General features: G+C 40.5%; 7 protein-coding genes across 16 annotated transcripts; 5 read left to right on the top strand and 2 right to left on the bottom strand.

Annotated features, from left to right (window-relative positions):
* The first annotated feature begins 44,919 nt into the window (after positions 1-44,919).
* LOC115851332 (retinoic acid early transcript 1E-like) lies at positions 44,920-48,703 on the top strand. Its single transcript, XM_060283526.2, is given in 3 exon segments — positions 44,920-45,453; positions 46,723-47,835; positions 48,090-48,703. Coding segments are annotated over 2 exon segments (711 nt in total). The 5' UTR covers positions 44,920-45,453; positions 46,723-47,411; the 3' UTR covers positions 48,377-48,703.
* A 10,305-nt stretch (positions 48,704-59,008) lies between these two features.
* Positions 59,009-119,964, top strand: LRP11 (LDL receptor related protein 11). Of its 4 annotated transcripts, none has more exons than XM_060283774.2 (8): positions 59,009-59,983; positions 65,658-65,815; positions 79,843-79,984; positions 84,777-84,902; positions 85,762-85,968; positions 99,663-99,758; positions 113,227-113,321; positions 119,215-119,964. In XM_060283774.2, the coding sequence occupies exons 1-7, from the start codon at positions 59,353-59,355 to the stop codon at positions 113,283-113,285; spliced, it is 1,419 nt and encodes a 472-aa protein (XP_060139757.1). In that variant the 5' UTR covers positions 59,009-59,352; the 3' UTR covers positions 113,286-113,321; positions 119,215-119,964. The 4 variants fall into 4 exon arrangements, with proteins under 4 accessions (XP_060139757.1, XP_060139756.1, XP_030709047.1 ...); XM_060283773.2 differs by lacking the exon at positions 119,215-119,964 and adding an exon at positions 114,215-117,138; XM_030853187.3 differs by lacking the exon at positions 119,215-119,964 and having other exon boundaries at positions 113,227-117,138.
* PCMT1 (protein-L-isoaspartate (D-aspartate) O-methyltransferase) lies at positions 108,389-154,907 on the bottom strand. Of its 5 annotated transcripts, XM_060283775.1 has the most exons (9): positions 154,660-154,906; positions 136,020-136,124; positions 134,769-134,800; positions 125,247-125,351; positions 123,252-123,372; positions 120,972-121,057; positions 117,192-117,361; positions 110,715-110,858; positions 108,389-109,181 (listed from the first exon to the last, which is right to left on the bottom strand). In XM_060283775.1, the coding sequence occupies exons 1-9, from the start codon at positions 154,886-154,888 to the stop codon at positions 109,169-109,171; spliced, it is 1,005 nt and encodes a 334-aa protein (XP_060139758.1). In that variant the 5' UTR covers positions 154,889-154,906; the 3' UTR covers positions 108,389-109,168. The 5 variants fall into 5 exon arrangements, with proteins under 5 accessions (XP_060139758.1, XP_060139759.1, XP_030709054.1 ...); XM_060283776.1 differs by lacking the exon at positions 125,247-125,351 and having other exon boundaries at positions 154,660-154,907; XM_030853194.2 differs by lacking the exon at positions 110,715-110,858 and having other exon boundaries at positions 154,660-154,904.
* A 2,295-nt stretch (positions 154,908-157,202) lies between these two features.
* Positions 157,203-171,016, top strand: NUP43 (nucleoporin 43). The gene is made up of 8 exons (XM_030853193.3): positions 157,203-157,374; positions 157,687-157,809; positions 158,461-158,538; positions 159,903-160,083; positions 161,373-161,508; positions 162,852-163,003; positions 165,019-165,141; positions 168,080-171,016. The coding sequence occupies exons 1-8, from the start codon at positions 157,255-157,257 to the stop codon at positions 168,307-168,309; spliced, it is 1,143 nt and encodes a 380-aa protein (XP_030709053.1). The 5' UTR covers positions 157,203-157,254; the 3' UTR covers positions 168,310-171,016.
* A 3,928-nt stretch (positions 171,017-174,944) lies between these two features.
* Positions 174,945-216,758, top strand: LATS1 (large tumor suppressor kinase 1). Its single transcript, XM_030853184.3, has 8 exons — positions 174,945-175,210; positions 188,720-189,193; positions 193,489-193,636; positions 199,025-200,538; positions 203,251-203,833; positions 206,253-206,435; positions 206,641-206,747; positions 212,837-216,758. Exons 2-8 carry the CDS (start codon positions 188,852-188,854, stop codon positions 213,344-213,346), a joined length of 3,387 nt encoding a protein of 1,128 aa, XP_030709044.1. The 5' UTR covers positions 174,945-175,210; positions 188,720-188,851; the 3' UTR covers positions 213,347-216,758.
* Positions 216,759-225,748: 8,990 nt separating this feature from the next.
* Positions 225,749-261,686, top strand: KATNA1 (katanin catalytic subunit A1). Of its 2 annotated transcripts, XM_030853197.3 has the most exons (11): positions 225,749-225,888; positions 231,739-231,913; positions 233,272-233,429; positions 239,208-239,388; positions 250,862-250,983; positions 252,626-252,731; positions 253,943-254,101; positions 259,107-259,233; positions 259,745-259,879; positions 260,253-260,379; positions 260,819-261,685. In XM_030853197.3, exons 2-11 carry the CDS (start codon positions 231,752-231,754, stop codon positions 261,015-261,017), a joined length of 1,476 nt encoding a protein of 491 aa, XP_030709057.1. In that variant the 5' UTR covers positions 225,749-225,888; positions 231,739-231,751; the 3' UTR covers positions 261,018-261,685. The 2 variants fall into 2 exon arrangements, with proteins under 2 accessions (XP_030709057.1, XP_060139807.1); XM_060283824.2 differs by lacking the exon at positions 225,749-225,888 and having other exon boundaries at positions 231,752-231,913; positions 260,819-261,686.
* A 1,471-nt stretch (positions 261,687-263,157) lies between these two features.
* Positions 263,158-281,955, bottom strand: GINM1 (glycosylated integral membrane protein 1). 2 transcript variants are annotated; one of them, XM_030853199.3, is made up of 8 exons: positions 281,793-281,955; positions 277,339-277,398; positions 277,072-277,168; positions 271,625-271,776; positions 270,918-271,074; positions 270,241-270,374; positions 268,711-268,874; positions 263,158-263,549 (listed from the first exon to the last, which is right to left on the bottom strand). In XM_030853199.3, exons 1-8 carry the CDS (start codon positions 281,910-281,912, stop codon positions 263,438-263,440), a joined length of 996 nt encoding a protein of 331 aa, XP_030709059.1. In that variant the 5' UTR covers positions 281,913-281,955; the 3' UTR covers positions 263,158-263,437. The 2 variants fall into 2 exon arrangements, with proteins under 2 accessions (XP_030709059.1, XP_060139532.1); XM_060283549.2 differs by lacking the exons at positions 277,072-277,168; positions 277,339-277,398; positions 281,793-281,955 and adding an exon at positions 276,102-276,363.
* Between the last annotated feature and the right edge of the window lie 1,153 nt (positions 281,956-283,108).

Below are 283,108 nucleotides of genomic sequence, written 5' to 3'. Positions count from 1 at the left end.
GTTACTGGCAGCTACTCAAGTTTCTCAGAGATAAAGAATCAAGTCAATTTCCTCTGAACACTTTCTATGATGGAGAGGATTCTGGGGGGGCTCCTAGACTCACAGCTATAAAGACACTGAAAATAAAAGTAGCCAGCAGCTTTGTCCTGACTCTTCTGGCTGGTGCCCTGGTCTGCTCTATCCAGATTTGTGTCCGCTTTATTCCTTCACTTGGGGTTTTCCAGCCAGAACATGACTGCGAAGGGATTTTCCCGAGTGTTCCATGCCTAATGTGCATCATCGGGACAGGTCTGGCCTTGAAGAGTGAAAGGAAAGATCTAGTGGGGACTGTGTGAAATAGGTAGGTGGCTGGTGTGCGTCTTGGACTCTTCTTGTAATTAGAGGGGGTCAAGGCTAAAAATCCCTGCCCCCTGGAAGAGGCCAGCAGTCCTTAAGGTGGTAGGTTTCTCACCCAACCTTTCATGGAGAAGGGAGACAAAACTACCCTGATTGGCTCCTAGAGATTTTTTTTGTTTAATAAATTTATTTATTTACTTATTTTTGGCTGTATTGGGTCTTCGCTGCTGTGCACGGACTTTCTCTAGTTGTGGCAAGCAGGGGCTACTCTTCGTTGCGGTGCGCAGGCTTCTCATTGTGGTGGCCTCTCTTGTTGCAGAGCACGGGCTCTGGGCTCTAGGCTCTAGGCTCAGTAGTTGTGGCGCACGGGCTTAGTTGCTCCGTGGCATGTGGGATCTTCCCGGACCAGGGCTCGAACCCGTGTCCCCTGCATTGGCAGGCGGATCCTTAACCACTGTGCCACCAGGGAAGCCCACTCCTAGAGACGGATGACAGTTCTCCACATCACCCCCTCTAGACATCCAGCGCTTATCCAAGTTACCTAGCACCTGCTTTAACCAGCTGGACTAACCAGGAGAATTTCATTCAAAACCAAAAAACAGCTAAAATTGTAGTTAATGAAGGAGAAACTATATAAAATCTTGGCCTCATTCTGGTGTTGGGGACTGGCCATACCAATTATTTTGAAAACTGTGCCTGGTTTCCAGGAGTGTGGCAAAGAGTGGAAAATTCCAACTCCTTACTTTGAGTCTTTGGACAATGAATTCAGTCATTCAATAATAACTTCAAAGGATTTGTAGAAATTCACAAAGTTCTTTCTGAGAATTTCTTGTGTCAGTTTTTTTCTCACTGCATAAGACTTCTTCCTTTATGCTTAAAATTCAGCTTTCACTTATATGACTTCAAAAATGACAAGTACTAAGTACATATAAGAAGAAATTTAGAGTTTTAGGCATCCTAACTTGTAGAAAAATAGCCAGGGAAGAGTCAGGCTCTTTCCAGGGGTACACTGACCTTCAGATGCCCAAATGAGTCACCTTGACTTGGAATTATGAGTTGAAGTAAACAAGAGTTCCTCTTCCTATAAATCCAATAACTCCACCCAGGATATAATTTACATTTGAAGTGAACTCCACAGCCCCATTCTTGCCACAAATACACACACACACACACACACACACACACACCCCCCTCAGTGTTTGAATAATCAAAACTCAGTGTTCAAATCTTGACGGAGAATAGAATTACCGTTTTTGCAGATTTCAAATACTGAAGACAAAATATTTGGGAACAGGGGAATTATTCTGGGGCCAGAAACTGTTTACACAGATGAATATCTAAATTTAGCAAAACCGAAGATATTTCTCATCTCTAAGATTAAAATGTAAATTTGTCCAGGGCAAACCCCTTCATTTCTACTGCAAACAAGTTTTTTTAAATGGTAGTTAATCAAAAACAATGAATAGTTTTTAGTGAATTAAATGGTCTGAGAGTTTTCTAGAACACAAGAGATGAGCTTCCATCATCTGAGGAGTCTATCAGTTGGTCACAGTATTTTCACTTTGCAGAGTACAGTCCATTATTTCGTTACTCTTTACGGAGTGAGAGCAACGATGTTGTTAATAGTATATCAGTGTAGTTTTCCTCTGGCTACTGTCTCTTCTCCCCACCCTGCCGCCACCCCTTTTTTTTTCCTTCCTAATTCTGGACCTTTGATTGTATCACGTACTACAATTTGGAATCATAATTCCTAAATAAACTTAGCCACTACTTGCCTATACAACCAGAGCCCATAACAGTCACTGTCACGATTCTAAAATTTTGTCTAGGCAATTAACAGAAGTTCTTACCTGACTGTTCAGAGATGATGAAAAGCAGGGGGGAAATCCATAGCTTCAGCTCTTCCCTTCTAACAAAGATTAAGTATCCCTGCACCTTCTTGTAAGCCTAGCCTGTGGAATAGTTTGTCTCTTTCTGTAAAACTAAGGTCAAATTTGTTTCGAGAGGAGCCAGTTATCCCCTGTCCAGCCAAAGGCCTCCTACCCTCCCCCTTTCACCGTCCAGTGTTCTGGAAGAGTGGTCCATTCCCCCAGGTCTCTGTCTTCCCCTCTCAGGCTCCGCCCTCTGCAGTGCCGCTGCCACCACTGCCAACCGAGGTCTCCCCCCGAGCTCCATGTTGCTCACTTCGGTCTGTGCTTTTTCAGCTCTTATCTGCCTTGACCTCCCGCCACATCTGACAGTCTTGAACCTCTTTTTGCCAACACCCTCCTGGTTTTGCTCCCACCTCTGTGTATTCCATCACAGTGATTGCAGTGAACTCCTTTTCCTACATCTCTGCCTTAAGATTCTACCATCAGCTCCTCTTTGTTCATTCACATGCTCACTCCAGGTGACTTTGTCTCCTGATGAAGATTCCAGTTTGACAACCTACCATCTACCTGCCACAGACTCCTCAAATCATGACCTCCAGCGGACTCCTGGTCCGAGCTTCAGATCTACAGGTGTATAACCTTTAGTGCCCACGCATGCAAATACGTTTATAGTTAACGTACACAAATATACACCCATCTCAATTCATTAGAAAACAAAACAGTTCAGTGAATATTGTTCTGGTCATGGATGGCCAGCACAGTAAGATTTTTTTACTACAAACCACAATAAGAAATACATTTCTGGCATGACCTAAATAGATATCCGCACACATAACTTACCCATATTACATGTAATACACTCTGACACGTCCTATTCTATTCTGTTCTGTTTTATTATTTTTAAAGAATGCTGTTCACAATCTACTAAACCCACTAAAGCGTTGCAACCCAGAACTGGAAAAGTGCTGCTATTGGCCAGAACCATGCCTACGAGTGCCAGGACTCTTCATGGCTGGTTATTTATTCCCCTGGCACTCTTTTTCTGTCATTCTTAACTTAAGTGTTCTGGTCAACAATTTTGACCCCAAATGGCTGATACAGAACATACGTGTGATCCTCCTGGCAATGCCACAGAAGAACTAAAGAAAAATATTCTGGACATGAAGATGGGCCTTTGCTGGACCTCCACACTCCCTCAGGAAATGGTGGAGGGCCTGGATGGTAAAGATCGAAGGTCATCAGGGATTGGTAGAGCCTCCAGCCTCAAGACAAGTATATGGTAATGGTTACCAGCACAAGCCTCAGATCCCAAGTGCCTGGATTGAATCAGGACTCTGCCACTTAGGCACTGTGTGACCTTGGCAAGTTACTTAACCTCTCTGTGCCTCCATTTCTCCATCTATAAAATGATCAGTAGCACTTGTCTCACAGGTTGTTCTGAGGGAAAATGAGTTACTAGGGAAAAAGCACCTAGAACAGTGCCTGCTGCTTTGTGTGAAGGGATCATAGACATAGCAGAGAGAACTCACTATAGGTCCAACAGTGTCGCAGAGAAATTACTGCCATAGGCACATCCTATGTCCAGGGATGTGAAGAGAACAGTGGGAAAATATCTCCGTAGGGAACCTGCTCCAATCATTACCCAGCACGATTCAGTTAGCGTTCCCATTGACCAGTTCCAATAAATGGAGGTAAACACCTATACCCACTGCTTACTTAGGTAAACACCTATACCCACTGCATCCACGTGGAGGTTGACACCTCCACGTGGATGCCTTGAAGTCACCTCAAATTAACAAATTCAAAATGAAATCACCATCTTCCCAGGCCGGACCTGCTTCACTTCCTAGCTTCCCTTTGCCAGGACTGTTTAGCACCATTCACTCACTTCTCTGCTCAATCTAGAAACTTGAGAACCATCTACCTCAGTCTCTTATCCACCGTGTCCAATTAATAAGCAAACCCTAATGGTCCCATGTTTGTCTGGACCTCAAACCTGCTTCCTCCTCGGGTCCCCACACTGTCCTGTGGACTTCTCCCATGCTCTCCTACTTTGTCTTCATGCCCTGCCTCCCATGCATTTTCTATACTACTCCCACAGGGAGATTTCTGAAAGCAAATGTGATCAATATCCTATGCTTAAAATTCCCTCCCTATTCCCCATTCCCTTCAGGCTGAAGTCCAAACAACTTAGCATTGCACACAGACTTTTCTTGCTCTGGCCCTTGCTTTCCGCTCCAGCATCTGTTCAGACACTCCCCATCCCACCCGAACACCCATACACACCTCACTCTGCCCAATACCTCACTGAACGTGGAGTTCCCAAACACAGAACCCTCCCGCTACTTTTGCCTGTGCCTACAACCCCCTTCCCAGTTCCCCATGGTGCCAGGCTGACCCCTCAACCCCTCCGGGATCATCTCCGGGTGTCACCTCCTGGACTAAACTCTCCGAGATCTCCTTGGTCTCAGCTAGATGTTGCTCTCATGTTTGCCCGTTGACCACCATCTGTCACATCACCCATCAAGCCTTTTTGTGATCAAGTCTCCGCTCCAGTGTCACCTCCTCAGCAGGCCTTCTCTCTGCACCCTGTCTCCCCTCGATCTCTTTCTTCCTTCTTCTCATTCTTAAGACAACTTGAAGAGCATATATGTACTTGTTAACAGACTCACTCTCCCGCCGGAATGTAAATTTCACGAGGGCAGGGACTCCATTGTTCAATTTCTCCACTTCCTAAAACCATCCTAGCACTAGGCGACTCATTGTCGACAGAAGGAGTCTGTTAAGTCATCTGTCCCTTCCACTAGATTGTAAACTCCCGAAGACGTGGACGTGGCGTGGCTAATGGAGTTTATGTTCTCAGCACCAAGAACAGTGCTTACGACATGGTAGGTGCCCTGAAATAGGGAATGAGTAAAACTAATCTCCACTTCTGGCTGTACACCGTTTTTTTCTTGATTCTCCAATATAAATACACAGAAATACAGATCTCTCTCATCTCTCCTCAGTATAGGCTCAATCTGGAGGTGGTTGTTCTTTTAAATCAAAGGAAATCACGCTTCTCCCCTCTACAGAGAAGCTCCTGGGTTTTTACTTAGTTTCCATAGTAAACAAAGGAGATAACTGTCCCTCTGCTCTCCCAAGGTCCCACACACCTTTTTTCGCCAGTATTTAGTTTCAGCTTTTGAACACCTTGTTGGTTTGAGGCTGTTAGGAGAGAGTGGCTTAAGAATCAGGTGTGAAATCAAATTGTGATTCCAACTCTCCTCTTACCTGACTCTGCCTTCAGCTGAGCAGTTGTTTTCCCATCTGCAAAAGTAGGAATGATTCTAAAGGCCACCACCCCAGGCCATCTGTGGTGACGGACCAGGTCATCGTGGACCGAGGCGTGGTCCTGCAGGACACAAGTAATCTGGAGCTGTGTCACCTTCGACTCACCAAGCAAGTCTGACAGCACTCAGACTGCTCCAAACCCTGTCCTCTGACACCAGTCTGTACTCGTCCCATGACGATGTCAAACGTCTCTAAAGCTTTCTAAACATCCACTCTCACATTCTGCACTTGTCTCGCCACGGCCCAGAAACAGAGCAGTTCACCAACAGGCACCCGCTCAGGGACTGCCCTCCAAAAGACTCTGTGCTAAAGGTCCTGTGTTGTCATTATGAATAACTTATCAACTCTAACAGCTGTAATAACAGCAATAATAACAGGGCATTGCCCTCCAGCTTGAGAGAATGAGGTGCTGGTTTTAATTTCCTCCTCTGCAAATCTTGTTAAAAATAGAATTGATCCTAGTGACCCAGAAAGATGTTCACCTTCTGAGGAGGCTGCCTGGCCTCTGCACTCTGCCCGCCATGTGCTGCGGAGGATGGCGTGAGAATCCTTCCTTTAAAAACCCATATCCCTGTTCCTACACGTCTCTCAGGACTGTAGGGATCACTGCGTTGTGTTGTGTTGTATTGTGTGTTGTGTTGTGTTGTGTTACAATGGGCTCCATCCCAGGGAAAAGGGGGCTGGGTGTCCATGAAGGGCCTGACATTCCCAGTGTCAATTTCCAGTGGAAAGCTAGAAGGTCCTTCTAAGAAGGCGAACTTCTTAGGTGCTGCAGAGGAAGGTGGGAGAAGTGATTTTTCACTGGCTTTGTGATGAGACCGTGTGGAGATGTCTAAACTTAACTATGCCTGTAGGTGTCCTCCACAGGGAAGTGGGCCCACAACCAGGTTGGCAGGTCCTGAGCAAGTCTTATCTGGAGCAGATGACGCAGGTTTACGATAGTTTGGGTCTTATAATACCAGAAGCTCCCCATCACTGACACCTATTACGTGTCAGACACTTTATTATAAATGCTGTCTCATCGAGTTCCCGCCCCCAACCCTGCAGACAACCTACCTTCAAGGATGATGATTCCACTCATTTGAAAGATAAAGAAACCAAGCTGTGAGAGTTGAAGTGACCCCTCCCTCCACCCTGAGGTTTTGTAGGTAGTGGAGCTAGGATCTTATTTTTTATCTGCTGCACTGGTCATTAGTAAGATCCTACCCGAAAGTTCCAGCCTCCTCTCAATTCTGTGAAGGATCTTTACGGCAGGGTTGTGAGCTTAGGGCAGAGCCATGGAGTTATAGACATGCAGCATCCCTTTTTCTTCCATTGGAGCTTGGCTTGGTGGAGCCCAAGGTCATTGTGAGAGAGCCTCAGGGGACAGGAAGCCTCATAGGACCATAAGCCCACTCCACACAGAGATCTCTAGTCCGGTTCCAAATTTGGAGTAGCCAAGTTTTGTTTTTAAATGACGAAGGCAGTTTTTCCTTTCCCCTTCTCTACTCCGAGAACTGAGATATTCTGAAATCAATTGGCAGTTCTACACGGCGTCTCCCCTGCTCCCTGCCACGTGGGATGCAAATCTGATTCTGGTCCACCCCACACCAATTAAGTCAAAGTCTCTGGGGGTCAGCCTGGGACATTGTGCTAAAAGTTCTCAGGTGAATCCACTGTGCAGCTGGGGAGGAGGGCCACCACCCAGGACCATTTGGGGACAATCTTAAATATAACAATGGGACTCTCCAAACACTGCCTTCTGTTCTCAGCCTTCCTCCATTCTTTCCCACTCTTAACTATTCTCTCTGGCTTTGCTTCACAAAAACCTCAGAATCATCATCACCAATCCTCCATAAGTGCTTAACCAAAGATGTCACGTTCTATAGAGATGGCTGTTCAGTCACAGTGTGAATTTCACTGTGCAATTCAAAACTGTGCAATTCAAAAGCGGTGAAGCAACTTGGCAAGTGTTTTGAAATATAAAAAGAGTGGATCTTTATGGACAGACAAAATCATCTCAATTATAGAATAATAAAAGGATCAGATATAGTTGTATAATTGTATAAATAAGTAAATGGATCATATCACCAAGAAATCTAATTACCTAACTGGAAAAAAAATTTTAAACTGAAGGAGTATGGTCTGCCAGAACCCTAGATAGAGAATTATGTTGATCCTAGGAAACATAATATGTTGAAAAAGTAGAGAATGGTCTTTCTTTCCAGCTTTCATATTTAAGATAACAGAAAAATCTATTGTACTGTGTTGCATACATCATGTTTGAAAAACAGACCAAATTATAACATTGTATGTCCTGGTACAGCAAAATGTTACAGCCCAGAAAACTGTGCAAGCAGTAAGTGTGCTTAATGTCCTTGTACAGACCGCAAGGCAATAAGCTATAGAATAAGTAATAAGTGGCATTACCCTCCTCTGTCCCCACTGCCCAACCCACAGAAAGAGAAAATTATTAAAAATTCCACAGATGCCCTTTGGCTGTCTGAACCCTTAGAAAGAGGTTCTGTACAGAAAAGCCCAGAACTGCTGCAGAGCATAATAAATGAAGATAAGCCTCAAGGTACTTCCAAATCTGTCACCGTAGATTTGCAGTACTGTGATTGTGACGGCGGCCATCATTTCTGAAAATAAAACTTCTAGTAAATTCATGATTCTAGTGAACCAAGAAATGTGGAGACTTTCTGGGAAACAGGGTCGAATCTAACTTACCAACTGTGCTGTATCCCCTATTTTGTCCTGTAAAATCAGTCAGGCTGGGCAAGGAACAAGCCGGACCCCACCCATGGGGGGTTAGCTGGGCCGTCTGCAGTTGCTAATCCTGGGATATGCTGTTGTGGTTCGATTCCAGCTGTGAAGCAAGCTGTGAGTGGAGGAAATGTGTCCCTTTTCCTAGTTTTCAGGTCCCCACCTTCCCCAGGTGCATATGCCAAGTGCCCTGTCCGCCATCGCTACCCTTTGCTGGCAGACAGAGACTCTCACGGCCTTTCTTCTGTCACGTGTCCCACTCCTCTCTCCCACAGCCAGCCCAGTTTCTTATCCTCCAGGACCAAGGCAGCAACTACTGATGGGGATAAACTGGCTGTGTGATAATGACAGAAGGCAAAGAGCCTGTACTAGGTTGAATAGTGTCCCCACCCCCCAAATTCTCATCCTTCTTAAAACCTCAAATGTGACTTAATTTGGAAATAAGATCATTGCAGAGGTAATGGATGAAATCATACTGAAGTAGTGTGGGCCCCTAGTCCAACATGATTGGTGTCCTTCTACGAGGAAAAGAGACACAGCGGCACAGACATACACAGAGGAAGACAGTGTGAAGAGAGCCAGAGAACGTCATGTGAGGACACAGGCAAAGATCTCAGGATTGCACCTATAAAACCAAGGAATGCCAGGAACCACCAGAAGCTAGAAGAGGCAAGGAAGCATCCTCACCCAGAGCCTTCAGAGAGAGCATGGCCCTGCCACACCTTGACGGTTGGACTTGGAGCCTCCAGAGCTGGGAGAGAATACATTTCTGTTGTTTAAGCCACCCAGTTTGTAGTACTGGGTTACCCCAATGCTAGGTACTAACACAGTGCCTTAAGTGCGTACCTGGCTGCTAAACACAGTCTCCTGCAGACTCGGGGTGAAAATAAGTTTCATCTCAAATGGCAGTTCATATTGCTTCTGGGGGGCCACTTAGTGCTCTGCTTGGATTTGGGCTGTGAGGCGGTGTCCAGGCTGTACAAGGGAGAACACCACCAGGCACTAGTGTTGTCCATACCCAGAAGAGGGAGTGACACCTCATGTCAGCCTACTGCCAGCCTTACTGGAGGGACCACCCAGGACCCAGAGCCTCGGCACCCACATTCTAGTTATCAGCTCCCACAATCCCCCACTCTCCTACCATGTTGAAACGTTATCTGTTTTTCACTTCATGGGGGAAAAAAGGGAGATGAATACAAAATAACACATTTAGAACTTTTTTCAAATGTCTGTTTCAAATAAATCTGATCTTTTTCCAAAAATGGAATTATTCATTTTTATACAAATACACTGAATGTCAGTTGATTTCTTCATTAATGGAAGCTTTGTTAGTAAGCCAAAGAATGCTGAAAAAGGGTCCTGCAGGACAGGACCAGCTTATGTAAGTGTAAATATCTAAGATATAAAGTCAAAGTAGTTTCGGAAATTTTGTGAGACTGGGAAGAAATGGTTTTTAACCAACAGGATTTAGATCATAAAATCTCAGAAGAAAAACAAAGAATGATCTGGCTTACCATGCTAGCTTGGCTTCCCCAGTACCTGGCAGGGGATTAGCAAACAGTAAGTTGAATGAATAAGGACATGACTACATATGTTCATTTTTTTAAAAAAAATAAAGATATTTACATACCAAATGCTATTTGGACATGAAAACATCATCTTGATACGCTGTAACGCTTCTATACTCTTCTACTGAGCTTATTAAGAGAGAAATGCTGAGAACCACTTCAACATTCTGAAAGTCAATGTTCAAGGAGAATATTCATACTTCTTCTGTAATAACAACAGCAACACTTATATAACCCTACTATGTGCCAGCTACTATCACAATCACTTCTTTTACATCTACTAACTGTTTAATCCTCACGACTCATCATTTGGCAGATGAGGCAACGGAAACAGAGAGGCTAAGTCACTTGCCGAAGTAACACAGCGAGTAAGGGGCAGAGCCAGCCAGTGTAGCCCCCTACACAGTGCAGCCTCTCATTAGGAGTTATTCCTCCAGCAAACGTTTATGAAGTAGGCACTGCATGCGAGTGCCACATCTGGCCATCACACTGAGACGAAGAAGCACCACTGAGTCGCTACCGGGAAAGCTCTTCCGGGTCACGGCCCACTCACGTTCTTCCAAACCTGAGATTCGGACACTGCACAGCCTCCTCCATAAAGTGCTGTTCAGGCTCCGGAAGCTCTCGCTTACTCAACTCTCTCTCCCCCGAGTCAGGCAGGTATAGAGAATCCTTTCAGATATAACACCCTATGACCAAGGTGTGAATCACGGTGTGTTCATTGGGTAGGACCTAGAGTTCTGGCTTGTCTTCTGAAGGAGGAACACTAGTGTTTGTAAATAAATTCCTTTAGCTTATTTTAAAAGTTGAACTATTTGTTTGCTTAAATAGCTCTTTCTCCCGATGTCACAATTCCCCCTGGACATGGTTAGAAAAGCCAGAATTGAAATTAAATTTTCAACAGACGAGCAAGAGGACAGCAGCGATGATTCCGTCTGCAAGGTCAAGACTGATGACTTCCTTTTGCCAAACTCCTGGAGGCTTTAGTAAATTTTCTGAGTGCACGTGAGAAATTAGAATGGGAATGAGGGAGTTTTGCTGGTGAGGATCATTTACCTGATGTGGCCAAGGTGATACAGGGATCATGTTTATTTATAGACTCCTTAGACCACCCCCAGGACACGTCCCAGACTGTAGCTGGTTAGCCTGTCTTTACTAGCACTAAATGATATCTTGAAGCGATTCAGAAAAACTTTAATCAGTGCATCACTTTCCTGGGAAATAAATACCATGCATGGATTTTATGTGGCACTTCTTTCCATCTGGCCTGTGAGCTGCACGCTCCGCTTGTGCACCTGCTTCTGTACCGGTAACGCAGAGTGTGTTCATTAGAGTAGCTCACTGCTATGGCAAAGGCCCAGAATGTGTATCGGCTCCACCACTACAGAAGTTCATTCTGTGCTCACATATTAATCCTGGATGGATGAACAGGAAGGAAGGAAGCTTTAGAGAAAGTTCAAGCTTTTATATTATACCAACCTGAGCATATTAATTACTAGGTTGGGACTGGTTAACTGAAAGTGACCAGAAAAACTGCAAATAAACAGAAAAGCTTCTAGTTCTTTCACCTTGAACAGAGACAGGACCAGGCCCACAGGGAAACTTAAGGACAAGGAGAGACAAAAATGCCGCTGCCTGTGATTACATTCGAGGATTCCTGCAGATTCACTGTAATAGTTACACACTCATTCATGACAGCTACTTATTTTAATGTAATACTCATAGACTAGAATCACCTCTTAGTATTATAGTACTAAGCAGTACAGCACACACTAAAAATACCGAAGTTTACTTGTGAGGCCAACATTTGTGGAGCTTAAAATGAGATCCAGGGCTTCCCTGGTGGCGCAGTGGTTGAGAGTCCGCCTGCCAATGCAGCGGACACGGGTTCATGCCCCGGTCTGGGAAGATCCCACATGCCACGGAGCAGCTAGGCCCGTGAGCCACAATTACTGAGCCTACGTGTCTGGAGCCTGTGCTCTGCAACAATAGAGGCCGCGATAGTGAGAGGCCCGCGCACTGTGATGAAGAGTGGACCCTGCTTGCCGCAACTAGAGAAAGCCCTGGCACAGAAAAGAAGAGCCAACACAGACATAAATAAATTTTAAAAAGGCAAAATTCCTTTTAAAAAAATGAGATCCAGATATCAAAAAACATGGAGTGCCTCTTTTTTTAAAATTCTAAATCTAGATATCTAGGAAGAACTAGATTTACCCAAAAAGAAAAAATATATAATTGAAGAATACCTATATATTCTAGGTTAGTTTCCTAGGGCTGCTGTAAAAAAAATACCACAAACTGGGTGGCTTGAAACACAGAAATGTATTCTCTCACAGTTCCAGAGGAGAAGTCCAAAATCGAGAGCCACAGAGCCACAGGCCCCAGGCCATCTGCAGGGAAGCGGCGTTCTGGGCCTCTCCCCAGTGCTGGGACGGCCGCCAAGCCTTGACATTCGCCGTCCAGCAGCTGTAGCACTTCACCTCTGCCTTCCTCATTATCACACGGCTGCCTCACCTGTGTGTCTGTGTCCTCTCCTCTTCTTATAAGGACACCAGTCACATTAGATTAAGGGTCCAGCAACTCCAGTGTGACCTCATCTTAACTAATTACATCCAAAATGACCCTATTTCTAAATAAGATCACATTCGGAGGTACTGGGGGTTAGGACTTCAACAAATGCCTTGGAGAGGATACAATTCGACCCATAACAACTTAACAATTCACTTTTTTTTTTTTTTGGCCTCACCACATGGCTTGCAGGATCTTAGATTCCCAACCAGGGATCAAACCCGGGCTGTGGAAGCACAGAGTCCCAACCACTGGACCTCCAGGGAATTCCCTCAATTCACTTTTTAATTGCTATAAGGACCATGTATGAACTAGCATATTTAGCAAAAGACTCTAATATAATACACTTGCAGAATATTCCATTTGGGAGGTTTAAATTCTGAAATAGTTGGGTTGAGTTAATGCTGCGGTACCCTGATTTTATGTGCACTTTGTAGGAAGGAAAGTAGCAAGCCCGAGTGTGCTGCTTCAAGGACAAACGACAACCCTGCCTGAAAAAGGGTCAGCGTTACACCCCCTACCGGACTCTTACTTGCCCTCCCCACCAAGTTGCGAGGGTTATGAAATTCCTGAGCCCACCTGGGCGACGCCCTCCTGGGCGACGGGACCTGTCCCAAATAAGGAAAGGCGTCTGCCCTGTCCCACTCCCACCCTATAGAAGGAACGTATATGTGCTTCAACCAATCAGTAAACGAAATTTTCACCTCGGACCATTCCTTTGTTTTCTGGTTATAAAAACTGATCAATAGCACATGTTTGGGCTCGACTCTCCCAGACTACTAGGAAGTTGGCCCTCTGTTCCGGCAGCAACCCTCCCCTCTAATAAATTCTGTCTCCTTTACATTCTGCCTTATGTCTGGAAATTCTTTTCCAACCCGCGTTCGTACCACAACACCAAGTAGATTACTCTCCAGAGGTTTCCAAAGCATTTACTTGCACGTGAAGGCTGTGAGGCATTGCAGCTTCACACCACCATTACTCCACATGTGGTCCTAGCTGTCTTGGGTCCACCCATCCAACAGTCTGCAAAATTTCTTAAAGCAGAGAAGATGTTAACTTCACCCTCCTTGAAACAGCAGTAGTCTTCTGCTCGCTTAACAGCGTGTTAAGTTGTTCCCACGTTCTCCGGGAAGCCCTATCATCTATTGACCTGATTCTCTGTTTTCACTGATTAGCCCAGTATTACACGAAATCACTCTCTGCTCAGAACACCAGAGCTACGGGCATCCATCAACATTTCAAGTCTCTTTAAAACATCTCATCTGAAAACTATCCCCTTGGTGAAGTGGGGTTCCTGTTCCAGTAAGCTCTGCAGGGACTGGCTATGTAATTTGGGGAGATTGCTTAGTGAAAGTGAAACTGTGGGACCCTGGTTCAAATATTACCATTAATTCCAAGACAACATCCGCAGAGTATTAAACCAACCGTGCAGCCCTTCCCAGCATGGGCCCTGCGTGACTGCACAGGTCACAGTCCCTGAGGCCAGTCCTGAGCTCCAGCCCACCACCCATACCCACCCTCCGCCTCCCCAGAGCTGATTTTCCCTGACCTCTGAGCATCTTCCTGAGGAATACAGCCTCTGAGTTGGTTAGAAGTGTTGACATCAGCATCATTGCGAAACCATGTTTATTCAGGTGCAAGTTTGTCACTTACCTTCTTTTGATTCCAGACACACAGGTTCTGAGCAGAGAATCCTGACTCTGAATTGCTGCAAATTCTCACCAGGCACTAATTACCCAGGACCTCGTCCCCACCAGCAAGACCTTCCCGGACCCGCAGCCCTCAGGGCCCTGGGAAGGGAGTACAGCAGCTCTATTTGCATATTAAATTCATGTACATTCTTCAGTCCCCCAAGATCTACTCAGGACCCATATGGCCACGTCTTCAATTTTTCAAAAGAATCTAGAAATACAATTTTTTAAATGTGAATTCTCCTAATTCTAAAATGTTGACAACTAAATAAAAATCTAAGAAAACTGTGCAAGCAACCTGCCCATGACCATGTCCCCTCCTTAAGGCTGCGCTTTCTCCCTGGACAGTCACCACTGCGTTACAGAGGTGTGAGTGTTACACTCGTGCGCACAGAGCACCGTAGGAGGTATGTGTGCTCCCTTAAAAGCAGAGAAGGCTTTGGAAGGTGCCGTGGTCTCTGACCGGGGCATGAGAGGGCAGGACCTTATCAGGTTACAAGCCTGGAGGAGAAGGTGAGGAGGTGAAGCCTGGGGTGTCTTACAGGGCAGGGGAGGCTGGCCTGAGATGAAGCCAGCTGGCCTGGTAGTTGGGGGCCAGTGGTGAGAAGGGTGTGGCCAGCGGAACAGGGGCAATGAGAGGAGAGGACGAGGAAACTGGAGGGGATGTGGCAGAGGAGAGAGGCCCGTAGGAGGGAGACCACGACACAAGCCCAGCACCGCAGAGCTGGCCAGGCTGGTGCCCAGCCTCATCGAAGCACTGCTCACGATAATGGCCTTCGGCCCTGGTTGATGGATTGTCCTGGAGAACAGCATTCCCTTCCGGACATTTCCACACGAGACTCACGATTGTGATTTAGGGGCAGCTGGCTGGGCGGCCCCCAGCGTCTCTCCGAGGGCAAGAAGCACAAAGTGCTTTCCTGCCCTGGCAGCCCCGAAGGGAGCAAACACTTGTAGAATTTGCTCATACTTCTCTTTGTGGGTTTCTGTTTGATGAATTCCACGTTCCCAGGAAGTTTCGGTAACGCAGCAGCTCTTGTTGGCTATGGGTGGGTGGGGGGAGAACCGTGTAAAGCACCTGATTGACATTGTGACTAGGAAAAGGCAATCGGACACTACTGCATCCCAGAATGTGCTGTGTTACCTGGAGCCGGTCTGAGTGGGCCAGCCCTGGGCAAGGGGGCACGAGAGGGCAGGAGCTGGAGGGGCAAACAGCTGACCCTGCCCTCGTAGGCAGGCCCGGAGTTGACCGTGATGCTCAGGAAAGGCCTGAGCTTCCAAAGAGGCCTGAAAGGACCAGAAACATCTGTCGTCCCTTAGGCCCCGGGGGCTCCGCTAAATTGTCAGGATTGCCTCGGACCACCAAGCACACTGTCCATGAGCACTTAGCCAGGTTTGACCTGTTCAGAACATGAGTGTCAGTAGATTAAAACCCTAAGTGATTGGAGGTGGGCAGTGGCAGGTGTTGTGTGTGTCCCTAAAGCAGGAATTTCTGAGAATATCTTTCCAAAAAATCTATCCGCGAGCTATGGAGCCAACTGAAAATTTGCAGTTACAGTGTCTTGCAGATGTAATCGAAGTAGATGAAGTATATTTTCTTGCCTGAATTATCCGGTATGGTTTTGAACACTGAATACATTAACCATGTAGATTTTAACTTTCACTTCTCTCTAAATTGTATGGATCCGCGGCAAATATTTGTTAGAGATGACTTGTGTTCTTAAACATTTTACAGGAAACATGTATACACTTAATATATATGTGCTTCAGTTTTGAGGATTCATCCTTACAGAATTTTACAAATGTCTTCCATACTCCTGGCCCGTAAAGCAATGCAGAATCTCCATTAAATAATGAAGTTCCTTAAACGCACTGTTTAGAACGGCAAAGATGGACTTTATCATTGTGCCCGTGTGGAAGAGGATAGAGAAGGAGGAGGGTAGAGGGAGGAATGCGGGGAGGAGCGGGAAGTGTTCAGTGTCTCACTGCTGAACAGTGTCTGTTCAGCGGGAAGTGTTCAGGCAGGCAGTGTAGATAGCCCCAGACAGCCGGAGGCCCCTTCTGAAACAGACGGGAGTGGGCAAGGCCACCTTTTTCAAGCCCATGACTGGACTCCAGTTGTGGCTGTCTCCAGGTGTCTTTGGCAAAGAGGTACGCTGTCATGTGGGTAGCTGAGGCTCCGTCTTGTGCAAGTTACCTTCGGTGGTTTTACTTGCTCATAAAGGTAAAGGGGTCACCTGTGTCTGGGGCTGGTTTGTTCTGTTGAGGTACTGAATGTCTCACGTTCTCTCCCCCAGTGAAATGCAGACTTCGCCGCCTTCAGCTCTTTCTTCCAGTTGCCAAAAGAAGATCTGGCCTCTTCTGTGATTACGTGCTTGCATCCTCATCTCAGCATGCCGTCTCTCCTTCTGGGGTTGACGGAGAAAATATTTCACAAAGTTCAAAGTCACGGCATCCCCATCAGAGCAGTGGGGATGCTGGCAGATGGAAGCAGCATGGAGGTCCAGGTTGCCCTGGGTGTCGGCGGATGCCTCTGAGCCCTGATGGCAGTGATAGTGCACTTGTGAGAAGGGTCAAGGGGAAAGGAGCGGGGAGCAGAGGAGCTTGGGGGGTGAAACAAGTAAGGGGAGCATGTCTCGGAGCCAATCCAGGGGTCCAGGCGCAACCGAAGCAGTAGACAGGCAATCTCCCTATGCTGAGCATTTGACCAAACCATGGTGGGTTTTCTTTATACCATTGACCTTCACTTCAACCGCAGAGTCATACTCTATATATCGCCAAAAATATTATTAGAACCGAAAACATGAGATAGTGGACTCTCAGAGAACCAGGAAAATGAAATTCCATGTGCCACGTATGTTGTTTATTGCCGCACAACCAATTACCTCCAAGCTAGGCGGCTTAAAGCAAACATAAACCTTTATCATCTCACGTAGATTCTGTAGGTCAGGACCTGGGGAGCAGCTTGGCTGGGCTGACCCAGCTCCAGTCCCTCATGGGTTAAAGCTGGGGCTGCAAACATCGCAAGGCTTGGCTGAGGACAGAGCATCTCCTTCAAGATGATTCACTCACACGGCTGTCGTTGGCGCCGGCTGTTGGCACGAGGCCCCATTCACTGCCACACAGACCTCTCCATAGCCTCACGGCGGAAGCCACAATGTTTTTATAATTTAGTGTTGGAAGACACACCCCATCCCTTCTGCAATAGCCCACTGTTTACATAGGATTGCTCCCCTATTTAGTGTGGGAGGGGACAAGACAAAAGCATGGCTAGCAGGAGGTAAGGATCGCTGGAGGCCATCTTGGGGAATAGCCACCATACCAGGGAAGATTCATGCATCTATGTAAGAAGACGACAGACACAAATACATTCTTGGGGAAAATGAGAACTGAAATCCTCAGAAAATCCAATTGTGTTCAAGTTCCCAATCTGTCCTGCATTTGAACCAGAAATACTTGTGGCAGACGTGACTGAACTCCACTTTCCTTTCAACTTTCTGCCCACCCCTGAGAGAAGGACTAAGGGCTTCATGAAACGCTCGGAGGTGAAACCTGCGGGGAAGAGAAGCGGCAGGAGTACTATTCTTCTCTTTCCTTGCAGCTCACTGGAACGTATATTACCACATGCTTGAAAAGTACCACCAGGATAAAAGACCGCTCTTAATCAATAAATCAAAGCTAAGAAATAATTGAAACCCAGTGAAATTCACTTCTAATATAAAGACCAAAGGGACAATTTGCTAACATGACACAGATGAGAAGTGACAGCATCGAACTCAGAGAAAGGAGCACAGACAGGATGAAGCAAAACGTTTTGATGTTAACAAAGTCACTTCCACACAGTGTGATCGGGAATCCTAAGCCATGGTGGACAAAGTGACAAAGGGTAACATTATTATCTTTTGTTAGGTAGCAAAGCATTCAAGGAGACTTTCCTTTCTCTTAATTGCATTCAAGATTTATAACCCAGGGCTTCCCAGTGGTTAAGAATCCTCCTGCCAATGCAGGGGACATGGGTTTGAGCCCTGGTCTGAGAAGATCCCACATGCCACAGAGTAACTAAGCCTGTGAGCCACAGCTACTGAGCCTGTGCTCTAGAGCCCACGAGCCACAACTACTGAGCCCACGTGCCACAACTACTGAAGCCCATGCGCCTAGAGCCCATGCTCTGCATCAAGAGAAGCCACCGCAATGAGAAGCCCACACACCGCAACAAAGAGTAGCCCCCGCTCGCCGCAACTAGAGAAAGTCCACACGCAGCAATGAAGACCCAACACAGCCAAACATAAATAAATAAAATAAATTAATTTTTAAAAAAAGTTTTATAACCCAAAGATTGTGTGTGTGTGTGTGTGTGTGTGTGTGTACTGTGCTCATTGCTTGCAGAGGAGATCTAAAGATGAAGAAAACACAGTCCCAGTGCTCAGGGAGCTTATACTTTAGAGAGAGAAATAGACACACATAAATAAGTGAAACATGAGTGCCTGCAGGGAAGTAGAGGCAAGGGATTATGGGAGTGCTGAATGAAGATGACTTAAGGAAGGCTCCCCAGAAGAGGTGGCAAACAAATGGGGCATTGCAGGATACACAAGATGTTGATAGGCAGGACAAAGGCGGAAAGAGAATGGACAGTAGAGCAATTCGGATAGAAGAGCTTGAGCAATGAAACAGAGGTTGGCAAATGCAGGATTTGTTTAGAGAACAGAAATAATCTAGACTGTAACTGGAGTGAAGGGTTGGAAGTGGTCAGGAGTAGAGGGTTGTCCTTGATGGGAGAAGAGATGAAGAGGGTACGCTGGGACTAGAACTGGAAGGGTTGTTAATGCCATGACACTACTTGAAAGCAATGGAAACCATATTACCAAGCTCAAATCCCAGCTCTGCCAATGCTTACTAGCTGTGTGAACTTGAACAAGTTACTTAAACTCCTTGTATCTCAATTTCTTCCTTGGAAAAAGGGGATGACAATAGTACCTACTTCATAGGTTATGAGAATAAAGGGCTTCATGTATGTAAAGCACCAGGACAGTGCCTGGAGCAGTGTTCCTCCATCATCATCATAATCATCACTGTCATCATTGTTATCGTTTGTTTAGGGAGATAACTATGGCAGCTCTGTGAATGGAAAAGAGGGGCAGGTCTGTGGAATATTGCAAGGGTAGAATGGAAAGGACTAATAATCAGTCAGATGTGAAACTATGAAATTATGAGTTCAAATATGTGGCTAAGTTTACACTTCCAGGTGAACTAAGAGATTGGGGATGGTACTGCTCACGATAAACAAAGTTAAGCTGAAGAAACAAACTAAACCCTCCAAATCCCAGGCTTAATACAGTAATGAATTATTTCTCACCTAGGAGACATACCCTCCATTGGATGGGGGGAGGTTTTGCTCCATTCAGTCTCCCAGGGATCTGATGGAAACCCCAGCATCTGGAACAATAGCCTCCTTGGTCACTGGGACAGGGGATAAGATTGTAGACGCCCACAGACCAGAGCTAGTGAACGGCCCCTCCTGACTGTGGGTGGGCAGGTCTTTGAGGTGGAATGACATGGATATTCAGTGAGCAGTAAATGTCTCTGCCGCAGAATGAATGGCTTTGAACAGGGAAGTAATAAATTTGGCTTTGGGTGTTGCATTAGCTTGTATGAGTTTGCTAGGGCTGCCAGACCAAAGATTGGGTGGCTTACACAATAGGGATTCATTTTCTCACAGTTATGGAGGGTAGAAGTCCAAGATCAAGGTGTCAGTAGGTTTGATTTTTCCTGAGGCCTTTCTCCTTGGCTTACAGATGGCTGCCTTCTCACTGGTCCTCACATGGTCTTTCCTCTGTGCCCATCCCTGGTGTCTCTTTGTGTACCCAAATTTCCTCTTCCATCAAGGACACCAGTCAGGTTGGATAAAAGCTAAGCCTAATGGCCTCATTTTAACTTAATCACCTCTTTAAAGTCTATCTCTAGATTATCACATTTTGAACTACTGAGGATTAGGGCTTCAACATTTGAATTCGTGGGGACACAATTCAGCCCATAACAGATGTGTTGAGTTTGTCCCAACTGAAGGAATCATCTAAGGTGTGTCTTAAGAATAAATTACTTTTGTTAGTTGTTGGAAAGTTTTACCCTGAGTCAAATGAGTCCCTTCAGCTTGAGAAGCAGCAATCGTAACTGTTATTTCTGTTCAGTTCAGAACAAACAAGTTAAATATCCTAAACATGAAACAAAAGGAAAAATTCCTCTTCCATAAAGAAAGAAAAAATCTGACCTCTGGAATATGCAAATATTAACAAAGAATGGAACCCATTCACAGCTGTGAAGTAAGTAATAGATTTAACCCGGCATTCATTAAAGAAATGGCGGCCACAGTGATGATCCTAATTAAAATAAAATTAATCTCCATGTCATACAGTAAACACTGACAGAAGGCAACACGTCCATGATTATTTCCTTACAGCTTTCATTAACCGTGATTAGAATCTCTTATCATTTGCCATGTTTCAGTCTACATGCTGACAACATTTAAAAGAACAGTTTAAAATTCAATCCTACAAAGTAAGCAAAAAACAGATGATTGAATTTTTCTCTCTTTGTACCCATGTTTCATCATCACAGAAAAATAACCAGTAACTAGAATTAAAAGAAAAGGTGCCTTACAAACTTTCAGTGAAACCCCAGTCAAGTCAAATATGTTCTCACCATACTATTTTATGAAAACCAAACAAATACACCGGATATGTTGTGCGCTGCAGTTCTAAAACACAATATAAGGCCCAGGTGGTTCTGTCATAGATTTTTTTCCATTCTTGACTCTTCAGGATGTTGTAAAATCTTCTCTAACAGCCTCCATCTCTGTTCCATACAATTCAGCACTTGGTTCTCTAACCTTGTACTAATGGTCCATGCATATAAGTTGCCTCCTACATTTTGAGAGGGATATATCTTACATGTTTTAAGTCTGTTACAATGCCTCTCATGAGACTGAACACAGCTGGCCCATGGGAAATCTTTATTACTACAACATTAGGGGATAGTTTATGTGTTATAAAGTACAGGGCTATTCTAGGTCAGCAGTTTTCAAACTTTCAAACAATGCTTTCCAATAGGCACTCAATTAAATTTTCCCTCTTCTCCCAGGGAGTCTGACAAAAATCACCTTTTTTTTCTCCCTAACCAGCAAGTGAGACAGGAAACCAAGGCTGGGTTATGAGTCAGGAAGGTGCTGCTGGAAAGTGACTGTCTTCTTGACATGCACCTTCCTGTGGTATTTGTGTGACGATTCTGTGTTGTAGGTCCAAAGTCACCCCCAGACCTCCAACCACTGAATACATAAATGCAGCCACAGCTGCAGCATGTCATAAACACTTGCTTGTGGGAGGTTAAGAACAGTACTGAGCGTCTAAGAGCCCAGCTCCCGGAAGATTACAGGTGGGTAAACCATGGCAAGGAAGAGGAGCCACTTGCGGATGGACTTGGAGTCCAAAATGGGAAGAGCAATTTTGTTAATTGATAGAAAAGCCTCAGGTCCCACCTAGACAACTTCTTTATTCTGTAGGTTGAGAATCACCAGACCGTTGACTTCTCACGTCATCCCCTAGTCTCTGGGCAGTCAGTGAAGTCTTCTTCGAGGATTGGCAGAAGAGAAGATCAGAGGCAGAGAAACAAGTTAAGAGGTCTCTTGTGGCTGCAACCCAGGCAAGAGGAGATGAAGGCCTGAACTAAGCCACCCCAGTGAACAGGAAAGAGAGGACAGACTGGAAGATTAGAAGGAGGTAGAGTTGACAGGATTTCACAGCTGGTGGACCGTGAGGAAGAAGGGGAAGGTGAGAGGTGACTCCCGCCCAGTTTTCTGACCCTGTGGGTTACATTTGTAAGACTGAGAAGGCAAGAGGGGAAGATTTCAGTGTTGATTTCTGTCTTGGATAGGTTATATTGGAAATTCTTATTGGAAGAATTCTTAAAGGGAATAAAATAAATGGACCCTCATCTCAGAAGAGAGGCTGAGATGGAAATATAGAGTTGGGAATCATACAGATATCCAGAGTATAGATAGGATCTCTTGGGGAGAATACCTGCCTTGCAAAGCACTACTGGATGGCATTCAAAAGTGAGGCCTGCTGCTAAATCTTCATACCACTGAAACTTTGCATTCTCTTTCCTAGCTTTGAACAGTTATATTGAGAAGACCATCCTCTACTAAGATCTCTGCTAGGAAAAATCCCAAACCAAGGCTGAGGCCAATGTCTAAATATTTTCATTCTCTATCACTCTATTGACCCCAAAAATAACCGGATGTGGTGTCACTGCTTCATCATCTCTTATTTACCATTTTGGATCCCCACCACCTCACTTATCTCTTATTTCAGCCTGCACAGGGGCACCGTCTCTGGGACAGCTTAGTTTGTTTCACCTACACCTCAAGGCTCTCACCACCCAAGCCAGAACCTCTTGGTTGACACTACAGAGTGGGATGCCTCAGGAACCCATGGTGCCTGCACATCTCCAATCTGGAAGATGGGAGAGTTAACAACTTACAGGACAAACCTATGATCTACAGGGAACAGAAGTTAATGGACAGTCCTTTCCCCTTTCTTCCCCTGATGGACAGTTCTGAGATGCATTTCATATGGCTCCTCAGGTGGTCCCACATGATCAAGGAGTCAATGACCGCTGCTGCCAGCAACTCAATAATACAACCTTCCTCCCTTCCCTGGGATCACACTCCCCAATAAGATCCTCATACATAAATAAGACTTTTATTCAGCCTCTTCTTTCTGCAGAACCCAAGCTAAGACACAAAGGAAATGAGCAAGTAAAGAAATAAAACAATCAACCTGATTTTAAATATTCACCTAAGCGGGAAAAGCAAAGAAAATGACATACTTTGGGGAGTATGTAGTACCAGCCCATTCTGACAGTTTTTATAACCTAGGTCAAATTCCTTCCAGCAGAGTCAACAACATGGTTTGTTTTCAATTTTATATTCTAACACTCATGATTTCAGAATGTATTTATCAGGAAACCAATTCAATACATACTGCCTAATGACCCGCTTTATAGAATGTTAAGGTATCTCCAGTCATTTTCAGGAGTTTGTGCATCTAATGTTCCAATCACTATTCACTGATCCAGTAAATAGACTCCCCTTTTCCTTCACTTTGCCTTGTTCACAATAATCATCTAAGCTTTATTTGTCTTTCTCTGTCAATTTCTTCTTTCCTCTCACTGGTCATACTAAGAGTCAGCAGCTGCCACAAAGTCTCTGGAAATGAGATCCAGGTAATCACATATTCTGGGGGCCCACCTGTGAGGCTCCAGCCACTGGCCCTCTGGGAAAGAAGCAGGTAAGGTAGGAACCCAGAAACAGGGGGACTGACCACCAACCAGCCCTGGGCTGGGCCCTGACCTGTCTGAGGATGCACAGAGAGGACTTCTGGGCAGGGGGAGACATGTCAGGACGCCTTGGTGACAGAAAGGTCACAGTCTTTCATTTGACAGATACTTCTGTGTACCCACCACGTTGCTTAGACAAAAATGACCAACATCTCCCTGTCCTGGCTAATGAGTGGAGGCTGTTTCTTTACCAGTCACAGCTCTAGCCTCCTCTGTTCTTTCTACCTTCTAGATAAGAATTATTAAGATACCCAACCATAGAATTTCCCCATTTCCTGACAGTGTCCAATGTGATGAAAAACTATACTCCCTCAAACTCTCCCTGATAGCGCTGAACACAAGCCCAAACCCTGTCATTCCTTTCTCATACCCTCTTAATGACACGCCCTTGATTCTCCATGGTGTGCGTCCTTCCCCACTGCAATGAGTAAAAAACGCAAGCCACTCAACTATAGATGAGTTTCTGATGGTCTTTGGCTAAAAAGGGACGTGTTTGTCTACTTGCCTTCCTGTGTCATTGAGAAGTAGCATAAAGTTATTTATTTATTTATTTTTTAAAATATGAATTACTTTATTTTTTTATTTATTTTTGGCTGCGTCGGGTCTTCGTTGCTGCACGCGGGTTTTCTCTAGTTGCGGCGAGCAGGGGCTACTCTTCGTTGCGGTGCACGTGCTTCTCATTGTGGTGGCTTCTCTTGTTGCAGAGCACGGGCTCTAGGCACACAGGCTTCAGTAGTTACAGCACATGGGCTCAGTAGTCGTGGCTCGCAAGCTCTAGAGTGTGGGTTCAGTAGTTGTGGCGCACGGGCTTAGTTGCTGTACAGCATGTGGGATCTTCCCGGACCAGGGCTCGAACCTATGTCCCCTGCACTGGCAGACAGATTCTTAACCACTGCACCATCAGGAAAGCCCCAAGAAGTAGCATAAATTTAGAAAACAAGATGAAACATACTACAGAATTCACAATTCATAAGTCAATTAATCCTTCTTTAAAGACTGAGACTTCTATGTAACTAAATTATAAATCAGTGTCAAAGGGTGTTAGTGAAAAGGCAAGTGCTTTTACCTATGAACACACATTTTAATAAGCACCTATTTAAGTAGGCCCTACCTCTGACTTCTACATTATTTGATGTTTAACATAAGATGACGGGCAAGGGAGCTGATGAAGAGTGTTCACACTTGGAGGTCAGGCCCAAGTAGGGGCATGCAGAGGGCCTGACCCAACAAATGGAAGGAAAATGTAGGTTCCCCACTGTTCCAGGTATTAACACAGCAGGAGCAGATGGACCAGTGGATTCTCACGAGGAGAGACAGATAACCAAGAAGCAAACAAATAAACAGAGACTTCCCCGGTGGTGTAGTAGTTAAGAATCTGCCCGCCAATGCAGGGGACATGGTTTCAAGCCCTGGTCCGGGAAGATTCCACATGCAGCGGAGCAACTAAGCCCGTGTGCCACAACTAAGCCCGTGTTCCATGACTACTGAGCCTGTGCTCTAGAGCCCGCGAGCCACAACTACTGAGCCCATGTGCCGCAACTACTGAAGCCCACACACCTAGAGCCCGTGCTCCACAACAAGAGAAGCCACCAAAATGAGAAGCCTGTGCACTGCAACGAAGAGTAGCCCCTGCTCGCCACAACTAGAGAAAGCCTGCACGCAGCAACGAAGACCTAATGCAGCCAAAAAAACCCAAAACAAAACAAAAACAAATAAACAGGATAATTTCAGGTAAGGAAAGGGAAATTAGATTAAGGAATAGTGAGAGAGAGGCTCCTTTCCATGGGATAGGCTCATAAAAGGTCAGAAGTAAATAGCTGTAGTGTTATCAAAAAATGATGAGCGGAATCTTTTCCCTATGATGCATAGATACTGGCCAGATGCCACCAAATGTCTGAGAATTTCTATGAAGAATCAGCAATGCTTTGTGAAGCTGTGGCTTGTCACATGGCTAGTTTGAGCTGGCTACCTGCTGGGAGCTCAGCTGGTGCCGTCAGCCAGGGACCCCGGCTGGCTGACCACAGTCCTAATACACGTGTTGTCCACCCCGCCTCAGAATGAGTATAAGATGATAGCATGCTGAACCGCCATAAGGTACACACATATTCAGCTGCTGGATAGAATTTATTGTAGCTACAGGCCGGCTCACCAGGGATGGCGGGGGTGAGGTCGGCGGGAGGTGGGAGGGAATAACACTTCAGTACTCGGATGATTTGATCACGATGATCTGGGGTTGTATTTTTTCCACATATTTACTGAAAATCTTCACTTAGTTCTTTAGACATTCTCAGTGTGGAAAGTCAGGGAGACTGGGGTGGCAAAGCTGCCATTCCAATATCAGGAACTATTTGTGTATGTTTAAAGTGTACGTGCTGCCAGGCAATTCCCTAAGCTTCATGTGCAAGCTCCCCACAAATGGGGGTGTTCCCCTTCCAAAGGAAAAGAGAGTGAAGCATGAGCTGGGGCTAGCAGGATTCAGAGTAAATCACAACTGAGAAACTGTTGATGGGAGCAGAAGAATTCTTCATTTACCATCACACAGAACTACCTTGCAACATCCTTGACTATTATAACTTCTTTCTCACTCGTCGTTCTTTTTTTTTTTTTTTTTTTTTTTTTTTTTGCGGTACGCGGACCTCTCACTGTTGTGGCCTCTCCTGTTGCGGAGCAGAGGCTCCGGACGCGCAGGCTCAGCGGCCATGGCTCACGGGCCCAGCCGCTCCACGGCATGTGGGGTCTTCCTGGACCGGGCACGAACCCGCGTCCCTTGCATCGGCAGGCGGACTCTCAACCACTGCGCCACCAGGGAAGGCCTTCACTCGTAGTTCTTTTCCCACAGCAGCAGCCACTGCAGCCTAAAGCAGGTTAACGGTGCCTGGTTCCAGACAATGTCATCATTTTCCGTAAGCAGGAGAAGGGCTTTGCAGCCACCCTAGGCCAGATCATCACCCACGGTCTGCCCACCACTTCTTCCAGCCATCTACTGACAAGCCCAGGGCTGCCAATGACTCCCAACTGACCATAAAGGAATTCAAGAACCTCCACGTCTTGGCTCTGAACTTCCTCCAAACACAATTTTCTCCCAGTCCACGTCAGGCCTCCTTTAGCTCACACATTCTCCTCTTATTGAGCCCTGCACTGCCTCATTCTGTGCCCTGGTCCAAGACCAAATCCCGTCTGCCATTCTTCAAGTCCTAGCTCTCAGGCTTCCTTCTCCCCAGGCTTTTCCTGTACTGTCGCTGCTGAGCTAGCTCTCACCTTCTCTGAGCCCCATGACCCCAGCTCTGGATTTCCATTTTTCACTTATTACCGTCTACCTATATTACATAATTCAGTTCCCCTAACAGACCCTGGGTTCTCCAAGTCTAGTTTGTGTATGTTTCATCCAGAGCAAACGCTGTGGTTCCTCATCATCGTAGAGTATTTAATAAATATTTATTGAATAAATGGGAGACTGTAAAGTCATTGCATGTGATAAGTCATGATATTGGAGTAATGTATCTGTGTTCTCTCTTTACTACTTCTTTTTCCTTCTTTCTTAGTTTGTTTTGCTTATTTATTTGTTGTTGCCTGCCTTCTAAATTGAAAGCTTCTGTCCCCAAAACTCCTCCTGTAAAGTCCACTTGTTCCAAGAGATCTGTTTCTTCTTCCTGCAGTTTGCTCCCTCCATATAAAATAACAACCTTTGACTAGAACAGACAAAAATACGAGGAATGAAAAAGCCACCACTCGGGAGGAGGTGTGATTTCACCAGGGCTATGCCAGGATGCCATGAACTTTACTAATAGTTTACAAATGTCTTAAAGACCCTGGTGAGATCCACATCAGTTCCAATGGGGTCTTTTTTTTAAAATTTAATTTAATTTATTTTTTTTATACAGCAGGTCGTTGTCAGCTTTTCATGTGCTTCTTGGCCATCTGTATGTCTTCTTTGGAGAAATGTCTGTTTAGGTCTTCTGCCCATTTTTGGATTGGGTTGTTTGTTTTTTTAATATTGAGCTGCATGAGCTGTTTATACATTTTGGAGGACAATCCTTTGTCCGTTGATTCGTTTGCAAATATTTTCTCTAATGGGGTCTTTCTACTGCTCAATGTCACGATCCTTTCTGAGGCCCCAGATCGCTCCCCACGCTTAAATCTCTTTGCCAGTTGAGGTGGCCAAGACTCAGGCTGCATCCTCTCCTGACAGAGCAGCCCCTCCCACCCTGCCCCAGGGCTGTTCTCCCCCAGTTTCCTAAGTCAATTCAGCTATCCCCCTGCTACCTCCCTCCTCCTCTTTTTGCTGCCCAGGAAGCCTTTCTTTAAAAGTGTTCTTGAGATGGGAAAACAGGCACTAGCTAAACAAACACAGCACATTTACAGAGATTCTGGAAGTTGTACAGTCGTGGTCCCTGATCTCTAGGACTTAAGCTCCACTTCTGAGCTTGAGCATAAGGGTGGAGGGAGAAGTAAGCCTTATGCCCTTCACCCTTCACCCTTCCATGAAAGCCAGCCAGTCCTTTCCTCCACTGCAGCCCGTGTTCCTAAGACAATAAAGCAGCACAGGTGCAACCCCCCTCCATCAAGTGGGCAAGGCTTTGTCCATTTCTACCTGAGGAAACATAATTAGAAATGAATTCCAGATTGCCAGGTGGGGCAAATGCAATTCACTATTAGAAACATTTACCCAACTGTTACATACCAGTTACAGAGAACAGTGGAATCTCCTTCTCCAGGAAGCTTTTCAAACTACTAGAATTCCATCTGTCAGGAACAATTAGCTGTATCTTTCCAAAGCCTGGGAAACAAAGGAACCAGTTGCTTAAAGTCCTCGCACCCCACAGCAGCCACCGTCTATGCTGACGGTTTTCTCTTATTTATTTGAATATTCATTCCTTCTAGCCCGAGGAAGTGTCCTCTTCAACCACTAATTTGTCAGAACATGTGTCAAAGCAGTTGGGACTATTCCAAAGAAACACCTTTAAGAAACCAAGAGTCTCAAAGCAATCAGTTCACTCTGGCAGAGGGGCCAGTGGGTGGGCTGTCAGTTACTGGGGAAACCGTTCTTTACCTGGAAGGCTTCCAGGGAAACCAGGAAACCAGGCAGAACAGCACAAAAGGGGGGCAGCCTCCACCCCTGAGAATGGGAGGCTCACCTCACCCGTGAAATGTGGATTAAGGGCTATACTTCCTGCCAGGTTGAAAGGAGAGGGGTTCTGTATGGTGAGAGTCAGTCTTCTCCCCTGTAAGCAAACATTTGGACGTTGTTTTAGAAAAATTCGTCATAGGAACAAGACATTTTAAAAAGAAAGAGCTTCAATAGCACAATACCTAAGGGCAAGGAGGCTTTGGGCTCCAATAGCCTTGGCCCGAATTCTGGCTCCAACTCCACTGTGCACCTTATCCCAGTGAGTTAACCTCGGTAAGTTTCATTATCCAAGAATAAAACAGTACCCAGCTCACAGCATTGTTATGGGCCTTAGTGACAGGAGTCCACATAAAGTGCTTAGCACAGCTGCCTGCACATAGTCAGGGGTAAATGAATGTTGGCTATTATTATTACCGTGATTGGTATGATCACGATTTTGTCATGTATGTGGTGCTCAAGTCAATGTGGACTACTGGGATTAGTATGACTGTTACGATTATTACTGTGTCATATATATGATGCTCCCAGGAAGTTCCGCCTTGTGGAGGGTGGGGAGAAAAGAAGGATTTGTCCCTGGACTAAACTGGGAAGTGGTAGTGAACTAAGAAAAATCGAAGTGGCCACGTGCGCTCATGTACAGGTCACCGGTGTCTCAGTCCATATATTCCATAGACTTCTCAGGATTCGTGGTGTTGTCATGTGGCCATAGGAAGGCCTGGACAATAGCCCCAAACCTTACAAGGGCTTTCTAAGCCTTTTCCTCTCAAGGAACTAATTCTCGAGTTTTAAAACAATAACACAGTCCTAATGGAGCACAGCATTGAAAGACATGCATTAAACTAGACTTCAAAGTCTCAATAAACAACCCAGCTTTGCCCTACCCCTTTGAGATGCTAGCAAGCCTCGGATGAAGTAGCTGTCTCTCTCTCCAGGGTAAGCACCAAACCCAGCTCTGTCTTAATAGAAAAATAAGAACATTCTCTAACACTATGTAGAAAAATAAACTCAAAATGGATTAAAGACCTAAATGTGAGACCAGATACTATAAAACTCCTAGAGGAAAACATAGGCACAATACTCTTTGACATAAATTACAGCAATATATTCTTGGGTCCATCTCCTGGAATAATGGAAATAAAAGCAAAAATAAACAAATGGGACCTAATTAAACTTAAAAGCTTTTACACAGCAAAGGAAACCATAAACAACATGAAAAGACAACCTATGGAATGGGAGAAAATATTTGCAAACAATGTGACTGACAAGGGATTATTTCCAAAATATACAAATAGCTCATACAGTTCAATATAAAAAAAAAAAAACCCAATCAAAAAATGGGCAGAAGACCTAAATAGACATTTCTCCAAAGAAGACATACAGGTGGCCAAGAAGCACATGAAAAATGTTCAACATCACTAATTATTAGAGAAACGTAAATCAAAACTACAGTGAGGTACCAACTCACACCAGTCAGAATGGCCATGATCAAAAAGTCCACAAACAATAAATGCTAGAGAGGGTGTGAAGAGAAGGAAACCCTCCTCCACTGCTGGTGAGAGTGTAAATTGGTGCAGCCACTATGGTAAACAGTATGGAGGGTCCTTAAAATCTAAAAATAGAGTTGTTATATGATCCAGCAAGCCTACTCCTGGGCATATATCTGGAGAAGATGAAAATTCTAATTTGAAAAGACACACGCACCCCAATGTTCATAGCAGCGTTATTTTACAATAGCCAAGACATGGAAGCAACCTAAATGTTCATCGACAGATGAATGGATAAAGCAGATATGATATATATATATATATAATTTTATTTTATATATAAAATGAAATATTACTTAGCCATAAAAGAGAATGCAATAATGCCATTTGCAGCAACACAGATGGACTTAGAAATTATCATACTAAGTGAAGTAAGTCAGAGAAAGACAAATACCATATATCACTTATATGTGCAATCTTAACAAAAATGATACAAATGAACTTATTTACAAAACAGACATAGAAAACAAACTTATGGTTATTAAAGGGGAGAGGGGTGAGGAAGGGATAAATTAGGAGTTTGGAATTAACAGATACACACTGCTATGTATATATGATGGAAGAAACAGGGACCTCCTCTTTAGCACAAGGGACTGTATTCAGTATTTTGTAATAACCTATTATGGAAGAGAATCTGAAAAAAAGACATATATATAAAACTGAATCACTTTGCTGTACACCTGAGACTAACAGGACATTGTAGATCAACTATACTTCAGTAAAAAAAAGTTTTTTTTTAAATAATAAAACAAACTCAAACAAAAAAACAACACAACTGTTGGCCATGTGTAGACTTTGGGGCATCTTCCTCCCTACTTCCCAGACTGAAAAGAGTTAGGGTATCACTGGCTCCCTTTGGGACCTTGTGAGAAATATTTCCACATTCCACATCATTTTTGAAAGTTTAACTGTGAAGTGTGTGGGCAGATTGAAATGGAGACCCGAAACTAGTTGGTTTCCAAAGAAAATTACCATAAACTGGAAACCTGAATATAGCCATTCATCCTCTGGCCTTGGGATATGAATGGATCATTAATTAGAGCCAGAAAAAAAATGGTGCGGTCTCAGACAGGATGGCCAAAAGGAAAGACTCTTCCTGACCAGCCTGAGTTCCTTGCAGGCAAGGACTACGGCCAAGACACGGATCCCCGGTGCCCAGCACTGCTCCAGGCACACGGTAGATGGTCCACAAATGCGGAATGAATGAATATAAGGCTGATGGCAAAAGATTTGGGTTTGAACCCCTGCTTTACTGTTCCCAGACAGCACAATCCTGGAAGAATTCTTTCCAAATTCCAGATTTCCATCTCTGGAAAGCAGAGATTAAAAACAACACACCTCTCTTAAAATCATTGTGAGAATTATATAAGCTAATTCACATGACAATTTGTTACAAGCTACCAAAAGAGTTTCTCTAAGAAAGAGAGAAGAGAACTCAACATTCCCTTCGTACATGTTATTTGCGAAGCAGATGGAGAAAGATGTTTTCATACATGTGACCTCCTGTAAGAGAATACAATGTGGATTACTATTAGGTCTTCACTAATGAATATGATTTGATTGACTTATTTTCTAAGTGGATATGGTTGCCATCATCACTTTGCTGGTGAAGTGGGTTGCTCTGGACTGATGTCACTCAAAACCTTCCTGTGGTTCCCACTGCACAAGGTGAGCAGCAGCCCCAGGACAAGGAACATCCCCAGGATCAGGAGCTCGGGGGATGCTCAGAGCTGCGGGCCTTGCCTGAGTGTTTCGTGCCCCTGAATGCCAGGAGCCCAGGAATGACATGGCTAACCCAATCCAAGGGAATTTCATCATGGTTTATCCTAAGATGCTGAGGGTACCTGGTTTATAACAGCCTCTTTTAAGTCCAAATTTGTCTTGCGTATTATGGCAGATCAGATGAATAGGTCAAGTTAACTGTTGACTAACAGTTCAATTATGAACCTGAAAGCAGACACCCCACATGACATCTTAGGCTCAGACAGAACTTTTATAAAGAGCTGTGTGGGGGCTTCCCTCATGGCGCAGTGGTTGAGAGTCCGCCTGCCGATGCAGGGGACGCGGGTTCGTGCCCCGGTCCGGGAAGATCCCACATGCCGCGGAGCGGCTGGACCCGTGAGCCATGGCTGCTGAGCCTGCGCGTCCGGAGCCTGTGCTCCGCAATGGGAGAGGCCACAACAGTGAGAGGCCCGTGTACCGCAAAAATAATAATAATAACTCCCATCGACTAAGCACTCACCATGTGTCAAGCACCGTGTGAGGTGCCTTATTTGGGCTGCTTTGGATCTCTGTGAAATGAGTATTATTATCCCTGTTTTACAGATAAGGAAACTGAGGTCCAAAGAAGATAAATAATTTTTCCAAGGACACAAGGTATATTAAATAGTAGACCTAGGACTGAAATCAAATCTCTCTGACTCCCAAACTGTTCGTAACCAATACATCACTTCTGTAGCCCACCGATTACCTCTTACGCTCACCACCACCCAGTGGATGTTACCTCTGCTCCCCTCCTTTGGAAATGCCAGCATCGTAAAGCTTCAGCAATTTTTCATGAAAACTTGCCAATCAATTTAAACATGTGTGTGAATATATACGTGTGTGCGTGAATATGTGTGTGTGTGTGACCACTTATTGATCTAGTTGATCACTGCTCTACTTCTAAACCTATTTCCCAGGAAGGCTTAAACGACAAGATTTGGCAGTCACTCAGATTCCAAGCCCTATTTTGGGTATAGAAGAATAAATAATGGGTATCTCACAGACCCAGTTCTAATCCTGATTCTGCCTCTTATTGGCTGCAACAGTTGGGTTTTCAATTGCAAACAACAGAAACCATCTTTAGCAGAAAGAGTCTGTTGAAAGAAAGTCTCTCAGGAGAGAGGGCAGGGCTGGAGATCCGGGCTTACAAACTGCAGGAACCAGGCCAAACGAGACGCAGCCAGGATCACGCCAGGAGTCTTCTGCTTAGGAAGCCGTTAAGGAGGCCCACTGGGCCTTGCTCCACGCAGCTGCTGTTGAGTAATCCCCGACTCTCCCTGTGTGTGGCCACGCCATCCGAGTCAGAATCCCGGGCGGAAGCATCCAGGCAGCAGGCTCAGGCCACAAGCCAGGGAGCTGGAAGAGAGACTCTGCCCTTATTGGTCCACTCCTCTCACTACGATGCTTAAGGGAGCACGGTGTTTGTGTCCCATAACTTTAACTCCCTTCTCTCTCCTCCCCTTCCGGTCCCACCACCGCTGATGACTCAGGCTCACTAAGTTTACCAGAGTCTTGCAAACAGCCCAGACACTGACCCGCCTCTGAGAAGCATAAGCTGGTTGACACATCGTGACGCTTCACCCGCTCTTTGCTAGAGTGAGTGCTTTCCTATGGCCACAAAGTGTAAGATTTTCATAGTCTCTGAACGGTTCTAAACCACCAGGTCACAAAAGATGTTAACACTCTGCTGGAAGTTTAATAATGGAAAGGCAGCAAATCAGTGCAGGTTGTAGTCTGAGAATTTGCTTCAGAAGTAACAAGGAATGCAGAGAGAGCATTTCATTGGACATCAAGTGACTTGGGTTCAAATCCAAGGTCCCTTACTAACAAATATGCCCCTGGGCCCACCACTCCACCTTTCTACGTCTGTGTCCTCACCTAAGCAATGGAGTAAACAATGTTTCCTGACCAACCTGCAACACAAGAACCGACTGGGGACCATGAGAAGAGCTGCCCAAACAGGAGTTTGGCTTTGTGAATGAGAGACATGGTTGTGGGAGGGAAGGATGGAAAGGAGAAAGGCACTGAAGCTTCCACCTCACTCTCTCTCTTCTCGGCTCAGTTCGAAGGCAGATCCTGTATAGATTTCCCCGGCCATGTGCCCTCCCTACAAACAGTGGAGCCAGGGCAGAATCTTGCCTCCTTAAACTAGATTCACTCTCTCCACGGAGCTTTCAATGGCTTGTTCTGATACATAAGCTCTATAAAAGTGTATCCTTGGGCTTCCCTGGTGGCGCAGTGGTTGAGAGTCCACCTGCCGATGCAGGCGACACGGGTTCGTGCCCCGGTCCGGGAAGATCCCACATGCTGCGGAGCGGCTGGGCCCGTGAGCCACGGCCGCTGAGCCTGCGCATCCGGAGCCTGTGCTCCGCAATGGGAGAGGCCGCAACAGTGAGAGGCCCGAGTACCGCAAAAAAGAAAAAAAAAAAAAAAAAGTGTATCCTTTCGGTATTTCTTTTCCTTTTGCTCTGGATATATCATACAGGGTCTCACTGAGGATGGTTAGTGCAGCTAACACATTACAAGAGAAATTTCGCTTAATCCCAGATGACCATGTGTACATTCTCATCCATTCGCACATGAAAAGAGGGGTCATCCTGTAAGAAGAGTGAATTTGTGCCCCCCTCCCCACCAACCTGGAATGATGTAAACACGTTCACAGTAAAAAAAAAAAGGCACAAGAATAAACTTTTTAAAAACTCACAGCGTCAAGGTTTGTTTCTGTCTGAAGATGGAAAGTAGTATGATAAAAACGAATGGCATGGGCTTCCCTGGTGGCGCAGTGGTTGAGAGTCCGCCTGCCAGTGCAGGGGACGCAGGTTCGTGCCCCAGTCCGGGAGGATCCCACATGCCGCAGAGCGGCTGGGCCCGTGAGCCATGGCCGCTGGGCCTGCACGTCCGGAGCCTGTGCTCCACAACGGGAGAGGCCCAGCAGTGAGAGGCCCGTGTACCACCAAAAAAATATAAAAATAAAAATAAAAATGAATGGCAGCTCAAATTTGAATTGGAGAAACAGCATAGTTATTCCTAAACACACATTGTAGTGGGGTAAAATATTTCTTCCCTTCTTAAGATAGTCCAGACCACTTTTTTCTCAGAAGTCCTCACTTTTAAATTTAAAAAGATAATAATTTGTATACTCATCAACATTTCTTAATTCCAAGATGCCATGTTCATGCTTACATTCTCTCCTAAGTTTTCTACTGGAAATCAAATAACTGGCCAGGTGCATATCGAAAGGAAATGCAAAGAAAACAAAAAAATCACAATTGTTATTGAATATCCATTGCCACTCAAGTGACTTTTTAAAAACAATTTTTAACAATATAAATCTTTTCAAAACCCAGACTTTAAAGATCAACTATGACCTATTTCTGATAATGACAATATAGAGATGAAAAAAATCACTCATTGAACAATAATTTTATAAATCATCTTCAGAGAAGCTCTACTATAAAACTTAGCTTTAGGGCTTCCCTGGTGGCACAGTGGTTAAGAATCCACCTGCCAATGCAGGGGACACGGGTTCGAGCCCTAGTCCGGGAAGATCCCACATGCCATGGAGCAGCTAAGCCCGTGTGTGCACCACAACTACTGAGCCTGTGCTCTAGAGCCTGTGAACCACAACTACTGAGTCTGTGTGCCACAACTACTGAAGCCCATGCACCTAGAACCCTTGCTCCGCAACAAGAGAAGCCACTGCAGTGAGAATCCCGGGCATCGCAACGAAGAGTAGCCGCCTGCTCGCAGCAACTAGAGAAAGCCTGTGCACAGCAACAGAGACCCAATGCAGCCAAAAATAAATAAATAAAATAAATAAATTTATATATATATTAAAAAAAGCATGTCCCAGTATCTTCCACAGCATGTTCCCTCCTGGTCACTGCTAACAGGTAAAGTCTCAGAGGCTGTGCTCTTCTCTCCCTGGCCTGACTGCAGCCAGTGAGGGGTCACTTTACTGCCCTAACAGACCTTGCAAACCAAGTCCTGTGTGTAAGGATGTTTATCAGCCTTTCTAGAAGAGGTCCCGTTCCAGTCACAGTCATTTTATCCCGCACAAGGAGAGAACTCTTGAGGGCCATCAAAATCTTCTCTGAGACCAGCACAACCTGCAGAGTATTCGTTGTCTCTCTAAAGAGCGCAGAGAGTTAATTAGTATGAAATTAATTATGGGAAAAGGGAAGACAATTGCCAACAGATGAGCTGCTTTAAACTGGCCTGTTCCTACACAAACCGTGTGTTTCTTCACAAGACCCTGCTCCATCATGGAGCTACAAGGCTGAGCAACAACTTCAAAAGGGTTGATTGGGTTGAAGCCAGCAGGGTCAAAACAAGTTTCTAAATATTGTCTCGGTGATAGTTGTTGAACCCCTGCCAGCTGGGACGGGGCCAAGGCTGTTAATAGCTGTGAAGAGGGAGACTGGATAAGAAATTCCAGGGACACGTAAGCCAGAATGAGTTTCTCATCTGGGGACTCAGTATCTTAAAATATTATTTATTCATTCATGCACTGATTCACTCATTTATTCACAAATTTCACGCGTCACATAGGCACAGCTCTTAGTCTCTCAATCCATCTCAGGAGGCAGAGGCACAAATACTGGAGAGGAAAGAGAGAAAACCACATGTGCCACATGACAGGAGCGCCAGGAGGGTACCCAAACTGCAGGGCTCCTGGAGAAGGTGACACAGAGCTGGGCGGTAAGGGAGGGGCATGAGTTCACTAGCCAGAAGTGGGGGAGGCATTGCAGATTGAAGGACACACGAATAAGACACTTAACTTCTGTACTCCTCAATGTCTTTATCTATAAAATGAGAGAAGGCACAGCCGAACCTAATGAAGTTTCTGAGAGCATTAAGAGCAAGGCGGAGCACGGGGCCTGACAGCATCCCACGCTCCCAGGGCTTACACGCCAGCAGATCTGGGTTCCCAGCCGTCGGGGGAAGGACTGATGGAGACTCCGTCTTGCTCTTACTGTTCCTAGGGCCCTGGGTGTGAATTTCTAGCTTCTATGGACCAGAATTAGGAGAAAGTCTGTACCCAAGGAACAAAACAAAACTTAGCAGTGGAGGCAAATTGATGAGTCACGAACCACAGACCTTGCAGACAAAACAGCATTCAAGTACACTTGCCTGAAATTAGAATGACTCATGGTAAGCCCACTTTCAACCCTTTTTTTTAAATTTAATTTTATTTATTTTCTTATACAGCAGGTTCTTATTAGTCATCCATTTTATACACATCAGTGTATACATGTCATTCCCAATCGTCCAATTCATCCCACCACCATCCCCACCCCCCCACCCCCAGCTGCTTTCCCCCCTTGGTGTCCATACGTTTGTTCTCTACATCTGTGTCTCTATTTCTGCCCTGCAAACCAGTTCACCTGTACCATTTTTCTAGGTTCCACATATATGCTTTAATATACGATATTTCTTTTTCTCTTTCTGACTTACTTCACTCTGTATGACAGTCTCTAGATCCATCCACGTCTCAACAAATGACTCAATTTCGTTCCCTTTTATGGCTGAGTAATATTCTATTGTATATATGTACCACAACTTCTTTATCCATTTGTTTGTCGATGGGCATTTAGGTTGCTTCCATGACCTGGCTATTGTAAATAGTACTGCAGTGATCACTGGGGTGCATGTGTCTTTTTGAATTATGGTTTTCTCTGGGTATATGCCCAGTATTGGGATTGCTGGGTCGTATGGTAATTCTATGTTTAGTTTTTTAAGGAACCTCCATACTGTTCTCCATAGTGGCTGTATCAATTTACATTCCCACCAACAGTGCGAGAGGGCTCCCTTTTCTCCACACCCTCTCCAGCATTTGTTGTTTGTAGATTTTCTGATGATGCCCATTCTAACTGGAGTGAGGTGATACCTCATTGTAACTTTGATTTGCATTTCTCTAATAATTAGTGATGTTGAGCAGCTTTTCATGTGTTTCTTGGCCATCTGTATGTCTTCTTTGGAGAAATGTCTATTTAGGTCTTCTGCCCATTTTTGGATTGGGTTGTTTGTTTCTTTAATATTGAGCTGCATGAGCTGTTTATATAATTTGGAGATTAATCCTTTGTCCGTTGATTCGTTTGCAAATATTTTCTCCCATTCTGAGGGTTGTCTTTTTGTCTTGTTTATGGTTTCCTTTGCTGTGCAAAAGCTTTGAAGTTTCATTAGGTCCCATTGGTTTATTTTGTTTTTATTTCCATTACTCTAGGAGGTGGATCAAAAAAGATCTTGCTGAGATTTATGTCAAACAGTGTTCTTCCTATGTTTTCCTCTAACAGTTTTATAGTGTCCGGTCTTACATTTAGGTCTCGAATCCATTTTGAGTTTATTTTTGTGTATGGTGTTAGGGAGTATTCTAATTCTTTTTACATGTTACTGTGAATTTCCTCTTTTACAGCTGTTAGCATTTGCCTTATGTATTGAGGTGTTCCTATGTTGGGTGCATATATATTTATAATTGTTATATCTTCTTCTTGGATTGATCCCTTGATCGTTATGTAGTGTCCTTCCTTGCCTCTTGTAACATTCTTTATTTTAAAGTCTATTTTATCTGATACGAGTATTGTTACTCCAGCCTTCTTTTGATTTCCATTTGCATGGAATATCTTTTTCCATCCCCACTTTCAGTCTGTATGTGTCCCTAGGTCTGAAGTGGGTCTCTTGTAGACAGCATATGTATGGGTCTTGTTTTTGTATCCATTCAGCGAGCCTGTTTCTTTTGGTTGGAGCATTTAATCCACTCACATTTAAGGTAATTATCAATATGTATGTTCCTATTACTATTTTCTTAATTGTTTTGGGTTTGTTTTTGTAGGTTCTTTTCTTCTCTTGTGTTTCCCACTTAGAGAAGTTCCTTTAGCGTTTGTCTGTCGTAGAGCTGGTTTGGTGGTGCTGAATTCTCTTAGCTTTTGCTTGTCTGTAAGGCTTTTGATTTCTCCATCGAATTTGAATGAGATCCTTGCTGGATAGAGTAATCTTGGTTGGAGGTTTTTCCCTTTCATCATTTTAAATATATCGTCCCACTCCCTTCTGGCTTGTAGAGTTTCTGCTGAGAAATCAGCTGTTGACCTTATGAGAGTTCTCTTGTATGTTTTTTGTCATTTTTCCCTTGTTGCTTTTAATAATTTGTCTTTAATTTTTGTCAGTTTGATTACTATGTGTCTCGGCATGTTTCTCCTGGGGTTTATCCTGCCTGGGACTCTCTGTGCTTCCTGGACTTGGGTGGCTATTTCCTTTCCCATGTTAGGGAAGTTTTTGACTATAATCTCTTCAAATATTTTCTTGGGTCCTTTTTCTCTCTCTTCTCCTTCTGGCACCCCTATAATGCGAATGTTGTTGTGCTTAATGTTGTCCCAGAGGTGTCTTAGGCTGTCTTCATTTCATTTCATTCTTTTTTGTTTATTCTGTTCCATGGCAGTGAATTCCACCATTCTTTCAGGTCACTTATCTATTCTTCTGCCTCAGGAGTTATTCTGCTATTGATTCCTTCTAGTGTATTTTTCATTTCAGTTATTGTATTGTTCATCTCTCTTTGTTCTTTCATTCTTCTAGGTCTTTGTTAAACATTTCTTGCAACTTCTCGATCTTTGGAGATTCTTTTTCCAAGGTCCTGGATCATCTTCACTATCATTATTCTGGATTCTTTTTCTGGAAGGTTGCCTATCTCCACTTCATTTAGTTGCTTTTCTGGGGTTTTATCTTGTTCATTCATCTGTTACATAGTCCTCTGCCTTTTCATTTTGTCGGTCTTTCTGCGAATATGGTTTTTCATTCCACAGGCTGCAGGATCGTAGTTCTTCCTGCTTCTGCTGTCTGCTCTCTGGTGGATGAGGCTATCTATGAAGCGTTTTGTCTTTGTTATTTGTTTTTTTTTTTTTTTAACATCTTTATTGGGGTATAATTACTTTACAATGGTGTGTTAGTTTCTGCTTTATAACAAAGTGAATCAGTTATACATATACATATGTTCCCATATCTCTTCCCTCTTGCGTCTCCCTCCCTCCCACTGTTTTTGTTTTATTATTGTGACCCTTTAAGCTTTATATCAACAATCCAGATGAGGGTAAAAAAACTATACAACCACTCTCCCACGTCATGCACACCCAGAGCTAAAGATGAAATTAGGTATCATTTTTCACTTGGTTTTCATGAAAGACTAACATCCTATTACTTTCACCGCAGGCCTCTTGCTCTCACTTTTTTCTCACCCCCTGAAAAGACTGTCAACATTTAGCTTTGCTTTCTTCCACCTCACTCTTTAACTCAAGCGCCCTCTGGTGTTATTCTTGATTTTAGCAACTAAAATCATTGGCCTCCGAGTCCTGTTTAAATGTGCTTCATGGTGGTAGTTTTATCATCATGTTTCTCTTAAGTAGCACCTAGCACTAAGGTGTAACTATAAGACTTTGTGGGGAAAAAAAAAAATTAAAAATTAGAATGTCTAGGTGCCAAATTCTGCAACCTACTTGATTAGTATGCCAAGTAATAACTTTTTTCAGTGCCTCACTTTCTCCAGTCATGGACTTAGAGACTGTTAGCTCAGAAACTCACTTTACAGAGCGTGAAAGACAACGTCCTCATCTGAAAGACAAAGAAATCAAGACTCAGAGAAATTAAGAGACTTGCCAAGGTGACATAATGAGGCTTAGCCCCTAGATCTTTCACCACCATATGATGAAAAGAGTTAAAATTTTCTAAGTTCTTATCATGAGGTCTATTACAGGCTTTATCTTACGAGCCCCGCAGCATTGTTTTGAAGTAGATACTATCGGTATACCTATTTTACAGACAGAGAAATAGAAGTTTGAGAGAGAGAGTGTGGAAATGGGTGTATTCCATGTCACACAAATACAGGTTTTTAAACCAGGCAGCATGATTCCAGAAACCGTGCTTGAAGTCACAACTGATCTTAGTGCCTTTATAGAAATTGTATACATAGATGCAGATACAGAGGTATAGAGATGGATATGTGTGTACTTACAGATATATGATATATCAGTAAGCAAAATACAGAATTATTTTGAATATCTTAAAATTTTAAATAAATAGCATCATATTTTAGAATGAAAAAAAGGAGGGAGAGAAACAAGTGAAGGGGAAACCTATGGATTGAAATGGATTTGGAAGACATGGTTTTTTTTTAAGGAGTGACTCTAAACTATAATGTCTAAGAACGTTTGCACTTGGGCGCCAACAAGGTGGTGGTTACTGTGGGAGGGGACACTGATGGAACTGTTGAGGTGGCTACAAAATTCTGCTTCTTAACCTGGATGGTGGGTACATGGGTCTTTGCCTTATAACCGCTCATTGAACTCATTAAGCAATACCCCCCCCCAAAAAAAAGCATCATAGATTTATCTACCTGGGGTGTATAGAGGAAAGAGGCATCTAACATTCACGCCATCCTCTTTCAAGTGTACCTTTCTGTACTAAGGAGACATAGAAACTAAAAACTATATTTCTCAGACTCCTTCCCAGCCAGAGTCCTGGATGTGATTTAGCTTCTGTCAATCCAATCCGGCAGGATTGGAGCACAATGCCAGGCTTCTGCTGCTCTCGCTGGCAAGCCCAGTTGCGAAGACAGTTGGTTTTTCTGCAGCAGCATTAGCAGAGGTTCTGGGCTCTGTTCACTGGCCTTGAAGTGTTGAGAGCAGGGCCTGTGGCATGTGGCATCCATTTGCGTGGACCACAGCCTGCACAGTCTGGTTCTAAGAGCCCACAGTACCAGCTGTATCTTCTGATTGTGGTGACTTCCTGAGCATGGTAGCTTCCTGTTCTCGGTGGCTTTCAAATTGTGGCTGTAGTGATATTATAATGGAATCAGCGGCTTTTTGATGCTAGAAGCGACCTTTCTGTCTTGGTGCCTTATACAGGCTTTGGACAGCTTCATGGGGTGAAGCAAACACATACTGAAGTCCAGGGCCTATGAAGGGTGGGGGGCTTGGTAAGCTCCCTGCTCTTTGGGTAGAGGTCTGAGGGACTGCACCCTAGAGGCAAAGGTCAGCTACAGGTAACTGGTCCTCAAACAGACTGCAGTCCCCCTTCAAAGCTTCTGCACGGCCCAAAGTATCTAACTCCTGCAGTGTAACGGAAGCGATTCTTGATTGATAGTTACCAAGTGCCTGACACAAGCAAATGGAAGTTATTTCTGGAGGAAAGAATTATCATCTTAGACTTCTAATTCTTTCAACAGCAATTTTAAAAATGTAATACCCAGCACACAAACAAAGCAAGCATTAGACAGCAAGAATGAGAAATATACAGTAGAAGCAGAAAAGCACAGAGAAGGTCTAGACCAGTGCTCTAGAAGAACTATAATGGAAGCCACAAATGTGAGTCACATTTTTTAAAATTTATTTATTTATGTATTTTATTTTTGGCTGCATTGGATCTTCGTTGCCGCGTGCAGGCTTTCTCTAGTTGCGGTGAGCAGGGACTACTCTTTGTTGAGGTGCACGGTCTTCTCACTGCGGTGGCTTCTCTTGTTGTGGAGCACAGGCTCTAGGCACGTGGGCTTCAGTAGTTGTGGCACACGGGCTCAGTAGTAAACCATAACAAGGTTTATGGCCTGTTGATACTTAAAAGGATTTTGCAAAATCAGGCCTGAGGCAAGCCAGCTTCTCCCTTTGGGAGGCGCCCATGTTGGGGTGGTGTGGAGACAGCGGAACACAAGGCATGAGTAACAGGCACATTTGGGTGAGAGCTGCACTGCTTACAGCAGCCTAGACATGGAGCAGCCTAATGTCCACTGACAGATGAATGGTGAACGGAAGTGATATATATATTCACATAACAGAATATTATTCCTCCATAAAAGAGAAGGAAACCTTGTCATTTGTGACAACATGGAAGGAACTTGAGGGCATTAGGCCAAGTGAAAGAAACCAGAAAGAGAAAGACACATATCATATTATCGTGATTATGGAACCAAAAAAATTTTTTTTAAAAAACTCAGAGGGCTTCCCTGGTGGCGCAGTGGTTGAGAGTCCGCCTGCCGATGCCAGGGACACAGGTTCGTACCCCGGTCCGGGAGAATCCTACATGTCGCGGAGCGGCTGGGCCCGTGAGCCATGGCCGCTGGGCCTGCGTGTCCGGAGCCTGTGCCCCACAATGGGAGAGGCCACAACAGTGAGAGGCCCACGTACTGCAAAATAAATAAATAAAACTCATAGATAGAACATAGTGGTGGTGATTGTCAGAGGTGGGGATTGGGGAGGATGAGAGAAAGGGCTGAAGACAGTAAAAAGTACAGACTTCCAGCTATAAAATAAATAAGACCTGTGGATGTAATGTACAGCATGGTGAGTATAGTTAATCAGACTGTACAGTTGACCCCTGAACAACACAGGTTTGAACTTTGTGGGACCACTTTATTTTTTATTTATTATTTTTTTAAATTATTTTTTAACATCTTTATTGGAGTATAATTGCTTTACAATGGTGTGTTAGTTTCTGCTTTATAACAAAGTGGATCAGTTATACATATACATATGTTCCCATATCTCTTCCCTCTTGAGTCTCCCTCCCTCCCACCCTCCCTATCCCACCCCTCTAGATGGTCACAAACCACCGAGCTGATCTCCCTGTGCTATGCGGCTGCTTCCCGCTAGCTATCTAGTTTACGTTTGGTAGTGTATATATGTCCATGCCACTCTCTCACTTTGTCCCAGCTTACCCTTCCCCCTCCCCATATCCTCAAGTCCATGCTCTAGTAGGTCTATGTCTTTATTCCCGTCTTACCCCTAGGTTCTTCATGACATTTTTTTTCTTAGATTCCATATATATGTATTAGCATACGGTATTTGTTTTTCTCCTTCTGACTTACTTCACTCTGACTCGGATTGTTTTCAATAAATACAGTACTACTCGATCTGCCGTTGGTTGGGGCCGGGGTTGGTTGAATCCTCCAATGAGGAATCGCGCATACGGAGGGCTGCCTATGGGACCTGAGCACCAGAGAATTTTGGTATCCCGAGTGGGTCCTGGAACCAATCCCCAGTGGATACCGAGGGACAACTGGATTGTATCAATATATTTGAAAAGTGCTAAGAGGGTAGATCTCAGAAGTTTTCACCAAAAGGAAAAAAATTTTTAACTACGTGTGGTGATGGTTGTTACCTAAACGGTTATGGTTTTCATTTCACAGTATATACAAATATCAAAACATTACATAACATGGAGGAAGAGTGAAAGCAGAACCACTGACTCTGCTAGATTTCTCATGGAAACAGACAATTTAAGGGAAAGCTAGGTCACCAAAGGGTAGCTTTTGCCCAGACTGGAACTCTGGGATACTCCTCGCAAATTCTCGGTATTTATAGTCTAACTGTCCCTTTGCTGTGGTGGCTTCTCCACATGTTCTTATGACAAGCCACCAGCGGAGCCCCACGGCAGATGAGCTAAAATGTGCTGATGAACCACAGCCGGTGAGACGACACTCTGACACATCTTACTTCATTCTTGCATCAAACCAATACACAGCGGCAGTGTGAAGTGAGGGGTGCGTGTGTGCTGGGGAAGACCCGTGCGCCTGGGACCCTGGAGGTTCAAGATGAATGTGGGGACCACTGTGGATGACGAGCAGGGAGGGAATGTTGCTAGAGAGAGTGGGTGGTGCCCTGCCCCCTCTGACTTGTCCTGGCCTTGATCACAGACGAACTAGAAGGGCGGTGAGATTCATGGAACCGAAAGCGGGGAGGGGCAGTCGGAAGAATAAGTTAGATGTCCGGTGCCATGCACTTCTATTTATTTATTGTATCTATTTATTTAGCTGGACTTGCAATGAACGCCACCCAAGAACTACTGCCCTGTGGCCGCTGCCAGGTAGGTGGGGAGGAATGTCTGATTAGGAAGCGTGGGAGGAGGGGCGGGGAGTAGTAGAGTAGGCGTGGGGGGCGGGGCCAGAGTCCTAGGAAATAGGGCGGAGCCGACCCCGAAGTCAGCCGGCTTCCGTGGGGAAGGCGCAGTGCAGTTGTAACCTGTCCTCCCTGAGCGGCTCGTGGAGAGTAATTGGCAAGAAGTAGCTGTCGGTCTCCAGTCCCGGGTCCCCACAACCCGCCCAGGTTGGCAAGAGGAAGGAAGCTCGTGGTCGCCCCGCGTCCCCGTCCCTTCTCGGCGCAGAGACCTCACTCACCCGGCTCCGCGGCCCGGGTCCTCCCACGTCTCCCAGAGGCTATTTGTTCCCGGCCCCGCGAGCCTCCCCGGAGCGCGGGAGCTCGGCCCGGGCTCCTCTTTGTAGCTGCGGCGGGTCCCGCTCCCTGCGACGCCGCTCGGGACGCAACCGGCCGTGCTCTGGCCGAGCCGGGGCGGCGGGACGTCGGGGAGACAGACATTCGAGAGAAGACTGAGGGATTCAAACTGAAAACCCCGAGGAGAGTGTTTTCGGAGTCTTCTCTTGTGCTTGCAAACAGCGACAGTCTCAAGCTGGGAAAGCAACTTTGGGTAGACCGGGCAGGCGAGGACCGCGCCCCACCGATCGCAGGCACTCGGCCTGGGAGACGGGTGAGAAGGGAAGGAGTGCGCGGCGAGTAGACCCCACGGCGGGTCCACCAAGGGTTCAGTCCTATCCCGCCATCCCCAAGCCACCACCCCTGAGACCGCTGTGTTTAGCCAACTGCGCGGGGGATGGCCGGGGCGAAGAGGTTGGGGTGAGGGGAGAGATGCGGAGGACGAGGGGAACTGCCAGGCAGGAGAGGCTGGGGACTGCTGGTCGATAAGAAAGGAATGAAATTCCTACACCCTTGCTCTGAGCTTGCTTCTCCAGTGGCCTTGGAGGAGTTTGGAAGGTGCAAAGAACAGAAGCTAGTGATAGCGTCCCAGCTTTTCTTGAGTCTCGGCTCCAGCAGGACGGTTGGACTCTACTGCGCATCCGCCTTCGGTGATAGACCAGGTGCGCTCTGCCTGCAGCTAGCTTGATTAACACTGGGGTGCACTTGGTGAGAGTGAATCTTAATCATTAAAGAGAAAGTTGGAGAGGTTAGGATGCATACTGGAGGTGGGAGAAAATATGGGAAGAGGGAGGGAGAGATGGGAAAGGGAGGCAAAAGAGGCAGCGGGGAGAAGGGGGAGAGGAAGTTCGTTGGAAGGTTAGAGGAGAATGTGGTTGGTGGAATGAGGGAAGAGGAGATCATAACCTCCAGCAGTTTTGCTCACGCCACAAAAGGGGGTTTTTGGGGTGGTGAAGTTATTTAAAGTGATTTTTTATTTATTTATTTTATTTACTTTTGGCTGCGTTGGGTCTTCTTTGCTGCACGCGGGCTTTCTCCAGTTACGGCGAGCGGGGGCTACTCCTCGTTGCGTTGCGCAGGCTTCTCATTGCGGGTGACTTCTCTTGTTGCAGAGTACGGGCTCTAGGCGCGCGGGCTTCAGTAGTTGTGGCACATGGGCTTAGTTGCTCCGCGGCATGTGGGATCTTCCCGGACCAGGGCTCAAACCCGTGTCCCCTGCATTGACAGCCGGATTCTTAACCACTGCGCCACCAGGGAAGTCCTAAAGTGAATTTTTTTTTCTTTAATATCATCCCTTTTTGAAAAAGAAAAATGAAGAATTCGATTTCGAATACTTGCAAAATGCTCCCTTGGTGTAGTTGTTCTTTGCATTGTTTTTCAATAGGGCTTCCTCAGTCTTGGACTGAAGACTTTGGGCAGTGCTCAGAGGTGGAGGTACAGATACACGCCAGGCTACCTTTTGCGGGTTACTCCCCTAAAACTGCTGGGAGGAATGTCGCTGGCTCACACTACAGGTCTTCTTCTTTTTTTTTTTTTCCTACAGTACGCGGGCCTCTCACTGTTGTGGCCTCTCCTATTGGGGAGCACAGGCTCCGGACGCGCAGGCTCAGTGGCCATGGCTCACGGGCCCAGCCGCTCCGCGGCATGTGGGATCCTCCCGGACCGGGGCATGAACACGTGTCCCCTGCATCGGCAGGGAGACTCTCAACCACTGTGCCACCAGGGAAGCCCTACAGGCCTTCTTTTGCTGATACTGCTGCTGATAGAACCCAGGAAGACTCTGGGCAGTGAGCGTCCTGGGATCTGGGGACCTGGCTGGGGAGGGGGAGGATGGAAGGCGGGCAGGAATGGAAAGGGCTCCACAGTGGTAGGCACCTGTCCACAGTGCTCTTAGGATGGTGAGGGTGTGGTTTAGCTGGACTGGCTGCCCTGGAGGTGTGGGGACCCCAGCCTAAGGCAGGGTGCCTGACCTGTGCTCGTGTGACAGCTCTCCCTCTCCTGCCAAGTCCCACCTCCAGGAAGCCTTTCCTGATGACCCGGGACCCATCATGAATGTGGCATGTGTTGTCCTATGGTGTCTTTTTTCCCGTTTTTTGAAAGTCCTGTCTGTTCAGATAGATTTTAAGTCCCTCGAGTACAGACACTGTCTTGTATTTTTGGTACCTCAACAGCTGGTACATGACGCTAAAAAGATTCGTCAGGTAGATCCTCCTGTGTGCACCCAAGGGGTCCATGGTGGCCTCAAAGTGTTTCATTAAACCTCAGACAGTTAAAGGTGAGGCAGGACTAAGGACGCGGCAGATGGAGGGGGTCTGGGATGGAGACCCCTCCCTCTGCAGCCAGGCCCCTCGTGGGGAATCTCCGGGGACACACCTGTGTTTTTCTCTCATGGATGCTCACTCTCTCTGCCTCGACCTCACTGTCAGATCTCAGTCCAGACCTGGACAGCCCTGGTGTGAAGTCCAGGGCTCAGTGGACACAAAGCCTTTCCTCCAGTATGACAGTGACAGAAACAAGGTCAAACCTTTGGGTCTCCTGGCGGGGGAGGTAAATGCCACCAAAGCATAGACAGAATTGAGCCAAATGCTGGGAGAAGTGGGGCAAGAGCTCAGGATGGTCCTGCCTGTCATCACACCGGCCAAAAGGGAGACCAGGGGTAGGTATGCGAAGGGGGTGGGTAGCTGGAGACAGTCAGCAGGAGAGGGGAGGGAGCAGAGCACGTGCAGGGAAGGAGCTTCGTGTGAAAGAACGGAACACGGTCCAACCTGAGAGACCTGGTGGACCTGATGGGCAGGAGAGGGCAAGTCATGGACAGAAGAGCACAGGCCTCTAGATGTGCAGAGACACACTTGAGCTACGGGGAGGACGGACTGTGGACAGTCCAGGATGCTTCTTTGTGTAGGGGCACAGATCCGCCCACGCTGCAGGTCAAGCTGTGTTGTCAGCACGAAGCAGAGCGATGCACTGGTGCATCCTTGCGCTTCAGTATCAACAGACACACAGCCCTCCTTGACGCGATGAACGTGAACCGGACAGTCATCACTCCTGGAGCCACAGGGGTCAAAGAGGAGTGGGAGAACAGCCAGGAGCTGGCAGAGTGTTTTAGGAAGATCTCAGCGGGAGACTGCAGTCACTGGTTTAGAGAATTCCTAGAACACTGGGAGAACATGCTGGAACCAGAGCCCACGGGTAACTGAGCAGGGTGTGGAGGAGATGGTAGCTCTCTTCAAAGGTCTAGTGCCTTCCCTGTGTGGATGTGAGCACATATGTGTGTGCGATTGAAAATATGGTGGATGGATGGAGTGATTGATCTCTTGGTGGACTTCCTGTCTGGAGAATCAGTGACGGGCATAGCATAGGATTTCCCAGCATCCTCCTTTCCTAGCCCACCTCCCTCAGCAGAGGAAGGAGCCCCCTTCCCCATTAACCAATGACCCAGTCCCCCGACACTGCTAGGTGGTCCCCAGATCTATATACGTATTGTGCTTCCAGGCCTTCTCTCCTTCCTGTTGTAGTGATGCTTTAACCAGCTCAGATGTCACTTAATGAAGCCCTCACCCCTCCCCAGACAGAATTCAGCACCCCCAGATGTGTCCTCCTCAAAAGGACTCCCCACAGTAAACAGGGCCACCTGCATGATAATCACATGGACACTTGCTGTCTCCCTCAGCAGTAATATGAGCTCCATGAGGACAGGGCACAACCCCTGTTCATCTTTCTACCCCAGTGGTTTCACGTAATGGGTCAGTAGCTTTGTGCGGGGGGACATGTGCTGTCTGGGGACACTAGCTGCTGAGGAAGGTGTATTCTTAGGTTTCACACGGCTTTTGCTTTATTGTTTGTTTTAGAACCACCATTAAACGCCCCAAATAATGACCAGTCTGCATCTATCCATTAATTGAATGGATCATCCCATTGATTTTCACCTGCTTCGTCCTAATTGGCTTCATCGTCGTGAAACTTATGAAGAAATCAGGGACCACAGCAGGTGAGAATCAGGCTGGCCTCTGGCTCCTGGGCCTATCATGTTCTGGTAAGGACTTGGGAGAGGTGAGCCACGGGTCTCACCCGAGCACCTGTCCACTGATCCATCTCTACCTAGAAATGCTGCACTTTCTCAGTCTTGGGCCCCCACACTTCCCAGTAGGGCTGGGGATTACTCTGCTGTTGGGGTAGAAGAGGCTGGTATGGGCAGCAGGACAGTGCAGTGAGGGGAGGGGAAACCAGGCATCCACTCCTGTGGGGGGGAGGGGGCGGGCCGGGTCTAAGATCTCAAAAGGCTGCGGCGGGGGCAGGGGGGGGTGTTGTCTCACTGAGATGGTACCCAGGGTTCCCCCATCCTCTGATGAAAACATTTTTTGTTCTCTGATGATAGAGTGATTTAGTTCAACAATTTACCTGATGTTCTAACAGCCGTTCCATCATCTGATGTTTCTTCCCTGGACCAGGAGGAGGTGGAAATGTTAGACCAACCTTTGGTGGAAAAAACTGACCCTTGATGACAGTCTGGCTGCTGATCTAATAATATTATCTTCTACTCAGAGGTGGGTTTACCGAGAAGGTAAAGAGCCCCTTGCTTCCCACGGCTGTTGATGAGCTCTTACGGCCGCAGTTAAGCGGAAAGGAAACGTGTCCAACCACCTTCCTGTACCTTTGGGAGGAGCCTCTCCACTGTGTCTCATAGGCCTTCCCGTCAAAGGGAGGGTCAGCACCTGAAATAAAAGAGAGCTCTGTGTGCCCAGTTGTACTGGGCCGTTACCTAACACAGTGCACAAAAATGCACTCAGAATGGACAAAAGACTTAAATATAAGACCTAAAACTGTAAAATCTTAGAAGAAAACACAGGACAAAAGTTTCACGACATTCGATCTCACTATGATTTCTTGGACGTGACACCGAAGACACAGGCAACAAAAGAAGAAAATAAACAAATTGAACTTCATGAAATTTAAACATTTTGCACATGGAAAGACAGTATCAAAAGAGTTAAAAGGCAGCCCACTGAAAGGGAGGAAGTGTTTGCGAATCATATGTCTGATAAGGGATTAATATCCAGAATATATAGAAGACTCCTAAAACTCAACAACAAAAACACAAACAACCTGATTGAAAAATGGGCAAAAGACTTGAACAGATATTTCTCCAAAGAAGATATACCGTAGGCACATGAAAATTGCTCAATATCACTAATCATTAGGGAAATAGAAATCAAAACTACAGTGAGATTTCCCCTCACACCCATTAGGATGTCTTCCATTAAAAAAAGAGAAAATAGCAAAGAACATAACGAGGTTGTGGAGAAATTGGAAACTTTGTGCATTTTTTGATGAGGATGTAAAATGATACAGCTGCTGTGGAAAACAATATGGCCATTCTTCAAAAAATTAAAACTAGAATCGCCATATGATCCAGCGATTCCACTTCTGGGTATGTACCCAAAAGAATTGAAAGCAGGGTCTCAAAGAGATACCTGTACACCTATGTTCATAGCAGCATTATTCACAATAGGTAAAATGTGGCAGCAACCCAAGTGTCCACTGATGGATGAATGAATAAGAATAATGTGTTATGTAGACACAATGGAATATTTTTCAGCCCTAAAAAGAAGAAGATTCTAAAAAAAAAAGAAAAGAAGAAGAAAATTCTGACATGCTACAACAGGGATGAACCTTGAGGATATTCTGCTAAGTGAAATAAGCAAGTCACAAAAAGACAAATACTGTGTGATTCCACTTACATGAGATACTTAGAGTAGACAAAATCATAAGATAGATTTTATGAAAATAGAAAGGTTGTTGCCAGGGGTTAAGGGGAGGGGGAAATGGGAGTTAATGTTTAATGGGTACAGAGTTACAATTTTACAGTGATAAGATCTATGGAGAAGGATGGGGGTAATGATTGCACAGCAGTGTGAATGTGTTTAATATCACTGAACTGTATACTCAAAAATAGCTAAGATGGTAAATTCTGTTACGCATATTTTATCACACATAGAAAAATGTTAAGGGTGTCCACAGTTCCTGGCTCATCCCTGGTGCTGCATTCCTGGCAGCGAGCCTCTTTCCTGACCCCTCCTACAGGGCTCTGAGTGAACCAGTTTACAGCAGGACTGGCTCCGTAGAGAGGTGACGCTAAGATGATGATGAAGTGGGTGTCCACGGCTGAGCTGGGTTGCTAGGGTAGGGGAGGGTGGAGACAGCTCAAGAGTACCTACAACAGGGAACTGAAAATGTGAGCCTGGGACCTTACCTGAAGCTGGAAGATCCCTGTTCCTGGTGTGGGTTCCCCGATACGTCTCCCTGGTCTTCAGAGCCTGAGAAAGGGGAGGAGATTGTGTGACTGATACTTTGCCTGAACTCCCAAAACTTTTGGCAGCCGGGACTTCCATGGTGGTCCGGTGGTTAAGACTCCGCGCTGCCAATTCAGGGGGCCCAGGTTTGATCCCTGGTCAGGGAACTAGATCCTGCATGCCGCAACTAAGAGCCTGCATGCAGCAACAAAGATCCCATGGGCCGCAACTAAGACCCAGCGCAGCCAAATAAATAAATAAATAATATTTTAAAAAAAGAACTTTTGGCAGGGACTGGAATTAACTCTTGGTGGAATGGAAGAGAAAGATGGTACAAGTCAGTGAACAGAGAGGTGATGGGAAAACAAAAGAAGTGACTCTCTCTCTGAAGAGGTGAGGAGGCCGGCTCTGGGCTGAAAACCTCTGTGATCTCTCTGGCCGGCCTCACAGCCTCATGTGGAGAGCTGCCCTCCCCACCCCAGACTGATGACAGTAAGGCACTGCAGTCTCTCTCTTCAAATATTCATACTCCCAGCCCCAGAGCCCTCCTTCCTAGGTCTTATTTTCTCAGGCCCTGGGCCAAGGTTCTCTTCTGGTGCTTCTGCCGAGGCCTCCTTAAATGAAGAGGATGGAGAAACCTGGAAGACCCTTGTCCCCCCTCTGACTCAGACCCAGGTCTCTCCCCTCCGAGTCCTTCCCCTGCCTCCACCTCAGGGTTCATAAAGCTGCTGGAGCCTTTCACTCCGGTCTCTGAACAGTGAGGCCACACTACACAGGCCATTCCATTGGGGAAAATGGAATAGGGGAGTTGGCACAGCCTCTGGGTTCAGACTCTGGCTGTGCTCTCACAGTAAATGATCAAAGGCTTAACTCTATCATTTTAGGCTTGTCGCTTTAATCAGCTGGAACGTCTCCCAGCAGAGCTGAGCTCCTTACAAGGAGCTGTGGGGTGTGGTCTGAGATCTGGAGAGACTTGGAACAGGCCAACCATGTCATGATCTGACCCAGGTTGCCTCAGCTTGGAGACACCAACAGGAAGCAACACACAACTGGTGTGAGTCACTTGTGCCCCTAATAGCTGAGGGCCTTGGCTTCTAGCCATTGCTCTCTCCCCTAAGACTAAGAGGAGCTGCGCACCCCAAGCCAACGTCAGAGGGCGCCATCGGCCAGGCTGCGGCTTGACCTGTCACAGCTGCTCCACTGGGCCCATCCGGAGCTTCCAGGGTGTCCAGAGAGATTTCCCCCTGAATTATCCCCAACTTCACCCTCTCTGCTGATGCTCATCCACACTCATCCGCAGCGGTGCTTCACTTCCTACCGACATTACATGTCATACTGTCTTCCAGAGCTGCAAAGTGAATAACCATTTTACTGAAATAAAAATCGAGCCACCGGCGCTTTGTGACCGCCTGGAGGGGTGGGATAGGGAGGGTGGGAGGGAGGGAGATGCAAGAGGGAAGAGAGATGGGAACATATGTATATGTATAACTGATTCACTTTGTTATAAAGCAGAAACTAACACACCATTGTAAAGCAATTATACCCCAATAAAGATGTTAAAAAAAAAAAAATCGAGCCAAAGTCAGAGGTGCCCATCCCTCCCCTCACCACTCCTTTCTGACTGTGACCTGGGTAGGTTGCCAGCCTCACTTAACCTCAGTTTCCTCGTCAGTCGCTCAGGGAGAGAAGCAGGACACTCTCACTAAGCAGTGAGGAAAATGATCACATTTGCAAAGCACTTGGTACCCAGAAGATGCTCAACAAATATCAGTTCTCTTCATTGATTGGGGAAGGCTTCAGTTACTTTTAAAATCTCCATGAACGCCCAGAGAGAAGCCCTCTACTCCTCTTCTGACTAGAGAACCCCAAAGCGCTCCCTTTACAGAAATTCTGATTTCCTTTCCTTCACTATTTTTTCTTTATTCACCTTGGTGCTTTTTCTTCTTGGACTTGAAATACATTATTGTAAATATCATATTTTAAAATACTAAATATGCATATGGTAACACAATGCACTGTTTCTTTGTGCTAATAGTAGCTTATATTTTATTTTTTAATTAAAAAGTTTTATTGAAGTATAGTTGATTTACAATGTTTTGTTTCAGGTGAATCACTGAGTAAGTGATTCAGTTATGTATTATATATATATGTATATATACCATATACCGATCTATATACCATATAGATTATATGTATATATACCATATACCAATCTATATACCATATAGATTATATGTATATATACCAATCTATAAACCATATAGATTATTACAAAATATTGAGTAGAGTTCCCTGTACTGTACAGTAGGTCCTTGTTTTATCTATTTTATATATAGTAGCATGTATATGTAGTAGCTTACATTTTAAATGGAAACTCTGAGCTCAACATAAAAGAGACATAGGAATTTTTTTTTTATTTGTTGTGCCACATGGCTTGTGGGATCTCAGTTAATGACCAGGGTTTGGACACGGGCCACGGCAGTGAAAGCACGGGATCCTAACCACTAGGCCACCAGGGAACTCAGGAAATTTTTTTTTAAATTGAAGTAGAGTTGATTTATAATATTGTGTTAGTTTCAGATGTACAGCAAAGTAATTCAGTTAAATATATATATTTATATAACATACAATAACAATGGAAAATCTGAAAAGCTATATATACATTATAGATATATATAATGTATATATAGTTAATATATAATGCATTTATATTTAGTTTTTTATATATATGGTTTTTCAGATTACTTTCTGTTATAGGTTATTACAAGATATTGAATATAGTTCCTGTGCTACAGAGTAAATTCCTGTTGCTTATTTATTTTATATATAGTAGTTTATATCTGTTAATCCCATACTTCTAATTTACCCCTCCCCTGGAAATGTTTTTTCTGGTCACCTTTTCTCTCATCCCTAAGCTAGATAGGAAAAAATTTTTAATATCTTTTAAAAATTAGCAAGTAGGGCTTCCCTCGTGGCGCAGTGGTTGGGAGTCCGCTTGCCGATGCAGGGGACATGGGTTCGTGCCCCAGGCCGGGAAGATCCCACATGCCGCGGAGCGGCTGGGCCCGTGAGCCATGGCCGCTGAGCCTGCGCGTCCGGAGCCTGTGCTCCACAACGGGAGAGGCCACAACATTGACAGGCCCACGTACAAAAAAAAAAAAAAAATTAGCAAGTAAAAAATTTAAAATTTCTTAAAATTTTCTTCTTAAAATTTCTTTAGTTGTTAAACACAATTGGTTGTATTTTACATTCTCCATTACCTTACTACACTGTCCATCTTTGCCAGAACTCTTCTCACTGTTTCCTTAGCAATCCCTGTTTGCCTATGTATAATAGTTTCTAAAAATTGGGGTACCTGCAAAACAGTCTTTCCTTCCATTGCGGTTTTCAAACATATGTATTTCCCACCATAAACAGAGAAACAAACTTAATATAGGTTATAGAAACGCAATTTTCCCTTTAAAAAGGAAGGAGAGTATGTGTATTTTTAACAAATGGGATTCCACTGTGCACACATTGCTGCCTCTTCCGTGTGTCGCTTAATGATGTATCTGGGAGATACGCAATGCAAAGTATTCCACAGCATGATTATACCAAAATGTATTTAACCAGCTCTCACTTGTGTAGATTCAGGGTGCTTCCAGCTATTGCTTTTGCAAAAAAAATCCTGCAATAACCATCTATACATACATCTTTCCAAACTTGTGTGAGTATATTTGCAGAATAAATTCCTGGAGATAGAATTACTGGGAAAATGAGTGTGTTTTTAATTTTAACAATTTCAAAATTGACCAAATATTATAAAATGTGAATCCTTAGTTTGGCAGAGTATGGAGGAGCTTTAGTCAGCAGGAGTAAAAACTGGTCCTGGAGGATATTTTGGCAAGGCATGTGAAAAACCTTAAAAATGTCCAACCCTAACCTACAGACTGTAAGTTAATAAATTTCTGTTATTTTGAGCCACTACATTTGTGGTAATTTGTTACAACAGCAATAGAAAACTAGGCAGACATTATCAAAGGTGCTCAGACAACAGAAATGGACAAAAGCCAATCTAACTTTCAAAAGGTAGATTTTGCAAAACTTGTACCTAAGAACAATCCTGGACAAGATTCTACAAATAGCTTTTAAGGGCCTATTTGGAGAACTCTGACAGGAAAACCGTGCTCATCAGGATGGTAAGGTAAGTCACTTACTACATTTTCCAAGCAGTAGTACCCATCTGTTTAACTTGGTGTTGTAAACTGGGAAGTATGAGAATACGATGTACTGCAGCTCCAAGCTACTTGACAAGCTCTCATGATATGTTTGCAGAAAAGATGGAGAAATCCAGCTGAGAAAGAGCACCTGGGTGGATTGATAACCTAATAATCATAGTCAAAGTGTTCAAGTTAATGAATCCATGTTAACCTTGGGGTAAGTCTTTAAAATGGGGTGCCTCAACACTCCCTCCTTGGCCTTCCCAGAGTCCATAATTTAAATCAGTTTCTTGGACAAAGACATAAGACAGGATCGTCACTTAACAGATGATACAAAGCCAGATGGAATAGAAAGTGTTAGGTTTCAGGATCAAGATCTAAAGGCTTCACGATAGGATGGATGGATCCGTGGACGGAGAGCAGGGCAAATAGCCAGCAGTTGTGGACCCTCTACCTCGTGCTTGCCATTGTGGCAGGTGCTTTCACTTAATCCTCATGACAACCATGGGAAGTAAGGTTATGCATTTGTTTCTGTATTATAGATGAGTAATCTGGGGCTTGAAGAGAGTAGGTGGCTTGCCCCAGGGTCACAGTGCTTTTAACACTGTTGAATTTCGCAGGCAGTTTTTAAATATATGAAGGACCATCACTTGAGAGAAAGTATAGAATGCTCAAAGAGACCTCAAGAAAATGAACTACAAAAAATGCTTGGAAGCTACAAAACAGATTGTAACTGAATGTAAGGAACAGAGTTCTAGTCAAGAGTTAAGAGTTGCCCAAAGATGGAATCGCTTGGATGTGTGAAGTCTTGCATTCCCAGCCAGGATAACACGGGGACTGTACTGGTACACAGTGTGTGAGGGTGTGGTAACTCAATGATCAGTGTTTGTGTAGAACTCAGAACATTTACTGGCATCCAAGCACAGCCCTTTTTAAAGTGTCTCTTAAATTTGCAATAAAAGTGAATAGAAGTGTTTAGGCAAACGCTAGGCATTGCCTTAGTCAAGTAGAAGATAACTTCTGGGGCCTCCCCCCAGCTCCCCATCACTGCGTTTCTCTCATTCTGCCCTCCATGGGGGAGAGAAGGGAGGCCGCGCTCACAGCCATGCTTGTACCTCATGACCTCTGCACCTTAGTAACAGCACCTGGGGGACACAGGACCCAGCTGGACTCATCAGAACCTCTCCCGAGCCTGACAGTCCATGGGCTCAGTTTCTGTGCGTTGCCGGAAATTGAGGTGAGGTAATCTCAGGCTTTGCACATGGAGGGCAGAAAACGCCAGACCCTGAGAGAATCCTGTGACCAGAGGGGTGGAGATGCAAGACCACCTGGCTCTGAAGGAAGAAGTAGCACCTGGGGACCAGCTGCTCTGGGCTGAGGGCCTCCACCCTTGGGTCCAGGCCCTCCTTCTGGCCCAGCTGCTCTTCCTGCCCTGCCCGTGAGTGACACGTCTCACATGCCAAAGCACTGTGGCCCTTATTCCTCATGCCACAGTGAAATGGGTTTCTGTTGTTTGCAATGCACAGAGATTTTACCAGGACAACCCTCCATCACTCAGCTGCAAAAAATTCAAGCCCGTGCAGAGCATCCAAGGAAGAGGCCAGGGAGGCGCCCAGGGGAGCCGCTGGGCCTAGAAGGTCAGGCAGCCCCTGGCTTCACTTGCTCGCTCTCTTGGCACCGCGTGTAACCCGTGCTCTACGGGCCCCTCCTGCCTGCTCCCCGTGCCCCCTCTGCTGAGCGGCTTCTCTGCTCCATTGCCCCTCACAGGACTGTGTGGCTCCCACCTGGCTTCCCAGCTCCACTTCCCTCACTGATTCCACTGTTCCTCGACTCTATGTTCTGTGTTCCTGGGAGACAGGGTCGATGGCTGGGCTTGGGCCAGGTGTTATTACAGTTCCATCAGCGGTGGACAGGCTGGGTCACCTGGAAGCTGGGGCTGCCCCTCCAGGGATGCGGGCAGAGCAGATGCCGTGAAGGGGGTGAGGACGGGAAGGAATCTTAGTGTAATGACTGCTGGACTCGCAGGTTGTAGGAGCCTTAGGCTTCAGCTGGTTGCACGTCTTCTAATCTTGTGGAAACTCCCTTATTTCTGTGGGGCCTGGTTTTTTTCTGTAAAGTTAAAAGGTGGAACAAGAAATAATAATTATCATTTATTGAGCATCTCCACGTGTCAGATGACCTTGTATGGATTTTACACGCACTAGTTTAACTTACTGCCTGTAAAGCATTTAAGACAGTCACTAGGATGATGATCTCGTTCCAACCTTCAGTAAATTGACATATCATGTGCAAATCTCAATTTGCTGAACTTGTACCCTTAATGATCTTATGAAACAGAGACACATCTCCACCTATTCAGATCACAGTCCTGACATTTGTATCCTCACATAAAAAGTCTTCTGTCCATTCATAAGGTTTTGACGTTTAGGCTTTCAAATCAAAGATATTCTATTTCCAAAAAACTGAAAGGAGAAAGAATTAGCATTTAGAGACACAATGTCCTACAAATTACAGACATTTTTAAATGTAAAATTCACAATGTTCAAGTTTCTAAAAAAAAAATTCTGGATGTGCTAAAAAGAAGGAAATGTGATTCATAATCGTGAGAAAAATAAGTCAATAGAAACGGACTCAGAAACAAAAATAAGTCAATAGAAACGGACTCAGAAACTCTAGCTCACGGGTAGCTAGAACTCTCAGGTGCAGCCTTCCCTGGATTGGACGTTTTCGTATACCTTATTAAGTCACGTAAAACACGAGTCCTCTAGATCTTACACGACCTCAGCTGAAGGCCTCTGCTCACGCTGTAGAGTGAACTCATCAGGTCCCCATAAGCGACTGTGTTCAGATTTCTAGTTAAGTTTGTGGAAAATTGAGTGAATGGGACTACTAGTTGTGTCTTTTCCCACAGCACTGCCCGCCTTCTGTTACCCAAGTGCATTTTGGGGACCTAAGATGGAAACGATCAGGGGCGCCGGAGGTGAAGGACTGAACGTGGTGCTTGGTAGTTCCCCAGGTGAGCATGTCCCTTCGCTAGAGCCGGCCCTGAGGTCACACGGATTTGTGGAGACCCCTCCTCCCCTTCTCCCCAGGTGTCCGTACCCCTTTGAGCTGACAACTGAGCAGGTCTGGCTGGTTAATAAAGCGTGGCGCGCTTAGACACGAGCCCCGCGCAGATGCGGAGGGCCCCGGGCGCAGAGCCCAGCTCAGGGGCCGCTACCCGCCTACCAGGCTACTTCCCGGGTCTGCAAAACAGGCGGGTGTGGGCGGGGTCCCTGCGAGCGAAGGGAGGGCCGGGCGGGGGGGCCTGGGCGGGGCTTCACGCGCCCCGCCCCCCGCGGCCGCTTTTCATCACCGGCTGGTGATCCTTGTCTAGGCTGCCTCATCCTCGCGGAGCTCGCGACGGCTCGGGGCAGAGAGTCGCCGGGGCGCCCAGAAGCCCCGGGAAAGGACGAGGAGCGGGGCCGGGCCGGGCCGGCAATGCCTCCAGCTGCTGCGGTGCCCGCCGGTGACCGAGCGCCCGCGGCCTTGGGGGCGCAGCTGGACCCCGGGGAGGCCAGGCTTTGAGGCGCTGGGGCCTAGTGCCCGCTGCGGCGGCTCAGAAGGGCCACAGGGCCCGCGCTCCCCAGCTTCCCTCGCTTTCTGCGGCCCCGCCTCGGCTCGCTTCCTCCGCCGCCGACCGCTATGGCCTCCGCCGCCCGGGAGAGCGCGGGCTCCGGGCTCAGGCGGTCGCCACGGCTCCCGGCGCTGCGCGGGCTGCTGCTGCTGTGCTTGTGGCTGCCCAGCGGCCGCGCGGTGGGGTCGCCCTCCGCGCCGCTGTCCGACCTGCACGCGCAGCTCTCGGGAGTGGAGCAGCTGCTGGAGGAGTTCCGCCGGCAGCTGCAGCAGGAACGGCCGCAGGAGGCGCTGGAGCTGGAACTGCGCGCGGGCGGCGGCCCCCAGGAAGGCTGCCCAGGCGGCGGCGGCGGCTACAGTGCCATGCCGGACGCCATCATCCGCACCAAGGACTCCATCGCGGCCGGCGCCAGCTTCCTGAGCGCGCCGGCTGCCGTGCGGGACTGGCGGCAGTGCCTGGAGGCCTGCTGCCTCGAGCCGCGCTGCTCCGTGGCCGTGGTGGAGCTGCCCCGCCGGCCCGCGCCCCGGGCCGCCGCGCTCGGCTGCTACCTCTTCAACTGCACGGCGCGCGGCCGCAGCGTCTGCAAGTTCGCACTGCACCGCGGCTACAGCAGCTACAGCCTCAGCCGCGCCCCGGAGGGCGAGCAGGAAGGCCTGGAAGCTGGCGCCCCGGCCACCGCCCGGGCCTCGCCGCGGCCGGGTAAGCACCCCCCTGGAGGCCGGGGCCGGGCTGCTTGGGTCCTGCTGTCGCTGCTCTTGCACCTGTTGGTGGCTGCATCTGGGAGACTCGCCCAGGCAGGGCCGCTGGGCCCTTCTCAGTCAAGTCAGAAATGAAACACCCTAGATCCAAGTTAACGTAACTTAGTTGCGGGCATCCAGAAGAGTGGCTTTGATTTCCCATCCTAGGGATGGTTTCTGAGAAAGCCCAGTAGATTGAGCAGAAGCGGGCACGATGGGCTGCTTGTGGAATTTTTCTAAGCTTAGGGAGGTATGCTTATCTGAAAGGATTCGCAGAAATTCGATTTAATGGAGGAGAAAAGTTCAGGGGGAAAAAGTCTATTTGAATCTCAGAGGTTCTTATGAGGAAGGCATGGTTTGTGTCAGGTAATTACAAGAGCAAAATCTAATTAGCTGCCGGATTGCTCATAGCGCACCCTTATTTCCTGGCTTGGCTCTCAGGATTCATGATTCCAGCTAACGTTGCTTTCATCAGATAAAAATAGGAAGAGAAATGTGTCAGGTTATTTTGAAGTGGGTCCAGCTGATTCCCATGAACTATATGGTTCTCTTTTTTAAAGAGGTAAAAGAAGGGACTTGATTTGTTGAAAACAAAGTTTAAGGCACCTCTCTTTTGAAAAGGAGCTAAAAATGATGCTTTTCATTGGATGGTTTTACTTTCTGGGGATGCTCAGAATGAGAAGACCAAAACGGGGGAAAAAAAAAAAGTAGCAGTTGGAGATTAAAGTCCCTGAGGGAATAAAACCTTGACTGGGCCCACCTGTGGTCGGCTCCGAGTGTTTGACTGCACTCTGTTGCTGTTTGCTTTATGATAACACAAGACTGAAACCATAGCAAGATTAGAGGGGCGTAGCCTCTGGAGTCTTCATGACCTTTAGGTCCAAAGAGAAGGGTCTGGAAATCTGTGTCCACAGTGGCCCACCTCCCTTCCCACCTCCAGGGGAATAAACATCAAAGGTCACCCTGCAACTGCTCAGCCTTGAGGCAGACGCTGGGAAGGACCCCAAAGCTTTCTCCCTGAAGTGGAGGCAGGAGGTACTTTCACCTGGACCCTCACCAGCATCTCAGCCCGCCCATGGGTGTTACACGCACATCCGTCCTCTGCCCAAGCAGGAACTCAAAGATCCCAGCACCAAAGAAACAAAATCCCTTTCCCTTTTTCTCACTGCACATCTGGAAGAGACCAACATTGCCAAGGAGAGCTTTCTTATAAGCCCGGGGAAACCAAAAGGAAATTAAACAAGGAAAGAATAGGCCCATGGGAGAAAGAAACTTTAGTTTACTATAGAAGTTTCTGAATCATTTTTTGTTCTACATTGTTTTTTTGGCCTTCCCTTCCCTGGGGCAAGTTTATCTAGGAATTCAGTTTTGTAGATGTTCAGAGGTACACACAGATGACCACTGGGCTTGGTCCTTATTCTGGAAGAGAACTGCCTTGCTCACAGTTCTTTGGCTCTCCAGTAGTATGGACACATGGAAGGGTGCTTCTTAGCCCAGTGCGCCAAGAAACGGTCTGCAGGTAGGGCAAACGTTACCCTACCCAAATGTCCTGTGTTTTCCCCGCCCAGATTCTTTAACCTCCTGAAGTTCTCTGTGCTTCTGAGACGAAGTTTTTCCTTCTTGAGTGTTTTTTATTTTTCTGAGTCTTGTGAGCATGTGTAGTTTAAGGCCAAAGGAGCATGAAAATGGTTTAGAGAAGCTCTTGCAGAGAACTTGTTAGGGGTGCATTTGAGGCGAATGAGATCGTGAGAAAATGGTGGAGGGCCAGGTGGGGTGGGACAGCCCACATTTATAGTGGACCCCATCAGCCCTGTTTGTTGCTGATGTTCATTGTTCGATGGGAAGCACTATTAACAAGCTCCTTAGACAAGTGAACTCACTCTGTCCTCACAGCACCCCAAATCTAGGTTCTTCCATAATCCTCAGTGTACTGGAAGGCTTGGTGAGAGAAAGTAACCTGCCTGAGGGTCTCATATCACCTAAGTTGTGGAGCTGTGTGTTGTGAGCTGTGTTCTGGGCCAGCTGGAATGTTTTTCACCAGCAGCATCGGGCCGCCTGGAAGCAGAGATGCCCTTGGTTGGGTTTCGAGGGTGGCACTGACGAGGTGGCTGCAGGGGATGATGGAAGAATGTGCGAAGGAGTGGAGGATGCTTAGAGAGGTGTGTTGAAATGACAGAATCTGCCTGCGGTTGCATGCAAAGGTCAGGGCTGGGGACTTGAGGTCCTGAAACCTGGGTTTGAGAGGCAGCTTTTCTACATGAGGGTCCCTGTTCATCCTCTTAGGGCTTGAGTGCTTGCCTTGCCTTCCAGCCGGGCTGTCATGACGATCAAGGCTGGACATGCTTTGTGAATTATAAAGGTGGCATTTTTTTAGGGAAATGATCCATGCTAAAGAAAAAGTATGAGCAAAAAAGTTTATTATAGCATTATTTATGATGGTGAAAAAAATTGGTAACAAAATATCCAGTAGTAGAGGTTAGGGAATCAAAATGACAACTGTGAAGTTTATGTAGTGACACAGGCAATGGTAGGATATATGAATAAATATCAAAAATAGAAAATAAATTAGTAGGTTAAATTCAGGATGTAACTTTATATTTACTGTAACCAGAATACACATCCAGTGCCCCCAAAGTGTAGTGGGAAGGACAGAACCTTTCAGTTTGACAGATCTGGGCTGACATCTGAACTGACAAATTTATCACTTGTGTGGTCTTAGGCAACTAAGTTGGCCAGTCTGACCCTAGTTTCCTCATGAGTGTGATGCAGATGACAACACTACCTCAGAGACTTGTGAAAGTTCAGTGACTTCACGGCTCAAAACACTAAGCATGGTGCCTGGTACAAAGAAATCACCCAACAAATGGTAACTATTAATTATTATTATCAGCAGCTCAGATGGAGAAGACAAAGAGTACACACCAGAAATGATAATCATGTTGGGGTTGTGAATCATTTTTTCCTAACGTATTGCAATTAAGAAAAACACACAATGGAAGAAAAAAGACCACAAAAGCCAACAGAAAACTCAAGATGGATTTTAACCTGTAGTATCTAAGCCTCTTCCCTTAGTCTGGCCCTTCTTCCATATCCTCAGCCTCGCCTGTATCATTTGTACCCACGCAACAAGACCCAGATGCCAGACCTCTTCCTTGCCGTTAAGGCGTTGGTCAGAGCAGCTGGTCAGAGCAGCGTGTTGTAAATCAGCGTAGCTAATGGTATACTTCTCTGTATAAAATGCCGCCTTGATATGCTCCATCAAAATTGGTATGAGTTTTATTTCACCTCTGTGGATCTTACCAAGTGTGCTTAGTCTTCAAAAGAAATCAGTGTTTCCATAGTACTTAACATTGGCTTGTTCCATTTTTCTTACAAAAATTCCAAGTTACATTTAATCTTGTTCTTCATCGGCAAGTCAAATTTTTTGAATGATAGCACACTCCTTTCCTCCTCTCGTCATTTGTTTATTTTTAAGACCTATTTCTGGCTTAAGCCAGCTTTGCCTGGACTTGAACTGAGGAGGAAATATAGCTCTATTATTTCAAATACCATGACCAATTTAGAGGGTATGAGGATTTCAACTGTGTTCATAAATCATATCTTTAAGCTTACCTAAAGAAAAGTATCAATAAATGACTAACGCGATTATTTTTTTCTTCCAGGAGGGCCAGGATTAATTAGTTTTATAATATGTGGGATATTTCAGAGCTTACCTGATTTTTCCATCTTAAATCTTTCTTGGTTAAATCTTTAAGGGCCTAGGACTTCACTGGCGGTCCAGTGGTCAGGATTCCGCACTCCCCCTGCAGGGGTGCAGGTTCAATCCCTGGTCGGGGAACTAAGATCCTGCATGCTGCGCGGCGCAGCCAAAAAATTTTTTTTAATTAAAAAATTAAGAGAAGAGAGCGTGAAACCTGAGTGGAAGGTCAAGGAAAAAAAGAAAAATTAAAAGCAACATTTAAAAAAAAATCTTTGAGGGCCTAAAAATATATTATTAGTATCACTGCTGTTTATATCATATAGGTGTATTTTTGTTTACTTAAAATGGTATTTTAACATAAATTTTAAAGCAAATAGCTGCTAATTATAATGTATTACTGCTGAATTATAGGATTCGAGAATTATGGGACTCCTCTGGCTCTCCAGTGGTTAAGACTCTGTGCTTTTGCCGCAGAGGCCATGGGTTCAATCCCTGGTCAGGGAACTAAGATCTACAAGCTGCACAGCGCAGCCAAAAAAAAAAAAAAAACGGTTCCAGAGTTATAAAGTGGTAAAACATTGTGTGGAAAGTGATGAACCTTCTAGAAGCAAAGGAAGTTCTCTATAAAACTATAACAGGGCCTATTAGTAATGCAGTTGTCATCTCTCTCCTTACCTGGGAGGAGCAGAATAAAGTCAACAGGCACTGGATCTTTGCTCAGGTGGAAAAAAGATCAAATGTCTTCTAAGGCAGGGGTCGCTTATGTGGCTGATTTAATTCAGTTACTAGTCCTCATTCTTTTAAATGACTGTAAAAATGGGACTCACCTTCTCAGTGGACACATGTACCCTTTGGCAATAGCAAGTGTGCTTATTCCTTGTAAACTAGCTCATGAAAAAAAGAAAGTCATCTCTCTTGGAGGCTCACAGCAGCATTCTCATTCAGAAGAGCCACAGCTCTAAGACCTGCAAGCCCCTCATGTCCTCTGTTGCTGGGCGTTGAGAGGAGCGATAGATGAGAAGATAGAGCTGCACAGGTAGGCCAGGTAGGTCTCTGAACATCCCCTGAAGCAAGGAAATGACCCAATCAGGTTAGCATTCCGGAAGAGTCCTTCCAGCTGCAGTAACCACCCTTTGTTGCCTAATAAGAAGCTAATACGATTGCTGCTAGCCCCAAACCTCAGGCACTGGACGTCTAGATTGGCCCTTAGAAGTTTACTTGGGAGGCAACTTCGGCTGCGCAGAAAGAGAGCAATGTCTTAGCAACATCATTCAGAATAAGCTAAGGAAGTCCAGGCCAGGATTCGGACCAAGTTTTGGAGCTGGAGGAGGGAGGAAATAGCGGATGCCAAAAAAGATGTATTACAAAAACCTGTAGGGTTTTTTGTCCCAGCTAAATTACTAAGTTTCTTTAAAATATATGTGCATTTGCGTAAGCTTACTAATAAGATGCTTAAATCCGTTAAAATATTCACAATTCTGCTCTTAGAAATATTTTCTATATCTAGTGGCTTCTATCAGTCACCACTGGAGCAGCTGTCAGTCACGTATTAATATTTAGTGAACACCGTGAGCCTTAAATTTAGTACCATGTAGAACAAAAGGTAAATACATACTCGTTCGCTATTTTAGGATATCTCAAACTCTGTGCCGGCTTCTCTTATAAAAACTAGTTAGAAACTGTGAACCTCTTGTGGTTTCCTAGATGAAAAATTGGATTCCAGAAAATTTCTGTGTGAGTTTTATGTGAATCCAAGAACTTGCCTTAACTTTCCAAATTTAATTTATTACGTTACAATGAAAATAACTTTCAGTTACTATACATCCTCTTGGCAGTTCTTTGCTGGACTACATCTATTCTAGCAAACAAGTTACCTCTCAATAAATTAAAAAAATAGGGAACATATGTCTTGTGAATTATTTATTTTCTTTCACAGAAAAGGACGAGCCTCCACTTAGCAAGGCCGGGCAAGATGTTGTTTTGCATCTGCCCACAGATGGAGTGATTCTGGATGGCCGTGAGAGCACAGACGACCACGCCATCGTCCAGTATGAGTGGACACTGCTGCAGGGTGACCCGTCAGTGGACATGAAGGTAATTCATGTCGTAATTGTAATGAAAACTAATGTTTCAGTGCAGTGGTCTTTCTACTTACGTTCCCCAAATGTCTGTAAGTTGGCAGAAGTGCAAAATGGAGAAAGCATAAAAATGATTGTTGAAAAAATGTTATATGAATTTACTTTTCTACTGAGTTAACAGTGATCCTGACCATGTGTTTTGTTTTTATTTATTTATTTATATTTTGGCTGAGCCTCGTGGCTTGTGGGGTCTTAGTTCCCCAACCAGGGATCAAACCTGGGCTCTCAGCAGTGAGTGCATGGATTCCTAACCACTGGACCACCAGGGAATTCCCTGACCATGTGGTTTGAAGCTTCCCCTCGTTCTTACTGCTTTTTTTTTTTTTTTCCGGTACCAATAAGTCTTTATTCATTGTATTTTCCCAAGGAAAAGAAGGGGAAGGGAAAAGGGTCAGCATGTGTGTTACAAAATGATAGCAAATGGGAAAGGAAGTACCTGGCACAGCAAAATCAACCAACGAATAAACACTGCCCAGATGGGGTCGCCAAAGCCCAAGGGGGCTCAGTCTCCTGCAGTTCAGTAATGAGGGGAAGGGATGAAGAACAGGTACATGCTTTTCTACCCTCCCTCCCTCCCCATAAATTCAAGATTTCACACAAAGCTTTGGTTTCTAGCAGTAAACATGGAGTTACGTTCGTCTCCTGTTAAACAATTTTGTGGCCACTTTGACATAAGTTTCTTGCACCTGCATAAAAGTTCCTGAGTGACTTGGCTATACATTCATCTTTCCTTTCGTGGTCTCCCAACCCCACTTTCTACATGGAAGACCCCCTCATTGCTCCTCTCTACCCTAGGATTAGAGATTAAAGTAGGTTTTAATCCATCCAAAGACAGCAGTTTTTTGGCATGAATCAAATCAAGGAATGGTCATGACTCAGGAGATTGAGAACAAGGGATGATGAGCTCTTAGCTTCTTCAGGATTTTTGCACAAATCATTTAATCACAGACACCCCACAAATTAAACGTATAGGTGTATGGACTATTTTTGGGGAGGGCACGAAGGGGGAAAGAAGAGGGGGTAGGAATACAGTTCTTGCTGCTTTTTTGTTGACTTCTCCAGAACACAAAAATGCTTCAAGGAAAAAGACTCATGCTTTGTTTTGTTGACTCAGATTACTTTAAAAAAAATTTTATGTCTTCTTTTTTCAGTTCAAATCCAAGTAGAAAATTTGAAAAATACAAAGGAGCATAAAGAGGAAAATAACAGTAGAATGAACTTATTCTTCACATGATCCAGAAAGCAACCATCTTACCTTGCGTTAGGCCTGCCTGAGATAGTTGAGTTAATTAAGTGAGGTGGGGTTTGGAGTCAAGGGCTCCTATTCAAGCTCTCCTCACTGATTTTCATCAGGCATATCTGGGCTGGAATTGCTGCCGATGGGAATGTGCCACTTACCCAGTGGCTGCCTGTACACAATTAAGATACAATTGACATGTAACATTATATGAGTTTCAGGTGTATAGCACAGTGACTTGATATATGTATATCTGGTGAAATGATCACCACAGTAAGTCTAGTCAACATCTGTCACCACACATAGTTACAGTTTTTTTTCTTGTGATGAGAGCTGTTAAGATCTACTGTCTTAGCAACTTTTAAATATACAAAAGTGTTATTAACTGTAATCACCATGCTTGCTGTACATCATATCCCATGACTTATTTATTTTATAACTGGAAATTTGTAACTTTTGACCTCTTTCACCTGTCCCTTACCCCATGCCTCTGACAACCACCAATCTGTTCTCTGTACCTGTGAGCTTGTTTTTTGGGGTATTTTTGTTTTCTTAGATTCCGTAATAAGCATAAGGTCATACAGTATTTGTCTTTCTCCGTCTGGCTTATCTCACTTAGCCTGATGCTGTCATGGTCCATCCATGCTGTTGCAAATGGCAAGATTTCCTTCTCTTTCTTTACACACCCTTTATCCATTTATCCGTTGATAGACATTTAGGTTGTTGCCATATCTTGGCTATTGTAAATAAGGCTGCACTGAACATGGGAGTGCATATATCTTTTCGAATTAGTGTTTTTGTTTCCTTTGGATAAATACCCGGAAGTGGAATTGCTGTATCAACACAGGGAGTCTTGAGTCGTGAGGACAGTGGCTTTTTATTAACCCTGCCAGGACCCTTTGTAGTATTTCCTGGCTTAGGCAGATAAACTTCATCCAAATCACTGCAGTCAGAGGAGGTGGGGAAAATCTGTGTTGGTTTGCCAGGGCTGCCATAACAAAGCACCACAGACTGGGTGGCTTAAACAACAGAAATTTCTCACAGTTCAGGAGGCTAGAAGTCCAAGATCAAGGTGGCTGCAGGGTTGGTTTCTTCTAAGGCCTCCCTCCTTGGCTTGTAGTTGTCTGTCTTCTCCTGCCTGTGTCTTCACAGGCTCTTCCCTCTGTGCGGAAGCACTGACTTATGTTTTCTTGGGACAAAGACAAGAACAATAGTCAGCTAGTCCCTCAAGACTAATTTAAACACACTGCCTTACCCAATGATTAGGCAGTCTTAGAACTGGACCAGACCCTCGACCAGCATCTTACCCAGCCTCCTATCCATACAAGAGCACCTGCCTTCACATCCCTTCCAGTGGTCATCCAGTCTCTGCCTGGTATTTCCAGAGATGAAAGCTCATTGTTTCACATCACGTCGCATGACATCTTCAATCAGCTCTACTTGTTGGGCCAGTGGGGTGTTACTTCTATGCACTGGTGTTGAATCTTCTTTTTGGAAAAGCGCTGAACACATCTTTTTTTCTGTGTATCAGCTGTTAAAGTTTTTTTTTTTTTTAAATGAGTGTCACCACTTGGGATGGTCTTCTCAGAACTAAACACTCTCAATTCTTTCAGATGTTCCTCACATGAATTGAGTTTTAGACTGTCCACCATCCAGCCTTTTTTGGATTATCTCAGATTCATCCGTGCCCTTCTTAAAATCGGACACCCCTAATTGAAACCCATACATAAACCGTGGTTCTTCCTGACACAGACTATTACATCCTGTGATCCAGACATTGTCTCACTTCTATTAATGAAGATTCATTTACATAAACTACCTTAGTAGCTGCTTCACACCATAGGTTCATGTTGAGTTTTCCATTAGCAGGATCACCTAAAACCTGCTTCATCTTTCTACATGAACTGCTGTCCTGATGGCCTCCCCCATCCTGTGTTTGTATAATTGATTTACTGAACCTGAGTGCAAGACTTTATGGTTACCCTTTTTATATCTCAGTGTTTGGGTTTTCAGCTACAACAGAAATAATTTTGAACTTTGAGGGTCATCCATCATATTTATTATTCTTCTGTGCATGTGTCAGCTGCAAAATGAATGTATCTTTACTGAAATCTCTGAGAACTAAGATTGATCAGGAAAGGTGCCCGGGCAAGCCATGGATCAGCCTGCAATGAGAGTTCTCTTGAGATGGACGCCGACAATTAATTAATTGGCACTCGTGGGATATATTTTTTCAAGCAGCTGCAAATCTCTCTATTATCATCTAGCTTTTCATAGTTGCTAGTAAAGGCTCTACTCTGTAAACAATGAATTATATATATAAATGCTGAATAAAAATGCTGATGATTCAGTATTTAATTTATTGAAGATATTTATAAAGAAGTAACAAGATTAGGCATTTCTTATAGACTTTTAGGGCTGACTGTGATGCCATCAAGAGGAAAATGTATGGGACTTCCCTGGTGGTCCAGTGGTTAAGACTCTGCACTTCCACTTCAGGGGACACGAGTTCGATCCTTGGTCGGAGGAACTAAGATCCTGCATGCCGACCGGCAGGGCCGAGGGAAAAAAAAGAAAAATAGAGGAAAGTGTAGACTAATTCCCCAGCCAAGTGTACAACAGCGATGGCAGATAGACCTAAAGCTATAAAGCCAACATCTAAGTGACAAAGTCTGCAATAGAGGAGTCATTTGCTATCAAACTGCAACTGTCTTATAATGGTGTACATTCATGAATGCCCCCAAAGTTAACTCAACTCTCATTGGTCAGGCTTTCCGCGGAGTGCCTCTCCCAACCCTTTCTTGAGCCGTCCCCTCTCCTCTCCCCTTTTCTCCACTGTCTGCAGGGTCCTCACCCCCTTCTCTCATCTTTGGTGGTAGAACAGTCAGCCCTCCCTTTGTTTTGGGATACTTTAAGACCAGGTTGTAGGACTATCCTTTCACATCCAAATGACCCATTCAGGTATTCAGAAAACAAAAATCAATGAGGTTCTCACCCTAAGAGGAATTATGCTGCCAGCTTAATGATGATCAAATTAATTGCTAACCTTTTCTAGCATCTAGTGTGTGTCCAGTACTGTACTAAGCACTTTTTTTTTTTTTTTTTTGCGGTATGCGGGCCTTTCACTGTTGCGGTCTCTCCCATTGCGGAGCACAGGCTCCGGACGCGCAGGCTCAGCGGCCATAGCTCACGGGCCCAGCCGCTCCGCGGTATGTGGGATCTTCCCGGACCGGGGCACGAACCCGCGTCCCCTGCATCGGCAGGCGGACTCCCAACCACTGCGCCACCAGGGAAGCCCCTAAGCACTTTCTAAAAAAAATTTTTTTGGCCACGTGGCATGTGGGATCTTAGTTCCCAGAGCAGGGATCTAACCTGCACCCCCTGCATTGGCAGTGCAGAGCCTTAACCACTGGACCGCCAGGGAAGTCCCAGTACCAAGCACTTTAAATCGACTAAACATATGGGAAAGCTCATGTTCTGACTTGGTTTCCTCATTTATGAAGAAAATGAATAAGAGAGATGATTGGTCAGAACCAAGAGGTTCTGATTTTTTTTTTTCTTTTTGGCCACACCCAGCAGCTTGCTCTATCTTAGCTCCCCAACCAGAGATTGAACCCGGGCCTCCGCAGCGAAAGCGCCGAGTCCTAACTACTGGACCACCAGGGAATTCCCAAGAGGTTCTGATTTTAAAGTCATATATTTTCTGCCCTCTAACAGGATATTCTACATCTATTTAACTGGGTATTATTAATCTATAATACATTCTTAAATGTAAGAAGACACATTTTTCAGGTAGTCCATTAGATGTCACTGAGTTTCATAACATAATACATGTAGATCTGAAGTCAGAATGTAAAATATGACATTTAGGAACATGATAACAGAGTATGAGGACGTTCAGGGAGATTTGAAATTCATAAATCTGTAGATTGATTTCCATTCACCAGATGTGGAAAATTAAACTGTCTTAGAATACCATGTGTCATGGAAGCTTACTAAAGGATGGGTACTGTTTACACCAGTAACTTCATTATTAACTGAAAACCAGTTGCACATCGGTGTGCCTGCTGAATGAACACACTTAATTTTTAAAAACAGATAGGTGTATTATCATCCACACTGAAACATGTTTGGGAGTGAAAGGAGGTGGTATTAATAATTACACCAGGACCACAGAGATAAACTGAGACTGTCTTGAGCAAACAGAAACATGGGTCCTTCTTGATAAAACCCAAGTTCCATGAGACTGGATGGTCTATATTTCATCTCCCAATTAGTCTCCTTTTTAGACCGCCCTCAACACATTAACGTAGTATTTTAAAACTGAGCCTTAGAGAAAAGGTTTTCTGGGCACGGAATATAAATAGAAGAATACTGGCTTTTCGTCATAGGGAAAGAGAACGCAAAATAAATGTTGAATTTCACACTGCCTTCTGTCTCACGTAGGAGATGTTTTGTCATTTACTCCTCCTCAGTCAGTTTCCCTGGATATAATTTGGGTCAATACTGAAAATGCTCACAAAATGAAAGAATCATATACGTTAAGGAGATGATTAAAAAACGTATTGAAAGACTTTATAAAAATTTAGTAAGCAGGATTTTCAAGGCAGCCTGGTTGTTTAACCAATACACAAAGTACCAGAGAACCTACGGTGATCTTTGAAGATTAAAGGCTAACTGCATCTGTCTCCTGTTTTTCACCTATGATTGTTGATAACAGGTCAAAGATATATGTAAAATCTATAATATCACAGCAGAATTTATAAGGATTATGAAGGATTTCTTTAGAATTATTTTCAGCGGGGGACTGAGTGATGGGTGGAAAAGGGATTTCAATTGTCTGGGATGCTGTCAGGATTTCTCCCCCCGCCTCTTTCCCTCCTCTCATTCCTCTCTTCCTTCTTTCCTTCCTCCTCCCTCTCTTCTTTCTTCCTTTCTTGATATTTTTTCCCTTTCTCTCCTAAAGTCTAGAACTATACTTTGTACTCACTAGGTTTCTAATAGTACTTGCTAAGTTGATTGGTTCCTTTTTTAAAAGTGATTGACTATTTTGCTAACCTTTCAAAAAGTGCCCTTTTAAGCCTCAAATTTTTATCATCCTTCCTAGCAAGATGGGCAGGACAACATCTTTCCGCACTCTGGCCTCATACTGTTGTTAGGAAGATCTGCTAAGCGTTGTCTAACAATTACTTTGCATCTCATCAAGGGAGATCCTAGACACATATCACCTATTATTTTTTCTTGGCTATTGGACAGTATCTAGTCTTCATGAAAACAAAATGTAAATCCCTTCAATAAAATTTTTCCTAGATTTGAGGCCATGGGGTGGGGTGGAGGAGAGAGGGTGTAGACTGTTTGTAAATTTTAAAAAGAAAGAAAAATGATAAGTAACTGAGAAAGCTTCGTATCACATTTCAACTATTTCCTTCCTCCCTCAGTGAGTCAGTTTAACAGTGAATGAAAGAGATCAAATAGGTAATACTTCTAGCATAGCTTCTACTTTGCTTTGTTTTTTTTAAATTTATTTATTTTATTATTTTATTAAATTTAGTTATTGTTTCTGGCTGCATTGGGTCTTCGTTGCTGCGCACAGGCTTTTCCCTGGTTGTGGCTAGTGGAAGCTACTCTTCATTGCGGTGCGTGGGCTTCATATTGTGGTGGCTTCTCTTGTTGTGGACTACAGGCACGTGGGCTTCAGTAGTTGTGGCACGTGGGCTTCAGTAGTTGTGGCTCACAGGCTCTAGAGCGCAGGCTCAGTAGTTGTGGTGCATGGGCTTAGTTGCTCCGCGGCATGTGGGATCTTCCCGGACCACAGCTTGAACCCATGTACCCTGCATTGGCAGGCAGGTTCTGAACCACTGTGCCACCAGGGAAGCCCTGCTTTGGTTTTTGAATCCTCGCTTCACCACTTCCTCTGTGCAAGATGGGAATAACCAAAGCCCTCCTCTCAAGGTGTTATTACTGGGATAAAAGGAGGTAATGCAAATAAGACCCCTGGAACAGTGAGCAGCACATAGTAAATAGTAAAAAAAGTACGTTATCATTCAATTTATTCTGAGATCATCTTTCCTTTGATGGTGTCCATGACGTCCCTGGTAGCCTTGTCTTGCACCCAGGCGGGCTGTGTTGGTGCCTGGGTAATGTTCTCTTAAAGATTCTCCCAAGGAACCCCAAACTCCAAATACTTATTCCACGTGCTCACCAGTGCCTAGAAGGCCTTTAATAGGGAACAAAACCTCACTCCTCCAGTGCCTACAGAGGAAACCCTTCAGAGTCTGGTCTGAGTCAAAAAAGGACTTTTTAAAAAAATGTATTTTTTTGACACTGAAAAACCAGAGGGTCTAGTTGTTTGCTGGAGGTGAGAGCAGAAGGAGAGAGGGAGAAGCAAAACAGCACCACACCCCAGGGCACCAAAACGGATCGGAACCTCTGCAAACTTTCACCTATGTCACTGCCCATCAGTTATTTTATTCACCTGAAGCTTTGAATAAAGGACAAAAAGTTATGGCAGCCCACAGAACATTTTTGAGACACAGAAGATTATCAAGGCTGCAAATTTCCTGAATAATATCTGGGGATAAGTTGGTGCATATGGGGCTTCCTTGGTGGCGCAGTGGTTAAGAATCTGCCTGCCAATGCAGGGGATGTGGGTTCGAGTCCTGGTCCGGGAAGATACCACATGCCACGGAGCAACTAAGCCCGTGCGCCACAACTACTGAAGCCAGCACGCCTAGAGGCCATGCTCCGAAACAAGAGAAGCCACCACAATGAGAAGCCCGCACGCCGCAACAAAGACCCAGTGCAGCCAAAAGTAAATAAATTTACTTTGGGAAAAAAAAAGTTGTTGCATACGAATGAATATTCCCTTGTGGCCTTAAGTATTTCTTTGTGTCTTGCTTCAAGAATTAAGGGTGTGGACTTCCCTGGTGGTGCAGTGGTTTAGAATCCGCCTACCAGTGCAGGGGACATGGGTTCAAGCTGTGGTCTGGTAAGATCCCACATGCTGCGGAGCAGCTAAGCCCGTGCGCCACAACTACTGAGCCTGCGCTCTAGAGCCCGCGAGCCACAACTACTGAGCCCACGTGCCACAACTACTGAAGCCCGCGCGCCTAGAGCACGTGCTCCTCAACAAGAGAAGCCACCACAATGAGAAGCCCACGCACCACAACGAAGACCCAACGCAGCCAAATAAATAAATAAAAATAATTTTTTAAAAAAAGTGTAAAGAAAAAAGAATGAAGGGTGTTATTCGTCAGGAAAAAAACCCCAGCAAATCCTAGGACTTACTGCACCAATTAAGCAGGAAGACACATGAGAGCATAATAAATGAATAATTCATACCAGTTGTGTTTCAGAATTAACCGTGAGCCTTGATGTAGACTGCCCTTTAAGCATGAATTCCTTTCACACAATAGCTCAGGGCCTTGAATGTTTAACTGCATTTTTTTCTTTAAGAAAACTACTTATAAGGAAATGATGAAAAATAATCTCCCTGGGAAAAAAAGTACGTACCTCATGAATAATAAATCTGGGTAAATTGAGAATTTGTGAAAGCTCTATTCCAATAGCAACAGAAGCTTTGAAGTCTTTTTCCTGTTCAGAAACACTCAGCTTCCCAGACAATAAATTTATAGCACAGTAGGCTTCCAGCGTCACAGGAATCTGCAGTCAGTCTGGGCTTTCAGGTCCCCTTGGGTTTAAACCTGACTTCCTGTTACTGTCCCTTCAAAGGTCCTGGCACTTCTATTTGGCGGTGGGTTGTAGGGTGGGGATGTGGGCGGGAGAAGCACTTTTAGAGGTTTTAAAGGACTTTGCGTGTATGAGGAAGTATCTTGCTTTTTCAGACCACAACAGCTAGCTGGTTTGTGTATAAGCTGTGACTCAGTGCTTTCTAGGAAATGATTCTTGGAATAAGGACCTGAAAGGCCTAGAGCTCTGCTAACTCGGAGGTGGAATTCTACAGTGGCTACGAGCATGGAATTTGGAATCATATGGCCTGGGTTCAGACCCAGTTTTGCCAATTCCCTCGTGGGGTGAACTTGGGAAAATTACTTCATTCTTTAAGCCTCAGCTTCCTCAATTGTGAAGAAAATAGTACTACCTGAGAGTGTTCCACTGGGGGTTAAAATGGGAAAATGCAAATAAAGTGCTTAGCACATTGCACAGCACAGAATGAGCACTCGTGGAGAGGTAACTATTATAGCTAATTCTAAACATCTTGGGATGTAAACTATTTGTGGGGTCTCTTTGACCAATAGTTTAACTGAACTACAGTAAGAATGAATTTACTCACTTGTATATAAACAAACAAACAAAAATTATGAGAGCCTTCTACTGGCAAGGAGCAAGGGAGTAAGGCCCTATGAAGAATTTGTAGGGTATTTGCCCTCAGGGAGCTGCCTCCCATTGAGGAGATTAGATGTGCCCCTAAATAACGATAATACCAAGTAGAAGGTGGCAAGGCCAAAAGAGAATGTAGATGAAGTGCCCCTGGACTTCAGGGGGAGGGAGAGATTATAATCTAGCTGAGGGACATCAGAGAAGACTTTGCAGGTGCGAGCCCTGTGGTACCTGTCTCTGTACTCTTAATATTTTGACAGTAGGACTCATATCGACGTGAAAATTTCGGATTGAAAAGATCCACATTCTGTAGTGCAAAAATTTTGAACATGTGTGAGGGCTTTCAAGTTCAATGTATATCCTCTGATTACAGTAACCTAGGACCATGAAAATCAGTATCCTTTTAAAATGAGAATCAGGTTTGGCTTTCCCTGGAGGTCAGTTGCCCATTTGCCCAGTGGTCTGTGCAATAACCTACTTTTACAAACTTCCTTGGTTTGGAAAGAAGGGAAGGGCAGTCGGAGAAGAAGCAAGAGGGCAGCAGTGCTGATCTTCTGTCTGTAGAAACTGCATATGGCCACAGGTACAAGAAAATTGGCTCACGCCCTCAGGGAATGTCCTGCTCTTGGTGGGAAGGATGGGAGCTTTAGTGTTACTCTCTTTCTCTGCTCTTGTTCTAGCTCTCTGTCATCTTCTTTTATGTCATTTGCCATTCTGTTCACTCTTTTGTTCATTCATTCATCAAATATTCATTAAGTTTCTAGTCTTAGAACTTAGGTTCGAAGACTGCTGGAGGTAAGAAGAGGAATAGGGCTTCCCTGGTGGTGCAGTGGTTAAGAATCCACCTGCCAGTGCAGGGGACACGGGTTCAAGCCCTGGTCCGGGAAGATCCCACATGCCACGGAGCAACGAAGCCCGTGTGCCACAACTACTGAAGACCGTGAGCCACAACTACTGAAGCCCGCGTGCCTAGACCCCGTGCTCCGCAACAAGAGAAGCCACCACAATGAGAAGCCCATGCACCGCAACAAAGAATAGCCCCCGCTCGCTGCAACTAGAGAAAGCCCGTACGCATCAACGAAGACTCAACTCAGCCAAAAATAATTAAAAAATAAATTTATTTAAAAAAGAAATGCATAATAAGAAAAAAAAAGAATAACACAGAAGTAAAACATGGTTGGGTTGTAACAGGAAGAATAGGTTCCCTTTTCCTCTCTGTACTTCTAGAGGCTTCTAATCATGGCTGGTTTTATAAGTGGAGCGCTATTTACATCACACATTTTGAGAGAATTTGAAAAGTAGGAGAAAAGCCCCAGTCCAAAAATATTTCTCCCTTTGATTCCTGAAACCTCAAGATAAGCAATGTAATTCTGTCTTAATTACTGCCTTTTTGGTTCTGTTCTTTTGAGAATGATCCTCCTCTGGTGAGGATAAGAGAAATCCCCAACTCCTGAGGAAACGCTCTTAAAATCACCTTCCTGCACAATTGGGAAAGATGGGTACATCAGAGTTTTTTGTGGCTATGATCTAACTCCATTCATTTGAGCATATATAACTAGGAAAGTACAGACAGTTGAATTCATTTTGCTTCTTTTTTACAGAACTTTGGGTCATATTCACGATGAAAAGTAAATAGAAAAAGGAACATGTAACTGAAGAACAGAACCTAAGCATGTTCACCTGAAGTATCTCGACAGCTGTGGTGCCAGTTTATGTTCTGGCCTCTCCTGATCAGGACAGCTGCCCTGTGTGTCTCCTTCACTCTCTGTATGTGTGCAGGGAAATGGCGTTGGATTATAACAAGGATCGTAAAGGCCTTCAAACCGCTATAGAGCTCTCATCCGGTTTTGCAAGTTGGATTAGTTGACACAAGGCAGAAGGCTAGAATGCGTTTGGGTTCATTGGTTCAATGGAGTTTCTTACTGAAATATTTTGTACCACGTTATCTTGTCACTGCTTTGTAACTGACATATGCCCAATGCCTTATATAGAAGCAATTATGGGGGTAGGGGAATAGACAGGTAGTACTCATTTTGTAACTCAGTATATATAATAATCATGTATGTATGTGTGTGTGTGGTATATAAATAAACCCAAACGTGTATGCCTCGCCACTAAATTACTATTTTAGGGAGGTGCAGTTGAGCCAGAATAGCAGTGAGTTATACATTGATTTAGCCAGAGGCCAGCCATCAAAGGCTCTGTTACTGCTGAACAGGAGATCTTGGGCAGAGATTCGAAGCTCTTTGTTTTATTAAAGGTAATATCTCTCTCCAAGTTACAAATTGGGTATGTTGCATATACATTTATGTGTGTGTGTGTGTGTGTGTGTGTGTATTTTTTATCCTGACACTTGGGAAATGTTTGTAAAATACTTTAAATCCTTTCCAGTGTCATATAAATGTGAGGAGATGTCCAAGAAGATGACCTGGGTGCTTGAAGGGAAAACGTCCGTCTTACAGTTCTATATATTCTAATATCTGATTTTGAGGAAAGATAGCATTTGTTAGCCAACTAACTAAACTGAAAAGGGCCAGGGAATTAAAAGTACAAATTACTATGTTTGAAATAAATAAGCTACAAGGATATATGGTACAGCACAGGGAATATACCCAACATTTTATAATAACTATAAATGGAGTATAACCTTTAAAAATTGTTTGAGTCACTGTGTTGTACACCTGAAACTTAACCTGAAATTGTAAATCAACTATACCTCAATTTAAAAAAAAAAAGACATGCCAAGCTGTGTTATGAAAGGGATTAAAAAATCAAATCAGATTAATGTTTTATCTCTTATGGCTTCAAAACCTGAAAGTTTTCTGCATCCAGGAAATAAAAACACAGGGAAAAAAATCTTGAAATGATGAAATCCAAAAATCAAAGTGTTTACTTCCGTTTCTCACTGGCTCTGGGAGACTTAAGGTGAAACAGCAAAAGCTTTAAACAAATTACTGCAGAAGAAGGGGAGGGGAACCTTTTGTAGAAGAAATTTCACAGGAGATTAATAGGACCTTATTGACTTTCTCAGTTATCAAAATAAGCCTCAAACAAAGACCTTGGTATTAAGTTACTGTACTTAGTTTCTGCTCATAGAGGCAAGGCCTGCAGATGTGGACTGGTGCCGAACGCAAAGCCCTCTTTGGAGGCCCTTCGGGCAAGATCCATTCTCTGTCAGCAGCTGTCAGCATCTCCCTTTTCTGTTGGTGTCCAAATCCAGCAGCTCTCAGAGCTTTCCCACAGAGACAGTTGATTGTCATTACACCCATGGATAGCCGAGCCGCAAAACCTGACAGAGCTGTCCTTCCTCTATAAGCAGATTTTTCAAAAAAAAAAGGCGCCAGGGAGGGGATATTTAATTTGAAAAGACCTAAATTTGAGTGCACCCAAGATGTTGAAGGTGATTACCATGGTCTGGATCTGGATACGGTGTTTCCTGCATCAGAGAAGAGGTACCTAGGAAGGCTAGAGGGAGGCCTCCACAGCCCAGGTGGAGGGACTGGCCCCTTAGACGAGGGATGCTCTGTCCTTCCAGCCCCAGCGTTGGAAAGAGGCTTCCCAGGGAAGGCACGGCCCGCAGAGGTTTAGTTTGACACGGGCATGCTGAGTGTTGACACCCAGGAGCCTTCCCAGAGATATGACCGGGGCCTGGGTGAGGATGTCTTGCGTGGATGGCCCCCACAGCCTCCAGCCTCAAGGCTTCCCTGGTCTCTTAAAATCTCCATTAACTTCATCTCAGCCTCACTCCTATGGCCACACTCAGCATCCCCCTGTCGCACCCACCTTAAATCCCTACTCTGACTCAGTCCTACTATCTACCCTCTCCTCTCATACACCCAGGTCAGCACACCCCAAGGCTGCTGGCCTTCGGCAGTCTTAGGTCTACGTTCTGGCAGACCAGCTGGGACAGAAGACAGAGCTTCTCTCTCACACCACCCTGCTCAAGGCTGCAGGGCTTCACGTCAGCATGCTCCAGTGTGGTCATCATCTGCTCCCATGTTTCCAGGCATTCCTGTCTAAGTCCCAAGAAACGATAAACAGTGGTGTCACCTGTCGCATAGCTGCCACCTCGCACAGCCTGCCTGACTCTGAGCCAGAGGCTCCCCTCAGCCTGGCACCCCTGTGGCCATAGGAGAGGTCATAACTGACCCTTCCAATGCAACCATGTGGATGGGCGTGGGAGGGGAAGTTTCCAGGAGAAACGGGGTGTTAGCCCCCAATCCCACCGGAGCTCAAGTCTTCTGATCAATCTGCCAGAATTGTGTGTGATTAGTATTCTGCAACCTTGGACCAGGAGTGGAGAAGTGGGTCATGGGACTGCTTCAAGGATGACATTGATTTCCAGTTCAGGATGATGCTGGACTCTGTGCCTCAGGTTCTTAACTAAATATGATGTTTCCTGTCAGGTGCCTCAGTCCGGAACTCTGAAGCTGTCCCACCTACAGGAAGGGACATACACCTTTCAGCTGACGGTGATGGACACTGCTGGGCAGAGGAGCTCTGACAGCGTCTCGGTGACCGTGCTTCCCGTGGCCTTCTCCGCAGGAGGTGAGAAGAAAGCCCTTCCCTCACATTCACAGTGGCCAACAGAAACCAGGTTATCAATGGAAGGATGGTATTAAATTGGCATTTTATATTCTGACTGTGCATTACAGGGGCCCTTTCATTTTATTTTTGCTGTTGTTGAATGGGAAAATCTTTACTAAAAATATGATTGCAAAAATAGGCTGCATTGTATGTTGAGCTAAGTGACGCTGCTGAATTGGGGCGGGGGAGCGCTCCACACTCCAGGGGATGAGAGTAGGCTGTGTGAGCCACGGGGCCCGAGAGATGCTCCATCTTTCCGTGACTCAGTTTCGTGAAAGACATCTGGCTTTTCCAGGAGAGGATCTTGTTTAAAGGAGGGTGGTCTATTTGATATGTATGTTCAAAGTATGCAGCCAAGGAGTACATTGAAAACAAATTAAAATATATGCAGTGCATGTGTCAATTTAAAAGGACTATTTAAAAACTGTCATGGACGCTTTACACAGATGCACAGATACGTTAATAACATAGCTCGACGTATATATAATGCTTCTCACGTTCTGTTGCCCAATGTAAACTCATTTCTCCCATTTACCTGTTTCTTACTTTCCCAAACATCTACATTTCTAAGATTAGCTCATCAAGTTAAAAAAAAAATTTATATGGAACTCAGCAGCACTAAAGATATGGGGGTATGGCAGAGGGAAGCCCTTCCCCCAATTCACTCTGGAGAAGTGCTGAGATAGTGTATGTGTGAGGGTCCTGTCACTCGGTCAGCGGATGCCTTCCCAGCATCTGCGGTGAACGGGAACTGTGTGCAAGGCAGTGGGCGTGGCTACTGCGCTCCACAGACCTGATCTCTGCCCATGTGTGGTGACCCTTCACTAGCCATGGCTCTAGCAAACTTGTAGCCTGTCTCCTACATCCTTGATTCCTCAGTATTTAGATGGTAATCGAGCCAGCAGTTGGGAGAATAAGAATAAAAAGACTGGATTTACTTGTACTTTGACTGATCTTCCATCAAAGACATGGGTCAGTGTGCATATTGGACATGAGGAAGGAGACTTTAGAATCCTAAGAACTCCGCCACCTTGATAATTTGCCTTCCACGAGGATACAGCGTGTTAGGAACATTCACAATTAGGTTGGCTGACTCCTGTCCAGCCAAGGTTTAAGCTGACCATGAGGAAGGAGGGGTGACCGCCAATGGACAGGCCAGACCCCAAACTCCAGTGCACTCACCGCAGCACCGTGAGTCAGCCACGGGGAGTGAGCCAGGCCTGCAGCCCGGCCCACATTCAAGCAGTCCTTGCTTGTTGATTTATTGCAGCTGCACCGAAGAGCCAGTTACCTAGAACACACCTTGGAAAGCTGGCCATGTGCCAGGGCCGCTGCAAACAGCTGAAATCATCAGCAGTGGAAAACTCCTGGGCCCTGAGGGCTGTTCTCCCGGGAACAGGGCTCCCTGGGCAAGGAGCCAAGTCAACTGCTGGTTCTGGGAGAAAAGTGCTCCTGTCATCCCCTGCAGAAATTAGAAAAGGGTTGTTTTTATACAACTGAGGTGCATGGGAGGGAGAAACGGCTTGAGCTCATGGAGGCAAAGGGCTGACACCTCACCAGCTGCCTGTTGCTCTGGTTTACTTACTCAGGCCAGTTTTCTGGGGCTCCCAAGGCCAGTTGCCAGTTGTACATTTCCGGCCTTTCTCAAGATGACGATAAAGTGTATTTGAAGCTGCAGAGAGCGAGTGATGTGATTCACCTTTGGTTACTGAAAGGCCAGTTGGGTATAGGTCTTACATATGTAACTTTATACAGAAAATAAAAAGAATGCTATTGTATTAACTGCTGTCTGGAATCACTCACTGGTTAGACTGAAATAACAAACTATGAATTAAAGTTAATAAGATCCTACATCGACACATTGAAAACAAGAGGTGGGGATTGAGAGAGTTTCTGTTCCCTCTATTATATATACGCATCTTATGGTTAATGACTAGCTTTCATGATAACCAAGGGTGACACTTTCTGGGGTAAACAGACAAGCACATACCCCTGCTTCTGTGATAAGTTGGTTCAGTTTTGGATATAGAGGCTGCATGTTTTCCAGCTCTGCAAAAAATAATCTATTCACAGAGCAAGCCAACAAACACCTCTAAGATGATCCAGATATGTGGTCTCCATAGAGAATCCCCAACAGACAGTCAAGACATTTTTAAGACGGAAAAGAAAATACCAGAACTTATCTATTTTAATTATTTAATTAATTATGGCTGCATTGGGTCTCTGTTGCTGTGTGCGGGCTTTCTCTAGTTGCGGCGAGCAGGGGCTACTCCTCGTTGTGGTGCGCAGGCTTCTCATTGAGGTGGCTTCTCTTGTTGTGGAGCACGGGCTCTAGGTGCACAGGCTTCAGTAGTTGCGGCACGTGGGCTCAATAGTTGTGGCTCACAGGCCTAGTTGCTCTGCGGCGTGTGCGATCTTCCCGGACCAGGGCTCGAACCTGTGTCCCCTGCATTGGCAGGCAGATTCTTAACCACTGCGCCACCAGGGAAGCCCCAGAACTTACATTTTTATTAATTTTTATTTTGTACGATGTGTAATATGGTGGCACATGCTTAGGATTTATAGGTTGGAGATAGGTATAGTCAAACAGGTTTGGAGACCACTAATCTAGAAATAGATGGGTAGGTTGGAGATAGGTATAGTCAAACAGGTTTGGAGACCACTAATCTAGAAATAGATGGGTAGATTGGAGATAGGTATAGTCAAACAGGTTTGGAGACCACTAATCTAGAAATAGATGGGTAGGTTGGAGATAGGTATAGTCAAACAGGTTTGGAGACCACTAATCTAGAAATAGATGGGTAGATTGGAGATAGGTATAGTCAAACAGGTTTGGAGACCACTAATCTAGAAATAGATGGGTAGGTTGGAGATAGGTATAGTCAAACAGGTTTGGAGACCACTAATCTAGAAATAGATGGGTAGGTTGGAGATAGGTATAGTCAAACAGGTTTGGAGACCACTAATCTAGAAATAGATGGGTAGGTTGGAGATAGGTATAGTCAAACAGGTTTGGAGACCACTAATCTAGAAATAGATGGGTAAATTACTAATATGGATCTAGCTCCCAAACTACCAAGGAGTCAGGAAAGCCTCAAGATAGGATTTTCATGTCATGAGTTTAAGAAATGTAAGCAGAGGCTGCATCCTGCTTGGTGTCCACAGAGTTTCCCTTTACTTTTCCTCCCAACCCCTTCCCTGTGTCCGAAGCAGATTCTCCTTTCTAGGCCCAAGTTCTCAGCCATAACTGCTGGTTTCCTGCGTCCTCTTCTTTCTGCCACCATTTCTTTCCTTTACCTCTTTTTCCTCCATAATCAAGGTATCTTCGAATTGCCTTCCACCCAGATGGACTCCTCTCCCAGCATTTTAATTGAACTTCTTTCCAGTAGAACGTTTCCAAGACTCTCCTGGGCGTGTATACTACACTCAGCCGTTTGTCTCAGAAATACCATCATGTACCACTCTCCCATGAACTGAGATAATAGTCTAGTCCATCTGTCCCTGGAGAATTACAGAATCCTTAAGACCTACTTTTAGCCTGGTACCTTTAGTCCGCATCACTCGTGTCAGCAGTTGTTATGTAGCTAACAACTATAAAGTAAAGTTGGCTTAATCTGGAGTTGGGGGGTGCAGGAATGCCTTTCAAGAAAATACATGTAGCTCTGAGGGTTAAAAACTCTTAAGAGCTCCAAAATGAAGGAAATTTCATTATTTGTAGAAAATAAATTCTCACCAGCTAGTAGCTAAAGATTCTGTTTATTCTTTACAGCACCATGGATCTATGGTGGCCAGCAAACAGGGTTCAATAGTAGAAAGTTGATCTCAGTAAAAATTATTACTTAGGGAATGTGAATGCAAGAATAGCACATAGAAAGTGGTGTCTATACAGCTGATCACAGACACATGAAGGAAGGAGCCCAGCGAGCTCAGCCTAAATCACCATGAGAAAAATAAATGGCCAGCTGATACAAAAAAAAAAAAAAAGCAAGTGGTGTCTCTGCTAAAACACAGCCAGCCAAGTACTGTGCAAGGGGTGAACCGGTGTGAAGTGGCCTGCTGGGGAGCTGATGGACGAACGGATGAATGCAGAGTGGGTCACCTGAGGGAGGAAACCCAGGGCAGGATGGGGAAGACCAGAGCTGCTGCTTCTCTGTTCTCACCTCTAAAGTATCAGTGTCTTAGAGAAGGGCCCCAAGACGAAGAGCCGGGGAGGGGGAAGGGGGAGCTGGGACGAAGGGAGAGAGCGGCATGGACATGTAGACACTACCAAACGTAAAACAGATAGCTAGTGGGAAGCAGCCGCACAGCACAGGGACATCAGCTCGGTGCTTTGTGACCACCTAGAGGGGTGGGATAGGGAGGGCGGGAGGGAGACGCAAGAGGGAAGAGATATGGGGGTGTATGTATATGTATAGCTGATTCACTTTGTGATACAGCAGCAACTAACACACCATTGTAAAGCAATTATACTCCAATAAAGATGTTTAAAAATAATAATAATAAATAAGCTGGAAAAAGAAAAAAAAGACGAAGAGCCCATGGTGATTCCTAAGAATTAAGTCAGGAAGGTCAAGAAGAAACCCCCTAACCTTCCCAGAATCTATTGCTCGAGCACAGACTGTTAGGTGTTCCCTCATTATCTGCATCTCTTTATCCAAATGCATTTCATTATATGTATAGTCTCTGTTAATCTTGAGACGGTAGAAGTCTTTTTTTCCTGCACTCCTGTGACTTGAGACTTGTTTACGAACAGGATGCTCGAATGTTTGCTCACGCTACCACTTCTTTTGTGATGACGGCTGTTGCATTGACATCACGCTGGCTTGCGATGGAGTGGAGCAGTGTCCTGATGGGTCTGATGAAGGTTTCTGTCAAAATCGTGAGTTGACTGCATCACATTTTGGGGTAGAAGGGATGTCTGTATTGTCACAATAAATGCAAACTCAGTAGTGCTCTTTTTCTGCCTTGTTTCAGGTATAACTTCATGTGAATGAGCTATGCCTTAAATTAAATGAGCATTTACTATGTCTTTAATGCGAGTTACAAATGTCAAATTTTGATATCACTTACGTTTTTAAGAGATTGTTTTCAATTTTCTGCAAGATTCTTCCCCATCCTAAAAATGCTGTTTAGCATATGCTTTTTTAAAAACTGAAATGAGGGACTCCCCTGGTGGTCCAGTGGTTAGGATGCCGTGCTTCGCATGCAGGGGCTGTGTGTTCAAACCCTGGTTAGGGAACTAAGATCCCACATGCTGCACAGCCAAAACAAAACAAAACAAAACCCCTCCCCCCAAAAAAAAAACCTGAAATGAGCTAACGTTTTCTTTTGATAGATATTTTAGAAAATTTATGACATAAGGGTGTGGTTAGTCCGAGCTGTAAATCAGTCTTATAATGCCACGTGTATAAACGCTCACCGCAATAAAGGAAGAAGAGCTGTGGAAAGTTTAATGAAGTACTGGTTTGAGCAAGGATGACAAATCTCAAACCCTTAGATTTAAGTTGTATCTTTGTCTCTTTCTTTATGTGAACTTTCAGAAAGCGAATTATTAGAAGAGAACTGATTACTCATTTGAAAACAAGAACAAATAGTTTTTTATGGGACTCTGATATATCTTAGATGAATAAGTTATCATTCCCAAATGTCCATGACTTTAAATCTACTGCAAATTTAGTGGTTTTAGCTAAAGTTCAGAAAAGAAACCCAACAACTGATAGTAGCTCTTTAACCCTCAGTGAGCCTTGACCGCAAGATGGTGACCCACACGGCTGTGGCACAGCCTAGACCCACCGGACCAAGCAAAGATGCAGGCAGGGGCTCCTTGCGGGAAAAGTCCCAGAAAGCCACTGCTCCAAAACAGCCACCTGCGTCATCAGCCATGGAAAAGAGGAATCATTCTGCCTTTTGGGGACCAGAGAGTCTCATTGATCCTGGGATGCCAGGTAAGGGCTTGAGGCAGATTTTCACAAAGTGTCTCATTTTCTATAATGACACTTGGCTCAAAATAAGGTTCTATTTGAAGAGTGTTAAGGAAATATCTTAAAGGATGGAGTTAAAATGAAGAATTGGGCCAAAAAGAAAAAAAACTTGACATTTTCTCTGATTATTTATAGTAAGGAACACCTACCAAATACGTTCATACATACGTACATATATACATACTCCAGAGGTGTCAATACATTTATTTGTAAATAAGTTAGAGTTTAAAAGTTTCAACACCTATGTTAAGGAAACTAATGCCCTAAGTGTTAAATTTTAGGTTATTTTGAGGCGAAGCAGCATAACCCCTACCTATTTATGTAAATCCTGTTCACACCAAACAAGTGAATGTGAAGAAAATATTGTATTATGTTGAAATGGTTGCATGTACTAATATCTCAGTATTATGCCTCCGGTTTAACTAAATCTATCATCTTTTGCTTTTCTAAAAATATTGCTAATAATATTTTAAAATTCATGCATACTCCTAAAGCATTACAGGATTCTATTGTTTAACAGTTTTTTACACATTTATATTTGCATGATTGTATGACATAGGAGACAGAATATAGGTTATCACATTTCTGTATGCTTTTGTGAATGTGTTTCAGTACTCAAACTCTGCATACATTTTACTGAAATAATCTGTCACTGTTTCAATAACTACTTTATGAAGCTTTTCTGTTCATTATAGAAGATACAGAAGTTGCAAATAATAAAAAAGAAAATGACTTAAAATACCACCCCTTTATTGATAACAACTTTTAATATTTTGGTATATTTCCTTCCAATCTTTTATCTACTTTGTAGATTTTATTTTTTTATTTTTTGTTTTTTTTCACACTTTACAAAGAGCATCCTTTATTGTGCATAAAAGTCACTGAGAAAAATAAGGATCAGAGTCACTGGGATTTTCAAAGAGATGAAATGCACATAAACATAAAAAGGAAGAAAAGCCATCAAATATGGTCTAATATTTCTGTTCTTTAGGAACTATTCTGTTTCTGTCCAAATCAAGAAAGCTACTCTAAAAACACTTAAGTAGGGCTTCCCTGGTGGCACAGCGGTTGAGAGTCCGCCTGCCGATGCAGGGGACACGGGTTCGTGCCCCGGTCTGGGAAGATCCCACATGCCGCGGAGCGGCTGGGCCCGTGAGCCATGGCCGCTGAGCCTGCGCATCCGGAGCCTGTGCTCCGCAACGGGAGAGGCCACAACAGTGAGAGGCCCGCGTACCGCAAAAAAATAAATAAAATAAAAATAAAAACACTTAAGTAGTAGACATTTTCGTTCCTATATATATTATGTTCTCAAGGCATTTTGTCTTGTTTGATTTAAATTACATATCATGATGTGGTCAAAAACAGACATATTTCTATTTTGAATTTTGAAAGTTAGAAAGGTCAAATAATTTTCAAAAAGAAACAGGTCAATACCAGAGTCAGGGCTCATAATTAACATTTTACTAATTCTCTGTCTCAAAATTTGACCATGAATGTTATCCATTATAAAATTTGAAAAAAATACAATTGCCTTAGGTTGTCCTATTTAAAAGTTAGATCACAAAAATGACTTGTAAAAATTGAGCATTGAGGATGAAATGTAAGATAATTTTATTTCTTCACATTTCTGCTCTTATAAGAGTCATCTAAAGTGAGTATTTCTACAAGTCTCCATTCTGACCAGGGCACGTATTCTGGATAATGTCTCTATACATATATCCACTGTATGGTTGTATAACTTACTATTGATTTAGCATTTATTTAAATGTAAGCAATAAAGTACTTTAAATTGTTATAGTCAAAAGAAAATCAATAAGTAATCACCAAAGAAGAATATCTGTTCTACCCCCTGAAACAATATATTGTCTATAAAATGTATTTATGTTAGAAATCGAAAACTTGAGATGCTCTGTCTCTTCAAAGCTTCCTGTAAAACAAATGTATTAAATTCTTACTTATATTTCCCAACACATGTGCATGCTCACATATAGATGCACATACAACATACAGATGCACATACAAACATTCAATAAGTAAAGGGAAAAATCACCTAAATAATCACATAAGAAAGATCTTTTTAAAGCCCTCAGAATGTGTACTATCACTATACAGGTTTGTGATTTGTTAAAAATAGATCTAAATTCACCAAGTATGCAAGATAACTTCATGATCAGTCTTCAGAATAGTTCTTAGAATTTAAAATTTCCTATAAATAAAATGACTTACAGATCTCTTTGTTACTCACATCACTCTGTTATTGGTCAAATCAGTCATACAGTCAACTGGGTCATTCCATCATTGGATGACTTGAATAATTTTTTTTTTTTTTTTTTATACAGCAGGTTCTTATTAGTCATCCATTTTATACACATCAGTGTATACATGTCAATCCCAATCGCCCAATTCAGCACACCACCACAACCACCACCCCGGACTTTGTAGATTTTAAAGTGCTTCAATACAAATATGTCTACAAAATATCCTACAAAAGGCTTTTCTTTCAGACAGTTTAGGTTAAGCGCCCTACAGACGCCTGCTTTTGTTTATTCCTTGCTCGTACTGCCACCTAATGGGAGAATTTTGCCACTCCTTCCAAACCTTGGGATTTGTTTGACTCCGTTTTCTCCATATGGAATGTTTGTATGGAGAAGACAGTCACCTAAGAAACAGAGTAAGGGGAGACCAGGTGTTTTGGGCAGCAGGGATGAAGTTGACAGAGAGAACAGAGTTCTCGGAGGCCACGACGGGTGAACTCTTGCTCCGTCACCGTGGACGAGAGGCACACATGAACTTGAATGAATTAGCTGAAGGCAGAGTGAAGACCAAAGGCCAGTCTCCTTCGTTAGGTTCTAGTCATGGCTCTGCCTTTTGAACCCTGAGTAATTGCTTCATGTCTCTGGACCTCAGTTTCCTCATCAGTTAATAAGAGCTTCAACCAGATGACCCCTAAGGCCCTTCTAGCCTGGTATCTGTTTGGGGGAATATGAAACGCCTGACGCCCACGCAGGATTCCATCAGCCCTTGTCCATGCTAGATATTGCTCTGTGATCCCAGCTTTATCTCCTGGGGGTTGAGGACTCAGCCTCAGAACCCTTTTGCAAATAATGCTCCAGGCTGCCACCACCGGTTAATGATAGTTGACACCCAATCTGAAATATTTTTGCATCTCTATTTTTTTTTTTAATTTTTGGCCTTGCTGCATGGTGCAGCAGCATGTGGGATCTTAGTTCCCCGACCAGGGATCAAACCTGTGCCCCCTGCAGTGGAAGTGCAAAGTCCTAACCACTGGACCGCCAGGGAAGTCCCTGCATCTCTATTTTTGTTCTTTTTGATAATAAGCCTTTGACTTGGGCTATGAAGACGTAAAGAATGGAGTTTCACAGATGCAGAGAGATTAATATCCAGTTATTATTTATTCTATGTATTATTTTTCCTAATCACTAAAGTAATATGTATTTACTGTAGAAAATTTGGAAAATATAGAAAACTATAAAGAAGAAAATTTAAATCATCTAGCAAAACTCACCATTAACATTTTGTTGCATTTTCTTCCAGTTACTTTTACTTATATACATACACACATACATTTATTCACATTTAACAAAATTAGGATATTATTTTTACAAAACTTTTATTTTTCTCACTTATGAGTATTTTCATATGTTATTAAATGTCCATCAAAAACACAAATTTTGAAAGTCCAGGGTGGGAATTCCCTGGCGGTCCAGTGATTAGGACTCTGTGCTTCCACTGCAGGGGGCACAGGTTTGATCCCTGGTTGGGGAACTAAGATCCTGCATGCTGCGCAGCACAGCTAAAATATTACCAAAAAAAAAAAAAAAGTCCAGGGTAAAGAAAGTGGGAAAGAAAGAATAGAACCTTTAAAGTGTTAGAAAGGGCTCCCACAACACATGGTTTCTGTTTGGACAACATCCCCCTTCTCCCTCCTCTTCTGTTATCCCTGAGACCACCAGACTGGAATCCCCAGCCTCCAATTTCATGTGATTTGAAATTATGTTATATTCAGCATAACATAGTAGACTTAAAATGCATTATTGTTTGTGACCTATGCCTGAGTTTTACAAGGATTATCAGCTAGTACAGTAAATATGAACAAGTTAATTTTTCTGCTGCTTCCTTCCCCCGCAGACTTGTGAGGATAAATAACACTTAACTCATTGAAGAGACGCTAAAGAGATACTAAGATTAATACTAATAATGTGTACAGAAAGTAATGAGACGCAGTTTTTCATGTATCACATTGGCAAAGGTGAAAACATAATAATAATGCTTATAAGAGTACAGAGAGGGAAATACTGGTGGTCCAGTGGTTAAGAATCCATCTTGCAATGCAGGGGATGCCGGTTCGATCCCTGGTCAGAGAACTAAGGCCCCACATGCTGCGGGGCCGCTGAGCCCGTGAGCCACAACTAGAGAGAAGCCCATGCACTGCAATGAAGAGCCCATGTGCTGCAATGAAGAGCCCATGCGCTGCAATAAAAGATCCCACGTGTGCAACTAAGACCGGATGCAGCCAATAAATATTTAAAAAAAAAAAAAAAGAGAGAGAGAGTATGGGACTTCCCTGGTGGCGCAGTGGTTAAGAATCTGCCTGCCAATGCAGGGGACACGGGTTTGAGCCCTGGTCCGGGAGGATCCCACACACTGTAGAGCAACTGGGCCCGTGCGCCACAACTGCTGAGTCCGTGCGCCACAGCTGCTGAGGCCCGCACGCCTAGAGCCCATGAAACAAGAGAAGCCACCACAATGAGAGGCCCACCCACTGCAGCAAAGAGTGGACCCCGCTCACTGCAACTAGAGAAGGCCCGCGCGCAGCAACGAAGACCCAACGCGGCCATAAATAAATAAATAAGACTTGACCTTTAAAAACAAATCTTTAAAAGAAAGAGTACAGAGAAGCAAGTCTCACATACTTTTGGTGGGGTTCAAATTAGTACAGTCTTCCAGAGGGCAGTTTCTGAAGCTTTGTGTGTATGCCTTGACCCAGTTATCCTGCCCTTGGGAATTTATGCCAAGCATGTCACTAAGGATGAAGTTAAGGGTGTGTGCGAATATGCAGTTCCACCAGTGAACCCACACTCTGTCCTCTTAGAACCGTCGGAGTGGATCACGGCGTCGCAGCGGGGCTTGCGCTTCCTTGGGATGCAATAGCACAGTGGCTGCGCTGTTGAAGATGGTTGCAGTTGCAGGGCCTGTTCCTGCGTGGCCCAAGTCATCCATTCCCAAGGCTGTCTGTCCCCTTGTGTATGACCCAGCCGAAGGAAAGAAATCTGGTTTCCAGCTCTGCAGAGTGCTAGAAAAGTGGCGGTGTATCCACCTTCACACTGAATCTGCTTTTTTGTTTGTTTTTGTTTTCGAAATGAGAATTCACGTTCAACCCAGCAGGTTAGCCAGATTCTTTAAGGATCCGGATTAAGGCATGGAGTTAGTAGAACGCACAACCTTCTGTGTGGAGGTGAGGGTTTCTGCCTGCACGTTCTCGGATTCCCATGCCAAATACGCCAAAGCCTCGCTGTTCGCCTTATCTCTGGAGGTAATGAGCAAGCAACTACTACCTTTGCCTTACTATGGAAAGTATTTTATTCAGAGAGGACATTCTCACAAAGGCTATTTAAAGGGATTTTTTCACATGCCCCGTATTTCATATTTTCATTCCGTTGAACTATCTTTATTCTAACTGAGAAACCATTTTGAAACTATATAGCAGCACCTCTGGGAAGGTGGTTTGAATGTGTTGAAGTCTATTAAGCTGAATAGTCTATTATGTTCCAACATGGTGGCAGGAATCAACTGGATTCTCAAATGAATGGAAATCCAGCTAAAGGAAATGTACTTATCACAAATGAAGATAATCAGATGGTTATTTCCACAAACTTATTTTGAAGGGAGTCGTCCTCTTTTGTTGACCTACTCACTTGTTTGGACAATGTCATCTAATGAGCTATAATCAGCAGATGCCTTTAAGCATACGCAAGTATTCTGGGGCACTGAGAGAAACGTTGGTCTTGGAAGAGGCACCTCCTACCTTCTATGAGGTATCAGTCTAAAAGTCCCCACTGTAGTGGGGACTACATAATTTTATTATTTGAAATCTATAGATGGTTTATATAGTAAATTCTGTTTTGTGACATCTGACCCTCTTGGGTCAGTCCCAAGGAACCACTTGGTTTTAAACAAAATGACATGGTTTATTTTATCTAGAAGTTAGTTGAATACCTCCAGCATTCTGCTAGGATTAAAATATTAACCTCCAGCCAAATACAAATATGTTCGTAAACACTGATAGTTTTCTTAGCCTGCCTCCAAGAGTGAACTTGGAGCTCCTTTAAACTAATTTTTGACAAGCTGTAGAGGCTTTTTCAAGGCTGCCTAGTACAAACAATATGAAAACAAGCAAAGAGAATGCCAATGAGTTTTATGACTGTAATGAGGCCTAAATAACATTTCCAGTATGAGCAGACCAACTGTCACTGGTTAGCTGTGCTCTCGTCCTAGGACAATGCAGAGCATTTCCTGAAGAGAGCTTCCTCTTACCTGTTTTGCAGACATGCAGTGTGGTCTACCAGTGAATAGTGAGAAAGGACGATTCTGTGGTCTGTGTTAGTTGGCAGGGGTCACAGGAAGCTATAGAACATTCTGGAAGGGAGGCCCATATAGTAGCCACTTTCCCTGCTGGTTTTCCAACTTCCCTTTGGAACATGCCTGCCTGTTCTATGGTGACTGAAAATGAAATTAAAATAGCTTCCATCCGGCTTCCAACTCTCTGTGAATGCATAGCTATGCATGATAAACATAACACAATAGATCATTCAGAAGAGGGGAAAAATAATTTCCTAACCCTTCTAAAAGGATCATTACCAAAATGAATTATTTGCATAAGTAAATGATGGAATTTTCTTGTTTTGTTCTGACTGCTGTGTTGGTTAGAGCCTATGATAGGATGTTTGGAGGTGAGGCATTTTTCTGTGTCATTCCATATGCTGATGTCTAGGAAGAGTGAATCAGGCAGTCTGGAAAATTATGGTCAGTTCCTTCAAAAATATGGAAAACAGAAATTCACATTTCAAATACCAAGATGGCAGGGCAAGTCCCCTAGGAAATTCTAGAGTCCATGACAGTTGTGTCTTCTGAAGTCTCCTGTGTACACTGCCCTCTCCTTAATACCTGATCTCTCCCAGATCCTGTATCACTGGCTTTCTCTCCCCAGGGTATGAAGGCATTTAAGAAAATACTTTTCAAATGTGACAACTGAAGATTCAAAATGAATTGTATAGTTTTTTAAATGAACCCATCTCCAAGGCAAGGTCTCCTTTCCAAGAAAAATTAACCTGTTTCTCTACTGCATCCCTAGTAGAGCCTTGTCCCAGACCTTCCTAAGGAAATGTAAATTTGTGATTTTGCCTAGATTTGAGTATTAATTTGCTAAGATATGAGTAAATAAATATGGTATCGACTATAAGTTCTCAGAGCTGTGACTTTGAGAGCAGTATGGTTCAGTGGAAAAGCTCCTGCTTTGGATCAGTCCTGGGTTCTAATTCCAGTACCACTGATTACTAGCAACCAGGTAATAAACATCACTGAACTTCATTTCCTTACCTGTAAGAGGATAATATCTTCTCACAGTGTCACTACAATGAGATATTATGTGTAAATATAATTTATGTCTCTCAGTAACTGCTAGCACTATATGAATTTTTGCTAGAACATTCAAGTCCAGTGGCAAGAGAGCTACAAGCCTATAAGATCGTTAATTCAAATCAAAAATGGAAACAGTGTAGGGGTGGTCCCATTCCTGAGTTCCTCTCCAGAATTAAGATGAACAATCTCTCATCTTCATTGGAAAGAGACAGAGGGGGGAAATGGTGAATGCAGTTTTAGGCATACCTCGTTTTGTTGGACTTTGCAGATACAGCATTTTGTACAAATTGATGGTTCATGGCAACTTTGCGTTGAGTAAGTCTATTGGTACCATTTTTCCAACAGCATTTGCTTACTTCGTGTCTGTGTGTCACGTTCTGGTAACTCTTGCAATATTTCAAACTTTTTTTGTCATTATTATTATATTTATGATGATCTGTGACCAGTGATCCTTTTTTTTTTTTTTTTTTAGTTTATTGGGGGTTTTTTAAAATATAAATTTATTTATTTTTGGCTGCAGTGGGTCTTTGCTGCTGAGCACGGGCTTTCTTCTACCTGCTGCGAGCGGGGGCTGCTCTTCATTGTGGTGGGCAGGCTTCTCATTGCAGTGGCTTCTCGTTGTGGAGCACGGGCTGTAGGCGCACGGGCTTCAGTAGTTGTGGCACATGGGCTCAGTAGTTGTGGCGCACGGGGTTAGTTGCTCTGCAGCATGTGGGATCTTCCCGGACCAGGGCTCGAACCCGTGTCCCCTGCATTGGCAGGCGGATTCTTCACCACTGCGCCACCAGGGAAGTCCGATCCTTTTTTTTAGTTGAAGTACAGTTGATTTACAATGTTGTGTTAACTTCTGCTGTATAGCAAAGTGACTCAGTTATGTATATATATATACATTCTTTTTTTAATATTCTTTTCCATTATGGTTTATCATAGGATATTGAATATTGTTCTCTGTGCTATACAGTAGGACCTTGTTGTTTATCCATTCTATCAATATATATAAAAGCTTACATGTGCTCACCCCAACCTCCCACTCCATCCCTCCCCCAACCCCTCCCCCTCGTCAACCACCAGTCTGTCCTCTATGTCCGTGATTCTGTTTCTGTTTCATAGACAGGTTCATTTGTGTCCTATTTTAGATTCCATATATAACTAATATCATGTGGTATTTGTCTTTCTCTTTCTGATTACTTCACTTAGTGTGATAATCTCTAGTTGTATCCATGTTGCTGCAAATGGCATTATTTTGTTCTTTTTTATGGCTGAGTAGTATTCCATTGTATATATGTACTACATCTTCTTTATCCATTCATCTGTCGATGGACATATAGGTTGCTTCCATGTCTTGGCTACTGTGAATAGTGCTGCTTTGAACATAGGGGTGTGTGTATCTTTTTGAATTGTAGTTTTGTCTGGATATATGCCCAGGAGGGGGATTGCTGGATCATATGATAATTCTATTTTTTGTTTTCTGAGGATCCTCCATAGTGTTTTCCATAGTGGCTGCACCAACTTACATTCCCACCAACAGTGTAGGAGGGTTCCCTTTTCTCCACACTCTCTCCAGCATTTGTCATTTGTTGGCTATTCTGACTGGTGTGAGTTGGTACCTCATTGTAGTTTTGATTTGCATTTCTCTAATAATTAACGATGTTGAGCATCTTTTCATGTGCCTCTCGGCCATCTGTATGTATGGCCAGTGATCTTGATGTTACTATCGCAAAAAGATTTCGACTCACTGAAGGCTCAGGTGATGATTAGCATTTTTTAGCAATAAAGTATTTTTTATTAAGGTATGTACATTGATTTTTTTAGACATGTGCTTTCGTACACTTAATAGACTACAGTATAGTGTAAAAACAACTTTTTTTTTTTTTTTTTTTTTTTTTTTTTGCGGTACACGGGCCTCTCACTGTCACGGCCTCTCCAGTTACGGAGCACAGGCTCCGGACACACAGGCTTAGCGGCCATGGCTCACGGGCCCAGCCGCTCCGCGGCACGTGGGATCCTCCCGGACCGGGGCACGAACCCGTGTCCCCTGCATCGGCAGGCGGACTCTCAACCACTGCGCCACCAGGGAAGCCCTAAAAACAACTTTTATATGCACTAGGAAACCAAAAAATTCATGTGACTCAGTTTATTGCAGTAGTCTGGAACTGAACCCATAATATATTCGGGGTATGATTGTATTTTATATTTTTCCACTGGATGAAAGACAAGCCAGTTAATCTTCTGAAAAGAATTGGAGACTGGTAAATTTTGGTGGTGTTATTTCTGGCTCCTTACTTTTAAAAAATTAGACATGAGTTCTCAGCCATGTGATCTTTCCACTTTCAAATTTATTACTGGTGACAGTACTCACTGAGTGCCCGTCATTGTGCACTCCTGTGGTCATTACAGCAACCTAATGATGTGTGCAGATCATTACCCACATTTTTAGATGCAGACAGTGAGGCACAGAGGGTTTAAGACTTCAGACAAGGTCACACAGCTAGTAAATGATGAAGCCAGGATTTAACTTAACAGTCTTATACCAGCCCCAGCGGGAGGATAGCTTGTGCAGCAAGCCTTGCTGTGTGCTCGAGGACCTTCTGTCTTAGCTACAGAGCCAGGAAGCAGCTACAGCTCCATTGAGCCCTGCTTGTATGTACTTTCTGTTAGGGCATTAGAAACACAGAAGGAAGAGATCCATGAGCACTGGAGTAGTTGGATTGGCTACTTGTAGGGCTGTACTATGACTTTCTGGGCCCTAGGCACTTCATGGGCCCCTTCCTCCATTAAAAAAAATAATAATAATAATAAATATGTATATATATACACACACATATATGTATGTGTGTGTGTGTGTAAAATTACTGTGTTGGTATGGAGATGAATATGACATGGGCTGGATTCACTATTATATATTTATTATTATTATATTCCTGTTTTTTGTGATTTTCTTTTTTTTTTTTGGCCACACTGCCCTTGGCAGTGAAAGTGCGGAGTCCTAACCACTGGACTACCAGGGAACTTTCCTGGTTTCTGTGATTTTAAAAGAAATTAAAGGGAATTCCCTGGCGATCCAATGGTTAGGACTCAGTGCTTTCACTGCCGTAGCCTGGGGTTAATACCTGGTCAGGGAACTAAGATCCTGCAAGCCTCTCATCGTGGCCAAAAAAAAAAAAAATTAAAACCTTTTTTGGGCCCCTAAAAGTAAAAGTGCCATGGGCTCTGAGCTCTGTGCCCGTCGTGCCTAGGGGACAGGTCAGCCCTGGCTTTGTGATGGCTGTAGGCATTCAGTCATGCTCCAAGGTATGGGTAGAAAGAATCTGAATAAATGGAAAGCCAAGATTTCAATTAATGGCGTGAGCAAATGGAATTGGGAATGAAAATAGCTTAAGCAGGGCACCCCAGCTGCCCACACTGGTGAGTGCTTGTCCGGGAGAGAAGGCAACATGGAGAGCCTTGAAGATTTGACCAAGGGATCTTGCACGGGCTGAGTCAAAAAGGATAACAACAGAATTTAGCGACTTCCGTACCCAAAGCTAGTTGAGAAGGAACAGTACCGTCCATGCTAAAGCTTTCATCCACCCGTGACAAAATGAGGAAAGTAAGCACAGTGTAGTGAGTTTTTTATAAGGCTAAATTTATTCGGTTTAAAGAACTATCCTTTTTATGTATTAAATCCTTCATGATTTGGGCTTTTAGACATAGCCTTACTTTACAATGAAGTGAAGGTGATAGCCTTAGTAAATGGTCATTTCTTTTAATATCTTTACTTGGCAAAATTAAAAATTGACAACCCTAAATTGGCCCCTAAAATTATTTTGAATTTTCATTGGTCCACAAAATCCGAAGGTGTTGAAGTCACCTCGCCATGTGGACAAGAGCCTAACTTTACTATGGCCCCAGTGCTACGCCAGCCCTATCATCTAGATTCAATATTCCCTGTCCCCATCTTACTGGGACACAGGTGTCCACAGCCTCAGGGGACAGTCACTTTCGTCCATGGACTGAGGAGCTCAGCCACAGTAATAGCAGTTCCCTGGCTGGCTCTTTCCCCTTTGGCTCCTCGATGGTCACTGTCTTCTTTTACAGTCTCACCCCGGATGTTCCTCTTCTTTTTCCTCCCCTCCCTATTTGGGAGGGAGTGGGGTTTCCACCACTACAGTAAAGTAGACAAGGGTAGAAATCAATTTGAAAGATACATCTGGTTCTCTAGCCTGCAGGAAATTGCTTATGCCTTACGCATCCCTCTCCTCGTTGGGCTCGAGTTTACGAAGGAAGCCCAAATTATTGGCTGTATTTAGGCTGGCACGCGTGGTCTTTTAGAGGCACGGTAGAATGCAGTGAACCTGCCGTGGCCTTGGCCGCGAGAAGCGAACATGGGCTGATCTAACTGCACTGATGCTGAGGGAGTGGGATGAGTGGCCTCTGCAGACACACTCCAGTAGGAATGTCTGAAAGCAGAAAGGCCAGGGACGACGCTCTTGCAGTTCCCGAGGCATAGGTGATGGAGACCTAAGGCTGCGTGTGGCCGAGAGGCAGAAAAGAGGTCTGCCTGACGTGGTGACCGATGGGATGAAGGGCTGGGTGAAAAGGAGCATTAAGGATGCCGTAATGAAATAACTGTATCGACAGCCCCTTCTGATTAACAGCACTAACACGTGACTACAATGGTCATTTTAAACCATTGCTTTTTCTGGCTCTAGTAGGTATCTGGAATAACTCTGCAATTTTCCATTTTGCAGTTGATTTTGTGATCCTTAGTGAATTCATGTATACTTCTTATTACAAATTACCAAGGAATTTTAGGTGCTACTTTTGGTGTTTTTTTGTTTGTTTGTTTTTTGCGGTACGCGGGCCTCTCACTGTTGTGGCCTCTCCCGTTGTGGGGCACAGGCTCCGGACGCTCAGGCTCAGCGGCCATGGCTCACGGGCCCAGCCGCTCCGCGGCATGTGGGATCTTCCCGGACCGGGGCACGAACTCGCGTCCCCTGCATCGGCAGGTGGACTCGCAACCACTGCGCCACCAGGGAAGCCCTAGGTGCTACTTTTGAATAGTCTTATTTTAGTTGCAGGTGTTATGAACATTTCTGTTGATGCCATATGAGTAAAGAAGCTTTAATTATTTTTGTTTGTTTCTTCATAAAATTCCTCATGTCAGCAGATCATTTCCAGTTCCTTTCCATTAAGCACTATATTTTGCAAAAATCCCACTTGAAATTACACTACAGCCCGAGGGTAACTCCTTCATTACCATACTGTCAATATAATAAGCCCACAAATGCTATGAATTCCTAGATGGCAAATAGTAGAATGACACAGCCATGGCTCATCAGAACCTGAGATAAAAATCCTGAGATTTGATCTTTCTGTATATTTGCTCTCAGTAGTATAACTGAATAAAACAGGTAAACAGTTAACAACCTGTCATTAAATCAGAAGTGCTGGTTTCCACCAACAAGCAGTTAGACACACCTGAGTTTAAATCTCAGCCCTATGACCCACTGACTGCTTGAATGAACCCAGGTAAGCGCTGAACCTCTCTGAGTCTGACCAGAAAAAAATGCAGCTGTTAATGCCTGCCAAGCAGCATTGAGGTAAGAAAGTGAAGTAGCATGTCTGAGTGCCTTATGTATGCTCACTGTTCATTTTCTAAAGGAAGACGTGTCTGGACTGTTTCTGCATTCCATGGTATAAAGTCCAAGTACCGTTGACTTCTCTAGCTGAAGTCTTTCCCTCCTTCTCTGGGTCGGGGAGGAAGTGCTGGGACAGTGTGCTTTTTCCCCCATCTCTGTCCAGTGGTTTTTCACTAGCCTCACACTCTGCTTTATTAAGTTGGTCACATTACTTATCTCGAGTTTTAGTATCAAACATAGGCCTGTGTTTATTGGAGAAATAAAGCCCGTAAGTCCTTTCTTTAAGTCCATCCTTAAAAAATAAATAAGGATCTGTTTTCATGTCTGTTCCCTGAAGTTTCTGATGTACCTTCAATATGTTTTATTTATTTTCCACAGATAGTGGTTCCTCAGGGAAGCACAGAAAAGAGGAAAATTATATTTTTGAGTCAAAGAGCAATCGACGAGGAGGGGAACACCCAGCCCCAGAAGCAGGTAAACATTTACCTTGGAAATTCATTGCAGAGCAGAAACATTTACGGAGCCACATATCCTGTAGCTGAGGTTATTAGATGAATCTGCAAGAGTCCATGATAAGAACAGGGATCTGTGGGTCAGAAGAACTAGTATATTCTCATCTCCTATATCATACTTCATCTTGGGACTCTTGAACTAGTATCTTCACATCTTTGGACCTCAGCTTCCTGGATAATCACTACAGTCCCGTCCAGGTGTAACATTGTGTGGAACAAGTGATGCTCAGGACATAGTGGTTAAGAACCAGATGCCAAGGTTCAAATCCTTCGTCCATCACTAACTCGATGACCTTGGGCAAGTTATCTTCTCTCTCTGGATCTCAATTTCCTCATTGGTCGATGAACATAGTAACTATACCTGCCTCACAGAGCTGTTAGGGAGAATAAACGGAACGGTCATTATAGAGCATGTAGCATATCGCTTGGCTCATGCAATAAGCCATATAAATGATGGCTATTGTGATTGTTATTTGTGATCAACAAGGGCAGAGGTCTTAGAGTACCCAGTTCTCTCTCCAAGTGCTCCAGTGACAAAGACGGAAGACAACAGGAATGGTGAAAGGGTGTAGGTGGTACAGGGGATATTTAGTAAGTGGAAGAAGAATACTGTAATTTCATAATTTGGGTTATTTTTAACTAGAAAGAAAATACTTTCAAGATAGTCCTGTAGAAAGGTAAGTTTTAATCCTAAATCTCATAAACTAATTAGTAAAAGAAAATTTAGGAGAACAAAATATGATTATTAAGCTATGGATCTAAACATTGAGAAAACTTTCTTTTTACACTAGAAGTAGTCTTTGTAATATCTGAACAATAGTCAAGTATCATTTTTAAATAATAGATGGGTAAAATAACCCAGGTATCAAGTACCTAGGTGCTGTCCAGGCTGCTGGCCTGCTGGACTTAGCCTGTCCCAGGATGTTTGAATAAAAACACCCATCGCCTTTCGACATACAGAGAGAACCGGGCCTGCCCCTTACCCCCATGCCCAGATGTATCCAGAGAGCCTCAGTTCTGATTGCCCGGTGCCTGTCCTAATTGTTACATATTTGAGTGTCACTCCCAGTCTTAGGAACAGAATACCCAATTCATCCCCTTAGCTGGTTTCTAAGAAAACTATGGTGATGTGTTTTAGAAGGGGTTGGGAAATTTTAAATCTCAAATTACCTAAACTAAAGAACACTGAAGAAACTATGCCAACTGAGTATTTAAAAGTCAAGAATAATTTTCAGTATCCTAGCAAGTATTTTTTGGGAGACTTCATGTTCTTTGTCATCAAAGCATTAATCAGGAATCAGATTTGACAGTTCAGCAACCTCATATCTGACTTTGGCAAACAGAAAATTCCCCTAGATTGTATGCGGTTTTATTGTTGCCATAGCTGCCTCTGAGCCCCAGACTTGGGATTGGGGTCTTCAGCCACAACAGCTCCCTTCCCCTGCCGCCTAAACGCTGGTGTTTTCAACAAGTTGAACTCACTTAGAAGGGCAGCCTCTAATCATTCTCCTACGCTGAACAAGCAGAACTGGGTCTGGGTATTGGGTTCCAGTTGGTAAGAAATGGTTTGGGGTTCCCAGGGTTTCTTTGGGGGTTGACCAAAGTCTCTTTTTTTGTCCAATTCCTTTGTAACATATCCCTCTTCTGTGGCTAGTGCAGGAAGATGCAGGGGGAACTGGCACCCTCAGGTCCAAACTTAGCCCTTTCAAAACTTCTTTCCTCAAAGTCGCCATTAGGAAACTGGAATGTATGTGCCAGCTCTAGAATCAAATTATAGACTGTTGGTTTATCGCAGATTTTTATCTTTCATAATTCTCTACGGGAATACTGGCCTCGCCCAAAAGACTGTCTTGTAGCAAGAGTCGCTAATGCAACTTCCTCATCCCACCCTCCTGAACCCAGACTGAACTCTCAGACTGTTCCTGAGAATCTTCTTCAGGAGTTTCACCTAGGATTCCACAAAGAAACCAGAGGTTGAAATGCCATTAGTATGTACTCAGCTCCAGGCCCTCTTGTCTTGGAGAGGAGGCCAGCTATACCTGGGACTGGTTTTAAGCTCAGAAAATCAAAGCTATCAGGAGTGAACTTCCTCAGTTACTTACCCCCAAATGTAAACACGTGTCGGTACCCACCCTCTCTTCTTTTCCTCCAGCACTGAAGGAAAAGGTGTCCCCTCTTTCCAAGGTCAGTCTCTCCCCCTGACCTTGATGCAGCTCCTTATCTCCTCAAGTCTGTTTCTCCATCATTTATTAACTCCCAGTGTTTATAATCTCTACTGGTTCATCCCCCTAGATGCATTCAGATCTCTAAAAACATATAAAAAACAAAACAGCATCCCTCAGCCTTCAATCTCCCTGTAAATGAATTCCCAGTTGCTAAGTGCAGCGGCCTCTCCAGGCTTCACCTCACTTGACCTCTCCTTAGGATTTGATTCCGCTGACCACTTGCGTCTTGAAATAGCCTCGTCCCTCTGCTTCCAGGACTCCCTTCTCCGTTGGTCGCCGACCATTTCTCTGACCTGTCTCTTCCTGTGCTCCTTGGTCCTCCTCTTTGTCCGCCCTCCGAAATGTTGCTGCTCCCTGGGGCCTTGTCCCTGGCCCCCTTCTCCCTTCCTCTCTGGCGGTCTCACCCACTTTCGTCCCTGCAACCATCACCTTAACGCTGAAGGTCCCCACATGTTCAGGCCCAAATCATCGAAGAGCCTAGAGAAAATTCCACCTGGGTTGGCTGTTGGCATCTCAATTTGAAACTGTGGAAAACTAATCATCTCCCTCACCCACCCCAAGGAAGCTCCATCACGCATCTAAGTCACTCGAGCAAAGACCCTGGGGACCAGGTACACGGCCCACTCCTCTTTATAGCTGTACTTCATGTATATTCTGTCATAGCAACTGTAATACTTTATTGTATCTCCGCATGTAAATGTCTATCTACCCAGAATTGAAGTCATTAAAAAACAATCTCATTGAACTTTTGGAGAAGTGGTATACCACAGTAGTTCTGGAACAGTACTGTCTGGGGCCATATCCTGACTCTCCCATACTGAGAGAAGTCAAGTCACTTAATTCTCAATGCCTTAGTTCCCTCATTTGTGAAATGGGGATAATGAAAGTACGAACTCATATGGTGGTTGTGAGAATTAAATTACTTAATCTATAAAGCGCTCTTTATTATCTTTGATTACCAGTGTCAGGCACATGACTGTTAATTTATGCAAAATGAATAAATAAATGAAAGAAAATGTTATGAAATCAGCTTATGCAATGGAGGTTTTTGCTCCTCTCGTTCCACCAGTTGGCAAGACCCCTGTAGCTAAAAATAGTTCCACCATATCATCTCCAAGCCTGGCCTGACTCCAGAGCAGATCAGACTAAGAATAGACCCTGCTGAGCTTGATAAGAAAGACTGATCTGGGGTACACACTGTTCCTTCCAGACTCCTGAAAGGCTCTAAAAGCTGCTTCTAGTCTAGGTGTCTAGGATCAATCCCACAGGGAAGAAAACCTATGAAGGAGAACTAGAGATTTTTTTTCCTCAAGTTTTCAATAATGGCTCTACTGGCTGAGAGTAGGTTCTCTGGATTTAGGAAACAAAAATTTCTTAAAGCCCTAACCAGAGCAAGAAATCAGGAGTTAGTCCATACTTATTTTAATGGTGAATGACCATGTATGAATCCATAGATGTAAGCTATGACTGCAATGAAGATATTTCCTGTGGTCACAATGTCTTTACAGTTGGATATAAGGGTAATCTGACTGCAACGTTTGTACCCACTGATGGCCTATAAATTTTATAGGAACCTGGTACACAGTTTGGTTTTAAGGAACTCTTGGTTTAAGATCTAGACCTGCAGCTTACAAGCTATGTGCTCTTGGGCCAATTACTCAATCTTTCTGCACCTCAGTTAATCTGCAAGATGGAGGTACTATAAGTACCTACTTGAGTTGTTCAGATTAAATACAACAGTGCATGCACAGTGCTTATCATATAATGGATTGTGGCTGTTATTGGTATTAACCACTGACCTACCCTGTTCATTTCCGACCTTTGCACAGGTGCAGTGCTACCCCTGGCCCTGGGTTTGGCTATCACTGCTTTGCTGCTTCTCATGGTTGCTTGTCGACTACGGCTGGTGAAACAGAAACTTAAAAAAGCTCGTCCCATTACATCTGAGGAGTCTGACTACCTCATAAATGGGATGTATCTATAATAAGTGTAATTTAAATAGCTGAGGGCAAGAACATGTTTCACTTATAATTTGTATATATTTTGGGTTCTGATATTTATAACCTCTTCTTTTTTTTGTTTTGATTTGTTCTTAACCTCTTCTGTTTAACTAAGAAAACTACTGAAAACCCTGAAGATTCTGCAAATACTAAACCTTTGTTTTTAGTTATTGATTTTCCTTGGGAAGTATGTGAAATATTTTGAAATTTAGAGAGGAGTCCATATGACTACAGACTTTTACAAATCTAACTCTGATTTACATAAGCTGCCCCTAAAAACAGAAATTTGCAGTTAGCCAAGGCAGAAAATTCCGAGTCTCTAGAGGTTCCTGGGAAAGGCAGTGTTAACTCTTTCTAGAAGCCAGCCATTGGCACTTCATACCACCCCACTTCCCTCGCCCTGTGGCCCTCCCATTTCTCACTTTAAGCTTCCAGTGTTCTCCTTTCTCTTCTCTTCAAAACCTATTTCTGAGGATGGAGCTCAAGTGAGTGTACACCTTCAATGAGATGTTATCCACGGCAGGAATATCTAAGTTATAAACCTAATGAACAGGTCAGTAAGGCCTAGGGAAGGTGAATATGAGTTCTTCCCAATGCCTGACATCGTGTCATGTATGTGGCTGCTTCATTCTCCCAAAGGAGAATGACTCAGACTTTGAATTACAAATAGCTCTAACATGGTCATGGAAGCAGAGAACCTGGCAGGTCAAAAATTTTAACAGAAACCTAGCTGAGGGAAAAATGAGCAAGGAGGATGATTAGTTCTTGTATCTGCTCAACACTGCTCATTTATATAGTCACTGGTTTTCAGCATTAGTATGTGTTGATGGAAGAAAAAAACTGCATTCAAATTGAAAAACAGAACACTGAATGGATTTCTGGGTACAGCTTTTGTAAAAATGTCACGTGTTTAAGTATCAGCGGTTCTTCCATTCAGTGGAGTGATGCCGTTTTTCCGTTATTTATTTAATGCTCTAAAATGTTACAATGTGCACACAGCTAGTGCCAGGCTTATGTACTCCCAGAGCATAAGGGAGTTTTGCACAAATTCATCTTTACAGAAAACCAGCATCTAGCTTAGCATCTTTTACCTTTTAATCTGTAGGATTTTAAAGGCATATTATTTCCACCATTGCTTAATGCTGGGACTATGCACATTCTAGAAATTATTCTACTGAGAGGAATGTATAATGTGATGTTCCTAGTCACATGTTTTTTTTTTTTTTTACCATAAGTGGCAAATCTTTTAAAATACTTGAAAACCCTCTAGAAAACTATTTTTAGACTGAACCTGATGTAAGTTATTCCTTTAGCAAAGACTTAATTTGGGTCAGAGATATACATTAACAAATGGATAGTTACTTAGTTCTAGGAAAACAAAGAAATTGGTTATTTTTATTTCCTAAGAAACTCAAGCATGAATTTTAGAATTGAGCAAAGATTTAAATTTCTCCTTAAGGAGTTTAGAGAAATGACTGTGTGAATGAACCTAAGATGTCTGTACTCTGTATGTGATGCTGTGCAGTTTGTTTTTCTATAGAAGGATGTCACCTATAGCCATATCCAATAAAATAAAAACTGATGAGGCATGCATCTTTCAGCACATCTTTTATACATGAAGAAACTAAACACAATTTAGTATTGCCATGGTGTTGAAACACTTGATAAAAGATGTCCCATATCTATATGTACAGTATTCTTTAATAAATTTTATTATATTCCTAAGCCTTTTTTTACACCTTTTAATATAATCATAGCTGCTAGTACAGATGGTCCCTGACTTACGTTGCTTCGACTTACATTTTTTTTTTACTTTATGATGGTGCAAAAGTGACACATTCAGTAGAAACCACACTTGGAATTTTGAATTTGGATTTCTTCCTGGGCTACTGATACACTTACTGTACATCCTCTCTCGTGATGCTGAACGGTGGCAGCATAGGTCTTTTTCCCTAGAAAATAATCCTTTTTACTATTGATTTAAAACTGATACAGTAGTGTTAACAGGGAAATTCTGCAGGCTCTTTGATCCATAAGGTAATTTCTAGGCAAAATCCTGACAGGATAATCACCTAAAAATTAAAATAAACAAATAATGCTGGCAAAACAGATTACTCAGTGTGAGGCAGTCCTTTAAAGGGCACAGTAAAAAGTGTTCAGGGCATGGAATTCAAATACAAATGTCCTCAGCTGCCCTAGGCCGTTGGACTGCTGCCTCTTATGCTTAAGGTGCCCTCAGTATTGCCATCACCTGCCCTTTGACCAAAAGTGTTATTCTGTGATGCCCATCCTACTGGGACACTCCACCCAAGTGAGAAAGAGTTCTTGAGACCCAGCAGCCATAGAACTTCATCTAACGTTAGGAAAGAAAAAGGAAAGGCAAGAAGGGAAAAGGAAGAGAAGAACAGGAAGAGGGGGAAAGAGAGAATGAGGAAGAGGGGAGGGTTTCACCGGCCCAGCACAGCACTCTGGAGGCACTAAGGTGAGGGAGCACTTCTCAGAGTCCTGGCCCCAGCAACACAAAGTCAGTTAAAAAGATAAAGCCTCGGGCTTCCCTGGTGGCACAGTGGCTGAGAATTCGCCTGCCGGTGTAGGGGACACGGTGAGAGGCCCGCGTACCGCAAAAAAAAAAAGTGTAATCAACTTTTTTTTTTGAACAACGCAGATTTCAAAAATTAGGGCAATGGGATCTAAAGTATTTGTACAATGTTAATGTATACTTTTAACCCAAATGTCATTTTTAAATACTACTTGGGAAAGGGTTGAAACCCTCGTTAGAAAATAGAATTCTTAATTTAATTCTTAATTGAGAGCTAGATTTGGCTTTAATAAAATCAAATCTGTAAAAATCACCTTGTTTCAACAGGACCTCGCTAGACTGGAACTTTTAAAAATGTTTTTATTGTTGTCCTTCATATTATGTAAAGAAGTCCTTCTAATAAGGAAAAATGAAATGCTAAAATATTTTAGAAATTATGAATACTAAAGATTAAAGAGACGTTTCTTCTCTGACCAAAACATATATTAATTCAATTCTTTTCAAGAGAAAAGTTCATAGATAGAATTAAGATTCATTATTTCCATCTTTACACATTTATTGATGCTCCCCTAAAATCCATTCCTCTTTATTCAACATTTAAAAAATTTTTTTTTTTTTTTTTTTTGCCATGCCACACAGCATGCAGGATCTTAGTTCCCTGACCAGGGGTCAAACCCGTGCCCCCTGCAGTGGAAACATGGAGTCTCAACCACTAGACCGCCAGGGAAGTCCCTAAAAATTTTAACTCAAAAGGTTTAAAGTCCAAGAGCAATGCTTGGCATAGCATTTGTCTGTGCCAATCAGATGCCACTTGGTTTGTCTCATCAGATTTATAAACTGTCCCCTCAACCAGACTGCAAACTTCTTGAGAGTAAGGGCCTTTTTCTATCCCCAAGACCTAACAAAGGGACTTACATAGAGTAAAATGTTGATAATAGCTAGGAAGGATACAGACTAGTGAATAAGTTGAAGAATTAAAGTCCTAAAGAACACTTGATGTTTGAAACTACCGCCCGCAAATGACAGAGTCCTGGATCAAAAGCGTTCATGGCCTGAGTCCAGAAGCAACACTAACAACAGCAAACTGAAGCCAGCAATGAATTCACAAGTTTTGGCCACCAACTAATGCAAGTTTCCTGTGCCTAAGACCCTGCCCAAGAAGAGACACTGGTAAAAACATGCATGCGTAATTTTTTTAAAGCCATTTTCAAAGAAGTAATGTTTAAGACTTTAACTTAAGATGTGGGGGGAGGTGCCTCATCCCCTCACGAAGGATCTATTTGCCAGAATCATACACACTTCCACACAGCAGAGGGAAGGGCTTTGCTGGGAGTGCTAGTTCTGCTAGCTCTAGAGCTTATATCTCTTCAAGTTCTAGAACCCTTAGAAAAACTAAGATCCTAATATAAAGGTATAAAATTACAACATTTAAGCAAGATCCCAACGTGTTACTGCCTTCTTAGAAACTCATTTTACAGTCGTTATATTAATAAATCTATTTATAGGTAATGGATGGGTTTTGGTAAATTTATCCTCAACCCTGTTCTTTCTTGACATTAAGTCAGTGCATTCATTCACCCTTTCATTCATTCAGCATTTATTGTACATCTACAAGAGGCCCTGTGTTAAGCAAAGAAAAATAGTAAATGAGGTGTAGTTCTTGTCCTTGAGAAACGTAGTCACATTCCACAAATGTACAGTTAGATTAATGCTCTTAACCTGCTCAGATTTCACAAAATGGAGCATCAGAGAAACCACCTTTTCCTCTGTGATCTTGGCATTGTGTACCTGGTGGACACGCGATTCTTCTATGTTCAAACACCGCCAATGCCTTTCACTTTTAACTTTATTTGGCAAAGCAGCACTGCATCAACTGTTCAGTGACTAGGACGCAGCTTACACAGCATGTTAAATCCATATACATTATGAGCAGCAAATCAGAAACAGAAAAACAATACTGAGCTCCTAGAATTTTTAAAGAGAGAAAGGAAGAACTATGTCAGTTATGTCCAATCTGAACAGCTGAGTGTTTTAAGGGACATCACCTGTCATCTTCTTAAGTTTTAATATTTACAAATGCTTAGCTTTAAGGTAACAAAGCAGCCGATTGTATCTACAACATGCTATTCTATGACACCACATCAAAAGCTTTAAAAAGGAAGCTCATCTCTATTTTCTTAGTAGCATCTAACATACACCCAAAAACCAAGAATCTTAACTTATGAATGGTGGTGTTACCTGATGCACAAAAGCAATCTGATAAATTAACATCTGAACAGAATTAAGTGTCTAAGAAAACAAAAACCACTCCTCAAAATCAATTCACAAACTATGTTTTCCATTTTGCAGAACCCTTCCTTTTAACATTTAAAGTAAAACGTGGGCATGTTAAAGTAATAATACACAAATTTATATTTGCATCCTTCTACCAATTTGGCTTCTGTGCCTCTTTGAAGAATTAGAAACCCCACAAAACCACACATTTTCATGCTGAAAATAGTGTAAGAAAGTCCAACACAAGCTGTGATGCTGTTGATTTTCAAAAGCTTTGAGGACTGAGATGAGCAATCCACTGTAATATTATATACTGGTCAAGCTGATGTTGCTTTTACAGTTCGTCCCTGGTGGGGGAAAAGGAGAGAAATATATAAGTAGGAGTTACATATTACAAAACTTGGCTTTCTAATAGTTTAGATACAACTAATAAATAAGTAAAAATACACTGATCCCCAAGCATTATTAAAAACAAAAACAAAACTGAGCAAATGATCCAAGTCAAAGCAAAAATGGAAATCAGCCATTTCAGACATCCTTCGTGCTACTCCAGAATGAAGAATGAAAACTAAAGGACCTGAATTCTTTATTTTTTAATTCAAAAGTAACTTTCTTCCTTCAAGACCAAATATTCAGAGAAATGGTAACTTTTAGATCCAGGATCTTGCTAATACTATGTATTGTAAAATAATAACGAGTAGTTAGAGTTCAGATAATTCTTTACAGCTACATTCACAAAATTGGACAAAAATTTAGTCTTTTGTTTAGGGTATCTGTTAGCAATTGTCGAGTGCGTCAATCTCAACCCAAACTCTTTGTGAGAAAACGCATCATCTGTAGGTATAATATACCTGTCAGCTGATTTCATAAGACAGCTTTATCAGCTCCAAAAGAAACCATTCGCTCAGCCAGGTGCAGCACTGTACCAGCAACTGCCAGTGAGAGGAAGGAAGGAAGAAAAATGCAGTCTAAAATAAATTGTATGGTATATAAATTATACCTCAATAAAGCTCTTAAAAGTGAAAAAATAAAGCTACCAGAAAAGCCTAAAAGCTTCTTATTTGAGGGTAATCTGAGTAACAAAAAACATTGTTAAAGACTCAAGTACTTTAGGAGTAAATAAGTATGACGTTTGCAACTAAATCTCAAGTGACTCAGGAAAAAATGTTACATATATGTATATATAGAGAGAAAGAGGGAGTGAAAAGGAATGTGGAAAAACGTTAATAATCGATAACTCTGGATGAAGAGATTCAGGAGCTCTTTGTACTATTCTTGCAACTTGTCTATAATAAAAATTTTAAAGTTTTTTAAAAAGCTGTTAAAATAAATTTGAAGGGAAGGTAAATAAAGAGCTAAAATTTCCCAGGTAAGTGGTGAATTAAGGGATTATTGGCCAGTACAGTATTTTTTATAAAATATGAATTTTATAAATTGTGCAAGAAAATATTTTTAAAATGACTTCTCCCATCAGCTGTCTTTGTCATACAGCACTGGATTATCTGTTAAATGATAAGTTATCAGTTCTTGTTCCTCTTAATATATTCTTCCAAATAATTTAAGTACTGTAATTCTCATAAAACAGCTTTTACTTAACTTCATGCAAGCATTAAAGTACTTAATCTTCAAAGAGTTCACTTGCAGAGTGCTCTATTCATAAATTAAATTCACTTGTGCTTTTTAAAATATAGATTAAAGATACTATTGTTGTTTTTTTAAATAATTTTACATTTTATTTACCTGTTGCAAGGCATTAAGGATTCTGTCAATAAATATCCTTATTGCCCAGCAATACAGTATATATCCTCTCCATTTAAAAATTTTTTTGAAAAGGGAAAAGGATAAAAACTCTCAACAAACTGGGTATAGAGGGAACGTACCTCAACATAATAAAGGCCACATATGACAAGCTCACAGCTAACATCATATTCAACGGTGAAAAGCTGAAAGCTTTTCCTCTAAAATCAGGAACAAGACAAGGATGCCCAGTCTCGCCACTTTTATTCAACATAGTACTGGAAATCCTAGCCAGAGCAATTAGGCAAGAAAAAGAAATAAAAGGCATCAAAATCAGAAAGAAAGAGGTAAAACTGTCTCTTTTTGCAGATGACAACTAAAATTAGTTGTTTCTATATACTAATAATAAACTATCAAAAGAAAAATTAAGAAAACCATCTTATTTACAATTATATCAAAAAGAATAAAATATCTAGAAATAAATTTAACCAAAGAGGTGAAAGAGTTGTACACTGAAAACTATAGAAAGTTAATGAAAGACACTGAAGATGATACAAATAAATGTAAATATATTCCGTACTCATGGATTGGAAGAATTAATGTTGTTGAAATATCCATACTACCCAAAGCAATCTACTGATTCAATATAATTCCTATCAAAATTCCAATGTCATTTTTCACAGAAATAGAACAATCCTAAAACATGTATAGAACCATAAAAGACTCCAAATAGCCAAAGCAAACTTTAGAAAGGACAACAAGACTGGAGGCATCACACTTCCTGATTTCCAACTATATTACAAAGCTATAGTAATCAAAACAGTATGGTATTTGGCATAAAACAGACACAGAGACCAATGGAACAAAGAAATAAACCCATGCATATATGGTCCATTAATTAAGGAGCCAAGAATATACAACGGAGAAACAGTCTCTTCAATAAATGGTGTTGGGAAAACTGGAGAGCCACATGAAAAAGAATGAAACTGGACCCCTATCTTACACCACACACACAAAAATTAAGTCAAAATGGATTAAAGACTTGGATGTAAGATCTAAACTTATTGTGGTGATCATTTTGCAATATATACATCTATCAAATCACTATGTTGTACACCTAAAACTAATGCAATGCTATATGTCAATTATATCTCAATAAAACTGGAAAAGATCATATTGTTAAAAAGTGTTTAATGATATGGGACAATGTTGATGACATTTTATCAAATAAAAAGAGATTACAAAATAATGCTACCATATGATCTCAGGATTACAAAAGAGATTTATATAGATCTATGGATAAAAGAAGAAAAAATCTACAAAATGTTAATAAGAGGTTACCTCTAGATTCTGGGATTATGGGTGACTTTTATTCTTTGTATTTTTTTCCTATTTTTACAATGCATATACATTACTTTGGTAGTCAGGAACAGTATTGTTGAAAACAAATAGAAGGCAATTTATAGCACCCCCTCCAAAAAAAAAGGAAAAGAAATTAAGTTTACAGACCTGAGTTTGTAACATTTAGGGTGCCAAAGAAAACCAAAAATTTGCTGCCATGGCAAGTATAACCTTGTCACATCCTAAGACTCCAAAATCCATTAACCTTATTAATTTTTCCTAATATTTAAAATTCTACATAACCATATTTTTCTTTATCTGACTTACATGCATAGATCATTTACAATAAAAGAGTACATCCTAAATTTCTAAAAAGGCTCTTTAAAATTGTATATATGTGTTAATATTTCATTAGATTAATAACTAAATATTTGTTACTTTATTGTATAATAAGTAATTATACATAATTTAATTATTAGGTTAATAACTCTAAGTTACTAACATTTAGTATTATGTATTCTTTATCAAGAACAACTGAAAATATGTACTACCAGGAAATAACAATCAAAATCCATGAACATTTTCTAATCAATGGGCTTTCTGAGGTAATAAAAGCTTTGTACAATTAACTTTGTACAAAGCATTATGAGAGACATAAAAAGAATTCCAAAAGCAACAGAATACATTCTTGCCTTTAAGGATGTAAAATATGTCATAATGCTGTAACACATGTAAAGAAATTTAAAAAGCACATTATAGAACAATATGGAACACAGGATCAGCTGGATATCCTAGGACCTAAACTGTCAACCCTAGAAATGCCAGTCAATTCATAACATTTTTTTCATGTGTACATGGCACTTTTAAGAAGACATCGATAGACGAAGTACTTATGGAATGAGAACCCTGAAACATTCCTCAGTTTCACAAACCAGAAATGGACTTATTCCTTTGACTCTTGTGGCTATTAAAAACAAAAATAAAATAAAACTTACCAGAAGATTAACAAAATGTTGATTTCTAGATATATAAAATAAATATACTTGTATAAAATAAAATACAAATTTAGAAATCATTAAGTTTACAAAGCAACTAATACAACTATTAAATATCTATAGTCTTGAACATCATACCACAGATTCTAAGTCTATAGCCTATCTCTCTGACATTCTCTCCCCTTTTATTAATCCACCAAAATTGCAAGGAACATTTTTCCAAGTATAAGGGGACAAAAGTCTACATTCAAGTTTGGGGCTTTATTTGGCACTAGAATTCAGCAGGCCCACTAAGTTCTCTCTCTTTTTTTCCATCTAGTTTCTATCACACCTTCCGATATAAGACTGGATCTCACTCTCACAGAGCACTCCAACTAGCTCTGGATGCCTCAGTCAGAGAAGGATGGAAAGCTGGTGAGAAACAAGAGAATGTTCGTAAGAAAGCACTAGGATGAGTTCTTGAATTAATCCTGAAGAAATTCTGAAAGAACAGAAATCATCTAGCCTGGCAAGAAACTGACTAGGGAGCTTTTTACATAATTCTCATGTGAGAGGAGAAAATGTAGGCAACCCTTTTCAACCACATTCTATCCTTACCACCACTGCCTTAATTCAGGCCACCATCACTGTACCCCTGACTTGCTACAGGTACCTCCTATTTCTGACCCTAGTTTTGTCCCTTTCCAATCTACTCTCTACCCCACTGCCAGAATTATCTTTCTGAAATGGAATTCTGATTGCTTCACTGCCTGGCTTAAACAATCCCTCCCTACCGCCCTCAAGGCAGAGCCAACACACCACACTCTAACTGCCTGTTTGTCTTGTCTCTACTTGACTATAAGTTCCACGAAAATGGTCAGTTTCAAATTCACAGCTGTGTATTCCTGGCCTTAAAGCAGTGCCTACATAGTGGGCACGCAAACACTTGTTGAATTAATGATGTATTAAGAAGGTCCTCACACTGAAAAATATTTAACAAATTTAACAACAGAACAAATTGCCAAAGAAAAGTATTAGATGTTGCTTTTCCAAAGGCAATTTAAAATAAAGGCTTTTTTCTTTTTTTTCCTGACTAGGACAGTTTACGCATAGATTAGCCTGACGGGGATAGAAATAGGGCACACAAAAACTAGATGTCCTCTCAAATCTATTCCACACCTAAATTTAAAAAGCAGCAGACGGGGACTTCCATGGTGGTGCAGTGGTTAAGAATCCGCCTGCCAATGCACAGGTTTGATTCCTGGTTTGATTGGGAGGTCCGGGAAGAATGGGAGAATTTTGCAATTTTGCAAACCTCCCATGCACAGGTTTGATTCCTGGTCCGGGAAGATCCCACATGCCGCAGAACAACTAAGCCCGTGCACCACAACTACTGAGCCTGCGCTCTAGAGCCCACGAGCCACAACTACTGAGCCCACGTGCCCCAACTACTGAAGCCCTTGTGCCTAGAGCCAGTGCACTGCAACAAGAGAAGCCGCCGCAATGAGAAGCTCACGCACCGCAATGAAGAGTAGCCCCCGCTCACCGCAACTGGAGAAAGCCTGCATGCAGCAACGAAGACCCAACGCAGCCAAAAATTAATTAATTAATTATTTTAAAATAAAAAGCAGCAGAGGTATTTGCTGTATGGGAGGAAAGGGGAAGGAAAGAGGTGGTGAGAGCTGACTTCAGACTACATCTGGCACAGGGCCTCTTCCTCTCTGACTTCCAGTTAATTCTGCCCCATACGATGCCCTGGCAGAGAGAAGAGGGCGGGAGGAGAGAAAACTGAGGTGATTCATAGATGTGGGAGTAGCTGCTTCCCTCTATCACTACAGCTCCTGTCAGGGACCACACCCCACCCCCGCTTCTGCTGTCCCTGCTCTCAGTGGGTTCTAGTAAAATTGTTTCCTTACCTTTAGGTCTAGAGTGGTAACAGCTTCCTACTATCACCCTGGGAACCCCTGGTCCCTGGGTATGTCACATTCTTTACTGGTTCCCATAACCTTTCCCATATTTCTTTGAATAGTCCCTTCATTAAAGTCACTTCAAAACCCTAGCTGAGCACACTTTCTGTTTCCTGCCTGTGACCTTGACTGATAGTTTATGAACACAAACAGAAATAGCAACTTAGGGTCTCTTAATATTTTAAGTTGACCGTTGATGTTTTACCCTTTCAAACATCCTATTTTCTAGTAATTTCTTTCAGTACAAATTTTTTTTTAATGTGGCAGTTGTTTTTTTCCGATTTCATTTCCAGAGTTTGTTTTACCTTTATATTCTTTAAACTTCATGATTTACAACTAAGTAACTGATTATCTCTGTAATTAGAACTACATCTTTGGATATAGGAAAATGTGTTTGAACAGAAAATTTGCAATAGAAAAAATTAGAAAGTCATCCTAGTACAACTAAAGAAAAGTTTCCAATGATGCATACATGTAAAATTGCTCAATGTTTTAAAAAGTTGAAGGCCCAAAAGAAAACCAAGTGTATATATATATTTAAATATTTGGTAAATGATTGAACAATTGTCCATAGATTTAAAAATTATTCTAAATTTAATACAAATAGTTTAGTCTTATCAAGGGTAAAATACAGGTGTGTGGAAGCCTGAAGCTTATATAATTGGGTAAGGGGGGAACCTCTTTATGAAGGAAAACAAAAAGGTAGGCTAAAAATAAGACTGTGCATATAAAATTTGGTATAAGGCCATGAAGGACCCAAAGCAAGTGAGGGCCCTGAAGCTTAAGTTTCATTAGCTTCAAGCTGAGTCCGCCTCTGGTTATAAAAACTAAAATCCTTTTTATAATTCCTTCATCATTAAATTATGGTACTAATAATGTGTATAAAAGGAGAAATTTTAAACTTATTAATGAAAATCTGAACTCTTACTTGATACCAAATTTCAGTGATTTCAATGATATGTCTGCCCCTTTTATACAGCAATCATACAATTATGTAGTTATGTAACCAGACTGGAAGCAAAAGGAACTTCGTAACTATATCTGATTCTAACTGACAAGACTGATAGCTTTTTAAAACTTTTTTTAAAGAAGTGGCTGTGCTCCAGTTAGAATTCAAAGAAAATAGCTATAACTACATTAGGTGAAGAATTAAAATGCAATTCCTAGTAAGGTATCCCAGCAATGGCCAATCAAAATTAGTCAAAAGTAAAACTCATTTTTGAACAAACTGAGTTAGATTCATTACCATTTTTGCCATTACCATTCATTCAAAAGGTGCCTTTCCTCTTTCCAGAAAACAAAACTGAGAGGTCTATTAAACCTATAATCACCAGTTTACTTATTAAGAAATCATCTTAAAATAAGCACCTCTGTCAAATAAAAGTAGATTCTAAAACAAGGAAGCAGTAAGGCCTTTCTTATTCTGGCATTTAATTTCAAGTAGACTTGGCTAATGTCACTCTTACTTACTGATCTCACTCCCTCCCACTGGAGAGAGTGGGAAGGGAAAGAAGGAAGAGAGGAAAAAGAGAAATCTTGGCTTCAAACGAAATATCCAGATTATGCTGAGACACAGAAACAAAAGTGGGTGTTAAGATGCGCCATGCTGTACTGAAGATTATGCTACATGCTGTTGGCCCTTTGGGAAGGTGTGTGAGACCTGGGCACTCACTTACAGAATCCCCTCCCCTCCCCGGGAACTTAGAGTAGCTTAAAAATTGGCCAGCCTGTTCTATAAAATGGTGGGTTTCTTCCTTATAGTGGTTCTGAAATAAGAGTGGAATGTAAAACAGGCACAGGTTGTCAGACGTCTATGAACCTGATTGAAAGAGAGAAATCAAGCTGAGAGGGAGAATGTCCTCTCTGGGATTCTGACACCTTCGAAAACTGGGACAAGAGTATCTTTTCCCTTCTTTCTCTTTACAACAATGGTATAATAGAGATGAACTGGGGCAGGAAATGATGACCCCTTCTCTTCAGATGACAGCCTTTGTTTCCATGACCGTACAACAGCTATAAAAATGAGTTGCAAATATAGAAACAGAGTGGCTGATACTAAAATAATCTTAGAAAGTGTGGCTGAAAGCCTCTTTAAAAAGAAAAACACCTTTGTGCCAACCAAGTCTCACCCCCCTTTCCCAAAGATGAGTTAAATCAAAAGGACAGACCATGCAAAACTTTTCTACATTTTTAATGTAGCGAATTTCTGATGTTAAAATGGAGCAGCACAAAGGTGACAACCGAAAAAGCAGCTCTTGTAGTCTAATCTCTTAAAATCCACACCCTTTCACCTTGCATGTGTGGAAGAAGAAAGAGCAGAAGATAAAATCACTTCCACCTGGACCACTGCTTTTCTTTATCTGTTAAAGGCACGTATATCACTCCCATCAGAGGCTTCATTTTGACACTGCCATCCTGGAGCTTGTCATACTGCTCCAGCATCTGGTTTCCACCTGCAGGACCAACTGGCAATATCAATCTTCCACCAGGCTTTAACTGGTCTATTAGCTAAAAGAAAAAGAAGAGCACATGTACACCAAGCTATAGATTTTATGTTAATAGTCATTTTACATCACTGTACACAGCTTTCAGTGCCCATGGGCAGAAAGCAGAAATGCACTTTATTTAGTACATACATACTTCCACTGTTAAACTTGTTACTCAATTACCCACTCACTCATTTACCTACCGACCTTCCCTACTACAGTACAAATGTTCTGACGACAGGGACTGTGTCTTATTCATCTTTGTGCCCTTAGCATCTAACACAGTACCTGGTACCACTGCAATGCTCAAAATGTTTGTGTTGAACCACATAATGTAGGACTATCCTCTTGGGAAGGCCAAAGGCAGAACAGGAAATTTCAATTCCTGTATGCCTATTTTGAATCTTTATAGTTTGCAGGGGAGGAGGGGAAGTGTAGAAAATCAGCAAGGAATCCCTATCCTATCTAAGAATTTAAGGCATCACTGAACCAAAAATAAGGGAACCTTGGTTTTATGACTGAATTTAGGATTACTGGCACCATGACATGACGAAGGAAGGTAGGGCTGGAGTCTCTGCAGCATTAGAACGAGGACGCCCTGTCAATGAAGAACCAAAACTACTCAGTGAAAGCCCCTCTGGTCAGAAAATTTTTAAGTCGTATGTCACAATTTGAATGTAGCCTGACAGATGACCACTGATCAAAAACAGTAAGGAAGAAACCTTACTTTGGATAGTATTATCCCAAGGAAGGGTGTCCTTAAATAAAATTTTTGTTGTCAGCAAGTCTACCTTATTTTTTCCCTTTTAATTTTCTAAATGTCAAGGTTTTTAATGAAAAAATAGCAGGCTTCTTCCCACTACTCCAGTCTTGCTCCCTAAATCCACTCATTTTAAATCCTTTCAGCTGTCTTCTTTTGTAGTGCTTACTTCTAAAGCATGTCTTTTTTTTTTTTAACTGAAATATAATTGGCATATAAATAGTGTATTAGTTTTAGGTGTACAATATAAAGATTTGATATATGTATATAATGTGAAATGATCACCACAGTAAGTTTAATTAACATCCATTACCACACATAGTTACAGTTCTTTTTTCTCGTGATGAGAACTTTTAAGGTTTACTCTCTTAGCAACTTTCAATTATATGGTATAGTACTAGTGACTATAGTTACCATGCTGTATAATATTTCCTCTTTTATTTCAAATTATGTGCTAGATGAGGACTAAGCTCTCATACATAAACAGCTGTCCCTCGGTATCCAAGGGGGATTGGTTCCAGGACCTTACCTCTGATACCCAAATCCGCAGATACTCAAGTTCCTTACATAAAATGGTATATTTGCATATAACCTATATATCCCATATACTTTAAATCATCTCTAGATTACTTATTATACCTAATACAATGTGAATACCATGTACATAGTTACCAGGTGTGACAAATTCAAGTTTTGCTTTTTGGAACTTTGTGGAATTTTTTTTTCTGAGTATTTTCGATCCATGATTGGTTGAATCCTTGAATGTGGAACCCTCAGATACAGAGGGCCAACTGTATTCTTCTCCTTTCCCCCAATCCAACCAATATCATAATTTTTTATTAAAACCATTTTCAGTTATGACTGTGTAAATGTAATTTGCAGCTGAGCCAAGAGGTACCCAATGATTGTTTCCTTTCTTATATAATAGCTGTTTTCCCTACAGTTAAAAACTGAAGGTTTTTCTTTTTTCATTCCCTTAATTTTCTTTGTAACTGTTTCTAAATCTTGGTACCCTCCCAGCTTCTTAATGAAATTTTCACGCAGTCAAATCTATCTAATTAGTGCCTTCCTTTTTAAAAATTTTTTTTTAACTGCTCTTTTTTCTTTTTTGGTAGGCTCGCTTCTAGTACCTTCCTCCTCTGCTCTAAATCTGGACTGGTTATTCTCCAGGCCTGCTGCATAGCGTTCATACTGGGACTTCCTTTGCAATAATCCTGGAATCCTGGGAACTCTTACCACCTCTCTCTTGAACAAAATTTCCTACCTTCCTAGATACCATGGCTGCTTCTTTTCAGTTTTTCCTACTCTCTCTCTACTCCCTCATTTTTTGATGATATAATTAAAGCAATTCCTCCAGAAGTATTCTGTGAAACAGTATGTGGAATATTTTTAAAGACAGAGATTGAGATCGGCAAATCTAAAATTATCTTTATTCTATGTATTTAGTGACGTGTGTGGGTATAGAATTCAAGATTGGAAATCATTTTCAATTCAGAATTGTGATGGTTTGCCTCTGACTTGTTCATTCTGATGTTGGTTTTCTATAGTCTGATGCCTTTCTGATTACTGACCCTTCAACGGATTATCTATTTTGCTTTTCTGGAAACTTCTGGAATATTCTCTTTATCTGTAACATTCTGAAATTTCATGGTGATATTGTGGCTCTTTTTTTTTTTTTAAATTCATGGTACTAGGCACTCAAAAGATCTTTTCAAACTATAGAATTATGTCTTTCAGTTCTCAGAAATTTTCTTAGGGCTTAGGGCTAACTGTTCCTCATAAAGACTTCCAAGTAGCAGCCCCGTTATTCATTTATGACTTGTACACCTTTCTACATCATGCTAATACTTCAATTAAAATATGTTAAAACCACTGGTTTGGTCTTTTTTTCAAACAGATAACAGGGCCAGAGAAAATAGCTGATTTTCCTAAGGTCATTCAGCCAGTGAATAAAAAGTCAGTGACCAGAACAAATCCCCTAACTTTCAGCTTCTCATAACTGTCTAAACACACAAAAAAAACCACTTGCAGGTTGGGGAGTAGATGAGACTGGGCAGAAGAGACAGTGTCACTTTTAGCCCCTTGCCATCTAATCAAGAACCATGAAAAAATCACAGGTAATAGAAACCTAAGCCAAGGAGTATTCGGGCTGACGTAAGTTTATCAGAGGCTTACTAAAACGAAAACTCAATTTTGTACTTAAATATTTCCTTGACTATGTAACATATACTACTGGAATATCCTTCCCTCTCACTGCAACTATGCAAATCCTACTATTCTTTAAGATTCAGTTCAAATTCTATTCCTATAAGAAGTCTCCTTGACTATTCTATGCATCATACTCTCCCTCCCTTGAACTCCTACAGTACATATTTTGTTTTCCCTTCAGTATCTATCATATGCTGATACATGTATGACACAGCTCTTCTAGAACATAAGGTTTGTGAGGATAAATGTATGACAAATACTTCCTGGTCTTACCCATGCACCTAACACAGTCTTGCACATTCTGGTAGTTAACAATACACCAAGTGATTATCAGATCATCAACTCCAGAGGGACTGTCCCAGTTCTATTGGTGTACTAGTTCTTAGCCGAATCAAATAGTGCTTTAAATAAGACAGCCATGAGCTGGGGCTTAGCAATTTTCATGTTATTTATACAACTGTCTGCATATGAAAAAACTGCCTACTAACTGCAACTAAAATGCACAGCGTTTCTATTTTTAAAAAGTTGAGCATAATTATCAACCAAAAAGAAAAAGCACAACGTAACATAGATGATATTTTGAACATCAATAGAAGTCATTTCCTATAAATTTTTAAGAGCTTTATTTGAATAAAGCAACAAACACAGAAGAAAACCAACTCACTGCCTGGGGCACAACTGGGGCTGCAGCTCCTACATGAATAGCATCATAAGGGGCTTCTTCGGCATATCCCATTCTTCCATCCCCCACTGAAAGAAAAAAAAAAAAGCTTTAAAAATCTGTTCAGATAGAACTACCCAGTGTGAAGAATTATAGGAGATTTAAAGCAGGGAAAGGATAGATTTTTAGATAAAAGATGCTGTGACAACTGGATATTCAAAGAAAAATTAGATACTTGGACCCCTACCTCACACATACACAAAAATGAACGTCACAAAGATCAAAGGTCTAAATGTGAAAAGTTAAAATGATAGTGCTTCTGAGAACTAATATAAGGACATATCTTCATGATTTCAGAGTGCCTTAAACAGGATACAAAAAGCACTAGAAAAAAATTGGTAAGTCTGACTACATTAAAATTAAGAATTTCTATTTATCAAAAAAGTACAGTATGAGAGTGAAAAGGCAATTCACAGAGTGGGAGAAGAGATTGATAATATGTACAACTAGACACAGGGCTAGTCTATAGAAGTCCTACAAATCAAAGAAAAATATAAGTAACTCAATATCTGAATAGGCATTTCACAAAAGAGGAAATCCAAATGGCCAAACATATGAAATAGTGTTCAACCTCACTGATTAATAGGAAAATACAAAATTAAAATCACAGAGATACTGCCATACATTAAGTGGGCAAAAAGAAAAATCTAATAATACCAAGTACTGGTAGAGATGTGAAGCAATAGGAACCCTGATACATTACTGTTGGGAATGTAAGTTGTTTCAGTCACTTCAAAAAACAGTTTTTGCAGTATCTTTGGTCACCCTATGAACTGTAACAACACGCCTAAAGAAATGAGTGCATGTATGATGAGTGTATATAAGCACCTGGACTTACGTACATTGTGAATATATCTCCAAATCAGAAACAGCCCAAAATATCCATCTACAGTAGCATTGATAAACAAATTCTGGTAATGTTCCTACAATAGAATGCTATACAGCAATAAAAATAAACTATATGCAAAAAGAAGGATGAATCTTACAGACACAATAATGAATAAAAGAAGTCATTCATCATAGAATATATACTGTATGGTTCCATTTAGCTGAAGTTCAAGATTAAATTAAACATCATTTATGGAAATGCAATTAGGTAGTAAATGCATAAAGGTAATAATACCACTAGGGAAAAGGGAGGTAGTCATGATGAGGAAAAAGCAAGCAGAGAACTTTCCAGGTACTAATAATGTTCCATTTCTTTTGTTTTGTTTTGTTTTGTTTGCGGTACGCGGGCCTCCCACCGCTGCAGCCCCTCCCGCTGCGGAGCACAGGCTCCGGACGCGCAGGCCCAGCGGCCACGGCTCACGGGCCCAGCCGCTCCGCGGCATGTGGGATCTTCCCGGACCGGGGCACGAACCCACATCCCCCGCATCGGCAGGCGGACTCCCAACCACTGCGCCACCAGGGAAGCCCCAACAATGTTCCATTTCTTGATCAGTGTGGTGATTAAACAGGTGTTTGTTAAGCTTCACATTTATGTTTTATGCATATTTTGATGTCTGTTATTTTCACAATATAAAATGTACTCACATGGAAATGTGTCCATGCATACTGCTGAATGGAAAAAAGCAACCTAAAGGACAATATGTAGAGGATGAGTCAATTTAAAAACCATGTGTGTGTGCAGTTTATTCATATGTACATTTATATGTCTAAAAAACTTCAGGAGGAAAAAGAGGGGCTTTCTTTTTTATCTTACACATCTCTGCACTGTTTAAATTTTTTATATTCGACACCTGTTACTTTGATACTACTTCTTAAAAAGCAATGAAGAAAGAACTCAACATGGCATTTTCTGAAATAGTTAAGTCATATCACCCATGGTCAAGGTAGAACCAGTGTAACATTTTAGAGTAATTGCTTTTTCTTGCTTAGTACTTAAAAGTGAATGTAAAGGGGCTTCCCTGGTGGCGCAGTGGTTGAGAGTCCGCCTGCCGATGCAGGGGACACGGGTTTGTGCCCCGGTCCGCGAGGATCCCACGTGCCGCGGAGCGGCTGGGCCTGTGGGCCGTGGCCGCTGGGCCTGCATGTCCGGAGCCTGTGCTCCGCAATGGGAGAGGCCACAACAGTGAGAGGCCCGCGTACCGCAAAAAAAAAAAAAAAAAAAGTGAATTTAAAAAAATGCAATAACTAGCTCTGAGTATTATTTAGCTTGCATGGGATTTTTCTGAAAATAAAAATTCTCCAGAGAGGAAATTTTTAAAGTTTTCTGATACTTACCAACCAGTTGCACTCTCCCTGAAGACAAAAGCATTGGATCATCCTTTCTGACATTATTTACTGAGTCGTCTACTAGCTCTTTAATGTGGTCAATTCCTATGACTTTTCCACTAGGCCCAACCTGGAAGTGAAAGAATAATTCAATAGTTCACTGGTTTATTTTTCTAAAGCGTCATTAAAGTATTTCTTTATCCAAAGTCATATTCTGCAATGAGAAATCAGGACAAATAAACAGCTTAAGCCTCCAATTACATTGTTAAACACTCAGTTTATTATAAATTATTTGGCAAATACAACTTTCTCAACTATAACCCTTAAATGAATAATGATACTTCAGTAATTAAGAAGCTAGAATAAATTACAAAAACTTGTAATACTAAGAAAAATGATAGCTTTCTTCAATTTCTAGTTTTTAAATCCAGGATCTTGAAGTGGGACTCATCTGCCAATATTAAATTGTACTTATTAGTGCAACCATTTTTTATTTAAATTCTATTTAAAAGTGTGACTTTAAATATTAAAATGTTACATAAAAAAATTTTTGTATAGGGATTTCTATACCTGATTCTACTGCCACATGTGGGAAATATAAAAATACATAAGGCCCCAAGTATAAATATTAATTGTAAAATAAATTTAACACAATAAAGACTCTGAAGTCAGACCGCCTGTGTTCACATCTAGGTTTCACCACTTACTTACAACTCTATAACCTTGAAAAGTTATTCCATCAATCAGGTTCCTCAACTGAAAAATGAGGAGGAAGGGGGTACACACCTCATAAATCATGTGAGGAGTAAATAAGAGAATACAGGAAAAGCACTGAGAACACAGACTAACACATGGTAAATGTGTGAAAAACACTGATTAGTATCAGTTCCAAAAAGATAACTCAGAAATCTAATGATATTTTAAAAAATGATTATGCCTCTGAAACCATAAACATGTCAAGTATAGAGAAGAAGTCATTAATTAAATACCATTTCTAGTATTTAGTTACATCCCATTAGTGAGGGTTTAACTTGTACAAAACAAGTCAAACAACTGAAAACAAGTATCTGAATCCTTATTGTGTGCCTGGCACTGCTCTGGATGCCTAGGATACATCAATGAAAAAAAATCAGACAAAATTCCCACCTCTCTGGAGCCTCCAGACTTATACTGTGGATAGTCATTTACCAGATAAGCCTCTGATGATAAAAATCTGAAGTATAACAAACAACGCTTTTTTTTTTTTTTTTTTTTTTGCGGCACGCGGGCCTCTCACTGTTGTGGCCTCTCCCATTGCGGAGCACAGGCTCCGGACGCGCAGGCTCAGCGGCCATGGCTCACGGGCCCAGCCGCTCCTCGGCATGTGGAATCTTCCCGGACTGGGGCACGAACCCGTGTCCCCTGCATCGGCAGGCGGACTCTCAACCACTGCGCCACCAGGGAAGCCCACAACGCATTTTTATAAGAGCATTTTTCTTAATGTAAAAAAAGCTCTCCTTCAATTCCAATAAACCTGTAGGAGTGTTTGGAAATCAGGCTGTATTCTGTTCTGCCAGGAGAGTACTTGGAAGATTGAAGTTTGGGAGCTACTGGTTGCTTTGTGATCACAGAGAAGAGCATATCGGAAAACGAAGCCAACATGTGGAGGAAAGCAAAGTCAAACCAAGAACCAGAGAGAAACCCATTGTCCATAACAACATTTGATCTTCTTCTGAATCCAGCCATACAAGAAGTCAGATATACCTCTAGACTCTTCCATTAAATTCCCTTCAAGTTCTGCCACTTTGACTGAATGTTCTGTCACTTCAACAACAACAAAAAGAAATCCTAGGTGATACATATTCTAACTGCTATCTTAATAGAATTTAAAAAGGAACATTTCTTCCAAACATATTCACTTTATGCATATATAGAAAACCTTCAAAAACTGCTAGAGAAAAAAATACACAGCCAAATCATATAATATGCTTCTGTTGGGGCCAGAATGGTAAATAAAGCTCTTACCATACGTGCAAAACATGCAGTAAGTATTCCACTTCCAGATCCTACATCAAGAGCTTTAGCTCCTTCATGCAATTGATCAAATAGAAGTTCTAGTGCATATGCATGCTGCCAAAAGAAAACAAAGCAAGTATTCATTTTTTTTCAAGACTCTATAAAGTATATACACCATGGCATACAAATAAAGTTGCTAACTTGTCACCAAGTTTTCTACTATTGTCATCTACCAAAACAATGAAAACATAACATATTATATATTTATATCTACACAGGAATTACGTATAAGAAAATTCTTGTTTGATTAAAATTCTTGTGTTTTAGATAAAGTGTTCAGTAATTTTAGATCTCCAGTGTGCAAATTTTTTAAATTTAATTAATTCAAAGTCAAAAGCTACAAAAAGATTTACAGTGAAAAGTCTGCATCTCACCCCTGTCCCCAAACAGTCTCACTCCCTAAAAGCAACCAGTGTACCAGTTTCTAGTGATTTCTTCCAAACATATTCACTTTATACATATATAAGCAAATACATATGCATTTATAAATTTATTATATCTTGAAGGAGGTTCCTTATCACTATTTAAACAGTGTGTTCACTCTTTCTTAAGGCTGAAGAGTATATTTTTGTATGAATGTATTTTAGTAATAAATATACCTGATGAGAGATATTTAAGTTAGCTTCAATCTTCTATAACGAGATAAAATAATCTTAAAATGTGTACCTGTAAGATAATGTAGTAACCTTTTTAATAATCTTATAAAGTATACCTACAGGACAAATTCCTACAAGTGGAATTAAGGGGGCCAAACGATATATATTTTTATGTTTACAGTATATATAAATGACAAATCAAATAAAATCATGTTGGTTATGCTTTGGACCAAACCAAGAAATAAAGGCTTCTCTACTCCATCCTCTTTATAAACTTACATTTTAGTGCTCTTCCAAAATATGAGGTTAGAATTAATAAATGTTATCTCAACAGCTGCCCTTAAACGCCTGGTATATTCATTATTAAAAATCATCAGATCCAGTAGCAATAAGCACATTCACTCTCAGATCTTGGTTGACAAAAATACATATCCATGAATCCATAGTGACAGTAAGTAAATACATCCTTCTATACATACATAAATGGAGAACAAGGAGAAAATGTTCTCAACTGTTTTTAAATATAGATGAAAAGATGAACTTAGAAAACTGCCATTTGGCAACCATTTCAGTAATAACTGATTGAGGCAAAAATCACAAATGGATGCTAAAACTAGTGTATTATCATTTGATGAGTAACAAGATATTTACATACTCTCAAAGTGTTTGCCCCAGACACTTATTAATTACAAAACGTTAAAGTAGTAACTTTACAATGGAGTTCAGAAGTTTCTTGGTGGAGAAACCTGATTGACACGACCTCAGTCAGATGATTAGAGTTAACATCACCAATAATGGGACACTCTGACATCACATGACATCTGCTAAAATACATCACTTCTGGGATTTTCCAGGCAAATATGCATAACTCATATCTAATCAAGAAGAAACATCAGACAAACCTAAATTGAGAGGCATTCTATAAAATAACTGGCCTATAACGTTCATAAACATTTTCAAGACCATGAAAGAAAAGACTGAGGGATTGTTCCAGATTAAAAAGACAAGGCAATTGAATGAAACTCCTGACCTGCAACTTTCTTTTCCTATAAAGGACATTACTAGAACAACTGATGAAATCTAAATAAGGTCTGTAAATTGGCTAAGTGTTTAATCAATGTTAATTTCCTGATTTGGACAACTGCACTATGGTTATTTAAGTGAATGTCCTATTTTTAAAGGTAAAAAGTATTCTGCCTACAAATTACTCCTAAAGAGTTCATAAAAAAGGAATATATATATATATATATATATATATATATATATATATATATATAGGGAAAGGGGGGAGAGAGAAAGAACAAATGATAAAACAAATGAAGTAAAATGATAACATTTGGTGAGTATGGGTAAAAAGTATATGGGAATCATTTGTACTATTCTTAGAACATTTCTGTAAGTCTGAAATTATGCCAAAATTTAAAAAAAATTTTTTTTAATCATCAGAAACAGGTAACATTCAAAATGGAGGATAGAATGGAAACTCCCTATTGTGGAAAACTAACTTAGGTGATAAAAGCTAGAATACTGGTTACCTTGAGGATAGAGGTTGACTAGGAAAAGAGGCCTTTCTGACAGAGGGAGCCTTTTGGGGTGCAGGAAATATTCTGTATCTTGATCTGGGTAGTGGTTACATATATGTACACACGTAAACGTTCATCAAGCTGTACACTTAAGATGTGTGCACTTTATTGTGTGTATATTATAATTTAATAAAAATTTTTTGAAAATACTGTTTATTCCAATCACTAAAAGTGGAGAATCAGACATTTATGTACCTCCTGATGTGATGAACAGAAGAACCATTAAGGAGTTTTCTTGAAAAGAAAAAAAAAAGGAACAAGTTAAACACCGCTAGGAAACATTTAACCAAGTTCAGAATATGGGAAATTCTATAGGATAAATGAACAAATTTTGTCAATTAATAAATGGCATTTTAAAAAGGGGGACTGTTAAACTTAAAAGAGACTAAAAAGACTAAAAAAGACTAAAAAGGTACAATGTAAGGCTCTTGTTTGGATCCTGATTTAAACAAATCAACTGTAAAAGAATTTTTTGAAACACCTGGCCAAGTTTGAACATGGACTAAATATAAGATAATACTAAGGAACATTGTTAGTCATGATATGGTATTGTAGTTGTGCTTTTAAGTCTTTCAGATATATACTATTTGGGGGTAAAATAATATTAGGTTTGGGATTGCTTTAAAATATTTCAGCAAAAGAGAAACAATTATATAAGACAAGATTAGCAAATTTTTGGTAATTACTGAAGTTGGGTGATGGCTACTTGAGGGTTCATTATATTATTCTATTTGCACGTGTGGTGCTGAAAATTTTCCATATTAAAAAGTTAAAAAGAAAAGATGTTAAGGCTATCTTTTCTCACAATTAACATAAAAAGGGGAGACGGCCATTAATAGATGTAGCCTCATATAATCCAAGGATTTTCAAACCATGTTCCAGAAAGTCATAAAGGTTCCACAGAACCCTTTAGGAGTAACACACAAATGTAGACCGGTGGTTGGTGTGTTTGGTAAAAGGGTAACAGAGAAATAACTAAAATTTTCAATTTTTCATATAGATTCTTTTGCAAAGAGCTTCTTGCCTGATGAATGGAAACCACTAGTACTATGAAAAAGAATCCTGGATTAAGTGTTCAAAGTACTGGATTCTACTGGTTCTGCATTTATTACCCCTTGACTCTGGAACTTATTTTTAGCTCATTGTTCCTCAGTTTCCACATCATTAAAATGGAGAGAAAAAAGTTGTTCCTATTCTGCCTTCTCCATAGCAGTACCACTGTGAGCAAAAGTGATGAAGTATGTAAGTACTTTATAAATTCTAAAGGATTTACGAATAAAAGGTATAATGTTCACATTAATGAAAATTCAACAATTACAGCTCAGTGACCTGATGCTGCTATTCTTTAAGGTACTTCGAAGTCATTTGTAAAGGTAAAATTAACAGTTAATTGATCTTTTACTTCCATTTAGTGTATTTTTGGAAAAACTCTCTCTTAGGAATCTTGTATATAACTGTCAAATAATCAGTGGCTTCCCTCTTTTGCTTGGTTAGAGAACAAAATGACTTGGTTAATCAAAAAAATCTGGTTACTACCCTCCTTTCCCTTTTCTCCTGGTATCCTGTCCCATCCATTCCCTTTCTGAACAAGTCGATCCTAAAGCCATGAAGTTGGGCTGAGTAAGGTAGTTGCCCATACCCAGGTGGCAGAGAGAGTAGCTGCAGTGTCCAGTTAGAAGTGTCAGAGCCCAAGCAGGATGAGGAGGGCATCTGTGTTCACATAGGGAAGCAGATCCAAACAGGAGTCAGAATCCAAGCTAGACAAGGAGGATTTCTGCACAACACAGTGGACCAGTGCCAGGTGTCAGACATAAATGATGGAGGACGGGGTGGTATAAGAAGGGTGGGGGGAGAAAGTGACAGCAGCGGGAAATGGGCTATATACAGTCGGATTGATCAAATAAATAAATATATCAGGGAAAAAGGAACCATGTTTTTCACTGTTAGAAGTTAAATATGGAAAGGGAAAAGACAGGAAACCATGCATACTGATATAAATAAATAAATAAATAGGGAAAAGACACATAATCTCAAAGTACCCCCTCACAAAATAATTATTAATTACAAGAGCCAAAAACAGTAACTCTACAGCGGAGAAGGCTGGCAGACACCACCTTAATCAAGTAAACAACATCAGTAATGGGACAAATCAAAATTGTATTGTGATACCATGTAATGAAAACCCAGCATCACTTCTGTGATCTTCCCACCAAAGAGGCATAACCTGAATGGAATCATGAGGAAACGCTAGACAGCCCAAACTGAAGGACATCAACAAAATAACTGGCCTGACTTCTTCAAAAGAGTCAAGGCCATGAAAGTCAAAGAAAGGCTGAGGATCTGGTTCAGATCGAAGGAGACTAAAAGAGCAGTGATTCAGCACTGGATCCTTCTGCTATCAAGGACATCATAGGGACAACTGGAAAAACTGAAAACGAGTTTGAAGATTAGATGGTAGTAATGTGTCAATGTTCATGTCCTGGTTTTGATGGTTATGTTGTGGTTGCATAGCAGAATGTCCTTTGTAGGAAATAAACTACACCCTGAAGTATTCAAGAGTGATGGGGCATCATTTCAGCAACTTACTCTCAAAAGGAGTAAAGAAAGGTTCTTGACAGTGTACTCGCAACTTTCCCATAAGTTTGAGATTGTTTCAAAAATTTAAAAAATATCTGACTAACCTTATCTTTCTTTGATGCTTCAAAATGATACAATGGAATACTATCTCTGAATCATCATTATGAACATCAACCAGTGGAACAAGAAAGTGTTAGTTAATGAGGTTTCTATGAGACACATTGGATTAACTTTTACTGAGGAAACTACTGGGGACATTTTATTTAGTCAAAGCTATTGTTCTTAGACAAGAGGCTTAGCCCGAAGAATGGAGTCTCTAAGAAAGAGTTCGTGAACTTTTTTCAGGAAGAAGCTTTTATCGGATTTTTCAAAATGATCAGTATCCCCTGAAAGTTTAATAATTTCCATTAATAAAATAAAAAGTATCATATTTGTATGAAGTAATCAAAGAAACAAAATAACTCCTTTAACACCTGGGCTTTCCTGAGTCCAAAACTGAAAGGACTAGAAGGGACTTCTTTAAGGTGCCAATCCCTAATCTATAGGCAGTACTGTCCCAACTTAATTCCAAAAGAAACTCAGGAATTTTTTTTCAGTACTACATTTGCATAAGATTTGTTTTTTTAAAGAGGGGTATGCTAAGTTATTATTAAAGTCCCATTCAGATTTAAAATGTCAAGGCCTTCAATCACAATTATTAGCTTTTTACATGCTTTTATCACTATAGCTAATATTCTTCTGGATAATCCAGGCCATTTCTAAATCTAAAAATTAATTTTTTTAAAGTTCATTTTTATAATTATGAAAAATTTCAAACCCACAGAAAATACAATGAACATCCTTTTCTCATATAGTCACCAACTATTTATATTGTGCCATACTATTTTACCAAACCACCTGAAAATATGCTGTGGACATAATACTACACTCCTAAATACTTCAGCATGTATCTGCCAAAAAAACCAAACTAGGACATCTTCCTTTGCAACCACATCACCATTACCACACTCAAGAAACTCATTAATTTAGTATCATCCAACATAAACACCACGCTCAAATTTCCTCAGTTGTCTCCCAAATCTCCTTTACAGCTGTTCCCCCCACCAATCCATTCAAAGTTCATGCACTGCATGTGCCAATCTAGAATATTCTCCCCCAACTCTGTTCCATCCACCACTTTCCTTTGTCTATCAGAACACTGACTCCTTTTAAAAGACCTGTCCAGTTGTCCTACATAATACCACAAACATTCTAGATGTGTCAATTTCCTCACGGTTAGATTTAGATCAAAGAACTTGAGCAAGAACAGCATACAGGGCTTGCAGGGCACCTCCTACTGCATCACATCAGGATGCACATAACATTGGACCATCTCACTACTGGACTTGCCAAGCTCAACCACTCAGTAAATGTGGTAACCACTAGATCACTCTATTTTCAAGGCATATTTTTCTCTTTGTAATTAACAAGTAATATGTTGAATAATAATCTGAGACTACATGGTTATTTCTGTTCCCCAACAACTTTCCTCTTAATGGTTTTAGATTAATTGATGATCTTTGCCTAATTCAATTATTACACTGATAATTACAAAGAACTGATTTTTAAAATTCTATTATTCTTTCCACACATAATTGGTATTCTTCTGTTTTTCATTTTTTTCCCCATCTTGCTATTTTATTTTTAAATCCCTATGGACTCAGAGATTTTTGTTTCTGAATTCACTGTGCTATAATCCATTGTCTTCACTATCTACCATTTTTTTATTCTCAAATTGTCTCCAATTTGGCTTCTGGGAGTCTCTTTAAACCTACTCCTATGTCCTCCTGACATTACCCCATTAACCTCTGAGTACTTCTTCACTTTCTGGAATTTAGTCACTTTTCCATGAAGCTCTAGTCTCTTTTAGCAAGAAATAGAATTTGGGGTTCAATATCTGGATGCTAAATATGTTCACTGCTACCAGGATGCCATTTCATGTTTTTCTGTAAGTAAGACTTTGGAAAATATTCCAGGGTTGTAGTTACTTCCAAACCTGTGACTCTGAGGTTCATTAAATGCAGATACAGAAATGGTCAATAAGCACGTGAAAAGATGCTCAACATCATTATCACTGGAGAAATGCAAATCAAAACCACAATGAGATATCACTTCATAGCTACCAGGATGGATAAAATAAATAAAACATACAATAACAAGTGTTGAGAAGGAAGTGGAGAAATTGGAAACCTCATACATTGCTGGCAGGGTTGTACAATGGTGCAGCCACTTTGGAAGATAGTTTGGCGGTTCCTCAGAATGTTAAACACAGAATTACCATATGACCCAGCAGATTCCACTCCCAAGTATATACCCAAGAGAACTGGAAACATATGCACACAAAAACCTGTAAACTAATGTCCATAGTAGCATTATTCATAGTAGCTAGAAAGTAGAAGGAATCCAGATGTCCATCAACTGATGAATGAGTAAACAAAATGTGGTATATCCATACGATGTAATATTATTTGGCAATAAAAAGAAATGAAATACTGAAGCATGCTACAACATAGATAAACCTGGAAAATATTGTGCAGAATATAAAAAGCAGTGATAAAAGGCCACATATTGTATTATTCCATTTATGTGAAATGTCCAGAATGACACAGAAACAAAAAGCAGGTTAGTAGTTGCCAGGACCTGAAGAATCAGGGATGGGAACTGACTGCTAAACAGGTACAGGGGTCCTTTCTGAGGTGATGAAAATGTTCTGAATTGAGATAGTAGTAATGTTTGTACAACTCTGAACAGACTAAAAACCACAGAACTGTATACTAAAAAGGGATAAATTATATCTTAATAAAGCTATTATTTTTCTTTAAAAATGCACCATTTGCAGTGGAGTTAGTGCCACGTCTCATTTGGTAGTGAACTGGACACTCAGCACCACACTTCAGAGAAAAGAAAAATTTCATGCAGTATTTCCCATTTATCTGAAAAATACCCCTCCAGGCAATTTCTCAAACATGTTGAGTACCAATTCTCTAAAATAACTTTTATCATTAAACGAATACTTCTATATAAATTTTTCTTTTTAAGTAGCACTTCAAAGCGTATTCAGGGATCTTAAGACTACAATTTTTTTGTTAATCATTAATTTCTTTGAATAGGTAATGCGTACAAAAACCATTCCTACTCCATAACTAAAAGAAAAACTCTAAATACTCTTCTGCACTCTACTTTTGTGATGTTTCTTGAAGATCTTGCCATATTCGTATTTACATAACTTTATTCATTTCACTTCACAGTATTTCACTGTATGGATCTACTATAATTTATTAACCATCCACTATTAGTGGACTATTAGTGATTACTGTTATTTTTTTGTTATTATAAATAATGTGTTAATAAATATCCTCAGTTATTTTGTACTTGTGCAAATATTTTATGGGATAAATATCTTGAAATAAAACTGGAGAGTCTAAGGTATATTCATCTCACATGTTTTAGCTATTGCCAAACTGCCTTCCCAAAACACTATCAATTTACTTTCCCAATCAAAAAAATAATTTGTCAGTTTCCCTTTTCTAATACAAAGTAATAAACTTTTGATTTCTGATGATAGGACAAAAATGGTACTTTATTGTAGTGCTAATTTGCGATTCATTAAATGTAAGTGAAGATGACATCGTTTCATTTGGTTAAATGCCAATGTCATTTGTATTTCTTTTTCTATGAACTACGTTCTTGTACTTTACCCACTTCCTTTTGGGCTTAGTAGTATTTTACTTCTTAATATATAGGATACACACATACACATGTGTATATATGTATTCCATATATGTAAATATATGGAGATTTGCCCTATACTGTCATATGTATTTCAAATATTTCTCTCAGTTTTTCCTCTTTTGATTTTGTTTATATGTTCCATCTACAGAAATCCAAGATTTTAATGTTTCAAAATATTGAATATATCAGGATTTTTAATGGCTTCTAGGTCTTCTGTTATGTTTAAAAAGTCATTTTTATTAAATATTTATAAATACATTGCCTATTTTTTTCTTCTAGTAAAATTATTAGTTCACTATGAATATACGTGTAGAATTTATTTTGGTATAAAGAAGGCTTTAAGTTTAAATAAGAGTTTCTCCAACCCCAAATACTTGCAGAGAATCAGAAAAGCTATTGTTCTTTTCACCAAAAACCAACAGAGTACCGATTCAAATAACTGACATTTAAAACCCAAGAAAATTCGCAACAGATTAAAAGTGCCAAGTAACTTAAAACAGGTCCTTCTCAGAGTTACACAGCTTCATAACTGCTATACGTGACCAGTCCCTAACGAATTATCCAAATAAAATATGAAACATTATTCAACTTGAGATTTCTTTAATGTCTATTATATTTTTAAAATATTCTCTCCCTTAATTAACACACCTCTAAGTAAATAACCTTTTATATACAATTTTTTATATACAATTTTTACATGATTAGATGCTAATGACAACCACCAAAAACTTTAATGAGTTTCTACCAAAAAGAGTTCCTTCTACACATCTTGTATTAAGAATAAGATTATTCTTATTAATTCATTACCAATTTACATAACTCACAGATGACAAAACTGATATAATTAAAAGTTAAAAATGTTCTTTAAACCATTTTTACTGAAGAAAGCACTCTTAGAGGAAAAATGTGATCCATTTGTACCCAAATGACCAAAGTTAACTTACCATGTGTGGAGCACTGATTGTTGCTTGGAACCCTGCAAAAGAAGAAGAGAACTACTGATACATTCAACTGTAAAAACACACGAAATACTCCATGTAATTCCTTTTCTAACATCCATAAGTTGTTTTTCATAATAATTATTTTCACTTTTATGGTCTCAAGAAATAAAACTTTTATTTTGTACTTTACAGTACTGTCATGCACAGTTAAAATTAGAAAATATAATCATGCCAAAGGCTAGCATGCTCAGTGCAACAGTCCCACTATTTCCAAAAATTTCTTCTCCCATATAGTTAGTTAAGGACGAATTTCATTAAGTTGAGTTGATAAATTTATGATGTTTTTTCTTTAGATTTATAAAAAGAAAATAAGCTTCCATATATCACAGAGTATGCAAAACCCTTGCAAAATTAAATTGCTTCATATTTTTGGCACCTTAAAAAAAACTAGAACTGGCAATCAGAGTAGCTTAAGAGACTAATAAGCTACTTCAATTTACTCTTTACACTATCAACTAATGTTAATTAAAACAATCTTTTCTCCATTTTTAGCTTTTAGTTTTTTCTTCCAGTGTTGCTTTCTCAAAACTTATTTACCTGCTTCTGCGTCTGAAGCAATTTTCACTGAGCGGTGGTAGCAGGTGCCTTCGGGGTTCAGAAGCTCCCCAGGATCTTCTCGCTGACTGTTAGAGTGCTTCAAAAGAAGGCAGCACGGCAGCTGGCCCACAAAATCCTGAGGCACTTCTAAGCCTCAAAGGCGCCCACTGCCAAGGCTCAGCAGTTCAACAAAACCTGCTTCAGGAGAAGGAGTTAAATATGGAACTTTCTAAAAACAAGCACAAACCAAAAAATTCAGGGCAAGTGAAGCAGAGAAGTCAGTAATAACTTAGTGACACATTCCCTTTAATACTGATTTTTAAGATTGATGCTAATGCAAAAACCAACCTTAGTCAACACTGAAGACCCTAAAGAAAACTCAGCACATAGCTTAAACTGTAAGTTTTCATTTAAAGTATGTTTTAAGAATATTTTTATAGAATTCTTATATGTATTGTTTAAAAAATAGAAAAGACACTTCATATATTACATCATTTTATTAAACTGGGTAAGTTTGGGATTATGAAACTTACTAAGGCATGAAACTCAAATTAGCAAGGTACTAGATACACATCTGGGTCCCAGCCTATTTTTACTTACATAGATTACAGAGTAAATGAGTAAAATTTGTGACGTTTTCAGAAACCCAAAGCTTACCTATTGATTGTGGAGAATCCATATAAGGGTTACACTTTGCATAGTGAGAGCGGTCTGTGGCCAGCATTACTTCAAATACTTTATCTGTCTTGATGATTCCATTTTCTGAAATGAACGAAGCAATATTTTAAGCTGGAAGTGGCATAATCAGACATATTTTAGAATAATTATTCTGGCTACACTGTAGAGACTAGATTGGAAGAGAGCAAAATTGAAAGTTGTTGCAATGGCTCAGGTAATCACAACCTGGTCTTTAATAATGAAAGTAAGGATGAAGAAAAGTAGAAGGATTTGAGTTATATTTAGTAGGTAATGTATACCTGACTGACTAGATTTGGAGGTGGGAGGGGGGTAATGGTTGAAATGTTGATGTCATATACTGATTTGCAAAATCCTAGACAAGGATCAGAGCTAAGGAAAAAAAGGACAAGTTATTTATTCAGTTAGGAGCTACTGACCATACACATAGAGATATATAGCGGTCAGTTGGATAAATGGATCTGGGGCGCAGGAGAAAAACCTACAACAAAGATATAAATTACTAGTTGTATAGATGGCAACTAAACCAATGGAAGTGAACTAAAGTGGCCAGGTAAGAATACACAAAAGTGTACATTTAGGAGAAATGCAAAGGAAGTAGAGCCTTCAAAGATTATGACAAGGAGCAGACACAGAGGTAGATGAAAATCAAGCAGATATACTGTTACAGAGCCCAAGAGAAACAAATTTTCCAGAAGGAAAGCAAGGTCAATATGCTCTTCCCTCAGTGTCCGTAGGGAGTTGGTTCCAGAACCCCAGCAGATACCAAAATTTGTGGATGCTCAAGCATCTTATATAAAATTGCATAGTTTTTGCATATAACCTACGCATCTCCTCCCATATACTTTAAATCATGGTTAGACTACTTGTAACACCTAATACAATGTAAATGCTATGTAAATAGTTGCCAAACATGTGGCAAATTCAAATTTTGCTTTTTGAAATGTTATGGAACTTTTTTCTTCTTCAAATATTTTCAATACAGTGGGTTGAATCCATGGAGATAGAATCCATGGGTATAGAAGGCTGACTGTATATATTTGCTCCCCCAACTATCAATTCTTTAAGATTAAATATAATGTTAAACTTCAATAGCCCTTATTAACCATGCACACAGTAATTATTCAATAAAGGCGTTATTAACTCACTCAGTAAGTTTACTGTCTAATACATACCAGACACAGTGCTACATACTTAGGGTGATAATAAACAAAATAGCATAGTTCTTGTCCTTACAGCTCTAAAATCTGTAAGATTAAATGTATCAACTTGACTTTAACAATCCAGAAATAAATTTTTTAATCAAAACATGCTTTGCTTTATTTGGCTACACTATGAACAACTTTTTTTTTCAGATTTCTTTTTTTTTAATTGAGGTATAATTGACACACAACATTATATTAGTTTCAGATATACAACATAATGATTCAATATTTGTATATGTTAGAAAATGATCTCCACAATAAGTTAACATCTATTACCATACAATTACAGAATATTTTTTCTTGTGCTGAGAATTTTTAAGATGTACTCTCTCAGTAACCTTCACATATGCAACAGAGTATCATTAACTACAGTCACCATACTGTACATCCCCATGACATTTATTTTACAACTAGAAGTTTGTATCTTTTGACCACCTTCACCCATTTTGCACCCCACCTGCCTCTAGCAGCCACTAATCTGTTCTCTGTATCTATGAGCTTGGTTTTTTGTTTATTTTTTTAGATTCCACATGTAAGTCAGATCATACAGTATTTGTCTTTCTCTAACTTATTTCCTTTCACATAATAGCCTCAAGGTCCATCCATGTTACAAACGACAAGATTTCATTCTTTCTTATGGATGAATAATACTCCATTGTATATAAACATCACAGCATCCATATCTATTCATCCATGGATGGACATTTAGGTTGTTTCCATATCTTAGCTATGGTAAATGATACTGCAATGAACATGGGGGTGCATATATCTTTTCAAATCAGTGTTTTTGTTTTCTTTGGATAAATACGCAGAAATGGAATTGCTGGATCATATGGTAGCTGTATTTTTAATTTTGTGAGGAACCTCCATACACAGTTCTGTAGTGGCTGCAACAATTTATACTCCCACCAGTAGTGCACCAGGGTTCCCTTTTCTTCATAATCTTGTAAACACTTGTTATTTCTTGTCTTTTTGAGAACAGCCATTTTAACAGGTATGAGCTGACAGTACCTCACTGTGGTTTATGATTTGCATTTCCCTGATGATTAATGATGTTGAGCATCTTTTCATGTACCTGTTGGCATTCTGTATGTCTTCTTTGGAAAAATGTCTATTTAGATCCTCTTCCCATTTATTTAATGGGGATTGTTTGATTTTTTTTGCTATTGAGTTGTATATACTTGGGATATTAACCCTTTATCAAATATATGATTTGCAAATATCTTCTCCCATTCAGTAGGTTGCCACAGCTATTTTAAAATGAGACTTAAGCATCATGAGAAGTTTAAAATATTTATGCAAATGAATTTAATGTATTCATCAACTGTGGAGCCTCCAGGTTCTAGAGAGTAATGGTGCCCACCAGAATCTGAATTTCTCCACATAGCCACTCAAAAACCACCTAAACCTAAGATCAAGAAGGGGCATAAACAAAACCACACATGACCCATGCCTTCACATTACTAGGACATAGAGAATATCCAGACTTCATATTACTTACCAGTAGAAAAATAAACAACACATTCCAACAAAGCTTCTGCTATTGCTGCAAGCCTGTGGGTATAGAAAGCAAAGGTAGGGACTGAAGTTTAAAAGACTAAGTAGAAGGAAGTAGGGAATGCAGATGAAGCACAGACAAAATTATTCCCAGAAAGAGAAACTACAACACTAAGTACTAAAATAGTGAACACAGGTCTGGGACTTAGAAGTTCACTGTACTGGCTACAAGGAAGGAACTTAAACATCAGCAGGCTAACAAAGGTCCCAATACCATTCAATGGCGAAAGAACAGTCGTTTTCAACAAATGGTGCTGGGACAACTGGATAGCCACATGAAAAGAATAAAGTTCAATCTTTACCTCATATCAAATACAAAACTTAACTCAAAATGGATCAAAGATCTAAACAAAGAACTAAAATAATAAAAATCACAGAAGAAAATACTGGGGTGAGTCTTCATGACCTTGGATTTGGCGGTGGATTCTTAGATATGACACCAAAAACATGAGCAATAAGAGAAAAAAATGGATAAACTGGATTTCATCAAAATTAAACACTTTTGTGCTTCAAAGGGCATTATCAAGAAAAAGGTAGGGCTTCCCTGGTGGCGCAGTGGTTGAGAGTCCACCTGCCAATGCATGGGACACGGGTTCGTGCCCCGATCTGGGAAGACTCCACATGCCGCGGAGCGGCTGGGCCCGTGAGCCATGGCCGCTGAGCCTGCAGTCCGGAGCCTGTGTTCCACAATGGGAGAGGCCACAACAGTGAGAGGCCCGCGTACCGCAAAAAAAAAAAAAAAAGAAAAAGGTAACTCACAGAACGAGAGAAAAATAATTTGTAGATCATACAACTGAAAAAGGACTTTTATCTAGAATATATAAAGAATTCTTATATTTCAATGTAAAAGGACAATAACTCAATTTTAAAATGTGCAAACTATCTGAACAGACATTTCTCCAAAGAAGATATACAAATAGCCAATAAGCACATAAAAAGATGCTGGACATCATTAGTCATCAGAGAAATGCAAATTAAAACCACAGTGAGATACCATTTCATACCCACTAGGATGGCTATAATCAAACTGTCAGATAATAACAAGTGTTGCAAAAATGTGAAGAAATCAGACACTTATGCACTGCAAGTAGGAATGTGAAATGGTGCAGCCACTTTGAAAAACAGCCTGGCAGTTCCTCAAATGGTTAAACAGAGAATTACCATAGGACCTAGCAATTCTACTCATATGTGTATACCCAAGAGAAGTGAAAACGTATGTCTATACGAAAACTTGTACACAAATGTTCACAGCAGCATTATTCATGATACCCAAAAAGTGGAAACAACCCAAATGTCCATCAACTGATGAACAGATAAACAAAATGTGGTATATATCCATACAATGGAATATTATTATGTCATAAAAAAGAATGAAGTACTGATTCATTCATCCTATTATGTAGATGAACCTTGAAAACATTATGCTAAGTGAAAAAACTCAGTCACAAAAGCTCGCATATTGTATGATTCTATTTAATGAAATTTCCAGAATAGGCAAATCTATAGAGAAAGAAAATAGATTATTGGTTGCTTATGGTTGGGGGAATAGGAGGGCAAAACAGGGTATCTTTCTGAGGTGATGAAAAAATTAGATGACCACGGTAGCGGTTGCACGTATCTGTAAATATATCCAAAACCACCGAATTTTACAATCTAAATTAGTGAATTATATAGTATGGAACTGTACTTTAAATTTAAAAAAAAAAATTTAGTGGGACCAGGGATGGCAAACACAAGAAGCAATGCTTCTGGGGGAGAATCATACAGGCAGGGAAAGGATGGTGCCTCTTGATATGGCAATGTAGGGAAAGAAGGAAGAAAATTAAGGATCCTACAGAATCAGAAGAGCAACAAGATATGCCAACTCCCCCCCTTTTCTCACCACTATTACCAATATCATTATCCATTAAAGAAACTGCAAGTCACTATACTGACAGAAGTGCTCTTGAACTGTGTCCACAAAATGCCTAAAAATAGGAAAAACAAAAACAAACAAAAACTCCAGTCAAAGCTACTATAAAAAGTGTAAAAAGAAAACAATACGCAGGGCTTCCTGGTGGCACAGTGGTTAGAAATCCACCTGCCGACAGGAATAAAGACACAGATGTAGAGAATGGACTTCAGGACACATCAGGGGTGGGAAGGGTAAACTGGGACGAAGTGAGAGAGTAACACTGACAGGTATACACTACCAAATGTAAAATAGATAGCTAGTGGGAAGCAGCTGCATAGCACAGGGAGATCAGCTCAGCGCTTTGAGACCACCTAGAGGGGTGGGATAAAGAGGGTGGGAGGGAGACGCAAAAGGGAGGGAATATGGGTATATACGTATGCATACAGCTGATTCACTTCGTTATACAGCAGAAACTAACAGAACATTGTAAACCAATTATACTCCAATAAAGATGTTAAAGGAAAAAAGAAAAAAAAACCGTGAACTACCTTTGTAGGCTAGAGATTAAAGCAAAATGACCGTTTAAAAAAAAAAAAAAAGAGAATCCACCTGCCAACGCAGGAGACACAGGTTCCAGCCCTGGTCCGGGAAGATCCCACATGCCGCAGAGCAACTAAACCTGTGCGCCACAACTACTGAGCCTGCGCTTTAGAGCCTGCGAGCCACAACTACTGAAGCCCACAAGCCACAGCTACTGAAGCCTACGTGCACCACAACTACCAAAGTCCGCACATCCTAGAGCCTGTGCTCCGCAACGAGAAGCCACCACAGTGAGCCTACGCGCACCACAACGAAGAGTAGCCCCTGCTCCCTGCAACTAGAGAAAGCCCGCGCACAGCAACGAAGACCCAACGCCGCCAAAAATAAATAAATAAATTAGTTAATTAATTCAAAAAAAAAGAACACTGTGAGAAAGGGAATAAACTTAAAAAAAAAAAAAGAAACCAATATGCAAATCAAAACATTTCAGCTGGGGGGGTCCAGTGGTTAGGACTTGGCGCTTTCACTGCAGGGGGCCTGGGTTCGATCCCTGATCGGGGAACTAAGATCCCACAAGCCGTGAGGCATGGCCAAAAATAAAAAAATAGAAAACTATCAGACTAAAACAAGGGAAAAAATGTCAAGTCTCAAGGCCAAAAAAATCAAATTATCTAATAAGAGTTTAAAAAAAAGGCAACCATTAGCTTTCTTAAGAGTAACGTTCAAAGCAAAGCAAGAATGAAGCAGCAGCGTTTTCAAGAAATTCAAGGAAAGAAAGGGCAAGTTAACAATTAAAAAGGAGCAAACTGGGCTTCCCTGGTGGCACAGTGGTTGAGAGTACGCCTGCTGAGGCAAGGGACGCGGGTTCGTGCCCCGGTCCAGGAAGATCCCACATGCCGCGGAGCGGCTGGGCCCGTGAGCCATGGCCGCTGAGCCTGCGTGTCCGGAGCCTGTGCTCCGCAACGGGAGAGGCCACAACAGTGAGAGGCCCGCGTACCGCAAAAAAAAAAAAAAAAAAAAAAAAAAAAAGTAGCAAACTACTGATATTCCCAACAACATGAACAAATCTCAAGAGCACTAATCTCAGTGAAAGAAGCCAGGAGATTTTACACTATATGAGTCCATCTAATATTAAATTCCCAAAAAGTCAAAACCATAGTGTCAGAAGGCCAATCTGCAGTTGCTAGGAGTCAGGGGTTAAAGGAGGAGATTAATTGCAAAGGGCACGAGAAAACTTTGTGGGTGAAAGAAATGTTCTATATCAGAGATCAGCAAACTTCTGTTAAGATCCAAACAGTAAATATTTTAGGCTTTGCAGGCCGTATAGTCTCTGTTGCAACTATGCGACTCTGCCATTGAAGTGCAAGAACAGCCACACACAAGACATAAATGAATGGGTGTGGCTATGTTCAAATAAATCTTTATTTCTAAAAACAGGCAGCAGGCCAGATTTGGCCTGTGGGATGTAGTTTGCTCACCCCTGTTTTACCTCATTAGGGTGGTGGTTACACACCTATATTTGTCAAAATTTTCAAATCATACTCTTAAAATTGGTGCGTTTTTACATAAATTATATCTCAATAAAGCTGATTTTTTAAAAGTATAAGCCAAGGATTTTATATGCAGCCAAAACTGTTCTTCAAATATCAAGGTTATAGGAAAAAAAGTCTTGAATGTGCAAGAACTCAGGGACTGCTGTACACACAAGCCCTTCCTAAGGAATCTTGTAGAAGATGTGCTTCATCTAAACAAGGGATTACTAGGGATACGTCAGAAAAGGACACATATCCAATTTTAGAGCAAAGACTAAAATTAAAAGGGTGGATTGGTCTGCCTTCAGCAAGAATCCTGTCAAGTTATTTTAGCCAGAATCCCCCATTACCCCTGATGTTTCCTCTTAGTAATTTTCCACCCACTGATGCCCACCCTGCTCCTAGGCTATAAATCCCCACTTGCTCATGCTGTATTGGGAACTGAGCCCAGTTTTACACTGAGGTCTCTTTTCCCCTATTGCAATAGTTTCTGAATAACATCTGTTTTTAACTCTTTTTAAATTATTTTATACTATTTTTTAAATAGGTAATAGTTTTTTAAACTATTTTTTTAAAAAACTAAAAGGGTAAAGACAGTGATGGAATAATAATACTTAAACGTTATTTGTTCTGACAAAATAGAAAGAAGGCAACTAAAAACAATGGGAAGAGGAAAAAAAGGGGAAAGTAGAATTAGATCACTGAGTCATATAGGTGACAGGAGGAATCAAAGGATACCACTTAATACTGACTGACCAGACAGTAAATAGTTAAGAAAAGGTGGTTTAAGGACACTATAAAAGGTATAAATACAGACTCTCCAAATAACAAAAGAATATTTTAAAAAATCAGCAAACAAGGCACACCAACTAGAGAAACACTTAAATACTCACAGACTAGGTTATATTAATAAATCATCCGTCCATTTGAAAATATTATAAACTTTGGATTAATTAACCCAAATAGAAAGTACTGTTTCTACACAAATAAGCTTAGGCAAGCTACCTGTAAAGGTCATTAAAATAAAACAGTGAAAGCATTTTTTAAAAAGTTTTAAAAGCAGCGTAATAAGAGAGATATTGGACTTCCCTGGTGGCGCAGTGGTTAAGAATCTGCCTGCCAATGCAGGGGATACGGGTTCGATCCCTGGTCCAGGAGGATCCCACATGCCATGGAGCAACTAAGCCCGTGTACCACAACTACTGAGCTTGTGCTCTAGAGCCTGTGAGCCACAACTACTGAGCCTGCGTGCCACAACTATGGAAGCCCGCCTAGAGCCCGTGCTCCGCAACAAGAGAAGCCACCGCAATGAGAAGCCTGCGCCCCACAACGAAGAGCAGCCCCCACTTGCTGCAACTAGAGAAAGCCCGTGCGCAGCAACGAAGACCCAACACAGCCAAAAAATAAATAAATAAAGTAAATTTTAAAAAAAAAGATATCATTTACTAAATATTTGTCATGTGCCAGAGACAAAATCCTAAGCACATTACATACACTATCTTTTGAGGCAAGAACTTAGAAACTATGAAACAATCTTATGCTGTCTCTAACAATCCTATAAAGTAAGCACTATTATTACTCCATCTTACAGATAATAAAATTGAGTTCAGAAAGACTAATTTGTTCCAGATCACAGAGCAAATAAGGGGTAGGGCCATTCAAATTGAGATGTTAGATTCCTGTTGACCAGTTCACTGTACTGCTACTACCATATTCAAATAGCTTAGTGACTTCTACTAATTCATTTCTCAAAATACTTCTTGAGTGGGTCATCTGCCCTGAATTCAATTCAAATTCCAGAGGGGTGATTCATAGACTCTCAAGGTCAGAAGGGTCATCAAGTCTAACTTCTTCATAAATTGGTACCACGATCTCTACTTGAAGAGCTGCACTGATGTGGAACAGTTCTTTGCACATTCAGACCACACTAATTATCAAAACACTTCCCTGTATTAAGAGGAAATCTCCCTCTTTATAACTCACTTATATAAACCTTTAGTGCTACGCTCTGCAGTCACAAAGAATATGCTGAATTTTCTATCCAACCAACACTTTTTACACACCTGAACATATCATGACCATTTCAAGCCTTATCTTTTTCAGGTTAAGCAGCCTCACTCAATACATCCAATTACCATCATATTCACTTACTCATTCTTCTCTAGATGAATATCTGTAACATCTAAAATCAAACACATTGCTATAGGCACATTCTAAAAATCAAGTAAATTAAAGAGATTACTTCCCTTAAGCTAGATAATATACATCTACCAAACTCATGTGAGTTTCTTTGGCTGATTTCTTACTCTACAGAGGGACACAGAATTTACTAAAAAACCCTAAATAGTTTTAAAAGCATGTCACCAGTCATTTATTAAGAAGCTGAACACATAAGCCTCAGGATAAAGCTTCCTTAGACCATTATTGGGTGGTTTCCAAAATTTTCACTACAAGGTTCTTATTATTTGCTTTTTCCCAGGATTCCATATTTTGAAAGATGCCTAAAGCAAGCTATATTTACTAAGTTATTAAATCATTTTCCCGTTTTTGACAATCTGACATATACAATTGCCAGTGCCCTGAAATATTTCTAGCAAACAGCCAAGTAATTTAACATTTCACTTTGCATGTATAGCCTAATTATGAGTAAACATGCAATTACCATTAGGCTTTCTAAATTAGTGAACAGTTTTAAAACTACCCATGCCCAATTTTCCTGCACCCTAAGGACCAAAGATCCTAATTAAATAATTATAATAAGGGTTAATGTTGATCCAAATATGCAATGGATCCAAATGAGAAGTTAGCAGAATTCAAAAAGGAGAATGCAATAGAATCCAAGCTATAAACCAAATAATTAAAAAAACTTGAAAAAATTAGAGCCACGTTAAGAAGGTATCTGTTCCTCTTCTCAACCTAAGGAGTGGGAAGGGTGAAGAGGGAGATAAATTCCAGGAAAAAGACAAAAATACTACACAAGAGTCATGATTTAGGTAAGAAGAAACTGTGACATGATTTCAAGCAACTGATGAAGTGTAAAAAAAGGAAAAACAAGGAATTCCCTGGTGGTCCAGTAGTTAGGACTTGATGCTTTCACTGCTTTCAATCCCTGGTCAGGGAATCAAGATTCACAAGCCATGCGGCCAAAAAACAAAAAGGAAAAACATTTGACTATTCCTCCTCAATACTAGAGGAGTCTGTGATATTAGAAACAAAGAGCAGGGAATAAACTCTTGCATGCTACATAGCTCAGCAAAGTGTTGACCCAGTCATTAATGTTTGTGATGATGGTTGTTAATTTTCAACACAAAAATCAACAAAATGATTTATTTATTGCTCAGAACAAAATGAAATGCTATCAATTCTGACAATATAAAAGAGCCCCTAGGGGCTTCCCTGGTGGCAAAGTGGTTCAGAGTCCGCCTGCCGATGTAGGGGACGTGGGTTCATGTGCTGTGGAGCGGCTGGGCCCATGAGCCATGGCCACTGAGCCTGCGCGTCCGGAGCCTGTGCTCTGCAACGGGAGAGGCCACAGCAGTGAGCGGCCCGTGTACCGCAAAAAAAAAAAGCCCCTAATAAGTTGGAAAATGAATATCCTTTCTTACGAAGTGGAAGGGTTAAGGGATAGTGTCAGTTTATAAATTATGGAACAAAAAATTGAGGTTAAAGTATATTACTCAAAGTTACAAAGGTAACCACAATAGAAGAAGCAAAAATTACGGTATAATTGTATGTGGGGAAGGGAGTAAGTTTAGAGGGTGTAAATACTCCTCCATCTTGGCAAGAAGTCAGTAGATGACGTCTAAAGTTGATAAAGAAATAGCAGTTTAAGCATATGCTTTAGAGACTGAAGACAATCACCAGAAGACCCAAATATGTAGTTAAAAGTGTTCACTCGAGGCAGTCTGGGAGCGGGGAGGAGCAGGGCAAGCAATTGTTATTTTTCATTATAAACCCTTCTGTATTATTTTATCTTTAAACATGTACACATGGTCACTCGACTGAAAATTAATCTTAATTGTCCTAACCTTGTTATCACAGATGGATAGTACCTATAGAGATGTATACACAATGTGTATTTGCTCTAGTGAGCAAGATGTAAGATGTGGCAGGGACTCCTTTTCTTTTCTTTTAATTTATTTATTTTATTTACTTATTTTTGGCTGCATTGGGTCTTCGTTGCTGCGTGCAGGATTTCTCTAGTTGCGGGGAGCAGGGACTACTCTTCGTTGCGGTGCACCGGCTTCTCATTGCAGTGGCTTCTCTTGTTGCGGGGCACGGGCTCTAGACACGTGGACTTCAGTAGTCGTGGCTTGCAGGCCCTAGAGTGTAGGCTCAGTAGTTGTGGCGCACAGGCTTAGTTGCTCTGTGGCATCTTCCCAGACTAGGGCTCGAACCCGTGTCCCCTGCATTGGCAGACGGATTCTTTTTTTTTTTTTTTTTTTTGCGGTACGCGGGCCTCTCACTGCTGTGGCCTCTCCCGTTGCGGAGCACAGCCTCCGGACGCGCAGGCTCAGCGGCCATGGCTCACGGGCCCAGCCACTCCGCGGCATGTGGGATCTTCCCAGACCGGGGCATGAACCCGTGTCCCCTGCATCCGCAGGCGGATTCTTAACCACTGCACCACCAGGGAAGCCCCAGGTACTCCTTTTCTTTCACAGTGGTAGAACTGGGTGCATTATCTAGCCTCTCTGTAGTTACGTGTAGCCTTATGGTTAAGTTCTTGTCAATGAGAACACAGGCAGAAATTATGTATGCAACTTCAGATAATGCCCTTAAAAAGAATGTGCATTTTCTCCTTTCCTCATTTTTCTCCCCACCAGCTGGAATATGGAAAGGATGGAGGTAAACTATCTTCAACTTTGTAGATGAGGGAAAGATTTTAGGAAGCACAACAAGAAAGAAGGAGCCCAGGTCCTCAAGACCATGGAACCACCATATTAGTTCTGAACTGCTTATACTTGGATTGTTACAGGAAACAGAAACTTTCATTTTGTTTAAGCCATTGTTATTTTGGTCTTTATTACAGCAGATGAACAGGTACCCTAAAACACAAGGTATCTGAGGAGTAAAATGAGATCAGTCTGAAGAACAGGATTGGGTTGGCGCGTGGCAACAGGTTGTAGAAGACCCTTAAAAGGCCTGAAAGCTAAGCAAGAGGTGTTTACAATTGATACAGTAAGCAATAGAAGTCTAGGCAGAAAAGAGACATAACAGAAAACAGTACACTAGGACAATCAGTATAATGTGTAGAATGAACCTGAGAGGAGAGAAATTGAAAGTGTGATGACCAATCAGACACTTGAAGGCATATCACTCCAAGTGACAACTAAGAACCCAGGCTAGGATAGTATCAGTGAAAATACAGTGAAAGAGATGACTATGAAAGGTATTTGTAATGACTGTTGAGTTAATTTGGGGACAGTCTGAAAGAATCAATAACTATTCCAAGACTTTTGATCTGGGAGAATAGAAGACTAGAAGCAATCCTGGCAGAGATGGAGAAAGAAGAGATCCTGTGCTGGTATGAAGCACTGAAAACACAGGTAAGAAAATAAGCTGCAGATGGATTTCAAGTCATGTAGAAACATTCTCTAAATTTCTGTAAGTAACTTGTTACAAAGTTACATCTCAATAAAAGAAATATTACATAATTATATTAGTTTTATGACTTTGAGTGGTTGTTAATCATCTACTCTCTATTTCTTCTCCACTAACAAAATGCCAGGGAAAACAATAAGAAATGAACAAAATCGTCCCCTTTTATTTCCCATCTAGAATGATTAGGTGTGATATGAGGTAAGTGGAGCCTGAGACACTCTCCATACAGAAAATCTGAAAGGGATTAGTTTTAAATTCACACTATAATCAAAGAAGAATTTTAAGTGATGTCAAGTTATGATAAAGCATATCATCTAAGACCAGAGATTATTCAAAAATACATCTTTCTCGGGGCGGGGAGGGTGATGAATTGGGAGATTGGGATTGACATACATACACTATTGATACTATGTATAAAATAGATAACTATGGGCTTCCCTGGTGGCTCAGTGGTTAAGAATCCTCCTGCCAATGCAGGGGACACGGGTTTGAGCCCTGGTCCAGGAAGATAGCACATGTTGCAGAGCAACTAAGCCTGTGCGCCACAACTACTGAGCCTGTGCTCTAGAGCCTGCGAGCCACAACTACTGAAGCCCATGAGCCACAACTACTGAAGCCCGCACACCTAGAGCCCGTGCTCCACAACAAGAGGAGCCACCTCAATGAGAAGCCCGTGCACCGCAACGAAGAGTAGCCCCTGTTCACGGCATCTAGAGAAAGCCCACGCACAGCAATGAAGACCCAACACAGCCAAAACTAATATATAAATAAAATAAAGTAGGTAACTAATGAGAACCTACTGTATAGATCAGGGAACTCTACTCAATGCTCTGTGGTGACCTAAATAGGAAGGAAATCTAAAAAAGAGGGGATACATGTATACGTATAGCCAATTCACTCTGCTGTACAGTAGAAACTAACACAACATTGGTAAAGCAACTATACACCAATAAAAATTAATTAAAAAAATACATCTTTCTCTAAACCATTATCATTCTTAATAAATACATGTAATTAACTATCTTGACACTATTTCTCAAAGGAGGATGTTCCCTGCACTCCTCACATCTCTGACAAACTAAAATGTTATGCAAAACTCTAAAATATAGGTAACCAAAAGTTAACTTCTGTGGCTCTCTCCTAAAACACACCCACCCACCCACCCCCAACATACATATCCCACAGGTGATTTCATGCAAACCATGATGTGATTAAATTGACAGAATCTTGGATTTGGAAGGGTCCTGAGAGGTCTAGTATACAGTGAAAGCAGATGACAAATCTCTTCCACAATATCCCTTACAGTGAAATGGTCAACCATTCTTTGCTTCAACATATCCAGTGACAGAAAACACTACTTTTCAAAGCCAAATCTTTGACTGTTAGGATAGCTTTGTGAATACTTCCTTATAATGAGCCAAAATGTGCCTCCCATTTGTCCTGGTTTTACCCTCTACTACATGATTTCCCTCAAATATTTAAACACTACTGCTCTCTGTAACTTTCTCATTGCTAAATCAAACCACCTCCATCTCATCAAATCATCATATAAAATGCTGATGCTCTTGTCATCTTGACCACTCTTGTCTGATAATCTTCGGTTTTTCACTGTTATGCTTAAAGCATGTTGGCCAGAACTAAGTGCAACACTAATAAAAATATGTGGAACAGCACAATGGAACTAAGATCACATTGAATAGAATGTAATACAACCTATTATGTGGATTTAGTGCTGCCCAATAGAACTTCTTATGATAATGGAAATGTTCTACATCTGCACTGTCCAGCAGGTCAGCCACTAGCCTCGTGTGCCTACTGAGCTCTTGAAATGTGGTTGGTATGACTGAGGAACTGAATTTTTAATTTTAGTTAAATTTAAGTAGACACATTGATATTAAAATTCTCCCTCAAAATCTTACCTATTAAATCTTATTCAATGCACTGTAAGTTTACTTACTAGTATATACCCATAAGACTGACTTGATATAAGTTAAAATGAGGAAGTATTTTCTGCATTCTAAATGAAGCCCAAATTTCTGAAAAAAGTCACTTAGGATCTTATTACCTGGCTTTCTTTGGCCCATGAATGCACATGATAAAACTAATAGAATATTCTCTTTTCCAGTATTTATGCTACTAGTTGATAAGAACTGACACTCTAAATAGAATAAGAATAATTTCAATTTATTTGCAGAGATAAATAAGGATACAAAAACTATAAATTATCATAATGCTTACAAATTTAAGTGCCTACTGAAGAAGGTCTCCACTTTAATGTCTTACAAGGAACTCAAACCAAACATCTCCCCAAATAAACCCCTGCTCTCCCACACTTCCTTGCATCCCCCCACCCCCCCAAAATCCCTGCTGCTCACTCGTTTCCAACTCAGAAAATGGCAAATCATTCCCATTGCCCAGGTCTAAAACCTTAGTGTCATATCCTCGACTGCAGTCTTTCTCCTACACCGCAAATCCAAATCTAGCACGTTCTATTTTCTCTGTCTAGAATGCCTGTTCCCCAGCTCTACCTGCATGGCTTGAATTTCTTCCCCGTCACCAAATCTTTACTCAAATGACACCTTAGTGAGGCCTTCTTGCCTACAACTGCAAACCTACTACGCCATATGCCCTATCCTCCTTCCTTACTTTGCCACTTATCATGTGAACATATATTTTATTTGTCTGCTCCCACAAGAAGTAAGCTACAAGAGAGAATAGATGTTTGTTTCTCATTGCTGTATCCCCAGCGTCTTGCATATAGAAGATAGTCAAATATCAGTTGACTGATTTGACAAATTCTATATACATTATACATGCAAAATGACACAATCAAGGATGCAAAGGAAATATAAGTAGAAATAACTGATGGATTAGGGTAGTGGACTGAATTTTTTTTACAAAAATAAAATAGGTAAAAGAACAATTGTTAGCTTTGTTTTAAGTGGCCAGTACAGCATTTGAAGTCTGTTAAGAGTTCACCTTCCACAAACACTCTGGCTTGGACATCCCTGCTCTAGGAGACCACCTCTGTCAAGCTCATCCGCTCCTGCCCCCTTCTTTTCCTTTTACCATGGCGTGAAATTATCCCAACAAAAGTAGAAAATAAACTCTAATATAAACATTACTTGAATTGTCCCATTCCCTGGAATAAGTAGGCTCACAGTTGTTTTGAATTAAGTTAATTTGTTTCATGAGTACCTTATCAGCCTATAATTATAAAATAATACTTTTCATTTCTAAAGACCTGTAATGTCCAACATGTGGCTAGTAGTTAAATTTAATTTAAATAATACAAAAATCCAGTTCCTCAGTTGTGCTAACCACATTTCAAATGCTCAACGCCTCATGTAGCTGGCGGCTATGGTACTGAACAGCACAGATACAGACATTACAAGCAGCTCTGTTGGGCAGGACTGCTACAGACTTTTTTCCTAAAATTTTATTTTAAAGCATAAAACTGATTCAACTACAACACTGGCAGGGTTTAATCTTGTAATTTTCAGTTCTCTATGTCAGTGATTCTCAAGTGTGGTCCCCAGACCAGCAGGAGCATATTACTTAGGAACTTGTTAGAAATACAAATTATCAAGAGCCCCAGCAATCTGTCTTAATTTGTTTTAACAAGCTCTCCAGATGATCCTGGAGATTTTGAAGCATGCTCAAGTTTTAGACCACTGTTCTCAGTCACTTAAGAGCATTTATCATCACAACATAAGCTATGAGACATTATGAGATGTACCATTAGAGTCTAAAGTACTCTGTAAATGATATATCAAGTATGAAATCATAAACAATCATTTCTATTATGCTTTATAAAAGAAAAGCCTCAGTAGGTATTTTCAATAAAATAATTATAATAATATTAAAATGAAACCAATCGTGAACTTTATTTCGTTAAAAAAAATTAAAACTAATTTGCTTCCTCTTCCAATTTGCAGACCCTTTTTCACTTCAATATCAGCATAATCACATTTTAATCTTTTTCTAAAGATTTAGTTAGAAGTCTTAGGAAGAATACACAAGGGTGGAATAACCTGTAAAGAGTGAGAAATTTTCAATTTGTGCCAACTGAAATTCTCCCTTGAACAAATATTACTGTTGTAACAAACTAATAAATAAAAATGAAATCTGGGGCTTCCCTGGTGGCGCAGTGGTTGAGAGTCCGCCTGCCGATGCAGGGGACACGGTTCGTGCCCTGGTCTGGGAAGATCCCACATGCCCGCGGAGCGGCTGGGCCCGTGAGCCATGGCCGCTGAGCCTCCGCGTCCGGAGCCTGTGCTCAGCAACGGGAGAGGCCACAACAGTGAGAGGCCCGCGTACCAAAAAAAAAAAAGGAATCTATTGGCTAGAACCAATTCAGCAAGAAGTTGAAACTAAAGTTGCACAAGTGTTACAAAAGAAGCTAAACAATTTGAGCACTCTTATTTCCTCTTACCAATCATAGCTCTAGTATAAAATGAAACATCCACAATATCAACATCCATGTATGTTAAATATTTCTCATTAAATTTTCTGATAGGAAAACATCCTTAGAAATTTCAGCTAAGAATAGTAATGCAATACATTAAAGTAACTACAAAACCACTGGGAAAAGATCTAGTTTTGGCTGACTACAAATTTGGCCCAGAAAGGAGAGACTTTAAGAGCCTGATTGATTACAATTTCTGCCACAGCCAAGTGTCTACTGCGATAACCTACCGGTGGAAAATTACTTAATCACAATTCAAGTACAGAATGTTTCAGGTGTGTATGCTGTACTAGCAGGCACTAGATCATTTGAAGAAATTTTATTAAAATATTTACAACATATTGAGCTGCTGTTCGATCCATGGGAACCTAAATCACACTTAATATTGTCTCAGCACATAAATTTCCACTTCCAATCAAATATCCTTCCATAAAGTGAATACTGGCAATGCTTGACAGGATTTTTTAAATCTAAACATTCATTACTAAACGCTAAGGAAACAAGTTTTAAATACTGGTTAAAAAAAAAGTCAAATGACTAATATTAAGTATTAATACTAACCATGTGCCAGCCAATACTATTTATTTCTCTCACTAATCTTGGTATTCCTAGTATAGATCCAAGCATATAATATATATTTAATTGGCATTTATGAAAAAAGGAATGATTATTAAATTAAATTGTTTGAGGATTCAAAGATACAAAAAAAAAAAAGCCCCAGCCATCAAGGAGATTACAAATCGAATTAAGAAACATGACAAACACATGAAAAGCTAAATAATCCATAACAATTAAAAATACCACGTGGCAGGATTGTGATTATTTGCAAAGTCAGTGCAAAGAAGAGTGCTATAAATTCTGACCAGAGTGAGAGTATGATGGACTGCCGTCCTTCTGGTATCCCGACCAGACGGCGACACTACATTTCGATTAAAATAAGAAAGTGACACAGCACTGGTCCCACCCTAAAATCATCATCAGAGGAAGGAATACAATTACTAAAGATAATGGTGTAAAGAAACTTCCATACAAGGCTTTTAAAGCATATGGTAGCCCTGAAAAAAGTTTGAACATTCCACATACACAATCGTTTGCTGGATCCCAGGACCTCTAAAGGCTCCTGAAATACGCTGTCCCTCAGGAAGAGCATCTCCTAGTTATCTCTTCCTCCGCCCCCCACGAAGCTTTCCACTGGACAGCCGCCCCAGAAATTTCTCCCAGCATCCGCAATGACATTACTTTCATCTCCCTCTCCCTCCCCTCGCCAGTATCAGACGGTGGCATCTCCCGCCAGAGGAAAAAACGAAGGGCGGGGGAGGCAGAACCGGGGAGAAAGCTTGCAGCTAGGTCGACTGATATGACAGAGGAGGAAGTGAGAAGACGCGGGGGTCGAGGGCGGGGTCCCCTTAGTTCCAGCCCAGTCTCTACGAGCCCTGGCCAACAGCCCACTCCCCAAGGCACGCCCCTCGCCCGCCGGACCCGGACAGGGAGGTGGCGGACTCGAGTGACAGCCCCACCACCTGTGCCGCGCCCCCTTCCCCAGGCCCGCGGGGAGACGCCTGCCCCTGCCCCACTAGCAGCGGCCCCTGGCTCTTTCTCTCTAGTTCCCGTGCACGTCGCCGATGAGTGACAGGTCCCGGGGGAGGCAATCGCCAGCGCTTGCCGTTCGGGACCGCTGGTGCAACCGCGCGCCGAAGCCCTCCAGCAGGCACAGGGGTATACGGAACGTTCCGGACGGCCCAGGGGATCCGATTCAGGCCTGGCCTTCCCCAGTTGCCCCACACCGGGCGGGGGTGGCACTTACTGCGGAGGTTGTGGATTAGCTCCGAGTGGCTGGCGCCGCCGGATTTCCAGGCCATCGCTAAGCACACCCGGAGCAGGTACAGAACCACCTTCAGCGCGGCGACAGTGCCCAGCAGCTTCCCCAAGAGTGAGACCACCTCCCACACGGTCACCGCCCCGCTTGCGTCCCCGCTGTAGCCGCCGCTGCTACTGTCGTCGCCGCCGCTGCCGCCACTGCGCGCTCCCGGCATCCCCCGCGGCACGCATGCGCTTTGTGACGCCGCGCGGACTCGGGTGCGGCCGGGTGGGGCAGGAGGCGGGGGTGGCCTCGTGCGCTGCTGCCCGCGTGAGGGGCCGCTGCGGCCGCCCGGGAGTGGCGGGTTGGTCCCGCTGAGTCAGCGCCACCAACACCGCCACCTCTGAGTGGCCTTTCTGAGGCCTCGGGCTGCGCAACGCCTCCTTGCTGAGTTTGTCCTGTGGTCAGGCGGGGTGGGCCCTGGCGCGGTCGGTGGTGAGCCTCACTGCGGCTCTGGTCACCGAGCGCGGTGGCGGGATGGCAGGGCGGACCTCATTCCGCTGCTGCCGGTGGCTTCGCAGTCGCAGCTAGATCAGCTGTTGAGAGCGGCGGGTCTGCTCCTATATCTGTCCAGATTGTTAGACGGTGGGCTTCCTTCGTCCTGCCTCACCCAACCCAATGAATGACTTAATATTTAGGTTGGTTGGAGACAGAGCTCCCTATGGTGGAACCTCGATAATCTTAATAGAACTGGAGGGCAAAGGTCTTCTCTAACCCGAGTACTCCAGCCTCTGGCTTGTGACAAGTACGTTAGTGTTTCGTTAGCAGAGACTTTGGGACCCTGATTTGTTCTCAACTCTAAAGCACAAATTCAGAGTGGAAGAATACCGAGACCTGGGGTGGGGGGGGTGGAGCGTGGGGAATCCTTTGCTCCTTAGGACAGCGCACTTGGTTAAAAATACTACAGTATCCTATGGCGAATGTGTTATTCGCCCAACACAAGTGTGCGTTTTCAGCTATTTAAGCCTCACAAATTCCACCGTTAGACTGGACACCAGGTTTGTTGCTATCAGCTGTGCAAGACATTGAGTGAGAAGCTGACAAGGAACATTGCCTGTAGCATCCAACTTGCTGACTCCTGATCAGAACTGAGACTGGAAGAATCCAGTCACATTTAGTCCAATACACTTTTAAGGAAGGAAACAAAGCTATGTCAAGACATCGATGCTATGCGTCAGCAACAATTTTCGTATTCTAACCAGACCTTAGCAAATGTGGTATCTAGTCTACTTCCAATCCTAAATATATATTATTTCCCTGTGTTCTGCGATAATAAATGAAACAGTATTCTTTACTTCAATATTGGGAATAAAATTGTCAGTTTGGGACTAATAATTTTCTATTTCATCTCTCTGCTGTTCCCTAATAGTCTTCCAGTTAAAAACAAAACAAAACGACACCAGTCAGCTTTCAATAAGAACCTGAAAACTCTCTAAAGCTGACCTAGATGGACTGCATTTCCATGAGGTGCCTCCATAAGCTGTGGCTAGGAAATAGGACTGCCAATATCAGTTAGAAAAGAAATCATGGCCCCTTTTAAAGAAACAAGCAACACAGTTATGAATATAGTATAAAGGAGTTTTTTTTTTTAAGATGAATAAGTCATACCTCTTGTATGTAATAAGATTTACATTCAAATTGGGGAGATTTGCATCAAAAGAAAATTAGCAACAGGGGGCAAAATATAAGTGCTATTAGTGGTCTAGATATTAAGGGACATGTTTATTTAGATCATCATGGGCTGGAGTAACAGGAAAAGATAGAGGAAAGAACGGGTGCTTGAAAGATGGGCAGGATTCTAAGAGGAATTTTTTTAAAAGCAGGGGAGAGTGTATCATAGGTCTAATCAAAAGCGCGAAGGAACCTAAGGCTCTGATTCCTGAGCTGTCGACGTCACAATTAAAAATCATTCTTAATTATATACATAAATGAATTGAGGATGGTCACAGAGGCAATGGGAGTCCAAATTAGAACTGGGGTCCTCAGAATTGCAACCCCAGTTTCTGACAGTGTGTATTAACAACGTTGAAGAAAAGGATTTGTTTGGGGGACGGGGAGGGAGAGGTTTTGAATAACAAATTGGTACGTTGACGGACGTACTTCCAGGAGAATTTATGAATTTTGAATATTTTCTATGCGCGGTGAAATGCAAGACAATGTTTAGGTGTGGCTACTAGGTCGTTTCTCTTGCATTGATTTTGTTTTGGTTTTGCTCTTAAATTTGTCTTACATTGCAAAGTTATTGCACAAATGTATTGTCTCGGTGTTTCTATATCGTTTGCAGATTAGGAGCAGGTCCTACAGCACAAGAACGGGAAACACCGTTGCCTGGGTTCAGAGCCTCCTGGGTGGGGCAGGGCGTCCCAGCTACCTCCCACTTGAGGGTTGGTGGTTCGTTCCCGCACTGCCTACAGAGGAGAATTGGCTCTCTGCAGCCACCGTCCCTCGTACGGTCCGTTCCAATCAGGGCTCAGCGGGAAGGGGCGGGATTGAGTGGCGCGCTCTGTGCCTCTTGCTGTCCCTGGCCTGGTTGCTTTTGGCATGGAGGAAATTTATGCTAAGTTTGTGTCACAGAAAATCAGCAAGACCCGCTGGCGACCGGTACCTCCGGGGAGCCTGCAGACCGTGGAGACTTTCGCCACGGGCTCTTGGGACAATGAGGTACCCCCGCTCCCGGCCCGGGAAGCCCCTTCCTCCTCCTTCCCTCCTGGAACCGAGCCCCCGGCCGCCGGCGCGCGAACTCTCTCGTCTTCTGGCTCCTCTCGCCCTTCTCTGTCCCCCAAATGCACGTTTCAGGGTCGGTTGCCTTGTACCTCAGAGCCATCGATGGCCCCGTATCTGCTCTTTTTTAATGATTATCATTCCATTTGCCTGGGATGCTTTTAAAGCAAGGTTGATTGAAGGCAGGGCAAATTTTAATTTCGGAGAGTTTGACATATATTTCATCTCAAGATAAAATTTTCTGCTTTACAGGAAAATTATGTTTCACTGTGGTCTATTGGAGATTTTGGGAACTTGGACTCTGATGGAGGATTTGAAGGAGACCATCAGTTATTGTGTGATATCAGACACCATGGTGATGTAATGGATTTACAAGTAAGTCTGTGTAATATCCAAAAGCTAACTTTTAAAAAACTGAGAGTGATCTTTACACTTAGAGATGTAAAGGACCTTAAAGTTTGTCTAGTCTCACCCCAGGTTTACAAGAAACTGAGTTCCCTATAGGTCATGATTTGCCAACATCATATAGCTGCTTAATGGCAGAATCAGGACTGGGGAAGGGGATGTGGAATTAATCCTAGCTTGTTTGTTTGCCTAATTGACCATCTACTATCTGCCAAGCACCGTTTACATAAGTTAATTTCATTCTCATCGCATGCTTGTTGAATCAAATACTGTTATCTCTGTCTTAATGAGAACACTGAGACTAAGATCTTTGGAGCATGTACTATGTGACAAATACTGTGTAAGGCACTTTACATGTTTTTGCTTTTTGAGTTCTCATAACAGCCTAGCAGGGATTAGTTCTCTGTTTTGCAAGTTTACCAAGGCTTAGAGAACTTAACTTGGCCAGGGTCTCAAAGCTGGTAGTAAGTGGTGGGAATGGAATTTTGACTCTCACATTTTATTTGCTTAGCATTTATAGGCTCTTTGTATTTTAAAATTGTTATACTACTAATTGAGTCAAACAAATGGCTTCCTCCCTGCTAATATTTATGAATCTATAACAAGCAAGAATTTTCTTAGTTTTTTGACCAGGAAAGAATTGTAGCTGCTTCATCAACAGGATGTGTAACAGTTTTCCTTCACCATCCGAATAACCAGGTAAAGAACTTTTGTTTGAAATCTCAATTTGCATTTTAATTTTTTTTAGGAAGGTTTAAAGAAGACTGTACTTAATAATGACACAAATAATAAAGTTTTATAGTCTTAAAACATGGAGGGGAAAAATCATTGTATTACCCATCTTTTAGTAGATTAATTCTAGAACCATGTTTGTGTGATCCTTCATTCAAATTGGGGATCTCTTATATCCTCTTAGGTTAGATTTAACAATATGGTATTCTGGCAAGTACTTTTCCTGTAATTCTCTTTTAAGATCCTAGTCTGGTCTTTTGAAGAAAGAAAGAACATTTTCTAGCTCAAGCATCATGAGAGAGAACAGGAACAGCTACTTTGCTTCAGATAGAACCTAGGTTTCAATTGAAAGAGAGGATATACTTTATGAAGGCTTGACATTTTTTACAATGCCTTTCTTGTGTGTGCCAAAGCCTGACTGCTGATCTTCAGAGCACAGTGGTAAGGGCAGTCCTTTAAAATAGGCCCCCTTGAAGTAAAAGTTTTAAGTTGCGAGAAGAGAATGCTTACTTAGATTTGGGGATTAATCAAGGTCATCTTACTAATAGGCATGCCTAGTAAATACAAGAGCCAGGTCTAGTTAAATATTTTTCTTTTTTTTTTTTACTGTTTATTTCAGCAATGCTTTTATTTTTTATTTATTTCTTTTTTTGGCTGCGTTGGGTCTTTTGTTGCTGCGCGCGTGCTTTCTCTAGTTGCAGCGAGCGGGGGCTACTCTTTCGTTGTGTTGCGCAGGCTTCTCATTGCGGTGGCTTCTCTTGTTGCAGAGCACGGGCTCTAGGTGCATAGGCTTCAGTAGTTGCAGCACACGGGTTCAGTAGTTGTGGCTCTCGGGCTCTAGAGTGCAGGCTCAGTAGTTGTGGCGCATGGGCTTAGTAGCTCCACGGCATGTGGGATCTTCCCGGACCAGGGCTCGAACCCGTGTCCTCTGCATTGGCAGGTGGATTCTTAACCACTGTGCCACCAGGGAAGTCTTAACTATTTTTCTTAATGGAGTCATTTGGAAAGCACTACGAGATTTTCTCTTAAATGTAGGCCAGCCCCCTTAAGAATTTAGAGTTGCCTTTGAACACATAATTACCTGATACCTAAAAACCATTTCTTTAGTTTGAGATAAGTTTGGGATGTTATTAAAAAGCGTTTCTTTTGAATCTAATCCGGTATATACAGAGCTTTAATGGAAGTAGTTTCTAGACCTTAATGCTTGGAAATACAAAGGGAAAAGAGTTACTATGTTTCCAGAAAGGTGTGAGACACAGTTTTAGTTGGGGAAAGCTCTAGTTTTTTGGAGCTTTGCTTTGATTAATCATAGCCTCATTTGTGACCTGTAGACTCTGTCAGTCAGCCAGCAGTGGACAACAGCTCATTACCACACGGGTCCAGGCAGTCCTTCCTGTAGCAGTGCACCATGCACAGGTGTTGTGTGCAGCAACCCAGAAATTGTCACAGTTGGAGAAGATGGTCGAATAAATCTCTTCAGAGCTGATCACAAGGAAGCTATAAGAACTATAGGTAAGAAAAATCCTATTTCTTTAGTCTATTGCATAGTAATTGAGCAGCTACCATGTGCTAAGTAAATGCAATGCTAGGTGTTTGAGGGATTTAAATATATACAAAGCAGGATCCCTTTATCAAGACAGTATGTTGATAAGGCCTGTATGAAGGAGTGACTAGAAGAAAAAGAAATTTGTGGAGAGGAGAGCCAGAGGGGATTAACAGATAAAGAATTGAGGGGCAGGTGGCAATCCATTTAATCTAGGTTCCAAACCATAAATAATACTAAAAGGTGGCACACCAGATAAAGGGAACAGCATGGAGGCAGGGTAAGACCATTCAGAGAATGACAGAAAGTGTAGTTTGACCTGACTTTAGATATTTGTATAGGAGAAGTAAGAAATGAAACAAGAAAGGTAAATTGTGGTCAGGTTGTGAAGAATCTAATGCACAGCTGTAGAGGTTACGTTTTGTTAGGTGGGCAACTACGGAGCCATTGAAAGTTTTTGAGCAAAGGGGTGATGTACCCCGTGTCATGCTTTAGAAGGATTATTCTAGTGTAGTAGTTCTCAACCATACTTTGCACAGGCTTGCCTGAGGAGATTTTTAACAGGCCATCACTGTAGACTTCCTAAATCAGAACGTCTGGATTGAGCCCATGAATCAGTGTGTTGTGTTGTTATGATTTTTAGTTCTGAGGAACACTATTTGTTTAGCTTTTAGGGACCACTGCCTGGTGGCAGTTTGGACGAGGGTCACAAAACAATTTAAGTGTATAGTAAATTAAGTGGTATAAGTTTAAACACACTATGAAAAGGAAAAGGACAGTTAAAGCAATCAGGAAGGACTTCATTGAGGAAAAGAGAGCTGATGAGGATAAAGATGTATAGATTTGAGATAAGTCAGCAGAATAATATAGGTCAGAATGAGCTCTGTAGGAAGCAATGGTGTTTGGCTCAATAGAATGGAGGTTCTGTGTTAAGCAGTAGAGGGAAGTAAAGTTGGATATAAAGGAACCTGAACAGCTGTCTCAGAAATGGAGGGTAACAACCTAAAGTGGAAATAGAGAAGTGAAAACTTAGCCCTCCATTTGGAAAACGGTTCAGATGTCCTGTGAGTGATATAATTTTTCTATTAAAGGAGAGTCCATTTTAACATGTATATTATTGCATTTTTCTATAGAAATTAAACTGTGACTTATTTAAAATTTCATTAGTAATATTTCAATCAGTGGAGGGAATGCAATTTAAAATTTTCATGGAAAAGGGGGACCTGTTAACACACAATGCTGTTTTCTTCATTTGTAGACAATGCAGATAGCAGTACACTCCATGCTGTAACCTTCCTTCGAACTCCTGAGATTCTTACAGTAAATTCAATTGGACAGTTAAAAATATGGGATTTTAGACAACAAGGAAATGAGCCCTCTCAGATATTATCACTGTAAGTTTTGATTTGTAATTTCAGTAGTGTGACGCAAATTTGTTTGACTGTTTATAGCAACTGACTTTAAACCATATTGTATTTTAATTGCATGCTAAGAGAATAATCTCTGACTAAATTTGATAAAGCAAATACAGTTGACCCTTGAACAATGTAGGGGGTTAGAGTCACTGACCCTCTATACACTCGAAAATCCCTGTATAACTTATAGTCAGCCCTCAATATACGTGGAATCCTCTGTATCAGAGGTTCCACATCCGCAGATTCAACCAGCCTCAGCTCATGTAGCGCTGTGGAAAAGTATTCATATGTAAGTGGATCCATGTTGTTCAAGGGTCAGCTGTATAGTTGGATGGGCTTGATAGTACCATGCTGCGTTTGGTAAATATTTGTTGTATTGATTCAGAAGTTTATATTAATCTCTTTGAAGTTTATGTTATTTAATGGGGAACTTCTTTTTGCTCATCAAATGATTCTATTAATAGTGGGAATATTCTATTAATATATTAATATATTAATATATAATATATTATAATAATATATAATATATTATCTATTATATATAATATTATATATAATATATATAATATATAATATAATAATATAATATAATATTATAATTATTATATATTATTATATTATATATATTATTATATATAATTATTATATATAATTATATATTATAAATATATATAATTATTATATTATATATAATATATATTATATATTATATATAATATATATTATATATTATAATTATATATAATATATTATATATAATATATATTATATATAATAATATAATATTATAATATATTAATATATTAATAGAATATTCTATTCTACTAATAATACACTCTAGATGTGATTGGGAGAAAAATACAATCCAAGATATTTTTTTGAGCAGAAATCCCCTTTCTATGTGTGCAATCTTCTCTTCTCTAATTAGAAAATAGCATGTGTCAAGCTGGAAAAAAAGTTATATAAACTAAGCATTAAATAAGGTAGAGTAGAAGTAAGGAATATGCTGTTTAGTTGATATATAATGTCTTTCAAAAGCCAAGAAATGGAAATGTTTTGCATATCTTACCATCAAATTATCTTGTTCCTTATGTGTCCAAATTGAAGAGAGAATGAATAACTCTGGCTTTTAATTCCCCCTCAAAATTTTAATATTTAGAGATATATTTAACGTAGTCAGTTTTTTGACATGATTTAAGTTTAGCCAGTAGCTCCAGCCACAAAATTATCGTTTCGTTACTGGAAAGAAACAGGTTTCATAGGTTATTCAAAGATAAATTATACTTTACAACTGTGTGAAGTCATTGTATCTCCCATTAAAGGACTGGTGACCGAGTGCCACTCCACTGTGTTGATAGACATCCCAACCAGCAGCATGTTGTAGCTACCGGTGGTCAGGATGGAATGTTAAGTATTTGGGATGTTAGACAAGGTACAATGCCCGTGTCTCTACTGAAGGCTCATGAAGCTGAAAGTAAGTATTGTGGTGATACATAAGTTTTTGGTGTGTGAGCTATACAATGTATTATAAGCAGCTTTCCATAATGATACCTACGGATCATTCTACAGCAGAGTTTTTGACTGAATTGTATAAATTTATAATAATTAACTAATCCCTTTTTATTTGAAATTTACATTCTTTAACATGTTTGATTATTATACACAAAACCGTAGTGATTATCCTTATATATTCATCTTTATGTGCTTCTTTTCTTAGGATAGTTTTTTAGAAATAGAATTGATGAGTCCAAAAGTTTGCATAATTTTAAAGCTGTGATTCATGTTGTCAAATTGTTCTACATAAAAATAATACAAGTTTATATTGCCACACCAGTATGTGAGAATGCACTTTTCCCATGCAAATGCAGGCTGTTATTTTTTATATTTGCTAATCTGTGTGTTCTTCGATTTATTATTGTACTTTTTTCTTTTTTTCTTTTAACAAGAACAAAAGATATAGGCTCTTGCCTTGTTTTTCATGTTTGTCATTTGATTTTGGTGGAGAGTTTTTGGCTGAACGGAAATTTTTCATTTTATCACCACGTCAGGGTGGATTATAGTTTTAAATTCTGACTTAAGAGAAGTTGGTATTAATGCTTCAGTAAAACTATAGAAGAGCAAACATTATACCAGTATTGCAACTTCTAAGTTTGTTTCACATTATTAATACTTTGGAAAGATAAATGATTTTTAAGATTATATTTAAGAAGCAAATAGAAACTTTTTCCCTCTTCCAGGTATGGCTATGTCCAGGTAAAAAGAATAAAAAGAAATAGGTGTGCCCTTAGAGCCTGTTGTTGCTAACCTAGTGGTAGTTAGAATTACAAACTTTCAGATCTCTTCTCACCAGCCCATTTTTAAACGCCAGCCTGTATTGTTCAACAAAACACACAGTATAGTGGCTTGTAGTGTATTTTGAATTCATCTTGACTCTTGGCTAGAAATAAGATGTTTTATAGAGGTTTGTTTTCTAATTTGAAAGTATATAAATACATAAGAATCCAGATTTGGGCAGTCTGCTAATGGCTGTATAGGCTGTTTTATTTTACTTTGTTTTAATGAAACAGTATGAATGTACTTTACACAGGGACTCACCAGCACACATTCCTTTCCGGAGGAAGGTGACCTTTTTGTTTTCTGGCGTGTTTAATTGTGGTAACTGTCAGAATGAAAATGCCAGCTTGCAAACATGTGCCTTGCACTTTTTATGCTACACCCTGAGCACTTTCTATGCTGCCTCTCTAAGGTTACCTAACCCAGAATCACGAAAACCCTTGTTCACAGACTACTGTTTCACCTTCATGCTGCAGCTGTCTTCCTAAGACGTCCTGGGCAGTCCTTGGCTCCCAGATACCTCTTGGCACACAAAGTTCCCTTAAAGTTTAGAGCTTGAGGAGTCCCCAGTCCCAAGCTGGCTTCTTAAGTCTTTCATTTGAAACCGGATCCAGATTTTTGGAGCATTTCCAGGTTTTGGTTTGCTGGGAGCTAGTTGCTATTTCTGTGATACAGGCCAGAAGAATCCAGAGTCTTGGCATGAGCCAAAATTGGACTATGTCTCTTAGAAATTCATTTGTATTCTACTTTTATGGTCTTCTCTCTCTTTCCAATAATATAACCTTCATGTGTTAATGACACAGGAATTGAAAATAAGAGAACTTAACAATTTTCAAAAAATCTTTTCAGAATTATTCCATTGTCATACTTTTCCATAGAAAAATTGTAATAGGTCAAATGACTAGCATTTATTTTCATTCATTTGCTGGCCCAATACACAAGTAGATTTACTTGACTTCTTTATCTTATCTACATGTTTTAGCCATTTGGAGAGTTACGTCTTGTCTTTGATCCTGAAGCCTTTGATTTTTATCACAGGCTTGGAGTTTGAAGGTGTGTGATGGAGGTTAATGGAAGGTGATGCCTAGAGACAGGGTTTTGATGTTTGTTCAACTAATCTACACAAGAATAAGCTTCTTGGTTCTTATCTTTTAGTGTGGGAAGTTCACTTTCACCCATCCAACCCAGATCATCTATTTACTTGTTCTGAAGATGGATCTCTCTGGCATTGGGATGCCTCCACAGATGTACCTGAGAAATCATCACTCTTTCACCAAGGTAAAAAATTTTAATGAAGATTCTTGTGTGTAATTTTATTATATTTTTAAATACCAAATTAGAAATTCTCGTATTTTTAACATTAAGGAATGACAAAATGTTTCCATTCTCTGGCTTCAAGGTAAATTCTAGTATCACAGGGCTTGAAATCTGACTGTCAGCTACTGACCACTGTACTGCTGATGACTAGAAATGCTGTTAGCTGGCTAAATTCGGACAGCCAGGGGTCTTGTTTGTGAGTACATTGTTGTGGGCCCTCATGCCATAGGATAGGCATTGACAGCTCTCTTATACTACATTGTCAAGGGTGTATGGCAAGACCAAAGTTGATCTTTTATGTATTAAGGTACTGGTTTCTCCTCAGACTAAAAGGCCCTGTCTTCTGATTAAAGACAGAGGTAAGTAAAGGTCAGCCAGAAACTATACACTTAAAATCAAGAGGTATTTTTGTTTCTGTTTTTTTGCATTTTCTAACCTTCTTGTTTTTGAGTTTGTCTGTGGTTCCAAAGTTTATTTGTTCATTCATTCAGCAAATGTTTATCAAGTCCCTACCACGTGCTAGGCACTCTTCTAGGTGTTAGAGCCCATGACAGTGAGCAGAAAAGCCTCGAGGCTCATAGAGCAAATATTCCAGTAGACAGTAAGTAAGATAGATAATGTCTCAGTAAAAGTCCCAGCAGAAAAACAGAAACTACCCTGGATTTAGAAGGAATTGGTTTCACGTGTGTTAGAAGGGCTAGCAGAACAAAAGGGAATGGGAGGGATGCTGGAAGAGCAAATAGCAAAAAAAGAGGAATGCCAGAAATCAACAGTTGTTAATACCTCTGCTGTACTGTTGGAAGTGCTGTCCAAGTTGGTTCTGGATCAGCAGAAAAGGTGCCACCTCAGCCGGGGCTGGAATTACAGGCTGTGTTGTCGTTGCCAGGAACCTGGAGCCTTTTCCTTCCCCCACCCGACCCCGTCTGCCTTCCAGTCACCCACAGTAGTGCCTCCCATGGGCAGGGTCTGCCTGGAAGGCAGATGGCAAGGGAGCCTGGAAAAAGGAGTTTGTCCCTGCAAGACATAGTAGAGCACAGCAAAGTAGGAAAGGAGACAGCAAGAAGGAAAAGATCTGGACCAAATACCCTGATGCCTATGAAGAAGAGTGAAGAGAACAGGAGGATGAAGAATTAGCGGAGGAGGGGCCGCTTGGCAGGGAGAACATTTGAGCAGAGACCTGAGGAAGTGGAGGCACGAGTCACAGGAATGCGTGCCAGGTGGAGGAAACAGCCAATTCCAAGGGCCTGAGACAGAACAGCAAGGAGGCCAGTGTGGCTGCAGTTCAGCAGGCCGGGAGTGTGTGGAGGTGGCAGGAGCTGCGGAGGACTCTGCAGACAGGGATGAGGGCTTCAGGTTCTGTTCTGAATGTGACAGAAAGCCACTGGAGAATTTTGAGCAGGGGAGTGGGGTGATCTGTCTTACGTTTCCAAAGAATCACTTAGGCGACTGTGTAGAAAATAGACTGGGGAGAGGGATGGAAAAAACAGAAGCAGGGAGACCAGGGAGGAGACTTAGCACAGTGGTTCTAATGTTAATTTTCACAGTATTCAAGAGTAATATAAAATATAGGAGCAGTAAAAGGTAAACAAAAACTAAGAAGGAAAAATCTGAAACATCTCCAGAAAAATTCTGGAGAAGTGTCGCATGTGTAGAGCATGCAGCACGTCTATGCTAATAACTGCATGTATGGAGAAACTAAGAATATTATTAGTTTCTAATAAATAATAAGGATTAGCTAAGCACTTGGTTTTTTATTTCTTCTTCCCCTACCCCCACTATCTTGCCTTTGAGATTTTACTGTTTGAAGAACCTTGGTTAGACTGGAAAGAGCCATTTACTATATTCTGTGCCTAGTATCGCAAGAACAATATTAGACACTGTGAAAAGGTAAAATAAATATAATCTATACAACCTGCCCTTAAGAAATACTTAATTTAGTTATGGAGAAGGGGGCATGCAAAGTTAAATCATACAAGAAATGTTATAAAGTAGTAAGTTATTAGTGGTGCGTATAAGTGCTGAGGGTTCCAGAAGGAAGAGAAGCATGAACTAGAGTCATCTTCAAAGGCTTCTTAGAGAAGGAAGTTGAGTTGGGCTTTAAGAATCAGCAAGATTTAAACTCACTAATCTTTAAGCTTCAAGATATGAGGGACTTTGCCTTGTATTCCCAGCACTTAGCATACCGCCTGGCATAGAGTAGGTACTCAGCCATTTATTGAGTAAATGAAATCTGTCTTTATTTGATCTGGCAGAAAGTTGAAAGGAAAGAAAATTTCAAATGAAGGCTAAAACTGAAATATACTGCTTCTGCCCCCACTTAATCCTGCATTAAATGAAGAGCACTGTCAGACATAAAAGTGTATAATCTGGTAGTGTTCTTAAATTCTACTTTTAAGAACATTTACCTGAAATAAAGGCGAAGAATAAAAGGAGATCTAAAGCAAGTTGATTATATTCTTAGACATATAGAAGTAAATATATTTTTAGAAATATTCATGTAGAAATACATCCAGAAATTTTCATTTTTTGATTATCTAAGAACTTTGATTTCCATATATTATCTACATTTATTCTACTTGTCTTCTAGGCATTTTGGTACATTTCTGAGACTTTCCGTTAAAGAATAAACAGGAAGACAGGGTCAAAATGAATCTTGTGCTTTGCTGAAGATTTCAAGTTTCATAGCCATATTATCCCATGGAAATTTGAGTATTTAATATCACTGACTAAGCCTTTAGTCAAAAATGGTGATGTGTTATAATGGAATTATCAGCCAGTTATTCTTGAGAATTAAAACCAATATATATTCATCGCCTTTTTTAAGTATTAGAATTTCAGATGTTTACTAGTATAAAATTAGTCTTGAAAGAAGTTTTCACCTTTTCTTTTCTTTTCCCAGGAGGAAGAAATAGTACTTTTTTGTCTCATAGCATTAGTAACCAAGCTAATGTTCATCAATCTCTTATAAGCTCCTGGCTCATCACTGACCCTGCCAAAGACCGTATTGAAATCACAAGCTTGCTTCCCAACAGGACTTTGTCTGTGAACAGTTTGGATGTTTTAGGTCCTTGTCTTGTTTGTGGAACCGATGCAGAAGCAATTTATGTTACTAGACAACTTTTTTCATGAAGATACTAAAAGAGTTCATGTAAAACATACAGTTATAGCCTTTCAAATTCCAGCTTCTCTATGCAAATTTTTATTATTGGAAATTTGCAGGGGAAGCATCCATAAACTATTGTTAATTTTGATGCCCAGTTTCAGCCTTTGTTAGTTGAATATTCTTCTAATAGTTAGTAGCTAGAGTCTGATTAATGACTGATGGCAAAAGAACTGGACCATGTGGAAGAACATCAGAGGGATCCTTGTGCTGATAAATGCACTGCCTTCAGCACAATTCTGGACAGCTCATGGAACCAACTCTTCATTGTTGATGTTGCAGGCCTCAAAAATGTCAAACCACCAATGGGTTCCTATCCTTTTTATCAACGGTGTGTGGGGTATACCCCTCCCTGGTGGCCTTAGCTAGTATTTATTCTTTTTTACCACAAGTATTTTCTTCAGTTCTTCCACATTTTATTTACTTAATAATTTTTGTAAACTTTTTTCAGAAAGAATTGAGAACAAAAATGGCAAAATTTTTGTAGTGTTCAAATTTTTTTAAAGGTAAAAATGTTTTGACAGTTTCCTTTACTGGAATGGGTTTGAACAGAACTCCGTCAGCTCCTTAGACCCAACTTTATTTCTCTTGAAAAGAAAAAAAGACAAGTACATTTTTCCTAAGGATTTTTGCTTTTATTTAGTTTTACAACGTAGTTGAAAATTGCTGACTTGGACACTGTGCAGTAAGATAGGATTTGACATTGATAAATGAGCTGACTTACAAACGAATTTGATAGGTAACATGCAGAGACTAATATGATGATGTGGTAGGAGTACAGAGTTTTGCCATCTTTATCTTTAATGTTAATGATGACCTAACATGCAGTGTTTTAAGACAATTTTATGATATTGTCTTTCTAAAGTTTGTTAGATTAAATGCATTATTGAACTGTTAAGACCTTAATGACAAATCACTCCTATTACACAATTGAAGTGTATGTTTATTTACTTTACAATTCCAACAATAATTACTATGAAGTTTTGTCTTTCCGTCCCAATAAATATTTGCAGTTTTTTTATGCCACCTTACCTCAGGGTTTTTTGGATTTTGTTTTTTGTTAACATTTTAAAATGGAATACATATATGCATCTGCTGTTTTATATATATTTGGCTCAAAAATATTTGACTGAATGGACTTGCCTCGCGGTCCAGTGGTTAATGCAGGGGGCACAGGTTCGATCCCTGGTCGGGGAACTAAGATCCCACATGCTGCACAGCACAGCCTAAAAAAAAAAATCGACTGAAGATAATTAGTAACTTTGAATTCCAAAGAATCAGAGAAGGAAAGAAAACGTTGCTGATAGGAATTCTTAATCTGTTTATAGTTTTATTGCTGGGGCTAATTTTTAAAACTTTCTGTTATTACAAAAGTCATTCATTGTAGAAAAGACAGTCAAAAGAAAATTGTAAGTACTTAATCTCAAAGAGAGACAATTCTTTTCATACTGTCTTCTATCCATCAATGTATATAGTTTTTCTGTAAAAAAAAAAAGAAATATACATGTTATATTTGTAGATGCACATTCTCTAGCAGTCAACACGTGAATTCAATAATAAAAATATAGCTAAGAATTCTCCTCTGACTTTATATTTCCCTTTGTATGAATGTCTTGCTGCAGCCTAAGCTACAGTGTCCCTCTCTTCATCCGGTACAGGCATCCTCCCATTCTACTCGGCAGGCTAACATCTTTGCTTTGAATGGCCCAGAGTTGATCTCATCACTGGAAGACCCTAGCTCCCAGGTGGCACATTTTCCGTGTACAGTGAATGGCAAACTTGTTGTGCCTCTGCTTCGATCCGTATTATCTGCTGCTGAAAAGTTTGAAGGTTACATGTACGTTGTTAGCACCCTTCTCAGTTTCCAGCAGCAATGTATACAATTTCCCTTGATCACTACAGTAAGTAATTGGTAGAGGGGGGGAACCAGACATACAGGCTTAGCATACTAGCTTGGAATGGAAACAAGTTTGAAGTTTGAAGCTTTGATTTGATTTAAGGGTATTTGTAACCATAAGTAGAAGGAAGTACATTTGAATAGTGTTACATTTTCTATCAATTGAAGAGTTCTGCCAGGCTTAATAAGAAACATAAGAAACTTCTCTATCCTTATTGATAAATAAAACCCTAATTTATGAATTTGTTAATTCTCACTGCTTTTATTCATGAAACTATCAAATAAAATTTCTTTTGAGGGCTGTAGGATCTCAGAGGTGAAAGATATCTTGGAGGGCATCTCCATACTAAATTTAATCAACACTTCCACAGCACCCCCAACGAATTATCATCCAACCTCTACTTGAAAATATACCATGATAAAGTTTCCCATTTCCCAATGTAGCCTCCTTGTTTGGATAGCTGTAATTGATATTGCATTATAGCAGGGTTTTAGTGTGTGAGTGGGATCCAAAACAATCGTATAAAAAAAGAATCATTATTCTGGGTTAATGAAATGATCATGTGAACCTATGAGATGGAACCAAACACCATTTTATCGAATTTGCATTCTGTTGGGGCACTTTACTATAAGGTTCAACTAAATAAATGAATTTTCACATACTGAACTGAAATTTGCTTCCATTTGTCTTCTTTTCTCAGGAGCCACAAAAAACAAATTTAATTCTTTTCATCATATATTCAAATGTTCAGAACTACGTATTGTAGCTTCTTTGGGGTAAACTTTTAAAATCCCTTCAATGGTTTCTTGTGGGCAAGGTTCCCTTCCCCACCTTTCTTGCCCTTCTTGGCTAAATCCTACATACCTTTCCGGACTCCTCTTAGGTGTCATTTTCTCAAGAAAGTTCTCCCTGGCCTCTGACAATCTGGGCTAAATTGTACTCGGCATCAAAAGCCCATTGTGCAGAGCTTATATTGTGCTTACAGCCATTTGCTAAGCAGCCTGTCTCCCTCTACTGGACCACAAGTTCAAGAACAGGGCCCATGTCTTAGTGTTGTGTGAACAATGTTTAACACAGTATCTGATACATAGTAAGCCCTGAATTAGCCTGAATTGAACTAAACTCACAATTTTGTTTTCCCTTTAAAAAATAAAGGCCATCATTAAAGTGTGACTTCCAAAATGAATACTTTTCCAGTGGTGTCTGCCTTGCTGAGAGTATGACAGAAATCTGCCATCCTGGTTCTGGGTACAATATTCCTTTGTAATGCTGTCTCAGCTTATTTTACCTATTCTGGTATTTGTTCAATTGACTGCTGACTAGTTTAACTTAAACCCTTAATTTTCACACCTGATACTCCCTAAACCATACCTCCCTATTCTTGAGTTAATGCCGATGATTGTGATTCTTACTATAGGTCCTTCCTGTTTAAGAAGACAAATTTTCTTTCACTTTAGGAAAGAGCTAACAATCACCTTTGAATCTTTTCTGCAGAAGCTGATCGTTTTCAGAATTGCCCAGCGTGCTCTCATCCCATTGGTAAGGAGATAGGTTAAATGGACTTAGGCCCACCTCCCAATTATCAGTGACATATGAATCATTGGTATTTGGCTACAGTTGTTGAAATATTTATAAACCAACCTAACTCATTGACATTCTGCCACATTTATCTTGTTCATAAGGCTATGTGAGAAAACACCTGTGCTACAGCTATCATCCTATCAAAATTTTGGCATAATTGAAAAATTCCTTGTCCTTTGTGAATAACACTTTTATTTCACAGTACTGTGGAAACATCCTTTTAATAATCCATTTTAGAATCTTGTCTAAGAAGCATACTAAGTTCATGAGTGTATAGTTTATATCAAGCCTTCATTTAAACTTATGGTATCAATATGATATCTAGCTCAGACTAATTAGATGGTCTGAAGCAGTAGCAGTGCTCTTGTTTTACAGATAATGTAACCTGGGGGGAGCCAAACTATGATACGCAACTATTTAAACTATTTCATTGGTATCATTCTGAACCACAATTAATGTTAAGTGGCAACACAGAATAATTAAATAACAGCCTAGACTACAGTCATCTTAGCATCAAAACAATTACAACATTTCACTATATTAGTAGAGGGAGAAAACCACAAAGGGGGTGGGGGTGAGAGGAGAGAAGTAGAATGACTAGAATCTAGCTGATCAGGTAATAAACTTTAATTAATTAAAAATAAACTAATGGTCAATTCCAAACTGTCATGACTACTGGACTTTGGGGGAACAGTAGCTGACAGACCAGCCTAACATAGCCATCAGACATGCATCAACTGTCAAAACAATTTTTGTACAGACCATGGTTATAAGAAGCTAAATTGTAATTAATACTAGACTGTAAAATACTAGCTGCAACAAATCAAAACACAGATCTTACTCCTGCATAGTGTGGAATCAACTTATTAGCCAGAGAGATCCTACAAGCAAGGATTCCCCAGTAGCAATGAGCACACCAAGAACCCAGATTTGGTTTCTAATACCATTCTCCAGTAAAAGGAACCAAGGCTCCTTGGAGGGGCAGGAAATAAACCAGATAGTTTGGAACATTTTGTAGTCCCAGAAAGGAAGAAAGTTAAGGAAAAAAAAAAAAACCACAATGATGGGAGTATGTTATAGGGACACAGAAGCTAACTGGAAGAGCTCCAATAGCCAAAGCTGGAACAATCTGATCAAAAACAATACCCAAACTATTAAATAAATATCCATGAGTCCACATTGATAAGAATAAGTGTTTGAAAAAAATGGATGAGAGACAAATCTGCTCAGAATTCCAAATAATTTGTGTAGATTCTCCACTCCCAAGGAGGTGGAACACAATTCACTCCTAAGTGTGGGCTGCTCATAGTTGAGAGCCTTCCCCTAAGACAGTGTGAATTCCTGGGAGAGCCTGTGTTCTCAGGACCACAGTGCTCTCCAAACTTTTTCCATGTGTGCTGCCTCTGTTCCTACAGTCATCCAAGCATGAGACTTGCCCCTTACATCTGTTGATAAAAACAAAATGAGACAACCTACTATACATAAAATAGATAAGCAACAAGGATTTGCGGTACAGCACATGGAACTACATTCAGTCTCTTGTAATAACCTATAATGGAAAATAATATGAAAAATACATATATTTAGAACTGATTCACTTTGCTGTATACCTGAAGCTAACACAGTATTGTAACTCAACTAACAAAACAAAAACCACACAACTACAACAATCAAAATATCCCTCTTCCATGAAGCACTGAAGAGTTGAACAGGCTGAAGCTGGACCAACGGTTTTCCATCACAGCAACACAAAGACCTCCAAACACAATGGCAGCTATTGCCATTCTCAGACATCAGCACCCTTAGTAGGCATTTTCCTGGTCTTTCACCTCCACCCACTCCCAGTCTCAGCCACGTTTCATCCTGTTGGTTGGTTCTTCTATCCTGAACATTCCTTCTCTCCTTTCCCTGCTCTTTTCTCCCCCTACTTCACAGGAGTAAATCTCTTAATATATAGAGCAATTCACTGAGGTCCTTGAATTATCTAGGAATTCTCCCAAAGACAGTAGTTTTTGGAGATGCCCATCTTTAGGTTTAGAGAGATGAAGAGCTTAAATAAAGAAGTTCTGAGGGTTGGTGACAGAGGTGACAAGGTTTAGGCGGCAGTCTGCTCTTCCAGATACATAATCCATGTACAAAGGACAAGCAAGCCCGTGAACATATTAGATTCATATAATTCATATTAATTTTGAGGCTGAAAGATACCCTGCAGGTTACTTAGTTCTCCAGCTGAAGAAAGTAAGACCTAGAGCTATTAAGTCAGCCACTTTGGGCCATGTCTTCTACAGACTCTGTGATTGTGGAATACAAATTTTCAACCAAGGGCTCGTGGAATGTAATCTTTTAACAGGTTTTCACATTTGAACTTCTGGATACAGTAGCCAGCAACTAATTCAACATCAGAAAAAAGTCTTAAAAAAATTGTCTCTAGTAAAAAAGGATGAGATATTTGAAAATACTAAGTATATATTTTCTAGAGGCATAATTGGCAAAGGCGCTCTTTACAATGGGTGGGCGGTACCTTTAAACATCATAAAACCATTGATCCCATCCCAAACTTCTAATTCAATCTAACAAGAAATAAAACCTCTTCTCGCAGTCACCATTATCCCAATTACGGCAATAACGACTTCCTCTTCTACCGAGTCGGCTGACATTAAAAATCTCTAAACTCCCTAATCTGTCCTGGTTCGAGAATATACTAATCTGGCTGATTCAGAAACTACTTACGGATTTACTCGGGGAAAGAGTGCTAAGCAAAAATCAATTTATTTCAAAGCGTCTAGAAATCCCGAATCCCGATGTCCACAGCGAGGTTCTGAGAATTAAACTCCTCCAAATGCGCATCTTTTATCCTATATTCGTCCATAGAAAGAGTTCAACTGAAAAGAGATAGACAATGAAATAAATGAGTGGGCTTGGGATGGGGGAACCTGACGCCACCAGCCGGGGCGAGTCACCTGAGCAGCGCAAGGCAGGTGCGACGCGGAGCGACGCTCGCAGACACGCAGAGAAACGAGCGACTACGGAAAGCGGGAGGCCGCAGGCGACGCGCTCACTCCCCGTCGCCGGGCGGGCCGAAGCCCCCAGTCCTCGGCCCCCGCGCAAGCGACGCCGGGAAATGCCCACATCCGGGAAACCTGCAGCGGAGTGCGGCGGCGGCGACACCAAGTGGAAGGCAAAATGGCGGCGGTGGCGGCCTGGTGCTAAAGGGAGAGCCAGGTCCCCGCGACCCCCGCGACGGGCCGCGCTGGCCCGCGGCAGTCCCCCGGCGTCTCTGCCCGCCCTGTCCCACCGGGGATACTCGGAGTCCCCGGGACGGCCTCCGGCCGCCTCGCCGCCCGCCCTCGGGCCCGTGGCCGCTGTCCAGGAGCCCCTCTCTCCCCTGCAGGTAGGTCCGAGGCTGGCGTAGCGGGTGGGGCGCACTCTCTTCTCCCGCGCCGGAGTTGGCGGGGCGGTGGCCGCCGGGGCCCACGCCCATCCCCGCTGGCGGGGGTCCAGGGGCTGCTACGGACTGGCGGGCCGGGCCGGCCCGGTGCGGGCCCGACTTGGCTGGTTGCACGGACCTGAGCGGAGCCCTGCCCTGGGGAAGCGAGGGTTGGCCGCGTCCGGAGCTGGAGGAAGAGCCCCGGGCTTTGCGGCCTTGGAGGTTCAGGTTGGGCTAGGAAGAGCCGGTGTCGCCGGAGGCCGTGCGCGGACTTCCTCGCACCTCCACCCTTATCCGCAACACGCACGGGTCAGCGGTGTTCAGGAAGGAGGGAAAAGCGAAGGGTGGGAAAAGCGAAAGGTAGTTCTGAAGGAAATTCGCAGTAACAGAGACGCAGTTCTTTCATCCCAGAGGGACCCGATGCTGGATATACCTTGAAGAAATTCTCGGAATTTCTACTTACAGTCCACTGTAAATAGGGTACTGTTCATAGCTGGAAGGAGTAGGAGAGATGGAGGGATCTCTGTGGAGTAGGCGTGTGTATGTAAATACAGAAAAGGAAGGAAAGGAAATTAAGGGAACATTGTTTATTATAACTTCAAAAAGAATTTGTATCACAAAGAATGACTCTCAGGTGACTTGATTTAACCCCATTCTCCAATTGAAAGTTCTTTTCTAAGGGAAGAAAATGTAATGTCTGTTGACCCATGTGTTAATATTACTCAAAATATATCGTCATGTAGAAGTTATTCATAAATCTAGTGAGAAATAAGTATAATCTCGCACAAATAATATTGTTTCATTCCGGTTAGGGAAATGAATTTGAATCATGTGAAGCTTGAATTTGAATCATGTGAAGCTTGTCCGGCCTTTATGGATTATATATTGAGGATTAAGAATTTTTTATCAAATTTCCTCCATGTGGAAGAAACGGTAGGACATTATAATTGGAATGAATGTTCTCTGCTAAGGTGTCTACGTTTGTGATTTAACTCAGGTTATTTCTGTGATAAGTTGACAGACAGGTAAAATGAGCTAGTTGATTCCCTAAGGCAGTGGAGGAATTTGACTGATTTAACAGTAAAAGAAGTAGCATTGTGTTCCTCTGATCGGCTGCTCCTGCAAGAAACTAGATCATGGTACATGCCAGGGAAGGCGCATTTTTTTCTATGCCTGAATATTTATTGAATATGACTTGCCACTCTTCAAAAGCAAATAATAAAATACTTCTGCTACATATTTTTGATATCATGTGTGGATATCCTTCTGTAGGTTGAGTTTTTGTTTTTGTTTTTAATGCTTCTCCTCGTTACTCTACGTAAATGTAGTCTAGGAACAGTTTCAGTTCTGGTTATTTAGTTTTTGTTCTAGATGTTATATTTACATTAGTGGGGGATTTTTGTAGACCACAAAAGTTATTTAGTTATTGATCAACATTTTTATCAAGTAGAAATGGCAGTCATTTTTCAGCATGAAGATAAAATATGGTGATTGTTTTCACTTTTGATAAGTTAATTCTTAGAAACTGAATTGGAGAAGATGTCATCAGTATGCAGAGATTCTTGAATATTGCTGTATGAACAACTAAGACTATGGTGCTAAGACAGTACATATTACTGTTGTTATTCTTATGACTGATTTAGTCAAATTTTGAGACAGGCCATCTTTCTTAAAAACCTAATTCAGGGCTTCCCTGGTGGCGCAGTGGTTGAGAGTCCGCCTGCCGATGCAGGGGACACAGGTTTGTGCCCCGGTCCGGGAAGATCCCACATGCCGTGGAGTGGCTGGGCCCGTGAGCCATGGCCGCTAAGCCTGGGCGCCCAGAGCCTGTGCTCCGCAACGGGAGAGGCCACAGCAGTGAGAGGCCCGCGTACTGCCCCCCCCAAAAAAAAAAAAAAAAAAAAAACCTAATTCAACCTAAGGTAACACTGTGAAATCTTCTATTGTAATGGGATCTATTCTTCTTCTAAGCTGGACAGTGATATTTGTTTGGACTCACATTTTCACATTTGATGAAGGTCTGAACTTTCTAAGAAATGGAGGTTTTGTCTTTTCAGTCTAACCAGTTTAAGTATCTCTTCAAAGAATGTGAGTAGTTATAATCCCTTAGGAAAACTCAAGATGTAGGTATGGTAAAAAGAGCCCTGGGCTGGTTCAGGATGTGTCAAGTCCATTCCTAGCATGATGTTGAGATGCCTAAATGGTCTTAGGCAGGACACATTACCTCTCTGGATCCATTTGCTCATCTGAAATTATAAATATATATATGTAGATATATAGGTAGATATACATATATAGAGATAGATATACCTATCAATCTATCTGTCTATATCTATATATCCCCAAGACACCTATGCTCTGTCAATCTGTGATCTAGTAGGAAAAATAAGTTTTATTTGACTGTGCAAAGTGCATTTGGAGTTCAGAGGAGGTTGACAGCTACCAGTTCAATGAAAACTTCAGGAAGGAAGCATTTGAATGGGACCTTCAAGGTTGGGTATAATTTCTACAAGAAGAAATATGGCAGAGGGGCTCTTCCAAGAGTAGTGAACAGGAAGAGTAAGAACATGAAAGTAGAGAAGCACAAAGTACATTAGCTGAGAGCAAGTAATTTGGCTTGGTTAGAATCTGGGTAAGATAGTGGAAAGAGTAAGAAGATAATAACTAACATTTATTGAGTCGGGCACTTATTCTAAACATTTGACATGCATTAAACTTATTTAATGCTTAAAATAACCCTATTTAAATAGGACTATTATTGCGCACATTTGAAGATGAAGGAACTGAGGCACAGCTGAGATCACAAAGCTATTGTAGTTACTGGTAGAACTGGGATTTGTACCCTGCTCTTTGACCCAGATCTCTGACTTTAAGTTAAAGGAATCATTGAGGGTTCTGGAGTAGGGAGGTAGCATGATCAGAACTATGTATTAGGAAGACTCATCTGGCACCAGTGTAGCATGGGTTAAAGAGGTAAGCTGTTTAGTGTTGAAGTGTTCTTCTAAAAATTCTCTTTACTTATTAGAGTTTTCACATATCAGTTTCACGTTTGTTAATGCCAGTGTCAACCATACCTTGTTGGAGGGATTGTAAATTAGTATACCTTTCTGGAGGACAACCTGACAATAAGTATCAGAATTTTAAATATGCATTCTCTTTGACCCAGCAATTCCACTTCTCGGAATTTATCTTAAGGGAAATGCTCGATAATGGGTGCACAAGAATTTTTTTTTAATGGATTGTTTAAATGGTTACAACTCTGTAAATATACCAAAAACCATTGAATTATACACTTTATTATTTAGTCAGTTAGTTATTTTTGGCTATACCACCGTGCAGTATGCGGGATCTTAGTTCCCTCACCAGGGATTGAACCCGTGCCGCCTGTAGTGGAAATCCCAGCACAAGAATTTTTATTGCCACAGTTTTTATTAACTAATTTTTATATGTAGAAGGAATATGTGTATACATGTAAGCTATGAAGCATAGTAAAATGAACATCCATGAACTTACCACCCATCCTCAGAACTAGAATATTACCAATACAATTGAAGTTATCACTGTTTAAAACATTATTTATAATAGCAAAAATTGGAAATAACCTAAAGGACCATCAGTAGGGGATAGATAAGTTATGATACGTCTACATGATGTAATTCAATGTATAGTTATTTTAAAAAGATGAGGTTGAATTGTCATATTTCCTCAGTTCCAAGACACCATTAAGTCTAAAACAAGCAATCTGTTTAGTAACAATTTTTCAGGGGAAAGAAAATAAGCATGGTTTTTAACTAACCTTCAATAGAATACATTTATCCATTCAATTGTATACCATTCAGTTTTTTTGAGTCTTAGCTTTATTCACATTCAGAATCTAGAATTCTTCTGATTTACTTTGGGCTTTGGTTAGTTAACAGATAGCATCATGGTGGCGTGCTGCTTTTCATAACCCCAGTTAATTATCGTGAACCTCTTTATTGACTTTATGATTGAGTATATGATTTTGAGGCATGTCGAAGAATACTGGAGTTTTGTCTTCCTTTTCTTTTGCTTAAACTCTTAGTTTTGTTTTTTCTCCTGAGTTGAGTGAGTTATTGTTAGAAATTAAACAGCTTCTTCTGAAGGTAACTCAAAAGGTTTGCCAGGTATTTGAGTGCTTGTACTTCATAAAAGACTTTTACCTTTGAAAATTCAGTGATCTCACCTGAATTTGGCAGTTGTTTATGCCTTTAATTGCATTGTCTTTTTTTTTTTTGGCTGCATTGGGTCTTTGTTGCTGAGCCCAAGCTTTCTCTAGTTGTGGTGAGTGAGAGTTACTCTTTGTTGTGGTGTGCAGGGTTCTCATTGCGGTGGCTTCTCTTGTTGTGGAGCATGGGCTCTAGGCATGCGGCCTCAGGAGTTGTGGCTTGCGGGCTTAGTTGCTCCGCGGCATGTGAGATCCTGGACCAGGGATCAAACCCGCGTCCCCTGCGCTGGGAGGTGGATTCCTAACCACTGTGCCACCAGGGAAGTCCTGCATTGTCTATTATATGACAATTTCTGAGTACATAATGCTGCATTATAGTGGAATCTTTTTGAAGACATTTGAGCATTAATCAAGGGTCTAGATTCAACCATGTGGTGCTGCCAGTGAAAATAATACAATTGAAGTGACAAGGAAATTTGGCCTTTTATTTATGGTCAGGTTAGCTATGTGTGTTGTCTGCTATTCCAGAACTCCACTTTGGAGCTGGCAAATTCCTTTTAATACTGATTTTAAGATATACTCAGTTTCAGAAATGTTAAAATGTGGAAAAGCATGTATCTGAGAATCAAGAAAACACTATACTTTATGTCCTAGGAAGACATTCATAGTATTATGTTATTCTTTTGCTAGCATGTTGGGCCCTAATCAGCAGTAGCTAGATTCACAGGTCCTATGGTCCATATGTCCAGTACTCTCTTCATCAGGTCCGGATATAGCTCCTCTTGGCTCAGAGACCTTTGAAGTTATCTTCGCTCTCTGTCTCCCACTCACTCACCACATTACACAATAGTAAAACAGGGACAGGAGGGCATAATAAGCACTACTGTTAGAAAAGGAGAAGAATGAGAAATAGCAATTGCTGATAAAATAGTTTTAAAACCACCATAGGCAGATCTTGTGAAAGCAACCAGCGCTGGAGGAAGGGGAGATTCCTTTACTGGACCTTGATTCAGTTGTCTGGGAGGAACTCCCTCATCCATTGTTTTTTGTAACTGTTGGCCATTGCTCTCCAAGAACCTCCTGGGAGTCCTTTTTCCTTAATCATCCTTGGTCACCTATGAAGTGTGAGCTTTGGGGGAATAGTCCGTCTTTGGAAGGTGCAAATCTTTCTTGACTAAGTTACTGCTCGTAGGAGTTGAGAGCCCAAGGGTTTTAAATTTTGAATAGTTGAAGGGTTTTTTAGTTTGAGCTTGAGTGGTTTTTCAAAAAAAAATTTTTTTAACAAAACAGTTTCCTCAATTTAGAAAGCTTCTGATGTGTTTAATTCCAGTCAGTTGCATGTGTCAGTAACCATAACCAAAGTTCACATGTGTTAGTAACCTCATCCAAAGATTTGAGAACTCCCATTTCACTTCTCACTTGGTTATTTGAGGGAAGGCCATACCCTTAACGTTGGTTTTTGTTGTTTTAAACCACTGAGGTACTTTAATCAGCCAAGAAGTTTCAGTGGGCACCTGCGCTCAGAATCTTTTCATCCTACCTCTTCATGTTGGGGTCTAAAAGCGAGCTGCTTTTCCAGTTCTGCAAGACTTTAAATTAATGAACCCTTTCTGTCCCTTTCTATTTTTGTTTGCAAATAAGCTGCTTTTTTTCATGACCTTGTCATTTATTTGTATTGCTTTGCCAAATAGCCAGTAGCAGCCAGCATACGCTTCTAAGATTCTCTTTTCTAAACTCTTGTCATAGAACTACAAGTTCAGTAGGCTGTTTGTTACCTTGTGAGTTATAACAGGCAAACCACTTTATCAAGTATTTTGCCACTGTGAAACATGGTTCTCCATTTTTCCAGCCTCCAGTATCAGTTCCCTTGAAGCCCTCAACCTGACCACTTGGCCGTACTGGCCTACATTATAGCGGCACCTCACTTCTAGGTACCAATTTCTGTATTAGGGTAATGAGAGACTACGTATACAGATAGACAATGGCTAGATCATATATGAAAGTAGAACTCTGACCCACAGTCTTAGTAGCAATAGTCCCAAACAGTCAAGTCTTGGTCAGTAGATGCCAGCTTCTCTCAGGACCAACAAGAGAAAACCAAATATACTTCCCAAAACAATCACATAGGATGTCCCACTTTTAGTTAGCTGGCCTCCAGCTTCCTCATGACAGCAGCCTACAACTAGAGCATACCTGAAGTCTTTTTCCGCTTCCCTGCCTGCCTTTGAGTCTCTGCTAAACACGAGTGACAGTGGCCAATTCCCTTCCAATAGCAAGCTCTGAATAAATAGACTCTGCTTGTTTTGACGGTCTTTATTGCCACAATGATATTAGGCTGTTTTGTGGTAACAAATCCCAAAATATCAATGACTTAACACAACAGAGATTTCCTATCTTGCTCACACACAGTCCAATGGGGGTCGTTAGTAAGCCATCCAGTGGCTTAGGGACCCACAGTCCCCTATAATGTGAAGCTACCATCTCAAAATGTGACCTGGATTGTCATTGAAGCAGGAAAGCAACAGATGGAGAAGCACAGTGGCTTTTAACTGCCTTGGCCCAGAATGGACACACATTACAGATACCTACTAGCGGGGCTTTGGCAACTAACTGGGAAATAGAGGGCAGTATGTTAGTGTAGTCTCTGCCACAGGTATTAATCAAAAGCAATTGGATGAAGACATGCCACATTTCCTCCATTTCACCATTTCTGACATCAGGTGATGCAGATCATATTACAATTGAAATGAACATTTAAACATAATGTTTCTGTTATTTCCCTTGAAAAGCTAATGCTAAACAATATTGTTACATAGAATTAATGGTTTCTTTAAAGAAATCCTGTGTGTTTTAGTGTACTTTGTATTTGAATAAGAATAATTTGTAAGGCGGGGAGGGGAAACTGGGATGAAGTAAGAGAGTAGCATTGACATATATACACTACCAAATGTAAAATAGACAGCTATTGGGAAGCAGCTGCATAGCACAGGGAGATCAGCTCAGTGCTTTGTGACCACCTAGAGGGGTGGGATAGGGAGGGTGGGAGGGAGGCTCAAGAGGGAGGGGATATGGGGATATATGTATACATACAGCTGATTCACTTTGTTATACAGCAGAAACTAACACAACATTGTAAAGCAATTATATTCCAGTAAAGATGTAAAAATAAATAAATAAATAATTTGTAGCAGAACCATTCCAAGATACAGAGCGCTATAGTCATTTCATTTTCTTTATTTTTTTGCTTTTGGTTTTGGAAAACTCAAGTATACACAGAAGTAAAGAGAACAGTACAGTGAACTCTCATGTACCCATCACCCGGCTACAACAATCATCAGTTTATCACTTTTGTCTCATCCAAATCTCCATCCACTTCATCACAAAACCAAATTACTTTGAAATACCAGGCATCATATCTTATTCACAAGTATTTCTACATGTATATGAAAGAGCTAAGTGTAAACTAATCATTTATTTAAACCTATAACACATTATCACATGTATCCCAGAACTCAAGTCATTTCTGTGACCACTGTGCACTCACTTGGATGTTAGGAATGTTAGTCAAAGTACAGAGTTATAGAATATAGGACTAGAGTGAAACTCACTGGTCCAGCGTTCTCTAAAGTATATTACATAGAGCATGAATCCCATAAAATGCTCTGGGGGAAAAAGTTGTTTGGTCAACACGACATTCTCTTCCTGTAAAGTCACATGATAATGTAAAAGAATGACATCATATTTTGTGTGTTACGATCCCATTTTGATTAAGAGTAATTTATGTTAGAGTATGAAGTATTAATAGTGATTGTATTAGTTTTCTGTGCCTTATGTAACAAATTACTACAAAATTGAAGGCTTAAAACAACATAAATGTTTTCTCATACAGTTCTGGAGATTAGAATTCTAAAATCAGTATCACTGGCCCAAAATCAAGTTGTTAGCAAGGCCACTCTCCCTTAGGAGGTTCTAGGAGAAAAGCAGTTCCTTGCCATTTCCATCTTTCTTTTGGCTGCCAGCATTCCTTGGCTTCTGGCTGCACCCTCTAGTCTCTGCCTCCATGGTCACATTGCCTCCTCCTATTCTGTGTATCAAATCTCCCCCGCCTCTCATGCATGTACTGCTCAACTGGATAATTGTTGATAATCTCCCCATTTCAAATTCCTTAATGACATCTGCAAAGTCCCTTTTTCCAAATAAGATAACATTTTCAGATTCCAGGGATTTGGAAGTGATTATCTTTTGGGATGGCATTATTCAGCCTACTACAGTGATTCTCTCTCTGTTGAAGGAGGGACTTATGAGGGACTTCTACTTTACATAATTATATAATATTTGAATTTTTCAGTAAGGTCCATCTTTTTATAATTAGAAAAAAACCAAGATTATATTTTCTTAAGAGTAAAAAGAAGGAATAAATCACCTGCGTTTATTAGTTTAACAGATATTTTTGCACTGCCTGCTGTTTACCAGTTTCTGTTTTAGGGGGATGGAAGGCAAATGTAGTATCTTGACAGAGAGAAACAAAACTATGCTTATTTTGGTTTTTCTTCTCTATCAAGGAGAATGATCTTGGAAGTGGTAAAATAATAATAAAATGATGGCTAGGGGGCTTCCCTGGTGGCGCAGTGGTTAAGAATCTGCCTACCAATGCAGGGGACACAGGTTCAAGCCCTGGTCCAGGAAGATCCCATGTGCCACAGAACAACTAAGCCCGTGCACCACAACTACTGAGCCTGCACTCTAGAGCCCGCGAGCCACAACTACTGAAGCCCTCGTGCCACAACTACTGAAGCCCGTGTGCCTAGAGCCCGTGCTCTGCAACAAGAGAAGCCACCACAATGAGAAGCACGTGTACCACAACGAAGAGTAGCCCCTGTTCACTGCAACTAGAGAGCCCGCACGCAGCAACGAAGACCCAGAGCAGCCAAAAATAAATAAATAAAATTTTTTTAAAATTTTAAAATTAAAAAAAATAAATAAAATGATGGCTAGGGACTTCCCTGGTGGTCCAGTGGCTAAGACTCCGCACTTCCACTGCAGGGGGCACAGGTTCGGTCGGGGGACTAACATCCCTTATGCCACACCGCCCGGCCCAAAAAAAAAAAAATGATGGCTAACTTGGAGTTGAAACCCAAAATAAGTGAGATATTAAAGGATTGCCTAGATGCTATAAATTAAGTGCAAACCAGATACTGAGAGAACTGACATGTGACATTGCACAACCACTGTTGTTAATCCTTGTTGATGGAGAAATGATAGGTTCTATACTGGAAGTGGAAAATATCTTCCCTTTTAGAAAGGGTAGAGAGTTGATTCTGCAACTTTAGACTGGTGAGCTAAGTGTTAAACCTAGAAAAATTCATTAGTAAGCATTAATATTCTGGGAAGGCTGAGGGGAAAAAATGCTTATCATTAGAGACCAGCTTTCTTCATAAAAGCACAAGATGTATCAGTCCGAATTTCATTTATGAAATAATTATCAGTAGATTGGGTCATGTTGTAGACAGACGTAACAGTGACAAAGTTCATTATTTTTGTTTTTACAAAATGGAGAAATGTGGGCTGCTTGTCAAGTAGAATTTGATTGATTCATAACTAATTTAGCAGTTGTACCACAAAAGTACTGATTATTGAGGTGAAGACATCAGGAAACTGTGCCTCTAGTGGTCTGCTTCAGGACTTCATCCTGTCTCAGGCCTTCTGCAAATATTCCTGTATGTGTATATATGTAATTAATATCCATAAATATAATTTTTTAAAATAAAAAGGTTTATTTTTAACAGCTGTATGATACAATTTATATACCATAAAGTTTGTTCATTTAAAGTGCATAATTCAGTGTTTTTTGTTTTTTTGTATGTTTACAGACCTGTACAACCATCGTGATAATCTTTTTTTTTTTTTTTTTTTTTGAAACTGATATGGCTCTTATACTGGGCTGCATTGCCTTTGGGGCTGTTGCAGCCCTCCTGTTCTTTTTTTTTTTTTTTAATTTTTATTGGAGTATAGTTGCTTTACAACGTTTGTGTTAGTTTCTGTACAGCCAAGTGAATCAGTCATACGTATACACATATCCACTCTTTTTTAGATTTCCTTTCCATTTAGGTCACCACAGAGCATTGAGTAGAGTTCCCTTTGCTATATATTAGGTTCTCCATCACAGTAGTCTGATTTTAGAATAGAAATTGGCTTTTATTTTATACAAAGTGTTTTGAAATTTGCCTTTTTTGCTTAAGAATATTAAAGAATATTATGGGTATCTGTTCATGAACTGCATCAGTCTTTTTAACATCTCCTTCATCACGTTATATAGATGTACTATAAATACTCAAACAATTACTGATGAGCATCTAGATTGATGACATCTATATTTGCTCTTATAGATGGTATTGCCAGGAGCATTCTACAGTTTTAAACATTTGTGTGTATATTCCTGTAGTTGTATTGGGTTGTTCCTCTTAATCCTTGTTCAAGCCATAAGGTAAACCTTCTTACTCTAACCATTTTATGCCTCAGGAGGCAATTTTTGAGAGAATTAAATGCCAAAGTTCACATTGCTAATAATTAACAGAACAAATACTTGAATAGTTTTTGTTTGTTTGTTTTTTCATTACAAGTGCTGTGCTTTTCTAGCACCAGTAGGATTTTTACAAACTAGAGTGTATCCAGAAAAGCATGACAAGAATGACAAGAATTGGAGAACAGTTAAAGGAACTGGGATGTTTAGGAGACATGTTTATTTCATTTGTTTAACATGTATATTTATCGAGCACTCAGTATGTGCCAGGCTCTGATATAGGTGGTAGACAGACAGTGTTTATGAGACAAATAAGGTCCTGTACTTTTATGGAGCTTTTATTTCAGTGAGGGGAGGTTGACAACAAGTAAACAAGTAAGATAATTTTAGATAGTGGTAAGTATTAACAAGAAAATAAAACAGGGTAATTAGGTAACTGGGGAAAGGGTTTTTGAGGAGGTAACACAGGTTTATTGCCTCTACTTTGTAGATGAGAAAACTGAGGTTCAGAGAGTTTGGGTGAAACAGTTTGTAACTGGAACCATGGGGATATGAAACATTGCTAATTATCACCTATTTCTAGTCTCATTAAGTGTAATCACCACTCACATTACATGATGGTTGTTAAGAATGCAGACAAAGTTGTTTAGCATCAGCCTGTAATAGGCTCTGAATATGCACTGAGTGAGATTTCATGGTGTTGGATCCACATAGAACATTTCTAACAGTTGTTGCAGATCAAAAATGGAATGGCTTTCTTGAGTTAGTGATTTCCCTATCAGTGGGGATATTTAAGTAGATTTTAGGTGACTGTTGCTCCAGTGCATTGTAGAAGCCATTCATGCATTAAGTAAGGAATTAGACAAGTCCTTAGAGGTCCTTTCCTCACCTGTTGTTAATAAGCTTACTGTCTCTAGAGTCCCAGTCCACAGTTTGAGAAATAAATCCAAGCATCTGTTTTTGAAGCATAAAGGTATCTTCTGGACTAGTGATTTAAAAACCTTTTTAAAAGCGGCTGTTCCCTTTCTTTTAAAGCAGTTGTATACTTGAAGTCTGGTAGTAAAACCTAAAGTTGTAGCCACTAGATGAAGAATTTAATAATGGGAGGTTGTCCATTGTATCGTTCACTAGAAATCCTTTGCATTCGTATATACGGTTGACCCTTGAACATCGCGGGTTTGAACTGTGCGGGTCCACTTATACGTGGATTTTTGAATAGTAAATACTACTGTACTACAGGATCCATGGACTTGGAACTGAGGGTACAGAGGACCGATTATAAGTTACACCCAGATTTTCCACTGTGTGGTGGGTTGGTGCCCCAAACCCCTGTGTTGTTCAAGGGTCAGCTGTACTTTATATGCTTCCTAAAGCACTCTTGAAATTATTTTTTATCGTCATAACCAGTACTTTTGTAGATTAGGAAATAGGCACAACTAACATGTCCTGACTCTACAGTAATCCTTAATGGAGCCAGAACTATAACCTAGGTCTTTTAACTTATAAATCAGTGGGGTTTTTTCCCCCCTAATACAGTAGTCTTCCCTTATCCGTGGTTTTGCCTTCCAAGGTTTCAGTTACCCATGGTCACTTGTGGTCTGAAAATATTAAATGGAAAATTCCAGAAATAATTCGTAAGTTTTAAGTTGTGTATCGTTCTGAGTAGCATGGATGAAATCTTATGCCATCTGGCTCCATCCCACCGAGGAAGTAAATCATCCCTTTGTCCAGTGTATCCCTCTCATTAGTCACTCAGCAGCCGCCTGGGTTATCAGAATGACTGTCATGATATTGCAGTGCTTGTGTTCAAGCAGCTCATGTTTTACTTAATAATGGCCCTAAGGCGCAAGAGTAGTGATGCTGGCAATTCCGATACGCCGTAAAGTGCTTCCTTAAAGTGAAAGGGTGAACGTTCTTGATTTAATAAGAAAAAAAAAAATAGTGTGCCAAGGTTTTAAGATCTACGGTAAGAATGAATCTTCTATACATGAAATTGTGTAGAAGGAAAAAGAAATTTGTGCTAGTTTTGCTGTCACACCTCAAACTGTAAAGGTCATGGCCACAGTATATGATAAGTGCTTAGTTAAGATGGAAAAAGCATTTCATTTATACAGTAAGATATTTTGAGAGAGAAATTATGTTCACATAACTTTTATTACAGTATGTGGTTATAATTGTTCTTTTTTCTTTTTCTTTTGGCCGCAAGGCTTGTGGGATCTTAGTTCCCTGACCAGGGATTGAACTCTGGGCCCTTGGCAGTGAGAGTATAGAGTTCTAACCACTGTACTGCCAGCGAATTCCCATAATTGTTCTATTTTATTATTAGTTAGTTGCCAATCTTTTACTGTGCCTAATTAATAAATTAAACTTTATCATAAATATGTATGTAAAGGAAAAAACATAGTACACTTGACCCTAGAACAACTTGGGGGTTGGAGTGCCAGCCCTCTGTGCAGTTGAAAACGGGCAGAGATAACTTTACAGTCAGCCTTCCGTTCTGCATCTTCAGGTTCAACCAACCTCCAGGTCGCGTCGTACCGTCTTTTCAACTATTTGTTGAAAAAAGTCCACATATAAATAGACCCATGCAGTTCAAACCCATGTTGTTCAAGGGTCTACTGTATATATAGGGATGGGTACTATCCGAGGTTTCAGGCATCCACTGGTGGTCTTAGAAGGTATACCCCGGAATTAAGGGGGTGCCTGACTACTATACATGGTACTGCTTTATCAGTCACTTTATAGCTTTGTTTGTTTTTTTATTTAGGTCGTAAAAATTTTAACATTCCTGGGGACTTCTACAAAGGATCTTTTTCAGTTTTGCTCAAAGGAAAGCTCTGAATCTATCAAGTAGCTCTTAAAGAAGTCTTTTGTGTGAGTTATATATATAGATGTTTTCATGAAGAGGAGTGAAAAGCCAGAAGGATATAGACAAATGAGGCCTAAGACCTTTCCTGCCAGTAACTACACTGGCAGCAGCCGACAAATGCTGCAAGAAATTCGGGAATCCCTTAGGAATTTATCCAAACCATCAGATGCTGCTAAGGCTGAGCATAACATGAGTAAAATGTCAGCTGAGGATCCGCGACAAGTCAGAAATCCACCCAAGTTTGGGATGCATCATAAAGCCTTGCTGGAAATTCGAAACTCTCTACAACCATTTGCAAATGAAACAAGTCGGAGTACTTCAGACGTTAATCCACAAATGCTTCAAGACTTGCAAGCTGCTGGATTTGATGAGGTAAGAATTTTTAAAAACAAAAAAAAGGGTTTTCCTTACCTTACACTACATAACACTTTTTAGGTGACCTCCTGCCCAGATGTTTCCTTTGAGAGAATTTAACTATGTATAGAAATTTGTATATTCTATCAACAAAGAATGTTGTTTACAATTTCATTAATTATTAAAACAAAATAATTATTATTTCTTTAGTTTTCTCTGTGGTTCTGAGATTAAAAGGTCAAGTCATGAAGTCAGAGTGGAAGTGCAGGTGAGGAAAGCCACAAGTGAGGGCAGGGCAAGGACATCTGTCTGTGTGCGGTAGTTTCCCTGGTGAGGGTGAGCCGAGTGGCTGTTTTAGAAATGAGGGCCCTAAGGGGATGAAGTTTAAGCTTATACTACAGAGAAGGAAGAGCGGCCAGAGACATCATTCAGCACTTAACGCTCACAGACCTCTCAGACTCAAAGCTTAACTTCAGAGAAACTAAAAATTTACTTGTTGATCAGTTTCCAAGAATTTCAAGTTTTTTTGGTGAAATTTCAGTTTATGTCAATTATGCTAAGTCTTTAATATTTACTTTTAAAACTCATTTTTAAAGTTTTCATAGTCTATTATTTAATCATACCCATTTTGTTTAGGTTACTAATAAAATTTATTTTCCATGATTACATAGTTTAGATGAATATTTTAGATAGCAGAAATCATTTTAGGTAAAAATTGGCCATGGAAATTGTAGCTAAATGTGAATAATCAAGCATTGATTACATTTTCTTTCAAAATGATAGTAACTTTTTTCCTGATTATAAAAATAATATCTATTCCCTGTTAAAAATTAAACCATATAAGGAAGAAACTAAAAATTAGCTCCACTACACAAAAATAACTACCCTTAAAATTCCTTCACCTTGTTAATATTTTAGTGACCACGTTTTCAGATATCTCTGTATTTAATTTTAAAAATGAGAACGTAAGTATGCATTATAGTAAAGGATTTGAAAAGGGAGATTTACTACTAAACTAGGAAGAAAAAAAGATTATTCTTTCTGGCCCATTCTCTTCACTTGATTATTATTATTTCCTATTAATTTTATATTTAAGTGTTCTAAATATATTGGATTTGCACCAGAAAATATATGGGGGTGGGGGAGGAGAGGAGATCCTGGGATGTTTTCCTGGTTAGTAGTTGGAGGATTAAGGAAATGGCTTGAATGGAGAGTCTCTTAAAGTACTTTCTTCCTAATCCTTTAGCCAAAAGGCAAAGAATAAAGAGAAGGCTGAATCATTGGTCTTATTCTTTCCTCTTACATATTGCTAGGGAAAGGGAGTTTAGAAAATCACATGGCTGTAAAGGCCCTTAAGTGGTAATGTGTATGTCAGATAAATCACATCAGTAAATATGTATTTATGGAGCCCTTACTGTGTGTGAACCTGTCAATCAGGATAGGGAATCATACCAAAGATGGTCTGTACCTTTAAGGAACTTAAAAATTTTTTCTAATATAGACAGTTTTAAGAAGTGTAAGGCATTGGTCAGTGCCCTGTTCTTTATTTGTTGGCAATAATAACAATAATTGCTTTGCATTACAAAGATATGTTAGCTTTACTGCAATCACACATTTCAAAATTGTTTACCTTTTGACATTAATAGCCCCTTAAGCAAGGTTGCTTTACTAAAAGCATTTAGACATTTATCCAAATAACAAAGGAATGGTATTATATATACTCACAGTGATATAAAGAATATGGCAATTTTACTTCTTCTACCTCCTGAATCACTCATTCTGGTAGCTTCCCATTATGTTGCAGAATTTGTTCAAGATCCTAACTTGATACTTCAAAATTCTTATCTAGTTTTCGCTTTTTTTTTGCCGCACCACGCAGCTTATGGGATCTTAGTTCCCTGACCAGGGATTGAACCCGGGCCCTCGGCAGTGGAAGCATACAGTCCTAACCACTGGACCACCAGGGAATTCCTTTCACTTCATTATTTTTATCATTGCATAAACTCTAATCTGTTCTTTAAGTATGCCAAATTCAAGGCAGTTGAAATTTTTTGAGAATGTTTCTGGTGCTCTATAAAATTAAAACCTTAAATATTTCAAGATTAATTTTCTCGTAGGAATAAATGTTAAAAATTAAGGATTGATGCATTCTTGGGGCACATAAAGCTATAATCACTGCAGTGTATTTTTGTTTCTAAGCCTGAAGAACAAAAACATAGTAATGGGGACATAATGTTTTCTTAGCACATAAGACTTCTATTCCAAAGTTACTGATTTAAGGGTGCTCTTTTTCACACTGGCACTAAGACCCCCACTTAAGGAACACTTGGTTGATATTGCTACCGGTGTAAAAAATATTTTAACATATAGCAATAAAATTAAAAAATCAAAGCCAGCATAATCACCACCAAAATCACAGGCTGAAATTCTAGTGCATTTAACGATATGGTTCCTACAATGTTGAAAAAGAATGGTGGGTGTCAGTTTTCTTACCAACTGAGATAGCGCTGCCATGTGATATTAGCACAAATACAGTTACAGTTAACTTGGTTTAACCACTTTTAAAGTTAAGCACTCCCTGGTGAATTTTAATTTGGATGATTTGTATTATATTAAATTTGCACATAAAGTGAGACTTACTAATCCTTTGTATCTCACTACAAATTTGCAAAGTCTGATTGGCATAAAATGTGACCACACTGTACCTTTTTATCAGTTAAGGATTGAGTTTGGTTGCTTTTAATAAAAATCCAAATAATAATGCTTTAAACAAAATAGTGACTCAGTTTATACAGCTAGTATCGGTTCAGTCTCTTAAAAATATCAAACTGCAACTCTTAACGAATCTCTTGAATTTTCCTTCTTGGTGGCAACATGCTGTAGCACAGGTGTCATATCTATTGTCTAGGAAACAGGGTACAGGAGGGACCAGCACTTAAATCAGGGATAGCAATATTCTTCCAGAAATCCTTGGTTTTTGTCTCATTGGTCAGAATTTTCATGTGGCCGCTGTAGCTATAAGGAAAACTTCTTTCAAAAAATCCTAGTAACTTTTTCTAAAAAATGGAGACTAGGTCTTGAGTAGGCAACAAGTCTCTGCCGCAGCCTTTTTTTGCTTGGCCTCAATCATCTCCAGTCATTTTGAGTAAGAGGATCATCTATCAATAGCCTGGTCACCCGTTAGTCTTATTAAGCCATTTCTCATTTAAAAATATTGTTTGAAATACTAAATCCTCTAGGACAAGTAAGTAGCTGCCTCCCCCTTGAAAAATGTGTATCAGTATACTTTTTGCATGTTAGTGTATAATTTATATTTACATATAAAATAAGGGACACGGAACAGAGCAGGAGGACAACCCATATCTGAGCTCCAGGCGCCGTGCTTTTACATGTTTTCTTGTTTAATCCTCACGTCAACTCTGAGTGTACTACAGATGAAGAAACTGAGCTCTGAAATGTTCAATAAGTTACCAGGGTTCACACAGTTCTAAAGTGGGGCACATAAATCTCCAATCACTGGAGTGTATTTTTGCTTCTAAGCATGACAGACAAAGCATAGTAATGCAGGGCTACTGGAACTCAACCTCTTTGGTTCCATTTGATTCCAAACTCCCTGTTTTTTCTTTCATACCATGTAGCCTCCTAAAGTCTTCATCAAATCATATAAAGTCTGAGTGTTTTTCCTCTACCATTTGTCCTATATTTGTGTCCTCATAAATAAAATTCTGTGAAAATGTAAACTCTAAGAAGGTAGGAACCAGAACTACATAGCTCTTTTACTAGTAAACACAATGATAAAGATGCTTAATAAAATACTTTAACAGTACGAAAGAGTGGTTTCCAGTATGTTGATTGATACCTTTTTAACAATCTGATAGTCTGTTTGTTTATATAAGAATCAAATTAAGAATGAGAAATTCAGAAGCATGTTGTTACGATTGTATCTGGGAAAAAACCCTAGAAGAAAACAGTAATACATTACATAAAGGTGAAAATATTAAAGAAACATTTGAAGAGTTTGAGGGTTTGTTTTCTTTAGTAATTTGAGATTGTATGGATTTTTATAGTTTTACTGTGCTGTATAGTATATCCTTGTAGCTTATTTATTTTATACATAGTAGTTTGTACCTCTTAATCCCCTACCCTTATCTTGCCCCTCCCCGCAAAGTAGTTTTACAAACAGGACATTAAATTTTGGCTTGGGGCCTTGTTCTTCAAAATTATGAATTTCTCCAGTGGAAGTTATAGTGTTGTTTCCTTCTTATTAATTATAAGATTTAAATTTTATTTCTGTTTTTAAAACTTCATACCAGGATATGGTTATACAAGCTCTTCAGAAAACTAATAACAGAAGTATAGAAGCTGCAATTGAATTCATTAGTAAAATGAGTTACCAAGATCCTCGACGGGAACAGATGGCTGCAGCAGCTGCCAGACCTATTAATGCCAACTTAAAGCCAGGTGATTAATCAAATTTTTTTCCTAGTCTCTTATTTTATAATACTTAAAAATATTTAAGTATATAAAGTGTTTTGTCTTAGAAATTGTTAGAAGCATCACGGTAAGTGAAAGCCTCAAGCTAGAAAAATAACATTATAGTGTTACACCAAAATGAATTTGCAGATGGGGCCCTAAAGTTCCATAGGTAACTCTGGTTGCAGTCTAGCAGTCTAGGTTGAGAACTGCTTGATTGCTTATAATGCAACTGAAATATTTTCCTTTTTAACCATAAATATAATTCAGACTATTCCTTTTTTATGTATATAATCTTATTGTAAAACATGTTCATCATAGATATTTGGAAAGTAAGTAAGCGAAAAAAACGCTATTAATACCCACAAGATTTTGGTATGTTTTGTTTCTCAGTCAAAAACTGGAGCGGGTTTATATGTGTGTATTTTGATTCTTATTGTTTAAGCAAAAAATGGGGTCATACTAAAACCTACTTTATTCACTTAGTATACCATGTATAACTTTCCTTGTTATTAAATGGCCTACAGAATACTTAGCTACAGTAAGGTAGACTTATCACATATGTTATTTAACCAGTCTCATTTTTTGACATTTGCCTTGTTTCCTTTTTTTTTTTTTTGCCATTATAGACAGCACTGCAGTAAATTCCCTTGTACCTAAATCTTTGTACATTCCTGATGATTTGGTAAAAGTAAATTTTCAAAGACTTGCAAAAAGTTTTTCTCATAGGCATACCTCATATTATTGTGCTTCACTTTATTGCACTTCGCAGACATTTCAGTTCTTACAAATTGAAGGTTTGTGGCAATCCTGCATCAAGCAAGTCTGTCGGTGCCATTTTTCTTTTTCTTTTTTTTGCGGTATGCGGGCTTCTCACTGCTGTGGCCTCTCCCACTGTGGAGCACAGGCTCCGGACGCGCAGGCTCAGCGGCCATGGCTCACGGTCCCAGCCGCTCTGCGGCATGTGGGATCTTCCCGGACCGGGGCACGAACCCGTGTCCCCTGCATCGGCAGGCGGACTCTCAACCACTGCGCCACCAGGGAAGCCCTGTCGGTGCCATTTTTCAAACAGCATTTGCTCACTTCATGTCTCTGTGTCATATTTTGATAAATATCAAAATATTTCAAACCTTCCACCAGTAAAGATTATGACTTGCTGAAGGCTCAGATGATGGTTAGCATTTTTTTAGCAATAAAGTATTTATTAATAAGATATGTACATTGTTTTTTAGATATAATGCTATTGCCCACTTATTAGACTGTAGTATATATATGTGCATATATACATATATTATATATATAAAGTGTAAACATAACTTTTATATGCACTGAGAAACCAAAAAGTTCACATGACTTACTTTATTGCAATATTCATCTGACTGCACCGAACCCGCAACCATCTCCGTCCGAGGTATGCCTGTATTGCTGACCAGAAAGGTGTTGCCAACTTGTTTTGTCCCAGTCAGTTTAATATGAGAATGCCTATATTTGTAAATCCTAGGTATTATCCTTTTTGTATATTTAATGATTGTGAAAATACTATCATTTTACATTCACATTTCTTTGATCACTGGTGAGCTTAAACATTTGTTTATTATTTTTAAATTGACATTTTAATTCTTTCCTAATCTTGTATTTGTCTTTTTTAATTGATTTATAAGAGGCCTAATTTTTTCATTCTTTCAGCAAATTTTTCTTGATCAACCACTATTTCAGGCCCTTTGCTTGGCATTGGATATAAAGTTCTTGCCCTTTCGTGGAGTTGAGATTCTAGTAAGGGAGCTCAAATACACAAATACATGTAGAATTACAACTATGTAAGTATGAATGAAGAGGGGACAGTTATGTGGTACTATGGACTTATATAATAGAGGGATTTTTGACCTGATCAAGGAGATGAGAGAAAACCGTCCTGTGAAACTGATACTAGAGCTGATATCTGAAGAAAGACAAGGGTTAATGGGGATGGGTTTCATGAGGAGGAGTGTTCCTATGCATGGCTTGTTTGGCAGGTTTTGATGTCACATTCGAAGAAATGAAAGTGGCTAGAACGCTGAAAACGAGTATAAGATATGAATGGAGAAGTGCATAGGGGCCTGACTATGCAGGACTGTCTATTGATTTTATCCTAAGAGCAGCAGGAAGTTATGGAAACATTTCAAGCAGGGTAATGACATGATTAACTTTGTGTTTCAGAAAGATAGCTGCAATGGATGAGAACGGATTAGAGAGAGCAAAGGAGGGTGTCTGGATAGACTTGATAAGAAATACAATTCACAGGAAATGAAGGTAATTTGGACTAGGGAGATGGTGGTGGAGAAAATTGAATGAAATAAAGAGATAGGAGGAGTAAAATTGACAAGGACATGGCGATAGATTGCATATGGTGGGTGATAATGGAGTGGGATGACGCTTAGGCTTTTGGTGTATAAAAATGGATGGTGATACCTCACATTATGAAAGGGAACGCTAAGGGAGGACAGGATTTGGTGGAGAAAGATCATAAGTCTGGTTTTAGACATAAGGTTTAGTTAGGTTCACTGAGTTATCCAAGCGAGGATGTCCCATTATTTTGCAGAACTTGTTCAGGATTCTAACTTGGTACTTCAAAATTCTTTCCCAGTTTTCGCTTCTTTTTTTTTTTTGCCACGCCGCGCGGCTTGTGGGATCCTAGTTCCCTGACCAGGGATTGAACCCGGAACCAGGGTGATGGATGGTTCGTCCATGTGGATGTTGAAGTTATAGAATGTTGTCAGGGCTTAGGGTAGACTGCCAGAGTTATGGGTGAATGAGGGCGAGCAAGTAGGTGTTTATTGGGTGACCAGTAGAGGAATGAATGTGGCCTCCCACAGATAGCATGAGCTTCCAAAGAACTGGCTTTTTAAAAAGAGTTTGCAGAAATAACAATGATCTAGAAGCATAAATGGAGAGCAAAGAAGTGGAGTTCCACCTTTTAGCCCAGTTTATTTTTGAAGAAAACCTTGATTGCAAAGGACTGAAAGGAAAGTAATGTCAGCAGACGATAACCAGCTTTAAGGACGTGGGGGGAAAGCTTGGAGCAGAGGTTAGTGATCGAGGGGCATTTGCTAGTTATAGAACAGAGTGTGTCTAGAGGGCAACAGTGGGAGGGTTTAGGAAGTGGAAGAACACAGAGAACTTTATGGGAGGTGCAGAGCAGTAGGGATGGCAGTGTACTTGAGGGTTGCAGAGATTTCGTCTTACCTGGTAAAAGCTGGGAGAGTGAGTTGGTGCATTTGGCCTCAGCTGACTATCCGAGGAAGGTGACACCGAGCCTGTGGTCAGAGGACTTGTCTAGCTTGCCCAGAGTGATGACTTTCCCTGAAGTCATAGACCCAAGATGCTGCCCAGCCTAGATGAAATAGAATGTTAAACTGTACATTCTGAATATTTACCAGGTTTTTTTCATGTGTTATTAAATGTATTTTCTCCCAGGATGATGTTGACCCTTCAGATTTGTGGGTGTTTCTTGTTTTGTTCTGAATGGTGCTAAGTGTTTTATGTATTTAAATCTATCAGTCTGTTACTGTATGTTCTCTACCTTTGTCATACTTGGGAAGACCTTCCCAGGAGGTACAAAGAGGTACCCCAATATTATCGAATGTTCACTGGTTTTCTCCTAGTACTTGTATGGTTTCATCTTTAACATTTAAATGTTTAATCCTTCTGGAATGTATTATTTATATGTATCATATCTTATACGAATGTATTATATATATTTTTTAAATGTATTATACTTTTCTTAGTGACCAGATTATTTTAAATACTTCGGGTTTTTTTGGTATGTTTTCTTGCCTGTTTAATTTATTTGGAAATTCCATTAAATAGAGACTTTGTAAATCTCTACCTTATTTAGTGTTCAGCTAATTATCCCCTACTGCCTTTTTTTGTTTTAAAAGCCATACTGAAATGTATTTAAAATTAGTGTTATATCTATGAAAATTACAAATGGACACATCCTTTGGCTCAATAATGCCATTTCTAATAATTTGTCTACTTAACATATATATGAAATGGTATCTGTACAAAATTCTTCATTGCTTTTTGTGGGGGAGGGGTAAAACAAAAGACTGGAAACAACCTTAACAGCCATCAGTAGGGAAACTGATTAAGTAAATTTGGGTACATCCATATAGTGAAAAACTGTAATAACATTTTTTAAAGGTAAAGAAACACTTTATGTACTACTACAGAATCTTCAGTTTTTTTAATGAAAAGACCCAGGCACAATAGTATATATAGGAGGTATACTTTTTTTTAATTTAAGTGTAGTTGATCTACAGTGTTAGTTTCTGATGTACAACAAAGTGATACAGTTATGCATATACATATTCTTTTCCATGGTTTATTACAGGATATTGAATATAAGTTCCCTGTGCTCTACAGTAGGACCTTGTTTTTTATCCATTCTGTATATAATAGTTTGCATCTGCTCATCCCAACCTCCCAATCCAACCCTTCCCCGCCTCCACCCACCCACCCACCCTTGGCAACCACAAATCTGTTCTTTATGTCTGAGTCTGTTTCTGTTTTTTAGGTAAGTTCATATGTGTCATATTTTAGGTTCCACATATAAGTGATATCATATGGTATTTATCTTTCTTTTTCTGACTTACTTCACTTAGTATGATAATCTCTGGTTGCATTCATGTAGCTACAAATGGCATTATTTCATTCTTCTTTATGGCTGAGTAATATTCCATTGTGTGTGTGTGTGTGTGTGTGTGTGTATTTTATATATTTTTATATATATATATATATATAATATATATATACCACATCTTCTTTATCCATTCATCTATCAGTGGACATTTAGGTTGTTTCCATGTCTTGGCTATTGTAAATAGTGCTGCTATGAACATAGGGGTGCATGTATCTTTTCAAATTATAGTTTTGTCTAGATATATGCCCAGGAGTGGGATTGCTGGATCATATGGCAACTCTATTTTTAGTTTTTTTGATGAACCTCCATACTGTTCTCCACAGTGGCTGCACCAATTTACATTCCCACCAACAGCATAGGAGGGTTCCCTTTCCCTTTTCTAGTACTGTTTACTTGTGTATTCCTAAAATATCTTACTGATGACATTAGTTACCTTCAGTGACATTGGTTGCCCAAGGGACGGGGTGGGTGTCCTTTTGTACTGCTTGAATTTTGAGCTATGAGAATGTGTTACCCAGTCAAAAATAAATAAAATTTTAAAAGGTAAAATAAAAGCACATACTCAAATTTGATTTTTGTGATTCTTGAAAGAGAATTATCATTTAGTAGTGTTAGAATTCCAAGCTAAATTTTTCGAAAGTAAGAGGTTAAAAAAACATGTTTTTTTTTTGTTTGTTTTTGTTTTATTCCCATAGGGAGTGTGCAACAATCAGTTAACCGCAAACAAAGCTGGAAAGGTTCTAAAGAATCCTTAGTTCCTCAGAGACATGGCCCACCACTAGGAGAAAGTGTGGCCTATCGTTCTGAAAGTCCCAACTCACAGACAGATGTAGGAAGACCTTTGTCAGGATCTGGTATAACAGCATTTACTCAAGCTCACCCTAGCAACGGACAGAGAGTGAACCCCCCCCCACCTCCTCAAGTCAGGAGTGTCACTCCTCCACCACCTCCAAGAGGCCAGACTCCCCCGCCAAGAGGTACAACTCCACCTCCCCCATCATGGGAACCAAACACTCAAACAAAGCGCTATTCTGGGAACATGGAATATGTAATCTCCCGCATCTCTCCTGTTCCACCTGGAGCCTGGCAGGAGGGCTATCCTCCACCACCTCTTAACACGTCCCCAATGAATCCTCCTAATCAGGGACAGAGAGGCATTAATTCTGTTCCTGTTGGCAGGCAACCAATCATCATGCAGAGTGCTAACAAATTTAACTTTCCACCAGGGAGACCTGGAATTCAGAATGGTAGTGGCCAGACTGATTTTATGATACACCAAAATGTTGTCCCTGCTGGCGCTGTGAATCGGCAGCCACCGCCTCCATACCCTCTGACCCCAGCTAATGGACAAAGCCCTTCTGCTTTACAGACAGGAGGATCTGCTGCTCCTTCATCATACACAAATGGGAATATTCCTCAGTCTATGATGGTGCCAAACAGAAATAGTCATAACATGGAACTTTATAACATTAATGTACCTGGACTGCAAACAACTTGGCCTCAGTCATCTTCTGCTCCTGCCCAGTCATCCCCGAGCAGTGGACATGAAATCCCTACATGGCAACCTAACATACCAGTGAGGTCAAATTCTTTTAATAACCCATTAGGAAATAGAACAAGTCATTCTGCTAATTCTCAGCCTTCGGCTACAACAGTCACTGCTATTACACCAGCTCCCATTCAACAGCCTGTGAAAAGTATACGTGTATTGAAACCAGAGCTGCAGACTGCTTTAGCACCTACACACCCTTCTTGGATACCACAGCCAATTCAAACTGTTCAACCTGGTCCTTTTTCTGAGGGTACCACTTCAAATATGACCGTTATGCCGCCTGTTGCTGAAGCTCCAAACTATCAAGGTCCACCACCACCTTACCCCAAACATCTGCTACACCAAAACCCATCTGTTCCTCCATATGAATCAGTCAATAAATCTAGCAAAGAGGAACAGCCGAGCTTGCCCAAGGAAGATGAGAGTGAGAAAAGTTATGAAAATGTTGATAATGGAGATAAAGAAAAGAAACAGATTACCACTTCACCTATCACCGTTAGGAAAAACAAGAAAGATGAAGAGCGAAGGGAATCTCGTATCCAAAGTTATTCTCCTCAGGCATTTAAATTCTTTATGGAGCAACATGTAGAAAATGTACTCAAATCTCATCAGCAGCGTCTACATCGTAAAAAACAATTAGAGAACGAAATGATGCGGGTAAAACCTCTTTTTAAAAATTTTTTATTTTTATTGGAGTATAGTTGATTTACAATGTTGTGTTAGTTTCAGGTGTACAGCAAAGTGATTCAGTTATACATATACATATATCCACTCTTTTTTAGATTCTTTTCCCATATAGGCCATTACAGAATATTGAGTAGAGTTTTGTGCTATACAGTAGGTCCTTATTAGTTATCTATTTAATATATAGTAGTGTGTATATGTCAATCCCAATCTCCTAATTTATCCCTCCCCCCTCCTTACCCCCTGGTAACCATCAGTTTGTTTTCTACATCTGTGACTCTATTTCTGTTTTGTAAATAAGTCCATTTGTACCATTTTTTTTTAGATTCCACATATAGCGATATCATATGATATTTGTCTTTCTCTCTCTGACTTCACTCAGTGTGACAATCTCTAGGTCCATCCATGTTGCTGCAAATGGCATTATTTCATTCTTTTTTTACGGCTGAGTATAAAACCTTTTAAAATGTCCATTTTTATACTTGATTATGTATTTGCTTATTTATTTTAAAATACTGTGGTCTAGTATTTTTCTTTCTTTTTATCCTAAATATATTATCAATTATTTAAAAGTCAGTAAACATTAAGTATTTTTGATTATACCATTTTATTTTAGCATTTCATGATTTACTCAGAATTTTTTATAATAAAGTTGTAATAAATTAAGAAAAGTACAGTTTACAGTGTGTAGTTTAGGTATGCATAATCCCTTTAATGGAAATTGGAGCAAGGGTTTTTTTCTAGAGTTTACACATTATCTTACATTTTAAAATAAACTAGAAATATCTGGGTCCCATCTCTTGATAAACTTATGAAACATTTATTTTTATTTACAGTAGTTTTTGGGCTTGGGGGCTTATTCATCAGATTGGTCTTATTAGAAAGTGTCAGACACATCTCCTTTCAGTTATTTCCCCTTCTGATTTTATTTTTATAATGTACTAGAAAAATATGTTGAAATCATTAAATCAGACTACTAAAAAGGAGATCAGAATAATTAAACACTTTAGATTAATATCTGTTGTTGATTCCATGTAGATCTCTTCACTAGATATTACGGTGGTACTCTCATTATTATTTTTATCCTGTATTTACAGTTCAAAGTTTTGGCTCCTAATCTTACATCTAGTGCTCAAAAGCCAAGAGGCTTAAATTTATGTTAAACTTCCTTATGAAACTTGAGAGAGCCATTCTTTTAAAATGATTTTTCTAAATCTGATTTCACAGTATAGTTACTCCTGCTATAAATTGAATTTTGTGAGGTGAGAAATACCATGATAACCTGTATGACTTATCCATATTTAGCTCTTAGGATTTCTTACTAAAGTCTGTCTGTATGTATTTTCTTAGTTTATTTTTCCTTTTTCCTCTTCACTTTCACTAATAGCTGATTTAAACTTTTATGGTGTTGGAAGCTTTGCTGACTTCTGTAGCCTCCATTACTGTGTAGGCAAGTAAGATTTTTAGAGAAATAGTTCTGTACTAAGTCTGGCATGCCACCCTTAAAAGATTTTGCATGCAAACGCGCATCCTAACAGAAGCATGAGGTTGCTATATTTTAATTAGTCTTGCATTTCTAGAATTATACTTTACTTTTCAAATCAAATTCCTTTTCTATTTAAATTCTTTTTTATTTTTTTTTTGCGGTACGCGGGCCTCCCACCGCTGTGGCCTCTCCCGTTGCGGAGCACAGGGTCCGGACACGCCGGCCCAGCGGCCATAGCTCACGGGCCCAGCCACCCTGTGGCACGTGGGACCCTCCCAGACCAGGGCACGAACCCAGATCCCCTGCATTGGCAGGCGGACTCTCAACCACTGCGCCACCAGATGAGCCCTCTATTTAAATTCTTAAGTTAATTCTTCATTAACTAGTCAAAAATGAGCTATTCATTCTTTCTGAATCCAGGTATTCCATGTCTACTTAGACGTTGGTTTTTGTTTTATCTGTTTTTTTGGTATCTTCATAAGTCACACTGACTATTCTTTGAAACATTCCAAAATATCTAAAAGATACCTTGTAATCAAAAAAGTTGTCCCTTTTAAATAAGGTAGGACATACCCTTTGCATTTTGCATTAGTGGTGGCTGTGAGTCCTACCCTTACTCTAATGCCCTGAGAAAGATAAAAGGAAAGACTGACTGTTAATGAGTGGTTAGGTTAGGAAAGACATTCTTTTGTTCTCAATACATCAGTTTTTTAGAATAAATGAACCTGAAGTGGAAGAATTTCTTTTCATGAAGGATAAAATGAAAAGACTATTTGAGGCATAGGCATTCCACAAAGAGATGCATATAATGAAAGCAATCTAATTACGTAGTTTGGGATGAATATGCATGGAGAGATAGATGAGGGTGCATGTTAACATGTTTGGCTATTGCACACTGGGAACGTGTTTTTTGAGTGCATTAGAGAAGAGTAGAAAGCTGAACATTGATATCATCTTCTCCTTGCTCTCTACAGCAGACTTTGCATATACACTCACCTTGTGTATCCTGTTAACTATTTCTTATGCTGCACTTTTGATAATTAATTTTCTCTGAAGTATATTCTAGATTTCTAACATGCTTTATTAAAAATTATTATGCATTTAACCTTTAAATAATATGCCTGAATTTTTTCCAAGCGATTTCTTAATATTCAGTATAGAAGATAATTCCTCATTTAATATTTAGTTTATTTGCCTAGGTTGGATTATCTCAAGATGCCCAAGATCAAATGAGAAAGATGCTTTGCCAAAAAGAGTCTAATTACATCCGTCTTAAGAGGGCTAAAATGGACAAGTCTATGTTTGTGAAGATAAAGACATTAGGAATAGGAGCATTTGGTGAAGTCTGTCTAGCAAGAAAAGTAGATACTAAGGCTTTATATGCAACAAAAACTCTTCGAAAGAAAGATGTTCTACTTCGAAATCAAGTTGCTCACGTTAAAGCTGAGAGAGATATCCTGGCCGAAGCTGACAACGAATGGGTAGTTCGTCTTTATTATTCATTCCAAGACAAGGACAATTTATACTTTGTAATGGACTATATTCCTGGGGGTGATATGATGAGCCTATTAATTAGAATGGGCATCTTTCCAGAAAATCTGGCACGATTCTACATAGCAGAACTTACCTGTGCGGTTGAAAGTGTTCATAAAATGGGTTTTATTCATAGAGATATTAAACCTGATAACATTTTGATTGATCGTGATGGTCATATTAAATTGACTGACTTCGGCCTCTGCACTGGCTTCAGATGGACGCATGATTCTAAGTACTATCAGAGTGGTGAGTAAAATCATAAAATTTGTTTGGACATTTGCATATGATTTATAATGCAATAAAATATAAGATGGTATTATCCCTGGATGGGAGCCAGAAGTCCTGGGTCAGGTCTTGACTCCACTGGATAAATGTGGGTGAATCCTTTAGACACTTAGATTTATAAAATGAAAGAGTGTGCTAGAATTAATTATTTCTAAATATCATTAACATTTTTGAGTTAATCTCTTTACATTTTATTAATTTGAAATATGTCAGACAAATAACAATTTGAAAATAATTTTTAAATGAAGCCCCATACCCACCATTCAGCTTAAGAACTAGATTATTAGTACTTTTGAAGACCCTAAACAATCACCTCCTTTTCTTTCTTCCATAGGAGTATTTCAGAACGCCATAATCAGTTCTTTACTTTTCTCTACACTCTTACCACATATGTATATATCCCTAAATAATTTATTATTTCATTTTGCCTTCTCTTGAACCTTTATTTAAATGTAATCATTCTATATGTAGTCTTCGGTGTTGACTTCCTTTATTTGTTTGAGGTTCATCTGTGTTCCTGCATATAACATTTATTTTCACGACTGTTTAGGCTTCTGTTGTATGACTGTTATACAGCTTGTTTAACCTTAAACACTTTATGTACATGATTCTGTTTAATCTTCACAACGTCATTGTGAGGCAGAGTGAAGAAACCGAGGCTAAGTTAGAATAAGAAACTTGCTCGTGGTCAGACAGAAGATAAGTGTAAGGGCTAGGCTTTGAACTGAGGTTTGTCTGCCTACAGGGCCGCTGTTATTTCTTCTATACCACACTGCCTCACCAAAATCCCTCCAAGCACTAATGGAAGTATAAGTCAACCTAACATTTGTTGGATACTCAATATGACTAGGTGCTTTACATATTTTCTGATTTAATGCTTACAGCAATCCTCTGAGGTAAGTATAAGTGGCCTCCAGTGCTTCTTGTGAACACAAGTAGATTGACATTAAATGGATAAAACTGAGATACTACTAGGAGTAGATCCTGAACCTACTTTAATATTCAGCTTAACATAATTTAATGTCTCCCCAGATTCACCTGAATTACTTGGGGTTCATCTTACAAATATGATTCTTAGGCTCTATTCCAGTCTTCTGATTGAAAATCTCCACTGAGGGTAGAAATTGTATTTTAATCAAACATCCTAGATGATTATTACAGTTAGGTTAATTTCAAATATTTTTTTTCCTAGATGGTTTCATCCAGTCATGGCTTTAATTACTAGCTCTACATCAATGACTTCCAAATCTCTCTTCAGAAACAGCCTCTCCCTTTCACAAGGATTCCTAATAGATCTTTCAAACTTAACATTGCCAATCAACAACTCTTACTTTCTCCCCCTCCATATTTGTTCCCCCTCCCTTTTAGTAAATTGTACTACCACCACCCGTCCTTGATTCTTTCTCCATACCCTCCACATCTGATCCCTCAGTAAGTCCTGCTTACTCCACCTCTAAATATATCTTCAATCTGTTCACTTTTCTCCATGTGCACTGTTACCATCACAGTCCAAACTTCACTGTAATAGCCTCTTACCTGATCTCTTTTTCACCCTTGTTCCCCCTATAATCTATTCTCTATACAGCAGTTAAAGTTTTCTTTTTTAAACATTTATCAGACCTTTTCATTCTCTTGCTTCACACTCTCCAGTATCTTCCTGCTGCACTTCGAGGAAAAAGCAGACCATTTATTTCGCTCGCACACCCTTGTGCACTGGCTCCTGCTCTATTTCCTACCGTTCTCCCCTTACGAACCACACTGCTCTTCTCTCTGGTGCTGTTGGGATTGTGTGGGCGCCTTGCTCTGGTTTTCAGATGGTTGAGTTCCTCTTATTTTTTTACAAATGTCACCTCAGTTGGTCTTCCCAAGACACCCTAGAACATTTGCCATATCACCACCCCATGTTGATTCTCTGTATGGAATGCATCATTATGTTTCTTATATATGTATTTGTTTGTTGTATTTCTCCCCTACCGAGAAGCTGCCTGAGAGGAGAATAGTGTCTTTATTATTATCGTTGTCATTTGCTGAATGAATGAAACACAAATCTAATTTGTTTGAAACTTTGTCCAGAGTAGTATTGCAGAGCAGTCTGAGTACCAAATTCTCAATCCTACCTACTCAAATGATTTTTACTGTCATCACTTAATATTGAGTAAATTACTGCATCTTAGGCTTATTTTTCTTAGTGTAAAACTTATCCTATTGATATTTCAAGAGTGCAGGCTCTAATTATTAATAAACACCATCAGTGATTTGCCATACATTGTGTCTCAGTTTGTCAACAAGGGGAAGCGTTGTTAACTCTGAACTATGACGTCAAAAGGTTAAACAGACTAGGTTTACTCTTGTTGCTTTTATTTATTTTTTTACTATACAGGTGACCATCCACGGCAAGATAGTATGGATTTCAGTAATGAATGGGGTGACCCCTCTAACTGTCGATGTGGAGATAGACTGAAGCCACTAGAGCGGAGAGCTGCACGCCAGCACCAGCGATGTCTTGCACATTCTTTGGTTGGGACTCCCAATTATATTGCGCCTGAAGTGTTGTTACGAACAGGTAAAACGTTTGTTTCATAAATAATCTCAGTATGCCTTTAGACCAGCTGAAACTTACATTAGAATATGGCTCGTTTCAGGCTTATAATAAAAGTATTAATTTTACAGTATAAATTGTTGATTTAATATTAATTTTGATTGTATTAATTCTGAGCACTTTTTAAAAAGTGCTTATGAATAACCATAACTTTGGTATCTTATTTTAGGCTACACACAGTTATGTGACTGGTGGAGTGTTGGTGTCATTCTTTTTGAAATGTTGGTGGGACAACCTCCTTTCTTGGCACAAACACCATTTGAAACACAAGTGAAGGTAAGGTGTAGAATCTATACCAAAAGAATTGTTATGAAGTCCCAATACCATACACCTTTATCAGTCCTTTACTTTGAGCATCTTAATCTAGAATTAAAGAAAGAACTTGTAAGGATACAGGAACCCACTAAAATTCCATGAGTGAACGCTTATCTCCATCATATCACTGTTCCTCATTCATACACTACATTCATATTTCATTCTCATAGAAGTTTTTAGTACCTTTTGAAGATGTATTCCAGTTTACTCTTACTACTGGCTGCTGGCTTTGTTTCCTTTCATGCACATTCTAGCCTCAAACTACTAACAAATGTCTGTATCTCCCTGGCACTTAAATGAAAAGTTGCTCACAATTTTGACCATAAATTGTCCCATTAAAAAACCCTTTAGTGGCCTTGTCTGTGGGTTAAAGTCCAAATTTGTCCTCAGTTCCTTTGTTCGTACCATTCCCTCTGTCTGGAATGTCCTTCTTTCTCTCCCATGTTTCACAACCTTCCCCCTTTCTGGTTCACTCCTGGTCATTTTAATCATTCTCTGAGAATGTCTTAAGATATCATATTTTCTATGATGCTCTCCTCAAGTTACAACTTCTGACATTGCATTTAATACATTATATTTAAAACTTCTTTTAGAATTTCTTTTATTACAGGTCTACTGGTAATGCATTCTTTCAGGTTTGTGTCAGGTTTGTTTGAAAGTGTCTTTATTTCCCCTTCATTTTAATATATATGTATATATGTAAGTATATGCATATGTATAAATACATGTATATTTGTGTGGGTGCTGTGCGTGTAAAAAATTGAATGCTTTCTCCCTAATTTCAAGAACAAGGCAAGGATGTCTATTCTAATGAGTCTTACTCAACAAAGTTCTGGAAGTCTTAGCCAGTGTAATACAGCAACAAAAAAAATAAAAGGCATAAAGATTAGAAAAAAATAAAAACTTGCTTTATTCACAGATGACATAATTTTCTATACTGAAAATCCCAGGGAATCTGTGCAAAACTCCAAAAAACTAATAAGTGAGTTTAGCCAGGTTGTAGAATATAAGGGTACTACGTAAAAATCAATTGTATTTCTATAGTCAAGTAATGAACAAATGGAAAATGAAATTTTAAAACAATACCATTTACAGTAGCTTCCCCAAAATGAAATACTTAGGTATAATATTGGGTCATATTATACCTATAATTCTATTAGGTATAAATCTAATAGAACATGAACAAGATCTGAATGCTAAAAGTTACAGACTCTGATGGAAAAAAACAAGATCTTAATAAATGGAGAATCATACTGTGTTGATGGATTGGAAGACTCAACATAGTAAAGCTATCAGTTCCCCCAAAACTAATCTACAGATTTCACTCAAATCCAATAAAAATTCCCAGCAGGAATTTTTGTAGGTATAGGTGCGCCAATTCTAAAATTGATACGGGTAGACAAAGAAACTGATAACAAAACAGGGGTTTTTTTTAAATTTATTTTTTATTTATTTATTTTTGGCCGTGTTGGGTCTTTGTTGCAGTGCGTGGGCTTCTCATTGTGGTGGCTTCTCTTGTTGCGGAGCACAGGCTCTAGGCGCGCGGGCTTCAGTAGTTGTGGCTCGTGGGTTCTAGAGCGCAGGCTCAGTAGTTGTGGCGCACAGGGCTTAGTTGCTCCGCGGCATTTGGGATCTTCCCGTGTCCCCTGCGTTGGCAGGCGGATTCTTAACTACTGCGCCACCAGGGAAGTCCCACAAAAACAGTTTTTTAAAAGAAGGACAAAGTTTGAGGAATCAACTACTTGATTTTAAGTCTTACTATGAAGTTACAGTAGTCCAGACAGTGTGATATTGGCAAGAGGATACACACACAGATAATGGAACAGGATAGTGAATAGGGAAATAGGACCACACAAATATGGCCATTTGTTCTTTGACAAAGGTACAAATGGAGAAAGGATAGTATTTCAACAAATGGTGATGGAAAGATTGGTCAGCCATATACAAAAAATACTGACTCAACATAAACCTCACACCTTACACAAAGATTACCTCAAAATGAGTCATAGATCTAGATAAAATATAAAGGCTATACTTTTTTTTTTTGCAGTACGCGGGCCTCTCACTGTTGTGCCCTCTCCCGTTGCGGAGCACAGGCTCCGGATGCGCAGGCTCAGCGGCCATGGCTCACGGGCCCAGCCGCTCCGCAGCATGTGGGATCTTCCCAGACCGGGGCACGAACCCGTGTCCCCTGCATTGGCAGGTGGACTCTCAACCACTGCGCCACCAGGGAAGCCCCATAAAGGCTATACTTTTAAAAGAAAATGTAGGAGAAAATCTCTATGGCCTAGGCTTAGGTGAAGAGTTCTTAGAAATGACATCAGAATCATGGTTCATTAAAGAAAAGGTTGAGAATTTGGACTTCATCAAAAATTAAAAACTTTCAGTCTGCCAAAGACATGGTCAAACAATGAAAAGACAAGCTACAGTTTGGGAGAAAATACTTGCAGGTCACATACCCAACAGCAGGCTTATCTCTAGACTATTTAAGAATCAAAAGTTAAAGAAAAACAGCCTAATCCAGTGACTTGATAGAGGTTTCCTTAAATGCCTGTATCAGAAAAGGAAAGCATGTCTCTCTCTTTAAGTATTCCTGAGAGGGTCAAAAGAAAGGCAGGCCGCTGGACTGGTCCCTCAGGGAATCACCAAGACCAACCAAAATGCACAGCCTCAAATTTTTGGAAGGCAGGGTCCTTACTGCCTACCTTGGCACCATACCAGGAAAATGGGCTGCCCTCTCCATAACCACGGTGGGGCTGAGCAATGGTGAATGGTAGTTGGTTCATGCAGACTGCTATCTTACCAAGTTTTAGCAGCTTTTCCCTTCATGAAGCACTCCCCTCGTTGCTCTTAGGGTCAAGTCAGATTCCACAGTACCAAAATGGTTGATTATGATAAGAGTTGAATTTTTTTTTCTCAGTTTAATGATTGTTTTTGTGGAGGGACTGACCACTGAGGCTTCCTATTTGCCATTTTCCATGAGATCTCACTCTACTGTGTTTTTTTTTTTTCTACTGTGTTTTTGACTATTATCTCTTTATATAGTTCTGTTAGAGGTTGCTCTAGTGATTACAAGATACATACTAAATTTTCATTGTCTACTTAGAATCAGTATCTTGCCACTAAAAGTTCAGTGTAGAACCTTACTACCATATAGGTCCCTTCATTCTCTACCCTTTGTATCTTAGGGTTTTTTTGTTTGTTTTTTATTTATTTATTTTTGGCTGCACTGGGACCCCGCTGTCGCGCGCGGGCTTTCTCCAGTTGCAGAGAGCAGGGGCCACTCTTTGTTGCGGTGTGTGGGCTTCTCACTGCAGTGGCCTCTCCTGTTGCGGAGCATGGGCTCCAGGCACGCGGGCTTCAGTAGTCGTGGCTCACGGGCTCCAGAGCACAGGCCCAGTAGCCGTGGCGCATGGGCCTAGCTGCTCCACGGCATATGGGATCCTCCCGGACCAGGGCTCGAACCCGAGTCCCCTGCATTGACAGGTGGACTCCCAACCACTGCGCCACCAGGGAAGCCCCGTGTCTTAGTTTTTTATACATCACGTCTACATACATTTAAAACCTCATCCAGGAGTTCCCTGGTGGTCCAGTGGTTAAGACTTCACCTTCCAAAGCATGGGCAGCTGAGATCCCACATGCCTCCTGGCCAAAAAAAAAAAACCAGAACATGAAACAGAAGCAATATTGTAACAAATTCAATAAAGACTTTAAAAATGGTCCACATCAAAAAAAATAAAAAGCCTCATCCAACAATGTTACAGTTTTTGTTTTCATCCATCAACTTATTTTAAAGAACTCAAGATGAGAATAGTCATTTGTATTTACGCAGATAGTTAGCATTTTCCTTGCTTTCCTGCATTCTTGATGTTTTATGATTCTTTCTCTATCAATCCCTTCTGTCTGAAGAACTTCCTTTAGCAAATATTTTAGAGCAGGTTTGCTTATAGCAGATCATTTTAGTTTTCCTTCCTCTAAGAATGTCTTTATTTCACCTTCCTTAGGATATTATCACTTGGTAATAGAAGTCTGGGTTTCAGTTCTTGCAGCACTTTAAAACGTATCCACTTCTGTCCTCCATAGTTTTCTGATGAGAAATCTACAGTAATTCAAATCATTGTTCCCTCAAGTAATGCATCATTTTTCACTGGACACTTATAAGAAATTTTCTTTAGCTCTCAGTGTTGTAATTAAGATTTGTCTGGGCATGGATTTCTTAGGGCTTGTCCTGTTTGGTGTCTCTTGACACCAAACAGCATCTTTAATTTACAGGTTTGTCTTTTATCAGATTTGGAGAATTTTCAGCCATCATTTCTTCAAATATTTTTTCTGTACCACATATTTTTTCCTTTTGGAACTCTGACACCAACATTAGACCTTTTGATATAGTCCCGCAGGTTACTGAGGTTCTCATATTTTCAAACTTTTTTCTCTCTGTTCAGATTGTATCATTTCTATCGAGTTTTCTTTAAGTTCACTGATTCTTTCCTCTGACATCTCCATTCTGCTGTTGAGCCCATCCATTGAGTTTTTGTTTTTTGGTTTTTTTAAGTTTTTAAAGTCATGTTTATTCACGTTGAATTTACATTCAGTAAAACTCACTCTGAAATTTGATAAATGCAATCACCACCATAATCAAAGTGTAGAACAGTTCTTCAACACCCGCCCCCCACCCCCCACCCCCGTCCCCGAAACCCTATGCACAAACTCCTCCCTGATCCTTAGGAATCCACTGATCCATTTTCTGTCAAAGGGGTCAAATTTAATCATCAGAATGATCTATTATAGAAAAAAATGTAAGCACAAAAAACCAAGTTTTTAAAAGGATACTTTGAAACATACAATGTTTAGAATAGTCAAAAGAATGGGATTTAGAACTAACCTTTGTAAATTAAAGCAGCTGACAAAGTTGTCTTAAGATAGTTGTATTGCTAGGATAGCTAGTCTCGTTACTATGTTGGGCTTCAGGCTGGGGCTGGTTGGCAGAAAAATGATTTTAAATAGTTTAAATGGAATTGAATTCTACAGAAATTCTCTATGGGGCAGATACATGTTCTTGCAGATATTTGGCACCTTTTCAGAAGTTCTCCCCTGCTACCACCATGAAAGGGACAGTAAGCAAAAACCTCTACTCTGTATATATCAATCATAACATGTTCAAATACATGTTATCTCCTCATAAAGCTTTCAAGCACTAGCCCTGTTTATCAGCATCTTGAACTGGACTGAGCCGAGTTACGCGCCAAGGCCTAAAGGTCCGTTGAGTTTTTACTTTGGTTATTGAAGAGGGGGTTTAATTTTCTTCCCTACACAGCACTGATAAGCTCATATATGAATAAGGAAGAATGAAGTTCATTTATTTAATAAATATTTATGGAGACCTACCCCTTCTCTCCCTCCCTTCCTTTCTCCCTCCCTCATTCCAGTTTATTCAAAACAATAAGTGTTTATTGAATATCTATCAATTATGTGCCAGGCAATTTGCCAAACACTGGGAAATGCAAAGACAAAACATGGTCTATAGCCTTATGAAATTTTATACTGTAGTAGGACACAGACATAAATAGATACCACAAAGTATTAGAGATATTATGCTACAAGGAAATATATAGAACTGGGGAGGCACAGTAGAAAGTCATTTCTACCGTAGGTTGAAGGTCTTAACAGGGGAACTAAAACTTACAGTGAGTCATGTAATATGAGTATAAGTTGTCTAGAGAGGAGGGAATGGAAAGAAAAGTTATTTCCCACCGATTCATTATTAAAGGTGAGGAAAGTGAGGGAATTCCCTGGCGGTCCAGTGGTTAGGACTCACACTTCCACTGCCAAGGGCCTGGGTTCGATCCCTGATGGGGGAATCTAAGATCCCACGAACTGTGCGGCATGGCCAAAAAAATGAAGTAAAATAAAAAGGTAAGGAAGGTGAACTACAATGCAATTTATTTTAAGAAAACACTGATAGTCCAGTAAGATTTTTTCATTTGAAACTTGGAGGAAATTTTTGTTTTTCTTATTTCTTTCCTTCTAATTTTTAAAAATCTTCTTTAAAGGTTATCAACTGGCAAACATCTCTTCATATCCCACCGCAAGCTAAACTGAGTCCTGAAGCCTCTGATCTTATTATTAAACTCTGCAGAGGACCAGAAGATCGCTTAGGCAAGAATGGTGCTGATGAAATAAAAGCTCATCCGTTTTTTAAAACAATTGATTTTTCCAGTGACCTGAGACAGCAGTCTGCTTCATACATTCCTAAAATCACACACCCAACAGATACATCAAATTTTGATCCTGTTGATCCTGATAAGTTACGGAGTGATGATAATGAAGAAGAAAATGTAAATGACACTCTGAACGGATGGTATAAAAATGGAAAGCACCCTGAACATGCTTTCTATGAATTTACCTTTCGGAGGTTTTTTGATGACAATGGCTACCCATATAATTATCCAAAGCCTATTGAATATGAATATATTAATTCACAAGGCTCAGAGCAACAGTCAGATGAAGATGATCAGCACACAGGCTCAGAGATCAAAAGTCGTGACCTAGTGTATGTTTAACACACTAGGAAATAATTGTAATGAGGCTTTGCAATAAGGCCTGAAACGCAGGGGTTTTTGAAGCTCTGAGAGTAAAATTATGCAAATGTAACAGAGCTATGTATGTGTGCTCTGTGTACAATTTTTTATGTTCCTAAATTATGGGAAATCCTTTTGAAATGTTAATTTATTCCAGCCTTTTTAATCAGTAATTTAGAAAAAAATTGTTATAAAGTAAATTATGAGCTGAATATTATAGTCAGTTCTTGGTACTTAAAGTACTTAAAATAAAAAATAGTGCTTTGTTTAAAAGGAGAAGCCTGATATCTATTTGTACATATACTAAATAATTTTTAAAAAAACAAGAATTTTTGAAAATTTTTTGAAAGACAGTTTTAGTTTTATCTTGCTTTAACCAAATATGAAATATACCCCACATTTACAGAGGTGTTTTTTTTTTCTTCCCCCATAATTTGTTTTTGGAAAAAAATAAGCTATAGAAATGAAGCCATCATGGTGGTGAGTGTTCCTAGGCTAATGATAATCTGTATAATTCACATTTTGTAACTAAGAAATACAGGGTTGAAACAGTATGCTCATCCAGATGAAAACTAGTGCAGTTTATCTTTTTATCCCATCTGCGGAATACTTAATTTTCTAACATATCTCAGCAAATTACTGGCTTTGAAAGAAGCAAAGCACTACCATTTTTCTTTTCATATTGGTATTTTTAATGCTGCTTTCAGTTTTTAAAGGGAACAAAGCTGCCATAAATTAAAATTTTCAATACTAAAAGCTAATAAGATCTTTCATATTTTTACTTTGAAATTAAAAAAAAGTTCCACATCCTAAGCAGAGAGATCATTTTCAGCTTCATATGAAACTTTAATTAAAAATTATTTGTGAGTACTTACTAGAAAAGTACTTTTTCTATATAGTGACAGTTTTGATTATGTCATCAGTAATGTTATATAGTTTTCCTCTTTCAGAACAGAGATGCATACACAGATTGTTACTGGCAAAAGAAAATGTGGCTATTTGGCAATATTTTACCTGTAGGCAGAGATTAATTGGTGAAAAAAACATTATTTAATTCCTAATTAAGGTGGCCATTAGTAATTAGGAAAAAATACATAGTGTTCTTAGGAAAATTCAAAACCTCCTAACTTATTAAGGTTAAACAGTATGTTTTTCAGCATTACTGTTATATATAATACTTAGGTATAAGGACAACTTGTGGTTTCATACCAAAATACATTTAGCTTAACTTTTAGGAAGGGGGAAAGGGCTCTATTCTCACATTAGTAAAATTTGTATTTTATTTCCTGAAGCTCCACTGATAGGGAATTGTTTCATCAAAACAATATTTGTGGAGAAGAAGCATAATTTTAGTGATTTTTCAAACTTACAGCTTTCTTCAAATAAAAGCTAATGGAATCATGTATGCAAGTAAAATTAAAGACAAAGCTGTTCTGGTTGAATTGGGGAGAGCAAAAAAGATTTATTAGCTCACACTTCCCTCCTTTCTATAGGTGGCCTTTCTATAGTTGGTCTTCTCAGCTTGTAAACCAGTGCATTAGCCACTATGTAATGGTAGGTCTTTGGGAGTCATTGGCCCTTCCAAGAATCTGATGAAAGCTGTGGCTTCTCTTCCCAGAAAAATGCACATCAACACATACGCACAAAATGTTGCATGCAGTTTAGCGATTTTGGATGTGTTGAAACCTGTCACAAACTCTTCGTTAGGGACCTCTGTCCTGCAAGAACACTGATATATTAAACTAGGAACTTTGCTGTAAGTTTACTGATTAGTACTCAGATTAGCACATCTTGTATAAACACTGATAATTTATGGTGTGAAAGGTCTGTACCATGTGATAAGATATCCTTAGGACTGCCTCTCTTGCTGGTACAGCACCAAGACATTTTAAACACACCCTTTTGAGGGCACTGAAATACATGTTTGGCTTGTTACAAGCTTAATAAATATTTCTGAAGGACTTCTACTCAGAGGATTGTAGGAAAATGCACTATATAAGATGGCAGTCTTCACTTCATGGAACGTTTGATTAGTCCTGTAAAATTCTATGCAAAACAAATTAGTTCAAGAACTTTCTAGCTCAGTACTCAAATTTTTAAGTTATCCCCCTTGTTCTTCAGGCTTTCTCAGTCAGATTTATTGCAATTTCCATTTAGTTGTTTTATTTCTGGACTATGGTGCAATACAGAATAAAACCAACTTTGTTACATTTACATTGTAGGAAAACTAAGGTGCTGTCTTCTCCCCCTCCCTCCCCCCAAAATCTGTGTTGCCCTTATTCCTCAAATGTAACAGACACTACAAATTTTGTATTCTTTTAAATTTCCTCTGACAGTATAAGCTTTTTGTGTTTATCTGAAGCAGTGTACAAGCCTTTCGTATCTGCATTTTTAGCAGTTTGGATATACTTATTAGCTGTCTTATTCCCAAACTATATCCAGATCTTCCAGTATAGAATCTGGTGCTTCCTGACCAAAAAGATGAGAACGATGTCAAAAATCTATATGCTCTCAATTGAAATTGAGTGAAAACATTGATCATGTTTTCTTTTTAAAATAATTTTCCCACTCATTAAAAAAAAAAACTTGCTGTCTTTCTTATACTCACCCCTTTTATGCATATCAGTGGTATTTATGAAATGTGTTCTATAATTATGTAATTGTAGATACAGTTATGTATTGTCCAGTGACGTCCTAAGGCAGGCCCTGTTGCTGTATCTTTTCTACCTTATTTGTAATAGAAACTATAGAATGTATGACTAAGAAGTCACTTTGAGATTGACTTTTTTAAAAAGTTATTACCTTCTGCTGTTGCAAAGTGCAAAACTGTGAGTGGAAATGTTTTCTTCTGACTTAATAATATGTTGAAATTAGAGAATACAGTGGGAGGATTTTTAGATATTGCTGCTGCTGTTACCTAAGGTACTTTAGAAATTTTTCTTTAATAAACAAAAATCCCTTTGGTATTTAAAGTGAAACATTTAGCCTGTTTGTTTTAATCTAAAACAAAAAGTAATTTGGATCAACATAATGGTGTATTTGTAAAGCGCCTTAATAGATCCCTTTGTGAAGGCACTATACCACAGTTTACTTTTATATTGTATTATGTATATAAGTATTTTGTATTAAAATTGAATCAATACAACACTACAGTTTTATAAAATAATGCTTTGTTAGGAAAAGGAGTTACAGCATTGCAATATAACTAAATTGTTTTGCATACTTCTGAATGTAGTAGATACGAATAATCAGCCTGTGTTCTTAATGAATCTATTTGTATTTCCCCAATCATTTTCTCTAGTGTAACATTTGCTGGGATCATAATAAAAAAAAGCAAAATTCAAATCTTTAAATTATGTGTGGAAGGCTGACTTTTAGGCTGCTTAGTTAAGTAAGTTGATTTTTTAATTCAAAAATTTAATCTTTTTATTCTCAGAGAAAATTTATGATTAAAAATTTAAGGACTTCCCTGGTGGCACACTGGTAAAGAATCTGCTTGCCAATGCATGGGACACAGGTTCCATCCCTGGTCCGGGAAGATCCCACATGCTGCAGAGCAACTAAGCCCATGCACCAAAACTACTGAAGCCCACACGCCCTAGAGCCTGCGCGCCTCAACTGCTGAAGCCTGCGCATACTAGGGCCTGCGTGCCGCAACTACTGAAGCCCGCGTGCCTAGAGCCCGTGGCCTGCAACAAGAGAAGCCACCGCAATGAGAGGCCTGTGCACCACAACGAAGAGTAGCCCCCGCTCACCACAACTAGAAGAAAGCCCGCGCACAGCAACGAAGACCCAACGCAGACAAAGATAAAAAATAAAAAAAGTACTAAAGTTCTTTAAAAAAAAAATTTGATGCTTTGAAATTAAAACATATATAGCTAATGATAATCCCTACTTAAATTAAGGCAAACTAAAGTTAGTGTAGCCCAGTAAAGTTTTCGTTTTGCCCAGTATAAGTACAATAAATATTTCATGTTAAAGGCTCCCTTTAGATCACAGATTTAAACCTTTTTTAATTATTGAACTCTGCATTTAGTATCATTTGAGCCCAGTTAGTAATTTTTAAAATGTGAAGTTATTAGCTAATCTCTTTTCCTTTATTTATAATCTTTTTACTTTATCACATGAACTGCCTACCAAATAAAGTATATATGTTGTTGTTACATCTTAAATCAACTTTACAAAGATGAACAAATATTTAGGGTTTTTCTCCCCCTTTTTCAAGCATTACCATCATTTTTTTTTTAATTTATTTATTTTTGGCTGCGTTGGGTCTTCATTGCTGCACCTGGGCTTTCTCTAGTTGCAGGGAGCGGGGGCTACTCTTCATTGCAGTGCACATGCTTCTTATTGTAGTGGCTTCTCTTGTTGCGGAGCACAGGCTCTAGGTGCAAGGACTTCAGTAGTTGTGGCGCATGGGCTCAGCAGTTGTGGCACACGGGCTTAGTTGCTCCAGAGCATGTGAGATCCTCCTGGACCAGGGCTCAAACCCGTGTCCCCTGCATTGGCAGGCAAATTCTTAACCACTGTGCCCCCAGGGAAGTCCCTACCATCATTCTTAGGTCTTTTATCCTCTTGTTTGCACTCACTTGTAAAAAAATTTTTTTAATATTTATTTATTTGGCTGCGCTGGCTCTTAGTTGCAGCATGCGGGATCTAGTTCCCTGACCGGGGCTCGAACCCAGGCCCCCTGCGTTGGGAGCGCAGAGTCTTAACCACTGGACCTATAGGGAAGTCCCACTTGTAAATTTATATTTGGTCTATATGAGGCTGTTGTATAGCTCATGCAAACTGCATTATGCTTATGATTCATTTTACTACATTTTTTTAAGATTTCCAATTAATGTATTTATTTGTCCTTTTAGTTAGCATATTTTTGGTGGGTGAGAAGTGATAAGGACTCCATGGAATCCAATTTCCTTTTTAATTCTGATGATATGTTCCAGAGAAAATGTCTCTAATACATTGTGTTTGCCTTCATATGTCATCATCGTCGTCCAGGAGCTCTCAGCCAGGTTAGCTGTGGTTTCAGCAGACCTGCATCACAATTTAATTTCTTTCTTTGCCCAAGCTACTTTTCCGTGACTTCCACACCATCTTCTAGCAGATGACTGAATGGTGGACATACACTCCTGGTCCTGGAGAGTCTCCTGTTGAGGTGGGAGGCAGCTGCGGCTTACCCTGGGAACATAGACACTGGTGGCAGCCATTCTTTGGAGCTTGTTCTACTGCGTGGACCCTGGTGCTGACGGGTGCCATTGTGGGACCCTCCGTCTAGCTCATTGGCTCTCTCATTTTACTGCATTTTGGATCCATGTTTGGCATGCTTAAAATTGTGACCATACCTTGTTATGCCAAAGGCAAATACACAGAAAATGTATCTGCTTTTGTGTGAAGGCAAAAGGGAGGATATCAAATTTATGTTTGAGACATAGGCAGTTGTCCTCCCAAATATCCAGTCTTTCCTTCTCCCTTACATAAAGTCACACAGAGATCCGGGACATTTTGGTGGATTCACAGTCTGGGTGGGACTTTGTTTTCCCTGGAGGAGGGTTAAATTTGTTCTGTAGTGAAAAGGGGGATTCTCAAGAGTTCCTAGCTCCCAGAGGGGTTGACTAATGACACAGGCTGCTCTTGTTCTCCAGCTTCCATTCTCTCAGTTTTCCTTTTACTAATAGAGCCCCCATCCCTGTTCATGTTTCAACTGTCCCACTAGAGCCCATGTTTCTCATATTCCCTTGTAATTAGTTGTGGCCACATGACTAGGTTTTGGCCACTGGGATATGAGCAGATGTGACACATGCAAATTCTACTTCAGGGCTTCCCTGGTGGCGCAGTGGTTGGGAGTCCGCCTGCCAACGCAGGGGACACGGGTTCGTGCCTCGGTCCGGGAGGATCCCACATGCCACAGAGCGGCTGGGCCCGTGGGCCATGGCCGCTGGGCCTGCGCGTCCGGAGCTTGTGCTCCACAGCGGGAGAGACCACAACAGTGAGAGGCCCGTGTACCACAAAAAAAAAACAAAAAACTACTTCATACACCTAAAGTTGATATTGTTTGCCCTTCACTTGCTCCTTCCCTCTTCCCACAGGATGGAACATAGAATCATGACTTTATATTGACCCATAAAATCCAGGAAAATACCCTAGTGATGGTGGATTAACAAAATGAATAAAACCTGGCTACCTGAAAGATGGCATGAAGCAGGGCTGTCTGTCCAACTGCAGAATATTAAAAGGAAAAAAATTCATATATATATATATATATATATATATACCATTTGTTACTGTTGCTGAACTTGTACCCCAACTAACGTGTACTTTGTCTTCGTGTATAATCTGATTTGCAAAACAATTTGAGGTCATTTTATACTTTGTCTGTCTCCCATGCAATGATTCATGAAATTCGGTTATTTACCTGGTGCATTTTTCTCTAATTCATCATCTTCATCCCCATTGTTTGGTTAAACTAATTTGGTTAAGGCCCTCATCAACACTTTTTTTTAAAAAAAAAAATCTTTATTGGAGTATAATTGCTTTACAATGATGTGTTAGTTTTTGCTGTATAACAGAGTGAATCAGCTGTATGTATACATATATCCCCATATCCCCTCCCTCTTGTGTCTCCCTCCCAACCTCCCTATCCCACCCCTCTAGGGGGACACAAAGCACCAAGCTGATCTCCCTGTGCTGTGCAGCTGCTTCCCACTAGCTATCTGTTTTACATTTGGTAGTGTGTATATGTCCATGCCACTCTCTCACTTAGTCCCACCTTACCCTTCCCCCTCCCCGTGTCCTCAAGTCCATTCTCTACGTCTGCGTCTTTATTCCTGTCCTGCCCCTAGATTCTTCAGAGCCAATTTTTTTTTTTTAGATTCCATATATATGTGTGTTAGCATATGGTATTTTTCTGTTTCTGACTTACTTCACTCTGTATGACAGTCTCTAAGTCCATCCACCTCACTGCAGATAACTCAATTTCGTTTCTTTTTATGGCTGAGTAATATTCCATTGTATATATGTGCCACATCTTCTTTATCCATTCATCTGTCAGTGGACACTTAGGTTGCTTCCATGACCTGGCTATTGTAAAGAGAGCTGCAATGAACATTGTGGTACATGACTCTTTTTGAATTATGGTTTTCTCAGGGTATATGCCCAGTAGTGGGATTGCTGGGTGGTATGGTAGTTCTATTTTTAGCTTTTTAAGGAACCTCCATACTGTTCTCCATAGTGACTGTATCAATTTACATTCCCACCAACAGTGTAAGAGGGTTCCCTTTTCTCCACACCCTCTCCAGCATTTATTGTTTGTAGATTTTTTGATGATGGCCATTCTGACCGGTGAAGGTCTTCATCAACTCTTGACTGAATTATTGTAATAACTTCCTAACTGGAGTCTTTGACTTCATTCTGGTCCTTCAAGTTTATTATCCAACTGTCAACCAAATGACATACTTGAAAGATAATTCTAGATTCTGCTTCTAGTATGACCAAGTAAGCTCCTGATGGATTGACTTTATCATATGTAACAACTATAAATTCAGGGGGAAAAGAACTAAAGATACAGAAGTGGAACCAAGAGCAGGCAGATTCTGGGTGGAAGTCAACACTTGGGAGAGAGGAATGGCATTAGATGAGTGTCTCATTTTTATGATATCTTGCCTGAGAATGGCCCAAATCTCTAGCTGAATCACGAACCACATACGTGTGGTGAGGAATCCAAGCATCCTAAGAATCAAAGAACTAAACTGACATTTGAGATGCTGCCCAACAGAAAGAAAATTAAACCAAGTTAATTGCTTGCTTAACCAAGCAGAACACCTCCAGAGGCATATCCCAGAATCCAGAGTGTAACTTAATATATCCAACATCCATGATACAATCCAAACTTACCTGGCATACAAAGAAATATAAAAATATGACCTAGTCTCAAGAGAAAACACAATCACTGGAGGCTGACCCCAAGATCTTATTTCCAACATCTGGAATTGGCAAAGATATTACAATGGCTCTTATAACTATGCATGAAAATGTAAAGAAAAACGTTCTCATAAATGTACAAATAGGCAATCCCAACAAGAAAATAGAAGCTATAAGAAATTACCAAAAGGAAATTTTCCTTGATTGAAGACATAAACTAGCAAATTATAGAAAGCTCATGAGAGGTCTAATAAATTGCATTATTTAATTGCATGTATAATAAAAGTATCTCTGGAAGGTAGTTAACGAGTTTGATGTTACTGTCTCTGGGGATGGGAACTGGATTTCTAAGGTAGCAAGAATAGTAGAAAGACTTCCCACTATATAAGCTTTTGTATCATTTGAATTTGAACCATGTAAATGCATTGCCTATCCAAATATAAATTCATAAAATGGAAATAAAAAATAAAATCTTTAAGTTCAAGTGGAGGAATGGGGCTTAGACAAAGGAAGATACACTTTCTTTGAGACAGGAGGCAAAACCAAAGGGCAAGAGTGAGGTAGAGACATTTGTTAAGTTGGAGGGTCAAAGTATTGGGATTAGGTTATGCTGCATATGAAACCCAAAACAACGACTGCTTAGACAGACAATATCGAGTTGGCAGTCCACACCTGCTATAACAGCTCCACAAGGTCATTCCAGACTTTGTCTGTTCAGTTCTGCTATCTTCATCACATGGCTTATATCCTAAAGGTCATTTATGGTCAGTAGTGGGCTGCTTATACTCTATCCATTTTTTTCCCTGTTCTAACCTGGTGAAAAGAGGGGATGATGTGACTGGAAGGGGGATTTTCAGGGCCTCTCCCTGTAAGGTACCTTCCTAAAAGTTCTATACAACACGTCCACTGGCCAGAAGATCCACGGCCACACCTAGCTGCATGAGAATCTGGAAAATGTAGTCCTTATTCCAGGCAGCCCAATTTAATCAAGCTAGGTTCTGTTACCAAGGAAAATGTGTATTTGGTGGGCAGATGGCAGTCTCTGCCTCACTGAGCAAGTTGAGGGAATTTCAACCTGACAGCTTCTATTTTCTCTGAAGGTGGAGACATAGTGATTTGCTGAAAGGGCAGAAAGGGGTATGTGGCTGGCATGAGGACAGTGGTGAAAGTCTGAAATAACTAATGTGAAGAGTAAGAGAGATAACTGAAGTGGAACATGCAGAAAAATATGTTTCAGGTGGGTTAGACATCATGCAGTTGTGGTGCATCAGTCTTCAAGGTGGTGTGATTTTTTTTTCCCTATGGCATTCAGAAATCTGGGAGTAGCAGGTCTGTGATGGAAGCTATTATTTAGGAAGAATGTGCATAAGGTTAATGAACAGCACTGAGGATCTGTCTCAGTTTGTTGCTGCAAAAACTGTGACATAATCTAAAAATTCAGCAGATTCTGATCCGCGGCTTGCAGGATCTCAGTTCCCCGACCAGGGGACTTACCTGGGCCACAGCAGTGAAAGCCTGGAATCCTAAGCACTAGGCCACCAAAGAACTCCCTCTTCTTTTTTTTTTTTTTAGCAGATTCTTAATCATGGTTAGAATTTTCTAGTCTTATACATACTCTGTATCCCAAGAGATGGCTCAAATTTTTGAAGGAGGTAGAGGAGGACTGCCAGTTGCAATAACCAGGTGAGTGAAACTAGTCCTGAAAGTCCTTTTAGATTTCTCTGATGAAATGTAAAAAGTGTCTCCAAATTCTATTTTTTACTGATTTAATGTATTTATTCTACAAATATCTAATTAATGTCTGCAATATGCTAGACATTGCCCTAGTCAAATGGAGGAAGTATCTAACTTCATTAAAGTTTACCTACTGGGGCAAGAGAGACAGCAAATACATAATGTCGAGAAATGGTCTGCATGTCATTCCCTCCTGTGTAATTCCAGGAGTCACAACACTTCTTGCAAGAGTCGCCCAATCTATTCTCTCTCCCCTCCAAACCCTTCTACTCACAGTTGCCAAATCAATCTTGCTATTTCCTATCTAAATTATGCCTTCATTTGAATACCTTCAATGGCTCCTTTGTGCCTATTGAACAAAATTTAAACTCTTTACTGGCACCTACCTTTTTTTTTTTTAATTTAATTTATTTATTTATGGCTGTGTTGGGTCTTCGTTTCTGTGTGAGGGCTTTCTCTAGCTGTGGCAAGCGGGGGCCATTCACTATTGCGGCCTCTCTTGTCACGGAGCACAGGCTTCGGACGCGCAGGCTCAGTAATTGTGGCTCACGGGCCCAGTTGCTCCGTGGCTTGTGGGATCTTCCCAGGCCAGGGCTCGAACCCTTGTCCCCTGCATCGGCAGGCAGATTCTCAACCATTGCGCCACCAGGGAAGCCCTGGCACCTACCTTTTTACCTACTTTTCATTAACTTCCCGGGATGTGTCCTATGATCCTGCCAAATTACTGTCACCATTCACCAGAAAAAATAATCTCCAATTTTTCTGAGTCCCAGTTTGGACACAATAATTTTAGAGGGATGGTGGTTGTAGAAGCCACACTGTAAAAGAAGAAATGACTAGTGTAGTAGTCATGAGGGCGGTACACAAATATTCTGTTTTTCCTTCAGGGCACACTGTAGAGCTCAGTGTCCCATCTCTTTGAAATCAGCCTTGGCCATATGACTTGCTCTGGCCAATGAAATGTGGACAGAAGTGGCACGTCTTATATCCAGGCAGAAGTTATGCAAGTTATCGCATTTTCTTTTTTCCACTGTCCCAGTTTCCACTGTTTCCAGGGTCCCAGTGCGCGCATCCACTCTATCATGAACATATAGAGTAAATAAGAAGAAAAAAATTCTTGGCGTTTGAAACCTCTTCAATTTAGAGAGGTTACTACAGGGTACCCTAGTCTTCCTAGACTAGTACAACTAGTGAAGAAACAGAAGTAGTAAATGTAAGCCACTGTTTGGAGGTTTTTTGTTTTTTAATTTTAAAAATTAACTTCATTGAGGTATAAATTATGTACAATAAAATGCATCCATTTTATGTGCACTGTTCAGTGTTTTAATAAACATATACATCTGCTTAACCACTACTCTAATTGAGATATAGAACATTTCCATCACCTCAAAACATTTCCTCATGCCTTCTTGCAGTCTAGTCCTTCACCTCACTTCTCCCAGCCCCCAATCCAGCCTCAGGCAAACACTGACCACCTTTCTGTTACTGCAGACTACTTTTGCCTGTTCTAGAATTTCATATAAATGGAGTCATGTAATATGTATTCATTATATGCCCTTTGAGAAGTTTTTAGACTATAAATTGCCTTTATAATTCAACATACCTTTTCACTCATATAAAAAATGAAGGTTGATTCAGTCTAACTAGGGTAATTAACCTGTACCTCCCTGAATTGTTTTTTCATTTCAAAAAGCTATACTAATTATACTTTCCTATACGAATTATACTTTACATTACAATAGAGTTCAAATCCATCATAGCGAAACTATTATTTTCTACTTAGTTGAGAATTTCACAAGACTTTAAGCTTCATGAAACATTCTATTTTGTTGACCACTGTTTACCCAATGCCTACAATGCTGTCTGGCATGTATTAGTTGCTCAGTAAACATCTGTGGACTGAATGGATGTATTTCCCTTGAATTGCCTTTATATAAGTCTGTGTTAAATTAATGGGATGTTTTAAAATCAGAATTTTAATTACCATGCATTCGTAGAGGATAACGTGTCTTAAGTCCTTCTATGCCACCTTAGGTGGAAGTAGAGGATGGAGATCCTGGAGGAAGCATGACCACTAGTACTGTCGAGTAGGTATGTTTCTGTACATCGTGGAACATAATTTTGTTGTCTGGTTGCATTAATACGTTGACCAAAAAAATCAAGAATATAAAATTCCACCATCATTGTGTCCGAATACCTTTGTTTACCCATTCTCTATTTTATTCATGTTATGTCGTGACAAGCGCCTCAGCCAAATTCTGAGTATTTGGTTCTAGAACAGGATTTGTCACAAACGAATTGTTTGACCCTTGACACTCACCTGTAAAATAGACACTCTGACCTCCTAACCTCTGAAGAGAGTGATGAAAATCAAGCGGGAGGAAAAGTGAGGAAGCACCGCGAAAAACATATTGAGGAACACGAGACGGTAGCTCTAGTTTGGGTCATTACTACCCGCCCCTGCCCAGTCCGCGCGGGAGGCTGTGGCGCGGGACTGCGCAGGCGCTCCCCGTCGGCCCCACCCCACCTTCGTCGGCCCCGCCCCACTTCTGTCGACCCCGCCCAACCGGCGCCAGGCGCGCGCACGCCGCCCGGCGTCCTCGCTCCCGGGGCGTGGCCCAGCTTGCGCCGGAGTCACCGAGGTTCCTCCCAACACCGGAAGTGACCCTGGCGGGTTTGCCTTCAAATTCTCGGAGAGTGAAAGCAGCGCCCCGAGACTGGTGACCAGGCAGTGCTGGGTCCGTGAGCACAAAACAGGGTGGTTGGGACAGGACAGGGCAGGGCCGTCCTTCATCGCTGCCCGGTGCGCCGCTCGGCCCTCCCGCTCCGCCTGCCGCTGGGCGGTTTCCCGAGGAGCCTCGGAGACACAGGTGAGTGTTGGCTCTCTAGGTCTCCTGGGAATCCCCGACCCACGTGGCCGGGTCGGCGAGGGATTCGGGAGCCTGTGATGCGATCCCGCTGCGCATTCTGCTGTGAACTTGCCGATGCCTGCGCCGAGGTCCTAGGTTCTTGCTGTTGTCGCTGACACCTGTGGCTCGGATGACGGTTCCCCCTACCGGAGGAGTCTTGTCCGGCCGGAGACTTCTGAGGGCTCCTGCCGATCCCACTCTAGGCCTGTCTCCTTGGAGAAGTCTCCGGCCGAGACAACCTGTTTTTATTTCCTCGCTTTTTTGACGGGTCCTCTCCCGAATTCGTCCACGCCCCCGCCCGAAACCCTCTACCCTAAAAAAAACACCAAAAGCCTTGACTTTGGGGATGCAGCTTCCTTTCTTATGTTTTGTTAGGTAGGTGTGCTATTGTTGAGGATGTTCTTTCTTATTTAGTTTATTCTGGAGCCGGGCGTCCTCTGGGAGGCTATGGCCCTTTTTGTTTAGAGTCGGTACCTTTTACAAAACGTATCCCTCGAAACTTTGTTTCATACTGTATATTATACGGTGATGAAGCTAGCGATGAACGTGGGTCCTTAATGCTTTGCAGTGGATAGTCTCAGGCCCTTATTTACTCAAAAATAATTTTCTCTTTTAACTGCGAAGTGCCATTTTTATATCAGTTACTAACATTTATATCAGTTACTAACATTGCTCCTCTCTTGAAAGCACTCATTTGTCTTCCTCTTTGAAATCAGACCTTTAGATACTGCTGAGGACATTCCTAACGTTTTAGAATGTGTGCGATAAATCTTTGCCCCATAGTCACAATGCTAGAACACCAAGGTATTGAAAGATTCTTGTGATGTTCATACAGGCCTAAATATCTCAGTGTGCAGCCTTATTTTCTTTTCCAAAGGAGATGGTTTTTGTAATCATTGAGTTCTCACACAAAGAAATAGTGGCAAAACTCTTTGTCTTGTATTAGTATTAATAACTTGTGACTTGTTTCATATCTTAAAAAAAAAAAAAGGCAGTGCCAATCGACTTTCCAGCATTCTTAGACTATGAAAAGTTATATAAAGCTCCTTTATGGCATTGATTATTCAAGACCTTTTTACATTTTATAGATTCAGTATTAGGCATATTATATAGTCTACAATGGATTCTGCATCTTATTTTGAAACTGGTATCACAATTCTGACAAATACTAAGGATTAGAGAATCTTGTAGAATTTACTGTATTAAAAACAATGTTGAATTTCTGTTTACAACAATGGTTCTGGATTGTTTGTTTTTTAGCTGTTTGACTGCTTAAAAAGATACTCTTTGTGGACCACACAGCATCACATTAAGTTTGCTAGAAATTTTGCTGTAATATTGAGTTTTTAGTGTTTAAAAAATTTTGACTGTTATTTGAATTAAAATTTCATGTTGCATCTTACTTAGTTTAAATAAATGAATTTAGTCATTAAGATAAATACTCAGTACACTTAAGCAAAAGGGTGGTTCTGATAGGAAGGATCATGTAAAGGAAAAGCTTGCTGTGAGATAAAGCATGCATCACCTATGCTTATGTTTATTTTTCTCTTTAATAATCTCTTTAAAAACCAACAGTGTGTTTTTGGACAGTCTCAGTTTTTATAATTTTATAATCTCATTTTCTATTAATTGAACCAACAGGTAGTGTTTACAGTTCACTGTGGTTAAACTTTGGTCTACAGACTTTTCTTCACATATATTCATTTCTTCAAGTACTGCCAGATATTGTGTCAGGTAGACCCAAATTCTGTCTTCCTAAAGTGTAATTTTGGCAATGATAAGGATATATTCTTGAAAATTGAAGAATCTCATAAATTTACAGTGTTGACGTTCATTTGAGAAGAAGAATGTGTGATACTAAGAATAGGAAAATTTGTTTTTTGTCTAACATTTATTCATTGCATGGTATTTTGATACATTTTCAGTAAACACATCATTTCTTTGATAACCAAGAATTTTTCAGGTCATTTTTAATGTGGCCTTGGATTGACTTTACATTTGTTTGTTAGAAAATGTCGATTCATTGGCTCCTCAGGAATTTTATCTGACTAGAAAGAAGTATCCATAACACGGAACCTTCAGAGAAGGCCTGGAGTGACTTCTGTGAATTTTGGAACATTGAGCCCTGGCCCTCAGAAATACAAAGGGACAACCTATATATAAGTAACAATTTAGATTTTTTTTTTTTTTTTTAGTTGGGGAAAGGGAAGAAAGATCTGGAGGGAGCCTGTTAAGGAAAAGAGAGAGAGAAGGAAGAGACGTTGGAGTCTTGCTATCTGTGCTTATCCAGATCAGCGATATACTGCCAGCAGCCAGCTCCAGCTGTACCCTTATAACATTATTGCTCAGACTAGGCGTCACTGTAGGGCATATATAGCTTCAGAGCAAAAGCAGTCGCACAGTTCTGGTAGGGGTGATTTGAGGATCAAGTAGTGTGAGAGTGCTGAGGGTCAGAAACTGGACAAAAGTAAGAAATCTTAGTAGTTAGACAAAACCTGACAGTATTCATTCATTCGAAGATTTACTGAGTATCTGCTGTGTGAAAGGAAGCATGGTTCTAGATGCTGGGGATATATCCATAAAATAGCAGAGAGCCATGGTCCCTGACCACAGAGCTCTTATTAAGATGGAATATTATGGGCTTCCCTGGTGGCACAGTGGTTGAGAGTCCGCCTGCCGATGCAGGGGACATGGGTTCGTGCCCCGACCCGGGAAGATCCCACATGCCGCGGAACGGCTGGGCCCGTGAGCCATGGCCGCTGAGCCTGCGCGTCCAGGGCCTGTGCTCCACAACGGGACAGGCCACAACAGGAAGAGGCCCGTGTACAGCCAAAAAAAAAAAAAAAAAGATGGAATATTATCAGTGGTCATACTTTTCAGTCACGGGATTTTTTTTGCTTTTCTTTTGGACCCCAGATGCTCAGTCTTGAATTACTTATAGACCTTAGTTCTTAGCTGTATTGCTTCATGACAAATTACCGGAAAACTTAATGGCTTAAAACAACAAACATTCATTGTCTCACGGTTTCTTTGGTCAGGCTCTGGGCATAACTTGGCTAGGTGCTTCTGCTTCAGGGTCTTGCACAGGCTATAGTCAAGGTATCAATCAGGGCTGCATTTATCTCAAGGGTCAGCTGAGGGAGGATCCAACTTCCTGCCTCCCTCACATGGTTGTTGGCAGGATTCAGTTCCTCTGGTCTGTTGGACTGGGGGCCTCAGTTCCTCACTGGCTGTTGCCCTTGGGCCTCCATCAGTTCTTTGCCATGTGAGCCTCTGCACTGGGCAACTCACAACATGGTAGCTGGTTTTCCCTTAGAGTAGTCCAATGAGAGAGCAAAAGATAGTAAGCAAGGTGGAAGTCCCAGTCTAATCTCAGAAATGATGTTCCATTATTTTTGTATATTCTGTTTGTTACAAGCTCACATTCAAGGGGAGATGATTACATAAGGGTATGGACACTAGGAAGCAGAGGTCATTGAGAGCCACCTTACAGGGTCTCTGTGATTATTGATGGATATAAGGCCCTTCTTTTGTTGTATTTATTTTTGGTTACTCCCCTACCCTCCATCCTCTTTCTTCATTCATATTTCCCTATCTCACCCTCCACAGACACTGTAATATATTTAATATATGTTCTTCGGTGTGTATGTGTCCTTTAAAAAAAAAAGAGTGTTTTATTCACCATATATATTGGGTTGGCCAAAAAGTTCGTACAGTTTCCATGACATCTTACGGAAAAACTTTTTGGCCAGCCCAATAAATATAGCATAATTTTAAGTTTATAAAATGATCTTGGCACTTAGACCTTGTTCTATGTCTAAGTATTTTTTACACCTAACCCTGTATTTTGATGATCTATCCATGTTGCTATTTGCATATTTTGTTCATTGCTTCCATCTGCTACGTAGTATTCCATAGGGTGCATCCACCATATTTCCTTATCTATTTTCTTAGCAGGGAATAGATAGATTACCTCCAGCTATTGATTTCTCAAACAGTTCTGTCATTAACATCCAAAAACAAGTCCCTTTGTGGATCTGTGTGAAATTTCCTCTGGAATATTTACAGAAAAGTAGGGTTGCAGGGTCGTAGGATATATGCATACAGAATTTCTCTAAGTACTGCCAGATTGCTCTCCAAAATGATTATACCAGTTTCTGCCCACACATTGTATGTGAGAATGTCCTTTTTCCCAAATAATTGCCAATACTTAGTATTATTGGATTTATTAATTTTTTTAATCTGGTAAATGTAAAAGGAGTCTCTCATTGCATTCTTCTATTACTAGTATCTGTACTTGTAACCATTTGGGATTTCCCTTCCATGAATTACGCTTTATGCCTTTCTGCGCTACCCATTTTTTAAAAATTTTATTTATTTATTTATGTGTTGGGTCTTCGTTTCTGTGCGAGAGCTTTCTCCAGTTGCGGCAAGTGGGGGCCACTCTTCATCGTGGTGCGCGGGGCCTCTCACTATCATGGCCTCTCATTGCGGAGCACAGCCTCCAGACGCATAGGCTTAGTAATTGTGGCTCACGGGCCTAGTTGCTCCGCGGCATGTGGGATCTTCCCAGACCAGGGCTCGAACCTGTGTCCCCTGCATTGGCAGGCGGACCCTCAACCACTGCACCACCAGGGAAGCCCGCTACCCATTTTTGTATGATTTTGTATGAAGTTCTTTTGTCCGTTAGTGTGAGGAATTACAAGGATGGATTTTCTCAACTTAGATTATAATTGCATTCCTGTGTTGGTCATGGAGAGAGAGAGAGAGAGAGAGAGAGAGAGAGAGAGAGAGTATGCGCGCTGGTACATTGTTAGTTAGCTAATCGTTTTTTTTTCTTTTTTTTAGTTAGCTAATCTTTTATTTAAGATTACCACATCATGTTCATAAGTGAAATAGACTTTTTATTGCTGTTAATTAGTTTTGAAATTGAGGCGATTCTCACCTCATAAAAAGTTGATCAGTTTTCCCCTTGTTTTCTGGGCCAATTTTTATGTAATTGGAATTAGCTTCTGTCTAGAGGGTAGGTAAAAACCCACCTATAAAAACCCCATATCCGTATATCCACATCCTACTAAGTACAAAGACTATGCTTAGTTCTTGTATATGGAAAGTTTCAGGGAAGATGCATTCAGCATTTATTGAAGACCTACTCTTTGCCAAGTACTATGGTAGGGACTCTAAATAGCCATTTATTCCTTCTAGTGCAACTCTTGGAAATAGTTACTATCCCAATTACGGATTTAAAAACTAAGGCTCATTAAAGTTAAGGGGCTTGACAAAGGTGGCAGAATTACAGTTCCAACCAAGATTCTTCTAACCTCAAAACACGTGTGTTTTCTGCTGTGTCACAGTGTCCTCCAAAAAATGATCTAACATTCTACATTTGTTCTGCAGATGTTCAATAAGACTTGTATGTCACGCACTGAAGTTACCATCTCAGACCTTTCCTCTGTAAATCCTGCTCTAAAAGAACTTAGAGATTCAAGGTAGACAAGTGCCTTGAGATGAAGGCCCCAGTAAAGTGCCAGGGGACTTTAGAAGGGGGAGGGCTTATTTTGAACTGGGAAGTTCAGAAGGTTGACATACTGGGAGAATTGCCATCTGAGTGGGGTTTTGACACATAGGTAGGGTTTGACTGTGGGAACCTGAGAAATTTCTTTGAAGGAGTGGAAATTAGCATGAACAAATGTATAGAGATGGAAAGTACATTGTGAGTGTCTTCAGGGATCCTTGGAAAGTATACTTTTAAAAAACTCTTTGTAGTACTTATTTTTAAGAGGTAATATTAAATGTTTCTTTCTTTTTTAGCTTATAATTGAGCATGAGTCTTCTTATGATTAGTGAGAATGTAAAATTGGCCCGTGAATATGCATTGCTGGGAAATTATGACTCTGCAGTGGTCTATTATCAGGGAGTTCTTGATCAAATGAACAAGTATCTATACTCAGTCAAAGATACATACCTCCAGCAGAAATGGCAACAGGTAAGAAACATGACTGATGTTTGTTTTAATAGTTTAAAATACTCAGATGTAAATAGGTAGTGCTTTTGCAGCTTTACGTTAAGAGTGTGTAATTTATTACATGGATTTGTATATAATGTTTCTTAAAACTTGATTATTATATTAGTCCATATTCGCCATCATCAGTATGATGAGTTCTCAGTTATTCTAATTTTTGGAATCTAATAGTAATGGTTTTGGCATTTTTTTCTAGATCGCATTTTTACCTGGTAAAATTAGAATTGACTTTATTAAGCCATTATTGAAACTGCAGATGACACCTGAATCTCACAAGTACCATATTCTCTATAGAACATCGTAAAGCAGACCATACTTGCATCCCACTTGAGGAACTTCAGTCACTGAGGACCAGTAGAAGTTTATAGGTAGAAACTATAAACAGGTCCAGTTGAATATGGCATTTATAATAGGGTTCAACAATGTCACAGGAGAGAAATATTATAGAAATTAATAGTCTTTTTGTGCTGGTCTTTTAGGTAGAGTATTATCCCTCAGATTCTACTAAACTGCTTTTTTCATAGTATTCCATACTTGTCCTAAATTTCTTTAAAAGAAAGAAATACTCTACCTCTTTGAACTTAACCTCTTTCCTTAAGTCTGCCTCTGCGTATTTTACATTAGAAGGGGAAAACACTTTATTTCATAAAGAGTCTTAAATTTGTCACTGAAAGACTTCTAAGACCTTTTGTTCTTAGGCCAGCAGCTTTTACTTAAAAAGTCTGAGCTTTTTTATAAGGATATTTAAATCATTTAGTTTTAAAACCAAATATTACTAACTTCATTTCAGTGTTTCATATATGTGTGTGTGTGTGTGTATAGTGTTAAAATTGAGTCAAGGCTGCTTTTAAAAAAAATATATTGGTTGTGTGTGGATTGAGCCATTTATCCTCTGAAGCTTTATTTTTCAAACTGTGGGATGCAGTTATGAAATTAGTGGATTCTGATCAGCATTTTTAAAGTCAATTAAGTAGCATAAGAACCATCAAAGCGCAACTTGCAAAAGTATTGTTTTTGCCAAACTTTGAAGTTACAGCTAACTTTTAAATTTGTTATGCATTTTGAATAAGAACCATAAGTCAGTCATGATGGCTTCATTAGCCAGGATACTTAATTCATTTTATCAGAATTAATTTTGCAATTAGAAATAAAGAATTCATGAACCATTATTAAAATTTCAACAGAATATTTTGGTATGGTTTCCTGGATATCTGATGTCAAAATGGAGGCTTCTGACATCTTTAATAAATGGCCCAACTTAATCTTGGCAGTGATTTATTAGTTATAGAAATTTAAAGCGCCATATTCTCCTTTGAAATCAGGTTTGGCAGGAAATAAATGTGGAAGCTAAACACGTTAAGGATATCATGAAAACACTAGAAAGCTTTAAACTAGACAGCACTCCATTAAAAGCTGCACAGCATGAGCTTCCAGCATCCGAGGGAGAAGTCTGGTCCCTGCCTGTGCCTGTTGAACGAAGGTAAGTGGAGACCCTTTAAGAAACACACTGGCACGGAAAACTGATAGCATTGGTTCTACCTAGGAAGAGAACTGGGGACTGAGAGACGGGAATGGGAGAGGGTTTTTTACTGAATACCTTTTGTAACTCTTAAATTGTACATCATGTAACTCTGCCTCATTTCAGTAAGTTAAATTTAGGTAGACATAGACCAAAAATATGCTTTTGTGAATGAGCTTAAAGTAGTGGAGGCACTGTTATCTTATGGAAGGAACATGGGGATGGAGATTGAAATATCTGGGCTCTAGGTCTGTATCATTATTTGTAGCTCTGGGAAAATCATGTAACCTTTCTAGAGCTCAGCTTTTTGTTATGTAAAGTGAGGGAATTAGACTAAAACAGTGGTTCTCAAAAAGCTATCACAGAATACTGCTATTTATCAAGCTATACTGCTGCTAAAATTTAAAAATGGGCTTTTTAGTTCACAGAAAAAAAGAAAAGATAAAATGTTCTCAATTATAGGTTTTTTTCTTTGGTATTTTTATCCCCAGTTTCCTCTTACCTGGTGCCAGCAAATGAACAATTAGTGAAAGTTGATATTTACTGAAATGCAAAAGAGCCAATTATGCTTAGTTCCACTGCATATTTTTTAACTGACGAGTGTGCAAGTGGGTGTCATTTATCTATTTTACTCACATAATAGATTTCCTAGTTTATATTGTGGGTTTAAATACATTAGTGTAAAATAGCATTGTACAAAAAACACTGACTTTCAGGTTCTTTGTCCCTTAACCAGTTTGAGAACCTTGCATTAAAACGTTGCTCAGGTGTTTTTCAGGTGTTTAAGATTCTATCATTATAACTGTTAATTCTCAATTGTATTTTATGATAGGTGCTAGATATTGAGTGCTCACGGAGTTCTGAGCACTAATATGGGATACATGTGTTATTTTATTTATTTCTTACAGTAAGCCTTCCAAATAAGTCATATTTTTTCTGTGTTTCAGGTAAGATAGCTGAGGTAGAGGGAAGTTAAGTAACTTTTTCCAGTTATCACAGAGGTAATAACTGGTGGAGCTAGGATTCGAATCCAGAGGTGTTTGATTACAAGGCTGGCACTGCCATACCAGTCATTCCCAACTCTAGCATACATAAAGATCTCCTGGGATACTCATTCAGAATGTGGGTGCTGGGGCTTCACTCCCAGAGAATCTGGTGTAATAGCAGGTGGAGCCCAGAAGTCTTCAGGTGATTCTGATACAGGTGGTCAATGGATCACACTTCGAGAAGTACCATACCAAAGTGTTCCCCCTCCAGTTTAAAATTAACTGATGGATATTGATTGTTTCTTAGCCACTTTGATTTTCTTCAGCTCCAGATAAAAGTACTAATGTTCTATTATTGACTCTGATACCTTCTGAATATTTACTAAATTTTACCCTTACTCTAAGTACTTTTATGTATATTTTCTGTTTTATTTTAGAATTCACTAAAAATTTAAAAAAAAGTACAGCAATAGGCTCATTAAAGAAAAATAGGAAAATGCATAAAAGTAGGGGGGAGATCATAGAGTCATCCTAGTGCAACTTCTAGTCTTTTATGCATTGTTTATTTCATAGTTGTAGTTGTGCTATATCCATAATATAGAACCTTGTACCCTGTTTTTTTAAAAAAATCCTAAAAGTAGACAACAGTTATCATACACTTACCAAATACCGTGTTAATTGCTTTACATATATTACATATATTACTTAATTCTCAAAACAGTCTTAGAAGGTAGGTACTAAACTTGTAGCCCCAATTTCTGATAAGGACACTTAAGCTTAGATAGGTTAAGTAATTTGCTCTTCATATTGTAAACGTTGATAATTTATAAGCCATCTTAGACCTTATTCTCTGCTACTTTTAAAGGGTTGTTTGCTACTCTTTTGAGGGATATAACCTACATAGTTAATCATGCTCTTATTCATTGTTTCCTCTTTTTTTTTTAATTTTATTTATTTTTGGCCACGTTGGATCTTCATTGCTGCACACAGGCTTTCTCTAGTTGCGGCGTGTGGACTTCTCATTACGGTGTTTCTGTTGTTGTGGAGAACGGGCCCTAGGGCACGCGGGCTCAGTAGTTGTGGCGCACAGGCCTAGTTGCTCCGCGGCATGTGGGATCTTCCCAGACCAGAGATCACACCTGTGTCCCCTGCATTGGCAGGCGGATTCTTAACCACTGCGCCACCAGGGAAGTCCTCCCCTTTTTTGTTGTTATAAATAAAGTGAATATTTTTCCACATTTATGATCACTTTTTCTTAATTTCAAAAGTAGAACTAATAATAGATGAGTCAAGTTGTGTTTTTATTTTATTTTACCTATGAATATGTCTTACTCCTACTTTCTTTTTTTTCCCTCCTTCTGGAGAATCATCATTTGGCCCTTGTATTAGTCTACTCTGGCTGCCATAACAAAATACCACAGACTGGGTGGCTTAAGCAACAGGAACTTGTGTCCTCACATGGCAGAGGGAACAGCAAGCTTTCTGGTGTCTCTTAATAAGGATACTAATTCTGAGATCGGCCCCACCCTTTTGATCTTATTTACCTTTTTTTTTTTTTTTTTTGCGGTACACGGGCCTCTCACTGTTGTGGCCTCTCCCATTGCGGAGCACAGGCTCCGTACGCGCAGGCTCAGCGGCCATGGCTCACGGGCCCAGCCACTCCGCGGTATGTGGGATCTTCCCGGACCGGGGCACGAACCCACGTCCCCTGCATTGGGAGGCAGACTCTCAACCACTGCGCCACCAGGGAAGCCCCTTATTTACCTTTAATTACTTCCTTACTTCAAATGATCACATTGGGGTTTAGGAATTCAACATAATGAATTTTGGAGGGGTACAAACATTCAGTCTATAACAGCCCTGTAACTCCTTTATCAATTACTGGTAAGAACTTTCCAATGAATAGATGTGCCCAGTGATTATTCAGTTGATTTCAAATTTAATGAACTGTTTGGTTGCCACAATCTAATATGTGGAGGCAGGAGGCTTCTCTCTTAGGGGTAATGGAAAGTTGAGTTAAATGAGTCTTTCATCTTGAAAAGTCTATGATGATGAACCCTAGTGTCCCTCCTTATTGCTTCTGGCTTTTCTTCAATATTTTTTTCTGTCTCTGATTTTAAATGCCCTGGATTACTATTAACTGCAAAGTTCTCCTCTTTGACTTTATTTGCTGCATCTTTCTATTTCTTTCTGTAATTTATTTTACTTGCTTCCTCAACTGAATATCCCTCAAAACTCTTTATTTTTCTGTTGGTCTTAATCTGTACTCATGCTTAAGAGCGCTTATTCTTTCAACTCCCATGGTGATTCTAACCTTGACATTGCCTAAATTTTAATCCCATTTGAAGAACAGATTTAACTGATCCAGCATTCTAGTGCTGTGCACAAATATGTTTGTACAGGAGGTTCATTGAAGCCTTTTAGAGGAAAGATTAGAAATAGAATAAAACTTTTTGGTATGATTCTTTTAAAATGTCTTTTAAAAGTCAGCTGATGTCCCTCAAACATCTTCTCGTCTCACTGAATAAAACCCAAAGTTTTCAGTATGTCCCTCAGTGCCACCCTGTGAGATCTGGTTCCCTGCCGCCTCTGTGACCTAAGTTCTTACAGTTCTCTCCCTCAGCCTTCTTGAACAAGTCAAACACAAATGCTTCAGTTCTCTGCACTTGCCTTTCCTTCAACTCAGATGTTTGATGGCTTGTTCTCTCACTTCTTTCAGGTCTCTACTTAAATATCACCTCAGAAAGGCCATCTCTGATCACCCTACCTATATCATTCCGTAGACCCTACCATTCTTTATTTTCTTAGATAGCATTTAGCATCATCTGATGTACTGTTTATTTCTTCATTGAAACCCCCTCTGCCCACACACACACTTGAATGTGAGCCTGTGAGAGTAAAGGCTTTTATTAAAGTTATTTTAAAAATTGTTTTACTTTAAATGCAGAGTAGTGCCTGTCAGTAGTAATAGTTCAGTAAATTATTTTTCGGATAAATGAATAGCAGTAAGAAGTGGATAAAGGGACTTCCCTGGCAGTCCAGTGGTTAGGACTCCATGCTTCCACTGCTGGTCAGGGAACTAAGATTGTGCAAACCACAAGGCGCGGCCAAAAAAAAAAAAAAAAAAAAGAAGTGGATAAAGTGTGCCACATTTTATGTGACTGACTGCCAGCTAGCCATTAAAAGTCATTTATGAGGTGATGATAGAGGAAAGAATACCGGCAATGCCTCATGATATAATGAGTAGAGAAAAATAAGAGCATATGTGTATATAATGGTTCCAATTTTGTTTAAATGAAAGGCAACCGTAAGAAAATAAACTAATATGTTAAGTGGTTAACTCTGGATAGTGGGGTTAAGGTGACTTTTTCAAATTCTTTATACTTTATTATAATTCAGTGTCTATTTTATATTATTTTTCTTAAGAGGAAAAATAAATATATATTTTAAAGCAGAATCCCTACTTGGCTATCCAAGTTTCTAAATCCAAAATTGAACCCTCATCATTCCTTTCACATATATATTGGTTTGGCTTTATCATCCTCCCAAATTCTCATTCTCAACCTTTCACATCTAAGAGTATCTTTTTTCATAGTGTCTCTTAGATTTTTATCATTACTCCTTGAGCTAGGCCCTCATCTCATGCCTTGATAACATCTCCCTGCTTTTTCTGTTTCCTTCATCAGTGTATCTTATTATTAGACTGATCTTTCTAAAACCTTTTCAGTGGCCGCCAGCTAAAAACCAAGCCTCTTGAACTGGCAGTGTTTAGATCTACTTACTGAACCACCTTATCTGTTCAGTATCATGTTTTAATGTTTACCATTGTCTTCACAGTTAGTAACTTTATAACCTTTACGTAGATTAAGCTCATCTTGCTTTCTTTGCTTTTCTTCACTGATTTTCTTGTCTGCAATTGTACCATCTTGTTTAGGTCAGCTTCTGTGTTTCCAGGTCCAATTTACTTTGTCTTTAAGAGGCCACTCCCATTGCCACAGTACTAGATCTCTTTCACACTTTCTAGTATACTTGCCTAGTCTTATGTGTCTTCTTCTTTCTTAACTATACTTGAGGTATTTGAGGATAGGACTCCCCTGCCTTTTTTTATTGCTTATTTTACTGGCCCCAACCAAGTCTAGAAGTGTAGTAGGAGCCTAATAAGTATTTGAGAGGTCTAAATCCTGCCACAGAAATAAAGATGAAGTGATCTACATAGAGGTAAAGCACTGTACATGAGTTCTTGTAACTGTCCATAGCCAGTGCTTATGTCAGGTTTTTTTAATGGGAAAATGATTAAATTTTATTAATTAAAACAGAACTGTGATACATTCTAAATAAAATGGTACCAAATTGCACATATATCAGTACATAAGTGTGAAGTCTACACCTGTGCTTTGTTCTTGCTTTTTCGATAAAACTCCCTTCTCTGATTATTGTTCTCTTTTCAGTTTCCAAGAATCAGACTAATTTTTCATCTAATCCGATATACAATAGCTATTTCCTTTTAAAAGAGAGGTGATGATCAGTTGACTTCTATTATTTCTACCATAAAACCATAGTGCACCACAGACAGCTATGCCCAGTTTAAATGCTAGACCTTAGATTTCAGTGACCTCAAGTTTGTTTTATCTTGTGTTCAGTTATGCCTTTGCTTCTTTAGTTCATAAACTAACTTACACACTATGTGTGTTCATCTATATATGGACCAACTCCAAGAGTTGAGTATGATTTTCATGATCTTGTATTTGATTAGACCCTCACCAGGACCTAGAAAACGCCAGTCGTCTCAGTACAGTGACCCTAAACCACAGGGTAACCGTTCAAGTACAACTGTCAGAGTTCACCGTCCATCCGCACACAGTGTTCACAATGACAGAGGGAAAGCTGTTCGTTGTCGGGAAAAGAAAGAACAGAATAAAGGAAGAGAGGAAAAGGTAAATGTTACTGATATTCATAAATGAAAAAGTTATTTATTAACCTTAAAAATGAAGACTGTACAAATTTTAATAATTTTTAGTAATTAAATCTGCTACTATAATAAAACCATAGTCACACTCCACCTAGGCTAGGATTTTTCCTACTCACTATTCAACAAATAATTTTGTTTTTTTTGTTTGTTTTGTTGTTGTTGTTGTTTTGCGGTACGTGGGCCTCTCACTGCTGTGGCCTCTCCCGTTGCGGAGCACAGGCTCCGGACGCGCAGGCTCAGCGGCCATGGCTCATGGGCCCAGCCGCTCTGCGGCATGTGGGATCTTCCCGGACCGGGGCACAAACCCATGTCCCCTGCATCGGCAGGAGGACTCTCAACCACTGCACCACCAGGGAAGCCCTATTTTGGTTGTTTTTTGTAACTTTCTATCTTGATACAATTTCAGACTTGCAAACAAGTTACAAGAATGGTATAAAGAACTTCCAGTGTGGTCAATTGGGAGATTGAAATTGACATGTATACACCGATGTGTATAAAATGGATGACTAATAAGAACCTGCTGTATAAAAAAATAAATAAAAGAAAAAAAAAGAACTTCCATATATTCTTTCCCCAGTTTTACCAGTTATTAATATTATGTCCCTTTTGCTTTATCATTTACTCTCTGTATATACTTTATTTTTCCTGAAGCATTGAGAGTAAGTTGTAGAAATGAAATCATGCCCTTTTACCCTTAGATGTTTTAGAGTCAATTTCCTAAATACTAGGACATTGTTTCACATGAAAACAATGTAGTGATCAAAATTCATAAATTTTGCATTGATACGGTACTGTTATCTAATACATAGACCTTTATAAAATTTTGCCAGTTATCCCAATAATGTCATTTATAGCTCCCCCTGCCCCCTGTGCCAGGACCCAATATAGAAGCATACATTGCATTTGGTTGTCATGTTTCTTTAGTCTCTTTTATCTTTTTTTATTTTATTTTTTTAATTTATTTATTTTTGGCTGCATTGGGTCTTCGTTGTTGCATGAGGGTTTTCTCTAGTTGCAGTGAGCAGGAGCTACTCTTCGTTGCAGTGCGCACGCTTCTCATTGCGGTGGCTTCTCTTGTTGTGGAGCACGGGCTCTACGTGCAGGCTCGGTAGTTGTGGCATGCGGACTCAATAGTTGTGGCTCGCGGGCTCTAGAGCGCAGGCTTAGTAGTTGTGACGCACGGGCTTAGTTGCTCAGCAGCATGTGGGATCTTCCTGGACTGGGGCTCGAACCTGTGTCCCCTGCATTGGCAGGCGGATTCTTACCACTGTGCCACCAGGGAAGCCCTCTTTAGTCTCTTTTAATGTGAACACTTCCTCTGCCTTTATCTTTTTTGGCCTGACTTTTTTAAGAGTTATTTTGTAGAATGTTCCTCGGTTTGGATTTGCCTGATGTTTCCTCATGATTAGATTTAAGGTTGTGCATTTTTGGCAGGAATACCACTGAAGTGAAGTTTTGTTCTTCTCAGTGTATCATATAAGGAGGCACAGGATGTTTATTTGTTCTGTTACTTGTGATAAATTGGATCACTTGGTTAGGGTGGTGCCTGCCAAGTCCCTCCACTATACAGTTACTCTTTTTCCCTTTATAGTAGTTTGTGGGGAGATACTTTGAGGTTATATAAATATTGTATTTCTCATTAAAGTTTCAGTTACTTGCTTTAGCATCCAGTGATTCTTGCCTGAAGCAGTTATTCCTCTGATAATTGAAAAATCATTTTCTAATGCTATTATCTCTTCTACATTAATTACTTGACATTGAACTGTAAGAAAAAAACTCTATCTCTTCCCCTTTATTTAATTTTATCAGTATGGACTGGTGGACTCTTATTTTATTCAGTGAATTAAAATCTATTACTATCTTTTTGATGCTTAAATTGTCCAAGAGTTGAGGAGTGGGAGACCCTTGAAGCTGGGTCTTAAGTCTTTTTGACACATACTCACCATTCTCTGAGCATTTCCTCATTTTCTGGCAAAATAGGATGTTCCAGGCTCTTCGTGTATTTACCCCATTTCTCCAGGAAACCCTGGTTCCTATTAGTGAGGAATGAGATTTATAAACCAAGATTTCAGTACCAATTATTATTTGAGGGCCTGTGCTCTCTTACAGTAAGAAATATATGGGACTCTGAGAACCTAGTTTCTGTCCCCTCTACTTCCACCTCCCCAGTCCCTTGCCCCAGGCACATACCTAGTCTATGAAATGGTAAAGTACAGGCTCACTTCTTGGCTTGTTGTACCAAAAGGACCCCTCCACACCACCTGGGCAAAGTGAAAACTGGGTTAAGCAAATGTAAAGCCCCCAGTGCTGCCCATTCAGTCCTTTTCAAAACATCATATCATGGGCTTCCCTGGTGGCGCAGTGGTTGAGAGTCCGCCTGCCGATGCAGGGGACACGGGTTCGTGCCCTGGTCCAGGAATATCCCACATGCCGCAGAGCAGCTGGGCCCGTGAGCCATGGCCGCTGAGCCTGCGCGTCCGGAGCCTGTGCTCCACAACGGGAGAGGCCACAACAGTGAGAGGCCCGCGTACCGCAAAAAAAAAAAAAAAAAAAAAAAAAAACCATCATATCAGCCCGTACTTCAAGATCTTTTTCCTAAATTTGCAATCTAACTTTGTAATTCTGCTTGAGAACCTCATCCAGTAACCAGCCAAGCCACACCTTTAAATATAACCTTCCTTGTTGGTATAGATACAGATGTGCTTTTAGCTCTTGATTTTGTGTCATCACCTTTATTCCCCGTCCTCCCCATTTCTGGAGGTCATTTGCCCTTGTACATCTGGATAGTCAGTTCCCTTGAGTCCCTCTCACCATCGTTCCATAGTCCTGTATTTCTGTACTTTCAGCAACAGCAGTGCTATTGTAGTTCCTGAAACAAGGAAGGGTATGCGGAAGGTGGCTAATGCCTCTGGCCTTAGGCAGTATTATCAATACGAAGGTTGCCCTTGCCTATCATCTAGGGTGTGGGTTGTAACCCTTTTAACCATCTGTGGTTTGTAGAGCTCAATGTCCTATACCTTTTTCACTTTATATCTATACTTTTATACCCTGAGAAATGATGTGTAGAACCTGAGGTACTATAATCAGCAAATCAGTTGTATAAATTAAATTGAATTAATATGATTTGCTTGTTAAAACAGGAAGATATAAAGCTTTTCAAAAATATAGCATGGTGATTAAGAGTATGGGCTTTGGAATCATGTAGACTTGTATTTCAGCACCATCCCTGCTGTTTCTGGATGTATTACCATAAGCTACTTGGGCTTTCTAAATTTTATCCCCTCATATATAAAATTACTTTAATGCCTGTCTTATAGAGTTTTTGTAGGATAAATAAAATAACTTTTTTTAAAAAAATTTATTTTATTTATTTTTGGTTGCGTTGGGTCTTCGTTGCTGTACACGGGCTTTCTCTAGTTGCGTTGAGCGGGGGCTGCTCTTCGTTGTGGTGCGCGGGCTTCCTCATTGCGGTGACTTCTCTTGTTGTGGAGCATGGGCTGTAGGCACACGGGCTCAGTAGTTGTGGCTCGTGGGCTCTAGAGCACAGGCTCAGTAGTTGTGGCGCATGGGCTTAGTTGCTCCGCGGCATGTGGGATCTTCCTGGCCCAGGGCTCGAACCCACGTCCCCGGAATTGGCAGGCGGATTCTTAACCACTGCGCCGCCAGGGAAGCCCCAAGATAACTTTTTTTTCTACCTAGTGTGTGCTCAATAAATGTTAGCTATTATTTCCCAAACATTCCAGGTAACTGAGATTTTTGTTACATATGCTATTGACTTGAACAGTTTCACCATTGCATTTTTTAAAATTTTAATGAAATATCTTAGAGGTTGATGACTACATTCAAAATGCTCTTTAATTTATCTAAATGCAAAAGTAGAATTATTAGGTTAAAAGTAGGATAAAAATAAATTCCCCAGAAGGAGGCTCACTTTGAAAAAAAGTTCTTATTTACCAATGGAAGTATTTTAGCCTTCAGTTTAAAACAAATAGTGTTTCTATCACCCTTTGATTCTCTACTGTTTCAAGAATAGGGCAAGAGGACAAAGTATAATAAATAAACATAAAATCAGCTACATTAAGAGGAGATCTTAGGGGCTTCCCTGGTGGCGCAGTGGTTGAGAGTCCGCCTGCCGATGCAGGGGACACGGGTTCGTGCCCCGGTCCGGGAAGATCCCACGTGCCGCGGAGCGGCTAGGCCTGTGAGCCATGGCCGCTGAGCCTGCGCGTCCGGAGCCTGTGCTCCGCAACGGGAGAGGCCAGAACAGTGAGAGGCCCGCGTACTGCAAAAAAAAAGAGGAGATCTTATCTGTGTCTTTGCTGAGTGTAGACATGACTTACGTGCTAAAATCCTCAGGACTTGACAGCCAAAGAGCAAGTGTATAGAATAGATTTTCTTCCCAAATCAGCCAGTGTGTCTTTGTTGGTAATATATGCCCAGTGTTGAGAAACTTACATTTGGGGAGATCAGAATAATATATTTCAAACAATTATAGAACAATTAGATGTTAAACTGGTGGTAGCTAGTGACTAAAAATAGCAGAATTCTTAGAAGGAGTTGGTAGTAGTGAGAAAGCTTCATGGAAGAGATAAAGCCATTAAGTCATACAGAATGAATAATTTTTTTTTTCCTATTTAAAACCTTTTGTTACCTATTCACTTAGAAAATCAGAAAATAGAGCAAATGAAAAAAGAAAACTCAGACTCACATTCTTACCCACCCAGAGTTCTGTTAATCTCATGGTATATGCTTTTAATGCTTTTCTATTGCGTGATTTTTTTTTTTTTACCGTAACTGGAATCATAAAATAGCCTGTTCTTTTTGATTATCAATGTATCCTAACAGTCTTTCTATGTTGAGTTGGTCTATTCCTCTAAATAGTAGCTGTACAAATGACTAAAGAAAAGGAAATAAGAGCACAGAAACAAGTGTCTTCAGTAAAATGTCTCTCTTAAGTCTATTGCCCGTTATGCAAATGAGGTTTTTTTAGTCTTGAGTTTTGAGAGCTCTTTATATAGTCTAGAGACTAGTCCTTTGTCAGTTATGTATTTTGCAGATAGTTTCTTTAAGTGTGTAGCTTGTCTTTTCATTGTTTTAGCAGGATCTTTCACAAGGCAAAAGATTTTAATTTTGGTAAAGTCCAACATTTCCTTTTTATAAATTATGCTTTTGGTGTCAAGTTTGTAATTCTTTGCCTAGCCCTAGATCCCAAAATTTTTTAATTTTTTTCTTAAAAGTTTTATAATTTTATGTTTTACATCTAAGTCCATGATCTGTTTTGAGTTGATTTTTGTGTAACGTGTGAGACTTAGGTCAAGGTTCATTTTTTGCCTATACATGTTCAATTGCTCCAGCACCTTTTGTTGAAAAGGATTTGTTATAGCACAGAGAACTACATTCAATATCCTGTAATAAACTATATGGAAAAAATATGAAAAAGAATATACATGTATATATATATATATATATATATATATAACTGAGTCACTGTACTGTACAGCAGAAATTAATACAACATTGTAAATATACTTCAATAAAATAAATTTTTTACACCTTGGTCAAAAATTATTTGGGCATATTTGTGTGGGTCTGTCTATGGGCTCTCTATTACATTTCATTGATACATGTATCTGTCTCTCAACCAATACTCCACACAGTCTTGGTTACTATAGTTATATACTGTGTTATGTACATAGTAAGCTTGAAATTGAGTAGACTAATTCATCCCATTTTATTCTTCCTTTTCAAAGTTATTTTAGCTATTCTAGTTCCTTTTTTTTCATGTAAATTTTGGAATCAGCTTTTCTACATCTACAAAGAATGTTGCTGATATTCTGATAGGAATTATGTTAAACCTATATATCAGTTTGGGGGAAATTAAGATCTTTGTTACATTGAGTCTTCCAATCCATGAACATGTTATCTCCTTTAGATCTTTGATTTCTTTCATCAGCATTGTGTAGTTTTCAGCATACAGGTCTTGCATATATTTTGTTAGATTTTAAACCTAAGTATTTCACTTTTCTAAGTGATTGTATCAGTGGTATTGTATTTTTTATTTCAGTATCCACATATTTATTGCTAGTATATAGAAATACAAGTGACTTAAAAAATTCTTTTAGGGCTTCCCTGGTGGCGCAGTGGTTGAGAGTCCACCTGCCGATGCAGGGCACGCGGGTTCGTGCCCCGGTCCGGGAAGATCCCACATGCCACGGAGTGGCTGGGCCCGTGAGCCATGGCCGCTGAGCCTGGACGTCTGGAGCGCTCCGCAAAAAGCCCACAACAGTAAGAGGCCCGCGTACCGCAAAAAAAAAAAAGAAAAAAAAATTCTTTTAAATTGTGGTTTAAATATGTATAACGTAAAATTTACCATTTTAGCCATTTTTAAGTATGCATTTCTTTCCATTTTTTTTTTTTTTTTTTTTTTTTGCGGTATGCGGGCCTCTCACTGTTGTGGCCTCTCCCGTTGCGGAGCACAGGCTCTGGACTCCAGGCTCAGCAGCCATGGCTCACGGGCCCAGCCGCTCCGCGGCATATGGGATCTTCCTGGACCGGGGCACGAAACCGTGTCCCCTGCATCGGCAGGTGGACTCTCAACCACTGCGCCACCAGGGAAGCCCTAAGTATGCATTTCTTAAAGTGCAATTGAGTACATTCACATTGCTGTGGAACTATCACCACCATACATCCACAGAACGTTTTTAATTTTGCAAAGCTGAAACTCTGTGCCCGTTAAACAATAACTCCCTGATAAGGAAAACTCTCTTTTTCTTTCTGCTTGCTACTTGCAAAACACTTCTGTACTCCAAATGTGTAGGATTTTTTTTCCACATCAAGCAATTCTTTGACACCAGTTGTGTGTCCTACAGTCTAACTCAACTGGCATCAGATCCACAGGTTAAGAGTTCAGTTGCACAGGGTGCCTCCACATCACATGCCAGTTGCAAGTCCAGCTTGTCACCTGTGCTTCTGACCAACTGGTATAAATCAGAGGTTACCAAAACAACCCCCTTGGGTTTGATAATTTGTTAGAGCAGCTCACAGAACTCAGGAAAACAGTTTTCTTACTAGATTTACCAGTTTATTACAAAGGATGCAATTCAGCAACAGCTAGATGGAAGAGAAGCCCAGGGCAAGGTACGTGGGAAGGGACGCAGAGCTTCCATGCCTTCTCCAGATACGCCACCCTCCTAGCACCTCCGCATGTTCACCATACCCTATCCTTTTGGGGTTTTATGGAGGCTTCATTACATGGGTATGATGGATTAAATCATTGGCCATTGGTGATTCATTGAACCTCCAACCTCTCTTTCTCCCCAGAGGTTGTATGGTAGCACTGTAAGTTCCAACCCTCTAATCACAAGTTTGGTTCCCCTGACAACAGTCCCCATCCTGTGATTAACTAGGGGCTTTCCAAAAATCACCTCATTAACGTAAACTCAGGTTGAGTTGAAGGAACTTGTTATGAGTATCAAAAAACACCTCTTTCACCTTTACTGCTCTGGATCTATTTCAGGAGCTGGGAACAAAAACTGCATATTATAACAAAAGATGCTTCCATTGCTCTTATCAGTTAGGAAATCATAAGGGTTTTAGGAGTTATATGCCAGGAATAGGACTAAAACTAAGTATGTATTTCTCGTTATAAATCATAATATTGCATTCCCTGTTCCTTCCCCCTGCCCACAGGCCCTGGCAACCACTATTCTACTTTCTGTCTCTATGAGTTTGATTCCTCTAAGTACATCACATGAGTGGAATCATACAGTATTTGTTCTTTTGTGACTGGCTTTTCCTACTTAGCATAATGTCTTCAGGGTTCATCCATTTGATAGCATGTGTCAGAATGTCATTCCTTTTTAAGGCTCATATTCCATTGCATGTATATACCATATTTTGTTTATCCAGTCATCCATCAAAGGACACTTCGGTTGCTTCCACCTTTTGGCTATTGTAAATAATGCTTCTATGTCACGGGTATATAAATGTCTCTTCAAGACCCTGCTTTCAAGTCTTTTGGAGATATATATATATATATATTCATATACAGAAGTATTCGTGTATAATTCTGTTTTTAATTTTTTGAGGAATCACCAAACGTTTCCACAGTGGCTGCATCATTTCACATTTCTACTAACAGTGCACAATGTTCCAATTTCTCCACATCTTTGCCAACACTTGTTATTTTCTTTTTTAAAAAAATTAATTAATTAATTTATTTATTTATTTATGGCTACGTTGGGTCTTCGTTGCTGTGCGCGGGCTTTCTCTAGTTGCAGTGAGCAGGGGTTACTCTTTGTTGTGGTGTGCGGGCTTCTCATTGCAGTGGCTTCTCTTGTTGCGGAGCATGGGCTCTAGGCGCGCGGGCTTCAGTAGTTGTGGCACGTGGGCTCAGTATTTGTGGCACGTGGGCTCAGTATTTGTGGCTCGTGGGCTCTAGAGTGCAGGCTCAGTTGCCCCATGGCATGTGGGATCTTCCCAGACCAGGGATTGAATCCGTGTCTCCTGCATTGGCAGGCAGACTCTTAACCCACCAGGGAAGTCCCTGCCAACACTTGTTATTTTCTGTGTGTGGTTTTTTTAGTTAGTTAGTTTGTTCTAGTTTTGTAATAGTTTTGTAATAGCCATCCAAATGGTGTGAACTAGTATCTCACTGAGGTTTTGATTTGCATTTCCCTAATGATAAAATTGACTTTTTACGTATATTTAGTATCCTGCCACCTTGCTGAAGTCATTTATTAATTCTAGGAGAATTTTCGTAGATTCCTTGGAATTCTCTGGGTAAACATCATGCCATCTGAAATAGAACAGTTTTATTTCTTCCTTTTGGATTTGTATGTGTATATGTCCTTTTCTTGCTCTGTTACACTGGCTACAACTTCTAGCACTATGTTGAATAAGTGTGATGAAAGTGGACATCCTGATCTTAGTGGGGAAAGCATTCAGTGTTTCATCATTAAATATAATGTTAGCTGTAGAATTTTTTTTTTTTTTTTTTTGGTACGCGGACCTCTCACTGCTGTGGCCTCTCCCGTTGCGGAGCACAGGCTCCAGATGCGCAGGCTCAGCGGCCATGGCTCACGGGCCCAGCTGCTCCGCGGCATGTGGGATCTTCCCGACCGGGGCACGAACCCGCGTGCCCTGCATCGGCAGGTGGACTCTCAACCACTGCGCCACCAGGGAAGCCCGCTGAAGAATTTTTGTGTGTGCTTCTTACCAAGTTGAAGAAATTCGTCTTTACCACGAATGGATGTTGAGTTCTGTCACGTGCTTTTTGGCATCTGTTGCATGATCATGTAGTTTTCCTTCTTTGCCTGTTAATATGTGGATTATATTGATTTATTTATTGTTTGAATTTTGAACTAGCCTTGCATCCTTGGAATAAACCTCACTTGGTCATGGTATATAATTCTCTTTATATCTTACTGAATTCTATTTGGTAATATTTTGTTAAGGATTTTTGCATTTATGAGGGATATTGGTCTATAATCTTTTTGTTTTGTTTTTTAATTCTCTTTGATTTTGGTATCACAGTAATAGTAACTTCATAAAATGAATTGAAAAATGTTCATTCTTCTGGAAGAGATTGTGTAGAATTGGTAGTTCTTGTTTAAATGTTTGATAAAATTTTCCAATGAAACCATCTGGGCTTGGATATCTTTTTTGGAAGTTTTTAAATTATGAATTCAATTTCCCTAGAAGTTGAAGGGCTGTTTAAATGATCTTTTTCATAATAGTTGAGTTGTAGTAGTTTGTGTTTTTCAAATAGTGATCCATTTTGTCGAAGTTGTCAAATTTATGTCAAATTTATTTTGAGCACCAAAAAGGAGTCTACATTCTTTTTAACCTCTACTGCTTTCTTTTACCTCCTGGTAGTTGTTAGTATTTTCCCTTAGAAATGTCAAAATTTGAAATTCCATAGCTCCCCTTGGCCGACCTATTATAGAATTGTTTCTCCTTTCTGCCTGTCTGAAATTTGTTTTGCTTTGTCTGCAAACATTCCCTCAGCACTGTGTTCTATGGGAGAAAATAAGGTGAGAACTGCTGATAAAGTGCCTTATATTTGTGTTTCCCTGGGCTTGCAGTTTAAGTTTCTAATAGGAACAGTGTCTTCTTTCTATCCCCCGCAGCTGCTCGTACAGAATAGATTAGTATCCGTGAATGAATAACAACTTCATAAATACTTAGAAGAAAAGATAACCTCCTCTTTTAAATGTTATACAACACCTCCCTTGAATCTTTAATGTTCCTATTGGATACTAAATATGTAAATTGTGAGACAGGCACTTATTTGGTCATCTAGTGTAAGACTTTGAACGTCATAAATATTGGTTAAGTCTAGACATTAGTACTGACTTTAGACAGCACCAGTGACAAAGAAGTCATCATGTTATGGGCAAAAAAATGTTATGGATTTTGGAGATGGGGGTAACAATCCTAGTACAAGACCAAGTAAATGATTATTTACACCAATATAAAGTTTCATAAATTTTCTTGGCTTATAAAATTCACGACTGTCTCAGCAGTTTTTTCATAGCACCTCTAGGACAAAAAGAATACCCATCCATTTGAAATTTGGTTAAAACAACTCTTTATGTCCCAACAACACCTTTTGGACACTGTACAGTTTCTCAGACCTGGGAGTCACAGTGGACATTCCACTGTCATTCCTCTTCCACATTGATTTTTCCCGGTATATGTTTTATCACAGCAACTGCCAAAAATCCAGCCTCACAAAAAATACGGGATTATTGAAAGCAGTCTTCACGGAGAAACTGAACTACCTCGAGCCGGTAGTTCACCCAATGTTCAAACAGGTGTTTTTGTATTTCCCTCAAAAATCTGAAAAATCCTGCAGCGCCCTGTGAGTTCACTGTTGTGCCTTGGAGTGCTTTAGTGTGCATCTTGCGGCCCTAATGACTGTCATCACAGAGGGTGGGAGGGAAAATCTCTCCGAAGGACTGAGGTGTCTTTTGGAGGGATGTGGGAATAGTGAAAAGGGATGTTTTGGGAGCATCAACGGGGACTGAGTACATGTTAAAGATTGACCCATAATCTTAGCTAAATAAACCATCTGTCTATAACCTTATCTCTTCTAAAGTTTTGAGATAAATGCCATACATATCTAATATTCACTAGGGACTACAGTTTATCTCAATATTAATTTTTACTATTGTCAGTTCATATGCATAATATTTTTATTTTTCTTTAATACCGCTGTCATACTTTTTATGTAAAAATAAAAATTCTGTATGAAACTCTGATGTTGATGTAGAAGGATGACTTGTAGTCTTTGATTCTGTCCTTATTACTTGGTACTATTACATTAGCTTTTTAAAAAATGTCACCTAAGTCCAATCTTTGTTTCTGACTCATAGAAACAAAATATAATTTTTGAGTCAATCAAAAGCTCTTGTTTTTTCTCTCTGTTTGTGTAGAACAAATCACCTGCTGCAGTTACAGAACCAGAGACAAATAAATTTGATAGTACTGGATACGATAAGGACTTAGTAGAAGCTTTGGAAAGAGATATAATTTCTCAGAATCCCAATGTTCGATGGTAAGTTATATCACAACAAAATAATAGGGTGTTGCTTTTTGGAACAGAAAATGGAACAAATGTGGGCATGTACTGAAGATCAGTCCTTGAGGATAGAACCTGAGGACATACAATGTGAGCATGACACGTAATGAAAAACTTGACTTTGGTTCAGGCTGTACCAGTTTTTGTCTGAGATTTTTTAATTTAATGAAATAATAATAAAACTCTTATTAAATTAAAAATTCTACATACAGAATGGGAACAAGATCAGAGAAATTACATCTTTTGGGGACATTCTCCAGTGGTAAAATGGCAGTGATTCTATGCGTGTGTATTGCTTGTTATCTTTAGGTTTATACAATATATGTTGCTTTTATATCCTATTAGAGCAGTGGTTCTCAACTTTATTCCTGTTATATCTAAGGGATAAGTTAGGAGTTTGGGATTAACATACACACACTGCTATATATAAAATAGGTAACCAACAAGGACCTACTATATAGCATAGGGAACTATACTTAATATTTTGTAATAACCTAAAGGGAAAAGAATCCCTTTGGAATAACCTAAGGGAAAAGACTGAAAAAAAAAATAGATGTAGTTGTATGTCTAACTGAATCACCCTGCTGTACACCTGAAACTAATACAAAAGTGTAAATCAACTATACTTCAATTAAAAAAATAAATATTATATCTAATCAAAGAACTGTAATTTATCACAGTGAGTTATAAATCTCCCTTTCCCACAAAGTTAGGTACATTCTGTTATACGTTTTTTGTTAAAACTTTAATTATTTTTAGGTATAGTTTTGAGGGGTATTTTCAAATATATTATCATGTCATATATCATAATATATTATCATGCCACGTGTACCGGTTGTTGTAGTAGTAGTTGTGTTCTAGTGGTTGGAGATGACTTCACGGCAATCTCTATGATACTCTTTATTTATTTTTTATTTTTTTATTTTTAATTTTTTTTCTATGATACTCTTTAATCTTGGTGTCTATCTCTTGATAGGGTTGGGGGCAAAACAGCAGTTTTGCAAGCTGTATCTGCTTTATGCCCTTTTTATTCTTTATGGGTTTTTTTAATGGGCTCATTATTTCTAAATCATGGAATTTATGGAATGAGCATTTTAAGAGCAGAACTTTAAAATGAAATGGCATAATACTTAAATTGTAGGCCTATAGACCTGTGTTCTCATTCACCAAGCTGAAAATCATTACTGCCAAGAATTGAAGATTCAGGGACTTCCCTGGTGGTCCAGTGGGTAAGACTCTGCGCTCCTAATGCAGGGGGCTCGAGTTCGATCCCTGGTCAGGGAACCGGATCCCACACACTACAACTGAAGATTCCCCACACGGCAACGAAGATCCCACGTGCCGCAACTAAGACCTGATGCGGCCAAATAAATAAATATTTTAAAAAATTAAAAAAGAATCGAAGATTCAGATTGTGCTCTTTCTATATACTGGTTGGTGTGGCAGGCCTCGTCACAGTGTGTTAGTTCACTAGTGCCTAGGAAGAAGCTTAGCATTCTGTCAGCAACGTAAAATCATGTGCTTTCAGTGATTCTCAAGAATGACTACATAGAGTTAGGTTGTTGTAGTTAGTTTATCAACAACTACAAGGTTGTTGATAAAGTATCTTCTCTTTCAGGGATGATATTGCTGATTTAGTAGAAGCTAAAAAGTTGCTTAAGGAAGCTGTGGTGTTACCAATGTGGATGCCAGAATTCTTCAAAGGCATTAGGAGACCATGGAAAGTAAGTGTATTACTGTAACGGCATTGTCAAAGCAAATGGCAAGTGCATTGCTATAGAAAGCCAGTATTTATCTGTGTTGGGGGAAGTGGGAGGAGAAAATAGAGCAGGTAAAGAAAATTATTTTAAACTATGTTGTGTTATTCAGAACTTTGTTTAGACCAAGAGCTACTGCAAGGTTTCCAGAATAAGAAATAGGTACAGGACTTCCCTGGTGGCACAGCGGTTAAGACTCCACCTGCCAATGCAGGGGACATGGGTTCGAGCCCTGGTCCAAGAAGGTCCCACTTGCTGCGGAGCAGCTAAGCCCATGTGCCACAACTACTGAGCCCACTGTGGAAGCCTGCGCACCTAGAGCCCGTGCTCTGCAACAAGAGAAGCCACCACAAATGAGAAGCACGTGCACTGCAACGAAGAGTAGCCCCTGCTCACCGCAACTAGAGAAAGCCCATGCACAGCAACGAAGACCCAATGCAGCATAAATAAATGAATGAATGAATGAATGAATAAATAAATAAATATACTAAAAAAAAAGGAATAGGTACAATGTGAATATTTGGAAAGTTGGACACATAGCAGATTTATAATGAGCTTACATTCGCAAATATGAACAGGTCACCTAATGCAAAAATACTCCATTTTACGTGTTGTGTTGCAGAACTTACATCTATATTTCTTGGAATTGTTCTTAAGAAACTAATAAGATATATCTGTATCTAATGAGTACTTTTTAAAAGTCATGTGCTGATATGAAAAGAGACTGTCCAAAAAACTCTTGGATTTGGGAAATGTGCTAATGGCTAACTCTGTACTTATTTTTTAAAATTCTTGAAAGGTTAAGTGATAAGCAAGATACAAAATTATGGACATACAGCTATGTAAAAAAAAAAAACTAATTTGAGCAAAAAGACTAGCAGGAAATATATCCAGATACTAATGGTACCTGTGTTAGGGTATGATATTATATCAGTACTATAATATTGATTATATTATTTCTCATCTCTTAGTTCCAATTTTTTAATAATGTGTAGTTCCCCTACTTTTGTAATGGAAAAAGTAAATTTGTGATAAAGTATCCTTCTGTTTATCTTTGTCTTTTACTTGTCTTAATATTATGTGTAAGTTGGTTGAAAATTGATCCTTAGTAACGGAATTCTTGTGAATTAGAACAATGGCACATAAATCCTTTGCTGATGCTATTATATTCCCAACAGGGAGTGTTGATGGTTGGCCCACCTGGCACAGGAAAGACCCTCCTTGCTAAAGCAGTAGCTACTGAATGCAAGACAACATTCTTCAATGTCTCTTCATCAACTCTGACTTCCAAATACAGAGGAGAGTCTGAGAAGCTTGTTCGTCTTCTGTTCGAAATGGTGAGTGCTTGAGCTAACTCTAATGATTCTTTACCTCTAGAAGGGGAGAAAGTGAGTTGTAACTACAGCATGTAGAATCGCTAGGCAGGATGCTTTTGTGCCCAGAGTGTGATTCCTGTGCTCTTGAAGGTAGAAATTTTTTATTCAATACTAACATGAATAACTTGCATTTCTCTTTGACTCCTTTTCTCTGGATGAAAGGCTGTCTCTGTTAGCTTATGGACATGCTCATGTTACGGGATCTGCATTACTGATCTGCTATAGGAATGTGAAATTATTACGGTTTTTAAATCAGGCTTAGTTATCGTAAATGCAGTATTAGAACAAAAATGAGAAAAGGTGAAAATCATAAGTAGATATGGAACTGAGATTACCTCCAATCTATTAACTATATCAAATACCCTGAGTTTAATGACCCAGTTTTTAGATTAAGTTCTTCGCTTCTTTGAGTTTCTTTTTCCTTCTTCCACTGCCACTCATCTGAGTATCAGTAGAAGAAATGTAATTCAACAAGTTCTGCTTGAGTGTTTAGGTTGAATTCAACAGCTTTTTAGACTTCAGACTTTGTTTCACTTACTGTTTCTGTCTTACCTCATTTAAGAAATTGTGTAGTTATATGCATGAGGACAGAGTTATGTTTATTATATAGATAGTGAAAAAGATTTACATTCCTGGTCGTGGTGGACAAAACCTTAGATGACCATGCTAATATTATACCAGATCTTCCTTCCTAGGCTGAGAATAAACAAACAAAACCCTCACAATTTCATGTTATCTGTTTTCTGTAAAGGCTTCTTCCTGTTTCGGTTCCCATTTTCTTTCTCCTTCAACTTCGATAATTCATAAGGCAGGATGTAAATTCTGACAAGTTCTTATGGATTATTAATAGTCCATCCCACAATAGGAATCTAATGGAGAACCTCTTAGATCCTTTTGAAAAATTAGCTTGCTATTTGCTTCAGGGGAAAAATTATATTGTCAGTATTCCAGAATAACTAGGCCTTTTAAAAATGTAAGCTAGGGGACTTCCCTGGTGGTCCAGTGGGTAAGACTCCACGCTCCCAGTGCCGGGGGCCCGGGTTCGATCCCTCGTTCGTCGGGGAACTAGATCCCCCATGCGTGCCACAACTAAGAAGTCTGCATGCCGCAACTGAGACCCGGAGCGGCCAAAATAAATATTTTAAAAATTTTATTTAAAAAAAAAGTAAGCTAAATAGGGTGAATGGGGACTTCCCTGATGGTCCAGTGGTTAAGACTCCACGCTCCCACTGCAGGGGGCACAGGTTCAAACTCTGGTTGGGGAACTAAGATATCCCACATGCCAAAAAAGAAAAAAAAAAAGTAAATAGGGTGAATGGCTAAGTGTGGCGTCTTTAGAGTCCGGTGGCCTGGGTTAAGACCCCACTTCTGTCACTTTCCTAGATGGCTAACTGTGGGAAAATTCCTCTCCTGTCCCTCAGTTGCTTTATCTATAAGAGGAGGACAGTAATTTAGGACCTACCTCTGTAATGTTTGGAGGGTGAAATCAGCCAATACATGTAAACTGCTTAATACAGAGCCTGACTCATAAGGACTCATAAATATTAACTGTTACTGTTTAAGAGTTATCTGAATTTTTTTTAATGTAGGGTTTTATATTAAGGAAAAAGGACTATTTTCTTCTATGAGGGAAAGCCTCTTACAAAGTAGTAATTTGCAATATTTTTGTATACTGCGGTTTATAAAGACATATCAAACAACTTATTTTTTACTGCTTCCCTGGTATTGCCCAGGAGAATCTTAACCATCTTTAAACAAGTCCTTGCTTATCTGGAGCGAGCTACTTTGAGTTGCCCACTTGAGCAGGGGCTCAGTCACAAACCAGTGCCTGCAGATGGGAGCTTCTGCCTTTCTGCATTTCGGTTAGGGCTCATTTGAAACCACCTTGATTTGCTTCTGTTCATATGGACTCTCTCGAGTAAAATTGTACTGCCTCTCATATTTTGGTTTTGACTGCTCTACAGATGACTGCCTCTCTCTTGAGTGCCCCTCCCCCTGGACCTCTCAAAGTGAGCATTCCTCAGGGCCTGTATTTTGAATAAGGCCACTTAAATATTATAAAAGTCTGTCCAGGGTTTTTCACATGACATGGTAACAAACACATATAAAAACTTAATTGTATAGTTTTTGTTGTATTGTCAGGAACTTTCATTTTCAAGTGTCAGAAACCTAATCAAGTGAACAACAATCTCAGTTGTTGCAGCAAAATTCCAGAGATTAATGTTTGGTCTCTTTTCAGTCACATGCGTATGCCTGGACCCTCCTGGGACTCCAGCAGAGTTGGCCTCTCTTGAAGTAATGGAATAAGAATGAGAGAGATATGATTTACAAATGAGAAAGAGAGCTTCTCTTATCATAAGGAGCCATGCTGTGCAGGCAGAAACAATTGGTTTCCTCTCCAAGTCTCTCTACATTACTTTCTCAGGTCATCCAAAGCCAATTTTAAATGTGCCACATAGCCTCTGCTTTAAGTCAGACCTTTCTGCACACCCTCAGTATTTGGGAAGACTCAATCTAGTAATTTTTGCTTGAAATTTAATTTTTGTTGTTGGTTCTGTTGGTAGATGGTTGCTAGCTAGAATTTCAATTATAAATTTTCTTGCATGTTTGCTTTTTTCTTTCTTTCCCTCCGTCCAGTTTATTTTTCTCCCTCTGTTTCTTGAAAAGAAAGTACAAAAATGTTTGTACACAGTACCTAAGATCCAAGTAAGGATACCTTATTAAAAATGTATTATTAGGGCTCTTGGTTAAGAATCTGCCTGCCAGTGCAGGGGACACGGGTTCGATCCCTGGTCCGGAAGGATCCCACATGCCACGGAGCAACTAAGCCCTTGCGCCACAACTACTGAGCCTGCACTCTAGAGCCTGCGAGCCACAACTACTGAGCCTGCATGCCACAACTAATGAAGGCTGTGTGCCTAGATCCCGTGCTCTGCAACAAGAGAAGCCACCACAATAAGCCCGCACACTGCAACAAAGACCCAACGCAGCCAAAAATAAATAAATAAAATTTAAAATTATTATTATTATCTTACTATCCCTTTGGAGGCAGTAGATGACTTAGAATTCAAGTTTTTAACTAGAAAAGAAAGTGAGATTTAACTATTAGGATTTCCCAAGTGAACAGACTAAAACTAAATCTATACTTTGGAAGCACTGTGCTTTCAACACAATCGCCTCTTAGAGGATACTGAATTATAACCTCATGGTCCAAAGAATTGATGAACCCAGTACAATTGCGTGTTCAAATCTGTAATGTTCACTTGCCATTGTGGACTTGCATTTTACGTTCAAGCTTTCTTGTGCAGTGATTCTGTAAGTTTGGATATTTTGTTTAAAAAATGATTAACGATAAACATTAGTTACTATAATAAAATGCTTCTTATCAACTATACTCCAATTTTAAAAAAGTCTACTAAAAACAAAAAAAACAATAAGTAAATAAAATTAAATGCCTCTTCAGTCTCCTTAAGAAACGGGTGATACTATTGAGTCTTACACAGCTGTTTACTAGATAATACTTGACTAGATCTATTAGTTAAGGGATCAATCTTCCCTGTTCTTTGGTTTGGGGAAGAAATGCATTTAAGGTACAAAAATAAACTTGGGGGATATTATTCAGCCATAAAAAAGAATGAAGTGCTGAGACTTCCTGGTGGCTCAGTGGTTAAGAATCCGCCTGCCAATGCAGGGGACACGGGTTTGATCCCTGGTCCGGGAAGATCCCACATGCCATGGAGCAACTAAGCCCGTGCGCCACAACTACTGAGCCTGCATGCCACAACTACTGAAGCCTGCGTGCCTAGAGCCCATGCTCTGCAACAAGAGAAGCGACTGCAATGAGAAGCCCGCACACCGCAACGAAGAATAGACCCCGCTGTCCGCAACTAGAGAAAGCCTGCACACAGCAACGAAGACCCAATGCAGACAAAAAAAAGAGTGAAGTACTGTACATGCTACAATACAGATAAACATTGAAAACATGCTAAATGAAAGAAGGCAGACACAAAAGGCCACATATTGTATGATCCCATTTATTTGAAATGTCCAGAATAGGTAAATGCAGAAAGACAGAAAATAGATTTGTGATTACCAGGGGCTAGGGGCAGGGAAGTATGGGTTATTTTTGGAGGCAGTGAAAATGTTCTGGAATTTGATAGTGATGATGGTTGCACAACATTGTTAATATACTAAATACTGAATTGTCACTTTAAAATGGTTTAAATGGTGAATTTTATGGTATATGAATTTTATCTCAAAAAAAAAACTAAGGCCATTTAAATTGACCTCTAATTGACAACTTAAGAGGATAAAAATCAGTTGACCCTTGAACAACGTGAAGGTTAATCTGCATATAACTTATAGTGAGCCCTCTGTATCCACGGTTCTTCCACATCCTTTGGTTCAACCAACCGCAGACTGTGTAGTACCGTAGTATTTACTATGGAAAACTATCCACATATGAGTGGACCCATGCAGTTCAAACCCGAGTTGTTCAAGGGTCAGGTGTACTTGTATTAGTCAAATGAAAAATGGCAATTAAATTAGAATCCCTTAGAGGGAATCTATGTGATTTTATTTAAGGTAATGGTTCTCTTTAACAAAAATTTTTCTAGAACTTTAGAACACGTCAGTATCTGTAAATGTCTTCCCACCATTGTTGTCCATATTATTGTAGTGTACAGGATAATCCTGTATTTATATGACTCATAAACAAATACATGTTGAAGATAATCAGTTATAGTATTGAATAGTATAAAAAATGGCCATGTAAGATTTAAGTATATGATAGGTCTATATTAGAAGCTGTATTTTAGCTGTTCCAGTTCTATCCTCTCTCCCCAGTATTAGGCAAAGAGGGAGAGATGCACAGGGTGGCAGGCTCCACAGCTCTTTTCTAATTGCTAAACTATAGATGACTTTTCAATGAAATAAAAACCTGGTGTTGCATGCTTTCTCCCTTCAGGCTCGATTTTACTCTCCAGCCACCATATTTATTGATGAGATAGATTCCATTTGTAGCCGCAGAGGGACTTCCGAAGAGCACGAGGCAAGCAGAAGGGTGAAAGCCGAGCTGCTGATTCAGATGGACGGTATGCCTGTGTCTCTGCGTGAGCTGAGCAAGCCCCACTCATAGTGCTGACCCACACGGTCCCAGGGACGCGGGGCTGGCCAGTCGGTCCTGGAGATCGCCAGCGGTAAACTGGGTGCACTGACAGTGGCGACACACCAGCAATTATGGCTGTTTATTCACAGGACACCCTCTGTCATACACACTGATCTCATTTTTAGCCATGAAACTGAAACAAATGCCGATTAATTGGCCTTAGAGAGGGATATGTATGGTTTTGAAGAATTTCTAAATTGCTATGTAGTTGTGCTGAACTAGTCTTTTGATCAAATCTATTTTGAGTCCTATTTTTTGCACACTGCAAAAACTCATTTTTCTTGCACCACAAATTCACATACATACCAGTTAGCTTTGTAAGTCTTAGGGAGGCTTGACGATTACCCTGCTTTTAATGTTGTGCTAAATATCTGATGATCTTTAAGTAGTTGAGCTTTGCTTTTTATTTTTTTACTGTGTTCTTATCCTTCCTAAAGGTGTTGGAGGTGCTTCTGAAAATGACGACCCTTCCAAAATGGTTATGGTTCTGGCAGCTACTAATTTTCCCTGGGATATTGATGAGGCTTTAAGACGACGTCTTGAAAAAAGAATCTATATTCCATTGCCATCAGGTATCTTTATTTGAATCAGAAAGGTCATGTTAACTCTTAGGTAGTTTTGCTTAGAAATTTTAAAATTTGGTATTAATTAACTTTCCAAGACAAACGTAGGATGTCTTTCCTTATTTTAACTGGTTTGGCTATATTTGGAGCCTAAAGCCTTGATACTAGGAAATTTAAAATTCAATGAAATACTTCAATTTTAAAAAATAAAAATTAATTAAAATTTTAAAATAAATGCAGTAAATTCAGTAAGGAATAGGTCTTAAATTTTTTAAGCAAATGAGCTCGAAGAATTGGAAAACAACTTCTCAAAGTAGACTGGAGAAAAAAAAACATTGTTTATGTTGAAGGCTTACATTTTTAAATTTGTTTCTACCAATAGCAAAAGGCAGGGAGGAGCTATTACGAATAAGTCTACGTGAGCTGGAATTGGCTGATGATGTTGACCTTGCAAGTATAGCAGAAAACATGGAAGGTTATTCAGGTGCGGACATTACCAACGTGTGCAGGTATGAATTATTTTGGAAGCATAGGTGTTTTTTTTCTTTTTTTTTGAAGCATAGGTTTTTGTGGGTATAAGCTTCTATTATGAAGTTTTTATGCTGAATTAAGACAGATGAAGAATAAAGACCCACATTATAATCTAGTCAGAGACACAAGTTTTGGTATTACGTTAGTGTTAGCTAACAGCCTCTCTCCTGTCTCTGTGATGCTTATTCTTTATATTATGGTACACTTTTAATAAAATTGAATTGCTATCTTATTATATCCTTTTAATTCTTCTTGGGCTTTTTGCTCAGATTCAACTGCTAAAAAAACAAGTCAAAAACAGGCCTTATAGTCCAGTACTGGATTCTATGCAGTACTACATATGTATATGTAATAAGATAATTACAAAATAACATATGCACTGAAACATTTTTTTGTTTACACGTTTTTAAAACCTAGGGATGCATCCTTGATGGCAATGAGAAGGCGTATTGAAGGTTTGACCCCAGAAGAAATCAGAAATCTTTCAAGAGAAGAAATGCACATGCCTACAACTATGGAGGATTTTGAAATGGCTTTAAAAAAGGTTTCTAAGTCAGTATCTGCTGCAGACATTGAAAGATATGAGAAGTGGATATTTGAGTTTGGATCATGCTAAATTCTCACATGTAAACTGTGAGAAACCTGCATTAAGTGTTTGAATAATAATTAAAAGTAGTATGTCATTGCACCAAGCGCTATATTTTTTTAAATTTTCATAATGGTAAGAGTGAAAAAAAAGTATGATTCTGAATAAAGGAAATTTTTAAAAGTTACAAGCAAATATGTTTTACTTTAGCATTACTGTATTTCTCTTTCACTGACAACAAATGTTGCGGCACAGATGCCATTACTTAGCTTGGAAAACTGTCTTATATGTACATCTAAGTATACTATCTTCTCTTCCACTGCCTGCGGCTGCTGTTCCTTCTAAAGAATAAGACTGGCTCTAGCTCCACAGGTGCCAGTGGATAGCTGAAAATTCCTGAACATTTTTATACAAGTAGCCATTTGATGCATGGACCACACCCAGTGTGCTTTCCTTCCTGCGTGGTGTTATGGTAACTTCCCTCCTCGTCCTGAGAGAGCTTTAAAGGCTCTTCATTTTACTGTGCATTTAAAAGGAAAAAATATATACATCTATATAAAACCTTGCCTGCCTGACTTTATTCTGCCTGTGTAAGAGGCTGCACTGTAGGCGAGTAGATACTTTTCAGCCTGTGCTGCTCACTGTATTCCAGTGAAACGCATTAACCCATCACTCATGGACACAAAGCATAAATAAAATACGTAATAGTTAATGGTGGAAGTAAAAGTTAATAAATGAAATAAAGGTTAATGGTATAAAATTTTAGGTAAGATTTTTGTTTATAATTACTTGTAAAAAACACTGTGGCATCCCAACCATAGAAAACAGAGCCTCAAGAGGACTGAGTGTCTTGCCGTGGTCCCAAGCCTCACAGGTAAGGAGAGAAGTCAGGATGGGAATGGCTGACTGCAAAGTCTACACTCTCCAACAAAAGCCTCCTACATTGTTCTCCTCACTACAATCTTCAAGCTTATGCTTAATGGATGAAATAAGACCCTGTCATCACTTAAAGTTAGAACTGGTGATTTCTAGCAACTGAGAGAGTGAGGAAGACATAAAAAAATAAAGTGTTACCAGCTGGGTGACTTGAGGATCAAATTGTAAACCGCATACTATGATTTATTCGCCTATAATATGTAGATAGCACATTACAGGGCTGTTATTCCTTATTAAAAGCACCTAGGCAGGACTTGCCTGGTGGCACAGTGGTTAAGAATCCGCCTGCCAATGCAGGGGACACGGGTTCGAGCCCTGGTCTGGGAAGATCCCACGTGCCGTGGAGCAGCAGCCCTGTGCCATAATTACTGCCCGCACGCCTAGAGCCTATGCTCTGCAACAAGAGAAGCCACCACAATGAGAAGCCCGCAACGAAGAGTAGCCCCCGCTGACCGCAACTAGAGAAAGCCTGCGTGCGGCAACGAAGACCCAACCCAGCCAAAAATAAATATTAAAAAAAAAAAAAACAGGCAGAATGAAACATCACTCCTTTACTGCCTTCATCTTTCCTCCACACATACTTCCATTTAGCCAAAATCTAAGGTGGTTGGTCTTAAAAACGAGTCATTTCTTTTTTGAGTAATGTGTTTTAAATGATGGGTTGCAATCAAAAGAAGAATTTTAATAAGTATTATATGTCCTAGATCACATTGTAAAATATACGTCAATTTGGGTGATGGTTAAACACTATTGTAGGGTAAATAAGATTATATTTAGAACCACAAGAGCAAAGGCACGTTGTAATTCCCTGATATTGATGGACTCATTAACTGATGTGAGCCTTGGTTTCAGCCAGTGTTATGTGAAAGCAGCTATTATATATAAGTAACTCGCACGTGAGCAAAATTTTTATTCCAAAAAGATTGTACTTTTTTCTTCAAAAAAATTTATTTTTAGAGTGAGAACATGTCACTGTTTTAAAATCCTGGTTCATTTAAGGTAAGTAGTCTTGGTACAGGATACAATTAAATCATGATATACTTCAGTGATTTTATACTGAGTCACATACTTAATATTAAGGCACATTGTACTCAATAAAAAAATAAGTGTTAAGTTCTTGAGCTTTTAAATTAGAATTTCATAAAGTGCTTTTCATAAAGTCTTATATATTATAGCAATTAAGTGTATATAATTTCATTAACAAAGGCACCTTGAAAAGTATTGGCACATGGCATTTTGTCTTGCCTTTTTTTTTTTTGGTAGTTTCAAAGTTTCTTCACATCTTCTCTTCCATTTCATTTAAATTTTCTTTAATAACTCACCATCTGAACAGCCAGCCCCATTAATAAGGTGAACTTTAACTATCACTTTAAAGGTCAAGTTTTAGGCAGTTTTAGGAGTTTAGCAATTTCTTTACTGTACAAACTGATTCCTAACGATTTAAAGAAAATTATATTCGAGTGGCAAATTTGAACCAATAGACTAATTCTGAGTCCATGATTTGAGATGGTGTATTAAACACATGTTTTATCTTCAGGGTTTTCTGCTGTTTTCTCAGTACCATCTGGATATAAGTTGACAGCTGTCACAGGCATAACATTTACTTTATCCAACTGAAGAATTCCTCTGAAATAAAAAATTAAAATTAAAGTAAGATAGGGTTACTTCGAGGTTATAATTAAATATATACCTGATGTTAGGTAATTTTGCTTCATTTAGTTTATGATGGTTATATAAATCCTAAGTCCAAAGTTCACTTTAACCAAACTGATTGAGGGAACAGAAAGGAATAAGAGGAAGTTCTTTACCTGGTACTGTAGGAGATGACAGGGTAAGTTACAGATCTCCAAGGCAAACAGAGTCCTAGATTTGCACAAGTTGGGCAAAAAGACTAGGCCCAAGCATCTTTCTAACCAGTACTCCAGTGGAACGCAACCTTAGATCTTTAGACAGCATTTCTCCTTCTGTTACTAAAATACCTGACCAGGGAGATCTTTGGATTGGATCCAAAACCCTGTATTGCAAGCTCAGTATTACCCTAATTAGAATGTAAACAGAAGTTGTTTATAGACCTGAACAAGCTGATTCTGAAGTTCACAAGGGAGAAACTGCAAGAATAGCTGTCACATTTTTTTTAAAAAGAACAATGCAGAGAAGAGACAGTTGCCCTAACCAGCTAGCAGAGAATTTATTAAAACACTTTATTAAATTAAAACCATGCTACTAAAAAAAAAAAAAAAAACTATGCTACTGGCACAGGAATAGACTAGATCACTGGAAGAAGAGAGTCCAGAAACATGGGAATTTAGTTCATAATAAGGTAATATTCCAAGTCAATGGGCAATAGAACAATGGCCTCTCTGGGAAGCAAAATCAACTAGCTCAAACAATACACAAAAGTGATGGTAAAAACTAAGTTTTAAGAAAACAATGTAATTTTAAGATGGGAAAGGTCTATTTGAGAAAAAATTAAATCCTAGAAGCCATAAAGGGAAAACATGAATTGCCCTGACCCCAAATTTAAAATTTCTGTATGACACGGAATACCATAAATAAAAGCAAAAGACAAATCATAGTCTGGGATTTAAAAATATACATAAAGTCTCCCTGGTGGCGCAGTGGTTGAGAGTCTGCCTGCCGATGCAGGGGACGTGGGTTCGTGCCCCGGTCCGGGAGGATCCCACATGCCGCGGAGCGGCTGGACCCATAAGCCATCGCCGCTGAGCCTGCACGTCCGGAGCCTGTGCTCTGCAATGGGAGGGGCCGCGGCGGTGAGAGGCCCGCGTACCGCAAAAAAAAAATAATAAAAATATACATATACATATATCTGCAATACATATTATGTATGTATAACAGACAAAGGAGTCCTACATGTTAATGATTACAAAAGGCAATACAACTGAAAAATGGGCAAAGGTTCTAAACAGGCATGTCACAGGAGAAATATATACAGCTAAGCATCACAAAGATGCTAGACTTAGCTAGACCTAGACTAGTAAAGATGGTAGTAAGAAGAAAATGGAAATTAAAATGAGATTTTTGTCCACAGTATAAAAAGCAAAAAAGATTGCTATCAGGTGTTGAGAAGATGTTAAATACATGTACTCTGACCCAGTAATTTCACCTTTTAGGACTCTATCCTACATAAATATACATGTGCAAAGAGACATATGAACATTTAAGAATATACACTAGAGCATTATTGGAAGTAACATGAAATTGGAAATTACCTAAATGTCTAATGGAGGAATGGTTATATTATGGCATACCCATACTGTGAACACTATGCAGCAATAAAAAGTAAGTCCATATATGTATTGATAGGAAAAGATCTTAAGCCCATGGTTACCAAACTGCACTGAGACCCCTGGCATGGCTCACAGAGGTGCTACAGAATATTTAAAAATTTCAAGACTTCTTCAAACAGAGAAAGAGAAATATCGTATGATATTGCTTATATGCAGAATCTTAAAAGAAATGATACAAATGATCGTATTTACAAAACAGAAACGGACTCACAGACTTAGAGAATGAACTTATGCTTACCGGAGGGGAAGGGTGGAGGGAAGGCACAGTTAGGGAGTTTGGGATTGACATGTACACACGGCTATATTTAAAAAGAATAACCAACAAGGACCTACTGTATAGCACAGGGAACTCTGCTCAATGCTATGTGGTAGCCTGGATGGGAGGGGAGTCTGGGGAGAATGGATACCTGTATATGTATGGCTGAGTCACTTTGCTGTGCACCTGAAACTACCACAACATTGTTAATCGGCTATACTCCAATATAAAAAAAAAAGTTAAAAAAATTCAAGGGCTTCCCTGGTGGCGCAGTGGTTGAGAGTCCGCCTGCCGATGCAGGGGACACAGGTTCGTGCCCCGGTCTAGGAGGATCCCACATGCCGCGGAGCGGCTGGGCCCGTGAGCCATGGTCGCTGGGCCTGCACGTCCGGAGCCTGTGCTCTGCAACAGGCGAGGCCACGACAGTGAGAGGCCCGCATACCGCAAAAAAAAAAAAAAGAAAAAGAAAGAAAATTCTAGACTTTATGTGTAATACTAGCTTGATGGTAGTTCACGATTTTAACATTACATTGTACTACACATTCTTTTTTCAATGAGGTCCCATCTTTGCAAAGCTGGATTTTGGACAGTTATTGTGATAAAAAGCAAATACAGTACAAAAAACTAATGTTGAATGGGAAATGAGGGTGGCAGTGTCCAATCTGATTCTAAGATATGAGTATTGTGTAGTGCCCTGTAGGTACACAATCCCATTGGTAAGTTAAGAAACAAAAAATATTTTTTCTTTCAATTTTATTTCTGGCCTAGCTAAGGGCACCAAGAAAAAATTCCTGGCACACTTGAGTGCTATGAACCAAGAAAGTTTGGGAACCTCTGTTATAAGTGAGTAATACAATTTGTGGAACAGTTAAGAGTCTAGATTGATAAACAATTATAAGTATCTAGTATACAATTACATCAATACACAGAATTTGGATAAAAGATGCATACCCAAACAGTTAACAATTACGACCTCTAGATACAAGAATTAAAGAACAGGGAAGTGAAAAGGTACTTTTAACTTTCTGTATTGATAAAATTTCTACTACCAGAAAGAATCCTCAGTACAATTGCCAATGACAGAGTATACTGAAAATTAGTTTTTAATTTTACATTGCATTTTTTCACACAGAGGAGCCCATGATAAATAAAACATTTGGTAAAAGAACCATTTAAAAATTTACAACACTGTTTTCTATGTAGATTTGCATAATAAAGATAAAAAAAAAAGTCCTGAGCTTCCTGGCAGTCAAAGGAAAAAGGAAGAAACTATTAAGTTATAGAATTTTCATTATCAGGAAGAAATGGGAAATGGGAATTCTCCAGGGGAAACACAAACTAAAAGGTGGGAGGGGCACTAATATTTCTTTACTCTCATTTGCTCTGTTTGTATTATGACTTTGACCTCTAACAATCCTTTAAGGGAGGCATTAGTTCAGTGTTACACATGAAGAAATGGAAATTTTGAAGACCTCTTGACAAGCAAGTGGAAAAAAAGCAAATGTTTAAATTGGGTCTATTTTTTTTTTTTTTTTTTTTTTGCGGTACGCGGGCCTCTCACTGTTGTGGCCTCTCCTGTTGCGGAGCACAGGCTCCGGACGCGCAGGCTCAGCGGCCATGGCTCAGGAGCCCAGCCGCTCCGTGGCATGTGGGATCTTCCCGGACCAGGGCACGAACCCGCGTCCCCTGCATCAGTAGGCGGACTCTCAACCACTACGCCACCAGGGAAGCCCTGGGTCTATTTTTTTAAAAAAATAAATCCTATGGTCTTCTCCACATAGTCCAATGTAATTTAGCTAAGCCAAAAATTGTGGTCATCAAGCTTCCCTGGTGGTGTAGTGGTTAAGAATCCACCTGCCAATGCAGGGGACATGGGTTCGATAACTGGTCCGGGAAGATCCCACATGCCGCGGAACAAATAAGACCGTGCGCCACAACTACTGAGCCTGGGCTCTAGAGCCTGCGAGCCACAACTACTGAGCCCGTGTGCCACAACTACTGAAGACCACGCACCTAGAGCCCGTGCTCCGCAACAAGAGAAGCCACTGCAATGAGAAGGCTGCGCACCGCAATAAGGAGTGGCCCCCGTTTGCTGCAACCAGAGAACAGCTCGCGCGCAGCAAGGAAGACCCAGTGCAGCCAAAAATAAAATAAATAAAAATTTTTAAAAAAATTGTCTTCTCTATTGAGATTTACTTCTAGTAAGACTAAAATGACTATTTAACTTGTAAAAATGCCAACAATAAATTCATAAAATAATTTCTTACAGTTAAAAAAAAAAATCAAGCTGTACAGAAGGGGAAAAAGGGAAGGTTCTCTCCACTCCTGCTCTCATTCTCACTTATTAGACATAACATCTCCCTTGTCATTCTGGAAATCTTCTGTGCATTTGTATACATATACACGTACTTTTCTTTTACCCAAATTGGATGATACCGTTAGGCAACTTTTTTCCCCATCTAATACATCTTGGACTTCTTCCTTTTATTTATTTATTTGCGGTACGCGGGCCTCTCACTGCTGTGGCCTCTCCCGGTGTGGAGCACAGGCTCCGGACGCGCAGGCTCAGCGGCCATGGCTCACAGGCCCAGCCGCTCCGCAGCATGTGGGATCTTCCCGGACACGAACTCGTGTCCCCTGCATCGGCAGGCGGACTCTCAACCACTGCGCCACCAGGGAAGCCTGGACTTCTTCCTTTTATAAGCCACACAGAATCCCACTGCATGTGTGAACCATTAGCTATCAACCTCCACCTATAAACAGTTCAGAGGTTTCCTCTTTTGCTTTTGTTTTTTGTTACAAGCAGTGCTGCCGTGAATATCCTGTTAGTCTTCAAAAATTTACTTCATTTTAAATTGATACTTTGGGGTTGAAAATAGTGAAGCCCTCGTTTCATTTCTTTCTTATTATACACATTGCCATTTTCCATTATAGAGATTTGTTTCCTTTCTCTCTCTAATAAACTAAGTTCTTACACAGCAGAGTTTGTCCTATCCACATATGAATTCCCAAGACAAGTGTCTTGACCATAATAGGTATCTAATAAATGTCTTTTAATTTTGCTAACGTTGAAAGATGGGCTAGAACAAAAAACGATGTTATTTTCCCTCCCAATTCTCTTATCCTTCCTAATGTTTATATTTTCCACTCTGAAATAGAGTAAATACAACTACTTTTTAATCATTAAAAATACTAAAATTGATCCAAAATAAGAAATACTTACTTGTATTCACAAACTGGGAAAAGCACCTTTAAGATGGTTATTACTATAACTGCTCCTATAATTCCAACCACCATGACATTCAAAAACATAAAGAATACTGGGAAAACACTACACCAGAACCTGCACAGATCTTTTCTGAACTTTTCCATCCACTGACACATCACCTTTAAAAAAAAAGGGTTTTGATTAGATATGCAAGTTTCATTTGAGCTCTAAGAAACTTTAAAAATTATGTTCTAGTTTTGGGTGATGATAACATTATATACCTTGACTGTGGTGGTGGTTACATGGGCGTCTACACTTGTCAAAACTTATCTAACTGTACATTTTAAGTGGGTGCATTTTATTTTTAAATGTACCTCAGTTATTTACAATTTAAAAAATTATGCAAAACAGGCACAGAAATGTTGCTATACTTTACAATTATTTGCACTGCTGTCTAACTGTAAACCAAGTGAAAATAATTGCTAATTGACAAGAAGAAGGCTAGTCCACTTACATAAAATGGACCCGTCATCTATGTGTTTCCAATATTTGGAGGACAAGAGACGGAGAGACAGAGAAACATATCAGTCGCTTTTGAAACAGACGGGGCATTCACTGTGCACAAAACCTATTTCTGTACTTAAACAGTGACAGAAGAAACTCAGGTGTGCTTTGACGGCATGGGCTTTGAAGAGTCTGTTCTTGGGCTTCCTTGCTCTGAAGGAGATGGGGCAGACAGTGAGGGCGCTAGAGTTCAGGCAGCACAAAGTGACCCCACGTAAGCAGTCCTAACCTTCAGTGAGAATCTCTTCAAAGAATCATTTTGACTAACCACAGATCCTGCTCATTTAAATGTAGATTATTCCGAGTGAGGGGCCTAGCTAACATAGAGATTCCAGGATACTCTCTCTGAACCCAGAATATCTTCCCAGTCAGCAGTATAAGGTCACTAAGAATACACAAGTCCCTAACGGTGCCAGAGCGTATTTACATGTGCACCCAGCCTATTTCAGTGCTCACAACAACCTGACGAGAAAGGCATCACTTTACGGACCTTTGTTGTACGGATAAAGGAAAAGGTTAGAGAGGCTAGGAACTTGTCCAAGATGACACAACTAGTGAGTGGCAGAAGCAGGATTCAAACCTAGGCAGTCTGATTCCAGAAAGTACACTCTTAACCAAGTGTGCTTAGTCACTGCACACGGTCCTGAGGGGACCATGCATGTGTGTTTGTGTTAGAAGTCACAGAATACTAACAGACAAATGGGGACATGAGAAAGCCTCTGAAACGGAAGATCCCAAACAAAATGAAATCTAATGCCTTAATCATCATTATCTGACTACATTACTAAGTGAAACTTGAAAAGGAAGACAGGAATACCTAAAAATACCACAGTAAAACAGTGCTGAGTTCATTATTAACAACATCCCATGGATCCAATCCTCATGGTTTCCACCTCATTTTAAATGCTGACATTTATTTTCTTTACCATAATCATAAATGCTTGTAGTATGTATAAAGAGAACCCCAAACGCCCGATTTACCTTATACGAAGACGGAGGCTCTGCTCTGAGAGGAGTTTCAGGTAATTTGCCAGGTAAAGCATCTTCATTTACAGTGGTTTCCACATTCCTGATAAGATACTGGCTGGTGGTCTGCAATGAACTAACACTTTCTCCTGAGGAGGAAGAGCCAGGTTACCAAAATGCTAGGCATATGCTGGTGTCCCTCCCACCAGTCCTAAGACTACTACACCAGTAACATTTCAGATAGCAAGAACACACATTTTTCCAGGGGAGAAAAACAAACATTTGATTGTTTAGCTTTAAATGCCAGAAAGGAACCCCAAATTTAGACAGTTAACAGGGAGCTACAGCAGTTATGATTCTGTCACATAGAAAGTCAAATTTTTTCAAGTTCTGTGTTTCAGTGGGAAAAATGGATACTTCCTCCTCTAAATGAACTTAAATGAATGACATTCTTATTATGTATTTTGTGATGATTACCCAGAGTAAGAGTAGATAGATGATTACAGCAAAATGTCACTCTGTAATCAGCATTGATCACATTCTGCAAAGTCCTCAAATGGATATATAAAGCAATACATGTTACAAAGCATTTTTAAGAGAAGCTTACTTCGAAACATATTAATTATGATTAAAAAGTTACCAACTAAAGAAATAATTACCTTAACACTTTAAATAATGGTATTTTAAAGTACCTTTTTTGGAGAGGTTGGGAAGGGTAAATAAAATGTCACTGTCTCGGGAAATCGAGTATAGCATGCTTTCTTCCAAAGGCAGGGTGTAGTTTGAACGTCTGAGTATTCCCTGATTCTTAACTAAAATATCTATTTCAGTAACGTCCTTCTGTTGAGCCTATGAGAAAATATAAGCAACTCTTTACTTTAAATAATGGCACAAGCTGGTAAGAAACTAAGACTGAATTTTCCTCCCTGATTTCTGAAACTAAAAACCTTGTCCTAGTCACACACAATTCCTCTTTCTTCCCCCCCCCCACTTTAAGGCATTTAATTTGCAACTTTAATCACACTCCTGTGTGCTCACTATTAGAGGCTCGCTCTCAGTTCCATTTCATTGAGTTAGAGAGACTTAGCCAGAGGAAATGGCAGCAGAGCTACGAACCAAATTCAATCTCTTCACTTACTTGCTCTGTTTAATGATGTTTACTATATTTTAAAGTGATATAAACATGTATGAATAAACATGTATGAATATGATCTTTTTTAAAATTAAGACTTCAAATGCTAAACAAGTAAAAAATTCTGAGTGACTGGATACACGCAACACTAACGTAACTTTGTTCCTTATTAAGTCAGAAATAAATAGTAAAATAACTGAACACATGCATAACACCGAGCACAAATCTTTATAATTTAATTCTCAATTAGTAAGCATACTATCTTACTTGTTTTCCATCAATCTCTACTACCTCTTCTTGAACGACAATTAGTTGCAAACTGGAACCAGATGTCATAGGCCACTCATGAACTAAAATCCTTACACTGACAATTCCAGAATATCCTTTTTCCTCCAAATTTTCCAGATTTTCATTCTTCACTATAAAAAAAAAGTAGTGACAGCTCTGAACAAAAGTTGCCACCAAGTCAGTTGCTGCATTTGATTATTCTGATGACATTTACATGGAACGAGACGGTTGTATACCAATATCTTTGCCTTTCTTCATCTCTGACCTCATATTGATGCTTCAGATCTATGAAAACAAAGACAACTTGACAAATCCTTACAATCCTTATACTCATTTGAAAAGGGGAAAATGCTTGATGGCCTTTAGGTTTTGTACCGAACTCCACACTAGCCACGTCCTTCCTATTCTTTTATATACACTGTCAATGAGGAACCGACAAGGCGTTAACTATTTACAAAGCAGGCCAGAAGACACAGACAATCCGATGTTTTAGCAAAGTGAGCACGTTCATCCATCCAGTCATTCGTTCACAAAATCCAGTGATAGAAGGGGCCCAAGCAGTAAGGACACTTGAGGCTTTTCTCAATCCTGTCTCCAGTAAGCGACTTGTTACTGTTGGAGAGGTCAGGAATGGGGAAGAGGGTGGGAGAGCCCTTAATGACTCTCCACCAATGGACGATGGGGTAGGATCAGCTACCGGCCCTGCTCCTCTCTAGCTCAGAATCCCCGCCCCACCCTGGCAGTGACGGGGTGTAGCAGTTGCAGCTGGCTTATAAAGCCAAGAAAGTGAAAGAGATAGAAAAAGATAAATCAATAGAAACCAACGAAACTGCCGCAAAAGAAGCATTTTGCTCCTGTTCCTCAAATGTTATTGTCTGAGAATTACTTGCCAGAAAGGAACCCAGATGGAAATTCTGCATGCATATCCAGCTATTTAAAGTGATGCTGTGCCTTTGCAGAGCTGTTCCCTTGATCTAGAACGCTCTCCATGGGCTTCCCTGGTGGCGCAGTGGTTAAGAATCCGCCTGCCAATGCAGGGAACACGGGTTCGAGCCCTGGTCCGGGAAGATCCAACATGCTGCGGAGCAAGTAAGCCCGTGCACCACAACTACTGAGCCTGCGTTCCAGAGCTCACGAGCCACAACTCCTGAAGCCCAGGCGCCTACAGCCCGTGCTCTGCAACAAGAGAAACCACCGCAGTGCGAAGCCCACGCACCGCAATGAAGAGGAGCCCCCGCTCACCGCAACTAGAGAGAAGCCCGCGCGCAGCAACTAAGACCCAACACAGCCAAACATAAATAAATAAATTAAATAAAGTTTTAAAAAATGTTATAGAATGCTCTCCATTATTCACTCTCCTCCCATACATTTTTAATAAACTCCTACTTGGGTAGTTCTAGATACCGTATCCCTACAATGCTGAGTTCATGCCTTTTTTTTTAAGCACTAACTTTCTCGTAGTGTAGCTCTTAGTTTAGAAACCTGTCTCCTCAACTAGGCTGAGTTCTTTGAGAGAATGCATGAAGTTTATTGTTCTACAGCCTTTGTGAATCAGTGATTCCACCCAGAATTATAAATACATAATTTAAAGTAAATATCCTATCATAAATTGTCAATAATGTTCAGACACCTGGTTGAGTGGTTCTAAATCCTAACTATGCATCAGAATCACCAGGGAACAGTATAGATGCCAGAGCCTCACTCTAATCTTAATAAATCAAAATCTCTGGGGGGTATAGACTAACATTTGTAATTTTTTAAACAGGTACAGATATTTTTATTGAGAAACAAGTGGCCTAACCCTTGGTCTCAATCTTCCTTGACTTCTCTATTTCTGTTAATAAACCCACCCTTCTCCAACCTACCAAGGACAGGAATTACTAGGTTACCTTTGACTTCTTCACCCTCATCCTCTGTATCCAGTCAGTTGCTTCCTTTGGACCATTCCAAAGTATCTCCTATATTTGTCCTTTCCATCTCCACCTACCTCCCCACCCAATGTCTAGTTCATTAGCTACTTACTATTATGATACTTACCTATTCTCCCCTTCTGTAACCCCTCCCCCCTTCAAACCATTCACACCACAGCACCAGATTAATCTTATCATGACATGGTTTTGATTATAGTCTCCTTGTGCAAACGCCTTCAGCAGCGCCCCCGTGACCTCTTTAGTGGTTCTCTGCCTGGTCCTCCTTCTTCAGGCTCGTTACAGTGTGCCCTCTCTCTAGTCTGCCTAACTTCCCTCACATCATCTGAGGCTCCTAACTGGAAAACGTCCCTTCTCTCGTGGTCCATGTCAGTGTTTTCACTGTTTACCCATCAGCCTCCCTCATGGAACAGTGGGCTCCTCGTCAGCCTAGTTGTATGCCCAAAGGCCAGTGCACGAGGACACAGATTCAATGCATGAGAAAATGCAGTCATATAAATACATCAAAGCAGGGACCCTTCAGACTCCAAAGCTGGTACTGCTGCCGTAGAATAAAACTAATAAGAACAAAAGCCCTCCATATTCTGACTTTCCCTACTGAGGTAGACAGCTTTCCCAAAGGGCTCTCAATGACCCTTGCCTTCTGACGTTCACGCCCCTGTGTAACTGCCCCCTGCCGAGTGTAGGCTGGACCTAGTAACTTGTTTCTAACAAACAGAATACAGCAAAAGTGCTGGAACGTCACCTGTGTGATTAGATTATAAAAGACTCTGACTTGTGTCTTGCCGGTACTCTCTCCCTGACACTGTCTCTCGTACTCTCACTGATAAAGCCAGCTGCCATGTTGTGAGATACTCTACAGAGAGGCCATGTGGCATGGAAATGGGGGAGGCCTCCAGCTAACATCTTGTGAGGAACGGAGGCCTCAGTCCAACAGTTCACAAGCAACTACATCCTGTCAACAACCATGTGAGTGCGCTAGGAAGCGGGCCTCGCCAGTCGTGCCAGAGCCAGAGAGCCCAGCTAGGCCAAGCTCAGATTCTTGCCCTGCAAGAACTAGGAGATAATACTGACAAAGAATACTAACTTGGGGGTGAAATTGTTACACAGCAGTATAACTAATGTATCTACAAAGAAGAAATTTTTTTTAAAGAATTAAGCATAGAAGACTTTTTGTTGTAGTTGCATTTAATGTTTTAAAGATTCTTGTAACTGATAAGATAGGCTTTTACTTCCACTTTCAAGGAAACAAACCCTGTGCAACTGGGATGACTAGAAAGATGACTATAACAAATAAAGCAGCCTGACTGCACTCCACGTCAACTTCCTAATAAATATAGCATCAGTGGAATATTCTTCAAGCCAGTAATGGCTGTTCCTCTCCTAGCTATGATGGATTAGCTTGTAGCACACCAAGTCTCTCACTGAGAACCACTAGAAAACATGTAAAAAGATAAACACACAAACAGACACTCAAATCTGCACTAAAAAAATACTAAGGGGAATTCTTTAGGCAGAGGGAAAATAACCCCAGAGGGGAACACTGATATTCAGGAAGGAATGAAGAACAATGGAAAGGGTAACTGTGAGGGTGAACATAAATGAATACTGGACTACAGAAAACCATTAAGTATAATTATGTTGCTTAGTGTTTAAGAACCCAAAGAGTTAAAATGCATGACAATAGCAACACAAAAGCAAAAAGGGGGTAATTCCCTGGAGGTCCAGTGGTTAGGATTCAGTGCTTTCACTGCCATGGCCTGGGTTCAATTCCTGGTCGGGGAACTAAGATCTTGCAAGCCACGTGGCGCAGCCAAAAAAATAAAAATAAAATTTAAAAAAGCATAAAGGGAATCAATGGACTTTACATTTTCTAAGGGTCCTACATTGGTTGGGAAATGATAAAAGTACTAGTTTACTGATCTCAAGGGTAACCATTAAAAGAATAGTAAAATAATATAAAAACCAACAAGATAGAGGGGAATGATGAAACAAAAAGTAAATAACCCAGAAGAGGGCAAAAAAGGAGAAGAAAAAGAAACAGAACAGGTGAGACACAAATAGGAAACAAATAATTAAGAGAGAAGATCTAAATCCAAATACATTAGTTACTACATTAATGTAAATAAATTAAAATTCCAACTAAAGACAGATTGACAGCCTGGATTAAAAAAAAAAAAAGAAAGAAACCACAAGTATATGCTGCTTGTAAGACATTCACCTCAATTATAAGGACCCAGGAAGACTCCAAGAAGATGGAAAGATACCACAAAGCAATCCACGTCCCTCCCCCATGCCTGGCCAAAAAGCAGTGATTAGTAAAATAATACAGATAAAGCTGATTTTAAGGCAAGAACATCACTAGAGATAAATAAGGACATATTATAATGATAAATGAGTGGATTCACCAGGAAGACATAACAGCTCTAAATATGTATGGATTTAGTAATATTGTGTCACAATATATAAAGCAAACATTGACAAAACTGAAAGAACAGACAAATATACATAGTGGAGATTTAACATACCATTCTCAGTAATTGATAGGGCAAGGAAAGAAATAAACAAAAAAATCAGTAATTCCATAAAGGATTGAACACAATTAACAAATCTGACCTGACATATATAGAACATCATATCCAACTAATTACATAATTAACTTTTTTTCAAGTACACACAGAAAACAACATTTACTAAAACTGACCATCTGCTAAGCCATACAGCAAGTCTCTAACTTCAAAGGGTTAAAATTGTACAGATTATATCTCTGATGATAGAGGTGGAATCAGTAAAAAAAAAAAAAAAAAAAAACCCAAAATGTTTGAAAATTAAGCAATATACTTCAAAATGACCCACAGGATAAGGAAATATCACAGCAAATAATTAGAAAACACCATGAATGGAATGATAATAAAGATATATAATGAATTAAGTATGGGATACAACTGCTCAGAGAAACATTTACTGCCTCAAATGCATATATTAAAACAGGTAATAGGAATACTATACAAATTTTTCATATCCTTTATTTCATTCAAATAATGGCACATTCCAATGTAACATATTTGCTTGTTTTTAAACAACTCAAGATTTTAAAAGGTTAAAAAGGAAAACATTATATGGACATAAAGGTGGAAGAATCAGAAAGACAAATCACTTTTCTCTTTATTTTTTACAACTGTGATAAGCACTCCTCTGAAGATTTTGTCTCTTGCTTGTAAATCTCCGTTTACTACCTCCAGGCACATTCTTACATTGTTATCAACCTACCAGACATGAAGTTCCAAGCAATGCCAATCGCATGACAGAGAAAATGTGAATATGCCAGAAATATAAATATAAAGTAGGAAAAGAGTACACACAAGTGTTATTATATACTCTAGTAATGATGTGTAGTATTAATTTGAAATGGAAATATTTAACATCAAAGAATTGTGTTTCACTAATTTAGTATTATTAAAAATAGAACAATTACGGAAGTAATTTAGCAGTACTTACCTATCAAAGTCTGACAGCTTATTCGGGTTACACCACTATTTACAGGGAAGTCATTTACATATACCTGTCCACTCTCATAGGTTATGTTAAGAACAACCTTAAAATAAAGCAGCATATACATTAATTCCAATGGTTTACAAATGATGACAAACTCTTCATGTCAAAAATACATTATCTAACTAAATTGGATATATAGATAAAAAATAAAATAGGCTGCATGATACTTAGCTAAGTGATATAATAAAAACATAACCAAAAGAGACAAACCTGTTCTTTAGATACCTCCCCATCATCTTTCAGGGTAGTTACATTAATTCTGATGCTGTCCTGCAAAACAAATATACAAATTGGGCAGGTATGCGTTTCACAAACTGAGAATAACTCAGTTCTTTTTCTTCTCCCCTCAGTTATACTTATTGTATGATCACTTAAGGCAACATTAAAAGACCACTTTTAAAAACTCATCAATTTCATCCTTACAGCCTTTTAAATACCCTTCACAATTCCAATTTTTTATAAACTATATACTTTTCCACTTAATTATGAAATATATCACATATCTGAGCATATAAAATGCAAATATAGAGTTTAAAAGAAAAGATTAACACTCACATACTTACTACCTAGCTTAAAAACTAGAATGTCATCCACACCTTAGAAGTCCCCTGCATGACCTTTTCTGTCACATTCCCCTCATGCCCCTCAGAAGGAATCCCTATATTGTCTTCTATGTTAACATTTCTTGCTTTTCTTTATAGTTTAACTATCTGTATTATCTCTCTCTAAACAACATATTGTTGTTTATATGAGTGGAATAATATAATGTATTCTTCTGGAACTTCTTTCATTTAAAACTGTTATGTATGCAGCTGTAGACATTTATTTACAGCATTGTGTAATATGCCATCAAATTGTTACCGATTTACTTAACTGTCCCCTGTCAGTGGACATTTGAAATGTTTCCAACTCTATTGTTTTCATATACAAAGTTTCTCTAACCCTTCTTACATGTGTCCCCTAGTGCCCAAGGACAAGGTCTTTCAGTGCACAGCTTCAGTGCCTCTCAAGGTATGCTCAAAAGCACTCTGCTCAAATATTTAAGTTTACTCATGACATGCTTACTACAGACAAGAAAGCATTATCCTAAGTAATCAGGGTCACAGGAACTATGATTTGTTATCTGTAAATCAAATTCTTTCCTAAATGTATTCACAGACAGACATTGTTATCATAGAATGAAAACAAGACTCCTCTTAAATACTTTTTTTGTAAGGGTATTCTTAATTTTGAAAAGACAAAAATTATTCTAAACATCAAACCAATATACAAGTGTATTTCTTGGCACTGTGCGCAACTCCAATACTTTATATATTTCTAACAAATGAGAGACCAAGACTGAGTGATTTTATGAGATTGGCTTGATTCCTGGGACAACCTGAGGAACAGGATTCTAACATGTAAATTCATACCATTTATTCAGGATGACTTTGGTACACTTCCCAACTCCCATAGGAGCCCAGGAAGCTTTAGGACTAGTGATTCCTCAGATCCAGCCTGGCTTTCTCCTGGCCCACGCTTATCTAGAATTAAGTGTGGGCTAGAACAAATAAACTCATCTCTAGAACAAACTAACATTCAATAAATCATCAAGTTGGTGGCTATATTGTTTTATGCCCAAATTCCAGCCAAGAATTCATTCCTCTTTTCAAACTAGAGGATCTGTTTGAAAACTGTAGACTATAGTGCTCTTCTAATAGCCCAGAGATAACCGTCCTCTCATGGTGTTATGAGAAACCTTTTTATAGCTTCTGCCTTTCAAGTAGAGAACATACACTATATTGTGAGTAATTTATTGCACTTACATACATCATTTGCCCAGTAGAAATATGCGGTTTGTAAAAGACAATTAGCAGACTGTATAGCGCACTATATTTTCCAGAAAACTAACTTCAATTAAATTCCTTTTGACCCTCTTGAATGATTTCATATCAGGGGAAACTCTCATCCCTTACTGCCTCCTGACCCAAAGTTCAGAGCCAGCATATTTCTTGTTCTTCCTGAGAGCCTCTGACTGAACTGAAAGTTCAGGCTTGTCAGCCAGGGCAGTGTATGCTTAGAAAGTGAGTGGCAGAACTGAAGTTTCTCCCCACTCATTTTCAATTCTCCTCTAATTCCTTCACTCACAAGTGCCCATCTGGAACAAAATGGCTTCCTAAGGACAAAGGTAATAGATACCTGGTTTAAAATAAGTCTGAGGGAAATACATGAAATACTTACACATATAAGAAAATAAGTGTCCTCTGGATGCCTCCCTCTCTTTGGGGACCAAGTCATTTTAATATTAGAAGAATGTACTGTAAATTTTTTTTTATTTCACAATCTTTGTAACAACTTTTCCCCAAATTTTTTAAAATTTCACAATCTGTGTATCCTCAACTTCTGACAACTACATGTGTAAACAAAACATAAAATGCGGGACTTCCCTGGCGTCGCAGTAGTTAAGAATCCACCTGCCAATGCAGGGGACACGGGTTCGAGCCCTGGTCTGGGAAGATCCCACATGCTGCGGAGCAACTAAGCCCATGTACCACAACTACTGAGCCTGCGCTCTAGAGCCTGAGAGCCACAACTACTGACCCTGCGTGCCACAGCTACTGAAGCCCGCGTGCCTAGAGCCCGTGCTCCACAACAAGAGAAGCCACTGCAATGCAAAGCCCGTGCACTGCAACGAAGAGTAGTCCCGGCTCACCGCAACAAGAGAAAGCCCGCGCTCAGCAACGAAGACCCAATGCAGCCAAAAATAAATAAATAAATTTATTTTAAAAAAAAACAACAGAAAAATGCTTATAACACAATAAATATGAGTCACTGAAGAGATACAAGGAGAATTTTTCTGACTTCAACCAGTTTTCTTACAGTTAGGTCAGGCTGGATACAAAGATGAACAAATGAACAGATGTGTGTAGTAAAACATAAATGGTAGTTTAAGTTGGCATTATTCAATATGGTATCCACTAACCACATGTGGCTATTTACGTTTAAGTTAATTAAAACTAAATAACATTTTAAAATCTCAGTTCCTCAATCACACTGGCCACATTTCAAATACTCAGTAACCACAGTAGTCTAGTGGCTACTGTAATGGGGAGAGCAGACATACACCATCACTGCACAAAGGTCAACTGGACAGCTCCTATCAAATATGCATGACCACTGTAAAATTCTTTCAAATGTTCTGTACATTAAAAATTTTTCACAGTAAAACTTTGTGAGATCAAGAGGCCTCAGTTTCCCATATACACCTTTCCAAGGAATGAGATTCTCCTTCTAGTTGCACACCATTCATTTAACCTATGAAATTCTGAGTGTAGATCTGGACCTTCCAAAAGTAGAAAGAAGTCATAAGGAGAACTGAAATGATGAACTCACTACGAGCCCCACGGTGTGGTGTATTTTCAGTTTGCAGTCTAAATGCATTTTTTTTCATATTATAGGAACAGACTCAAATGTCTTTCGGGTTCATAAATAACTATGATGAATCTTTAAAATCTGGAAAAGGGAAAAACAATGTCTCTATTTCCAGAACTCTAGGAATTATTTCATTTTTATTTGGTCTCTTGATCTCACAACCATATTTCTGAACAGCTGCAACTGTGGTCCACATACTTCAGATATAAGTGGTTCTTAGAGCTTGGGATGCTGTGGCTTCTTGGAATGTCCCAAGAGAACTGAAACTAAGATATGCTATTATTCTACCCAGGAAGGGTAACGTCGTAACCCTCACCCCTGAATTTTGAGCATTCAAGTCTTGATATAGTAAGAAAAGGCGCACCTATGTCGTTTCTTTTCATTCTGGGAAAATCGCATTTTAAAGTCTTCAGACGCTTCCCTACCACACACTGAATTAATGAAAGGCAAATACTGGTTAATTCCACCCGGCCAAAGCAGTAAGAACCAGCCACCCTTCAGGACAAGCATGCAGTGGTCCCTAAACTTTAGCCGACCTCGGGATCACCTGGAGGGCTTGCTGCAACAGACCGCTGGGTCCCCACCCTAGAGCTTCTGATTAGCGCGTTTCTGCCAGGTTCCCAGGGGATGCTGGTGCGGCTGGTTCCACCGCGCTCGAAGATCAACTCCTCTAACAACTCCCGCCAAAGGGACGACGTCGGGGTCAGCGTTGGCCTGCAGCCTCCCTCCCTCTCCGGCCCAGCGACCCGGCTGGCGTGCACCCGGAGCCCTGCACGCCGGGGGAAGGCAGGCATTCCTTCCCGCCGCCGGCCGGGGCAGACAGGTGGCCCGGAAACGCTCGCGCTCGCTCTCAACTGAGCAACTTCCACGTTTCCCCAGCACTTCAACACTGCCTCGCCCCAGAGCCCGGCTCTTTAGGCGCCATTACAAAAGGCTGAGATCACTAGTGATCCGCTACTTTCGACGGCACACCCCCATCAGGACTGCAACTGCCTGGACTGCCGCAACAATCGGGTTCGCTGCGCCGCGCTGAACCTCAAACTGAAGAGCCTCTTTTGCGCTCTCGCCTCCCCCATCCCCTGCCGCCTCCATTTCCTTGGCTGCTTCTCCCCACTCCCGCTTTGGGGGCCCGGCCCCCAGACCACGGCCTGCCCGCCGGAGGTGGGAGGCGTCGATGGGGACGCCGCAGTCCCACGTCCCCGGTCCCGGCTTCTCCTGAGGATCCCAGCAGAGCCGCGTCCGCCGTGCCCTACCTTCGGGGCTCGGGGCAACAGCGTCGGCTCAAAGGTGCCCGTCGTCAGCCAGCCGGTGACTGGCAGCGCCGCGACGATGAGCAGCCGGAGGGCGAGCGGCGCCCGCGGAGCGCCCTCCATCTTGGACAGGCCGGCGGCGGGCGGCTGGCGTTGGGGGCGGTTCGGGGGCGGTTCGGGGGCGGCTGGGAAGCGAGGGCCAAGCTGGCCCGAGGGGCGGGGCCTTTACGAGGGGAGGGGATTGGAGGGGCGGGGCGGGGGCGGGGAGAAGGTGGGGCGGGACCCGGAAGGCTCCGAGAGCTGCGGAGGTCTAGGCCTCCGGGCCGCGGAGCAACGTTCCGGGGCGGAATCAAGTCCACAGAAGGTCTGATTCCGTCATTAGACCGGCACTCTGATTTGGAGAGAGTTTCCTCACCTAAAAGAGTGTAAACATTTTCATTGCCATTACTTTTGAATCAGTATATACTGTATGTGTACATAGGTATGTCTCTGTGTGTATATATTTACATATATCTACAAAGTGAAAATAGTGGTAATGTATCAGAACGCTGTTGTACAAGAAAATAAGGTATATCACGTTTAGAGGGGCAGATTTATTAAATCGGTACTTCTCACCATGGTTGCACTTGGTAATTGCCTGAGCACTTTTAAAAATTACTGATTCTGGTATCTTCTGGGACACCTGAGTTTCTGATTTACTTTGGGCAGCTACTTGGGCACTGGTAGTTTTTAAAGTTCCCCAGTGATTTACTGTGACAAGGTTGAGGATCAACCCCACATTAAGTTCAACACTCAGCGGATCGCTGGAGACGCGAGGGAACAACACTCCACTGGAAGCCAGGCCACCTGGGCTCTCAGGACTTTTCTAGTGAGCTTATTAAAATCTATAAATTGAAGATGATAGATTTTCTTCCCTCTTTAAGATTAAAAAAATAATTTTCTTTTTGATGAAACCCTCTAAAGCAAATGTGAAATGAAATGAAAGAAACCCCATTTAAAATAAAGTCTGGGGCGTCCCTGCTGGCGCACTGGTTAAGAATCCGCCTGCCAATGCAGGGGACATGGGTTTGAGCCCTGGTCCGGGAAGATCCCACATGCCGCGGAGCAACTAAGCCCGTGCACCACAACTACTGAGCCTGCGCTCTAGAGTAGGCTAGAAGCCCACATGCCACAACTACTGAAGCCCGCGTGCCTAGAGCCCGTGCTCCGAAGAGTAGACCCCGCTCGCTGCAACTAGAGAAAGCATGCGCACAGCAACGAAGACCCATCGCAGCCAAAATTAAATAAATAAAATAAATTAATTTTTTAAAAAAAGAAAA

This window comes from Globicephala melas, chromosome 14 (genome assembly GCF_963455315.2).
Source record: "Globicephala melas chromosome 14, mGloMel1.2, whole genome shotgun sequence".
Taxonomy (NCBI): domain Eukaryota; kingdom Metazoa; phylum Chordata; class Mammalia; order Artiodactyla; family Delphinidae; genus Globicephala; species Globicephala melas.
Note: the sequence above shows the minus strand (reverse complement) of the source record. Positions and strands in the feature narration are given on the sequence as shown.

What these genes read in the sequence shown, in the direction of transcription:
- LRP11 (XM_030853186.3), top strand. Translation starts at nt 59,353, where the DNA reads ATGGCCTCCGCCGCCCGGGAGAGCGCGGGCTCCGGGCTCAGGCGGTCG. An exon ending in ACCCGTCAGTGGACATGAAG is followed by an intron (nt 65,816 to 79,842) that starts GTAATTCATGTC and finishes GTTTCCTGTCAG; the next exon opens with GTGCCTCAGTCCGGAACTCT. An exon ending in CGTGGCCTTCTCCGCAGGAG is followed by an intron (nt 79,985 to 84,776) that starts GTGAGAAGAAAG and finishes GTTTACGAACAG; the next exon opens with GATGCTCGAATGTTTGCTCA.
- GINM1 (XM_030853199.3), bottom strand. Translation starts at nt 281,912, where the DNA reads ATGGAGGGCGCTCCGCGGGCGCCGCTCGCCCTCCGGCTGCTCATCGTC. An exon ending in AAGCTGTCAGACTTTGATAG is followed by an intron (nt 271,777 to 277,071) that starts GTAAGTACTGCT and finishes TTTTTTTTATAG; the next exon opens with TGAAGAATGAAAATCTGGAA. An exon ending in AGCCTCCGTCTTCGTATAAG is followed by an intron (nt 268,875 to 270,240) that starts GTAAATCGGGCG and finishes TTTTTTTTAAAG; the next exon opens with GTGATGTGTCAGTGGATGGA.
- PCMT1 (XM_060283775.1), bottom strand. Translation starts at nt 154,888, where the DNA reads ATGCCGGGAGCGCGCAGTGGCGGCAGCGGCGGCGACGACAGTAGCAGC. An exon ending in CAATCAGTGCTCCACACATG is followed by an intron (nt 125,352 to 134,768) that starts GTAAGTTAACTT and finishes TTCTTTTGGCAG; the next exon opens with CATGCATATGCACTAGAACT. An exon ending in CTGCATGTTTTGCACGTATG is followed by an intron (nt 123,373 to 125,246) that starts GTAAGAGCTTTA and finishes TTTCACTTCCAG; the next exon opens with GTTGGGCCTAGTGGAAAAGT.
- KATNA1 (XM_060283824.2), top strand. Translation starts at nt 231,752, where the DNA reads ATGAGTCTTCTTATGATTAGTGAGAATGTAAAATTGGCCCGTGAATAT. An exon ending in ATAAAGGAAGAGAGGAAAAG is followed by an intron (nt 239,389 to 250,861) that starts GTAAATGTTACT and finishes CTGTTTGTGTAG; the next exon opens with AACAAATCACCTGCTGCAGT. An exon ending in CTATATTCCATTGCCATCAG is followed by an intron (nt 259,880 to 260,252) that starts GTATCTTTATTT and finishes TTCTACCAATAG; the next exon opens with CAAAAGGCAGGGAGGAGCTA.
- LATS1 (XM_030853184.3), top strand. Translation starts at nt 188,852, where the DNA reads ATGAAGAGGAGTGAAAAGCCAGAAGGATATAGACAAATGAGGCCTAAG. An exon ending in AAGCTGCTGGATTTGATGAG is followed by an intron (nt 189,194 to 193,488) that starts GTAAGAATTTTT and finishes ACTTCATACCAG; the next exon opens with GATATGGTTATACAAGCTCT. An exon ending in TTCTAAGTACTATCAGAGTG is followed by an intron (nt 203,834 to 206,252) that starts GTGAGTAAAATC and finishes TTTACTATACAG; the next exon opens with GTGACCATCCACGGCAAGAT.
- NUP43 (XM_030853193.3), top strand. Translation starts at nt 157,255, where the DNA reads ATGGAGGAAATTTATGCTAAGTTTGTGTCACAGAAAATCAGCAAGACC. An exon ending in GTGATGTAATGGATTTACAA is followed by an intron (nt 157,810 to 158,460) that starts GTAAGTCTGTGT and finishes GAATTTTCTTAG; the next exon opens with TTTTTTGACCAGGAAAGAAT. An exon ending in CCCTCTCAGATATTATCACT is followed by an intron (nt 161,509 to 162,851) that starts GTAAGTTTTGAT and finishes CTCCCATTAAAG; the next exon opens with GACTGGTGACCGAGTGCCAC.